The sequence below is a fragment of the Rattus rattus genome, chromosome 2 (assembly GCF_011064425.1).
Source record: "Rattus rattus isolate New Zealand chromosome 2, Rrattus_CSIRO_v1, whole genome shotgun sequence".
Lineage (NCBI taxonomy): Eukaryota > Metazoa > Chordata > Mammalia > Rodentia > Muridae > Rattus > Rattus rattus.
The window spans coordinates 88,590,440-88,834,232 of record NC_046155.1 but is presented as its reverse complement, the minus strand read 5'-3'; the positions used below and the strand labels follow the sequence as shown (position 1 = coordinate 88,834,232).

The 243,793-nt window shown below is 46.8% G+C and overlaps 2 protein-coding genes across 6 annotated transcripts; one reads left to right on the top strand and one right to left on the bottom strand.

Moving 5' to 3' along the window:
* Positions 1-9,408: 9,408 nt before the first annotated feature.
* Positions 9,409-218,246, top strand: Tead1 (TEA domain transcription factor 1). 5 transcript variants are annotated; one of them, XM_032892876.1, is made up of 14 exons: positions 9,501-9,618; positions 83,592-83,847; positions 164,821-164,885; positions 167,301-167,363; positions 167,453-167,515; positions 180,185-180,196; positions 180,983-181,117; positions 181,996-182,042; positions 182,881-182,942; positions 184,356-184,480; positions 197,913-198,086; positions 210,640-210,780; positions 213,492-213,644; positions 217,557-218,246. In XM_032892876.1, exons 2-14 carry the CDS (start codon positions 83,691-83,693, stop codon positions 217,668-217,670), a joined length of 1,311 nt encoding a protein of 436 aa, XP_032748767.1. In that variant the 5' UTR covers positions 9,501-9,618; positions 83,592-83,690; the 3' UTR covers positions 217,671-218,246. The 5 variants fall into 5 exon arrangements, with proteins under 5 accessions (XP_032748765.1, XP_032748767.1, XP_032748768.1 ...); XM_032892874.1 differs by lacking the exon at positions 167,301-167,363 and having other exon boundaries at positions 9,409-9,618; XM_032892877.1 differs by lacking the exons at positions 167,301-167,363; positions 180,185-180,196.
* LOC116891645 (NADH dehydrogenase [ubiquinone] 1 alpha subcomplex subunit 2-like) lies at positions 106,132-106,564 on the bottom strand. The gene has a single exon (XM_032892878.1). The coding sequence runs from the start codon at positions 106,553-106,555 to the stop codon at positions 106,256-106,258; it is 300 nt and encodes a 99-aa protein (XP_032748769.1). The 5' UTR covers positions 106,556-106,564; the 3' UTR covers positions 106,132-106,255.
* Positions 218,247-243,793: the final 25,547 nt, after the last annotated feature.

Below are 243,793 nucleotides of genomic sequence, written 5' to 3'. Positions count from 1 at the left end.
GGTCAGCCTAGTTTCAGAGCAAGTTCCAGGACATCCAGGGATACACAGAGAAATCTTGCCTCAAACAAACAAACAAACAAACAAACAAACAAACAAGCAAAAAATAGATTTGAAATTTTCATCACAACCATGTATGTGTTAATATTGGGATGTGGCATTGATCTTTATCTTATAAAGTTACCCATGTAATATGTGGTCTTTCCTTTGTGTTCTATAGTGGGCTCAGAAAATATAAGCACAAGGGGATGCAGAGACGGCTCAGTAGTTAAGAGCACGTGTTGCTCTTCCAGAGGACCTGGATCCAATTCTCATCACTCACGAGATGGCTCCCTACCATCTATAACCCCAGTTCCAGGCGATTCAACAGTCATGCATGTGGTACACACACACGTGTGCGTGTGAAAATGCTATACACATAAATAAAACAAATATTTAAATGAATAAATAAATCTTTTAAAATATATCTGAAAGAAAATATAAGCAATTGTCTAGACGTAAGTATGACAAGACACTAGCAAGGTGCAATTCTGAACCCAGGTTTGGTTATAGTAATCTACGTGTTGTATGGTAGGAGCAGTCTAATTTTTTTCCTAACTACTAAGTGGAGAGTTTATGATGTGCGATGGATGGTATTTATCTTCCTATGTATACTTTTCTCAGTTATCTAAAAATTTTAAATATTTAACATTTCCTTTTCTTGAAATAAAAAGGTAGGAGAAAGCCTTCACAAAAGAAAAAAGAGAAAACTAAGATTGAAAGGAAGATTTTTAAGCAGCTGCTACTTGTGCAGACTTGTGTAAGCATTCAAACATTTAAAGAAAAACTGACCAAACAGGCCTTGTTGGCCGTTCACAGGCCTCTGCAGGTAGCAAGTGAGGTGGGCTAGGGGGTGGATTGAGGATGTAGAAGTTAAAGGGGAAGGTGAGAAGGATCTAGTTTTCGCCATGCAACATGACATGAACTACAAGAGAACTTGCCTCAAAAAATTAATGAATACGTTTTGAAAATATATAATGCATACATTAATACATGTCTGTATTTGCCAGACTCCCTGTGTTGTTGCAACTTGTGTATTCAGTATCCCGGTCAGCTCAGAGCCAGCATTTCCATCTCCTTACCATGTCTTTGCATTTGGAGCCTTCCGTTTGTCCAATCCAGGCTTTTACAAGATGCACTGTAGGCTATTATGAGTGGCAGCCAGCCCATCACCGCCACTTGCTTTGCCCAGTACAATATGGTATTAGAGAGCTAACTGATTTGAGACCTTTTGACAATGACTTTTTATTTTTACTTATATGTATGTCTGTGTTTGGGTATGTGCACATGAGCACAGGTGCCCACGGAGGCCAGGAGACAATGTTGGGTCTCTGGAGCTGGAGTTTTAGGTGAGCCACCCTACATGGATGCTGGGAATTGAACTGGAGTTTTCTAGAAAAACGGCAAGTGCTTTCAACCACTGAGTCACCTCTCCAGCCCCTGACATTGGCTTTTTTATTATTCTGTATAAAATCTCAGTAATGGGGTTTGGTAATGATATTTCAGCAGGTGCCTGAGTTTCCATTCTTTTGTTGTTGTTATTTTGTTGTTTTGTTTGAAACAGAGTTTCTCTGTATAGCCCTGGTTGTCCTGGAGCTCACTCTGTAGAGCAGGCTGGCCTTTAACTCAGAGATCACCTGCCTTTGCCTCCTGAGTGCTGGGATTTAAGGTGTGCTCCACCACAGTCCAGCTACTTTTCCCATTCCATAGTCATCACCAGTCTACATTCCAATCCACTTGTGTTGTTGTTATTGGTTGTGGTTTTTTTTTTTTTTTTTTCGGAGCTGGGGACCAACAGGGGCCTTGTGCTTGCTAGGCAAGCACTCTACCACTGAGCTAAATCCCCAACCCCTGGTTGTGTTTTTGATGGGCTGCTTTTTTTCTTTGTTTAAAAATAGGTTCTCGGGGTTGGGGATTTAGCTCAGTGGTAGAGCGCTTGCCTAGCAAGCACAAGGCCCTGGGTTCGGTCCCCAGCTCCGAAAAAAAGAACCAAAAAAAAAAAAAAAATAGGTTCTCATTATGTAGCCCAGGTTGGCCTGGAACTTGCTATGTAGATCAAGCTGGCCTCAAAGCTCACAGAGATCCACCTGCCTACCTGAGTGCCAGGATTATCTCACTGTAAATGAAGGGGTCTGCTTAATATTTCACTGTGTATACATATCACAACCCTTTATCCATTCACCCAGTGATGAAGATGAGGTTGATTCTACTCTTAGGTACTTTGGATGATGCTGTACTGTTATCTCTGTGCTGGGCACTGGCTTAGGATTGCTCGACACTGTACTCTTTGAGGCAGTGTCTCTTACTTTAAGTTAGAGCTCTGTAGCTAGTCTAGCCAGGCAGCCTGCTCTGGGGAGGCATGTACTGCCTCCCCAGTGGTTTACAGACAAGGCACCATGCTCTTCCAGCGTTTATGTGGATTTTGGAAATTTGTACCCAACTCCTCATGCTGTACAGCCAGGATTTTATTCAGTAATCTTCCCAGGCCTCAGACAAGAAAAAAAAAAATCAGACATGTTGAGACAATAATAATGGAGACTGGTCTAGGTGCAGAGATGGGCTACTCAGAGCCAGAGGGGAGCGTAAGAGTCATGTTCTCCTGGCCTAATCCTATGTCCAGTGGGTTTTTGGGCAGTTGATTGTTTGGTTTAGAGACTAAAGTGGGACCAATAGCTCAGAAGACTGATAGGAGGAGAAAACACAGTGGCCCATCTGTGTTCTAGACTTAGCCCAGGATGACTTTGAACTCTGAGTGATCCTCATATGTTAGTCTACATTGGCTGTTTCAGGCATTGCACATAACTATAACACTCTTGTTTATTCTCTATGGGAGTGCCAAGTGTTCCATTAGGAACTGGAGAATAGGATCACAGTGGTCAAATAGATAGAAGTCTTTGTAATGAATTCTTTGAGAAGTGTTTTTAAAATCTTATTTGTGTGTGTGTGTGTGTGTGTGTGTGTGTGTGTGTGTGTGTGTGTACACTCATGTGCACTGGGCATGGAACCCAGAGACTTATGCATGCCAGGAAAAAGTCTCCTATCTAAGCCTCACACTCTCCCCCTAAGAGCTCTCTCTCACAGGTGTGATCAGAGTCTAAGTGACTCACTTCTTTCTAGTGAACAGAGCATTATAGACATGAAGCTCTGTAGCTTCTGGAGTTAGTGCATCTAAAGGATGCCCTTTCCTGCTGTCTTTTTTCCTCCTCCCTCCCTCCCTCCCTCCCTCCTCCCTCCCTCCCTCCCCCCTCCCTCCTTCCTTCCCTCCATCTCTTTTCCTTCCCTCCCTCCTGCCCAGTCTCTCCTTCCTCTCTCCCTCCCTCCTTCCCTTCTTCCCTCCCTAAGTCTCTCCCTCCCTGCATTTACCCCAACCCCATCTGTCCATTTCTTGATTTTGACGTCACTTCAACATGTAGGGAAGCTCAGGAAATGTGCATTGGCCAAAGCAGAGAGAGACTGGGGCCCCTCATGATGGCCAAGAGGTGCCTGCCACATAGGTGAACGAACATTCTGGCTCTAGAAACTTAGCACCAGGCCAGGAATATGGCTCAGTCAATAAAATGTCTGCAAGGAAAGCATGAAGACCTGAGTTTGAATCCCTAGACCCTCTGGAAAAGTCCAGGCACAGGGAAATATGACTGGAGCACCATCCCAGCTGACTGGAGGTAGAATGGGTAGACAGGAAGTCCAGAGCTCACTGGCCAGCCAGCCTAGCCGAATTGAGGCATTTCAGCTCAATAAGAGACTTCCAAAAAATAAAAGTAAGGAATACTCAGAGAAGATACCTCCATTTTCCACTGGAACACACTTGTGCATGAGAATGTCCACACATTTACACTAACAGGTACCCCCCACCACCACACACACTTTTCCCAGCAGTTTCTGATGAGACCACCAACAAGAACTACCTAGCTGAGCCATTTCTAAACAACACCCATCTCACAAACAGGAATTGATAATGAGTGATTATTACTATTTCAAAATAGTAAATTTTAGAGTGACTTTTGTCATACAGCTTTAAGTAAGCAATACAATTAGGTCATCAGGAGATAAAATAGAAAAGATAAAATAAAAAGACTTGTTTTGATGAAGCAACATTTGGAGAGGATTCCTTGGGTAAAAGAGGACAAGCTAGTTTAAGGAGCTAAACACCCTATAGGCAAATGACAAATCTGAGGAATTAAAAGTGACCCAGAATGGGACAAACATAGAAGGAAGAAATGTAAGATGTCTGGATATGCACATTGGGAGGTCAGGTCACTCAGAGCCTTAGAAAACATTTCATTCTAAAAGTGGCCAGGTACCTTCGAAGAGTTTTAGATAGGAGGGGCTGATTCAATCCCGGCATCTAGTTTTCTGTGAATTTCCTAGGAGATGACAAATGTTTAGGGAAGGCAGAGTCCACAGTGGGAGATTGTGGTTCTACACAGGCTGTTTGAGGTATTCTGAGGTATTCAGATGGTGGTGTCAAGCAAGAGATTTGGTACACCTTTGACACGAGAGAGAGAGAGAGAGAGAGAGAAGAGAGAGAGAGAGAGAGAGAGAGAGAGAGAGAGAGAGAGAGGCAGAGAGAGAGAGAGAGAGAGAGAGAGAGAGAGAGAGAGAGAGAGAAAGAGAGAGAGAGAGAGAGAGAGACAGAGAGACAGAGAGACAGACAGACACACACACACACAGACAGAGAGAGAGAGACAGAGAGAGAGACAGAGGCAGAGAGAGAGAGACAGAGAGACAGAGAGAGAGAGAGACAGAGAGACAGAGAGAGAGAGAGAGAGAGAGAGAGAGAGAGAGATTACACCTGTATGGTGAAATGACAACCAATATACAGTATTGAGATCATGGGAGTGAGATAAGGGATATAAAGTAAGGCCAGCAGGAAGTCCCCCATGCACAACTACAAACTGTGAAGCCAACTACAAGAGAATGAATCCTCAGAGGAAAGGGAGCAGAAAAATCCCTGGGAACAGGAAGAAAAAGAGGAAGTGGTCGCAGGGAGAACCGATTAGTAGCTTGGATGAGGTGTAGAACCCTAAATGGATGGAGTAGATGAGCAGAGAGCCCAGCTGCAGAGGCTGAGGAACCAGCGGGAGTACTAACAGCTCCGTCCACAAGGCCTGCAGTGAGAGGGAGGACAGGGATGCTGAAAGGAAAGAGCCCATCTGAAACTGCAGAGCCAGAATAGTGAATGCAGAAAGGACTTTTTGGAATCAGAAGGGCCGAGATTCAGAGCCCAGTAAGCGGCTGGTCACTGGGAAGAAGTGAAATATAGGTATGCATTTATAGTTCTTAACAAGTATAGATCTAGGCTGGAGAGATGGCTCAGCAGTAAGATCATTTGTGGCTGTTCCAGAGAACCTGGGTTCAGTTCCTAGCACTCACACACTGGCTTAGAACCAGTTCCAGGGGATTGGATGCCCTCTTCTGGCCTCTTCAATCACTAGGCACTCAAATGGTACACAGATATACATGCAAGGCAAAACACCAGACATATAAAATAAAATAGGTAAGTAGTAGTAGAGTAGTAGTATAAACCTTTAACCCCAGCACTTGGGAGGCAGAGACAGGAGGATCTCAAATTCAAGGTTATAGCAAGTTTGAGGCCACCTCAGGCTATTTATAAGACTGCCTAAAAAAAAAAAAAGAAAAGAAAGAAAAGAAAGAAAGAAAGAAGAAAAGAAGAAAAAGGTAAAAGTTGGATGTGATATATGTGGTGGTGCATGTTTTAATCCCAGTAGTGGGATGGTAGGGTGGTGGGGTGAGGTAGAGGCAGGTGGATCTTTGTGAGTTTGAGGACAGCCTAGTCTACATAGTGAATTCCAGGTCAGCCTGGGCTATCTAGTGAGACCCTGTCTTAAAAAAGGAAAGGAAGGGAAAGGAAGGGAAGGGAAGGGAAGGAAAGGGAAGAGAAGGGAAGGGAAGGGAAGAAAAAAAGGCAAGCTTAATTAGTAGAAACAAATTATTGTTACAATGTATTTTAGTTTGGAAAGAAGTAACTGTCTTGGCCATGCCCTTCCTCAGGGTTCTACCAACTCAGAGGACTGGGAACCTCTTTCTCAGGGAGATGTCTTAAGTTCTCTCTTATGTGTTACAAGTTAGCAGTTAGCTTCTTTCTGGGGTAGGTTTATGGGAAACAGACTTCTTGTATCATTAGATAGTATAAGGTTACTACATCTCGGGGTCAGGGGCCCCTTCAGGCCACTGTTTTTTTTTTTTTTTTTAAAGTTCCTTGAAGTGCTGCATTTGGGTTACTGAGAGGCATGGCTAAGAGCACAGAGTCTTAAGTGGAACTGCCTGGGTTTACATCCTTGGTCTGTATTTACTAAGCACACAACCCAGGCCAAGTTATCTTACTTCTCTGGTCCTCAGCTTGTCTGTCTATAAAAGGATAAAAATAAAAGTACTTAACTCAAGGCTAGGAGAGATGGCTCAGTCGCTAACTGCTCTGAGTTTCTAGTGCTCAAATGGTGCAGCTTACAACTGTTTTAACTCCAGCTTCAGGAGAATCTCACTCCCTTGTCTGGTCTCTGTAGGGACTGTACTCACATTCACACTCCCCCTCCATATGCACACAATTTAAAATAAAATCTTTAAAAAAAAGCAGAGCCTCCATCACAGTGGGTCAGGTGAGGCAATGAAAGGGCAGCACTTAGAACAGTGCCCAGCTAATAGTGCTTTCTGTATGCATCAGAAAGAATTTGGATTTAGGCTTCGTTTCCATCCCCTCCCTGCTTGTCCTTGCATCTTGTTTCTCATCTGTATAAACTGGGGTGAGAACTACACTTTGTACAGGTGCAGTGGGGATTAATTGAGATGGTAAAAGCAAAATACTAGAGGCTAAGAATGAATTCGACTCGGGAAAGCTGCTCTCATTGTAGCAGGTGGCAGCCACTGTTTCCACCCTCAGATGGGTTCAACTGCTCACAGTTCAAAACTCTTAAGGCCCTATGTGTTGACTGATGGGGAGATGAGGAGAGCACAGAGTATGGGATAGATGGGTAGAGAGATGACATTGGACTTCCTATTTGTGAGTGAGTCCTAGACAGAAAAATCTTAGCTGAATGAGACCTAACCACTGTCTCATACAGGCGAGTCTGTCCAGTAACACACATATGCTGTGAACTAACAGACCAAATACACAAAACATAGATAGCTGGACCAAGTGGCTTCAGGGGCCTGGGAAGGAGACATCTAGTTAACCAGTCTTCCCCCCACACCCCAGCTCTTTCCCCACTCTCCCTCTCCTTTCCTTTTCTCTTTCCCTTCTCCTCCTCTTCCAGACAAGATCTAATTCTTTAGTTCAGGATTTCTTCAAACTCACACCAATCCTCCTGCCTCAGCCTCCTGAATGCTGGGATTATATTGCCAATGTGCCTGGCTCCACCTGAACAGACTTCCTTGGAGAAAAGGTTTTTAGCATACATTTCAAAGAAGGTGTGTGTGGATGAAAATAAGTTGTAGAAAATACAGGCCAAGCAGTTTTAGCACATCATGAGCGGCTTTGGAAGTTTGGTTAAAGAGTCTTTCTTAACTCAGCAGAAATGAGAGAACACCGAATCACCAGGAGCAACTGGAGTCTGAAGGGTAACCAAGCCTGTCATGGGCAAGATAAATACTGGTTTAGAAATTTACCCACTGGTAGGCTGGCTCTGCTATCAGACTTAAAAAAAAAAACAAAAAAACCTCTTATTTATTTATGTATATGAATGTTTTACCTGCATGTATGTACACCATGTTTGTGCCTGGTGCTCCCAGAACTGGAGTTACAGATTGTTGAAAGCGACCTTATGAGTGTTGGGAACCTAACAGGAGCCTGGTCCTCTACTAGAGCAGCAAGGGCTTTTCACTGGTGAACTATCTCTCCAGCTTCTTCTGCTCTCTGACTTTATTCGCTAGTATTATGGGGGGTTATCTGGAAAAGAGATACACCTCTGGAGTTTTAACGGGAAAATAGTTGTGCATTTTCTAATACTCTGCCAGGTGTATGAGGTTCTTATTGTCAGCCCGTCATATTGCTGCATATTATTAACTAAAAATAATACACATTTGTACTTGATTGTGGTGGGCATCTACACAGGTGAGAAATTATAGAATTTATAGAATTAAACAAATACACAATGATGTGTTTAAGTTGATCTGAAAAATCTGCCCGAAAATTAATACCCCGTCTGGGATAAAATTTTGGCTGACATGGCTAGGGAAGAGCTGGGCAAAGCGAACAAAGAATGTCTCTGTATTACTTTTTACAACGGCATGGGAGTCTTCAATTCTCTTGACATAAAATTTTAAAAAACGCATGGATGGAAGATATTTTTGTCTTAAAAACGCACTGGTAAACGTTGTTTCCGAGCAAACAAGGCGTAGTGAGTCCCATTCGCTTTCCTGAGTTTATGCACACTCCAGGAATCCTCCGGCACAAAACAGGCGCCATTAGTTTGTTCTGAAGCCAGAAGGAAGTCCCAGTGCGGGAAGGGCCATCTCCTTTCTGGGAAACTACGGACTGCAACCGGCCCAAACTGCCAGCATGTCTGTCCCAGCCACCGTTAACTTTACCCGAGTTTCTGAAGTGCTGCGGTGTCGTCCACTCCAAAAACAGAGTTCAAACCGTTTATGATTGATTCTTACGTTCTCCATAAAGGGACGGCGCGAAGCTGCTTTTTGCAGGCAGGCAAGACTTTATTTTATTTAAGTGGGTGCAGGATTTCCTTAGACTAAACTCGCAGTACGAGTGAACTTCACTTCTAGGAAGACAGGGCAGGAGGCGGGCGAGGACTCTGCGACGCTCCAACCCAGTCTGCGAAGCCCAGAATTTGCGCGAGCACCGCGAACTTGGGTAAAGCGAAACGGCTTGAGGAGGAGTGGCGGGCTGGGAAGGTGCCCACTCCGGCCTCAGTTTCCTGAAGAGCAACCTCCCTTCCAGTCTGGGAGCGTCGCTGCCTGCGCACACCAGGAGGGGGTAAACTGAGTCACAGCAGGAGGAAAGCGCACACCCCGCCTTTCTAGTACCCGGCCGCCCCGCCTCGACCGCACAAAGCCCTGAGCGCGCGCCATCGCGCGCGGCTCGCTCCCCCGTGGGCGCCAAGTCCCGCCCCACGCGCCCCGCCCCACATCATGACGTCACCGCGGCGGCAGGCCCCGCCCCACCCCGGGCCCGGCGGCATGACGTCACCGAGGCCCCACCCCTCCGGAGCGAGTTCGGTCCTGGCGTTCATTTTCATTCCTGTCCTCATTCCACATTCTTCGCATCGCTCGCGCCGCCGCGCCGCCCGAGCCGAGCCGAGCCTCCGCGGCCCCGCCGCCCGCCGCGGGCGCCCCCAGCACTTCGCACACTCGCTTCCAGCTCGCGGGGAGTCCGCGCGCCGGGGCCCGGGCAGGGCGGCCGCGGCGGGCGCAGGCCATGCGCTGCCCCCCCCAGCGCGCAACGTCGCCGGAGCGCGGCAGCTGCCCTGGCGCGCCTTGCTTGTCCAGGGAGCCAGCGAGGCCGGGCTGGGGCGGCCCGGCGCGGGAGTACCGCGGGGAGTACCGGCTGGAGTAGCGCGGGGGCGGTGGCCCAGCGCCCCGAAGTTTGCCGCGCCCGCTCGGGCGGCCGAGGTAAGTTGCGCGCCGGGCGGACTCGGGGGCGCGGGCTGTCTAGGCGTCACCGCGATCGGCGCTTTGTGTGCGGCTCCCGAAGGGGAGCGGCCCCGCCGCCCTGCAAGTTGGGCCGCAACCTCGCGCGGCAACAGGCGGCCCCGCTCGGCTTTCCTGCGCGCCCCTCTCTCCAGCGTCTCTCTCCCGCGCACCTCGCTCCTTGTCTGGAAAGCGCCGAGTTCGGCGCGATCACGGGTGGGGAGAGCGTCCGGCGTGCAGCCTAGAGCCTGCAGCCCGGTGACTCCCCCGGCGCCCGGCCCCTTCGGGGTCCGCGCCGATCCCGGCTCCTCCTCCCGGGAGATGAAAGAGGGCTCTCTCGCCCTTGCCGCCTCTCCAGAGCTGCCGCCGCCGCCGCCGCCGCCGCCGCTCCAGTGCACATTCAAGTGGAAAATTTTCAGGAGTCAGCAGAAACATTGTGTCCAAAAAAGACTGAGTCGCACTTACCACCAAACCCGGGAGTAGACTCTCCCTGGAAAACTTCCCTTCGGTAGGAAATACTGGGGGATTTGTTTGTTTATTGGAAGAGAAACGATCCCCAGGAGGGCCAAAAAAAAAAAAAAAAAAATTCTGGGGACACTTTTAGCCTTTGTTCGCGGCAGCACCACTTGTTTTCAAAGTCCAGAGGCCCGTTTGAAAGAAAGTTCAACTTCTAGGAGTTTCCTTTTTCTTTTTTAATGCATTAAAAAAAAAAATCAAAGCTACATTTTAAGAAGTAGAAAACAATTAAAGGCTCACACTTATCTTCCCGTGAAAATAAAACCCAGACTAGTTTTCCTCGGTCTTTAATCGTCTTTCTTTTTAAGGATTTATTTAAAGTTGAATGGTGTCACCCGTATAAAAATATTTATGAAACAATGAAATACCAGCCACCAGCGTTTCTCAGGAGGCTTGTTAAGTTCTTAGAAGCTGTCTGTGATTTACAGAAATGCAAATTGATCTCAGCACTGGAAACTTACAGACAGATATTCCAGGAATCGGAGTGTAGCAAGGACGGGTTTTAAAATAGCGCCATTTGAAAGGAGCTAAGGTCCTTGGAACAAAAAGGTCTGTAAATACGATCATATTTCAAAATAGTGAAAGGAAAATATTTCAATTCCTACAGATAATGCAAAGTAACAGAATCTTAGTTTCCTCCATGCCTTGTGGCCTGGATTCGTTCTGGAAGTTTAGGTGGTCTGGTGGCTTAGAGTGTGCTGAGTGCTGGCAGGTGGTTCCCCGGGTGGACAGATCCTTCCCGTTAGGGAGACTCAATCTACCCGGAGCCAAGGGGTAGCTTGTCTGTGCAAGCCTGAGCTCTTGGGTGGGGGCTAATCTGCCTTGAGACTGGGGCTGGGAATAGTCCTCAGGCTGTACAGACTGTGCCAGGGGCTTCCGCCTTTCAGCGGAGTCTGCGCTTTTCTGTGAATAGCAGGATCTTTGGGCCCGGCACATCTGAATGCTTATAAGGGCCAGACTTAGATCCAACTTTGGTAAGAATCTTTCCTCTTTAGAAGGAAACAGTAGACCCAGTTACAGCATGACTCCAGAAAGACAAATGCGTTTAGCTGAACCTTTGTCAACAGCAAGGTTTTAAATTGTTGATGATTTTAAGGAGGAAAGGCGCATTTTTCTAATCTCAGTATTTCCATAAATGGTCATAAGATATTTTTGTGTAGTATTTCTTTGAATGTGTAACTCTGTGTTGGACTCTTAGATTACAGGTTTTTAACAGAGTTTGCAATTCTTTTATTTGTTGTTTGTATAAAAAAATAAACTGATAAGCTGTCTCCATTACTGAGTCTTGTTCATGTCCTTTAGTAAACCATTTTATTTTCTGTTTAATGGCAAGTATTGTTTAAATTGAAGGTTTAGGGGAATATTAGAATACTTTTTTTTAATCTTTTTAAAACAAGTTTGAAACAAAGCCAGAGAGACACTTTGCCTTTACAGAAGAGTTTAAAAAAAGGAGGTGGGGAGAAGGAGGGGGAGAATCTTTGTGTGAGTTTTTTCTTCCTGGAGTTCTTTATAAATTCTAGGGAACATTCTGGGATTGTTGGAGATCTTGTACAAGCAAAGGCCAGGACTCACCAGGACATGTATATAGTTAGTGACCTTTAATTTGAAGCAGGCAGACATTGTAGCATAGTCTGACCCAGGCTGTGGTCACTGCATGAGTTACTTGCTTGTACTGGGCATGCAGTGTGTGCTTCCCACCCTGGCTTGTACTGTGATACATACAGTCGGTGCTCTCCTTATAGCACTGTGAGATCATGAGGGTGGGCTTGCCTGGGTCACCTGGTGGGAAGCTGACTTCCTTCTCCTTTCTCACCCCCTCTTGCTGTACACAGCTGGGATTATCCGTTCACATAAGTTCTTTGGATTCTGGCATCTTCTGATTTGGGAAGAAGAGAGAAAACTTAAGAAAAAGATTTTTTTTTTTTTTAAAGTTCAGTAGTGCATAACGAGTTTTGATTTTGGTTGGTTCTGATGATACGCAGAAGCAAATGTAAGAAGGTATACCTTTATGGAACTGTGTTGGGAAGGTTGAGGGGATGGAGGCCCCAACCGTGAGACAGGTCGTTAGCAGCATTAGGAAGTTGTTGCCAGCATTGGAAATAGATAGATTTTCCCCCCTCCGTCCCCGGTCCATGCGTGTACAAGAAGAGCCTGAACATCTGTAGGATTACTCTGCTCTCTAATCTCGTGTGTTATGGGTTAATTGTGAGTGTAATTAAACTGCTTGCAAATGGAAATGGTGATGGTGTCTTAATCACTCCAGAGGTCCGAGCAGATAACTGTGTACGACCCAGTGGGCTTAATCTGTGCAGAGAAATTAGGGCCCTTGCTTCGAAGCTACCATTTTAGGCGTTTGGCTCTGTTTCCCCATAAAGGGAGTCTGAAAGCAGAAGAAGTCTATGTGTGTGTTTCTGAGTAACAGCCGTTCGGAATCAGTCGAGTGGCACAACTTTTGAGTAGGGTCTTTCCTTTTCCTTCACAGGCTTAAGAAATACTGGCTAAGGCAAGTGCTCAGCTTTCTCCCCAAACTGCAAGAAGGCCTCCGTCATTTTTGTTAATTAAGGCAGGCTTCTCTTTTATTAGAGTTCTGTGACTGGAATTGCACACTGCTTATATCCTACTTCTGAATTCCGTAAGAAAAAAAATATATTGTTGCTCACCCTCATTGGCCAGCATGCGCTGTGCTTGGCTGCCTGGGCACTGTGAAGGCTGCCGTTACGTTCTGTAGCTGAGAGCTGCTGCCTTTTCTTCTGTTAGCTGAGAAGGCTTCAGATCATCTTCGTTTATGGAGGGACCCAAGTCATGTAGTGTTAATGTGTTTTATTTGCTATTCATCAAGGTGAATAAAATACGGCAATCCAGGTCAGTCCTTAGCACCGTATCAGGGCTGGGTTTTTGGTAGACACCACTTAGACCCTGTCGTGTGGCTCCTGTGCATATCGGAACAGGCTTCTAGGGCATAGCGTGTAAAGTTGGGATATTCGGTTTCCATTTTTTTTTTTTTTTTTTTTTGGAGGGTTCTTGTTTAGCTTCAAAGATGTGAGCTGTGTTGCCAGTCCTTCAAGGTTCTCTCTTATGGTTCTCCTTAAAGCTGGTCCACGTTTGAACTTGAGGTAGGAATAGGATCATTTTGTGTTGGGGCAGAGCAGGAGAGTTTTGAAATGTGTGAGCAAATGGCAGGTTTTGGTTTTGCAGGGCAGGGATCAGGTCAGTGTAGCCCAGAGGGTGGGCTACACAATTGGGTGTCTCCGGATGGTTTCCTCAGGCTGGGGGTGGGGTGGGGTAGTGGATGTGTGACACACACACACACACACACACACACACACACACACACACACACAGAGCCTCTTCTGATTGGATAATGGAATGGTATTTCAGAGAAGCTGTCTTCACTTTTGTGGCAGTCATAGGGAAAGCTGTGTACTCCTCACCCCCTCTTTTGAAGCTGGTCTATGTTCTTTTCTCATTCACACTGGTGTTTAATGCTTTGTCATTTGATTTCATTAGATTTTTATTTGTTTTTTGAAGCAGGTCCCATGCACCAGACCTTCAGCTTACTGTAGTCCAGCATGATCCTGGACTCACGGTCTTCATTCTGCTGCTCACGTGCTGGAGTGCAGGCCCGTGTCACCACGCTGGGCTTCTGTTTCATCCTTGCCTGGGATTGTACCCCAGTCTCATGAATGATAGGCACCCCCACAACAACTGAGCCTCATGTCAGCCCCGTATTAGCATTTTTTTTAATGGGGAAAGACAGAGTGTGGGGAAATGAGCTTACACTTAAACGTGGGCTGATTCACTGATGAAGAAGTTAAGTTCCTCTGCAGGGTGACGTTCTGGGAGCCTCTAGGCATCCGACAGTTTTGTATGTATTATAGCACTGAGGCTTGGGAATACACAGCAGTACTGATAGGTAAACTGAAAAACTGCTCATACTGCTCATAATGGTGGGAAATGTTAATTATGTGAGAACATACTGAACTTATATTCTCTGGCATGAACTTTTATAAAAAAAAATGGATCAACTCTGCTGCCTGCTTAAAAAAAATTATAGGCACAGCTTTCTAATTATCATAATTCAGTTCAGCTTAGCTCTTGGATGGAGTTCAAGTGCAATCTCAAATTAACTTGAAAGGAGATTTTAAAAAAAAATCTGAGACTGTTTAAGAAAATTTGAGAAGTTCATCCAAGAATGTTGTCCACTTAGGTATGGGGATGGTGTCACAGATGAAACCAGCATCTTTCTGCGGAAGCTCTGTTGAGGTATTGAGGGAGAGCCTTCTGTCCCCATTTTTGCTCTCAACAACCTTGAGGACCTGCATCACAGGACAGCTTTTATGTCACCTGATACTGTAGCTACAGAGTTCTTATTGGAAACCAGTGCCTTTTCTCTGATAGGTAGTCAGCTAGATAGATGAATATTTTATGATCATCTGCAAAGACAGGAAAATCTCTGGGAAGACACATAGAATACTTATGAATTCATTTGACAAAAGTCCCGGTCAGTCTTCCATGCCACCCCAAGCCTTTGGAAGGTGATACCTGTTTGCTTTCGCACCGTGACTTCCTGATGGAAACACCATATGGGGCATCCATTCTAGTGCCCCACATCCTAGAATTTTACTATGACCTTACTGCCTTTTTCAAGAAAAACTGAGTTAATGAGGAAAGGACAACTTAGATGGCCGGACTCCTGCTGAAGTGCATAGAGAACCCACAGAAACCAAATGACTTCATTTGCTCTGGCTCCGAAGAACTGAATTCACTTCCATGGTGGTGGAATAAAAGAAGCCAAGTGTTTTAAATAGCCACTCCCCGAGGCCCGCCTGGCCAGAGTGGTTTTTTTTTTTTTTTTTTTGAGAAAAGAGCATTGTCTCTGCTCCCGCACTAGCTAGGAGCCTGCCTGCTCACCCTGCCCCCGCCAGCCATGTTCTCATTCTGAAGTTGACATCTGCTTTTCTTGTTCACCTGCTCTGTCCCCATCCACAAGCACATATACAGCGCCCATCCATGTGCATTCTGCAGGTAGCTCTGGTGTCTTGACACGAAGCATATGTGGTGTGCGTTTCAAGTTCCCGCTGGGGGACATGCAAAGCTAACAGCGCAAAATAAAATGTAAGCACCGCGGCCGGGCGACATGCCTCTGCTGCTGAGCTTCGGTCCCACCACAGTGCTTGCTGGGCAGCCAAGCCTATTGTTGCGGCAGCAACAGGCAGCAGAAGTTGGGGCACCATATGGTCCATGAGGGCCTTAGATAAGCTGTCTACTGAGTCAGCTTATCAATAGCACTTTGATATGCCTTGTTTTTCAGATCACCCATCACCCGGGCTGGGGTGTGCTGGGGCCCGATTCCCAAACCATTGTGAGCCCGTGTTTCCTTTGGAAGGATTTCTTTCAGTCCTTTCCCCCTCGCTGCCTCCTCACCTCAGAGCCTCTCCGAGACAATGGTGGTTCAAGTCAGCTTCCCACCCGCTGAAAGGGACAGGGGTGCTGCCCCGCGGTTGGTTGCTGTCGGCAGACCGGCAGAGAACAGGATGCTAGTGTTCATTTCCTTACTGGTAGAGCTAGAGTATTGGCGAGATAACATTGCTGATGTTTCCAATGTGGTGAAAGGTTTCTTGTAACCTCCTGGAAACTTCCCTACTTTTCTTTCACCTTCATCGTGAAGCGCAAAAAACGGTCGACATGTATGTCTGGTTGACATGTATGACTGGAAAGGGCCAGTGATTTGGAGACAGGAAGTGGCTCTTTTCTTAACCAGGAATTGTTAATGCTTCTAGAGTATCACTTAGGTGTCCTACAAGGCTGAAAGCGGTCAGAATCACCCCATCGAGGAGATGGCTGGAGCTGTTGGGCTCTGTGCAGCCATGAGGTGGTTTAGGATGGCTGGCTGTGTACATGACCACTGGCTTATCAGCTGCTGAGCAGATGTTTTCCCTCAGTTACACATGCCTGGGAAGTTATGGTGAGACCCTTTTCCCGTCACCTCCCCACCCGCGTGTGCTCTTCCGGTCCCTCACCTGTTTTCACATCTTGACATTTGGATTTGTAACTGAGGACACACGGACCCATTTAGAGGCTGACTTCTGCCCCAGACCTTGGTCAGCCTCTACTTCTGCCTATACCATGAGCACCAGTCATAGATCCTGAAGGGCTGAGTTCCTTAGAGTTCTGAGACCTTGGAAGACCTGTGAAGACATCTCCTCAGGAGACGTTCTACCTGTTTTTCTTTTTACCCTGTGATAGAGTCAGGGTAAGTGGTTTCTCAGTTATCTGTGCCTAGGAACTTAGAGGAATCTTCCTGGATAAAAAACAATGTGTACAAAGTCCTACCTTATAAAGAAACATTATTATTGAGAGAGAGTGTGTGTGTGTGTGTGTGTGTGTGTGTGTGCGTGCGTGCGTGCGTGCGCGCGCGCGCGCGCCATCTTACTGGCCCATCTTTTTGTACAAAAGAAGCAGACCGGCCTCTCTGTCTGGCATCACCACGTCCCCTGGAGAGGCCGGTAGTTGTTAGTTGTTTCCAGATGTGATTCCTAGGGCTTAGAGCAGAGTTCTGCTCTGGCTGCTGAGGTCCTATTCTGAGTGGGATATGCTCTAGAGCCCCCTCCTGCGCAGTTGAGCACTGAGGGGTCAGGGGCAAGCTCAGTAGCAGCTCTGAGTCAGACTTGCAGGGACCGTGGTGCCCAGCCTCTGTTCCTCATGCTTCCTCTCCCTAACTCTCGGGCACTAGGGCATCCAGATGCTCCTGATGTTTATAGAGCTGCTGCTTGCCCCTGTGACAGCCACTTGGTGATCAGGAAAAGACAGGCAGTGAGCAGTCTCCCGGCCCCTCCGAGAGGAGTGAGACGCTAGTAGGGAAGGTATGTGTATTGAATTTCCTTTCTCTTCACTTTGGTGGTGAGGAGGAACCTCCCTACCCCCCATCTTTTTCTTTTTCTCTCATGCTTTCTTATTTCATGTATCTCAGGCAGGCCCGGAACCCACTCTGTAACCTGAGGATGACTTTAAACTGACTGTCCTGTTCCTACCTCCTGAGTGCTGGGTTTATGGGCGTGTGTCACCGTGCCGGGTTTATGTGGTGTTGACACCAGAACCCTGGGTTTCCTGGCACACGCAGGCACTCTACCAGCTGAGCTATACATCCCCAGCCAACTTGAGTGTTTTGGAGTTGGGATGTGTGTGTGTAGAAGGGGAGAATCTTGTGGCTGGCCTGATCCTCCACATGACTTCAAACACTCTTCAAACAGCCTTTAGACTGCAGGCAGTTGTCCTGAGACAAGTCAGTAGTAGTAAGCACGTCTAAGAATTATCACCAGGAGTGAGGTTGTGTGGACTTTGGTCATTCCAGGCTGTCTTGGCTGTGACCTTGAGCTGATCATTTTCTGTCCTTAGGCTTTGGTATTTTGACCTGGAAGTTTTCTCTCCTCTCCCATCCCTTTCCCCCTGACCTTTTAGGGCAGGGTCTTGTAGTATACTCCAAGTCATCCTGGAATTCATGATCCTCTTGCCTCAGCTCGTGGGATGCTGGTCTGCCTTCCTCTCTGTAAATCTGTAGAGGAGGTTCACTGGATCATAACTGTGAGGTGCTCGTGCAGTCTTGATTTGGCAGATCAGGACTGCCTGGGAGTCAGCCTGCAGGGTGGCTCCTCCAAAACCAGGGTCTCACTGAAAACCAGCAGCCCTGAAAAGATTCTGCCCTCATTGCTTATTAAGCTCCCCAGTACAGTAAGTGGAGGAATCCATCAGCAAATATATAATAGTTGGAGTTACCTTTGCAAAGCGCTAATAAAGAATTAAGTGAAAATTCTTCAGAAAATATGTAATTTATATCTTTCCAAAAGAAAGGTCTTTTTGAGGCGTTCTTCCCGATTCTGAGCTTCATGTCTATAAATTCTTTTGGTGACTGTTGGAAGGGACCATTTCCTTAGGGAGACAGTGCAAAGGGCTTGGACCTGGAACCTAGTTTTGGGAGGCAGAGAGGGCCACAGCTCGTGCCTAACTTCATTGTTCTCATTATAATTTTAGTTTTTACCAAAGTAGTTGTGGCTCACCTGGATCTCAGGCTGGCCTCAAACTCTGCCTCCCCTCGCCTGGTCTTTGAAACTCTGCAACTACTTACGGCAGGCTGCCTTCTATTTCCTCACCTGGAAGATGGCGTCAGGCATTGGAGCGATGCTTCCACTGACTGGTCAGTGGCTGCTCCCAGCAGGCTGCAGGATTGGCTCTTAGCTCCCTGCAGACTGCACAGTTGGTCTCTGCTCCTCTAAGCCTCCCTTTTTCTGGATCAGGTACATTTCACATGCTAATTCAGGTGCGTGTGGGGCGGGCACAACCTTTTCCCTCTGTTTGTTCTCTATTTGCATATTTAAGGGGACAGGACTTCTGTTAGGTAGCCTAAGTGATGAGTGTCTAATTCCAGGTATTTGCTGGATAAGTGAGCCTTCTGCTGGACTCCCCCTCGGAAGCCACATTGCCTGTTGAGTTGTTTTTTATTCTTTTGAATCCTTTCACAGTTTCTTGTGGGTAGTTTTTGAAGTCAGCTGTTCTAACTGGTCCTGGTCTGCTCAGATCCTCAGCTACAGCTCAGGGTGTGTCATCGACCCTGGTTTTTAGGTCACTCTGGCTGAACAGGCTGAGCAGTTAGAGATTGCTCTGTGGGAGCCCGAGCCGGGGACCACCCGCTTTTTATCGGCTTCCTTTCCTTATCTCTGAAGAACCCATGCGTGGAAGGGTGTGCTGTGCTGCTCAGTCAGGTTTCCCAGTCTGACAAAGTTAAAACTAAAAATGTCTCAGGAGGAGAATGGTTGGGAAGGAAGGAGGCCTTCAGGGGCAGGCAGAGGGACAGCAAGATTTCAAAACCAGACAGTGCTCTCTCTTTTGCTTTCCTGAAGACAATGTGTTGTATGCTTTCAAAGGTTAAGGTTTACAATGTGTGAATTGTGTTCAAAGTAGCGAACCTGGGATGTAGTCTCTGCTCTGATTGCTCCCCGTTGCACCCCCCTGCCATGTCCCAGGAGTTTTGGTGGTGGTTCAAGCAGTTAATATTTAGACCCAATGAAAAAAGCTTATATCAGTCTGCTGGGTTTAGTGTAGAAGGGACAAGAAGACCCAGAGAGGTTCTTTAAAGCAGCAGCCCTCAACCATCCTAATGCTGTGATCTTTTATGCAGTTCTTTGGTGGTGCTGACCCCCTATCCATAAAATTATTTTGTTGCTACTTCATAACTGTAATTTTGCTACTGTTATGAGCCGTAATCTAAATATCTGATGTGCAACTGCAAAGGGACTTGACTCATAGGTTGAGAATCACCGCTTTTAAAGGGAGCCAAAGGTGGGTTTCAAACGGAGCATATTGGGTTGAGTGTAGCCCAGTAGTAGTCCTGGCCCAGCATGTACCGAAGACCTGGGTTCTAGTGTAATCTGAGCCCTGTGAGTCAGAAGCCAGCAAGCAGATCTGAGTTCCAAGCCAACCTGAGCTATATACTGAGACTCTGGGAAATGTGTGGGAAATGTTTCACTTACTAAAGCTTGTCAGGTTGAGCGTTGGGCTTCCAAATGATAGATGCCCTTGTGAAGTTACTGATTTACTTTCTTAATATTTCGAGACAGGGTCTTATGTAGCCAGGCAGGCATCAAACTTGCTTACTGTATAGCTGAGGATAACCTTGAGCTTCTGATCCTCCTGCCTCCACCTCGTGTGTTGTGATCTAAACCAGGGAACTGTGCCTGCTGGACAAATGCTCTTGTCAGCTGTTCCTAAGCTAGATGGCATCTAGTGAAATGACGTCATGAAGGATCAAGCAGAAGATGAAGTCACCCGTGGACACCATTACCACGTCCAGTTTGTAAATCGTAAGGTGGTGGTGGGGGAAGTCCAAGTCGTTTTAATTGAACTTTCAGTCTCTGGACTGTCCAGTTTTCTGAACGTTCGCAGGGCTTTTCTTGCTCCCACACCCACCAGTCCCATCCTGATTGTCTTCTTCAGTATGGTAGCCACTGTTTATAGTTTCATACTTCTGCTCAGTGTGGCATGGCTTGGCACCCTGTTTTACTTTCACAATACCTCAGTTCATAGGATGTGGTAGATAGCATTTCTAATAAGAGAATGGCCAACTCCCTATTATTAGGTAGAAAGGACAGTGTCTGGACAGGAGGTTTGAGTGGCCTTGCACAGTATGCTTGGTTTTTTTTGTGTGTGTGTGTGTGTGTGTGTGTGTGTGTGTGTGTGTGTCTGTCTGTCTGTCTGTCTCTGTGTGTGTGTTTCAGATCCTCTTTTGGAGCCTGTAGTACTATGGAGAAGGAAGGAGTAGTGGTCCTTAGGCTTCCAGTGTCTTCATTGGTTCTTAGGAAGACTAGACTAAGGTCCCACACATGGGTGGAATAAATGGGTTGGAGTCTGAAGAATGTTTGGAAGAAATCTTTGCCCCAACCCAAAAGTCAGTATGAATCATTTAGTGCTAGTGGGTCTTCTGTGTTTGTCTTTGAGATAGGGTCTCACTGTATAGCTTGACTGGCTTAGAACTCTGGACCAGACTTGCCTCTGAGTTCACAGAGATCCCTCTGCCTCTGGAGTACCGGGATTAAAGGAATCTGCCATGTGCCGCGCCCGGCACTGGGGCTTATCTGGCTGTGCTGTCTCGAGGTTGTATTCAATTCAGTGTCTTTGAGGTTTGAGGGAGACTGGAGCCTCTGGATTTGGTCTTTGAGCCCAGGAACTCATCCTTTCGTTGGTGTTGTTGACTGAGGGCATTGGAGGTACTCAGGGAGTTTAGGGTTTGGTCTCTCTGCTCCCCGGCTGGTGGTGTAGGGAGCGCGAACCTCTGCCGTTGGTTTGTTTGTTTGTTTATTTATTTATTTATTTTTCCATTTTTATTAAATTGGGTATTTCTTATTTACATTTCAAATGTTATTCTTTCCGGTTTCCTGTCCATCAGCCCTCTAAACCCCCTCACCATCCACCCCCCAGTACCGCCCTCCCCCCCAACAATCCCCTACACTTGTGGTGCAACCTTGGCAGGACCAAGGGCTTCCCTTTCCACTGGTGCTCCAACAAGGCTATTTACTGCTACCCCAACAATGCTATTCACTGCTACCTATGCAGTCGGAGCCCAGGGTCAGTCCACGTATAGTCTTTGGGTAGTGGCTTAGTCCCTGGAAGCTCTTGTTGGTTGGCACTGTTGTTCTGATGGGGTTGCCAAGCTCCTCCAGCTCTTTCAGTCCTTTCTCTGATTCCTCCAACAGGGGTCCTGTTCTCAGTTCAGTGGTTTGCTGCTAGCTTTCGCCTCTGTATTTGACATGCTCTGGCTGTGTCTCTCAGGAGAGATCTATATCCAGTTCCTGTCAGCCTGCACTTCTTAGCTTCATCAATCTTATCTAGTTTTGGTGGATATATATATGGGCCACATGTGGGGCAGGCTCTGAATGGCTGTTCCTTCAGTCTCTACTCTAAACTTTGCCTCCTTATCCCCGCCTATGGATATTTTTGTTCCCCTGGCCTCAGGTTTGTTCTGGGCATGGGACTCAAGGTTTCACATGGGCCAGGTGAGGTCTCTACCAGCAAAGCTCTCTACCAACAAAATCATGCTGCCAGCCAAGTACGGGCTTTAGATCTGGGGTGATGTTGGGGTGTCTGTCCCTGATGCTGCCTGAGTATGTGAGATGAATCTGGGAGCCCACCGAGCCCACACTTTTAAAGTCAGTTCGCCTTTTGTCCATTTTAGTTGTGATAATTCCTGGGCTCTTCCGGGTTGGAATTTGGGTAAGAAGGGGAGGTAGGTTCTATTTTAAGCCTGTTCTTAAACACCAGCCATTCAAATGCAAAAGCTCCATTTGTAATTGAGAGTTGTGAAGAAGCTTCTAGAGGTTTAGTGAGCCTCCCAAGGTCACAAGCCAGTTCTTAGATATGCTGGCTAACAAAGGATTTAGGATTAGCTCACCTATCAGGTTTTATTGTGGAATTTGAATGAGTTAAGGTAGTTCTTGATATGGAAACAAAGAGACTTCTCTGTTAATGGTTTTGCCTTGGAAAGAGGAGGGAGACTTTATCTCTGGAAGTTCATTTTCTCCGTCTGGAGTATAGATGTGTGGCTGAGGTCTTAAACAGATGGGTGTGGCCCAGAGGAGCCTTCCGTTTGTCTGGCAGGTAAAGAGCAAAGGTCAACTGTAGCTTTTGGCTTTAGTTTTTCTGTGCTGTGGGGACCTGAGACTAGCCACAGGAGGTCAGAGCAAGGGGTCTGCCAGCTTCCCGTAGCCTGGGGGGTTGGGAGGGGCAGCTGTGGGTGGGACGCTGGAGGCTGCTCTGCCCTCCTGGTCTCTAGGCTGGTGGTAGGCTTTGCCTTCAGTTCCCCCAAGGCTCCTTGATGTAAATGACTCCTGCAGGGATAGGGTACCCGCAGGTGATCTTGATGAATTCCACCCTCTCCTTGCAATTGGGCTATCACCTTTTCACCTGAAGACGGCTATCACCTGAACGTTGAGATGGGGTGGAGAAGAGGGTGACATCTCTGACATTTTGGTTTTAGGGGAGAGAAAGGTTTGTAACTGTTCTGCTCCACTCTTAGGTCTGTTGGTGGCTGCTGTCTCTGCTCGACAGTTGTGAGTTCTTGTCTTTCCCTCCATCACAGGCAGCGAGCGCTCTTCCCGGTCTTTTTAGATATTTGCATTGTAGAGTTTTGGTGTGACTCCAGCTTAGTCACTATTGGGCTTCTGCAGATTAGGTTGGCAGAGTGTCCATGCCATCTGACATAGGTCCAGGCCCTTTCTGCTACTGGCAGTGTGACCCAGGCCAGGGGCTGTGTCCTCCTCGAAAAGTGGGTTAAGCAATAGTGCTCGTGGGTGTAAGGCCCATGAGCCTCACAGCCAGCCTTCGGGAAGAGGCTTTACCGTGTGCCCCTCCAACCTTACCTAAGCCTCTGGCTCCTTCCCTCCGTCACAGGTCTCAGTACCTCTAGGACAAGGCCTTTCCCACCTGCCCCCACTGGGGAAGGGGTGCGTTTCAGGCTTCCCAGCCCTCTGTGCCGGAGTTCTTCTTCAGGCCCCATCCCCTTCGCCCTTTTTCTTCTCTGTCTTTCACCCGCCTTTGAGTATCTTGCTGTTAGCCTAATCTAGCTTCTAGCGTGCATCCTTCCCCTCCCCCTCCCCGGGTCTTTTGAGCTCTGGGATTACAGATTGCCGGGACTGACTTTTCTCCCACTTCAATCAGTGGTCCCCCTCCTTCTCCTCCTTCTTTTCTTCTTCCTCCTCCTCCCTCTTCCTTCTCCCCCCTCCTTCCTTCCCCCTCTCTCTCCCCTCCCCCCATCTCCTCACCAAAAATGGCTATGGGGGAGCCTCTCTCTCCTTCTGTTGTACTGGAGTTCTTGGCTTATAGATCACAGCCCTCAGTGTTTTTGCAAAGATGGCAACGTGTGATTTTCATCAGTCCCTGCACTTGGGAGTTTGACTAATGTTCCACTCCAGGAACTTGGTTGATCCTGAGGAACGTTGGTTTTTACCTGTGGTATGGGCAGTTGTGGGCTGGTGCCTTATGAACAATGAATGTGGTTGTAATTTGAACTGGTCACCGTCGCCCTGAAGCTGACCGATGCCTATTGCCTTTGCTGTCTGACTTCCTTTTGTTTTAGATTTTCGGTCATGAGAAAGTGCAGCCTAGTGGAGGTCAGGGAAAGCCCCCCTCTGACACCCCCTTGAGCCATTTCTGCTACTCACCAGCAGCCCTGCTCTGGCTCTCCTCCAACTCTGCCTTGAAGCATTTCTGGGTGCCATACAGGTTCATCTGTGAATTTCAGTCTGTGTCCCTACAGTGATCGCTTTTAAGAACAACAGGGTGTGGGGAGGTGGAGCTGGAGAGATGGCTATGAAGTTAAGAGCGAGCGCTTGCTGCTCTTTCAGGAGAAGACTGGAGTTCTGTTCCAACTACCCCTGTCTGGCTTGTAGTTCCAGTTCCAGGGGATCCTATGCCCTCTTCTGGTCTGTACAAGCACCTGTGCTCAGAAACGTAACCCCATTACCACATGAACACTTGTGCGTGAGCACATGCGAACACACGCACATGTACACACACTGAAACATTAAAATCTTAAACCCCACCAAGCACAGTATCACAGTCGCACTGGCACCTTAATAACTGCTTAGCATCGCTACTCAGCTCCTTGATTGCCTCATAAATGTTTCCTCTAGTTAAGTTGTTCAAATCAGGGTTCAAGCAAGACCAGCAGGTCAGGCTTGGCTGCTGTTTCTTAAAACCCTGTGGGGTTGTGGAGATGCCTGGGTGGGTGACGTGCTTGCCACACAAGCATCAGGACCTGAGTTCTGATCTTTAGAGGCCACATAAAGCTGGAGGAGGAAGCACAAGTGCCTGGAAGCCCAGTATTCCTACAGCGATGTGAGAGTGGGGGCAGGAGAATCTTTAGAAGGTCACAGGTCAGCTAGCCTGGACCATACACCAGGAGCAAGGTCCCTGCTCAGACAAGGGAGAAGGTAAGGATCTTCTGACCCCTGAACTCCCTCTGTGACATGTGTGCACTTGAACTTACACATAAATGTTTACATGCATTTGTGTGTGTGTGTGTGTGTGTGTGTGTGTGTGTGAGAGAGAGAGAGAGAGAGAGAGAGAGAGAGAGAGAGAGAGAGACACGACAAGCAGAGAGAGGTGCAAGCGTGAGCTTAGAGCGCGGCCCAGTGTTTCCTAGCTGTCAGTTCCATCTGGATTCTGCAGCTGCACCACACAGTACAGTTGATCGTGCTCTCTCCTCTGGGTTGTATTTTAGCAACTGAGAGTTAGGTCTGGAAGCTCTTAAATTTGGAGTCTGATCTGTTTTGGGTTGGTTTAATTTTTTGTTCTTAAAAATTATGTCTCTGTGTGTGCATGTGGGTGTGTAGGTATGTGTGTGCGTGTGTATGTATGTGTGTGTGTACACGCTCGTGAGTGTACATGTGAGTGCAGGTGCCTGCAAAGGCCTGAGGGGTTGAGTTTTGGAGCTGGAGTTACAGGTGGCTGTGAACTGACCGTTGTGAGTCAGATGGCCAAGGACGCTCCAGCCCCTAGTTATTTAAGTTTTTGGTTGACATGCACATAATGTCTGCTCTGTCTCACGATGGGAACGTGATTGGTTATGCTTGCTGACTTTACGATTGGATACTCCCTATTCCCTCTCCATATCCTGGATTTCAGTTGCTTTTCCTCTGTTAGAATGCTATTGCAATGAGATGCGTTTGGCAGCTGTTTGTTTAACCTTGCCTTCCATTGCCTTAAAAGGAAGGTAGTGCCACCCCCAACCCCTTGCCAGTGTCTGCCAGTGTTATGCTATACCTGCCATTCTCCGTTGTTTTGTGTGTTTTTTTTTTTTTTTTTTTTTTTGTTTTTTGTTTTGTAGTCATAGATTTTAGGTTTTCTGCTGTGTCTGAATCCATTCCAGTCACTGGTCCATGCTCATCACTGGCCAGCAGTGGTGGCTTTCATTGCTTCCTGGGTCCTATGGACACCTTCCTAGGATGCTTCCTTCATGCTCAGCCTCTTGTGAACTCTGAAGTTTATGACAGGGTCTCTGCAGTTATGTCCCTTCTGTGGGAAGGATTTTGATGTCACACTTTAGCCAGGGTCTCGGATTATATCCTGCTCCGGTTTGGATCTCACTTAGTACAAATGTCTACTCCTTGATTCATCCTAAGAATGCTTTATGTGCGTTCCCGTGCTTGGCTCTTTTGGGTCTCCTTTGTCATTTGCTCACATCTGTGGTTACCCTGTGTTTTCCTAAAGAAAAACTCTAGTCAGGTACAGTGGCATGTGTCAGACAAAGCACTTGGGAGACTGAGGCAGGAGGAAAGCCTGCCTGAGGCTATATAGTGATCCTCCCCATCCCCAACACCCTTCCAGCTTCCAAATCTACCAGACATTCCCCAAATGGAAGACTAACTTTTTTTTTCCACTATGGTTCATGGTTTGACTCCAAGCACCAAACCTCCTTTCCCATGTTGGCCTGGTAGGTGTCTCACCTCCTGTCTACCTAACCAAGTCCAGGGGCCATGGTGTCTCTGGGTCCTGCATCCTGCACGCTTTATTTGAAGATGCTGCTGGGGCCATTTACATACATCTGTTCAGTAAATACTGGATTCAGTCTGGTAAGTCCTCTGTTCAAAGTATTTAAAATAGAATATATATTTAATGTTTCAGCCATTTAAAGAATTTATCACTAATTTATTATCTTTATAAGTTAAAAAAAAAAAAAAGGTGACTTTGTAGTTCCTGGCAGGTCCCTGAGGAGCACAGCCATCGCTTTACTGCATTATGGGAATGTGCCAGCAAGCCCTGTCCATCACAAATGAGTGTATGTTTTTTGTTCAACAGCCTGTTACTTAACTTACCTATAGTTATTCCTGCCTCTGCTTCTTGGAAACTGTTTCAGGCCCATGTTGATACATCACTTAGGTAGGAAAAGGTGCAGGGAGGTTTGTGTTTAAAAGTATAGCTATAATCTTTTCAGAAGTTCAGTTGGCCCTTGGGCCTTCAGTGCCGGCGGATTCTTTCTTGCTGGCAAAACAAAGCCATGAACACACACAGCCTAGAAACAGTGTGAGGGAGTTATCTGAAATTATGGTCTTCTAACTCCACTGAGTTGACCTCCCTGGCCTGGGCAGTCATGTGCATTTATTGTCCCAGCAGTGTTACCAGGTTTGTCTCCACCCTTTTGCTCCATGGGTACCCAGAAATAGGTGCAGACCCTCTTAATTCACAAGGCAAGTCTCTGCCTGGAGGGAATTTTCCTTGCCATCCTGTGGCTTCCCAGCACAGTGGAAGCTACAGGAGGCATTGCTGAAAGCCACCAGAGAACTCTGGAGAGGAATGCCTGCCAGCCCTGCCCTTTGGCCTCCCCTGGTCTCCTATTCTCTGCACTCTCCCGTCCAGCCTGTGCTCTTGTTTTCTTTCCTCCCTGCCCCCTTTCCCTCTGTGCAACCCAGCTTGTATTGATATCTGTAAACGCCTATGAAAACCACTCTTGAAGCTTGCCTTGTGCTTCTTGTTCTGTATTGGCATTGGAGAGGAGACCCCAGGATCCATGGCTTGTTGGGTGTGGAGCTGAGGATCCCCGCACCCCCAGGTGGGCATGTCTGTGCTGATAAACTGATGGAGATTGTTATGGGGGCATCCAGAAGTGCAAGGTTCCAGCACTAACAGTTTTATAGTCTATTCTTTGACAGTTTCGTGCATCTATAATGTATTTTGATCACCTTCTTCCGCTATGAAACCCTCAACACCCTTCATATCCACTGAACCCTTCTTCCCAGAAGGCCCCTCCCTACTCGGGTGTCTTCTGTGACCCACTGAGTTTAGTTAGAGTTACTTACAGGAGTGTGGGGGCTGTTTTTTTGCAGGTTGTTGCTCATAAGTCCTGCACTGTGTGTGTACTTGTGCGTGTCTATGTGCCTGTGTATGTGCAGAAGAGAAGGAAGTGTGGTCAGTAAGAGTATGAATAAGATTTCAGTCTTCCTGCACACACAGTGAGTGTGTGTTACCCACTGCTTATTGTTTCTCTCTCACACAATTCCATCCAGCCACGTGCATCTGCACATCTTGGGTATATGGAGTCTCAACCTCACATGGGCCTAAATTAAAATATTGCTCCGCTGAATCTATTTTTACATCGAGGGGAATGATGTCTGAAAATAACCCTATCCCACCTGTTATCCACTTTGGGGAAGTTGGGCTGTTGTCAAGTCACAGACTGTGGATTAAGCTCTGCTCACCATTGCCACGTGATGTTCTTCACTTTCCCTGCCTCTGCCTAAGGAATGGGAATCTGGTGTCCGGTTTATTTTGCCCTAAATAGTCATTTGTACTGTAAGAATGGAGTATGACTTCAGGTTGGTTTTGAAGTTCCTCAGTCTTTGGGTCAGAAACATATTAAAGGCAGTATCTTATCCATGAATCATGGGATGAGTCAGTTCCTGAAACCACTACAAGCCTCATAGTTCTTGGCTACAAGTAAAAGCAGGAAATCCAGGCTTGAACGACTTCCTTTCCCAGTCCCCGGCTGTAGCGGCGGGGAGGCTCCGCTGCCTGCACGGGTGTCTGAGGAACAAAGGCTCCCAAGTCAATTTGCTGAAACTGTTTATAATTTGTGGTCTCCCTCTGAATCTCAGGCTGTATTGACACTCCCTGATTTGCTGTAGAGCCCTGCACAGCCCAGCCCCAAAGGCACAGACTAAATCCCCAGAATTGCTGCCGCACACTCGGGGCACACGGTGCCAGGGAGTCCTCTAACCTGGGGGCTCAGGAGCAGAGCTCTTCTGTTTATTCCCCTTGTGGGGGAGAGACTGATGGCCACAGAGAAACACAGAGAGGGAGAGAAGCAGACAGACATGTCCTCCCTTTAGACGTGCGTGCGTGCGTGCTCGCATGCGCACACGCGCGCGCGCGCGTACACACACACACACACACACACACACACACACACAGGGAGAGAAGCAGACAGACATAACCTCCCTCTATGCATACGCACACTCACGTGCACATGAGTGCCTGAGGTGGGGTTAGTTAGCCCAACAGCCTCTCTGCCTATGCCCTGGCCTGTATCCTGATTTTTCCTGCAGTTGACTCCCTGATGTGCAGTCTTTTGTGGCTGTTCCTTTTGCAGTGTTCCAGCGAGTCTTCCATTTGTTTCTTGCTTGCTGAATCAAACTGTTTTGTGAACTCTCTTGAAGGAGTAAAGGAGAAACATGAAGCAGTCTCTCGGCACCTGGCTCTGGGGCTGCAACTTGCATTTCTTTCCCAGCAGCCTTCACTCTGCACAGAGCCAGCGCTGGTCCGTGCCGGGCAGGGACTCACTCTGTGTGAGTGTGCCTTGGTAGATGTTCTCAAGCTTGGAAAGTGTTTGAATGAAGAGCTTGCCTTTTTTGGAGCCTTTCATGGGTCCCTTCTGATAATTGGTGTTGGTTGCAAATTTTGCTAAAAAAAAAAAAAAAAAGAAGGAAGAACCTGCAGGAGACCTCTCTCTCTCCCTGCTAAAGGTTTTATGGAGTAGTCTGTCATTGGAAATTTGATTGATTCTAAAATAGAGTGGGTCAGCAGGCCAGCAAGAAGCCACTGAGAAGAAAGAAAGACAGACAGACCAACTGTACAACCTTGTCTTTAAGTGGGGACTGTCCCCAGCTCATCCCCAGCAGCCGTTCTTAAAGGCCAGCAGCTCTGTCAGTCCCTAGAAAGAATAAAATCAGAGCAAATGAGGAAGTTTGCCTTGATTTTTGTTTTATGTTTGGTGCTGGGGACTGGAACCAGGGCTTACTGCTTAGCACGCAGCCGTGTGGAGGGCCCTTTATACTTACCGGTCACTTGTGTTCGGGGTGCGTAGGTAGTGCTCTGTCCAGATTGAAGGACTCTGAAGGGCTTGAGAGAGTCGGGTTTATTTGATCTTAGATGTTCCTCATGTCGGCCTGGTATGTGACACCATCCCCACCCCTTTCATGTTAGGTGAGGTGTGTGGAAACCATCCTGAAATCTATTTCCCTTACTCAGGTGGGGCGGGTACTATGTAACCATAGAGGGGTTTTCCCTCCGCTTGCTTGGGCACTGAACTGAGATCCAATTTGTTTTTATAACTATTGTCTGGCATTGAGCAGAAAACACCTGTCTTTTTTATTTTGTAGATTCGAGGCTGGGGTTAGAGACGAAATCTTTGTATTGCTTTCTTGCTGTGGATCTAGTTTTTCATTGGGTCAGGATTGATTCATTAATTAAAATCAATTTAAATGGATTTGTAATCCTCCTGTAACAGATTATCTTATTAGCTATCTCACAGAGCAGCCCATGATCTGTGAGGAATGTGCTTGTTTCTTTAGGTGCAGTGGACACAGAAGATGGGCTCTGAAAAGTTCAGTGTTTGTCAGGACGGGGCTCTGGCCTATAACCTCTTCTTCAGATGTCTTCCTATTGCAGGAAATGATTCCTGATACTGCTCCAGAGGAGTGCTCCAGCTTTGTGTATGTTGTATATTTTATAATGTTGTGGATTTTTGGTTTGTATCTTAGATATTTCCTGCTAAGTTTTGTGTGTGTTGTATGTTACATTTTGTGTGATATATGTGCTGTTTGTGTGTCATGCATGTCACACGTGATGTTATGTGTGTGTGCCTTTCCAGAAGTTTTCTAGGACCTTTGGGTGTCTTGGCCAGGATCTGCTTCTCTACACAGGCAAGATCCCTGCTGAGAACTTTCCTCTAAGGGGACAAAGAGGAACCAGAAATAGCTTCCCATTTTATAACAAATGTTCCCCTACAAACATGCAAGCTAAGAAGATGCCTACTTATCTTTTGAGGGTTTGATGGAAGAGTCCTGCTCCTTGGATAGATGATAAAATTACAGGATTGACACCCTTGTAAAACTTGGGCTGACAGCAGAGTCGGGGATCCTTCAGCTGATGTCATTGATGTTGGTGTTAGTTTTGCCATCACACGTGACATGTAGATGCTTCCAAGAGTAAGACCACCATGCCCACTGCTCCTCTGATGTTAGAATCAGAGAGCCCACTGACCCAGGTTTGGTCACCTCTGCTTCCCAAACTCGGGGCTTAAAGCGGTATTCCCAACTCATGCAGTAGAGCTCAGGCACACAGTGTTTAGGCAGATGCTACCTGGGGAGTAGGCTCTGGTGTTTGGAGAAGCATGAGTGAAACTGAGGCTGAGGGGCTGACAAAGTGCAAGTGCAGAAGACTGGAAAGACCTTGGGAATGCTGGCATTTCCTGTTTCCTGCTGCCCATGTTTCAGGAGAGAGTCAGGGTCTCTAGTAGACTAGGTTTTTAGTGAACCTGTATCCTTCCCTGCTTGTCCCTTAGGCGAGTGGGAGTGGGTTCTGCTGATGGAGCCAAAGGCTGTCTGGTCAACACACTTGTGGGCAAATATGCTCTGTGGAGTGCTTTGGAAAGGCAGCTTCCTTGGACAGCTGTGCCTCCAAGCTGTTCTGCCTTGGTTCTTGTTCTCCCATTTGATCTAAGGGACATCATTGAGGACAAACTCACCCCCTCCCCCATTAGCTCCATAACAACAAAGGGGATGTAAACTGGCTCTGACTTCCATGCCAGTCTCCTGCCTTCACTTTCTGCTGACTGTCCACCCTATGGATGGGTTGAGGCTGTGCAGAGTGTGGTTCGAGTGCTTGGCAGGTGAGGAATTTTTCCAGTCTGCCTCAGGGCACCATAGAGTTCTGGTTAGCTGAGCATCTGGCAAAGAGGCAAGCAAGGTGTGTCATTAGACCTGAGCGTCTTGCCTGGTGGCCCCTCCCCTTGCTTCATTCCATCTCTGAGCAATATGGAAGAAATGTTCTAGAAGCCCTTGGCAAGTGCTTGCCTGTGATCAATTGTATAAATATGCAGCGCACGTGCCGAGGCTTCCTGTGTCAAGAGTCTTTGAAATTCAGTGAGTTTTACTACTGGAGGCTTCAACAGCAAAAGCCCAGGAACTCACACACTAACTTCCACAGGTTGTCTTCTGACACACCATGGCAAACATTCGCTTAGACACACACATACACGCGCGCGCGCGCGCACGCACGCACACACACACACACACACACACACACACACACACACACACACTAAATGTATTACAAAACTACAGTAATTAACTGACAATGATAATAGACTATATTGAATTTGGTGTAGGGGCACATTAGGGAGGTCAATGGAGATGTCACCTCTGTGGCAGGAGGCCAGCCATTGGGTCTCATTCCTAACCTCACTTCCGCTGAGCTCTATCTGGCTGGTTGGTGCTGTCAAATATTTTAATATCTAACTATTCATTTCTTGCTATTTTTTAAAAAGATTTTTTTTCTGTCTTTCCTCATCAAGTTTACATTTACTTACTGAACTTTAGAAAAAGCTTATTTGTATGGATTACAGCAGGTCTTTCATTTGTGTTAGTCACTTCCTCTACCTTTCAAAGAGACACTTTGTCTAAAGTGTTGTCTGTTTAGTCCTTTCAGTGACAGACCTCATCATCCAGCTTGCCCACTAGATGATAGCCTCTCAAGAGGTCCTGTGTATGTTGTGTTTGCTGGCATGATTGCTCGGTCTCTGGTACCTGACTTCTCAAGCTTAGTCTAATCGAGACTCCCTTTTCACCAAGAAATGCTTTAGTGTCTCTGGTCTATAAAGTGAGTGTGTAGTTCAAACATTTGCTGAAAATGCTGAGGACATGGTTTTGATAAATATTTGGTACCAAATGATATAGAGTTGTAGCTAGTAAGAGCTAGAGTATATCTTTTGAAGAGGACCTGGGCTTGGTTCTTAGCGGGGGGGAAAAACAATGGCTCCTAACTGCAGTTCCAGGGGTCTGATGTCCTCTGTCTTCTATGGGCCCTGTGTGTGTGTGATTCATGTAAACTCACACAGGCTTACCCACACATACATTTTTAAAGATATGCTTAGGACTATTTCATCTCAGTTAGCAAGTTTTACTTATGTGTGTGTTTTTGAGATGGTGGTGGGTGGGTGGGTGGGTGTCATGTAACACACGCTAGTGTTGAACTGTGTAACCAAGGATGGCCTTGAGTTTCAGATCCTCCTGATTTCATTATCCCTACTTCCAGTCCCAGTGCTGGGATTACAGTGGCGTTTACCCAGAGGGTCTACTCAGTGATCCATGATACCCACCAGGGCTTAATACCTGCTAGCCTAGCACTCTGCTAACTGAGCTACATCCCTAGCCCACAAATAGCAATTTTAAAAATCGAAACCACATTCCAAGGTAGAATTTGGTGTTCACATGTCTACAAAGTGCACTACAGAACTGTTGCATTTGCTTACTCTAGACCATGGTGTCTCTTTAACAGTTGGGCACAGTGCAGTACAAATATCCCTGTAGCAGCATCTAGTAGCCTTGGATCTGAATCAAGGGGTTCCAGATAGCATCTTTGGGGTTACATGGGTGACATCATGCGCAGTACAAAGTGCACGTGCTGTGTGTTTGGAACCAAGGTTGTAGCAAGTGCTGTGATCCATCATGGCTGAGTGCAGCTGGGAGCACTGTGGGTTTATAATATACTTGGTTTTTAGTTGGGTTTTTTTTTTTTTTTTTTGGTGGTTGTCCTTTCAGAAACTTTATTGTTGCCAATTTTTTTGGTGTCCTCCCCATTCAGTTTGACTGAGCCACGCTAAATCCCAACCCACAGTTTCTAAACTGTGGTCTAGGAAATTCCTGGCGTGTGGATGTTCCACATACGTTGGTTACTAGAGGCTCTGGCCATGTCATAGACGGTCAGTGACATGTGGGATGGTCTGACATGGATACTGGTTGAATTTGTCACACATACTAAGAGTGCCCTGTGTTGTTTGGCAGATACTTAAGTTCTCTGCCACTGTATCAAGGCTGGATGTGGTGACCATTCTTTCAGTGTGCTGACAGGGTTCCTGAGGAACAGCCGAAAGCGGGAGGATTTTAGTTTGGTTCATGGTTTCAGTGGGCTCATAGTAGAAGGATGACGTGGATCACCTGCTGGTGGCCAGGAGGCAGAGACAGAAAAGTTCCAGGACAAGATACAGCCTTTCTTCACCTAGGTGGCATCCCTAAAACTCTGAATCATTTCTCTGAAAGGCCAGCAGTAGTCAGTGAACTAATAAATAGGTCAGAGCCCTGAATTCCAGTTTCCTCTCAGTGATTTGAGCCCACAAGCCAGGAAGTCCTTTGTAGGGAAACTGATACCTAAACTCTAACAGCGAGGGTGTTCTGAAGTCTGACAAGGCGTGGATTAGTGTGCAGAGTCTCAGCACAGTCTGCCGGGACCGTTGGGAAATAATTCTGTCACATTGTGTTTAGAACCATCTCAATTTTAGATTGTTCTGGGAAGCTGTGTGGTGGGGTGCATAGCTTTAGGAGAGGCAGAGGCAGAGGCAGGCAGACCTCTGAGTTGGAGACCAGCCTTAGACAAGATCTGCAGATCTCTGAAGAACAAGTTCCAGAATAGCCAGGGCTACCCAGAGAAACCTCCAGAGCTACATAGAAAAACCAAACCCTGTTTCAAAACAAACACAGAAACTAGATTGTATTTGGTATTAGCTTTAAAAAAATAATTATTTTAAATATTTACATATTTATTTGTGTGAGTATTTGCATGTTTATAGACCCGGTGCCTGCAGAGACAGGAGACAGAAGACAGAGGAACATGTTGGATCCCTGGAATTGGAGTTTGAGATGGTTGTGAGTCACCATGTGGTTGCTCGGAACTGAATCCAGGTCCTCTGCAAGGGGCTCTTAATTCCCGAGTCATCTCTCCAGCTCCTGGTATTAGTACCATTTTAATGTGAGAAAATAAAAAATAACATTTGGCTTAATTTTTTCATCATGTAAAGGTATACATGTGCACTCGTTATCACGCCTATGTTGAGATGAGAAGACTCAGTTTTCTTCTACATGCTAGTCATACGGATTGGAGTCAGGTCATCAGGCTCGGTGGCGAGCATCTTTACTAGCTGCAAAGTAAAATGTTTTTGCCAAGAACTTTTGTTCTTTATTTTGTAAGTAGGGATTCCTTAGAGAAGATTGCATTAACTAATTAATTAAGCCATTTCATTTGAGGTACAGGTATCCAGGAGTGGACTCTCTTTGGTTTTGTAACTGCTAACACATGGGTGTTAAAAAAATGCTCAAATAGCAAGCAAGGACAACCAAAGAACGGGAGAATACTCAATGCATTTGAAGTCCCAGGCAAATTGAGAGATTATATCTAATTTAGTTTTGGACTTGTGGATGCATGCATCTCTCTCTCTCTCTCTCTCTCTCTCTCTCTCTCTCTCTCTCTCTCTCTCTCTCTGTGTGTGTGTGTGTGTGTGTGTGTGTGTGTGTGTGTGTGTGTGTGTGTGTGTGTGTGTGTGTGTGTGTTGGTAACTCCTGATGCTAGAGATCGGAACTCAGGTCTTTCCCCCTTCACAGCAAGCACTTTATTTACCAGGACATCTCCAAAGCCTGATGAAAGCTATTTTGAGCAGGGCATGGTGGTGCACACCTTAATACCAGCCTTTGGGAGGCAGAGGCAGGCGGATCTCTGTGTTCTAGGACAGCCAAGGCAGTTAGAAACCCTCTTGAAACACAACATGCGCATGTACACACACACACACGCACGCACACACACACACACACACACACACACACACACACACACACACACACACACACACAGCTATTTTGAGCTCAATCACCTCGGCCCTTATCAGGATGTTATCTTCATGTTACCTTGTCTGCCAGTCCCCAAGTAGCTTTACCTTGGACAGGATAAAGCAGGTACCTGGGCCCTTCCTGAGTCAGTTCAACTTTTGATTTGAGCAAACCATAGTGGTCCTTCCCCAGGGACACTGTTACCTCTCCCACCCCTTTGGATTCCTTATGTGTACAGTGTACTGTATTTGGAAAGTGTAGAGCCATTGCGTTTTCTTTAATAAAACTGTGTTTGTCCTTATGTGGATAGACAGTGTCCAGATGCTTAGCTAGCGGGGTGAGCTGTTGACTTAGATTATTTTTTTCTTTCTTTAAATAAAGGTTTCCTCTGGTTCATCAGCTTTAAAACTGTTGAAAACTAGCCAGAAAAAGTCAGTCAAAGGAAAAGGCAATATTCTGGAGTGTTTTTAATTTGAGTAACTATATTTCAAGGGTAATACAGGTTTTACTTTGCCAGAATCTGTAGCAATAAAAACAAAGTACTGAAGATGTCAAGCCTAAGTAAGGTAAACTTTTTCATCTCAGGCTGGAAGTAGATGTTTAGGGGAGCTAGTCAGGGTAATAGTCAGTCAGGGTACTAGTCAGGGTACTAGTCAGGGACGCTAAGCAGGGTGCTAGTCAGGGAAGCTAGTCAGGGACGCTAAGCAGGATACTTAAGTCAGGGTAGCTAATCCGTCAGTTCTCAGTGGGCCGAAAAGTGAGTCTCTGAAAGGGAGGGGTCATGTTGCGTGTTCTAACTCACTGTCCAGAAGGTGGTGTGATATTTCAGTTCTTCTCCACCGGAGTCTGAAGTGTATGGTAAAGATTCAGGAAACAAAAGAGAATCCCAAAACTCTACACTATTGGGTCAGGGAACCTCAAGAAAGTACAGGCATCAACCAGCAAGGCTGTGAAAGCATCATTCCAGGCTACCGCATCAAGTCCCATAGGGGAGGTGTGCGGAGGTGTGGGACCTGTCTGAAAGCCTTGGGGCTGGGGCTCCAGATTTTTTTTTTTAAAAGACAGCTAAAAGTCTTATCCTTCGTGAATAGAAGCCCCTGGGTTACAGAAACTACATAACATTAAAAGCAAATTACAAATCTATATGAAATCCCATCTAAGAAGTGAGGTGGTAAGGCAGGAACTGAAAACACATTGGGTTACAGATGGAGGCAGTGCGAGCGCCTCTGCCTGGCTGGGGCAGGCTGCTCCTTAGCTCCCCAGCCCCCTGTGGCCGGCTCCAGATCCCTCTCTTCCTGGGCTGCTCACCTGCTTTATGGCTTTATGGCTAGGAATGAAGCAAGGGCTGTTATTTTTTTCTGCTTACTTCCTTGATCCATGCAATACCTTGCTACAGTGAAGTCCCTTGCAGGGCTTGGGGACTGCCCCTTAGACCAAACTCTTCTGTATGTTTTCTGTTTTTTCCTGTGGCCACCAGACTAATCCCAGGCTGGGGACGCATAGGGTGAGGTGTGAGACATGGCACCTGGATGATCCTATCTGCTACCAGTTAGGTTAGTGGGTTTCCTTCCTGTTTGCACTCTCTAGGTTAGTTCCTTTTCTTTGCCTCCTCGTTTGGTTCATGGCACCATCTGTGTTGTTCTGTATTGTAAATCTGTGCGGCCAACTTGAGCCTCTTAGCTTTGCACAGAGCAGGGGATGTGAAACTTGGTGAGTACTTTTAGAATTGGAAGGCCTGGGAGAAGTGAGCCTGCATGTGTGAGGATGGACTGCAGGCTGCAAAACCCCTGGGTAGGACAGACTGACTTCTCCTTCCCTCCTTCATTCCTCCCTCCCTCCCTCTTTCTTTTTCTTTATTCTTTTGAATCAAGAACTCATAGAGCCCCAGTTGGCCTCTAATTCACTATGTCTCTAAGAATGACCTTGGACTTCAGATCTACCCTACTACCTGTGTGTGTGTGTGTGTGTGTGTGTGTGTGTGTGTGTGTGTGTGTGTGGTGGGGGGTGTTACAGACATGCACCACCTCACAGGTTTATACAGTGCTGGAATCAATACCAAGGCTGCTTCATGTATTCTACATAAGCCCTTTAATTGTGCCACACCCCAGTCCTGTTTTCAAGGGCTCATTTAAGTGTGTATGTGGGTGAGTGGTGGTGTATGTACACACACACACACACACACACACACACACACACACACACACACACACACACACACACACGCACGCACGCACAAGTGTGGTGGCCAGAGAAGAATGTCAGGTGGTTTTTCAGGTCAGTCTCTGCCTGACATTGGGACAGGGTCTCTAGTGAGCCAGAAAACCTTGTAATTTTGGGCTCTTGGTATGTCTCCAGCCCTCATTAACATGGATGCTAGGAGTTTGAATCTTGTCCTTAATGCTTGCAGTGCAACTGTTTTTACCCTCTGAACTATTCTTTTCCTTTCTACCTTTCTTTTTAAAGATATTAAAAATAATATACATATACCTGTGGGGGTGTCTTTAGAGGCCTGGGGTGTCAGATCCCCCTGAACTTGGAGTTACAGGCATTTGTGAACTACCTGGTGTGGTCTGGAAGAACTCGTAAGCGCTCATGAGCCTGTCGTCCAGCTTTCGAAACTGAACTCATGCCTGTCTTGAAGAATGCCTCAGGAGCGAGGCTGGCGGGTGCTCCGGTTCACTCTTCCTCTTGTTGGTTTGGAGGATGGTGGCTTTTGTGCCATTACATATTTTCCTATGACCACAAGTTTTTTTTTTTTTTTTTTTGGTTCTTTTTTTTCAGAGCTGGGGACCGAACCCAGGGCCTTGCACTTCCTAGGCAAGCACTCTACCACTGAGCTAAATCCCCAACCCCTGACCACAAGTTTTTACCCTGTTCATCAGAATCCTAGAAATCCACCACAGATTTTGAGGTGTCCCAAGTTCTCACTTTGGAAGCTGCCATGAGTTCATTTGGTGCCATTGTGGCACGGTGATAGTTCAGAAAAGAGCTCTGGTTGATCCTGTGGTGAAAGCTCAGCTAATAAACACAAGTAAGACCTGTTCCTTCAGATACTGGAGAAAGCTTGATCTGATATCCTGAGAACAGTGGTTAGCAATACTGCCGACGGGGTGGCGTGGGTAGCAGCTGTAACCTACAGGTGGACGTCGCTTATGCCCGCTCTGCTTCCTGGATGCAAAGCCTTTGAGGACAGCATGGAGTGTTTGTCATGCTAATAGAGCTTTTTAATAGATTCTTCTGGACTATTTTTGGCAATAAATGTAATAATTCTTAGAAGCTGATGTTTGCAAACCAGTTTGTTGACTACTCAAGGTGAATCTTGAAGTGCACATGTTTCAGTGATAAACGACATTTTCAAAGGCCTCACCTCACAACTTCCATTTCTCTAAACCTCTCAAATATAACAGTTGTTGCTTGTGTGTCTTGTGGGATTGTTAAGTACGCTGCATTTAGTACTGAACCAGTGGACGAAACTTTAGGCTTACCTTGGGCTGTTCAGGGGAAACGCTGCAACTGGTACCCGCATTCAAGGATTGTGTTCAATACCTGTTGGGCTATGACCAGGCCTCTGGGTAGATCGAGAGCTGACTTCGTTGTATTTCCCCAGATAGAGCTAACCTGGCTGAGGAAGTCACTCTCCAGCCACTTCTCAGTCCAACATTTCCTAACAAGTAGAAGTAGGGCTTTACTTAAACAAGAGTTTATTCTTCTGAAGCATTTTCTTCATGCACTATATTTTGATTATATTCTTTCCCTTCCCCCAGCTTCTACCAGATCTTCCACTGCCCGTAGGGATGAAACTTTATGCCATTTCTCTTTCTCAGAAACAACAACAAACCAAAACGTAAGTCTGAACAGATAACCTTAAAGAAAAAGAAACAAAAACAAGGGAATGATAAAACACAACACAACAAAACCAAAAGTGCACAAAAAAATGCCATACAGTCTTTCGTGTTGGCCGACTGCTCCAGGCATGGGGCCTGCCCTAGAATGTGGGTGATGTACCAGGTGACACTCCACTGAAGGACAATATTATTTTCCCTTTCCCAGCAGGTATCAGTTGCAGATAGCGTCTTAGTTAGGGATAGGAGATTTGAACTTGTGTCTTAGGAAAGATTTATTCCTTTAAATATTGTGTGTGTCTTGGCGTGCGTGCATGCAGTGTGTGTGTGTATGTGTGTGTGTGTGTGTGTGTGTGTGTGTGTGTGTGTGTGTGTGTGTGTGTGTGCTTGCACGCTCTTTCTCCTGGAGGTCAGAAGAGGGCATTGGATCCACCAGAGTTGGAGTTACAGGTGAGCTGCCAGAAGTAGGTGCAGAGAGCCTAACTCCAGTGCTCCACGTGCAGTATATGCTCCTAAGTGCTGAGCTGGCCCTGTTTCCACAGCTTCCTGTTGCCCTGTGTGGCAGGAGGCTTGCTCATGTGCCTGGGTGCTTATCTCCTTTCTTCCCTCTGGGGGACCAAGGTTGATATGTTGTTTTAAAACCCTTGTCCCGAGTTCACCCTTTGCTTCTCATTGTTTTTATCCTGGTGGCCAGCTGGCTGCCTGGTTCAACGCCTCCCAAAAAAAAAAAAAAAAAAAAAAAAAAAAAATTCCTTTATTAAAGGATGTGTCTGAGCTCTGACAACTTTGAGGCTTGATACTCCAGATTTTTGTTTTTTAAAGATAGGCTGTTGCTATGGTAGTACAGACTGACCTTGAACTCAGCGGTGCTGCCTCCTGGGCTGCCACGGTTCTGGGGATGAGTCACCCGTACCTGGCTTCAGGATTCAGATTGTGTGATGGCCTTAGAGAATATCTCATTCCATACTCCATTTCCCCAAGCAAATGCTGAGTCCCTCTCCCTGAAGTCTTTCCCTGAGGGGCCTGGATATGATAACTGAGGCCTCAAGTTTGGACCAAGTCCTTTATTCATCGTTCATTCATTTGTTGGTTCCATCATTCATTCATTCATTCATTCATTCATTCATTTTGAGTCAAGGTCTCTGTAACCCTGGCTATCTTGGAACTTTTTTTTGGCAGACCAGGCTGGCCTTGAACTTACAGAAATCCACCGGTTGGGATTAAAGATGTGTATCATCATTCTTAGCTGTCAAAGTCCTTTCTTAATTGCTACCCACATCTACTTTAGTCCTTCATGTTCCCTTCGCCAAGGAGTGATGGTAGAGTCACTTACCCCCTAAAGCTCAGCAAACATGCCTCTTACCCTCCTGGGGTTTCCTAAGAGCCACAGGGAAGCTAGTAAGAGGGGAAGAAAACAGTAACAGAGGTAACCATGGAGGTGAGGTTACAGATTGATAGTCCCAGTTCAGCAGAGAGGCCCTCTCAGAAGCCATTGTCCCGATACCTTGTTCCTGACTCCCCAGGAGGCTCACTAGGCTTCCATGTCATCTCTTACTCCCATATGCCCTCGGATATGCTACCTCCCCTCTTCCGCTCCCTTTCTCCAGCTCCCCCTCCATGGCAGCTCCTCTTAGATGTCCACTACTCACCTGGATAATGGGACATACTGAAACAGTCCTCAACTATTAAGTAACCGGAAGTCTTCCTAAAGTATTTCATGGGATCACCCATCTTCCTTAGAAATCTCCCCTTGTCTACCCACTCACCCATCACCTGTTTGTCTGTCAGATAATTTACGCTCCCTTTGGGACCTGTCTCAGTGTTCTCCTTTGCCTCAGGACCTGTGGCTGTTATGTGGCCTCTTCCACTCAGTTTTACTTGGTGTCTGGGCTGGGACTGCCTTCCTGCACAGCTTTTGGTGAGCTCCTTCAGCTTGTCTGTTGGCATGTGGACTCACTGTGCTTATCACAGCTTTCCTTGAAGATGCCGCTATTAATTCACGGGAAGCACTTGGCCCATTGGTTGGTTCAGATACCGCGGTCACCATCATTACCGTCAGAGCTGCCACTGTTACTAGTGTTCTTTTTACTTTTGGGAGACTTGGTTTTCTGTCTAGATACTGGATTGTTTTTTTCTTACTCCATTTTTTGGGGGGTGAGTGTGTGTATGTTTTTGTGTGTGTGTACACATATATGTGCATATGTGTGTGGTGCATATCCATGTATGAGTGAATGCGTCTGGGAACCCGAGGCTGATGTCGGGAGTCATCCTTGGTCATTTACCTTATTCATTGAGATGGATTGCAACTCAGAGCTCAGTAATAATTGTGCAGCTCTCACTTCCTCTGGGCGCCCTTTGTCTCGGGAGATCTTCCGCAGTCGAAAGAGCTGGGGTGTCCACTCAGGTTCTGGGACTCTGAACTCTGGTCTTCCTGCTTATTTCTGTGGAAAGCACTTTAACTACTGAGACATCTCTCTAGCTAACAGTTGGATTCTTTAAGTGCTTTTTGGGTGTGCTTTGAGGTCAGTGCAATAAATGTTGGGGTTCTGAACCCCTTGTGCATGCCATTGAGTGTCTGCAACTCCGTTTGGTGGTGGGAATGTCGTTGTGGTTGACATATGGGTGTTTGCAGACCTGTCTGAAAGCCTAACATGCAAATTCAGGGGAAAATATCATCAAACAATCTTTTTAGGCGATTGGTTCTTTATCATTGCATATTTAAAAGTAGGACCCTGTCATATGGATGAGCTATAGAATGTTCTTGTATTAAAAGGAGTTCCCAAATTAGTGATCGAGTCCAGGGCTGTAGATTGTACCTGTGAAACCCAAAGACTGGCTCTGGCAGGCAGCCTTCTAGTGTGTGCAGTGGGACTGGAGGGTGAAGTCCATGTGACATTGAACATGGCTTGGCAAGGACAATGGAGCTCTTGCAGGACAAATTCCCAAGGTGGGCAACCTTAAGTTGGCAACTGGGGATCATCCAACACCCAGCTCTTCCCATTTCCCACTCTTCTGTCCTTTAATTGTTATCTTTTTCCTTTGTGGTCCACAGTGGCTGCAGTAGCTCCAGCCATCACATCCCCACAGGAATGCCTGGGAGTTGTTCTTTTTCTCAGTAGGAATCTTTTCCTGTTGTTAGTCATCCCTCAGAAATCCTTTCATGCCTCACTTGGACAGTAAGGTGTAAGTGAAGTACTTATTCCCAGATGAAACCAAGAACCCAGCGAATGGAATCACCACGCTCAGGAGTCTTAGTAGAAGAGGACCACAGTCTGGGTTCAAAACTTAGGAAATGTGGGTAGACTGCAATTCTACAGGCAATTGAACCATTAAACTCTAGGCAATCAAGGTCTCAGTAGGATAATGGCCACACAGCCTGTGACTGTCCCCTGTTGCTCCAGGTGATGTTCAGTCTTAGGGACAGACTCTAGGATCTTGTGAATGCTTGCCTAGCACAGCACCTCTGAGCTAATCCTTACTCCTTCTTTTTGGCCTTTTTACTGAGCGCTCATCACTGTCAAAGGCCTGGAAGATGCTGCTGAGAAGAGAAGCGACAGGCATGGGCGCGCCCTCTTGGCTGGTTTAGTTGTTCTCAGGGCTGCCATAAAAACACCACAGATGAGGTGTCGAGACAATAGACATTTCTGTTTTCACAGTTTGGGAGGCTGAAGTCAAAGATCAAGGTGTTGGCACATCCATGGTTCTCTTGAGGACTCTGTCTTTGGCTTGCAGACAGCCTCTGCTGTGTCCTTACATGGCCTTGCTGTGTGTGTGTGGGGGTGTGGGGGGCTTAGGGAGGGAGGAAGGCTTGTCTGCTACCTTTGGATGATGTCAGGAGAAAACATCAGATTCCTTGGAACTGGAGCTATCATGTTGATTGATGATGGAAACCAAACCTGGGTCCTTTGTAAGAGCAAGCATTTTTAAGCAGTGAGCCATCTCTCCAGTCCCCAGATCTCTCTGGAAAGCAGTCAAATGAGAACCCATTTTAACCTAATATTACCTGAGAACATTTAAGGAGTCCAACTCCTTTCAAAATCAGTCACATCTACCTTTAGTCATTAAGAGTTTGGGTTTCCATGGATTTTTTTTTTTTTTTTTGGTGGGGGATCATAGGTCAACTTATAACGATCTCACAGTTATCTCTTGGATGCGAGTGTCAAGCATGGTACTAGACACTAGGATGACAGCTGTGATTAACTGTAGATACCTTGGGTGGCAGCTTACTGTTCCCCGGTTACTGCCTCTGGACTTGTTCTAGGAGCCTCTAACAAAATGACGACAGTGCCTCTACCTGCAAGGCAGCTCCTTCAAAACCCATGTCTCATGTACATTGCTCATCAGTTCAACACCAGTAATGGTGGCCCGGTGTCGCCAGGGAGGGATTTTTTTCTAGTTGGAGGGGTTTCCTCAGAGAATGCAGTGGGGGCCAGGGTTGGGTACATTAGGAATAGGAGAGGCAGGAGATCATCTCTTTTGGGTAGCACTAGCTGGCATTCCTGTCAGCTGCATACTGGAGATGGTTGCTGTGTGACTGGTAAGGCTGGAGCCTTTATCCTGTGGCGGCCAGGGGAGCTGCACTGAGGCAGGACCAGGTCCAGACAGCTGTCATGCTGGGGTTCAAGGGGTCACCTCTTTGGGAAACAAGGAGTGATTGTTTCTGGCTCGAGTTCTAGGTAGGATGCAGGATGCCCAGGATGCACATCGGATGACAATGCGGATGACAACGTCACTTCTCTGCACATCCACGATTACATTTCAGAGCATCAGTATTTGGAGCAAAGGTTTACCTAAAAAAGGAACAACTTGAGCTTCAAGTGGTGCCCTGTTTAAAAAAAAAATATTTATGAAATCTTTAACCTGAGTGATTTGCAGAATAAAGGAGGCAAGGATGATGGGGGGAAAGGAACAGAGTCAGTCTTAACTCATTAAAATACAAAAAAAAATGTGGCAAAAATATTGAACTCAGTTAAAAAAATTCAGATTTAAAAATTTAGTTTTCATACAGTATATTTTGATTGTATTTTTATCTCCCCCAACTTCTCCTAGGTCATCTGTCCCTACTCAGACCCCCACAAACCACAAAAAACTAATATTAAACGAGGGACTCATGTTCTGTGTCATCCCATTCACAGTTCCCCTGAGCCTGATTGTCACTGTCTTTCCCACTAAGCAGCCTCCAGAGATGGTGGCTTCTTGATGCTGTAGGCTGGGCCTCACATCCCTCTTTGGTTCTTTGTCTGCCCCTTTTAGGCCGCTGGGCCAGAAGGATGGGTGCAGAATTCTGGCACCAGCTTCTTTCCATCCGGCCTTACCCCCTCTTTCAGTTGTACTTGAGCTACAGGATAAGTGCAGTGTCCTGGTTGCAGATTCTCTGGGCAAGTGTACTTGAGCCGTCTGACGAGGGCTGAGGAGCTATTGTGTATGTTTTCATCCTGGACTGTGCCTTTATAGGTCAAGGCCTTTTCCCACTAGTGCTATGGCCCTGGCTTGTATGTTAGCAATCAGCAAACTTTAAAAGCCAGACAGTAAATATTTCTGACAACACTCGCCATATGGTCTGAGGCACCCACCACCCGGCTCTGAGAAGTGAGTATGCAAGTACCCACAGTGTGTAAACCTGTTGCTGTGATTGTGCCCCAAGAAGAACTCTCTGGGGACACTGAAATGTGAATGCTAAGTAATAGCCCTTTGGGTTAATTTTCAACCATTTAAAAATGGTAAACTCATTCTTGTCCACAGGCCCTACGAAAACAGATGGTGGACCATATTCGGCCTGTGAGCTTCAGTTTGTCAACTCTCTTCTGAGTCATCGACACAAGAACATAACAGATCAGAGGCCTGGCTGCAGTCCCCAGTTTTAGGCTGAATGGTTTCCCTTCCTCAGGTCACAGCTTCTGCACCTCCCAGGTGCCAGATCGGGCCAGGATATTAATGACTGGGTTTAACTTTTCAGCTACCCTCCAGTGTAGGTCCAAGAGCACATGACATTGTTAGCTACCCGAAGAAAGTGGTGGACCTGTGAATGTACCATTCACGCTCAAGTCTAGCCAGAGGAGAGTCAGTATTGTAATGAATGTAGTTTATAATGATCACAGACTACAATATCCCGAGTAATTTTGGGCTAATAAATAAGTAACCAGCAGAATTGCACGCCGGACATGATGTGTCCCTCTGGAGAAATGCCACCTGGTACACAGAGCCCTGTGCATGCTCACCATTGTATGGTCTAAATGGAAAGATCAGATTAGCTTTGACTTCCTGTCACCAGAGCAGGGCTGGCTGCACCTTGCATCCCAGGATGGGAGGCAAGACCTTTCATTCCTGAGAACCGTGACGGATGGAGGCTTTGTGCTTTATGGCTGGAAGATGTTCTGGGTGCAGTGGACAATGGAATTACACCTCCACAGAAATCACCCCTAGATCGAGAATCAAGTTTGCACGTGTGCCCTGTAGCATTCCCTCTTGCTGAATGCTGAGACCGGCTTCTTATTAGGTTATGTCAGAGCAGTGCTCCCTGCAATAATGCACGATGCTCCTGTGGTAACTCAATAAAGCCGAGGGAGGGAGATGGGAAGGGTGCTGACTTACTTATTTCTGAAGTGCTGGGAACAGCAGGCAGTTAGGGTTCTGGGTCCAGCCCTCTCCCTGGAGCCTTGCTTGCTGGTGCCAATGCTGAGGCCTTCAGTTAGGAAGTTTATCTTGGTGGTCAGTGGAGCAGCATCCTGCCCCCGCTTCCTGGCTTCTGACCCACCGGCTCTTTCTGCTTTAGGGACGATCACTAGATCTTGTTGTTTATGGAAGTGCCCAGTGAGGCTTGTACCAGACCTTTTCTGACGAATGAGTCATCTTTTTTTTTTTATTTTATTTTAAAGAGGGGGGGGAGCGCGCGTGATAGCGAGAGTGAGCGAGGCGTGCGTGCCTGCTCCCTCACTCCCATCTTCTTGTGCTTGTCCTTTGCAGTTTTTCACACCTGTTCCATCCTTTTCACTGTGCTAATCGAGCCCGGGAATGATTTCACCAGAAAAGAAGATGCTAGGAAACACCTTGTGCCCTCTGTTTTAAACACTACCACTGTTTTGTGGTGAAGTATTAAGTGGACAGAGCACCAGCCTCTGAGTAAAGCCCCCGCCCCCTCCCATGCTCAGTTTTATGTGGTTAGGGGGATGGGCATGGGAGTCTGGACGTTGGGACCTGGAAGCTGTTGGCCCGTTCAATGCCTACGTGAGAGTTGCTTGGAGAACTCGTTTAAAGGCAGGCTGTGGCCCCTCACTTTGACATGCTCTCATTCAGTGACAGCTGGCCTTTAGCCTGTTCTAACAGGAATCTGGATGCAAGCGGTCAGAGGACTTACCAGGAGGCAGCGCTGGGACCCCTTCCTTTTATGGAGGGAGAAACTGTTTTCAAAGAGGAGAGAGACCTTAGAATTAGGAACTGCAGTGAACAGTGTGGACCAGGGCTTTGGCGCTGCATCACCTCATAGCCTCTTGCAGGCACCTTGTCTAAAGACAGATGTAACCCACTTCTCAGTCACTCTTCCTCAAGCTTCTTGCTGGGAGCCATGTAACTGGGGACAAAGCTAGGGCAGAGGCTTGAGGATAAGTGCAGTCTGTGCCCGATCCCCCCATATGTGTTTGGTTCTCTGAATGTGAGCAAAGCAGTTGTTTGTCTCTACACCCCATGATTTTTCTTTATTTCACAACCCCCTCCCAAAAAAAACCCCAAAATGACAACAACTACTACAACAAAAATCCTGTAATCACAATAAAGGAAGCAGAACAAAAGAGCAGGAAAAAAAAGTTCTGTTTTAAAATAACCAGTAGCCCCCCATGATGTGTCATGTCTCTTCCATAGGCTTGCTGGCACAGAGCCTCCGTCAGACCTGCCTGCTGTTCTCCTCAGTAAACCTTAAGTAGATGCTCTCCTTATGGCTCTGTCCTTTGTCAGGATGACTTTTAATGGTCTCACCCTCTCATCCCATGGACTGAGTTTACTTAACCATTCCTCTGTTGTTGGGCATTTAGATGCTCCCTTCTTCCAAAGTTTTATGCTTTTAATAAAAATAATACTTTGAGATGCAGCTTCTTTGTGATTGTAGATTATTTTCTTAGGGTCAGTTCTCAGAAGCAGGATTTGAGGGGTTAGAAGACAAAGGATTTTTTTTTTATCTCAATGGATACTGTTTTCCAGAGGAGTGTCCGGAACTGAGTCTGGGATGAAGGACCCCGGTTTCACGTCTTGGCCCACTGTAGACACTGAAGGTTTTGCAGAGACTGCTGTTCAGTTCTTTCTTGGATGGTGGACAGGTTGCATATGGCTTTATTTATTCTTCTTCTTAGGCTTCCATTTCCTTTGCTTTTTATAGGCAGCTCCTCGATAGCTAGCTCAGGTCAAGTGTTTTTTTTTTTTTTTCTGTGTAGAATTTTTTAGATTCCTGGATTTTACAGATAAAACACAAACCAACTAAATTAACAACTGAACCCAAATGCCATCTGTATAATAAATACTTTGGACATATTTTATGGTTGGATTAGCTGTTTGTGATCTTAACTTCCTTACAGGTCATGAGTTAATAGGGTGACATTCGGGGAGAGCCGAGGGTCTTTTCCTCTTCTTCTTAGACTTCTCTTTGTTCTTTCCCTCCAGCCCCCACCCTCATTTCCTGTCCCCCCACCCCCATGCACTGAGTTTGCGTCTTTGGAGATAAAAACATAAAAGGACTGGTTTTTAGTCATGTGCCTTCAACTCTCAAAACACAGCTTTGCCAAATTATGTACCTCAGAATGAGAAGAAAATCACAGCATTGTAACAAATTGCATGTGACTAAAGCAGGAAATCTTAGAAAGGTGTGTTTGAGGGTGCAATCTTAGCTGGTAGTGTGGGGGAGTCCGACGTGTTTTTCAAGTTGGTCTTGACTCACCCTGTTCTTTCTGGAATGTTTGCTATCCTCAGTATGACAGCGTCTCCTTGATGACAAGCTCTCTCACTGGTCCATGCATACCAGGGCCCCAGAACTGGTTTGCTTATTTGCCTGGGGTAAATTGTGGAAACACCCCTGCAAGGCGGGGGTGGAGGGGCAGCCTTGCAACAGCAGCACTTAGCATCTGATGGGCACTGGGTGACTCTTCTCCAGGCTCACAGTGGGGATGCCAAGCTTAGGTCTGGCCTCACAGTGCCGCCCTGTCCGCCACCCCTCCCCCATAACTCCCTCACTTAGTGATGACCGCTCTACCTGGGCCATGCTGGCCAGGCAGTTGCCTGGTGGGAGAATCTAAAGTTGGCAGTATAGCCGGGTGTGTGGCAGCTCTGTTGCTATTTAATTTGTTAATGAAACAAGGGGCACATTTTCCCCTCCTGCACACCTCTCGGCTGTTTGCGATGAGGCACAATTAATTTATTTGTGCTGTCTGTGGAGGCGGATGCCAGCTAATGCAGTGAGGGCTTTTATCTTTACGTTTGTAATGAAGAGGGGCAGGCTGCTGGCAGAGTGACAAGGCTTACAGATGACTCACTAGCCGACTGCAGATGCTTTCTTCTGAAATAATAAAATGTGTGCACTCTGAGGCCGGGTTCCTGCGTGAAACAGGCAGAGCAGGTTTGGGAAAGTTCATGCCGAAGAAAGAGGAAGGAAAAGGCGGGAAGCTCCCTGTGGGCCGCCTGGCCTGACTGGGGAGCTCCCAGCCTCCCCTCCCTGCTCTAAGCCACTCTCTGGGTTGGCTCATTTGTGTTGCAGTGGACACCATGCTCACAGCCACCTCTTGTGGGGTCCGAGGCTTCCCACGCCCCATCCTGACTCACCTGGTGAGGCCTACCTAGGAGACCCCCACATCTGGGGCCCATTTGGTCTCAGCCTGGGAGTGTATCCGGGGTTCCTCTGGCTTTTGTAGCTCAGGCCTGGGCTTTGGTGGTGGAGTGGCTCTCTGTCACTTACTCTGACATAACAGTTACTATAGCAGCTTATATAGTAACTGCTACTTAATGTAGGAAAACTGCGTTTTATAAGTTGAAGGCAGTGGACTAAAATGACTATTCTTCTGACTTTCCAGTTGCAATATTCTAACGTTGAAACTTCCGTGAGTTGGATTTGTTGTATTTGTATTAGAGATCAGGAAATGGAGATGGGTAGATATTAAAATATAACACGTTTGTAACGACACGGGAAGGTACTGGCCTTGAAAACCCAGTGTCCAAAACCTGACCTTAAGATCTTTCTATGACATTGATACCCTAAGGATGAAATGAAACATTCATAAATGGCTGGCCATTGCAATTCAAAAATTAGAATACACACACACACACACACACACACACACACACACACACACACTCATGATATATTTCCATTGTTCTGTAGGCTAGCTGAAACCACAAGATACTGAATGTTATCTTTTAAGCGTACCTGCTGTTCAAGCACTCATGTGGCTGAGGCAGGTAAATTGTCACTTGTTCGAGATCAGCCTGAACCTGGACTACAGATTGTGACCTCCCACACCTCAAAGAACCAGGGGATGTGGGGGAAAGCTGAAAGTCTGTGCTGGGTCTGAGAAGTGCATTGTAATGTGTATCCAAGAAAAGTTTCTTTCCTGATCAGACACCTGGTACAGCTGGTTGTGCAGAGGGCCAAGTGTCAGCGACTAGTTGCACCTGTCTCCTGTGCCAGCCAAGCAGACAGGAATGTGCCTTTCCTACCTGAGCCAGAGGAGCCGTGCAGGTTTACAGATGAGGCGACTCTTAGGAAGATGCTATTCATTTATCCAACCCATGCATCCCCTAAATAATCAGCTAAGCTCCCGAGGGCTGGGAGACAGGCTTGGGCTGGGAGTGGAACATGCAAGCCTGTCTCCAAGGAACATGCAGCCAGTGGAGGAGAACACAGTTGAGCAGCTACAGTCACGGCAGGTGGCAGGGGCAGCGATGGGACATCAAGGAAGAGGCACCTTAAAGAAATGGCACTGATCGGGACACTTGAAGGTTTTTTCAAAAGTTAAAAATTAGGTTTTTAGATGAATTCTCAAATTCAGTTAAAGTCAGTTGTAAGTAGGCGTGGCAAGAAGCTGCTGAACAAAGCCACTCTGTGGACAGCAGTGCAGTTTATTAAGAGCAGAACTGCTGAGCTGCCTGGGATACTGGAGGACAGCATCCAGCAGCAGGGACTCCAGCCGGCTCGTGATGGTGGGAGACCTGAGGAGATTCTGTCAGAAGAATCTGGTTTACTGACCATCTGCTCAGTTCATTGATTTTTTTTTTTTTTAAATTCTTGAAAAAAATCTGAGGAGATGGGGCAGTTGTCACTCTGATATGAACATTGGAGGTCAAAGGGCTGAGGAGCATGATCCAAGGTCCCAAAGAGCCAGCACTCACAGGTTTTTAATCCCCTCTTCTCCTGGTTGGTACTTATTCCCATTGGACACCTACCCCAATCCAATCCTCTGGGAAGCAAAGGTATTTGGGATAATCATGTAACTTGGAGCTGGGAGGTGGGGTGAGGGGCTGATCTTCAACAGCCTATGGAAGTGGTTAAGTGTCACATTTCCTAGAGCAGGATGCCTAAGGGGTTGCAAGTGAGGTCAACAACCAGAGACTGGGCAAAAAGTGGTACTGAGGATGAACTAAGTTTTGGTAGCTTTTATCTTTAGTGCTTGTTGCCTTGTCTGGTGGGGAAAATGGAGAATTCCCAGTAGCAGCGGGAGGAAGGAACCCGTTATTAGGTGTCCCTCAGATAGAAGGCAGACGAGAGCATAAGCTTTGGTCCTGTTGACTGACAGACGTGCTTACTAGAGAATGGATGCAGAGCCTGTGTGAGCTGTGACAGATCCACGTTGAGACTTCCTGAGGTTTAGCTGCCAGTGTTGTGGTGAGGATGACCAGATGTTGACTGCTCCAGCATGGGTTGAGGGCCTGTGGGCTAGAGGCTTTCAAATAAATCCAGTCTTCTGGTAAAATGGTGGGTGATGGGATCAGTAAAGGGCAGAGGGAGGACGTGTGTTCCCAAAAAGGTGTCTTAAGAGTGAGGAGAGCTAGCAAGCAGTCCTGGAGTGGCCTGGTTCCAGACGACACACATTTCTCAGAAGGATGGATGGGCCCTTTACCTTCTCCGAGGACTACAGAATGTAAAGGTGCTATTGTACCTCTAGAGCCTAGAAACTAGCTGGGCAGCTTTAGAGATGAGTGTTGGGCATTGTCCACTTGTACCCTGGAACTGGTGTGGACTGAAGGAAGGAGGTGGCCGTAAGGTGTGCTGTGTGGAGGTTTGGGTGCATGCAGGTGGAGCATCCTTGGGTGACAGTCTTCAAAAGGGCAGAAAGGCCAGGGTGGAAGAAAGTGGTAGAGAGGTTGAGACCCAGTGTGAAAGGCCTTGTGACTTTCTGTCAGAAAGAACTTTGCTTGAGCATCAGGGGAACAGTACCTATCTAGTAGAAGCTAGGCTTGGAGCCCTGCAGTGGCTTCTGAGTCCTGGAGGGCTTGTCTTTGGGACTCAGAATAGGTAGGAGTTAAGTTTGGAGGGGTGGGGAAGAGAATGGAGAAACATAAGTAGGGGTGGGTGTTGGCTGACCTCCACAGTCTTGTCGGATAAAGCAGTTCCCAGCTACGTCATTGATAGGGGCCAGGTGACCTCAACAGAGAATAACCGCCACCTGCTTGAGGAGATAAGAGGCTTCTAGCACTTTAGGGTTATCAGCCCAGTGGTACTAGATGTGGCCTTGGTGATGGGGGAGCCTCTCTCCTGCCAAATAGAAGCATGGCAGTGTAGCATGTGGATGTATACCTGTATTTTGATGGTCGTGTGCTTAAGTGAGGGCCCTGTGAGAGCTAACCTTTGGTGGTAAATGGTGGATTCTGTAATCTGGTCAGAAGAGCTTCTGGCATTGTTTCCTTGGCAGGAGGAGCTGAGAGAAGAGCTTCCATCTACAGTCAGGGTGTGGCAGAGGGGAGATAGGGAGCTTTGGATTCTTGTAGGTGAGGGAGTCTAGTGATCCCACACAGGAGCGAGCGGGTAAGGGTGGTAGTTGGAGGGACGAGCGGAGCTGAGCTAGGAAAGGGGCAGGGGTCAAGAAACACTGGAGCCTGCCTGCCTGCCTGCCTGCCTGCCTGCCTTTCTTCCTTCCTCCCTCCTCCCGTTTGTTTTTTTTGAGACATGGTTTTTGTGCTTAGCCCTGGCTGTTCTGGAACTTAGTCTGTAGACCAGGCTAGCCTCTGGAGTGCTGGGGTTGAAGGTGGGCATCACCCACTTGGCGTTCTCTCAAAAAGTGATATAAAAGAGGTGGGAGTTAGAGGGAAATAGAGCAGCAAGGCTTCTGTGTGTCTGTAGCTCTTTGAGCCTGTGAGAGGAGATTGACCAAAGGTGGCTTAGAGGCTTTCTGGGTTAATAGTGAGTCTGCTGCTAGCACCCATAGGCAGGATGTCCCCAGTTGTTTGGAAAGATAAAAAACAGGGGCAAATGTGTGCCCTTCATCTGACCCAGGATCCCCAAGGCCACTTGTCATTTTTCAGTAGCATAGAGATAGACGGTTGGTCAAAGTCTGGTAGAGCCAGAGCAGGAGCTTGTAAGGACAGCATTTTGGGGACAAGAGTAGACAGATGTGACAAGTTCCAGGGCTTCCGTTAGGGACCCCTAAACTGCTTCACAGAGGGGGCAAGTGAGAACAGCATAGTTGGGAATCCGGGTTCTGAGGTACTGAGGTATTCCATAAGACCCAGCAAGGAAAGAGCAAATCTTTAGTGGTGCAAAGATCAAGGGACTTTAGACACCATGCTGAACAGTGAGCTTGAGAGAGCCGAGACAGCAGAAAATCTGAGTTGCACCTTGGAAGGAGGGACCCCTGTGTCCTGTTTCCTGAAGGTTGAGTAGTATGTTGATGTGATAAGAACGGGGTCTGTAGAGTAGGAACTTATCTACGTAACTACATGTTGAATCAAACAACTGGGAGATAAATCAAAAGGTCAGTGTCTACAGCTTGGAAAAAAAATGGAGGCGATCTTAGAACCTTTGAGGGTTGACATGCTGCTCTGGTGCCTGGGTCCTCCTGGTGAAGAAGGCATGGATGGTGTGCAGGTTGGTGATGTGACAAGGTGAGAAGGGAATCCCAGAGAGTAGAGTGTAGAGATTGGACACCACAGGGTGTATAGGGAGGACATATACCTTCATAATCCTAAGGTCCTGGACCAGGCTGCAGAGTTGTCAATAGGTAGCATGGGGCGTCGAAGGGAGAGTGGGTGGACTTGATAATACGTTTGTTGAGGAGTTGTGAGGGAGGTTTCAGGCCTTGTTTATGTTTTTCAGGAGGTATATGGTATTGAGGGTGACAAGGGTGGGGGGTAGGGTTTGCAGTCAGAGCTTCTTAGGGGAATGATGGAACACTATTGGAGGAGAGAAAGTACTCCATACCTCGGAGTCCACAAAGGAGGCTGTGAGAGGGTTGGCTGATGCCCCAGTTTAAAGAGGAGCTTCAGGGGCTAGGAGGAGGAGGAAATGCCCCGAGAAAGTTGGATGAAAAGACAAAGAGAAGTGTGTCTTAGCCATGATGTCTCTACCCAGAGACTGGTTATAATGAGGAGGGTGAGTGATCAGATAGTCCCGGGGAAGCAGGGATGCAGACCTGTAGCCGTAGGCTGGTGGGCGACCCTCAAGTCCCATGGTAGATAGAGAAGTTGTACTGAGTGAGCCAGGAGCTATAGATCAGATGACCCCCATGTGAGTCAAAAAATGACAGAGACTTACTACCATCTAGACCGTTACCACAGACTCCACTGTGGTAATCCTGATGGCTTGATGAAGGCAGAGGTCCCGGGCAGCATCAGTCTTCAGGCACCAGGAGACTGGAAAGATTTTCCTGTGGAGGAGGAAGTTGGGGTCTGACCTACTTTTGCAGGGCAAAGGGGCAAGTCTTACTCTCCAGTGTCCTGTCTGTCCATAGTTTGGGGCAGGGTCCTCACAGTGGATGAGGTGAAAGGCAGTTCTTTGCCCAGGGTCCAGTCTTGCTGCATTTAAAGTGGGCCTGGGTGGAGGTTTTTGGCGCCAAGTCTGCTAGAACTGCTTCCATCCAGCACTTCTCTGAGAGGATAGATTCCATCAGTGCTAGACCTGGTGAGAGCCTGTGGTGCTAGCCTGTGGGGACAAGGGAGGCAGTGGCGCCTCTGGAGAGGTAGTGGGTAAGGGAGCTGACAGCATTTGTGGAGGATGAGGTTGGGGAGGGCAGAGTAAGGGAGATGCACAGAAGCAGATTTAAAGGGGTATAGGAGGAGCCAGTGATTGAGGTCATGCCTTAGCGGCATCAGGATTTGGTTGGGGAGGTGCCCAAGTGGGCTCCAGATCATAGTCAGCTTTGGGAGGAGTTGGACCATTTACCAGTGCCTTGGTAGAGGCCAAGGTCAGTGAGTATTTGAAAGTCAAGGATGCCATTTTCTGGCCATTGAGACTGATTATCAAGTTTATAGCAAGGCCAAGCTGTGTTACAGTGAAAAAGAAAATGGTCTAAGAGAAGCAAGAAATTTGAGGAGACAGGTAGGAGGGGTGGGTGGCAGGGTCTGGCTTACATGAGAGGATCCCGTGGGCAATGAGATGAAGTCCTGAAAAGGAGACAACTTAGAAGGCATACTAGGATCAGGGTAAAAGGTGTGCAGTCCACACTGGGCGCCGTGAGCAGCAAACCTGCTATGAGGAGGAGACCAGCAGTGTGCATGTGCATAAGGGGTTAAGGAATGACAGATCACAGAGATAAGGAAGGAGGGAGCAGAGAGCCAGGATGGACGCAATTGATCCAGAGGCTGTCCTCAAGTGGATTGAAGTTTGTCAAGGGAATGCCTGGATCACAAGGGATGGGAGTCCCAGACAAGTGCTGGGCACCCAGGAAGGTGCTAGTGATTTGTGGCAAGAAAAGTTGAGCCGGCAGTACCGGGAGAAGGGCACTTAGCTAGTTGGTGAGGAGATGTGCAGGATAGAAGAATGGTGAGTTGGATGGCTCAGGGTCAGGAGTCGAATGTGATGGATGGCAGAGGCCAGCAGAGGCAAAGGATCTGTACCACAGGAAGGTCAGGTCAGCAGTTTTGGGTTAAGGGAGGGACTAGGTTTCCACAGGAAGACCCAGGCTTCCCCCCCTGGGTGTGAGTAGGCACAGCAAGTAGCCACCGACTAAATCCAGTCCATTGGAGAGAAAAGCAGTTTACCATGTTGCCGGGGATAGTGGAGGACAGTGTCCAGTTGCACAACTAGTTTTATTTTGTATGGGTGTGTGGCAGAGGGAGACGGCTCAGAAGCACCAACAGCCAGTGGGCACTCATTCAGACAGAGGAGGTGGGGACCATTAGAGTCAGCCAGCTGTTTAAGGGCCTCTGATAAACATTTTAGCCAAACCTGGCCCAGGTAGGACCTGAGCTGTCACTCTAAAATATTGCTACCAGTACTGCCATTTGGGGGCCCCCTTTTGACCATTAGTATTGCTGAAAGGCTTTGTATGCACAGGAACAGCTGATGTAAGGCTTGGTAAGAACATATGTGAGAAGCTCTCTTAAAGCCCACATGTACCATGAAGTACAGGAGTACCCAGTGCTGGGTTTACTGGGTTCTGGGAAGGTACCCAGTCTACCCTCAGGTACAGCATGTATGTAATAGGAGTGGTCACAGACTTTGAAGATTTAATACTGAGGGTTAAGTGCAGGAATAATTTACTAAAAATGTTGCTTATGTTACCTCTGAGTCAAGTTCAACATGTTTTCAACATGGGCTAATAGTTATTAAAATTAATTTTTCCTGTTTTCTTTGAACCTTAAATAAGGTTTCTGTGGGTGGTGAAGCTGGGTCTGGGGGTGCAAGAGGAGGTGAGGTTAGTAGAAGAGACAAGGTTTTTTAGAGTGAAAAGTTTTTAGTAAGATTTGAGGTATAACTTGTGAGGTGTTTCGCACCTCAGCCTTCCTGCTATTTCTAACATGGCCTTAATTGAAATAAAGCTAAAATGTCTATGAAAAGCATTTTAAAAATATCTAAGCAGGGCAAGGGCATGGTGGCACTCAGGAAGCTTTGAGGCAGGAGGATTGCTGAGTTTTGAGGCCAGCATAGTGTCCTTCATCAGGACTGACTGACTGAATGGGACCCTGTTGCAAGCTCTCAGGTCAGGGTGTAGTTTCCCAAATCTTAAGTGAAAAGCTCATCCCACTGAGAAGGGTGGCTCTCTTTGTGGTAAGACAAACACCTTCTATACATTAACTTGTGCACTGATGATGTTTTCCAAGGTAGACAAGAACTGTGGTCATTTGGAGACTCAGAGCCTAGTATGTAGAAAACATTGTTCATATGCGCTCAGGGGGTCAGGTCTGTGAGGTGCTGTGGATAAGAAAATTTCTTCTGTGTTGCACTTGGCTGACTGGGTGGTAGGAATGCCCGAACATTGAAGCCTACTTCTAGGCTTTCCTGGTTCTCAGTCCTATATTGTCTTCCTGAAGCTTGTCTATGCTTGATAAAGGTATTGCCACTTGACTGCTGTTTCCTAGAAACCTGGGATGGGGAGGAATCTGCTGGGCTATAGGGTGTGATAATGAGCTGGCCACAGCCCTGCACCCAAGGGGTTTCTGCTGGTAATGCCCGGACCAGATCAAGGAATAGGCATTCCTCATGTGCTGTGACTGACAGGGTGATTCAAAACACCAAAGGGAATGGTCTTGACCCTTGTCTGGCTGCCAGGAAGCCTGTTTCTTACCTTTCCCCCTTGGAACATTGAAGCCACTGATCTGTGTTGGTCTAGCTCTCTGCCCACTCTCACGAGCTCAGCACCTCACAGCACCTCACAGCAGCACTCAGCACCTGCCTTTGCTTCCACCAGTTTACTTGTTGCTGACATGGGGCATAGTGCCTCTCCTGACAAGAATAGCACAGGCTAGCCCGAAGACTCTCAGAGGACAGAGTCTGACAGCTCAGCAGGAGCATAAGGTAGCTATGACCTGGTATAGTCAGCAGGCAGGCAGATAAGTCATTGGAGTGGCTAGCATCTGATACATACACATCCCTCCAGGCTAGTCTTAGAATGGTAGTGCAGAAATACACTGGCCTCTAGTGTGTTCCCAGAATATCTCTATCTGCAAAACATCTTTGAGGAGATGTTTGACTTGCAAGCTTGTGGTTGATAAAATAAATATATTTTAAAAATGTAAACCTCTTTGGGAGAGGTTTGAGTTTCTCCTGTCCCCAGGGGAAAGGCAGGCCCTTAGTTAACCTCTTTTCCTCCTAGGTGTAGAATTCTTGCTATGCTTTGTAAGAAGAAGAAGCATCTTTGGAATGTGGCACCTGCAGAAATAGAAGAAGCTCTGTTCAAACCGTGGGGCCTGGCTATCGTCTGGGCGTGTCTCAGCCTGACACCTGAGGCATTCGAGGGTCTGGAATCCATGGCTCTTACTCTATGTGTAGCTGAATTCTGAGGGCAGGCAGCATGAGTGTCACTGAGGGAGTCTTCTTCCCATCCAGTAGAGATGCTTGGGACCTGTAGAGATGACATGGCAAGATGTAGGAGCTGCAGTTCCTGAGTTGGTGAAGGGCTGAGTTAATGAGCCAATGAGTAGGGTTCCCCAGGCCTGGTGTGTGGACCAGCAGCACCAGCCCTGCCTTGCTTTAGTGTGTGTGCATCTAAAGGCACATTTGGACTCTGGGTCTAGAACAGGCTCTAGCATCTGATTTCTCAGAAGCTCTCAGACCATCTCAGCAGTGCCCAGTCATTAGTTACACTGTCATCATTATATCTGGAGTAAGTGTCTAGTGTGCACTCTGGATTATGGGAAAAGGGGGAAGCCTTATATGATGAAAAAAAGTCACAATCCATCCATGTAAACCGGAGAGAAACTCCATTACTTTTGATTGGTAGGGTAGGTGGTCAGGGGAAGGCTAGAGGGGTGAATGGGCTTCTCGGATAGCTTCACTCCTTTGGCTGACGGGAAGACTTGTCCTGAGGCAGGCCTGTAGGGGTTCGACTCTACCTGTAGGAGAGTTTTAACCTAGCTAACCTTGCCCAGTGGTCTTGTCATTGGGTGGACGCTTGGTGTGTATGCAGGCAAGCTTGTAAGTGTGTGAGGCAGATGAAGTTGACTTTTCCTGTGTGCATGGTGGTGCCTGTCCCACTTCCCTCAGCCATGACCAGGCAAAGTTGCACTCTTCCTGCTGACTTGATTTACCCAATAGGTATCTACATGGGAGTGTACACGCATACACAAATGTTTGGAGACAGATCTCTGTTATGGAAACATCTCAGAACCCAGACATGGTTTCTTAAAAGAAGGTAGATGTAAAATTAGGTTCATTTAGCTTAGAGCTTTTGTGTTGATCAAGTGTTAACATTCTGCAGTTACCCTTACACTTTAATAAAGGAATTTAAAATACAGAGATTAGGGGAAAAGAACTCAGTGTCCAGACTTGGGAGCAGTCCAGAAAAGTAGGAGCTGGAATGTTCCAGGTTTCCAAGGACTTATCCTTTAGGTTCAGGAGTACAAAGATTTCCATCTAATGATGTGCAATCTTTCCCTTGCCGCACAGGGCACAGTTAGCCAGGGAGTCACCACCCCCCTCCTTTCCTTGGGTCCCTTTTCAGTTCATTCCCTGAGATTTTCACACTAGGGAAGGAGCACGGAGAAGGAAAGGAAAATAAACTGACAAACAGCTCCTCCTTTCCCCTCTTACCCTCTTGTGGTAGTTCTGGGTCATTTCTGGCCCCGCTCTGGGCAGTAAGCAGCACAAGGAAGCCCTGAAGCATTTCCAGGAGCAGGGATTGGGGTGAATGCCTTTGCCTTGGCTGTATTCTCTGCACTTCTTACATCACAGGCCTCCCGAGATCACACAGGACACTGGGTTTCACCGAGGCAACTGTGGTACCCTGGAGCCCAGCTGCAAAATGTGGCCTCTTGGTCTGGGTCATGTCCCACTCTACCTTTCTTCTAGTTCTCTGCAGCTCCTTTTTGCTTCCAGGCTGTCTCTCCTCCCCTTCCCCCACCCCCTTTTCTTCTCGTACCTTCCCTCTTGTGTTTTTATTTTTCTTTGTCCTTGATTCTGGGGTTACAAGTGTAACCAAGGCAGAAAGATACCTGCGTGATGTGTGTTGACACGCACCCCCGCCCCCGCCTCTCCCGCTTTCTCCATTCCTGCCCCCCTCCAGCATTACTGTCACTAGGGCGCCTTTATATTCCCTGCTGCTGTGCCTCTGGCACTTCACGGTGAGGCCTGTGAAGGAGCAGCCTGTGATTATCTACACATAGCACCTAGCGTGACCCAAATCTGGCTGTGCGCCTGCTGGGTGATTTAGTCTTATACGAGGACAACCAATGTGTGATTTTTTTGATTGAAACCTTATTATTTAAGAAGCGCCCCCCCCCCATCACATACCAAAATTATCAGGACCCAAAGTCTGCACATCTCAGTTGGAATAGTGGTTCTGAAGCCTTGGGTTTTTACATAGGACCTTATACTTTATCAATATGTTTATGTACTTATCCGTGACCAAGCCCAGAAAAAATCCAGGCAGCAGCATTAGAACTAGAGTAGTTAGCCTTCTCTTTCTTTCTTTCTTTCTTTTTTTTTTTCTTTTTTTCGGAGTTGGGGACTGAACCCAGGGCCTTGTGCTCGCTAGGCAAGCGCTCTACCGCTGAGCTAAATCCCTAACCCCTAGCCTTCTCTTTCTTTCATAACCATATCGATTTCCTACCTTCAGCCCATCCCCACTCTCCAGTACTTAGCCGTTTTTATTCTCTTTTTTTTCTTCATGTGTACATGTATTATTGGCTAGGTTTGCCTATGAGGGAGGACATGCTGTTTTCTGAGACAGTGTGATCTCATTCAACGTTCCACATTCTAAGTCCACCCATTTCCCGCCGATTTTAAATTTTCACTTCTCTTTAGAGCTGAGTAGTATTTAATTTCTTCTGTGCACCAGCGTTTTCATTGCCCACTCATCTGTTGATGGGTAGCTAGGTTGATTTCAGTTCTTCACCTTAGTGAATAAAGCAGCAATAAATCTTAGTGAATAAAGCGCAAATACCTCTGGGAGGGGATGGAGTTCTCTGGGTGTGCACCAAGGAAAGAAATAGCAGGGTCATGTGCTAATTCTGATTTTTCACTGTTGTGGGAAACTTCCAAACTGACTTCCACTGTGTTAATAGATGTTCCGCTCTCCGTCCTTCCCACCATTGCCGGCAGGTTTCTGTTTTGGAGACATGCTGGCAGGTCTCAGCGATCTGGGCCGGAGTCTGGATGGAGGACTCGGGTCCCAGGTTTTCTGGTGCAGATTTAGCATCCATCTTAACTATGTGTTTAGTGGCTGGGGGGAAACAGGGGAGGTACCTTGCTCAGTGGCAGATCCAGACATTCTGTTTCTCTTACCTAAAACATAAACCAGAAGTAAGCTTGGAGGTGTGGTTCCTGGAATAGCTTGGGTGGGGACATGGCGGGAACCATGGACGATGGAGTACGATGGCAGCCTTAAGGGATGGAAAGGACTTGAATCCAGGAAGGAAAGTAATCACCACCCAGTCCCTTCAGAGCTGACCTGTAAGCAACACTAGTGCTTTAGCAGCTGTGACAGGTTTTCTAAGTTTAGTCCAAAGAATAGGTGTCTGACAATGGATCGAGTTTCAGTCTAAACTTCCATTCTTGCAAAGAGGGAAATGCAGTTGTATCCTAGAGAACTGGAAGGGCGGCACCTGTCAAGTTCCCTGTACTGCATCTGAGTCTTAGTCCTGGGCTCAGATAATTGCTTGGGGGCTGACCTCTGTGAACGTGGACATTCTGGAAATCACCTAGCTCACAAACAACTAACTCACACACACACTCTCTCTCTCTCCCCCACTCTCCCACTCTCCCACTCTCTCTCTCCAGAGGAAATGGAGGAGACGGAATGCTTCCTCTGCGGTGGGCTGTTCTTCCATTGGGTTTTGGGTGAAGCTCTTGTCTGTTTGCTGGGTCTTTAATCACCTTACTCACCACCCTGTAAGAGGCCATGTGTGTGAGCTCTGAAGATCAGCCCCCTAGCCCACCCCTGCTCCCTGGCCTTCAGCAGTTTCTGTGTGGATTCAGTATTGCTTAAAGAGGAGAGGTTCCGAGCTGAGTCAGAAGGAAGGACAGGAAGACAGGATGCTGCCTTAACTGACACTGGGAAGGTGGTTGTGCTGGCTGGTTTTACAAAAGCATGAGAGCGTCATCTGAAAGAAGGGAAATCTCAGTGAGAAAATGCATCCGTAAGATTGGCTATGGGGAATTTTCTTATTCAATGACTCATGCAGGAGGGCCCAGCCTATTGTGACCAATGGTCCTAGTTTCTCTAAGGATGCAGACTGAACGAGCCATGATAAGCAGTACCCCATGTGGCTTCTGCATCAGCTCCTGTCTCCAGTTTCCTGCCCTGTTCTAGTTCTGTCCTGATTTCCTCCAGTGATAGAGATTATGATGTAGAAATGTAAGCCAAATAAACCCTTTCCTCCCCAAGTTGCTTTTGGTCACGGTGTTTCATCACAGCAAAAATGAACCTAACTTGGACAGTGGTCTTGACAGGGAGATGCTTAGATGCAGCAATCAAGGCTGTGGTGGGGTGGGAGCTTGTAGCAGTACTGATCAGATGGATTTGGGTGCCTAGGAAGGCTTCAGGAGAAATGCAGGTCTGTCGATGGATGGACAGACTCACGGCAATGTATCAAGCGTCTGTTAGATGCCAATCCCTCCTTTGGCAGGAGTTCATGCTTAGAGCCTGTGATAAAAATCTGATATGGTCTGCTTTCTTCCAGGCACCTCGGATGAGTGAGGTCATTACAGTCCTGGTCCTTTTGTTCTTGGCTTATTTCACTGAGGGTCCTCTTGTAGCATTTGTCAGAATCACCTTGTTTTCCAAGTATGACTATTCCAGGTCTTATTCTTACCCCTAGCATGTGTGAAGTATTTCTGCCCAGCACACTCGTCATCTTCCTCCTGTCACCAGTGTCTGCCTCTCTTCCTGACTTTCAGCTATATAAAGTAGGTGATAAGCCCTTCATGCATGTTTATGTGAAGAAAACAGAGGGCTTGGACCAGTGAGTGTAGAAGAGAAGGATTTAAGATACCATTAATTATCTTTGGTCTCTGAGCTTTCTTCTATTCAGCTGTCTCAAGATCTGACATTTACCCAAACCTTCGTTAGAAGCAGCCAGAATACTTTATAGAAATTGGTTCGTTTTGAACATGTGTGTGCTGTGCTTCAGTATGGGTGTACGTGTGCCCCAGTGCACAGGTGTGGAGGTCTATGACAGCTTTCAGGTGTCACTTCTCTCCTGCCTTCTGCAGCACCGGGCCAGTAGTTGTAGTGCATGTTTTTGCACTCATTCTGGTCTCCTGTTGAGTTTTCTTTTTGGTAACTTCCTAGGAGGTCACAGGATTCGAGCCTCTTGAGGCTGTTGTCAGTGTAGCTCGTAGGGTTTCCACAGTTACCCTCAGAGTGTTAGTGGGATTTCTTCACCTTGTGCCGTGGACATGTGAGTCTGCTGATGTGTTTTAAGGCCCTGCCATAAGTGTGCTGGATATGGCTCATTCCCCTCTCTCGTGGTGAAGATGCAGATGCGCCCACTGCCCACTGTGGGTTCTCCATCTGTTTCCACTTGAGCTCTGTGTGTATTTTCCAGTGTAGATTTTAATTGTTTATCACCACAGAGGTTGGTGTTGTGTGGAAGAAAGTTGAGAGGCAGGGTCCTAGGCAGGCAGTGTCAGACTTTCCTGGCCATTGAGGGTGTGGAAAAGCAGCAGAGGGCAGTGTGTTTTGCTTGTATCTTCGTTCTAGTGATCAGCTGGGCTCTGGAGCTGCCTTTTCCCAGGTTTGTCTCCAGCTGCTTTTAAAAATAGGTTTTATTTGTGTGTGTGTGCGTGTGTGTGTGTGTGTGTGTGTGTGTATGTGTACATGTGAGAGCATGTGTGTGGGGAGTAGAGATAAACCTTGGGTATTTTTCTTTAGGTACCACCCACTTTCTTCTTTGAGAGACAGTCAGTCCTTCAGTTGTCCCTGATCTTTCCAGTAGACTAGCCTGGCTAGTGACAGTGAACTCTAGGCTCCAGCTGCCTCTCCAGCACTGGAATTACAAGTGTGCATTAGTGTCCCCAGCTTTTTAGAAAATTATTAATAGGTTCTAGGGATCAGGTCCTTACTATTGTGTGGCAGGCTCTGTGCTGATTGGACCATCTGCCCAGTGCTTGGCTGGCCTTCCCCGCCTTTTGAGAGCTGAAAGGTGCTGTGTCCTGTAATCTTAGTTTAAGGTATCTTCACATCATATGTAGCCTTGCTGGCTCTTTGTTTCCCACCAGCTCATCTCCCAGAATGGCTACACCTCGGGCAGAACCTTTCTGCCATTGTGGATCAGAAGATGGACCAGATCGCCCCTGACAACCTTCCCTTTCCCAGCCTTTCTCATATATTCCCGTTAAGACAGCCTGTAGCTATTGATTATGTCCAGTGATGTGAGCATTAGCACCTCATAATACAGTTAGACCTTAGGTTCAAGGTAACAGGACTTGGCTTTAGTTTCAAGTTTACCTTTGTCAGTGGTGTGACTTGAAGTCAGTAATTTACTGTTTTAAAAGCTATTTTGTTGTTCCAAATACTGGAAAGAAAGATTACATCTCTACCTCACAGTAATGTTGGGGATAAACAAAATAATGAAACCATGATGGATCCAAGAATGTGGAAATTGGGACTTAGAGGAGTAGAAGGCAGGTTGGTATTCATCCACAGGCTGGGCATCAGGCACAGGAGGACTGGACAGTGAGACGGCAGGTAGGTGGTCGGAGTTCAGGGAGGAATGAAGCCAAGACTCTGCCCTCTATTTCACAGCTCTATGGCCGTAGCTAAGATTAATGTCTGTTTAGGGCTCTACAGTGTAGGTTCTTGTCACCAAACCTGACAACTTGAGGTCCATTCCCCTGAACCCACGGTATGGTAGGAGAGGAAAGAACAGAGTCCCTACAAGCTGCCTCCTGATCTCCTCAGGTGTGCCCCAGCGTGCACGTGCACACAGGTACAGTAAACAGAGCTAAAGAAATTATTTTTAAAAGGTTAATATATATATTTAAATGACAAAACTGGAACTTTAGACAGAGATGATAACATATTTGAGATGATAGACCTGATAGCATTCTAACACACTGAGTAAGGCATCCAAAGGTCGATATTGATCCTGTGCGATACTAGAAATTAACTTCTTAGTCCTTATGCCTCAGGTACAGGTTGCAGAAACTCACTGTGAGCGTGAGGTGCTGATTAGGTTTTGACCAACTGGATACAAGCTACATTCATCTGGGAAGAGAACCTCAGTTGAGAAAATGTCTCTGTTAGATTGGTCTGTTAGTAATAGATGTGAGAGGGTTCAGCCCATGGTGGGGATAGGGTGTGTTCCATGGTGGGGATAGGGTGTGTGTGTGTGTGTGTGTGTGTGTGTGTGTGTGTGTGTGTGTGTGTGTGTGTGTGTGATTTCTGGGCAAGTGGTCCTGGATTATATGAGGAAGCCATGAAGATCAAGCCAGTAAACAGTATTCCACCATGGTCTCTGCTTCAGTTCCTGACTCCAGTTTCTGCATTGGCTTGCCTTGGTGCTATGACTTGGAATATGCAAGCCAAATAAAGTCCCTTTCTCCCCAAGTTGGTTTTTATCGAATCAACAGGAACTAAGCTAAGATGCTTAGCATCTTGCTAGAATGGTGCCAGAGCTGTAGCTTTGCTTTCGCTTCCACAGTGGTTCTGCATTCGGAGCTTATTCCTTCACAATGTAGACTGCTGAGCACTCTCTTTGAGCTTCTAGTTGGGGCTGAGACCTACCCCCGGGCTGGGCAGGGCTGAACTGCATCCAGGTTTGCATCTTCTCTGCTTTCAAAGTCTGCTTATACAGGCCCCTTGTTTGTCTCTCTTCCCTCCTTGGCTGGTTTTCCTGCCTTGGCATCCCCACTAGAGGACAGACGAAAACATTGCAAGGAAATGAAACTCAGTCCACATGCTATTATCTATTCCTTTCCACGGGAAAGCACCGGACTTTGCCTACAGTAGCGGGAGAGTTGAGTTTCCTGATGCATAGCTGTGTGCCCAGCCCGTGGCTGTGTTCAGTCAGCTTTGCTTCTAGCGCTACTGTGGGTGAGTCCAGATTGGAAGGGTTCTGGCAGAAGGCTGGGCTCTGTCTGCCTCCTGCTCAGCCCCAAACCCCAGCATCTCTTAGCCTTTGCTCAGGTTTCGCTCAGAGGCCAGTTGGAGATGTGCGAGCTCCCTGAAGTCCCGTGTGCTTCAAGCAGACCCTTGGGCTCTCCGTGCCATTGAGATTTACTACTCTTCTGTCTAAGGGGACTGTTGTGCATTGAGCAGAAACAGTTGCCGGTGAGGTGTGTTGGCGAGAGTGTCTTAATGATTGTTATTTTTGTTTCTTAAAAGGAAGTATTAGGGAATTTAAGAAACCATGTCAAAGTGATGCTGATAAAGATTTTAAACACTTGGGAGGCTGAGATAAGGGAATCACTGTGAACTTGAAGTCAGCCTAGCTATGGTGAGTTTTAGGCTAACCTGGGTTAAGAGTGAGGCCTCATCTCTGTACCTTTAACAATGAAAAATGGCTCGTATGTTAGCATGATTTTATAAAGCAAGTCTTAAGTAAAAGTGCCTATGAACAGGGTTATTTAAAGTATTATCCATCATTCTGTAAGGGTATCCCAATAATAGGACCCACAGTATGCTGGGCTTTTATTCACCCTTTACTGTTTCAATGTAGGGCAGGGGAGTTGGCACTTGGAGAGAGGGCAGGATCCTTGTGGGGCTGTGTGTGTGTGTGTGTGTGTGTGTGTGTGTGTGTGTGTGTGTGTGTGTGTGTGTGTGTGTGTATGTATGTAGGCAGCCAGCATTGCTGTACCAAAGAAGTATGCTGAGGGATGAGTGGGGACCTGATTTGTCTGGAGCAGGATTCAGGAGGGCTGGAGGTCTCTTAGCCCATTGCTGAAGAACTGGATGTTGTGCCTAGGTTGAGGGATGTCCTGATCAACTGAGATGTTCTTATTTATGCAGAAAGCACTTAATGTCAGAACTGTGGGACACACATGGTTCCTTCTTGTGGGGTGATGGGCGGTGGTCTTCAGTCTATTTCCAACTGTTCCTGCCCTGTGACTCTAGGTATGTTTGGCAGCCAGGTGGTGGTGGCGGTGACCGCTGAGTAGGCCTTTAATCCCAGCACTAGGGAGGCAGAGGCAAGCAGGTCTCTGAGTTCCAGGCCAGCTAGGGCTACACAAAGAAATCTTATGATGTGTAGGTGTGTATACGGTTTGTGTGGATTCTAGGGGAAATGTTTGGTACAACAAGAAAACTTTGGACAAAAAGCTGACTGTGACACAGAATGAAACCTTGAAACAGGTATGGTCTTGAAGCATATTTCTTTTCCAGCAGTGGGAGAAAGGGTCTTCATGCTGACCGGAAATGCTGACCGTAAGATGTTACACCCAAACTTCAAGGCAGGGTGATAGCAAGTATTAATGCAGAAAAACAAAACAAAAACTGCCAAGTGCATGGTTCACACCAAGTATCTTGATGGTACAGTGTGGTTAGTGTTTTCTGGTACATTTCTCCATGTGATGAATGTTTATAGTGAGAGCTATTCCTCAAATACTAGACTCGAGGAAAAAAAATCCCATTAAATGTCTGAAGCACAAACCGTCCGGTTTGTGGGAGGATGTGTTGAATTTGTCCTATTAGAGGCACATCGGAGGTTGTGTGGATGGCCTGTGAAGGAAGCCGCTGACTCGATGGGATAAAAATAAGAGCCTAGGTCAGCCTCCCCATGCTGCCACCTGGCTCTCCCAGATGCAGGCTTCCGAGAGGCCCTAATGGGCTTGTTGAAAGGCCCCACTTGGCTTCTTATTAATGTCCCTCTCTGAGCCGTGCTCAGCTCTCTGGCTAACCTTGTCAGAAGGTTACCCACGGCCCTCCAGGGCTCAGCTAATTTTAAACCTAGCCAGCCAGTGCGGTGGCATTGTGCTGCAGAGACATCAGCGGCTCCCTGGGAGACGTGGCTGGGGAAAGATGAGTTGAGCCTGTGTATTTTTCTCATCCTCCTGTAAGTGGCCAGGCACACTGACCAAGCAAAGAGAGCGGGGATAATAATGAGAGCTTTTATGGTAAACACCAGGATTCTTACAGAACTTTGAGCTGGTTGATAATATGCATGGTGTGCAGAGCTCCGCATGGAGTGTCTTGATTATGACCACTTGGGCAGGTAGATGGGATCCTGGGTTTGGGAACGGAGGCATGGGTGGTGAAATGGGATTCTTGGTAATGGGCCCTCTGAAGCGCCTCACTGATTTAACTGGGAGAGGGGCTGTTTCTTACAAGCTAAGGAAAAAAAGAAAAAAAAAAAAAGACAACAAAACCAGAAATCCCACTGTTCCTGCCTGTTTGCATGTCGACTGCTGTTGTTGCTTGCACTTAAATATTCTTTAAAAATTGTTCTTATTTTGAGCATTTTCAGTAGTTCCTTGTTTAGAATATTGCTGTGTCTGAGATACTCATCCCTTTGTTTTAATATAAAACATAAACCAACTACAAATCAGTGTGGTTTTTGGGGGACCCACCCCCCCCCTCAAAATTAAGTTAGAAAGAAATTTTAGAGCCAGGAAGTGCATGTTTATGATCCCAGTACTCAGAAGGTAGAGACTTAAGAACCAGGAGTTCAAGGCCAGTCTCGACTGCATATTCACACAGTCAGAGGCTCTCCTGAGCTTCATGAGGACCCCGAGAATATGAAGAAAGCTAAACCCAAAAGCGAAACCCAAACACAGGGCTCCTTCTAAAAAGTCTGAGATGCTGATGAGTGTTGGTCTGCTTACCCTCACACCCCCACTTTGGGAGTCTCTCATGCTTTTTAGAACGAGCTCAGCCCTCCTGGTATTCCCAGTTTCTTCCCCACCTGTAGGATTCCAGTGGGAGACTTAACCCGCCCAATCGATGGCCTGCTCTTAGGGTTACCAGCCGGGTCCAAAGGAGAGGAGCCTTGGTGCTGGGTCCACACCCACCCACTTATAAAACAGTTTCCAGGAGCCAATTAAAGAGGCCGTGCGGGGAGCAAACGGAGATGAAAGCCTGATGGATGGAGAATCAATAATGTGCGGACTCCGAGGAGTGATTGAAGTTCACTTTATTTGAAATGGCCAGGCTGGGCCAGACCACATCAAGCCGGCTGTGCACCTGTGTGCACGAGGGCAGCGGCACGGGAGCGAACTTTGATTTCATCTTAGAAAGGAACAGAACAGCGAATAAATGCCTTTTTACTAGCATTTTCTTTCTTGAAGGCCTGCCTCTCCTCCCGTAGACCTAATTAGCTTTGTGGTGCTGGAATTTGGTTTTGAGAACATTGCTTTAAAGCTGAGCAGCATCAGGGATTTGTAGAGTTGGTAATCCTTGTACAAACCTTTGACTCCAATCTGACTCTCATGTATGCTATTGAAAGAAAACCTCCTCTCCAGCTTGCCCCTGAAACAGTTTTCAAAAGCACCTTCCAAATGGCCAAGTATCATAGAGACAGAGTTCCCCTGGCTTCTGAGGGAATTAGAAATTGTGGGGTCCACAGTGGAGATGTGGAGAAGGCAGGTAGGAATTCTGACATTCTCTTAAGGCGAGGATTCACTCTCTCCTACACCTATTCACAGGCCTGCCGCCTTTCCTCTGGGGCTCCTCTTTCTCACCTCCTAGACACTCCCCTCCTGCTCTTGGCAGGGGTGTTGACTGGCCTGCTGTTATTTTTGTAGTAACCGGATACTTAGAGCAGCCCCCTGGCCTCGGGACTCAGACTGGCCCTAAATTGAAAATGGTGCTCAGACCCATGCTGTTGCAGTCACCCAGGCCAAGCAGCTGCCTTGGGGGAGGGGTGGGGTCACTAGCGAGGACTTCAGATCCCTGCTCAGCAGGCCCTGCTGGGATGGGGGGTGGGAGCCTTGGAGTCAAGAATGAAAGGGTTGGTTAGTTACTGAATCCAGTTGGGATTTGGGGAAATGAGGAATATTTTTAAGTCAGCAAGTTACCGCTTTTGCTCTGTGGGTCTAGTCTAGGTAGGGTATGCCTGAATCAATCCTTGAAATTTGTTAGATGAGGAGAAATTTTGTGTGCAAACCTCTCCACCCCCCTCCCCCAGTGTACAGCCCAAGCAGGCCTTGAAGTGCAGTCCAGCCTGGCTTGATTTCTTAAAAGTCATAAAAAAGAATTAATATCTGACGTTTAAATAAATTGGATGGTTATTTACTGAATTGTGTTAGGTGTCATGAGGGGTACAAAACAGAATGGAAAATAGTTCCTGCCTTTGAAAATTGGTTATATAGAGGTGACATTTAAATCGTAATTATCAAGTATTTTTAAGTGTATTTATTCAGCAGTTGCTTGAGAATCCTGCAGCCTGCCGACAAAGTCAAGATGCGTGTACACTGAGGTGTGGAGGAACACACCTTTAGTCCCAGCACTGAGGAGGCAGAGGCAGGCAGATCTCTGAGTTTGAGGCCAGGCTGGTCAGCATAGCCCACTCCAGGTGTGGCAGTGCTATACGCTGAGTCTCCAGAAAGAAAAGATGTGTACACATCCAGTGTGTTCACACCAATGTATACACATCCAGCCCATAACTGCCTGTTAATGACAGAGGCATGCAATTTATTCAGGATTTATAATGATTCTTATCATTATAGGATTGTTCATTTATACCATCTCACTTATTCTTTATCATGGTGGTAATATTTTACCTTTGAGGAAAAAGAAGCTGGGGACAGTTATTAAGTGCAGAATTAAAAATTCACGCAGACTAAGTATTCACTGAGCGCTGTCACAGAGAATAGTCACTCCCTGCTGTGGTTTTGGTTAGCTCCTGCTTTAGTTTGTGTTGGCTTTGCTGGCCTTAGCACAGGACCCTGGAGAGGTGAGGCTTGAATCACCACACTCATTCTCAAGCTCTCTGTAGGGACCAGGGGAATATGCTGGAGATCGAAGACAGAGTTGGGTGAGCAGTTATTGGAGCTGGGTGACTGACTGCCCCCTCCTCCAGCAGAATCAATCCACGCCTTTGGCTGTTCAAACAAGCCACCTGTGTAAACTGTCTCCCTGAGTTGTCTCTCTGAGTTGTCACTCTCATGCATTTATAAATTTGGAATTCTTAAGAAATACCCACACTGTTATTCCTCAGATGATCTAGGGGTTTTCCTGGTCTCAGACCACACTGAAAATGCATTTGATTTAAAAACTGTGGTTTCACATTGATTAAAATAATCTTACCCTTTCTCCCTCTAAACAGATATACACATTCGTGCATATACATTTCCAAAGGTACATGTGGACACTTATACACACATGCATAAAGCACACAGTGCATGCGCACGGGTACATGTGTACACTTACATACGCACACATGCACGCACGCACGCACGCGTGAGTGCACTCTCATGTACTCCTTCTGGAATTGTTTGCCCAGTCCTGGTGTTCTCTGGCTTGCTCTGTGAACAGTTTCTGTTCCTAGCCTTTGAGACCCGTGTGCCACAGGCCTAGAGCCTGGAGTTTGGCGCTCTGTTACTGTGTCTTGGCTTCAGCCTTTCTGCTTTCATGCTTAGCTGTGACTTCAACACATTAGAGCCGCTGTATTCTTACAGAATGTATTATCTCCTTCCAAGAAACTTTTGTTGATTTGAGTCACAGAGTTGAATTCCATTTCTGTGCTCTTGTGTGCATTAAATAGTGGTGTGCGTGCGTGCGTGCGTGCGTGCACGCACGAGTCATTCAGTCTCTTGTTCATGTGTTCCCCTTGAGCTCAGTTTATTAGTTATTCCTTCAACTAATATCTGGAAAGTCAGTTAGCATGTGCCAAAAATTCTGTTGGATATCAAGGACAGAAAGATCCACAAAGGTCTACAAGCTGGCAAGGGTGATAGACAGACAAACTATCCTGTTTATACACTGACTATAAACTACTTGTGGGAACACAGAGCAAGCTGGAGGGTCAAGTCAAGCTTCTAGGGAAGGAGGGGATCTTGAAGGATAATTAGTCTCCTTTATGCCCTCTGAGCATAGAGTGCTCTCTGAAGTCTTAGTTGAGTTCTGTTGCTGTGATAAAACACCATGGCCTAAAGCAGCTTTGCAAGGAGAGGGTTTTACATGATCGATCTTATAAGTATACATCCAGAGACGTGAGGACAGGGACTCAGGCAGGAACCTGGAGGCAGGAGCTGATGCAGAGGCCGTGGAGGGGTGCTGCCTATTGGCTTGCTTTGCATGATTTGCTCATCCCGTTGCTTAGCACCCAGGACTCCCAGGCCAGGGATGGCACTACCTACAGAAAACTGAGCCCTCTACATTAGTCCTCAGTCAAGGAAATGTGCACAGACCTGTCTGTGGTTCAGTCCTATGGAGGCATTTTCTTGATTAAGAGTCCTTTGTCCCAGATGAGCCTAGCCTGTGTGTCTTGTTAACATACAAGCTAGCTAGCACACATAATATACTTAGTGATCTCCCATCTCTTGTACCTGGCCGTGGATAAGGAGGCACAGAGTGTAGGCCTCATTCAGTATACACTTTATTACATTAAATGAGAATAACTAGAAATTAGAAATGTCTCTTTTTATGAACACCCCATCCTCAGAATGAATTTAAGAGAGCTTTAAAAAAAAATGCAGTATAGCAAAAGCACAGAAAGAAAGAAATTATGGAATAGGAATAGAGGACCAAAGTAGACTTCAGGAAATAACCCAAAATTGAAGACCCAGATGGCCTTCCGGTTTGCTTGGGGCACTCCTGTATGTTTCAGTGCATTCTGGCAGTCGGAGTGGAGGGTAAAGCCTTTGCTGACTGTGGTGTGTTCTCTCCGCCCCCCCTCTCCCCCCTTCCCTCCCTCCTTCCTTCCACCCCCTTCTTTAAGGATCTTTGTAAAAAACTGTGTGTGTGTGTGTGCACGCGCGCGCGCACCCGCCCAAGTGTGAGTGTGCACTGGGGTGAATCCAGTGCCTGATCTCATTGGATGGTTCTGCTATGCTAATCCTTGGGTGCTCATGGCAACACATCCTACACCTCACAGTCAGAACAATTGTGCTCAGAACTACTGGAATAGACTCTTGAGTAACCCAGAATAAGAATGGTCCTGAAATACACAGGTGGTTTTCATTATCTTCATCCCCTCTCCCCCCAACACACGCGCGCACACACACACACACACACCTCATCCTTCTTTGGAGATAAGATCTCTCTGTATAGCCCAGGCTGGCTTCAAATTTGTGACCTTTGGTACATGTGGCATGCTTGGCTGGGTGCTTTCCCCTCCCCCACAGGCTTTTTATTGAAGTGTAACTAACACGCTTAGAAAAAGTGCATGCATCATCAGGTTTAAGTCCCTGTATTTTTCCTTTGAGAACACTTACACATCCAGATCTTTTTGTTTTGGAGTCAGTCTCTTGTAGCCCAGGCTGCCTCAAACTTACTTTGTAACCAAGTATAAAATATGAATTTATGCTCCTCTTACAGGCATGTGCTATTGCTCTCAACCTCCAGGGTAGGGGTGGGCTGTTATACTCGCTGCTAATAACATTGGTTAGGCTTTTCTTGTAATTCAGTTATCTTACTCTAAAGACAGGCGAGGTTTCACTATGCTGTCCAAGCTGACCTTAAATCTGAAGTCTTTCTTAACCTTGCAATGCTAGAATTGCAGATATGTGCTGCTACACCTGGCTCATAGATTAGTCTTGTTAGTGCTTGAACTTGTGAATGGATGCCTGGAGGACATTTTTCTTTGTATCTGGTATATGCCACCAAACATCACAATCACTGTGCACTAGCAGCATCCTGTAGGACTTTCACAGTAGCAGAACCACTTCTTAGCTGTTTTGTATTACACTGTAGCCACTAGCCACAGGTGGCTTCTGAGCTCATGAAATGCTGCCACTTTAATCTTAGTGACTGACACTTAAACGTGCCTGTTACTAACGTGGACCATATAGGACTGTGGGTTTTTCTAGCATCCATTTTATGAATAAGATGTAGGCTATGTGTGTATCCTATAGTTAATAAGAATTTGGCTATTTCCAGCTGCCCTGATGAGTGAGCATATAAACGTTCTTATACCCATCCTCCAAAGAACCTCTCCTGTGAGGTTGGTGGGAAGGAAGGAAGGAAGGAAGGAAGGAAGGAAGGAAGGAAGGAAGGAAGGAAGGAAGGAAGGAAGGAATTGCTGAGTCAGCAAGTGTGCATCGAGGCAGTTCTAGTAGTACATGGTGATTGTCAAAGAGTTTTCTAGAATGCTTGGACTACTTTATACTTCATCAGATTTCTGTGAGGGTTCTGGGTGCTCAGCATCCTTGACAACACTTGTCAGCATTAGCCTTTTATTTTCTGGCCTGAGAAGATGGCTGGGCAGGTAAAAGTGATTGCTGTGGGGCCTGATGTGTAGGTCGCTTCTGTAACTAGTGGGTTCCTAGTTCCTCCACAGTGGAGGCAGAGACGGCAGTCAGCCACAGGCTCCCGGGCCAGCTAGCCCAGAACATGCAGTACAGCAGCAGAAACAACTGGAAAGACCTCAAGGACGTCGGAGAGAGAGACCTGACTGTAAAAGTTGTCCTCCGACTCCACATGGGACACATAGCTTCACTGTGGAGTGTGTAGTAAGTTTATTGTCCCTTTGGTTTTTTTATATAAATTTGCTGTCTGATTTCTTATTTGGTAGGAATTTATTATGTATCAAGGAGATGAGTGTCTATTGTGCGACTTTGCAGATATGGTTTCTTTTTAAAATTTGAGACAGGGTCTTACGGTGTAGCTTTGGATGTCGGGAACTTCCAGTGTTCAGTCACAGAGACCTGCCTGTATCCACCATGCCTGGTGGTTTTATTTCCTTAACAAGCAAGTTTTTACTTAAAACAGCCCCTCCCCCCTTCCTCCTTCCCTCTCTCCTCCCCTTTCTACCTCCTCCCCTCCCTTCTTTCCTCCTTCTAAGGCTTGGTTCGATATAAACTGGCCTTGAATTCCTGGGTTCAAGTGACCAAGTATTTACTATTTCTGGCCACATTTTCTCTTTAGTATTGTTACTGTTAACTTTGTTTACTTTTGTGTACATGAAAACAAGTGCCCAGTGAGACCTGAGGATTTTTGACCTGGAGTTACAGGTTGGGAACTGAACTCAGGTTTTCTGCAAGAGCGGTATGTGCTCTTAACCAAAGAGCCATCTCTCCAACCCCATGCATGAATATTTCAGATCTGTCTGCCTGTCTGTTTGTCTGTAGTGTATATGTACACAAGTGAGCAGGTATGTAAGTCATAGGACAACTTGAGAGAGCGGGTTCCCTCTGTCCTTAGTGTTGAGCCTCGGAATTGAATTTAGGTTAACTGAGAATTGGGCTTGGTTCCAAGTACCTTTACCTACCTTTCCAATTTGCAGCCTCATTTTATCCTTTTACAGTAATAGTTTGATATGTTAAGGTAATCTTCTGGGCCTTCTTCTAAAGTCTTACAATCTTGCTTCTGAAGTTCAGATTTAAAGTCCCTTAGGTTAAGTGTAGAGTATGGCGTGAGGTCGGAGTCATTTATTTTGGTCATGGATATGGATTACCCTTGTTCATGTATTGACAAAGTTGCACTATATCAAAGGCGACACAATGCTCCCTTCTCAAACCGAGTGCACACATGTGCATCGGGTTGTTCCTGGACCCCTGAGCCATTGCTCTGTTTTGTATACCTTAGTGACATGGACTTACTGTGTAACCCAAGCTGCTCTCAGACTTGCTTTGTGACCCAGACTGACCTCTTACACAGGATCCTCTGGCCTCAGCCTTCTGGATGCTGGGGTTACAGACTGTGCCATGGTGCCTGACGTGGGAGTTTTAATATAGGCCATTGTAAGCCATTCTGCTTGGGCTTCAGAATTGCATGGGTGAGGATTTGTTACACCAGGTAAGTCTTACCCACTGCTTTATCTAGCTCTGTTTTTTTTTTTATTAGTGTCCTAACAGCCACTGTCCTAGGTCCTAGTGACCGCACAATATCAGGTTTTGTGCCCTTGGTGTTTAGGGATCATGTTTGGGACTCAAAACCAACATTTAAGCATGATTTAGGTAAACTGTCAAGGTGTCTGCTCAGATCCTTTAGAAATGGATCCTTAAGGAAGTGGTGGCCTGATTTTTGACCTGCTTGTTGGGAAGGAGAAAGAACGAGCCGTGACAGATTGTTTCTTGATTACCTTAGCTTCTTGGCAGGTATGTTTTCCTTTGGGTGTGTTGGAGCCTAGATGTTTGCATCTAATGCAAGTGCTTGGGTGATGCATGAGGATCCTCTGGGTCTTCAGAGAAGGTTTGAGGCCAGTATTTGTGGTAGGTGAACTAGAGCAGGGTTTGGGCTCCTTAATTCAATAGCTCAAAATGCCACCTTGGTTCAAGATTTCTTGTTGTCTGACTTATGACCCAATGAGAGATGAGCTGTGGATTTCCTCCCTCTCTCTGTTCCCCGTAGCATGTGCGTCAAACCCATCAGTACTGATGGAGGCCCAGAGAGAAAGAGAAGCAGTATGAGTCCCAGAAGCTGGAGAGAAGGACAAGGATGGTTCCCCCAATATAGTGGGAGTGATAGTTCTGAAGCTGAGAATGCGCCTCCCAAATCACCTGGGAGGGGGCGATCTGCACAGGTCAGTTGCTAGGCTGAGTCCAGAGCCCCAACACATTGTTAAGTTGGCTGGCAGCAAGCAGTGACACTGGGTGAATCTATTTTGTAATCAGGTGACTCCTGAGGCATTTTCCTGTAGACCCCGGGAGTTATCTCTCAACATGGCGCTCACTTACAGGCATCACTTGAGGTGTGTGCTTGAAGGTAGACTCTTTGGGAATGCTGGTTCCATACAAGGTTCAGTCCAACACTTTGTACGTATTTATTTTGGTATGTCTTAAAGTACGAACTTTTGGGTACAGAGATGTATTGTCAGCTGTATGAGCACTGGCTGCTGTTTCGGAGAACCGAATTTACAGTCCGTACATGTTGACTTTTAACTGTTGGTAACTTCACTTTTAGGGGATCTGATACTCTCTTCTGGCCTCTGGTCACTGGGCATGCGTGTAGTGCACATGCATACATAGAGACAAACAACTAGTACTCATACAATAAAAACAAAGTTAAATAAAAATACTTTAAAATACTTTTTTTTTAAATAAAAAAAAATGCTTGTTTACTTTCAGATCTTAAAAGAACAAAGCAGAGCATGAGTAGCATCTCTGTAGGCGTGTGCACACGTGAGTCCAGGTCCCCTGGGATCTAAAAGTGTAGGATTTCCCAGAGCTGGAGTTACAGGTGGTTGTGAGCTGCCTGACATGGTTGTTGAGAACCGAACTCTGGTTCCCTGCAAGAGTACCATGCGCTCTTAACGGCCGAGCCATCTCTCCAGTCCCACTAAGTGCTAAGATAGTCTGAGAGTGAACCAGACTTTCTGAGCAGGTGGGGTTATGGCTATATATAGGTTACTGCCTGGGAAGTGTTAATCTTACTGGTTTTTATTTTTAGCATGAGTTATGGTTGACCTGTCTACCTGAGCAGCATTTGTTTGTTAGACCTGGGAATTCAGAGGTACTCCTGGGGTTTTGTCTGTTAACCTCTGGGCATAGTTTTCTTCTCGAGACAGTGATGGCTGCTGGAGGGGGAACTCTTACTGTGGTCATCTCTTGGAGCTGGAAAGATCTGTGTGTGTGCGTGTTAGTCTGTTTCTCAGGGAGAGTTGTCTACTGGGCGTATTCATTATGTTTCTCTTGCTGTGACAAGATAGCTGGCAAAAACAGCTTATGGAAGGAAGGATTTCTTATGGCTCGCATTTCAAGGGGTTAGCCCATCGTGGCCAGGAAGGCACCCTGTCAGGAATTCGAGGCAGCTGCTCACACCAGGTCTGCAGCCAGGAAACTGAGTAACAAATATGCTCTGAGCTTTCTCCTTTTTACTCTGTCCAGGACCGCAGCACAGGGATGGTGCCGTCCATGGTGGTCAGTGTGAATCTTCACATCTCACACAGTCCAAGCTAGATGGTCTGTCACAGACAGGCCATCTCTCTCCTGGGTGATTCTAGACCCTGTTGAGTTGGCAATCAGTATCAACTCTCACATTAGAGGTTCTGGATGAGAAGTCTGCTGCCTGCATCTTACTGTGTTCACTGTGTCTTTATGTCGGGTTTTTGCATTGGAGAGGGCTGGGTGGGATAGACTGCGTGACACTAGGTAGGTGGCTGCATCTTTTTTGAGGACTTTACAAAGGAGGAGGAACTGTGGTCACCTCAGATGGAGGTGGAGGAAGGGACAGGGTTGCTGTTCTTAGTGGGTCATGAGTGGAGAAGGTAGTTCCTTTAGTGACCAGTAACAGTGAGGTAGGAGCTGTATCATATAGAGTCAAAGGTTTTCTTGAGCCTCACCTGGGCATATACTCAAGCCTGGAGGAGCTGGGAAATGGAGTATCTCAGGATGGTAATGTTAAGCCCGCCGGTCGAATACTCAGGAATGGAGGAAGAGGTATTGGCATGGGATTCTGGGACAGGAAGGTGAATTTTGAAAGGAGTAATTGTAATTAGCCTTTCTTTATTGGAGCTCATGTCACCAAACTGCTCACTGGTTGCTGCTGGCTGTGTGGCCGACATTGCTTCATTCTAGAGAGCTCTGCCATCTCTTGACAATTACACATAGTCTTTAGTTCCACCCCTCTGGCTGCTGAGCCTTACGTGATTAGGCTACTTGTTAGCAAGGTTTGTGAGTGTCTGAAATGATAGGAAAATAATTACATGTCCCACTTTACATATGCAAAAGCAATTAACTGTCATTAGTGCCTGAAATTCCTCCCCACTGCCCAGGGAGGTGAGTCAGTGAGTGTCCTCACTATTCATTAGGAATTAATTAGGCTGCATGGTGATGTCAGCTGTGGACAGAGCTGGGAATTCAGCACTGCCTTCCTTCCACCTACTGAGGATGGCAAGTCGGTCTGATATGCCTATGGATTCACTCTGGACAAGAGACTCAGTCTGTGAAGCTCTTGACTTTGGGCAACTTCCTGCTCTGGACCTCCTAAGGTGGGGTTAATGCAGTGATAAAGGGCCTGCAGACACAGAATCTTTGTCCTTGTTATTCTCCTGGGGTCTCTGGGAAGCTGTAGAAATGTATTTAGATGTACTGACTGAGATTATATTGGAAGGAAAGTTCCTTGCCACCTTGTGTTTTTTTTTTTTTGTTTTGTTTTTTGTTTTTTATGTTTTTTTGTTTTTTGTTTTTTTGCATATAGCTTTTTTCCCTTACATAAAACATCTGGGCCTTTGTGAAGATCACTGTGACCTTCAAGCTGTCCAATTCGTGGTCAAGCTGAGGGCTATAAATACCTCTCTGTGTGATTCCCTTTCCCACACCCCCTCCCTCAATGGCTCCTGCTTCTGGCACCTCTTGAGCTAGTGAAGATCTTTGCCTATCAGCTCTCCACTCTCCCGCCCACCGCCTCCTCCCTGATCCCGCACTCGTTCAGGTCGGCCTTACCAGTTCACCCCTTTTTGAAGTCCTTTCTGGGGCTTCTTGGCCACTTGGTCTTCACATCACTTTGCCATTCCCTGCTTTCCTTACAGCTCTGCCTTCTGGTTCTCTCTCTCCTCTGGCCGTCCAAAGAAGAGGGAACTGGAGAATGTTAGAAGTTCCTAAATAAGGTGTGTGACGCAAGCAGCTTGCCCCTTAGCATCAGGACCCTGTTGTCTTTTGTATATAACTGCTAGTTGTCAGGAGTAATGACTGGTGCACAGGAAGTGGGACTGCGCACGTGCTCTCTGCCTTCTGTTTTCTTCGACATGTGTCTAATATGGTGACCTATCTTCTTGTGGTATTGTGGATGACCCCAGGATCGCAAACATGTTTGCTATTCACTCCATCACCAAGCTCCACCCCAGTGGTTTCTTTAAGTACTTGCTACTCAGTGAAAGTTTAGTTAGCATGAATTTGGGGCATGAGCAGTCATGTTATCAAAGCATGCTCGGGTCATCTGGGTGATGTCCATTCCTTTATTAGCTGCTTCTGTATCAGTGTTGTGGCATCACCAGGGTGAAAAAGATGATGTTATGGTGAGCATAATGGTCCCTTCCTTCAAGTACACTGGGATGCAGTTAAAGGGCATAGTTCTGTTGTAGGCACGGTCTGTGGGAATACAAGATGATGGGTGGATGGATGAATTGGCTTTCTTCATAGTTAACAGTGGGCACTGAGGCTCGTGGGATGCGGTCCTGGGTACTTAGGGAGACATCTAACTCTTAGGTTGGCTCCCTTTCTGTTTTCATAGACAATTAAGGCATTGGCTAAAATAAGGTTTATGAATTTAACTTGACCCTCATGCTTAGTGAGGCTGATTTTAATGAAGGAGTAAAATGTTTACATGGTGAGGCCTCCTGGGAACCCGTGAAGGAAACAGCACCTTCTCTTGTCACATGTCACCCTATGAAGAGTGGAGCTGGTGTCAGAAGCGCCTGCATTTGCTCTCCCTTTCCTTCTGTCCCAAGGCTCTCGGAATAGGCTGTGTGGGTCAAGTGCTCTCTCGACAACTCCCCTGCCTCATGCTCTTGTGACTCTTCTTGATGTGTCCGTGGGTTCTAGGAAAGGAATGTCTATGATGGGAGGGCGGCTGTTTAGCTAATTAGCAGGCTACTTGGGTTATTCAACAGCTGTGTTTTAAGTATCTCACGCTAGGACATTTCAGGAGATGAGGAACCCACTGGATGGAGCTCCTGATGAGCCTGAGGTCCTCCGCACTATGTAACGCTTACACATGTTTTTGTTGGTTTCAACAGCCTTTCCTTGGAGACAGTGAACCACCTTGCCCAGAAGAATATGGAAACTGTAATTTGTGAGAAAGGCTGATCTTAGATGGATATTATTGTCAACAATCTGAAACTTCTCTTTTGTCTTCTGAAGACTTTTGCGAATTGATTTCCCGATTAAGTGAGCTTTCAGGGGAGGCACTGTCCTGTGTTTTGCAGGTATTTTGGTCTCATAGTGTGCTGCTGTCTGGAGAGGACAGACTGGATAATGAGTGAAGGCACATGGATTTCAGATGACGGAATTCTTCCTCTTATCCCATTTAATCTCATGGCGATCATGGTGCAGTTGCCCTCTTCCCATTGGTTTTCTACAGTAGGAATAGAATCTAGTATTGTGTGTAAGAGAAAACTTGAGCTTTAAAAAGATTATTTGTTTGAGCCATGTGGCTTGTGAGTCAAGATTGGATTCTAGATCACAGTCTCAATCAGTCAATCTCTCTCTCTCTCTCTCTCTCACACACACACACACACACACACACACACACACACACACACACACAGAGGGAGGGCGATTATGATCGCAGAGGATGGAGAAAGAGAGTTCTTCCTTCTGAGGGAAGGAACTGAGGGAAACTGAACTTAGACATTCAGAAGCTGTGTGGGGAGAGAAAGATATCAGCTCCGCAGTTAAGTCTGTGAAATCCATTGGATTCTATGGTGGGGGTGGCAGCTGCGGTGGCAGCAGCGGTGGCAGCAGCGGTGGCAGCAGCAGCAGCATTGATTGTGATGGTGGTGGTGATTGAGACCAGGTCTCACCATGTAGCCCACGTTGGCCTTCCTTTCAGGATCCTCCCAGTCCCACCCCAGAGTTCTGAGGTGACAGGTGTATGTATGCTACTGTGCCCGACTTGATTAGATCTTACTGTTGGTAATAGTAGGCAGGTGCTTTTTTTGTATGCATTCAAATCAAGTTGGATTGAGCAGTAACCAGCTCTACATATGTAGGATGCTTGTAAAATGTGACTGATACTCTCAGAGTCACTAGAGTGACAAGGACAGTTTCTAGGATGAGGTGGCTTTGGAGCCGAGGAGTGGACTGCCAGGATGGTTATTTTGGTACCTAGTATGGGGAGTTTTCTCAGCCAACCCCACCAGCCTTGTGATCGGAAACTCTCTGCCCATACAGAGGCTCATCTTACAGTTGGGTTGTAAAACCAAGGGCCTGAGTAGCTCTAGATTTTCTAGGTGGTGTTTTCTGTTTCATGCCCAGAGGAGGTAACTCCATCCTGCTGAGCAGATTGCAAGACGTCCTTCTCTTAGCTGGAAATGAACCAGAATGTAGGAGTGTTTAGAGCAGTGTGTGCATCCTGGGTGGATAGATCAATTAATGTGTGGGATGCTGAGCCCAAGAAGCAGCTTTTGAATGTTGTCAGAAGACTTCTCTGCTAGCCTTCTGAGTGAGCCATTTTCGTGGACGGCTGGGCTAGGGGACAGGCTTTTTTTACCATGGCCCCTTCTCGAATCACAGCGATGCGCTGACTCCTCCCTTGGGATTACCCTTGAGCAGAGTTATGAAGGTCCGGAAGGATCCCAAGGGCTGGTCAGGCCATGGGAAATGGAGAAGCTGACCTAAAGGATGGATAGACCCTTGGGTGAATAGGTTAAAGTCAACGGGGGAAATGGCTTTGACCTAATTGGCTGAACAGTTTCAGCACAGCAGCGTGATGGTGGGAGGTGCTGAGGAACCAGTGAGTGTCCTCCCACTGGTGACATTCCAGCATAACCTGTGTGACCAGCTGGGGAGATGGTCTTAAGACTTTGGGTGGGGGTTGTTGGTATGTTTTCTTCTGGAGATTTTATTTTTGGTTGCGAAAGAACCTTCTTCCCAGGCCTGCGAGGGCCCAGGCTCCTCAGCCCTCCCTTGCTGTGCTGAATTCCGTCCCTTGGCTATACCAGTTGAGCACACACAGGTCTTATGTATATCTTTAAATCCAGCTTCCTTGAGTAAATTCTTTTCACTGTGATCTGTCCTGGCTTGGCCCATGGCTTTACATGTTGTGTGCTTTGTTTTGTTTGTTGGGAGAGAGGCCAGCCACTGTCAAAGCGCTCCCTCCTATTCTTGTGATTTCTCCAGTAAGCAAGCACTGTGGTGGTTACAACTTCGCTCAAATTGTATAGAACTCTCAGATCGCAACCCAAAATATAATCACTTGAAAATTCAAAAGGCCCACGAGGCAGGCACCCAGAGTTCATCTTGAGGCCAGTCACAAAACCCTTTTTAGTTTGATAATTTAAACCTTAACATTGGCATGTTTTGAAGTCCTTTGTAAGCATATGTGTGTTGGTAAGGGGCTGTCAGTATCTTGCTGACATGTTCTCTGAATGATGGCTTGGCGGTAACAGTTGAAAGGAAGCACGCTAATTTTTTTAATGTGCAAATGCTGCCAAGTTGAGAAAGTCAAGGTGAGGAGTCCAAAACCAGCCATCAGTTAGAGCACAGATTTCGCAATATTGAGAGTTTCTGTCCCTGGGATCTGTCGAAATTCAGATTGGGGTAGCAGGTGAGCGGGTGCAGTTAGTAGAGTCAGGGAAGAAACTCAGTTTTGCTCAGCTGACAGGAACGTGGCCATGCTTTCCTCCGGTTTCTTGTGTTGAAATACTTCAGGGATGTAAGGGAGCAGCAGTGGTCACACGAGACCTTCCCTGCTCAGCACACTGCAGTTCATTTCTTATTCCTCAGGAGCAGTTCTACTTCCTTCTTTTGGGGAGTCACTTGCATTAATGATCTGATGTGGTTTTCACAAAGCAATATTGATATGTTAGTGTGCAGCCAGCGGGGAGTACTGGATTTGATCATTTTCAGGTTGGTTCAAGCCAGTGTGACTTTTGTTTAGAAAGCTTATCCCCCTGTGACTGGAGGGGCATGTATAATTGAAGGGGAATTCATCTACATCTTGGAAAGATTTCTTCTGGTTCAGTTATCTTCATTGCCCTGAAACTTAAGGAAAGATTGCTCCACAGGTTCCATGTAATCAGGAATTCAGAGTGTGCTACAGGGCACTGCTGCCCCATGGGGGTGGGACGTTCCCACAAGAATGGCAGGCATAGGAGAGGACGGGACTGGTCTCTGTTTCCTGCAGGGATAACACTGTGACCTGCCTCCACAGGATAGGAGCCACAAAGACAGATGCCTAGGTCTAGGTCAGCTGGCATTGCACCTCCGTAGGACAAAGTCTGCCGCACTGAAGTGCTCTCATTTCTTCTGTCTCCTGCATCTCGATGGCCATTATTGAGATGGCTTGACATTTCACCCAAGTTGTCAGTTTCTAGAGTGAGTTTGACATCTTTTAGTTTCTTATAAACTTGTTCTGCCAGGGGGACTTGGCTGTCCTTGAGCACAGGTCTGTTTGTAGGTGTGAGCACTTAGTAACAGGTTTTCACGTGAGTCTTGCTGATGGGTAGCTCTGAGTGAGTGCCATCTTTGCTGAGAATTTTCCCTCATCCAGGAAGATTACCCAGCTGCAGTCAGCCATTAATGTCTTTGTAGGGTACTTAACAGGACACACAGTGAACAAAATCATTTGGGATCTCAGAATTCCATAGTCTCCTCCAGGAATTATTGCCCACGTAACACTACCTATGACCCGAGAACCCACAGTGCAGTTGTAATGTTGATAGCTACCTCAGCCTCACACGATTTTATGATCTCTTTTAGGTTTGCTTTTTTGAAAAGGCTCCAGGCTTCGGCTTGGAAAATCCAACCGCCAAGATTGAGCCCAGCAGCTGGAGCGGCAGCGAGAGCCCTGCCGACAACATGGAGAGGATGAGTGACTCGGCAGATAAGCCGATTGACAACGACGCGGAGGGGGTCTGGAGTCCCGACATTGAGCAGAGTTTCCAGGAGGCCCTGGCTATCTATCCGCCCTGTGGGAGGAGGAAAATCATCTTATCAGACGAAGGCAAAATGTATGGTAAGTGGCCTGGAACATTCCTTTCAGGGCCTCCAACCTGCCGCAGCGGGAGGGGATGTTCTCTGAAGCCGGCTTGGATGATCTTTGTAGAATGACATTTGGCTATCCCAGAGACTAGGACTCCACCATGGAGAGGATTGGTATACCATCCCTTGGGGTTTTCTCTTCATGCTTGACAGGCCTTCTGGCTGATGCTGTCAAGGTTCAGGTGCCCACGGTGGTACAGATGCAGGAGAGAACAAGTTCTTCAGCATGCTCGCTTTATCTCAAGAGCGCATGCTCATTTAGCTCTCCATGGCTGGCGTCAGGAGTTGGACCGAGTCTCTGGAGTCCTTCCCACTCTTGCAGGAAGATCCTGTGATTTAGATTTGTATTTGAAATCTATTCTTTTTATTGGCTGGGGACGTGGCTCAGCTTGTGCCTAGCAGCACAAGTCTCTAGGTTTAATCCACAGTACACGGGAAACTAGGCATGGCAGTGCTCGATGTAATTCCAGCACTCAGGAAGCAGAGGTAGGTTGACCAAAGTCTTCCTCTACTACATGGAGAGCTTTGGCCAGCCTAGGCTACATGAGACTCTGTGTCAACATTACGCCCCTGTAAAAATACTGAAATCCCCCAGTATAGGAACAACCCTTACTGGTCCCATAAAACACACACACACACACACACACACACACACACACACACACACACACGAGCTTGATTGGCCTGTTTCCATTCTTCCAACCTGTTGAATGGCTAGTTGAGGTGTTGTTGTGTGTCCTGTTCCGTCTGTCTCTCCCACAATCTCCAAATGCATGTGCCCAGCTTCCCCTCCCTCAATGGCTGTCCCCGGAGTAGGTTCTGAGGGAAGCTGTGTGAGGGTAAGGAAGGCAAGCCCAGCTAACCAAATGTCTCTGGATGCCAACAGTGAAGGTCCACGCCCTAGCTAGTGTAAAACTTACCTGCACAGAGTTGGGGTATTCTTTTCCTTTCCAGAGTGCTCCCCGCTGCAAACCTGCGGTTTTTTGGCTATCTACCTTCAGGGAAGCAGATGGCAGGTGGTTGCTTGTACATAGTGCTTGTCTAATTGAGTTGACAGAGTTTGTGTTGTCACCAAGTCTAAAGAGATGTAGCCAGCATAAATTCCAAGAACACCGGCTCATCCACTACCCGCGGCTCTTAACTCAACAGAGGAGTGATTTATTTCTCAGTAATTCCCACTATTTCTGTAATAGGGTGTTGTACCTTTAACCCTGGGTGTCTCTGTCAGGAGCCCAAGGAGGCTGTGCTCAGACCAGCAAAGGCTTCTGAGGGGAGAGCAGATGGCAGTACAGCTGCCACCAGCTGTGCCCCGCCTGCCCTCCCCCTTCACCACGGATGATGTAATGGAAACAAAGACACTTTTGCTTTCTGTGGCACTGAGCCGCTCAGCCTGTCATGCACCCGGGAGTGAGAACCCAGACTTGTGGCATTTGTTTTAATGCTCTCGTGAGCAGCCAGAGAATCCTCTTTTTATCTAGGGTAGAGAAGTCGGGCCCAAACCGCTCAGCGGCTGCAGGTGGATAGTTTCCAGGCCTCAGGTGTCCTGCGTTCTTTCTTCCCTGCTTCCCCTTCCTCAGCTTTTGTTTGAAGATGATTTGAAGGTGGGGTTGTTAGCTGTGCTGAAGTGTAGCTTTGGTGAGGCTCCCACTTGTTTGCTCAGAAATTGTTTTAATCTAAGTTGATGGCGTAAGGCAGACTTGGTAGTGTACAACACTCAGTGCCAACACTCAGGAGTGTGTGGCAGGAGGAAGGTGGGAATTAGAGCCAGCTTAAGCTATCCAGTGAGATCATATCTCCTCAGGAAATTGTTCCCCCCTCTCTATTGAGGTTTTTCCTTTGTGAATAGTTGCTCACCTTGCCTATAGCTCAGTTGTAAACTTTTTATGTGGAAATGGTTGTTAGGATCTCTTGTTGGCAACTGAATCACAGGAAGCTTCAGATTGGAGTTGTTCTGTCAACAATTAACTTGATCGCTTTTGTGCTTGGTGTCAGTCTAGTTTCAGGCTTCTGGGAAAGATGATCAAATAAATGATGACCATGGGTCCTTGGGGACTTGTCATATTACTTATTGTGGTTTGGGGGTATGGAATTCAGCAGGGTGATTGGACATTGGTAAGTTTGGTGTTGGCTGTGGGACATGTCTCTAGGACCAAGGTAACTCAGTTCCTAGTACTCTCCAGTTGTATCTGTTTTTGAGTTTGGGTGTCTTTTTCCTTAAGTCAACACTATCCGGTTACTGTCTGTGTTGGTGGCCAGCCAGATTTAAAATGAGGCAACCTTTTTTTTGAGCAGGCAGCCTCAGAAATCACAATTCACTAGGGAGAAAGAGTCTAGTACAGTTGTGGGTTTTCACAGGGCAAGAGAGTACACAACCTGTTCCCTCATCAGGAAGAGATGGATTTTCTGCACTGGCCTTTCAATATCTCCATCTCTCCAGGGAGGAACACTCCTCTTGTCTCCCTGTTGGAGACTGGATCTGCTTTAATCTTGTCAGGGACTTTTGAGATAAGTTAACTCTCCACAGTGCTATCTCAGCCAGTTGGGGGCAGAGACATGTGAGCCATTGTAAGGCCAGGGTCACCCTTTCTGATCAAGCTTCTGCTATCATCACACACATGAATCTGGACATGGCTGGACCAGGAGTCAGCAGTCCCTAGAGCATTCCTTTTCTCTAAGACCTTTGGAAATGAATGCAATGTGAAGTCAGTCAAAGTCATATCCAAGTGAAAACGCCTGGCACGTGTTGCTTGAGGATTTCATCCCTCCATTTCTGAGCATTTATGGAGCTCTCTGTGATGTCACTAGCCCTGAAACACCGCAAGAGGCAAGGTCAGGTGATTTATTTTGGTAATGAGATTTCCATCGTGGTTGGCAGGATAGTAAATGGAGAGTTCTTTATGATAAGCTTTCATCCCTTGGAAGAGAAATGACTTAATTTTCTGTTACCTTGGACGTTGGGCAGCTGAAGCTGTGTAGCCGCCCGCCTGCCTCTGTGTGTCTAGACCTTTTCTGTGCTCCCTGATGTACAGCGCCTGCTCTTGGTTGCTGCCTCTGACTCTACTCTTAAGGTGCACAGGCCTTCATCTTTTCTCTTTCATTTCTTAGCTCAGTTTTGCATAGCTGTGTGTTTCTTTTTTTGGGAGGTAGAGAGGAAGGATGGGATAGGAGGGAAATTTTTAGTGAATATGCTTCTCTGAAATTGGACACCACAGTTGAAAGCAAGGAACCCCTCCCCCCCAAAAAAAAGAAAAAACAAACAAACAAATAAAAAAAATCGATCCACGGGAATACTTCATCTGTTCCCTCTGTAACTGAAGACACAGTCAGACAGTGTGGTCACATGTCCTTGGAGTCCTTCAAGGGTTGGGACAGATCAGGCTGCAGTGATTGTCGGCCCTTAGAGGCAGGCAGGTGCAGCACCTTAGCAGTTTAGACTGTGTCAGTAACATGAATCCCGGCCCAGCACTTTTAGGTCTCAGGCTTCGGGCAAGGGGCCTTAGTTCTCTTGTACTTCAAAGCCTGAAACAGCAAAGGAGGGTGCTAAATAGACCGAACCTCAGAGGAGTGTCACAGATGTTAACCGGAACCATTGTGACGTGGGACCATTGTGACGTGGGACCATTGTGATGTGGGACCATTGTGATGAGGGACTGCCCACGATGCTTGAACAGCACCTTGTGTACAGTTGAGTGCTAAATAAGTGTGAACTGAAAACAGAGTGGAGGTTTCTGCCTTTGTTGACTAGTGTGTTATTTCCAGCTGACATTCCTAAGAGCTCTCTGAGGTGTTGTGGTGAAGGGTTGGGTGAGAGGGACAGCATAGACTGAAGTTAACTAAGATAGCTGGAAGATTAAGATCCAGGCCTGTCTAGCTCCAGAGCCTGGGCTACCCCTACTTTGCTTTCTGTCTTTCCTTGGTAGAGGCCATTGCTGTTGAGCACGAGCTGTACGCCAGCCTCATGCTGGGGTTGCCAGGATGAGAGCTGGGAACCAGACAGACACAGAGTCCTGCCCTCATGGAGCTGTCACAAGTTCATTTGCCGGCATCTGACCTGAGGTCAGGGCTGGGTGCCAGAGATTTCTGGGAAGTCTGAGGACGCTTTGAAGATGGTCACCTTCCACTTAGCCTTTTGAAGCCTGTTCTTGGCTACCAAAGTCCAGGACACCTGGCCTGCTGCTGGCAGGAAGAGAACACAGCAGGGAGGGTCCAGATCACAAGGCTGGCCCTGGAGCTGGCCAGGAAGATGTCTGGAAGGTTCTAGTGTCCTAGGTCGATGCAGGCTGACTGGGCACAGCCATTGGTAAGCTTTTTCCTGTGAGCAGATGCCTGTACTCTTCTTCTTGAGAATAGCTGGGTGGGAAGCAGGGAACCCCCACCTCCAGTTGTATGTTTGGTTATTTTTTCTGTTTTGTTGGGAGTGAACTTAGGATCTCATGATTGCAAGACAAGGATTCTGTCAAGTGATCTATGGTTGGGGTTGGGGGGGGCAGACATTGTTTCTTAGTGGGATCCTAGACCTACTACTGGTCAGTCCTAGAGAGCAAGCTATTCAGGAGGATGGGTGAGATGTATGTATGCCTCTGCCCCATTGCTGACCTGTGCCTTGACAGTCATGCACAGGCTATGTATGGATTGCCTGCTGGCCTGGTTTCAGGAGGAAGGGGCTTGCTTAGTGAATCAGGGAATCAGCGGGAGAGGCATGCAATTGTGTGTCAGTCAAACAGCTTGGCGGCAGCAGGAGGATGCTGTTAGAGTCCAGGGGCTGCCCAGCACTAAGAACCATTGAGGAGAACAACTGTGTGCTTCCACAGGAAAGCTGCTCTCATGGTTCATTTTGGGGTGAGGAGGAGGCTAAGTCTGTGGCGTTCCCAGAGTCTGTTGAATGACACCAGTGAACCACAGTCGCTGGTCCTTAAGAAAGTGTCTCTTGGGGCCTGAGTTGAACATACTCTTGCTAGTTCCTCATCTGGGCGTCCTATGGCTTCTTTTTGACCTGTTGTTTCTAGCTGAGCGGTTAGACTAAAGCTTATCTTTACCCTGGAACAAGCAGGAAGCCGCAACTCTGTGTTTCTTGCATGCTTTGCTGTAGGGTCAGTGCTTGGTGCTTGTGCTCTGAGAACTTCTTCTGTGGGAAGAAAGGCTGGGAAAGGGGAAGAGAAGAGAGAAGCATTTGCTTATTTTGTTGCATATATCAGGGCAGAGGAGCTCCTGGTTTTGTTTTGTTTTTGTTTTTGTTTTTGTTTTTGCAGCTAGTGTTGGCAATTCTTCATGGAAGTATTAGGAAGGAATTATGATTCGAATAGGGACAGAGGGGAGGAAGCCAGGGTGAGTTCTAGATGAGTAATAGGGGATTTTGACCCAGCCTGGTTCCTGTGAGACTAGCCAGTGTCATCAGTATTTCGATTGGGAAATAATGGGGAGGGGTTGGGGGCAGGCGTGCAGAAATTTATTCCCAAGGTGTGTGGCTTAGGAATGGGTCATGAGGGAGGAAAAGGGAAAAAAAATGCTAAGTCATTCTCAACTTCTACCTCTTAATGTCTTTGCCATGACAATGGACAACCGGGATTTAGAAGATTCAGATGTAGAAATCACTGGCTGAGGGCTGCAGTGCACTCTGAACATGAGTGGGGCAACATATAGGGAGTAAGGAAAACCGATGACCTGTTTGATTTGCCTTAGAATGGCATTGTCTTGCTTAGTCTTCCTAACAACCCAGTGACAAATGAATTCTATGAGGAAGCTTGAGATCACCATCGAGGTCAAATTATTTTTTCAAGGTCACACAGCAAAGGAGCTGTGAGGTAGACATTTCCAACCAGGCTAGTCAGTCACAATAAGTGTGCAGTGGAAGTATATTTTGTTCTAGGGATATAGAGTTTAGTGTTGGAGGGTGGAGCTGGGGAGGGAGGGAGGGAAAATGATCAGGAATTTCTGTATGTATATTTGAGAGTGGGTGAGAGGGCAAGTGAGAATGAGAGAGGCAATTTTCTGCTCTAACTTTGAATTTTGGGAAAAGAACCATTTAATGGTTTTCTTTGGATTATAGACCTCTTCTGGCCAGAGATGGTGAAGGCATGTTTGTAGATAGTCACAGAGTTGTCGTAGATGACCACACAAATTAGCTTCATTCAGAGTGGTATAGCCCTAGACGTTGGCAGGAGACATCACATGACTTATGGAGCCTTAATTCAGAATGGTGGGATGAAGGGGTGGGCTCCTTACCATGAAAAAGCACAATTCTGAGCAGGGAAATGAGTGGGCCACCTGGGCACCTGCTAGAGATGCTGCTGTGTAACTTGGTACTGTGTGGTGGAGGGCACGCACACCATACCAAGATGTCTGGTGCTCATTCCGAGTGAAAACCTCTGCAGTGGTTCAGGAAAGGTAACAGCTCAGTCCGTGTGTTACAACGCCAACCCTGCAGGCAAAGATGAGTTCAGTGGCTCTTGCAATCTTCCTTGGCATTGGCACTGATGCTGGAGTGTGGCTTGGGGATGGTTTGTGTTTCCTAGGTGGCTTGTGAAAGCCTAGGTTTATGCTGGGGTTGTACCCCTGGGTGGTGGGGAGGTAGGTGGACTATGAAATGATGTGGGGAGTGGAGACAGGAGAGGCAGGTTTGGGAGAGGGTGGAAAGGAAGTGCCTTGCGTCATGTGGTTGTCCCAGGTATCTGTCAGTGGGGCTTGCCCTGCGGGGTGTTGGGAACGCAGGTTTAGAGCGCAGGCTAGGATGCATGCTGAGAAGCACACCAGTGCGCCCCTTTAGAAATAAAGGACTAGGCCCTTGGCTCCTCTCTGCTTGATTATCAGGAGCAGAAGCCTGAGGAGCTGAGAGGGGAAGGGAGGGACAGGACAAGTGCTCAAAGAGTGTCCTTGAGCTCCGAGCATTTGGGTGTGTTAGGTGGTGATCACACTTTGAGAACCCCAGGGCTGGGCAGCACTTTAGTCTTGCAAGGTGGTAAAAGAGCCAGGGAACATAGGGGCTCCTGACCTCATGTTTCTAACTGAGTTGACTTTTTCCATTCAGTCTGCTTTTTACCCACCAGGCTCTCTGAAGTGCAGTGAGGTAGTGATCTTTGACCACAGGTGGAAAGAGACATGATACTTTGGGTGGCTTTCAAGTTAAGAGAAGACTTAACTTTTAGGGCAGGGACAGGATTGGCCACATGGTGAGCTGGGGAAAGGAGTTTGTGAATTAAGGGCATTTTTGATGGAGCAGAAGCCAGAAGGAACTTTAAAGGGTGGGGTTTCTTTTGTTTCCAGGCACAATGAAGGAGAGGACTTGAGGGCTGACAGTGATTAAGGCCACATGGCTGAGCTGGCCCATAGGCTGTGGAGAAATGAAGCAGGCCTATTACAGCTGTGGGAGAATGGGACCTAGACAGACAGGGTGAGCAGAATTGCTGGCCGAACCATGAAGGGCCCAAGGGAAGTTGGAGGCTAGTACTTTCTTTCTTTATTGAAAATTTTATTGAGATAATTATAGATCCACATGCAATTGTAAGAAATAATACACAACGGGTTCCTTTGTGTGCACTTTACCCATTTCCCCCAGTGGTTAGATTTTGCACAATTGTGATACCACAGCCAGGATGTTACATCAGTATAACCCATTGAGCTTACTCAGATTTTCCCAGCAGTGTGTGCGTGCAAGCACATGAGTGAATGTTTATGTGCATGCGTGTGCACATGCATTTAGGCATGTTAGGTTGTATACAGTGTCTTTCCTGTTCTGTCAGTCAGAGTACAGAGTAGTTCTAGAACCACAAGGAGTCCTGGGTTGCTCCTTATTGACCTCGCTATGCTCCGTCCTGCCCTTTCCTCCATCTCTGTCTTCCAACAACCACCAATCTGCCCACCACTTCTTAGATGTTATCATTTTAAGCTTTTTTTTATTAGTAGAATTGACTGTGCTCTGCACTGTCTTTTGACAGTAGTGTTTTTCTACTTCACCCCATTTAGTCATTTAGGGAAGATGATCCATCTGTATGTTCATATGCCCTTTTATCATTAAGAAGCATCCCCTGGTGTGTGTGAACAACAAGCCATTTAACCTCTGTGTTTGTGTATGTGGTGTGATATGCATGTACCTGTGGGTATGTGCACTTATGTACACACATTTAAAAGCCAGGTAACATCAAGCATTTTTTTAATTGCTCTCTGCTTTATTCCCCTAAGACAATGTCCCCCTGATGAATCTAGATCTACCTTTATAACTAGCGAGCCCTAAAGATGCACCACAGTCAACAGGTGTGTGCTGCTATGCCTTGAGTTTTACATGGGTGCTGGGATTTCATGCTTGCACAGTTGCATTCTTAGCCACCAAACCCATCTCCCCATCTTAGGTTCAGATGGTTAAACATATGTTGGAGGGCCTCTTCGGTTGACTAGCCTTTTACCACCTCTCCTCCTCTATGGACATTTGTTTTGGGTTTTTTATTTGAGCATGTGGGGCAGATTTCTTTCTGAAGGGTAAATAGCTGGGGCAGAGGATGTGGAGCTCTGCTGTTTTCCAGGATGGCTGCACTGTCACAGGTTCTCGTCTATATTCTCTGTATCCCTCACCACCATTCGTCCTGTATCTTTTATTTCAAGACAGGGTTTTTCTGTGTAGCCCTGGCTGTCTGGGAGCTCACTCTCAGGCCAGTCTGGTCATGAGCTCAGAACTGGGATTCGCTTTCCTCTGTCTCCTCACAAGTGCTGGGATTAAAAGTGTGTGGGGTTGAAGGTGTGCCCTGGCTCCACTGTTAAATCTTCTACATTGTAAACAGTGTGGGGTCCGGAGCTCCTGTGTCCCTAATTTGCATTTCCTTAGTGACCTCGAAGTTGGCTGCCTTTTCCCTGTGTTCATTCTGGTTATGGATGCTCCTGGTTGGTAACGTCGCTTCTGCTGTTTTTTCTTACAACCAGACATTTGGAGAATCTTCTAGAGACAGGGCTTTGTAGGCTTCATGGTTTACAAGTATTTTCTCCATATTGTAGTTTGGTTGCTGTCTTTTTTACATTGGGGTGGGAGGGGTAAGCACCAATCCAACGAAACAAGAACTTCCAGGTGAGTGAAACTTGAGTGGGGTGTTTGAGACAGGGTCCGGCCTGAGGCTGGCCTTGAACTCCTGATTCTTTGCCTCTTCCTCCCAAGTACTGAGACTAAATGTGTGTGCCACCATGCTCAGTTGGGTAAAACTTATAACAAAAAAGTAGAAGCTTAGTTTTCACACTGTCTGTGGGGTTAGCCTTGCTTTCTGCCGTCACGCTCTGTGCCTAGCCAAGAGTTTCTCTGTTCTGTTACTCTGAAAGTGTCATGTTTCAAACCACATTGTGCAATCTGTTTTGAATTAAATTCTGTGTAAGGTGAAGAGCTATTTTTTTTCAAGAGAGGCCATTAGGCTGGTTGAACATCTTGGGTCTACCCATAGCCTTACATCAGGGTAGGAGATAGTGTGTGTGGTAGTGCAGATGGAGAACTGGGAAACCGGAGGGGCCAGTCATGACTGTGGAGACTGTTAGAGGTCTGTTGGGTCTGGGAATGGGGACAGGATTGCAGGCTCCTGAGTGATGGGGAGATTCTTAGTTCACTGGTATGGCCAGGACATGTGAGTGTGGGCTGTGGCCATGGAGACCAGGAGGAAGAGCATCTGGGCTGTCCACGCTCTGTGGTGAGTCGGGTTGACTAACTGCTTCCTTTTGAAGAGGCACAGTGCACATTTGTAAATTTGCTACCTGAGTAACCCTCCTGGGGGACTGTAGGTGACCCCTCAGCTATGAGCAGAACTTGATAGATTTCAATAGCATAGACCCAATAAACATCAAATGGCAGGAGGGATTTTAGGGTCAGAAGACATGTTTCTCCTTTTTTTCCCTCTCATCCCAGACCATAAAGTACGTGTGAAGGTCTCCTTGGGCCAGTTGTCATCAGAAGATTGGAGACAAGAAAACCGGGGTATCCCTCCCTACTTCTTGGTGGTGTCTGGGGAGAATGCAGTCATGTGTGAGAACATGTTTTCAGCAGAACTGGTCTAGGGTCTGTCAGGAGGCTTGGCTCTGTTAAGGAGAGATTGGTCTGAGCTTTCATTTTGCAGACTTTCTACAAAGGCAGATAGTGGAGTGTGTGGAGAGCAGACTTTCATGGGCCTTTGTTATGTGTGATGGGAGGGGCGGGGGTTCTGCAGCCTCAGAGAGAAGGAAGAGGGTACCAGCTGTCAGCCATAATGCCCTTCTCTGCCAACCCCTTCTAAAGCCCCAGGTCTTTGCACAGCGATAGCTTGCATTTCACTCGAGAGTGTGTGGTTTAGTTTATCTTTTTGCACCCCATTCCATTGATGCTGAAGTCTGTCAACAAGTGTAAATTACCATTTATACGTAATCCTTGCACTGCTTTGTTGATTACTAAGTAAAGGTTCTGTCTTTGATATCATTCAGCGTTAGTAAGTTTGAAGTATTGTAAATGCATCGTGTGGATGGGATCACAAAACAATCTGGAGTCATTTACAACCACTCACAGTGGCTGCCGTGGAGAATGGCATTGCAGCGCTCCTTTCTATTATAGGCTTTGGTATTAATGGGCTTTTAAAAAATAGTGAGCATATGTTACTTTTGGACTTAGAGGAAAAGAGATAATTATATCAAGTTTATTTTTTCCTCCAAGTAAGAACTACTCATTAAAGACAATTGTGACGAGAGGCACGGATAGAAAGGGAGCCATGATGCCTGGGTGCACTTGGGCAAGGTGTCTCCGGGGTCCTGGTTTGGGCAGACACAGCAGGGTCCCAGGGTGGGAATGTGTTGTTTAGTGAGTGTCTCTTCCCTCACTTGGGGTGGTTGGGATGCCAAGCTTGGGCACAAGGGGAGGGGTTGCAGGTCTTCTCCTGGGATGGAGAAGACAGCATTGTGTTCTTAGCATGAGTGCAGAGTTAAACAGCTGCCCCACCACTTGGTCCGTCAGTCAGCTGTCCAGACCAGCAGTCAGCCATATCCCGTGTATGGTACAGTGCTGGTGTGGGTGGCTGGGGGAACATTCACATCTTTTCTTCGGATGCTGGGGGCTGGGTGCCGACAGAGTGAGTTGGACCTCTGCCGAGCTAGGATTTTCTCCATTGTTCAGCCTGTACTTGACAGTAAACCTGTTTTTTTCCTGGGGGTGTTTGGGGGAGTGTCTGTTTTTTAAAATGCCAGTAGTTTTTCTGATGACATGCTATTCTTTGTAACAGATTCCTGGCAAGTAATCTTCTTCTTGCCCCGCCTTTGGGCACAGTTGGTGCGTTTAGCGTTTGAAAATGCTCCAGGGACTTTATGGCGTGTTGCAAAGTCTCACTTGACTCTAATCACTCATTAGATTATAGTTCATTGCAGATGGGTTTCATTGACCTGATGCTTCTGTTAAGAGTCTATCTGCCCTCCTTCCCTTTCCTAAATGCTACCACTTCAGGCAAACAACAAAGTCAAATCTGTACTTTGAAGCTGGTCCGGATGTTATTTCCTCAACTTTTCTCCCTGTCTCATTGTCCTTCCTCTCCCTCTTGGCCTTCTAGAACAACTGCTGAAAGGTGTGGCCGTGAAGCCTGGTGCCTGAGTCTAGGTTTATTGAAAACATTTGCCAGGAGTAGGTGTACACTCTTAGCAGGTTGGTCTCTGTGAGTTCGAGGCCAGCCTTGTCTACCTAGTTAGTCTTAGGATAGTGAGAGCTACACAGTGAGACCCTGTCTCAAAAGGAGGAGAGGAAAGGAATGGGGGAGGGGGCAGCATTCCTCCCTCCCTCCTTCTCTCCCTCCCTCTCTCCCTCCCTCCTTCCCTAGGAGTCATTACCTGAAAATTTTCTGCAGACCATTGTTCTTTTTGCAAGTATTACAGAATCCTAAAGAAGGGAATTCTCTGTAGGATGTTAATGATGAGCCCAGTGGCGGGTAACATTTATCCTGTTTATAGGTTGAGTGTTCCCTGTGACTTGCTCTTGCCTGTCCTCTTTATCACCTGTGAGTTGTTCACTGCAGCGTTGAGATAGCTCTGGCAGCTGTCCCCAGATGAATGATTCTATTCCAAGCACAGTTGCTTCCATGACAGCTTTAGAAGAGCTCGCTTTTCATAACCACTTTCCTGAGTAAGGTCTAGGGCATGCATGGCGATGTCAAGAACTTGCATACCTCTAAGTAGCTATTGTGAAAAAGGTATCGGGAGGCGGCATGCCCAATGTTAGGTACCAGATTGTGTGTTTGTTTAGCTTTCAAATTACTCACTGGGATGTGTGCTTGTGTTTTGTTTTACAGCAACACACAACTTACAGTGGAGATAGATGTTGACTATGAAAGATGCAGTCATCTGACTTAGGCTACTAGGGTTGTAAACTGTGTGGGCAGCATTCTCAGTGGCTGGGTGCCCTGTGACATTTCCCATGAGTGTTTCTAGCTGCAGAGGCTTCTTGTGTAGCTTGTGCAGCTTGAACACTGGCATAGTGACAAGAGCCTTTAGAAAGGTGTTTTACTATGGCTGGGTGTGGTGGTGCTTCAGAGGTAGAGGCAAGCAGACCTGAGTTTGAGATCAGCCTTGACCAAAAAAGAAAAGTGAAAGAAATATATGCTACTAAGGCCTGACCTGAACTGGGCGACTGTTATCACAAGGAATCATAGCGATACTAATAAGAACAGCATTAATTATTATTATCATGTGTGCAGTATGCCTGATACTATTCTAATACCTGACATTTAAGCCTCTGGGTCTTTACAGATGACTACTGTCATCATTTCATAATACATAGACCATGTGACTTTCTTAGGAGAGCTCACTGGTTTTGTCCATTTTCTTTCTGAGAAGAGATCGAGGGCGTGGGCGATGTCTGGATAAGGACATTCATACATCTAAAGTAGCCTCACATATTAGCACGGTTCAGAAAAGTCTACCACCTTGCCTAGGTTTATATAGCTGGTTATCGTTCCTGCCAAGTCACGAGGCTCAGTTTGAGTTTGGGTCCAGAGCCAGCATTCTGATCTCTTTGCTGTCCCAGGAGTCTAGTGTCACCACACTGCTACCTGTTCTGGTAGTTTGGATCCACGGAATAGTGTAAGAGGGAGAGTGAATTTTTCTAGATCTGGGGACATCCTTGATCCTGCTCTCCTGCTTGCTAAACTCCTACTGGACTTCAAGGCCTTATAAAAATAAATACTTCATCTAGGACTGGAGGTGGCTGAGCAGTTAATAATCCTGGTGACCTGTGCAGAGGACCTGGGTTCCTAGCACCCACGTGTTAGCTCACAACTGCTCGTGGCTCTGGTTCCTGGGGGATCTGACTCTTGGCATCCTCAGCACCAGGTGTGTACTTGATACTTATGTATATGCCTGTGGGCCCGCAAGCACACGCACACACGCACACAAGCACACACACATCACACACTCGCGCACGCACAAATACATGCAGGTACTCCCAGGTATTCATAAAATAAAAAGAAATCTTTTAAGGAAGACCCTTGGTCTCTGAAGCCTGTGATTCAGGCTAGATTCTAGGATCTTTCTAAGACATCATTAAGCATCTGTCAAAGAGCTTGGCAGACTTGACTCTCTTAAATTATGCCAGGAACTGTTGAGTTCACTTTGGGGTGTGTGCGCGCGCGCGCGCGCGCGCGCGCGCGTGTGTGTGTGTGTGTGTGTGTGTGTGTGTCTGTCTGTCTGTCTGTCCCCAATCCCTTAGGACTCTTCCAGGGCAGATGCTGTGAATTGGCCGCTCTCCGATTCTCTGTCCTCAGCACAGCAGCTGCTCCACTGCAGGCTTTGAAAACATGCGTGACCGGGTGGAAGGTGTTAGTAGAGAGCTCACTATGCATCCTGAGAGGATCCCCTTTATTACAGTTTCATCTTTTTTTAAAAAAAAAAAATCACATTTAAGGATATTCTGATGAAGTTTTGAGGATGGCCCAGGATGTTTTTTCTGGTGAGCGGAAGCTTGCAGTGGAGCTTTGGTGGCTGTGTCCGTCTGTGTGCCTGAGGCAGTTTTAAATGACAGGAATGGGTGGGTGCACATGTGCAGGTGCTCCCTTGCATGCTGCATTCCCTTGATCCACTCTGGGTTTGAGAGTCACTCTCAAGAGTGGTCATTCTCAGATGACTTTGTATGTGTGTGTGTAAGCTGGTTCAGCTTGGGTTGGAGTAATTTACCAGACTGCAGTACTGACTGGCCACTGGCTTAGGGACTTGTGAGCCAGCTCATAGGAGTCAGCAGTGCACAGATTGAGAGTAGAGGTAGGATGTAGAGCATCTAGAAGGACAGAACTGGAGGCATGGTAAAGTCCAGAGAGCCAAGGCTGGGAGGAAATACTGTAGATGTACTTTTAGACTCCACTGCTCGTGGGTCTCTTCCATGAGGACTGAGGCTAAGGGAGTGACAAGGACAGGATATAAGGTGGGAATGGGTTTTTATGTTATTTATTTATTTATTTATTTATTTATTTATTTATTTATTTAATATAATATAAGTACATTGTAGCTATCTTCAGACACACCAGAAGAAGGCATTGAATGACATTACAGATGGTTGTGTTGAATTGCTGGGAATTGAACTCAGGACCCCTGGAAGAGCAGTCAGTGCTCTTAACCACTGAGCCATCTCTCCAGCCCGGGACTTTAGGTCTTATATCAGAGACTAGTTATTTGAGCTTACAGTGCAGGGGTCGTAGGATGGTGACCTTTCATCCACATGGCTGACTATCATTTGCAGAGAATGGTAGGCAGCAAGGAGGAGCAGGCTTCAGTGGGCAGCTCAGGAGTGGTGCATTTGGATTGGGGAGTTTCCATGCAGTGGGGCTTTCTGCAGGTACAGTTAAGGATTTGAGACATCAACACAGTTAGGGTTAGGATCTTGGAAGTGGGTGAGATTGTATTGTTGATGTACAGGATAGAGAGGAAGACTGAGAGGAGAGCCCTAAGGAGGCTGTCAGAGCCACCCATGGTCTCAACTCCATGCAAAGTCTTAGTAAGTATCTGATGGTTCATGAAACCTTGCAGGTGTGGTGGACGAGCCTGGAGTCCTGTGTTGGCTGCATAACATGTTCACTGTTGAGACATACCTTCTGGCCAGGTGGGATGCAGGCATGATGGTTTTCCCATAAGCCTCAGGGCGTGTAAACGCCCTGACCTGCTCTACTGTAGGGGCTCCCCAAACCCTCCATGAGCCTAGCCTTTCTTAACACCAAAGCTGTCTGGACCCAGTGTCTGGGGTGGAGGGGTGTGCCTTGCTCCAGCCTCCCCAGGAGTTTGACTCCCTATGCGGTTTCCTTTTTGCAGCTCCATCTTCACTAAGTGGAGATGCTGGCAGGAGATAGTCCCCAAACCTTTGACTCATTGTTCTGGATCCAACCTCAGGGTTTTGAAAATTGTAGAGAAAACCCAGAGATGGTTGGTAGGCGGGTCCTGTCAGAGGAGCAGGGCCTGCCCTTTCTCTGCATCAGATCAAAGGTAGCTTCCCAGTCATTTGATACCCTCATGTGAAGATGGCTGGGGCTTTCTGGGGGCCTGGGAGCTGAGGACGTGTAGGCCTGCATATGCTCCTGTGGGCTGGGTGGAGGGGAGGGCAGGGCAGGCTCACAGCAGCTGCCCCTGGAACTCAAGGCTAAGAGATCTGGCCGCCTCAGCTTTCAGAGAAGCGATGCTTCCAGTGAGGCCCTTTCCTAGTTCCAGTTCTGGGGACACACTGGCTGCCTTGTTTGCAGCTGCTCCCACATAGCTGTCCCCTTCTGACATCCTAGTCCCAGGGCTCAGATGTTGTTCCCAGTGTGTCCCCAGCCTAAGCTGGCTGTCCTGTCTAAAGTCCAAACAGAAACACTTTGGAGAGTAAGTGGGTGGTGATTGTAACGACACCAGGAGAAGCAGAATCAAGCAGGACCATGTTAGGCAGCGCCGCAAGTGGGATCTTTCTTCCCATACCTCCTCTTTGGGCCGATGACACTGACCTACCCACCAGCCTCCATCCCAGGATTTTGGGTACCAGGAACTTTAGATTGAGGTATAGGTATGGTCTATGGAGCAGAGACTTCAGATCCCTCCCACACCAGAGGCCCAGGAGAGCAGATAGGAACCCTGAGGAAAACCTGAAGACTGCTCCTTTGAGAGCCCATCCATGATGGCGCAGCATCTAGGTGTGGATAATTTGATTTTCAGGACTTGGGATAGATCTGTTAACATTGAGTAGCTTCTTTTTATTCTAAACAGGCTCATGGGCTTCCCATGGCCTGCTGGTGGCACATGAGTCACAAGAGACATTTCTCCTCCAGGGTCCTGACTAGCTGAAGCCCTAATCGGAGGCATTATGCAGGTGCAGAGCTAAGCCAGAGGCTGCAGGCTCCTGGCAGGAGGGAGAGGGGAGCTGGTTACTTGCCCCTCCTGTATTGTTTCCATCTGAGCAGCTGGGCCTCTCAACCCTTGGCAGAACAGGATCTTTGACAGCAGAAGAGGTGGACGCCAGGGCTCCGTCCTGTGGCTGCCTTAGCCAGCAACAAGCCTTTTCTCATCCAAGTCTGGCACTACTCGGTCACCACAGGGCCTCTGTAATAAAGGACAGAAAAGGTCACTGGGTCTTCAGATGGCACCCTAGAGTTTTGCCTCCCCTGGAGGTCCTGGGTGGGCGGAGTCTGACCATTCTCTCCTATAATTAATACTAAGATTTCCTTGTTTAATGCGAGATGCCCAGTTAGATTTGAATTGGGCATAAGTCATTTTCTAAATCAAGCATGTCCTATGCAAAGGTTGTGTTTTACACGGCAACCCCAGTGAGGATGGTTTGCTCACTGCAGAGGGAAGCCAGTCATGTTGCTCTTTTATTTAGCCCAGTGGCAGTTTGTGGAGTGTCAGGAACAACATATGGCGAGGCTGTCCCAAGCACTGTGGAGACTACAGTGAGTAAAACCAGGTGTGAGCTCCTGGGTTCGTAGAGATTACAGTGGAGTGCGGTGGAGTGTTTGAGGGAGTGGTGGGTAAATATTAATATGTTAGCCCCATATCCAGTTAAGAAACAGCCAGAACAGATTGACCACTCCTCCATGTCCTCTCTCCCCTTCTCTTGCTTGTCTGGAAAACAGGCCCTCCTACTTTAATGTACATGTGTATATAGGTGTATATACGTATTTATAAAGTATGTATATAAATTCCGAACAGAAATCACGGTATTTTGTCTGCCCCAGTGCCTTCATAGAGGCCACACTGAGCCTGTCCTACCACTCTCTCCTTTACACTCTGAAACAGCCTCTCATTGAACCTAGAACAAGGCTCAATAATCCCCCTGTCTCCACCTTACACAGTGTTAGAAGCGTGGCAGATCCCATGCTTTCGTGGGAAGCCCTCTTACCCACTGAGTCATCTCTGCAGCCCTGAAGTTCTTTTTGGTAGACTAATCGGCTAAAGTTGAAATTGCTAGAGAGCCAATGGGCCTGGCAACTTCTTTCTTTTCCAGTCTGAAAAGGCAGATAAGGAACTCTGCTTTACCTGCAGGGGCAGCCTGCTTGGAGATTCAGAGAAGCCAGGAGCCATCTTTACAGGTGTGAGCCCAGCCCAGGGCTGAGGTGAGAGGGTAGAGAGCTCGAGGCCAGTTGGGCGACATATCCAGACCCGACTTCAAATGCAGTGTGAACAGGGTCAGTATGGTGCATCAGCAGGTAAAGAGCTTGCTGCCAAGCCTGGTGACCCGAGTTCAAGCCCTGGAACCTACACAGTAGAAGGAGAGAGTGGACTCCTGTACAGGGTCCTTTGACCTCCATACCTGCCTTGTGGCTCACATGCCAGTGCGCACAAAGACAAATAGACATGAGGGAAAGACGTTTAAATGTCACACAAATAGTGATTATATTTAAAAGTAAAGATATTCGTTTGATTTCATAAAATATGTTCTTTGGGGGGGGGTACCGAGTCTATACAGGTTTGGCTTTTAAGTAGTGAAAATTATTCTAAATGTCAGCCAGTTTTGATGGGAATTTGACAGTACAGGCAAATATTTTCCAGAAACTGTTGACAAGCCTGCTGACTACTGGCAGCCTGGCAGAGCAGCTTTGCTGAGGGCTCACTGAGCGCTTTCAGAGGACCCACGAAGTGCATCTGAGAAGGCGCACCCTTGAACCCATCAACCTCCCACGGTTTCAGATGTGAAAACAGACCAGGTCCCCCCAGCTCAGGAGCTGCTATGAAGGCCCAGTTGGCATCTCACGTGAGAACTGAGCTGACCCGGCAGCCAGTGTTTGGGCTGACTACTTGGAGTGAAGTTAAAATCCAGGTGTGTGCGCATAATTAACAAGAAGGGCAGTTGTTTATAATAGCTTTCTTACTGTATGGTAACAGCTTATTTTTGGTAAGGGAGCGGGTCAGATATTTAAACTCAATTTAAAAGTGTTCAAGTGTATTTGAGGCTACTCACTGTGGTGAGGGAGGGAGTACTTACTTTAGAGGAGAAAGATCTAGCATTATTACCCATCACTCTTGACCAATTTCTTTAAGTCATAGAGCCCTTTTTGTAGAATGGAAGTAATGGAACTGGCAGGATGGCCCAGTGGTTTGGTAAAGGTTCTCTTCGCCGAGCCTGGCGGCCTCAGTTCTATCCCAGGACCTCAGATGGTGGAAGGAGAATTGTCTCCTGCAAACCGCCTTAGACCTCCACACATACATTGTGGTAAACCACCTCCCTCCATAAATAAATAAATTAAAAATTGTGACTAATAAAGCCAACATGGAAGCTTTCTGAGGTGAGGTGGCTTGTATTGGCCCGTTCCACAGTACCCAGCTTTTCACGTAAGTTGGTGGTCTGTCTCGGCCAACATCATCCTTATCAGAATTGCTTTTGTTATTAAAGGTTTGCTGTTTTGTTTAATATTTTTTAAATTAAAATATTACCCTTCCAATCCATTTGCTCACCCTACCTTTTCTTCTAATTGTTACACATACAAATGTGTATATGCATCCCTATATGGAACCTGCTAAGCCATTTTTATTACTTTAAAATTGTGTGTGTGTATGTGTGTGTGTGTGTGTGTGTGTCTGTCTGTCTGTCTGTCTGTCTGTCTGTGTACATGTGCACAGGAGTTACAGGGAGTTGAGTGTCCCATTGTGGGTGCTGGAGCTGAACCTTGATTCTCAAGAACAGTCACTTGCCTTTAACCAAGCCACCTCTCTAGCCCCATTATGTGTTGACTGAGACCTGCTGATGATATCCGCGGACATGCCAGTTCAAATTCCAATGCCTTGAGGGGGAGCAAGCAGGTGACGTAGAGTTATAGGCCCTGAGTAGGTGGGAGCCCTAAGTTCCAGGGAACGTGCCTTTCCGGCTGCTATCTCTCCAGATGGTTACCCAGCTAGCTTGATAATTAGCATCAACAAATGTAAGCTGAGAGTGGAGCACGCAGCGTGTAGAGGTCTGTGTCTGGCTGGGGGTGCAGCTGGGCTCAGCTGGGCTGCTGTAGGCATCACCCTGAGTTGGGCCTATGCTGGGCTCAGCTGGTACACAGACAACACTTCACATTCTGGGTCTGCCCGCTGGGCTCAGGGAGCAGAAGGGCCCCAGTAGGGGGCTGTGGCCTCCAGCCGCTTTGATGCCGGTGTTAGGCCTGAGCTGCATGAATCCCTGCACTGCTATTTAAATTTGTCACTGGCTGGTGACAGATTCCCACCTCAGCAGTGTGTGTGTGTGTGTGTGTGTGTGTGTGTGTGTGTGTGTGTGTGTGTGTGCGCGCGCGCGCGCCACAGGTTTCAGCTCATTACCTCCGCAGGGCTCTGGTCTGGGGGATAACCGTGATTGCAGACCTTACTCTCCAGGGGCAGTCCTAAGCCGGAGATGCCCGGAAGCCTCTTCGAGGACCTGTTACCTGCCGCAGGGGACCCTTCTTCCCAGCATGTCCAGAGATGGTCTCGTTCGGTTTTACTTTGATACTTACTTGTGCATAACATGTTCATGTTGCTGAAGTCGTCGTACGGAAGCTGCGCACAAGTATTTATCTCTGTGCTCCTTGGGGTAACCATTTGCCCACTAAAAGACTGGTTGGTTAAATTTGGACAAGGAGGACAAAAGTGTCCTCACCGCTGTGTGAGGCTGAGGAGAGAAGGAGGGTGCAACTAACTTGTTTTTTCTTTTAAGCTGGGGCAGAAGGGACTCCAGTGAAGGGACATTTGTCTCCATTTACTCTCTCTGATATGACATAGGCTCAAAGAGAAGCTCTTGTGTGTGTCTCTTCACCACCCCAAACTTTCACCAATGTCGCTCGTGGATCTAAGCCGGCATTCTCTCTTAAGAAGGGCATAAAAGCTGCCAAAAGGCACGCAGGAACACCAACTCCACTGTCTGCTGCAGATACCTTCCAGTCCTTAGGACGACTGTGCTCAGCAAGCCTGATAGTGGGGAAGACCGGGGAGTTGGGCTTCCTCTCACATAAGTGGGGAGAATTCGAGAGGTGAGCTTTCTTGGACAGCAACCAGGAAGTTCTTAGATGTTCAGCATAGAGTTGTTCTGCTTGAGTCAATCTATCCAAGAGAAGCAAACACATTTATATGCAGAGAAGCAAACACATTTATATGCACACTCACACTTGGAGGAGCACTGCTCTCACAGGTGGCCTCCTAGGGACTGGGTATGAGGACACTGCCGAGATGTTCCCGGGATGGTTTTGTGTGGTGGGACTTGAACCTAGCAAATGTCAGATATTCCTTTACAACCTTTGTGTGGCAAGAAAGAAGATTGGTTGTCTGGTCTTGGGAATGCATGCCTTTACGCCTGGGGCTCAGGAAGCAGAGAAAGGCGGATCTCTGCGGTGGAAACATTTATCAATGAAAGATGTCTGTCTAAGGTCTCCCGGGCCTTAGTCACCTACATTCCTCTGAGCCGCGTGGGTGGACCTCTGCTGGCTATGTGGGTTGCAGGCTTTGGAAGAGAGATTCCTGGCTAATGGAAAATTCTGTCAATACTGAGACGAGATAAGAATTTGTCAGTTTCTGAGGTGGGTGGGATCTTCTTTTAGAAGTTACAGTGATTGAACTTCTCGAGCACTGGAACAACAGGCTTTTCCTGGTTCCAACCAGTTCTAGGTGACAGGTGGTTGGGTGAAGGGTAGGAGTTACGTTAAGTATCAGCCTCAGGGCCTTTTGACCAGGATAGTCTGGATCAAACAATCTCCCACATTTGGGATATGAGTTCTCTAATACTCATATTCATATAGTACTCATACTTATGTAATGGCTACTAGGATAAAGTAGATGGCCCCAGGAAACCACAGAGCTCTAGGAACCTATGAGACCTAGAAATGCTCACCGGAGAACAGTTGGAGTTGTGGATTCTTTCCTGAAACTCAGGCAGGGGTCTGGGAGGTGAGGCTGCAGGCTTGACCTTGGGTGTGTCGGGGACACTCCCTAAAGTGCCTGGGGATACTTGATAGCCTTCCTGATTAGAGCCCTTGGTGGGTGACCTAGAGTGACCTAAGATGAAAGTAGGTATTTTTAAGATTGATTTCCATCACAGTCTGGTAGGTAACAGTGCCCATCCTCTCTGGGGCATTTCTTCTGGCCTGGAACTTTCACTGGGTTGGGGACGAGTTCTAAGGACTCTTGAGGGCAACAAGGAAAGGAAAGCTGTAAGCCCTGTGCAGTGTGCAGTACTGTGAAGAAGGTTTGGGGCCAGTCTGGAGACTCGCTGCTGTTTTGTCTTAACGGAGAGTGTGCCTGGGTGATGCTCACACATGCTTAAAACATGGCTGTTGGGGACCCCTCCAAATGCTATACTCTGAGGAGTCCTGGGGTTAGAGTCCTGGGGTTAGGCTGGGATGTGCCCTGAGAAGCTTTTGTCTGCAGAGCTTGTGTACCCATTTCCTAGTGGGAACCTTTAACACAGGGCAGGCCTGGGGAACAGCTGCTGCTGCTGTGAGGATTAAATGAGACACAGGAAGGTTGGTATGCTGGACTGTGGTAAAATGCTCCCTCAGGGTTAGTGACCGTATTATCTTCCATGCAAATGATTCTTAGTGAAAATTGTAAGTCAGAGTTTCTAGTCTTAAAGTATACTTGTTTTCCATTTTACTTGTAGCATTAGAAGAAATTGAAAAACATTAAAATAAATTCAGTTCCTATTCTGGAAATTAGTCAAGTTAATATTTATTTGTTTAGACATTGACCAAATAGGAGGCAGTGCAAGGAGCTGCCAGGAATATTGACCGCAGCCTAATTAATAATAGTTTGGTATATATCCTATCTCGCCCCTCCCAGTGCCCCCAGCCCGCAACTTTTTATATAATTGACATTTAAATTAGCTTATTTTTTTAAATTTTTTTTGAAGCAACACTGTACAGCGTAAGCTTTATAAGGACCAAAAGAACACATTTCCCCACATTGTCTTCAGTCCGGGAGGTTCTGGTGGGCTTGCTCAGTCCTCAGTGGAGACACTTCCTTCAAGCTTTGCTGCTTAGCACATTCTCCATGGCTCTGGTCACCTCAGCAGCACTCAGATTGTTCAGAGACACGTTCTTCTCTTGGCCAAAAGCATAGTGGGCCCAGAGCTTGGATTGCACCTCCGAACATTCGCGGATTAGAATGGGCAGGTTGGGGTGCACCTTCTTCAGCTCCACGTACCATTGCTGGATGAAATCCCTCCCACCCTGGCTGCCTGGGGAACGCTGGCATAAGTGAATGTGAATCTCATGCAATGCTGGCTTTGCACCGACTACTCGGCTTGCAGCAGCTGCCGCCATCTTTGCTAGCAAAGGAGCACCTAATCTAAATTATAGCTTCTTAAAAATACTTTTTTCAGGACAGATTTCTGTGTGTGGCCCTGGCTGTCCTTAAACTTGCTCTGTAGTCTAGGCTGATCTGGAACTCAGAACCACCGGCCTCTGCCTCCCCAGTGCTGAAAGTAAAAGAGTGTACCACTACTCCCAGCTCAAGATTGTAACTTACATAACCACACATCATTGAAAAAAAATCTCTGAGATTACTCAAAAAATGGTTTTGTGTATCAAGAAATATAAACAGGAAGTGTGTTACATATTCAAATATGCTTTATTTTAATCATTTTTTTCTTCCATAAATAGCTATTATAAATGTTATAGAATGATGAAGTTGGTAATTTCCTTAGCACTAATTCTTTTTTTTTAAGATTTATTTATTTTATGTGTATGAGTACACAGTTGCTGTCTTCCAACACACCAGAATAGGGCATCTGATCTTATTACAGACGGTTGTGAGAGCACACACACACCACACACACACCACACACACACACACACACACACACACACACACACACACACACACACACACACACACACACACACACACACACACACCCCATACACGCTTGGTGGTTGCTGATCGGGAAGTGATGCATGCCTGTCCTCTGGCTTCCACCAGCCCTTACTGGACCACTCAGTCTTATTTTGGTTTCTTTCCTCCAGACTTGGAGAGTGTGTCTCGTCTAGCATGTTTCTTTAACTTTGTTGTAACCTGATGTACTTTGATTGACATACTACCCAGGTGTTAGCCCAGCTCCTTGAAGTCAGGTTCAAGTGGGGTTAAGCTGTCTTCTTTAAAGGCTAGAATTCGATTGCCATTTTCCTCATCAGATTTGGTCCATACTTAGTAGGATCTCAGATTTCAGGTCAGAGACATGCATGAAGGGAATTGGAGCCAGTGAGCTTGTTTATTGAAACAAGCACATGGAAAGGCCTTCTGGTATGTAGAGCGCAGGGTGCTGTGTGTGATCACTGCAGGCAAACATCTTGCATTTGCAGTTGAGCTTAGCTCAAAAGCAGCCCTGGTTCCCAATTTTCCTTCAGATGCTTGAGACCCTGGATCCCAGGTCTCCATAAAAGGAGCCTGAGTTTCTGTAGTGGTAGTGATTGATGTCTCCCAGCAATCCCATCACTCTTAGGGGAGGGGTAGGGATATGAGCTCACCAACTGACTTATCTTTCCTCTCCCTTCCTTTTTCACCTTAAATAAGCAATGAACAAAAGCACAGATTGGTGATTGGCTCGATGGCACGGTGCTCAAAGTAGAAAGATGGGCTTGGCCGATCAGAGCAGTGGCACAGTTGTGTTTTAACCGGGTGCTGCTAATGGTTCACTAAAACCTGAGAGAGTAGCTTTAGGAGAAGTGCTTATTCACTGTTTGCATGTAATTTACCCGTGGGTCTCACTTGTCATATGAGAAACAAGTGTGAACTGGTTTTGCAGTTTCTTAATATAGATCAACTTATTTAAGTTTAAAATTATTAAATGAGTGACATCTTAAAACACCCCTGAGAAGTATATGTACCTGTCCTCCTTTCACAGATGCCAGTCAGTGCAGTTAAAAGTCATTTTAAGGCTAGAGACCTGGCTCAGCAGCTTAAGAGCACCTTCTGCTCTTGCAGACAGGACCTGAGATTGGCTCTCTGCACCCAAGTTTGGCAGCTCACTACTGCTCATAACTGCAGCCCGGGTGGATCTGGTGCCCTCTTCTGGCTTCTGTCCATACTACATTCACATGCACAAACCCACATATAGACATACATAAAAGAGAAACCTGTTTGAAAAGGCACTTTTTAAAAATCCATGGTCCCCAATATTTATGCAGATGACAATTAATTCATTATTACCAATTTAATATCCAATGCTATGCCTTTCAGTCTCACAAATCTTTGTATTTTTTTCATCTTTCATTTTGTGTAGCCTTATCCCAGGCTGGCCAGGAACTCTCTGCTTCCTGCCTCCCAGTGCCAGGGCTGTAGTATGCTCCCCCAGACTTAACTTCAGGTTTTCTCTCCCTCGTCGGATTTTGTGTGTGCCTGTCTGTGTATCTGTGTATTAAATTAAAAAAAACCAACCACTCAAGGCATGTATCACTTTAATTTATGGTTACTGTTTCAGATACTATATCCCTTAGTCGAACAGCACGAACATTTGCAATTTGAACCATAGGAACTCCCAGCCTTGCTCCGACAGCTGTGTGTGACCCGAGTCTCTGTCTTGAGGAGGTTGGTTCCTTCCACCTGGAATCCCATGTGTACATATGCAAAACAGCAGAAGTAGGCAGCTGAGAATTTTTTTTTTTTAAAAAAGATCTAGTTTGGTTAAAAAAAAATTTTTTAGAATTTCTAGAGTTTTCTTGGGCTGTGTGGCCTGAGAAGCCTCAGGAGAGTTACCCATAGTGTCACCGGGAAATTCTCCTGGTAGAGAGCTGGTTTTCAGAGGAGCTCTGGGAAGTTGGTGAACCATGGTTCCACTGTGATTGGAGTGTAGGGGATCATTTTTCTCCCTCCAGAGCCAGGCAGGCTCTACCCAGAAAGGCCTGCAGCCATTCGTGTCGGGAGTGAGGAGTCAGAGCCTGACTTCTCAGCTAAGGTTACTCTCTTTGTGTTTGTGACCTCAGACTTCAGCTGTTTCAGCGTAGAGACTTTACATGTCGTAGTGGTGGCATCTCCACGGGCATTCTGGACAGAGGGTAGGTGAGCAAGCTTCTGAAGGAGGGGCGGGGGCGGCAGTTTTTATACCAGCAGAGGTGGCTGATGGGAGACACGCTTCTTGTTCCTGTGTGCTTGAGCTTGGCCCATGGAGTTGACTCAGTGGTGGGAGACAACCAGGCCAAGGAATTAGGTGTCAGAGGGAGTGGAGAATAATATTACCTAATATCACACCCGATGTCCGGCCTTCCCACCTTTCCCCTATACTGGCCCCTCTTGGTTTTGCAGGCTGGGATACAAGTGGTGGATGTGCATGGTGGTACCAAAAGGAATAGTGCCCGACATCCCTGTCTTCTTCCTCTAGGAAAACCACCCTTCAGCACATGTACTCTTAGAAGGCCAATCTCCCTGGTTTGTTTTTGAGACAAAGTCTTATGTCGCTCAGGCCAGTAGGCAGCTGAGGCTGGCTTTGAACTCTTAACCCTCCTGCTTCAGCCTCCCATGTACCTAGATACTAGCATGAGCAACCATGCCTGACTTCTCACAGTTACTTATTCACTGTGGGAGAGTACCTGCCACAGCCCTTGGGCGGAGGGTGGAGGATGACTTGTGGAAATCAGTTCTCTCTTTCCATCATGTGGGCTCTGGGGGATTGATAGCGGCTGCCAAGCTTGGTAAGAGCCTTTACCCACTGAGCTATCTTACCAGCTCCTTTTCATAGATTTTTAAGGGTCCTACGTCAGTGATACTGGCTTACGAACCTCTTGAACCTCTTGTGAGTTGGAATCAGGTTTTTGTGTTCTCTGCATTAGCATACTATGTCTGCCACAACTTTCATGGCTGGTAAGTTCTGTTGAATGTGTGGATGGATGGATGGATGGATAGATAGATGGATGGGGACAGTCTGGAAGGAGTAGAGGAAACATATTGAAATGAGATGAGGTGAGATGCCCCTGGGCACTGGCTGATGAAATTTAACCCAGGCAGGGAGGGGCCTAGGCTGCAAGCCTTATTTAAAAACTGCCTGCTGCAGAACAGTTTAACTCCTTGTTTTCATAAGAACAGAGCCAGTTTATACCAGCAACTGAGCCCGAGTGTGACAGGTCCAGTGCCCACCATTCACTCTGGACATTGGACACAGTCATTTGTATTGTGGGCAGAGAGTCAGAAGTCCCTATTGAAAATACCTATTTCCTTTACTGGGGAATTAAAGTCTCCAGCAGCTTTATGCCATTGTAAAGGGAAGCAGTTAATAAATGGAGACTGCGGTAAGCAGCTGTGGTCTCTTGACTGCTCGCTGTAGACGAGGGGCTGGAGCAAGCGGGCAGCCAGCTCAGTGACTCTCTGAAACTGGTATCTTTGCAAACGTGAAAGCCAGAGCTCAAAGGGGCCAGTATTGCAAAAGACCATACCACAAGGACCTGGGTGTGATCCAGCATGTCTGCTTTGACAGCTCGTGCCCTTTGCTGGATGTCAGCCATGCCAGAACACCATCAGCCTTTTCTGAGGTTGTTTATGAACACCCAGAATCCAGCTGAGAATTCTCTTATTGTGTCTCTGAGAATCATGGCCTGCTTAATCCCGACTCTGCCTCTGCTAATGAAGGTAGATGCTCCAGGTCGCATCGATCTGAGGTTCTTCTTAAGAATAAAGAGGAGTGTTTGATGTGTTCTCTGAGGCGAAGCTTACTGGGCATTTATGCAATGCAGATATGTTTCATGTAACCTGGCATAAACAAGTACTTGGGTCTCAGTGGAGGTATCAGAGTTCTTCGAGTCTTTCCAAGGCCCGGCGGTCACTAGCTGTCATGTGCTAATGCTGCTTCAGTGTTGATGTTGGTAAAGGGCTGTGGCCCTGGGGCCAGCCCTTCAGCGTATAGCATCGCTGCGTTGGGATAAGCCCAGTAACTTTGGGGTGGTGACGGAGGAGGAAAGGGCGGGTGACAGATACACACGTTTCAGTTGCGCTCTTGTGCGCGCTTATTGAGTGTGCATGGTGTTGGGCTAAGGCGTACAGTGTGGCTAAGGCGTACGGTGTGGTTGTGGTTTATTGTTGGGTCTTGAGCTATATCCAGACATAAGTCTTCCACGGGGAACTTGAATCCCAGAAGAGGAGAGATTTGTCTTTGTTTTGAAATGACTTTTTTTTTTTTTTTGGGTCTATAATAAAGCACGAACAGTTAAACTGAACGTTTATAAATTGGGGTGGAGGCACACTGAGATGATGCCTCAGTGGTAAAAGTGCTCGCTACACACCCAAATCTGGATTCCCATGCACAAGATAGGACTGGTTGCGTGGGTCTGAGCCCCAGTCTGGGGTGTAGAGACAGATGGATTCTATAGGGTCTCTCGCCAGACAGCTAGGCCACATTAGTGTGGTCCATATTCAATAAAAGACCCTGTCTCGAAATATAAGACAAGAGCACCTAGTCATGCATGCTCATCAGAAACACATGCCTACATACAAGTTACTCATTCTCCTGCATTATCGCTTGGGTGTAGCTCCATGATAGAATGCACGCTTAGGATGTATGTGCAAAGCTCTGGGTTCAACCCCAGGACCCAAAACAAAAAAAGTTCCTCTGCCCAGCCCTTCATTCAACCACCTCCCCATTGTCTTCAGGCAGTAATGGAGATAACTGTTTAGGAAAGGACCAGGCTTTTGTTGATTTCTCTGAAGTCTGCCATTTCGTGCTTCCCTGACAGGTTCTGGTGGCCAGGTGCTGTTAATCCAGGTCAAGATGAAGAAAATGTACTTTTGTCAATTCCCCAGGCATCTAGCAGACCAGCCGGGTCTCAGGTATTCCAGATATGAGCGACGTGCTGTTGCGCAAGCTCGAGGCATTGCTAGCTCGGAGATACAGAGGCCTGCCTGCCCTGAGCCCTTTGTTCTCCTGCTTGAAAGCAGTTAATTAGCAACTGTCTCCATAGCAACTACCTCATAGTCCAAAAACATTGTCTAGTTTTTCAGTTTAGCTTATCACACTGTTTACCTGAAGGGCTTTTCAGTGCTCGAGTCTCATTTGAGTTGGCACCGTGCCTGTTGGGGAAGTGAATTGTCAAGAAAGAAAAAACACCACAGTAGCCAGGAGCCAAGCAGCCTTCTGACCAGGGCCATCCTGGGTGCTGGATGTGTAGAAAACAAAAGTTGCGTAGGACTAATCTTTTTACTTATATTTTTCTGCTTGGCAGAAAACTGCTGTCCTTGCCCACCTGCCCCGGCGTCCGGGGGCTGCTTTCTCCCCCTTTCCTGAAAGGCTTTCTAATTTTGTTCACATTCCCTGTTTATGGTAAATTTCCCATTATCACTGATCCTGAAACGCAGGTGTTCTCAGCCACAGAACAGTTGAGGAAATTTCTTCCTCCTGTGGGCATTCTGAAGGATGGTGGGTTTAGAAATGTGTGTGCGAATTTAGAACCACTTTGTTTTTCCATCCTCTTTCCTGCCTCCGGTAGCTTAGGTGGGCCATGTTTAAGACCAGGCAACTTCAGGTGTCTTTGAGTGGAACAGGAAGAAGAATTACGGCTTTTCATAAGCCACAAAGATGATAATACTGTTCATGGCTTTTGTTGATTGAGTGCTGCGTGTGTGGCCCACCCGATAAGACGAGGTGGGAGGTGTGTAGGGAGGAAGGCTCCATCCCGGCGCCTGCTGCGTGTGGCTCACAGACTCTGAACAAGTCTTCGTGGAACTGGCTCTCCTAGCTGCTCCTGGTGACCCTGCAACTTGGCCCCCTACTCAGCGGTGCTCCACGGGGTTGCTGGGTTTAGTCTGTGTATATGATAGACTGTAGTGTGCTGCTGCACGCCTTTGCTAAGAAAGCAGGTAAGAGGGGCTGGAGAGATGGCTCAGAAGTTAAGGGTACTTGTTGCTCTTTCAGAGGATCCACGTTCAGTTCTCACAACTCCAGTTTCAGGGGGATCCAACTCCTCTTTCAGGTAAAACACTCATCACATAAGGTAAAGTAAATCTTAAAACATTATACAAGCTGGATGGAATTAGTGGCAGGGCTTAGGCTGGGTCTAGGGGAAGCCATGAAACCTTTCCGCAAGCTCTCCCAGAGCCCGTGATAGCAGAGAACGATGTGCCTGAGGCCTTGGCTGGAGGTCCTGGCAGGGGAGTAGCTCGGAACACCCTCGAGGGTAGGAAGGTGCTCCTTTGTCTGGGGAGGTGGTTCACTTCAGTGTGTAGCCTTTGGAGGGACAGATGCCAAGCAATGAGGATGGGAGGAGACACCCACCTAGCTAGTCAGATCAGGTGACTCACTCCTGGGCCTGTGTACCAAGGACGTGACCCGGGTACAGGTGTTTCATGCCTATCAACCCTCAAATCTAAGAATAGAATGTTTTTTGAGGCATCCCCCAGATTATGCTAAAATAAATTTTTCTTCAAAACAAAGACCATCCTATGATGTCCCCCTCCCTCGATCCTTTACATTCTTCTCTTTCCATCTTGCCGTAAAGCTCAGGATGGTGAGGAACTTGCTGTGTAGCCCAGGCTGGTATTGAACTGGCAAATTCCTGACACTGCCTCCTAACAGCAACAAGCATGATTCTTCAGTCCTTTAAAGGACCTGAAGAGGACGGTGCTTGTGCCTGAGCTTGTATTCCAGGGCTTTAAATTCAATTCTATGGCTCATTCATGAGTATTTAATGCCTTTAAATATGGCCGGCTTTTCCCTAGCGGAGTTCTCTCATACCCAGTATAGGCTCATTAAAGCCCAGCCGTTCCAGGCAAGCTGTCTTCTTTTCTTTGAGAAGCATATTAAACAGAAACTGAGGTTAATGTAGTAAACAAGACATCTGATATGATTTAATCATGCCTCCTTGTTAAAAATAGACACATTTTATGGGCTGAATGCAGAGACTGATCTGAATTGCAGCTGGTTAGGACTCAGGGGTGAGAGCAGGTGAGGAAGTGGTAGAGCCTTTGGGGGTGGGGATGGGGGTGACCATACCGTTTTCTTTAATACATGGGCCTTGCATGGTGTCTTGAGTTTGCTCCTCTGTACTTGACTCCTAATGCAGAAAGAAATCTGATAGTGCTGGAAGAGTGGGGTCATCCAAGGAAGGAGATGGTCTAAACGTCCAGGTATAATGCAAACATGACCACCAGACTCAGTAGCTTTGTCAACTCAGCGGCCCAGTGAGTGGTTCATACACATCACACCCACAGAAGTGAACCTCGTCTCAGGCTGCATAGCTTGAGGAGAGGATACCTTCTGTTGACTGACACATGGAGTTTGGTGTGCTTTGCTTCACGTCCTTGGTACATAGGCTTAGTTACTTCTGAATATGTTGGGCATACATGGAGGCAAAAGGAAGCTGCCCTCTCAGAGAGAGAGAGAGAGCAGGCAGAGATTATAGTTGTTTCTTCAGTAGAGGACAGCTCAAAGAACCAACTTCGCCCTATTTACTTGACTCTTGGTGTGTTATGTCATAATTATGCATCATGGGTATTTAATTCCTTTTTTACTGTAGAAGTAAAGATGATGAGATGCATCCTAGTGATTATAAAAGCATTATTAAAAGAAAACCCTACCTACCTCTGATGTAGACTCACTAAAGTTGGGGCTCCAGTTCTTTGCACAGCTTGGTGTCTTTTAATTTGCAATATGGTTGCTCTTCATATGTGCCCATCTTAGTGTGAGCGATAAACTGGTTGTGCCACTTTGCCATGCAGCATGGTTCAAAGACAGCACACGGAGGTTCTGCGATTGAGACTGTCAACAGAACCATGTGCCCTGTGATTAGATAAAGATTAGTCGGCACAGAAACCTGTGGAAGCATTGATTGGTACACCTTGTACCTTCTTGAGTATTGATCTAGTTAAATCAGGTTAGTTTTATAGCTCCTTTATTGCTATTCTAGGCTGATTAGGTGGTCTCAGGAAGTTTCTTTTATTTCTTACAATACAATTGTTGAGGGTATTTATTTATTTAATTTCATGGATTGATTGAAAGTTTGTGTAGAGTTCTTATTAGTCTAGTTCAGATGATAGTACTCCTTGGAATAGGACCAGACCTGCCCCCTAGTATTCAGGGCCCACCTCAGCGGGTCCCCTGGGCCACTTCTTGTTCTGTGCACACAGTGGTGAAGTATGGTAGAGTTTGGGGCCAGAAATCCTGGCATCTTGTCCTAGATCCCTGGCCTAAAACATGAAAGGGAGGATCTTCCTGATCCCCAAAGCCTCTGTACCACTGAAGGAGGAGTATGGCTAACTGAGCAGCCAGCCCTTCCGTTCAGGTCTTAGCATTGTTCTGAATGTATGTGAAAACACAACCAGCATTGGGTTGACTGTGGCAATTAAGATTCCAAAGTTGACGGCATGATTTCCGCTATTCATTTAGATTTGAAGACTGTAGATGTCTCTGAATATTAAGGCAAGTTATTGGAATGACTTATAGCCCGCAGTCCAACTAGCCCAACAATGGGCAGCTCTGAGTGGAAAGTCCAAGAGTCCAGTAGTTGCTCAGTCCCACGAGGCTGGATGTTTCGGTCTTCTGAACAAGCTGGAATCCCAGAGAAGTCTGGTTCAACAGATGCGCTGGCAACTGAGTGTAACTTGTTCTGTCCCACGCTGACTTTGAACTCAGAGATCTGCCTGCCTCTGTCTCCTGGGATTGTACTGCCTTGGCTGTGCCTAAGTTTTTCCTGGCCACTTTGGCTCAAGATCAAAAGCCTCAAGTTCTGGATCACAGGTGTGCTCCCCATTTCTGGATTGCGGTTCCTTCCAGCTGTAGTCTAGGAGTTGTACCTTACCCCACCTTACTCCAGCCTGAGTGTTCAGATGGCAGCTACCATCTGGTCGTTTGAATTCGCTGTTGTTCTCCAGTTTCTGGACCCACAGGCATGGGCTATACAATCCCCACAACTATGAAGTCACATGTAAAGATTGCAGGATGCACCAAGCAGTCAAATGAATTGGTAGTTGGCCTGAACAGGCAAAATCCTGAAGCTGCTTTTGGTGTGTGGGAGATTGACATACTCTTAAACTATAAACACTCTCTCTGTAGAAGCAAATCTCATTGCAGGTTTTTTTAAAAAAAAAATGTAGAAAATGTAGCAAAACAGCACAGTGAAAAGATGTTATGCTAATTTTCACCATAAAAGCTCCAAGTATGAAAGCACGCTCTCCTAGGGAAAGGTCCTGGGAGTGGTAATGCTGTGTGCATATTGAACTGAGGTGTTGTAGAGGCTATGCCGGCAGAGATGATTTTCCAGGAACCTTTTAGAGTGGAGATGTTGACTGTTGGCCTTTCCCTCCAGAAGAAGGATTGGGGCTGGTCATTGTCCCCTTAACTAAGACCCTAGCTATTTATATGTGATTCTGCTCTGATTGCATGTGGCCTCTTGGTCATGTACCTGTGTGTGTGTGTGTGTGTGTGTGTGTGTGTGTGTGTGTGTGTGTGTGTGTGTGTGTGTGTGTGTGTGTGTGTGTGTGTGTGTGTGTGTGTGTGTGTGTGTGCCTTGTGCATGCTGAGGAAGTGTAGTGTGGAAGATCAACTGATGGGCTTCATCTGTGCAGTTATGGGAACGTCATCATCCGTGCTGGAGTGACTTTGTGGTGCAGCCTCGTTTCCACGCTGCATTGACTTGAGGTTCCTTTTTAAAGCTCAGTTTCTTAGCTTTCTGCAGGGGCTGCTCACTCTCTGGATGTTCTGTGCATATGACCTTTGGACATAGATGTCTCAGCCAGTGTCTCTGAAGGGACTTCTTGTCATAATGCCTGGCCCTGAAATGAGTTCTTGGGGCTGCTGTCCACTCCTCTTCTAGTGGCAGCTACACTTTTTTCTTTAGCTCAGGAAGCTTATTTTGCCAGCGGAGCATAGGCACTTGTGCAGAGGTGACTGAAGGTACCTGGTGTCCCCCAGTTTTGCAGGACAGGTGCCTCTACAGCCCCCATTTTCCTCTGCTTACTCAAAACCAGCCTCTCCTATGTATAGCGGATGATCTGAGTAGCTCTGGCCTCATTTGAACTCCAGAGGTGGGTTCCAGTGTACACAGGTCAGACAGCCATGCCCTTGATGACTGTTGAGGGATGATGTGACAAGAAGAGGATTTGCCTTGCTATGGCTTCTGGCAGAGAAGAGGTCTCCCTGATTGGAGTGTGAGGAAGTCAGCCTGCCTCCTGTGATGGCTGAATCTAAGGATACGAAGCCTGTGAGTCTGCAATATGGAAGGTGTGCATGCTCGGTCACTGCTGAAATGAGTCTGGAGGGAGCAAGATTTCTCATGGTACCACAGAAGCTGCTAGAATGTGAGACTTGTTAGTTAAATGAGTCATTCAACCTTCCTCCCACCCCCTCTGCTTGAAAGCCAGATTCATCACAGGTTTTTGGAAGCATGTGGTCACGTGATACAAAGACTCTTTCCACTGGGAACCAGTGGCTTTGCAACAACAGCCTGTACAAATTCTGTGCTGGGACCACATAACTGAGGATGACCCTGACCTCCTGACTATGTCTGGAGCCAGGGTCTTCCTTTGAATTAATTCTACCCTATGTCAAAGGGGCCTTCCAAGCAAGAGTCAGCTAGACAGGATCCCCATGGAAAGGCTGACTGGGATTGGTATGGATCTGTGAGAGCTTATGCTCACTCTGGAATATCCCCAGATGAACCAGAGACCCCAGAAAGAGCCCAGCCTTACCTAGGTTTTACGTGTGCCTCTGTGTATCGGGGAGGGGAGCCCCAGTTCTATTATGTCTCAGACAGTTGTATTGTGGTTTTTGTGGCTTGTCAGGAAGCAGCAATAGGTACTCTCTGCTTGTTTTGCTGTGATTTTGGGTTTCCAGGAGGACATATACCTGTGACTGGCCCGGTAACTCACATAGCTTCACACCGGTGAGGGCCAAGCTGATGCGCATGGGTTGTGTGAAGAAGTCCCCTTCCTGTGTTTGCAAGGAGGGGAAGGACTCCTTTGCTACCACCTACTGAGTGAGTGCCAGGGGACTAGGAGAGCAAAGGGCAGGAATGCTGTGATAATTTGGAAGAGCAGCAGCATCTGATTCCTTCTGGATTGTGTCATTAGAACTCCAAAATGGTGACAGTTAAAATTGAGTTGCATGTAGCTGGTCAAACTCAGGAGGCAAAGGATCACTGAAGGTGTGAGTCTAGCCTGGTCTATGCAGGGAGTTCCAGGGCAGACAGTGGCTACAGAGCAAGGGTGTGTCTCAAAAATAAATCACATAGTCTGCTGATTGCCACAGAAGAAAACATCGACACAGCTTTTAGAATCCCACCAAGCTCATGTCATTGAAAATGACAGATTATAGGGGCAGTAGATGGATTGCTGAATACTAGCCCAGATTATTAAAAAAAAAAACAAACAAACAAACCAAAAACCAAAAAACTATACACTTCATGGTCATTAGTCTTCTTTCAAATATAGCAGCCAGGGCGGTTAGTTCATTAAATTTATTAAGAGAAAGTGTAATCTAGTTATTTGGTTAGTCTTAGGTTTTTCTTAAATCCTCAGAATTGTGAAGACACCGACCGACCATAATGCCACCTCTTGGGAGTTCCAGAACAACTAGGCTAAGTGGGATTTTTTAAACTCAAAAATTACTACCACCACCATCACCACCCACCACCACCACCACCACCACCACCACCACCACCATCACTACCACCACCACCACCACTAGAAACCCCAAGGGGAGATGTCATCGGGTCTGTGTCTGCACTGAATTGGGAAAGTGGAGCTAGTTTTCATCTGGGTTCTGGAGTGCTGATCTGGAAGTCCCCTCCATGTAGGTTTCAGGGCAGGCTGTCATCTCTATGCACTGAGCAGAACCATGCCTTTTGTGAAGGTTCCAGGCCAGGCTGGGCAAAGGCCTCGTGGAGAGACAGAGTTCAGAGCCTGTGTTGAGGAACCAGGGTTCTGCTGGTGACCACTGAAGCACCTGGTCCATGCAGAGAAGCTGGCATTTAGCTACTCCTGGGAAATGTTGGTGGGCCAGGGTACCTAGGGTGGTTTAGATCTGGAGGGAGTAGACTGGACCCAGTGAGGATGTTTGTTGTGCCTGCAGAGCAGAGGCTGGGGGCTGCCCTGGAGTTCTAAAGCACACTGCTGGTTATTGGCAGGCCGGTGAGAGGTGGTGGTGGGAGCTCTGCAAGGCAAGTTTGTTTGTTGTTGTTTGTTTTGTTTGCTTTTTTCCTTATGCAACTGTGGAAATTACAGCTTTCATTCATCCATGAGGATGTCGCAGTTGAGGGAGGCTCAAGTGAGTCCTGTGGTAAGATTGGAGGGAAGTGTGATGCTGGAGGAAGTACTGTGGGGTATACGCTGTGTCTTCTTCTCTACTGCACCCCATGTTTGGAGCTGGGAGAATAGCTGTGTGTGTGTGTGTGTGTGTGTGTGTGTGTGTGCGCGCGCGCGCGCGCTCACACACCTGCCTATTTGTCTGTTCCTCTGTCCTTTTGTCCATCCCCGTCCATTCATGCTAATCTGTCTGTGTCTGTATGTTTCATTTTTTTCTTACCCCAAAGGTGCTTTTAAATAGGTATTGTACTGTTGAAGCCACGGACTTTGATTTATTTATTTTTTTTACCATTCTGGCTTAGAACAACCAAAAAAACAAAAAACAAAAAAACAAAAGCCAAACTATAAGCTACGTGGATTTGTGTGATCCCCTTCACTTCTCCGAGAACCTCAGCATGCAGGCTTCATGAACCTTACAGAGCCCTTTGAGACTTAGGGAGGTGAAGTCTGCCATGCCTGTGGCTAGGAAGGGATGCTTGATTGCATAGTCGTTGTCTCTCTCCCCCCTTCCTGACTCTGTCCAGGTTGCGCGGTGCTTGGTGAATGCACCCTGAGTTCAGAGTTCAGTTTTGAATTCTCCAGATTCTATTCAAACTAGGCTGGGCTGGGTTTTGAGTTACTTTAAGGATGAAAGGACAGAAGCTGCTGTCCATCACAGGTCTGGCTCTCCTAGTCCTGAGGAAGTACTCCAGAAGGGGTGTATCTCTCTGCACTGGCTTGTTCAGCATCCTGGTTCTGAACACTTGACTACACACAAGCAGACTGTTCTGGAAACTTTCTTATTCCCCTTTACCTCCCATTTGTTGCTCGTCCCCCTCACTGGTCACAAGGACTCACTGTGTGGGAGAGGTGACAGCATAGGTCACTGTGAGCACTCTCCATGGGTGGAAAATGTTTGGCAGAGGGAGGTGACTAGAGCTGAGGCCTCTGTGTACCTGGGTGCACAGAGAGTACATCTGAGCTCCCGCCTTGAGTGCATGGTGTTCTGGGCTGCTCCAATTGTCCCCAGTGCTGGTTTCCACCCTTGTTCTTGAGGCAGTTTGCTCTTTGAACTGGATGTGTGCACAGTGCCTTGATAGGTAGTTGGAGTGTGCAGAGGGCACTTTATAGACCTGCACTAAAGAGGTGCAGTTGGAATTTTTGACATCTTTGCTCCACAATCTCTCTGCCCACCCCCAGCCCCCAGTCATTGCTATCCTAGCCAGAAAAGTTAACATGGAAGGGAACTCCGGGCCTGGATTAGGAGGTCATCTGTGGGCTTCAGGGAACCTGTTAAAAATGGCAAGGAGGGGAAGGTCAACTTGAAGGGGAATTCAGAAATCAATGAAGAGCCAAATAGCTGTGGGGAGTCTCCATCCTGGTTCTCTCAATCCCATCAGCAGGGAAGATAGAGAGGGGAGGTGTGACCTCAAGTCTGACAGCTCTAGCAGTCTCAGAGCTTGTCAGTCCGTGTCTGTGTGTCATCATCAGTCTGTTGGTCTCTCGGTTCCCCCCCGCTGCCCCGTGTGTGTGTGTGTGTGTGTGTCTGTGTGTCTGTGTGTCTGTGTGTGTGTGTGTCTGTGTGTGTCTGCCTCTGTCTGTGGCAAGGAGGGGCAATGCTCATGCTTGTTCCCTTCAGCCTCTCTGGAGAGGCACCTGGTGCAGAACTGGGCCCCCTAATGGTTGCTGACTAAGTGCTTAATGGAGATGCAGCTGCTGATAAGTCGCCTTTGAAAAGGGATGCAGGCAGTCGGCAACATCAAAGCAAGTTTTGTTTGTAGATTAGGGTAGGTTTCTTTCTGTGGCTCTAGAGGCCTTTCTCCAAGTTGCAAGACAAGATGATTTTGAAAGGGAGGCTGCCAGGTCTGGGGAGCCTTTGTTTCTTTGGGATGGCCACACCACTGTCTTCATTTGTGTGTGGAATGGGGAGGGCTTCCAGTACCCCTTCCTTTGGGATTTCTGTTTGGTTTGGTTTTCAGATTTTTTTTTTCCAGTCCACAACTAGGCATGGCAACACACTCCTGCAGTCTTAAAATCAGGAAGCTAAGACAGGAGGTGGCAACCTCAAGGCCAGCCTCCAGCTTAAAGAGACCCTGTCTCCAAGTGATAACTTTCCAGTCATCCTTTATTGTAGGACATTTAAAATAATCTGAAAAGCGTGGTTATTCATAGAGGATGGGGGTGGAGGGGAGGATCAGTGGCTAAGAGCCTGGGCTGCTCTTGCAGAGGGCCTGAATGTGGTACCCAGGTCAAGATCTCAACTTCCTGTTACTCTTCCTATTGCTCTTGTTCCAGAGTGATCTTGTGTGAGCATGCAGGCACAGGTGTCCACTCAGGCACATATACACACAGCACTCGGCGTAAAAGACAAACAGAAAAACCTTTAAATTGGAAGTGGGTCCAGAGATAATAACCAAACTAGGACCCACCGGTGTTCTCCCATGGTTGTGTGTGCCGGGACTATGTTCCTCCATCAATCCTGGACACCAGTTTGATGCTGTATCTCTGAAACTGGTTCCAGGTTAAAAATTCAGCCAAAAGTGATTGGGGGAAATGGTGCACTGATTTGTACTATATTCAGAAGCATTAGGTAGGGACTAGGTAATCTTTAGAATCAGGTATATTCTTTCTTACAGGTTTTCAGAACCTTGGAGGAGGTCACACATTTCTTGTGTATTTTTAGCCTTGGGTTGTGTACGGCAGTAGGCACAGGTTGCAAGAGATACATGGGGGTTGGGGATTTAGCTCAGTGGTAGAGCGCTTGCCTAGCAAGCACAAGGCCCTGGGTTCAGTTGTCCCCAGCTCAGAGAGAGAGAGAGAGAGAGAGAGAGAGAGAGAGAGAGAGAGAGAGAGAGAGAGAGAGAGAGAGAGAGAGAGAGAGAGAGATACATGGAAGTTGTTGACTGGTTAACAGATCAATGAATTCCTTCTTGGCACAATCCTGGCTCAGGAGGAAGCATAGAGGCTGGCCCTTTTCATTTACCTACTAATTGCTATACTTTGGTTTTTGATTGGCTCCTGACTGAAATCTTCAGTGTTTCAGAACGTAATGGGTTCTTAGGAATCCAGGCATGGCTTGTGTTGAGGTGGGACAGCTGGGGACCACCCTGTCTTCCCTTCTCTGGTGGTAAGCTACTGAGGGGATAGGTGCCATGCTTGTGCTTGGCAAATTCTTAATGTCTGTTTCACATGGGGCTAGGTGGCAGGCAGACTGCTGGCCTTGATACCCCCAGGTTTCACCTCACGGTCTTTCTGGTCACAGTCTCATTGTGTCACCAGTAACTCCTCAGAGTTTTTTACAGAAGCATCCTGAGAATGTCTGTCTTAAACATGGCTTAGTTTTCAGGATACCCGAGTCAAGATCATCTGTCCCTCACCAAGGGATCCCCTTTTCTTCTGCACACTTGTTTTCCTGGGATCCCAAGGTTACTCCACTAACAATTAAATCTCCTCACCTCCCCTGAGTAATTGAAAGCATTTGTCTGTGTATTCTGGGCATTTCCATGGGAGGCCCTAATCCGGAGCTCAGGAAGAGGCCATGTGGGTGATTTGTAAAAATCCTATTGGGGTAGTTTAAGAAGAGGAAGCGTTGACCTTCTGCATGTGAGACTCTGAGCACAGATGGGAGAATGCATACCCTGTGGCTGTTGGCTCGCCACATCTGTGCACATCTTCCCAGTCAGCAAAGGGTGGTGAGCAAAGGTCACGATGACTCTGGGGCAGCCGGCCACAGACCGCAGCAGCATCAGAACCAGAAAGGAGAAGATGCAGAGCTTGCAGTGTCCCTTCCCTGTGGTCCCACCTTCCCTATTTTCTTGATGCCTTCTGTGGCTGTCTGGCCAGTATGTATGGCCACAGGCCTCCTGGATTGGTTATTTCTGTGACTTGATGAACTCTTTCCCCAAATCTGTGTGAGATTTATGCATACCATAAGCTGAAAGAGATGCTCATACATGTTCACTAGTGGCTGGATCAGCACCTGGGACTGGGCACTGTTGGGATCAATAGGGTCCCCGGGCCGAATCACATACCCTGGCACTGTTGCTATCTCACCTGTCCAAAATTAGTGTGTGTCAGGCATGGTGGAACATGCCTGTCATCTGGCCAGGAACGTGGAGAAGGAAGATTGTAAGTCTGAGGCCAGCCTGGGCTGCATATCGAGACCTTATCCCAGAAAACCCAAAAAACAAAAACCCTTGAAGCCTATGTTTACAGTAAGCCTCTAGGAACAAAAGAAGTTCAGAGAAGCAGCAACTGGGACTCCCTCCTTCTCAAATCTAGAAATTAGCAGGTCTTACTTCAGAGGGAGTTGAGGGTAGACATATCGTGGTTGACATAAGGGGAATAAATATCCAGTGTTTGGGATATTTCTTTCCTGTTCTTGTTTGTGGAGAGAAACTGGCATTAGACCTCATAACCAACTTGTTGATCTGTTCGGCCCTATTTCAGTCTTCCTGGCAGATGCAAACATCTTCCATCTTTGTGGACACTGTGTTCACACAGCTGTCACATATCATGTGTTTTCTGCCTGTGAGTTCCAGCCTCTTCAGAGCTGTCTGCTTCATCACCCGAGTGCCATCCAGCAATGAGATCCTAGTGCCCCCCAAATGAATTATGAAAAGCTTTTCATAGTAATATAATTGATCCACTGTTGGCCACACTTAAAAAAAAATCAATGTATCATGTTAATATTTCATGAATGCCCACGTTGCCAGCTTCTTGCAATGGGACTCAGCTATAAAGAATGGGAATTGTTTCCCAATAGTGGAGCGCATGGACAGAGTGCCAGGAAAAGAGGGTTTGGGGTTGACTTTAACGTTAGAAGTGCAGTTGGGCCATTGAGAAACAATCCTCTGACTCATGTCAGATTGTTATAATTATTTAATGCCCACAATGCAGCCTTGTCCCCACGGATTTATACTGGAGAGGTTTCTTACCCACACATTGTGGTTATTAGCTGCAAAGAAAGCAGCATTTGTTTATAATGACACAGGGTATATCAGTGCGGCAAAGAAAACACTACAGATTCTGTCCTAGGAAGAAGGCAGGAATTTGGCAGGCAACCTATAGGAAATTAGAAGACACATTCTCATTATTTCTCATACATGTGGGTAGGACCGTACGATACATTAAACACCTTTGATTTTTAACCTTTGCCCCAAACTCCTGTGATGGTGAAAGTGCACATGCACTTTCATCCACAGAGTTCACAGTGCACAACTGCAGTGCTCAGGGTACCACTTATCTCTGAGAGACTCTGTTTTTTGGAGCTGGGGAAAATAGAACAGTGGGAAAAGTGCTTGCCGCACAAGCAATGAAGGACTTACTCCAATCCCTAGAACTCAGGAAATGCCATTGTGGCATTCTCTAGAATAGATCTAGAAACCCCAGCACTGGCATAAGGAAACAGGGGCATCGCTGAGACCTTAATCACCGACCAGGCAGTCTAGTTCAGAGAGAGAGAGAGAGGGGTCCAGTGAGATCTTGTTTCAAAAAATAAGGTGGAGAAGCCATTGAAGAAGCAAGTTACCCTGATCCCCAGTCAGTACTATCTAATACATCGCTACATGGGCAGGTGTATACACAGATGAGGTCTGGATAGTTCTCACATTCCACACCCTATTAAACTCTTCCAGAGACAAAAAATTGCAGTAAGACTTGAGTGTCCTGGAAATATGACAGACAGTCTTGGAGGTGAATGGAGTCATTTAGTCATGACTCAAGGTGTCCAGCTTCTTGGGTATGTAAACCCTTTGTAACATCTGACTCCATAGAGTTGCCCTCCTGTGTGGACTCCCCACCATCATTGCCTGAGCTGTCAAGTGAGATTCATTATCAATGGGTTTCTCAAGCTTAGAGAACAGGGAGGAGACAGAGCCAGAGCAGTGTGAAATATCCGCGGGGCACTCACAAGCTGGGGTGTGCAGATGCCATTCAGAATTGCACTGGAAATTCTTGTAACCTTTATCAGCTCAGTGGTGAAATGAGAAAGCCCATATGACTCAGCTGAGCGCTGACTGGGTACCAGTGTGAAGCAACTGAGTCCTCTCAGGTTTTGGGAGAAGACAAGCAGGAAGCAGACACACAGGCTGCGGACTTCCAGGCTTTCACTGTTGGAAGTCTGGGAGCTTCGTAGGCCTCTGGACACCACTGAGGTTTTCTAGAGAACAGAGAACCTGAACTTTGAAGCTGACACAGTCTTGGATAACCTGGGGTAGATCTTGACGAAGATGTAGACAGTGGGCATTGTGTGCCAGGCAGGAGGGAAGCTGGTGAAAGCCAGGCTTGCACCTCCCTGGTACAGGATGGCCACACGGTGGTGGCATTATTGCTGGCACTTAGGGGACTTAAACTTTTTTTTAAATTGGCCACATATTTGGATATTTATTTACTTTTTCCCTTCCTTTCAGTCCCCTCTATTATTCTCCTCCCTTTGTTATCTCCTCCTCTTCCTCTCCTGTACTGGGGAATCGCAGTGGACAAGTGTCGTGTTGGATGTCTCCAGCCCTCTATCCTTCATTTACACATAACTCTGTTTCTCTCATCTTAGTTCTGTGTATGTCATAGGAGAATGGAAGCCTAAAGGAGGAGCCTCACTTTGTCATCCATTGGGTTAGTTTTACAGCATTGGACTTAATGCATCAAGACTGGCCTCCCAGACAAGGAAATGGCTTGCTTTTACTGCTTCTTGAATGCTAACACATTCTTCTTGCTCTGATGGGAGTTTCTTGAGGGGAGTGATAGCTTCTCACCCTTACTGTTACTAAAGGACCCAGTGAGCCAGTCTTTGGGAGCTCAGCCCCGTGTAGTCAGAGAAGGGGGTGAATCGGCTGAGGGGTCATGATGACAGCTTATGAAGGGTGCTGTATGCCACCCCATTTAAAATCCTTCATCAGTGCAGAGCCATGGGACAAAGGTCTTAAAAGGAAAAGTGTGATGGTGGATGGGTCATGGTCCAGTTTGAATACCGCATGCTCAAGGCTCTTGCCTTACAATAATTTCCTTCAGTCCCCCAGACCCCGTTGCTGTCAGGGAGGGAGAGCGGGCTCTTCATGGAACCCTTATGGCTCTATGTCACCCCCACTCTGTTCACCCACGGACCATCTAGAGCTCTGGTTTAATAGCACTTTGTCTTGTGAGAAGAAAGACATAGTTGTATGTCCTTCCCTCTTATCCCACTCCCAAAGCGTCCTCCTTCTCACCCAAACCATGATCTCAGAGGTTTACAAGTCAGACATGTCACGGAGCTGTTTGGAAGCAGTTGTCTCCATTAGCGATGAGATCGCAGCACCCTAAAAGAGGGCTTTGGAGTTGGAACTTATAGGGCTATTAGACATGCTTGGCTTGAGAGGGGAAGTGCAATTACAGGAAGACTCGGGACACAAAGTAGTGACTGTTCACAGTCAAGGCTGCTCTTCCAGGGGGGCCAGGGCCAGACGGGTGAGGACCCTTGGTTTGTTTGGGCTATGGGAACGTGAGTGCTGTCTTCCCAGATTAACTCTATTCCTTATCATCATATTTCATTGTGCTGTGGATGTACACATATGAACTTAAATAAATCCAAGCAGTTTCAAGCTGGTAAGAATCATAATGTAAATCAGGTGGGATCAGGAAGTATAGTGTCTAGTGTATACAATTCTAGCTGCTTCTCTTTCAGACATTGGCTGTTGGCAGAGGAAGGGCTGAAGGAGAGGGAGCATGTGCAGCCCTTGTTGTGTGTGCCCCATTCCTTCCTACCTGGCTTGTTTTGCCCCTACCCTTGGCATTGAGGAAACAGTGGTACAACTGGTCATCTGTGTACTGGGTTCTTCAAATACCTACAGAATTACTCAGGAAAAAGAACTTGTAACAATTTACCTTATATTTATACAATACTAGGCATTCTGAGTGATCTAAGGGCCATTTAAAGTATATAAGGAATTTTCAGATTGCTTGTATGCATGCATGCATACATACATACATACATACATACATACATACATACATACATGAATGACACCATTCTGCAGAAGAAATGTTAGCATTCAGATTGTGGTATCTGTGGTACTCCTGGACTGGATTTGAACCTAGGCATTCTGGCTTCAGACCCCTCCCCATATATGCAAGGTGTAATTCCCCCACCTGATGCATTCCCATTCGTTTGACAACCTGTAAAACGTGATATCACCCCAAGAGGAACACTTTTTCCCAGTGTGTACTCAGATTGCCCCTCTGCTTTTTTTTTTTTTTTTTTACTTTCCATTTTTGGTGTGTGTGCCCATAAGCACATGCATGGGAGGCCAGCGGCAAGACATGGATGGGTTGTCCTCTGTCGCTGTCTGCCTTACTGCCTCAAGATAGAACTTTTGGCTAGACCAGTGAGCCCCCAGGATCCACCAGCCTCCACTCCCTGATGTGTGGTTATAGGCATGCCCAGCTTTTTACATGGGCCTCAGGCACTCAGATTCAGGTTCCTATGTGTGTAGGGCAAGTGCTTACTGAGCCACCTGCCAGCTTCCGTGTGGAGTCTTAACTATGATGAGCACAGAGGGCAGTAGCTAGAGAGCCATGATGCCTTTCTTTTCCGAGACCATGCCTTGTGTTCTCCAATCTCAGCAGCCACAGGGCAGAAGCCTAAGAAATTTCTTTTCTCTGCTATGCACCTTGGAGAAAGGGGTACGTGGAGCAACTTGAGTTTCAGGAGCACCCTGGTTCTGTTATCAGTATGACTGCACAGACGAGATTAGCATCCGTATTAGTAACACCCGGCCTGGAGAACCCTGCAATTATCTCATGATTTTATCTAATGACTGCTCCTTTCAAAGCTTATTGGGGTAATCTTCCAAGCATGCCTGATTACATGTTGTACAGACAAGTGAGCTGAAAAAGCTCTTCAGGACCTAGCCTGGGTTTAATTTGCAGTTTTCGAATTTCAAGGCAACATTTTTAGTAGGTAATTGTCCAGTGATTTTTTTTAAAGACTATATGTCAGGTTTTTTTTCTCATTTGAAATTTCCACCCCCTTAGCATACCTCACCTGTGGCAGTAATAACTGGAGAGCTGCTCTGTCGGTTGTCCCTTGTCTTCCTCACCAGTGAATGTCTCTGAACTTTTTTAGAAATTTTAATATATTTTTACTAAATGTGTAGTAATGTTTTGCCTTCACCACATGCCTGCCTGTTAGATCTGCTGGAGCTGGAGTTACAGAAAGTGAGCCACCATATTGATACTGGGAGTTGAACCCAGGTCCTCTGGAAGAGCAGCTACTGTTCTCTTAATCTCTGAGCCTCTTTAGCAACTAAGGGCAAATAAAGCCTTTGAGCACTTGGTGGTGGAGGTGGTGGGGCTCGGAAAGTACTGTGTCACTGGAGCAAGTTACTAGGTCTCTTGAGCCTGGAAGATGTTTCCATCTCTTAGACCAGGCCTACTTTGAAAGGCCATGTGTGAAACCGTTGTGGAAGCCATTTGGAAGTAATCTATAAAACAGGCCAGAGACACACTTCCCTGACAGCTGCCTGCTGGAGTACTGGGGATCTCTTAAGTGACCCTGGTTGGTCACAGTACTTCCCCATTCAGAGGAGCTTTCGGTAGTGGGGACCTTTGTAAGTGATGGGTTCCCAGAGCAGGCACGCATGTTCTGGACAATGTATTCTTCCTCTTAAACCATTGGGGATAGCACTAGTGTTTCCTGGCAATATGCTTCCAGAGAGAGGGAAGATGGGACATTCCTGGACCCTGGTTGTATCCCTGGCACTGGCTTTGGTGCTGCAGTGACAGTCATTGGGAGTGGACGGGGTGAGAAGCTAAGGAATGACTGCCTGTAGAACACAGTGAGTTTGTTCATGGAGGAGCAGGTGGCTCTTGAGAAGTCGGAGACTTTCCACCACTCCCAGGGAGCACAGGACAGGGTGGGTGATAAGGATTCCTCAGTTTTCCAAGGCCCTGTGAAGTGTGAGCTCCCATAAACTGGAGAAGGAAGCCATAGAGTTCTGTTCCTGTTTCCAGCTTCTAAAGACCTTCACCTCTCCTCCTAAGGGACCATTTATTTACATCCCTGTTATTTTCTACCGGATCCTTGGCTGCAGTGTCTGGTTCGTTTGTTCATTCTTGTGTTTCTATCTTGGATTTATTCCACTGTACAATAGAATGTATGGCACTAAGATACATGCACACACTGGGGGTTTGGGTTTCTAAGTGTGGAAGGTATCCAGCTGCAGCGGCTGTCTGTGCAGGGATGGAGTCTGAGTGTGTCAGAGTCGGAGTGAAGCCAGCAGTCACCTCTGAACATGCCCTCCCTGGGCCATCTAGACTTTGGCCTTTTTGAGAGGGGAAAAAGTCTCTGGAACCAGTTTGTTCTTTCAAGCAGTTTTTGATGCTGTCTGATGGCTGCTGTTTCCATCCTAGAATCCAGTTTTGTTTTGTTTTAAATTCTGGCTGTTGGGTAAGTTGCAGACTGTGGTGTAGAGGCTGCTAAGTGAGGGTTCCTGCTGGATGCTCCTTGCTCTCCCGACCTTTCGGACTCACTCCTGGTTGGCTCATAGGGTAGTGGGAAAGACGCCTCCTCTGCAAACCCAGTCCTGGACACCCACATGTGTGGACAGCAGAGACTGTGCTTGGGGCCCATTTCTGTTCTCATAGGACTAGTTCATCTTGGACCTTGTTGGAGAGCCTGTGGGTAGCAGGCTTATTCTCGGTTCGCAGCCGCCCTGGCCTGTGAGATGCTCAGTTTTTTCATGTACTTATTTGTTAGATTCTTGTTAAAGTTAGAACATGCCTTTATTTTTTTAAGTTTTTAAGTATATTTTTCATTTGTGGGGTGCTCAGGGTCATCAGTATAAGAAACTTTATCCAGTTCTCTAGAGAAATACTTGGGTAGCTAACTACATGCAGGTGGTGGTGGTGGTGGTGGTGGTGGTGGTGGTGGTGGTGGTGGTGATGATGGCAGCTTCCTCTTAGATGCTGGAACGCAAAGTGCTAACGAACGTCCTCTCTTGGTACTTTTGATCAAAATGACACTGCAGACTCAGAAATTATGGTTATCCAGATTATAAAGAAGTGACACTGTTCTTATTTCTTGATAAGTTGGGCTGGTATTGAGAAGTCCTGAGAAATGTAGACAGACAGACAGACAGACAGACAGACAGACAGACAGATGAACACCCCCCCCACACACACAATTCTGCTCAAAGAATAAGTTTGGTTTTTTGTTTGCTTGGTTTTCGAAGCAGAGTTTCTCTGTGTGGCGCCGCCTACAGCTTTCTCTGTAGCACAAGCTGATCTCAAACTCGGATGTCACCGCCCTCCACCTCCTCCGCTCTGCGAGTAAAGGTGTGGGTCACCAGTGCCTGGAAGAACAGACTCTTATGAATAAATTTAATGAAGTAAGGATGAGACGTCACCAGTGAAAGGAGTCGAGCTTTGTGGCTGGGGCAGATGCAGCCAAACAGAGCGTTCGATTCTCATGGAGTGTAAGACCCAGTATGACTGATTCTCCCCAAATTGACTAAGATGCGTCTGAGCTTTAGAAAGATCCAAGCATTTTTGTTTACTTAAGGTGAAGCTGGCAGCCATTTCCCAAATCACCATAGTAAAACAGAGGACCCGAGATAGTATGATTTGGAAAAGGCTTAGAAAACATAAACATTCATTTCAATACAGCACACAACTACAACGATAGGCCATGTGTGTTAGTGGTGTAAGCCTAGATAGTTGAGCAGAGATGAGAGTGCAGAAATTAAGCCATCATTCATTCTTGCTACAAAGGAGCCAATGCAATTCAGAAGTTGTAGAGTTTAATTCAGTAGTCTTTACAAACACTGCTAGGAAATTGGATCACCATACGCACAAAGATAATTTTATAACCTTATCTTACTTTTCATATATACAGAATGTAGTTAAAAACAGAGTTGTAGGGCTAAGTAGGACCTCTCAGAAAAACATTGTACCAGATCTTTATGACCTTGAGGGAGGCAGAGTGCTTAGATAGAAAAACCAGACTCGGAACTACGCATCTTCCCTTCTGGGGTATTTGCTATATTTATTTTGTGCAAGTGAACGTGTGTGTGTGTGTGTGTGTGTGTGTGTGTGTGTGTGTGTGTGTGAAGTCAGAGGACAATTTGGAGGAGTTTCCTTACACCATACCATATTGGTCTGAGATACGATTAGGTGGCTAAGTTTGATACTTGGCCACACCCCCGAGCGAGTGAGTATGTGTGCATGCATGTATGTATTGTATGTATGAATGAATGTATGTGTGAATTATTGGAGCTATCTGGGCTATTCTAGACTTCTGTCATACATTTTTTTAAGTACACAAAGCCTTGGTGGAGAAAATACTTGCAGAAGAACTTGAAATTAAAGCAGGTGGGAATTATATGTTGGATTACATTTTTTTCCTGTTATCTGTGAACTCCCGAGTATGGGGATTCGTAGTATCTCTGGTTCTTTGGCAAAGAACATTATATGTGTGATTTTCAAGACGTTATGAATGTGAATTGGACACAGCCCAAACAAACAAGCGATCGAGATGGGATAAAAATTAGCATGGGTTCAGAGCGTGCTTCCCTTCTCAACTGCTCAAACTTCAAGTTCATAACTTGATGTCATGCAAGAGAGATAAAGAAATTATTTTTCCTGTAGGGCTGCTCTGAGCATGAACTGGAAGAAAATTTGTTTAAAGGGTTAATGCTGGACCTGGCAGATAAAAACCCATTATTCTTACTGCTGAGCAGTTTGTGTTCAGGTTTCCTGGGGTCATACCCTAGAGGTTCCTGATTCAGGTCCCAGCTCCTCAGTGTTTCCTTATAGAATGCACTTCAAAGTCCGAAGCAAGGTCTCCTGTCACTGCAGGCGGGATTTCCTTTGGGCTGTAGCTATCCCCATAGCTTAAATTCATAGAGTAACTAAAGCCCAGGAGAGAGTTCTTCTCAACTCTGTCTCCAAGAATCCCCTTGGTGGGGCTGGGAGGTGCCACTCAACTGATCTCTTGTTATTGTTTTGCTGGCTGTGAACCTTCTGGGTAGAACCCAGTGGAGTTTCTTGGGTGCGGAAGAATTAAGTGCGTCGAATAATAACACTTAATTATCTCCAGTGACATATGCCTTACCTGGCCTTATCACTCAGCCTGTATAGTCTCACTCCAACTAGCATGTGAGTTCTCAGCGGGGGAACTGCACCTTTCGATTGTCTGTCTGCATCTCTTGCTTAGCAAGGGGCCTCTGCCTGGCATTTTCTGAGTATCACAGATGAAGTAATAGGCTCACATCTGTGTTAAATTCAGAGGCTTAAAAATCTCTTCTGTGTGCTTTCCATGATGCTGGAGCAGGATGGTATGCGGGAAAAGGAAAGCCCTTGTAAATGAGGAACTTGGTGACACTGTTCTTCAGGGAGGGTGGAGATTGGAACTTGGATCTGCAAACTCTGGGTCCTGAGGAACACTTGCAGCTTCTTCTGGAGGCTACAGGAGGCACCAGAAGGGTGAAGATTACCCACTTCCATGCTTAGTGAGAGGAAGACAGATCCTAGGCCCCATTTCTCTGGGCCCTGGATAAACTTCCCTGGCCTTGCTATTTTGTTGTCATGGTGACTCATGATGACTTGGATGAATGCTTTGGTCCCTTTCCCCCTATTTGTCACAGGCTGTTATATTCCTAGCCAGTGAAGCAATGTAAAAATGACCCTTCCCAGTCAAGGAAAGTGGCAGCTGGTGAAACCTGAAGAGAACTATGTTCCAGAAGGAGAGGTGGCCACAGTAGGGTGTGCAGCTCATTTGACTGAAGAATATGTTTACCTCCTTCATGGTTGTCAGTAAAAACCCAACCTTGGCCCTCTGTGTCTCCTGCCTGTGTTGATGCTGGGTGTCTTCCTTATTGGATCTCTGACCTTATTTTCTGAGACAGAGTGGGTGTCACATAGGGCCTAGAGCCCACCATTTCAGTTAGACTGGCTGGCCAGCGAGCCCTGGGTGTCCTGTCTCTCAGTGCTGGGATCTAGGCCTCACTCCCACAGGTTAAGTGCTATGGATCTGAACTAGGGCCCTTCTTTCTGCCTAAACCATTCCCCTAACCTCCCAGCTTGACTCTTGAGGGCAAAAGGTGCCATTGCGCCAGGGTCACTCCACGGGATGGAGACCTTTTCCTGGCAGACACTTGATTCACAAGGACGCTAATTATTCCTTCTTCCTCCAGCGGCTCCTCAAACAATCATCCCGCTTGTTTAGTGCACAGTGTGCAGTTGGACAGTCGGGCCTTTTTGTTTAACTGTATGTTCATATTGTTCTTTATGTACTTACTTTATAGCTTATGCAGCAGACATTCCCGGTCAATTAGCTTCTTGTCCTGCAAACTGGGCGCTGCTGGGCTCCTTCCTTCCTATGTTGTGTGGGTTGGTTTCAAGTTACAGGGTTTTTATTGGCTCCTCTTTGCTGAACCCTGGTTTCCAAAGCCTGGTATTTATGAGCTGAATTTCTTAAAGGCATAGTTTTCCTTTTTTACGAGTTTCAATGCCTAGCACATTTAATCAACAGCAACAAGGACGGAAGTAGGAGAAATACGAGGTGTATGTGGAAGTGTGTGTGTGTGCTTTAAAAGAAACATACATTAGTAAAAATTTGAAGTGAAAGATAGGAAGTTGGCTCAGTGGATATAACTCTACCTCTCACTCCCAGCCCCATTAAAGACAAAGTCTCATCCTGGCTGGCCTGGAGCTCCTTTTGTAGACCAGGCTTACCTCAAAATTCCACAGAATGGAGAATAGTCAAGGAAGACATACAGCATTTGGGTCTCCATACACATGTACCCACATACATGCAGGCATGTGTACGTGCAAAACACACACACACACACACACACACACACACACGAGAGAGAGAGAGAGAGAGAGACACACACACACACACACGAGAGAGAGAGAGAGAGAGAGACACACACACACACACACACACACACACACACACACACACACACACACCCCAAGTGAATAGTTCTTACCTTTTTTTTCCCCCTTCCTCATTGGTGTCAGTCCAGGCAACCGTCTTGGCTTTCATTTTTCCCTATTCACCCCCACAGCCATCTCCTCTCTGTTAGGTAGGGTTCCTGCCTTTTCATCTTGGGTTTTTGGAGCCTGCCTCAAATACTTGGGAACAAGTGGGAGTAGAATGAGCTGCTTAAATTCTGTCTGTATATTGTAGGCACCAACCAGTTGTACAGATGATAGCATTATGGGATGTACGCAGCTTGGTGTCACTGTAAAAGTTTATATTGCTGTTTAAATATTGGAAAGAAAAATTTACACACACACTACCCCCCCCCACTTTCCCGGTCGTTTGTTTGTTTGTTTGTTTGTTTGTTTGTTTGTTTTGACACAGTCTGGTGGAGCTCATGTAGCGGATACTGGTCTTGAACTCCCTCCTGCTCCTCCCGTCTTTACCTCCCAAGTGTTGAGATTGCAGGTGTGCACCGCCATGCCCACACCATGCCCAGCTCCCTCTGACCCCTCAAGCCTTTACTTTGTTAATACTGGTGAGCGTGTCCTGACGGCTTCCCAACCTGAAACACAGCAGACAACATTTACCCTGGTCTATTTTGATCTAGAATACCCCAAGTTTCTACATGATAGTCTTGGCTATACCCTTGACTTCCCGCAGTTTCTCATGGTACTCAGCCCAGAATCTGTGAGAATGTAGGAGTTCCTCATCCCAGCATCTCCTTCCTAGCTCCTTGAGTTTGTCTTACCCAGTTCACTGGGGCCTGCCCTGGACCTGGAAGGTGAGCCATAAATGCCAACTGTGATTGGAACAGAAGGCGTTTCTCATCCCAGTGCCTTTGTGCTGAGAGTTTGTTCTTACTCTAGCTGATTTTTGCATATGAATTAGTAATGTTCCTACTGATGCCCTTCTAGATTATCCCTTTATTCTTGTGTTCATTGAGTTCTGTTGTTGCACAAGAAGTGATGAAGTATGAACATGAGGTCTGCAGCCCCTACCACCCCTTGATAGACAGGATTCACAAAGTACAAAACACTGGCGTCAGCGTATTCCAATACTACCCTACCCTGGAGTCTGTACCTGCCTTGTTCTTACATAATTCCTGAGATGGGAACATAACATATGTTGTTATCATCAGACTGCAGAGACCATTTCCAGGTCTCTGAACCACTCAGTATGACATCCAAGGGCTTTTAATGGACAGTTTGGATGAGGGAGAGGTTTGCTGGGTTGGGTTTGTGAAGCTGAGCCTTGAGAATGAGCGTTAAAGAGGGCTCGACACAGGAACATAGAGTCCAGGGAGTCACCAGGAGAGGATGGGCAAAAGCCCCTGTACTTTGGCAATCAGGAGATTATCCTTGGAAATTGAACAGAGCCCCAGTGAATGATGTCCTGGTTGAGGGGGAGAGAGATGAGCTAAAGAATGAGAGTTCTGGGAACCTACGGATAGGCTCCCTCCCTGTAAATGAGGGCTAGCCTGTGGGAAGGAGCAGCTAGTGGATAGGCAATGTGACCTGCAGGTGGGAAGGCCTAGGTATGTCCGAGGGGACTTGGCTCACTCTTTACAGTTCCCTGCAAATTCTAGTGCTTATTTCACCAACAACTTTAGTAAATTCTGGTTTTTTATTTGTTTTTCAAGATGGGGTTTCTCTATTGTAGTCCTGGAATTTGCTCTGTGGGCCCGGCTGGCCTCGAACTCAGGGATCTGCCTGCCCCTGCCCCCCGAGTGCTGGGATTAAAGATGTGCATCACCGTCGCCCCAGCCTTTTAATTTCTAAACCTGTGGACAAGTTGGTATTGCTCACCTTCTTATCTCTTAGTTTATGTTGTATTTTTGTGTTTCCAGGAAGGAAGTAAGGTAGCTTCTCCCTGATGGTCTTGGCTGCCCTACTGGGTGCCTTGCTGCTGGCCTGCAGTGTTGATAACACAGCCCTAAGTTCTGGGCTTTGTAAGGACTCAAGGCTGGGGCTTGGTCTCCCCTCATCCTCAGAGCTCAGGGAGTGATGCATCAGGTCCCAGAGCCTTGGCCCAGGGGACAGTGCGGGTCTCTCGCCACTGACTGAACCCTTTGTGTTAGGTACCTGCTGCTTATGTGATTTAATAAAGCCAGCCTGCATCGTGTTCTTTGAAATGAAACATATATAAGAGGTGTTGTGGCCAGCTCAAAGAGAAACCCACCTAGCTGGCATGGGCAGAGTGTGCAGTGCACGCCCCACTCACCCACTGGGTCTCTCTTCTTCTCTCTTCTATTGTTGGCAGAGCTCCAGCTTTGCCAGACCCCTGTGTCAGTTGCAGGGCACAGTGCTATGAGAGGAAGCTGATGGCTTCCCTTCTCCCTCATGTGGGTCTTTCTCTGACATCTCTGATAGCACTCTCCCTCTTTTTTCTTGGCCCAGACTTGCCTTGAACTTGCAATAGAACTGAGGATAGTCTCTCTTGATCCGTAATCCTTAAGCCTCTATCTGTCGAGAGGTGGGTGTCAGACAGGTATGTGCCTAGTTTGTGCAGTGTGAGGACTAGAACCCAGGGCCTTGGCCTATGGAGAGCTAGCCCTTCCTTGTCCTTTCCAGCTGAAAGCTTCCTCCTGCCGGAATTCCCCCAGTGCAGGCCTCTGGTCTGACATCTGCTTTGTTTACTGTTAATTGGCCTATACTCCCCTCTCACCCTCTGGGCGGATGCTCTACCTCATTATCCTCCTGTCTCTGAGATCTTGCTCCAGCATAGTCATGAAATCCTTGTTTGGATTAGTTTTTGTTTATAGAGTTTTGTAGAGAGCTATCTCCCCCATAGGAAAATTATGATAGTCTAAATTTCGCTTATTAATACTTTCACCGGTACTTTGAAATAGATAATTAAGTCGAATGTAACCTTTGCACCTTTAAATTGATATGCCAGGCAGGAGCTTTCTTGTCCTCAACAGGTCTGCAGCACAGCGGGAAGGGAGTGGCGGGACCAGGTAGATGCCCTTTCTCTTAACTGTCTTTCCCTTGGAGCACACTGGCCCTATCTTTAGCCATTCCATTGTTGGCTCACAGAGATGTATTAGGTTGCAAATTTTTATTTGTTTATTCCAAACTTTCTTTAAATGTTCTGCACCGAAATACTTGTGTCCTTCAAAGATTATCTATCCCTAAATTCAAAGCAAGCAAACAAAACATGAGAAGAGACATTGTCAGAGGTGGCTCAATTAAGATAGAAGTTCAGAGGCTGATGGGATGATGCAGTAGGTCCTTGTGCAGCCAAACTGGATGACTTGAGGCAGGTGCTGTCTGTCTGTCTGTCTGTCTGTCTGTCTGTCTGTCTGTCTGTCTATCTATCTATCTATCTATCTATCTATCTATCTATCTATCTATCTATCTATCTATCTATCTATCATCTCCAACCAATATAATTAAAACTTTTTAAGAGTAAAAAAAGTTGGAAGCTCGAGAGATGGCTCAGTGGTTAAGGGCACTGGCTGCTCTTCCAGAGGTCCTGAGTTCAATTCCCAGCAACCATGTGATGGCTCACAGACATCTGTATTGGGATCTGATGCCCTCTTCTGATGTTCCTGAAGACAAACAATGTACTCATCTACATCAAATAGATAAATCTTAAAAAAAAAAAAATAAAAGATGTTCATAAGTGTTATAGAAGATTGGGGAGAAAAGACTGATTCTAGAGATAGAAAAAGCAGAGGCGTTCCCAGAGCTCTGCTTCATCTCCACACTGTTGGTGAGACCGCTGACCGCTTCGCCTCTCTTGCTAGCTGGGCTGACATTTCCTTCTGCGTTTTGCACTAATCATTAATAACTATACTGTTGTCACAGCTCAAAACTTTCCCATTGACACTTCAATCATTCTGTAAAGATCTCAAATGTTCAACCTTTACGAAGCTAACCTTTTGTACTCTATTAAAATGTAAGAACCGCTTGATTCCCAGCAAATGCTCTGGCTACTGGATCATGAAAGCGTTAGCTTGTGCCAAGGGCATGAGGCAGTACACTTGTTCCCTTTTAACAAATAATAAGAAGTTTGACTTTTCATTTACACATCCTGCCAATTGCTAACAAGTTTCCATCTCGTTCAAACACCAGATTGATCCTAAGAAATTGAAAATATTGATTTAACCCTCCGCCTGGTTCCTACTGCAGGCACCTGCTAGTGCAGCCTTCGCACATCGCAATTGCTTGGCCGTAATTCCTCAGGGGACCACTAATAACTACCACATCTGTCTTTTCATCTTTCGAAATTATGCTAGCAGTTGTCCGAGTCAATTGTGATTCATTTGATAGTGCTCTCCTCCAAGACATACTGCAACCAAATAGACTTGCTCACCAGTAATATATCTGATGACATAGTTAGCTCTCGTTAATTGACAGAATGATTCAGGCTTTTATGGATGGCATTAATTGGTCCCTCGTGTCCATGCAATAATTGACCAGACAGAGGCAGCGGCATTAGCTCTCATCCAGCCAAGAGAGTTTGGAGAGGAGGTTAATGTAGTAAGGATGACAAAATGTCTGTATTTTTAATCAAGACTTTATCAATGAGTTGAAAAAAAAAAAGAGAGAGAGAAAGATTCAAGGGGGAATTCATATAGTCTTATTTATGAACATTACGTTCTAGCCTGCAGAGATGCAACCGAATGCAGCCTGGCCTTCTCCCTGGTCCTCAGGTGATCCTCTAGGATCTAATCTATGCAGGGCTGGATATTCTATACCTGAATCAAGGTGACATAAGGGAGATTTAGTCAGCTGTTTGTGAAATTCGTCCTTAGGAACTTGACATCCAGAGCCTTTAAAATCTGAACATGTGGGATTTATCTTCAAGTCTCTTGCTGTGGAGGATATCCAGAATGTTCCATCAACTTCCTGAAACTCAGTTGTCTCCTGTCACCACTCTTCTAGGGAAACACTACCCCCACCTCACTATGATAGAGCTTTTTTTCTGTGTAAAATTGTGTCACAGTGGGGCTGGAGAGACGGACGGCTCAGCAGTCAAGACTGCTGGGTTCCTGGCGCCCACTTTGGGGATCTGGCACTCTGGTACCCTCTCCTGCCCTTGACAGTCACCTGCACACACCCGTACACATACACACATGCAAATGTTGAATATGTCTTTTAAGAACAAAAATAAAACACTGTTTATAACTTAGCTGTGTGGTTAATCCCGCTGCTTAATCATTCATATTCAAAGTACAGTCATACATGGCAATTTTAATTTATCCTGTTTTTCTTTTAACTTGGCATGGTCTTTGTCACAATAGCCATTCCTGATTCTCTGGTTTTTAAAGCCCCTGAGCCTCCACAGCGTTTTCTAAACCAAATCAGCAGGTCCTCCTTTGTGCTCACAGGTTGGTTACTTGTTTCACAGAGAGTACCTGGAGCTTGCCTTGGGCAAGGGCTGTGTTTGAGGACATGACACATGTAATTATGTAAGGGCTTAATAAATGTTTTTTTCAATTGAGTTGCAATCATTACCTTTTGAGGAATGAGAATTTGAAGTTTAAGTCCAAGAAGGACAGCTTGGATCAAATTAGATATTATGAAATCCTCTGAGTAAATGGTTGGCCACTAGCCCTGGGACATTATTACAGTGTGGAGTAAAACCATTTGAGGTATGGGAGACAAGTCAGTGTCTCTGCGGAAAGGAGAGGACAAGATGAGGTATAAGTCAGAGCTGATTTTTTTTTTCCCCCTGATGATTGATAAGCTTAGACTGTTCACCCTATGCGTGCTATGGGTGTAGACTGTACGAGACAGGTATCCGTGGGCACTTGGCACTCAGCATGGGTAGCAGGATCTGATAGACCAGGCTAGCATCAGTTGATCAGCTGTGCTGTTGGGGAACACAGATCTCAGACTCTGCTTCCCCACCTGTCAGGTGGAATGTGACGCACGCCCTGTGCCTCAAGTTGTTAAACAGTAGTGAAGAACTGATGGACTGGGTGTTGAGTACCTCAGGGTACACGGCAGATTTTCCATACCACAAGTGCTTCCACTGATTAAACATAAGAGGCTTCATTGCAGTGAAGTTACATTTTTTAAAATTACATTTTACTTACTCTGTATGTGCACACTCGGGTGAATGCCACAGAATGTATTAGCTGTTGGAGGATAACTTTGGGGGTTTGTTTTTTCCTTCCAATCTTGTGGGGCTGAACTCAGGGTTTTGGGCTTGGCTACAAGCACCTCTACCTCATTAGCTGAAGAGAACCATGATCTGTTTCCTGGTCCTCCTGTCTCCCCTTCCTGTGTGCTGGAACCACAGGTGTGTGCTGCTGTGTCTGTTCTGTGTGGTCCTGGGGATTGAGCCCAGGCCCTAGTGCATGCTGGGCATGCTGTCTACTAACCTTGTTATGTCCCAACTCCTTAAATCCTACCCCTAGTTGCCTGTGGCTCCCATTGCTTTCTTATCTAGGACCCACCAGTTGCACTGACTGTGGGAACCAGCAAACTGCTTTTCTGGGGTTTGTTTGTTTGTTTGTTTGTTTGAGACAGGATCTCAGACTATGGCCTTGCCTCTCCTGGAATTTTTTTTTTTTAAAGATTTATTTATCATATATGAGTACACTGTCGCTGTCTTTAGACATATCAGAAGAGGGTATCAGATCTCATTACAGATGGTTGTGATCCACCATGTGGTTGCTGGGAATTGAACTCAGGACCTCTGGAAGAGCAGTCAGTGCTCTTAACTGCTGAGCCATCTCTCCAGCCCCCTCCTGGAATTCATGGAGATCGACCCCTTCTGCCTTCTGGGAGTTAATGGCACACACCATGACCTGCCAAACCTTGCTTTTCCTACTGGAAAACATGCACCCCTCTGTGTGACAGAATCTGAGGGGCACTGTTGCAAGGATGATGTAGCAACAGCAGTAGCACTGAGTAGTGTTAGCCTAGACATTACTCCTCAGAGTGTTTTCATACTGGTACAAAATTCCATTTGTTCCTCAGTGAGATCTAAATGGTGAAATGAACAGGTGTGTATTAACCCAATGCTGTCATCCTATAGTGTGCGTCAGAGCGGTACCATATACCTCACCATAAAGCTATCAATCAAAAACCAAAACAGTTTCTTAAGCAAGTAGACAAAACCCCCAAAGTCTTGTGACCTGCTCTTCTTACCTGTTGTTGGGTAATAAATGGGGTTTTCTATTGTAGTGTGACAGAGTTCAGCCAGAATGGGCTCCTTGGGAGTACAGGATGGGAGAATAGGTCCAAATGCAGAGAGGGCCTTCGGAGTCCAGCACACACTTGGGTTAGGGTATTTGGTACCTACCAAGAGGCAATCAGAAGGAAATGACTGCCTTCCAAGTTTCCCTCATCCCCTCAGTGCTTGGAGCAGACATGCTTTCATGGCTCGGCCCTGCACTTGCAAGCTCATGAAGGTGATGTGAACCAGCTGCCAGTCAGGCTGTGTCGCCTGCCTGCCTGCTGCCTGCCTTCCTCTGCGGTGCTGGGCTCACAAGCATGCTCCATCACATTGGCGTTTACCAGAAGCTAGGACTTGTACTCAGGTCTTCTCTGCTGAGCTCCCCAGCTGAGAGGGTCTAGGTTTACTCTGGTAGTCCCTAGGCTGCTTCTCTGCCTTGACAATGGTTTGACAATCTCTTACCACATCTTGGACATGGCAGAGTAAAAGCTACGTTTGTCACAATAAGATCTGTTTCTTGGGGCTACAGAGATGCCACAGTGGTTAAGGGTAAGCAGTGCTCTTGCAGAAGCCCAGAGTTCAGGTCCCCAAACCCAGGTTAGGCGAATCACAATTGCCTGTTGACTCCAGCTCCAGGGGATCTGACTCTTCTGACTCTGATCACCTGCATTTACATACTCATATGAGCAGTGAATTATGAATAATGAAAAGAGATCTCTAAAACAAAACAAAAAAACCCAACCCAGATCCATTTTCCCTTTGCAAAGTTAACCTTTGAAGGCATTGTATTATGAAATACAGTTTCCTTTAATCCAACTAACTCTTCAGTCTGTTTTTTTATGTTTAGCAATTAATCAGAAGTTAATTAATGCTGAACATCCCGTAATGACTCTTTCCCTCTAGCCAAGCAGCCACATATACCCTAGTGCAAAGGTAAACAGCTTAATTAACTTACCTCCAGCCACTGTCGGTCATCTGAAAATGAACCATTTATAATGTTCAGGCGTGCACACCACTGGTCAGTTTTCAGATGTGCTTAGGGGTACAAGGAACCAACATGGCTATTTTCCCTCTTTCTTCTCTCCGCCTTCTCACTTGTTGATCTCAAATGCTTGGGAAGTGGAAGCAAGGCATCAGAAGTTTAACTAAGAGGGAGATGACTAACTTGTCATACACGTATGAGAACGGGATTTTGGATTCCTAGCACACAGGTGTGTGCGGTGTTAGTCTGCCTGTGATCCCACAATTTTGGAGGCAGAGAGTAGCTATTTGTAATGCTGGAATTAATTTATAACCAGAGAATTGACCATTTAATTAGTCTAGCAAGCGGGGTAGCTAGATTAGTGGACACTGTGTGGTCTAAGGGCCCCAGTGCCAGCCTCTGGTTTTCACACCACATACATACTCACTGAGACTCAAACCACACACATGTAAGCACACATACATAGACACACATCATACACACATAAGGCACACATTCTCACACATGCCACACACACTAAATACAGACACATGCTACAGACATGCAAAAGCAAAAGAGTATATGACCATTCTCAGACACAGAACGAGTTCGGCATTAGCCTAGGCTGTACAAAACCATCTCAACATGACAAAAAAGTGAGCTCTTCATATCATACTATAGTGCTGTGTTTACGTTCTTAACCACTGCAAATACTCAAAGGCTTTTGAAAATCCCTTTTCTCTGGCCCCCATACTGTAGTAAGTGTGCAGTGGGCTGTGCTGGGCTGGGCATTTGGGTGTCTTTATCATTGAGGTTTGAATCTGTGAAGAAGGTATAGATACCTTGGGTTATTCTTGTGTGCCTGCCACACTGTTGATGACCTAAGAACAGCACAGTGTCCAAATGTTGCTAAGTGGTGACATCCTCCAGAATGTTTCAGGGAAGGCAGTGCCATGCTGCTACAGAAGCCAGGTTGTCATGGAGTGGTGCTGTTGAGCTCGAGGGCATCCTCAGCTGCATGCAAGCTCAAGGCAAGCCTAGTGAAACCCACAGACAACCATCTTCTGGTTCTGCAGGCTGAAGCCCAAGGCAGATGCCTTTTCTGGAAGCCATTCTGCTTGCCTTTTCTCTGCATACTTTCTATGGTCCTCGCTCTGAGCAGAGGCCTGCCCCTTAACTCTCCCTTTTCCTGTAAAGGACACCATCCCTATCTGAACACAGCCCCTCTCCTTCTTACATTTTCCTTTATCCTGAGCTTCCCAAAGTTATTATTCTCTGACCTGCACATGCACTCTCTTGATCCTATCCCCATACCCCAAAATGAAGGGGAACAAAAGCATAAAACAGAAGAAACTCCCAAACTCAGTCCGGCCTCAGTGTCACTGGGATCAGTGTCTCTTCACTTTAATCTTTTTACCTCTGGACCATTGGCATGGTCCTTGGACCTCAGCTGTCCTCTGGAGTCGGTCATTCTGTCTCCAGAGGGTTCCTCCCAGTTCAGGCAGGGCAGTCGCAGATACTCTGATTGTTCTCGATTTGGTTTTTTTAGTGATAATGTTTTGTAATTATGAAGCTTGGAGAGATGAGACCCACACACATGCAATTACAGCGTTTCTCAGCAGAAAGAATGTGTGTGGCTCAAATTGGGAAAGTAGCTGGATAAATGTCATTTGACAGAAACCATGTCACCACAGAGGCAGCTCATTGAGAAACAACAGACAGACAAACAAAATCCTCTGAACATTGTCATTCCTAAGTAAGCCCTTTTTGAAAATAGTATCTTCATTTCAAGTTCGTTTAAAAAAAAAAAAAACCACACAAACCCACACACTTAAAAGAACCTTAAACTTAGTACTACCTGTTCTTCCTATTTCTGCTTCATTATTTCAGGGAAGTTGTTGATGATGTGCTCTCTGCTAGGTAGTGCTGGACACTTGGGGATATAGAAGTTACAGAAAACACACTTGCTATAGAGTAGCAGATGGGTAGACAAGTAAAATTTTTGACACCAAGAACAACCGAGGCTTTGAAATCAGAAGGGTCCTAAACAGCACCCAGGGAAGGCTTTATTTCAGCTGGTTCTCGGCAGGTGAATGGAGGCTTGCAGGTCGCAAGGAGCGCCGACATTCTCTGTAGTGTTCGTGGTGTAGTGTGGTGTGTGTTAGGGGCTCTAGTGATGAGTGTGAAGTGAGGGTGTCCACAGGCAAGACTTACTGAGAGCAGACAGAATGGTGAAGGCTGCGAGGCAGCCATGCTGGGTACGCGGCTGCTGCTAGCTGTTGCCTGGCTCACTCTGAGCAACTCCCAGGCGAGGGGGAGTGACTCGTATGAGAGATTACTTACAGACTAGGAAACCTGCCTTTGAAACTTCTAGTGCCTGGAGTTGAACGGCTCTAGGTGGTGCTGACATTTTATAACAGACACACACCCCTAATCATTACATACTGGCTAACATTTTACTACTGTCAAGCATTAGTGTCTTGCAATTTTCAAATGCTAATTTCTGTATAGGCTATTGATTGCCACAGAATACATTGATTTCCTTTTCCCTAAAAATTTTATGGAAGTAGTTCGGCAGCTACTGGACATGCGAAGACATCTTCCACATGTCCTCAGTGCTCACACATGTTTGGGAGTGTTCCCTCCACTTATTTCCTCTGCCCAAGAGGCTCTGCAGTGTCACCTCTTTCTCTACCTGCATACCGCCACTTAGTCACTTCTGGACTTCTTTTCTACTTGCAGTGAGACTGAGAACATCACGAATTAGCAGAGGTGTCATGAGGAATGTTCCCTAGCAGCCTCACATGGCTGATGCCCTGCATCACACTGTAGACTTTTGGACTCTAAAGGCTATAACTCAGTTATTCCTTTCTCCATCCCCTGAGCCACCATTGCCTGCTTTCAGACCTCTTTCCTCCTATCTTCACATTTCCATCTCTGTTCTGCCAGGCTTACCTTTTATTCTCTTGGGTTTGTCGTCAGCTATGTGACCTTGGAGTCTGCTCTGCTAGATTCTGCCCTCTGCACAGCCAGCTGCTTCCTGGAGAGCTGGTGGAAGGCTTTTCTTCTCAAGTTTGCCTACTCAAGATGCAACTCACTGCCTCTGCCCCTGATCTTGCTTCCTTCTCCTGTGGTATTCTGTTTCCAAGAATTGTGGAGCTAAAAATACCAGTAGCCCCTGAGATCCATCCGTCTTTCCTCCATTCTTTCCCTTCCTTTTCTTAGTTCTCTTGTTTTGTTCTGTCTTACCTCCTAGTCTAATTTTGCATTCTAGAGTGGCCTGAAACTCACTGTTTAGCCACTGCTAGCTTTGAACTCACAGCTGTGTTCTGCCTCAGCTTCCCAAATGCGAGGATTAAAGGTTTACACCACAGTGCCTTGCTGATGTCGTCATTTCTTTGTACCTACACTGTAAGTCATACAAGTTAGTTCAGTCCCCCAATCTTACTTTCTCTATCATCCAGGTGTTTGGGCATTCCTTTCTTGACAACATCATCGCATCGAGTCCCTATTCACAGGATGGAGTCTGACCTCCTACGTGGCTTTTCCAAAGTTCACCTTCTACTTTTCAGCAGAAACATTGTGCTGAAGATACTCAGGGAGTCCGGGACTCATCTGCCTCGCTTTTGCATGAAGCTATATAAGCACTCAGTTGCATTCTTGTAAAGATCTCATTAAATTGCAGAGAAAGTTCAGTCAGCATTCCTAAACTGTGGTAATTGTTTGTGGTGATGGTTCCCACTTAACTCTCATATGTTTATATTTGTGTGAGTGAAGTGTCCATCTGTAATGGTTAATATTGGTTGTCAGCCTGACAGGATGAATCAAATCTCGACACATCTGGAATTTCCAGATCCAGCCTTTTGTAGTAGGTAGACTCAGAGGACGTGTGAATAGTTCTATTCCTTGGGTTGGTGTCCCGTACAGGATAGACAGGAGGAAGCCAGTTGTGTTTCCTGGCCCCATTAGCTGTGCGGACATTTCCTCCACTTAAAATGCAGGTCCAACCAAACCCTTCATCTCTTAAGTTGCTTTTGTTAGAGCAATGAGAAGCTTCGTCAATTCAGAGTCTAAAGGCTGGCTGTATGCCCTTCATGAATTGAGACACCGACTCTATTAGAAATGGTGGTGCCCCTGCACATGACCCCTTGTGTGGAGTAGAACATGGTCTACATGCAGTGGTGCTCGGAATTCTGATATTTGACAGCACCATATCTTCTTGCTGGTACCATTTTGACTTTCACAGAGGTTGGGAGTGTGCACAGGAGAGACACTTCCTGTCCTTAAGCTGGATTGTCCAGAGACAGACGTGTCTGAAATTGAATCGGAACACTCTTCCCCTTGTGATAATGACTGTAGCCACTTGCTGTCTGATAGAGCCGTTTAGCTTGAGAACCTGCTATATGTGAGGGTATCTGGTGGGGCACTACCCTATCCTGTGGTTACAGAGAAGGACTTATCAAACTAGGTTATTCAGAGATTTAAAAAAGCAGCCATTGTGCTGTGCTTTTTCCCCACCTACATTCGCTGTGCACTGTGACGTGCAAAGATGGGACTCCGTGGCTACAGAAGGACGGAAGGCCCTTCCTCTCTCCCCCACTCCCACCCCCCATAGCTGCCTTCTCCCAAGTCATGCCTCCAGCCTCAGTCAATGGCTGGTACTTGAGTCTTTCTATGGAGCACTGTGCTTGTGAAGGCAAGATGGTTCCTGAGTAAGGAGTGTGTTACCACAGACTCCACCTTCTCCAGAGCTTTTCATTCCCCCAAGAGAAGCTGGGGGTGGAGACTGTCGGTTCCATGATGTTTTATAGTTTGTTTTCAAATGATATCAGATGGTAGGAGCCTCCTTCCTCAAGCCTTCTGGGCCACTGGTATGGGAGATACATGTTCCTTGGTTTGCAGTATTGAAACACAGAGTTCAGAAGAAAATAAGAGGGTTATTAATTCAAGATCCCTAATAAAACGGGGACTGCTTTCTGGTGCTGTCTACATGTGTCTGGGGGAGAGTGTGCAAAAGCATTCAGAAGTTACAGCATCACTGAATTAGACCCAAGAAGAAACTAAAACTAAAAAGGTTAGCAACTTTGCCACAAACTAACACTGTTTATGGGAGATTTCTAGTCTGTATTTACCTGTAATTCTCTCCTCACACGGAGGAAAAGTATATTTTTTAAGGTGTATTGTGAAAGAATGCAGATGTCAGGATTATAGATGGTAAAGAGTCAGGGCTCTAAAGAGGCTCAGGTTGGAAAGTAACCACTATGCATCCATGGTAACTGAGTTTGGATTTTGAGCACCCATATTAAAACTGGGCTCAGCCACTTGTTGACAATACTAAGGCTGGTGCAGAGGCAGGGGGATTCTTGGAGCTGAATATGTGTGCCCCAGGCTCTATCTCAAAAATAAGGCAGAGAGCAATTGAAGAAGACACCCAGTGCCAATGCACATAACCAGAGAGGGAGAGGGAGGGAGTGGGACGGAAGGGGGGAGAGGGGAGGGGCGCCAGAGAGAGTGAGCAGTGTGTTCAGATGTCTTTAGTCATTGAGTTCTGGTAAATCAGACTGTTGCCACCCCTCAAACCATCCCTGTAACACACAGAAAGAAAAACCAGACTAGCGTTAATCACAAGAGCCTATTATGTTCATATATAGCTTGTCATAACACATTATAATATTACAGCAAATACATTTAACTCATTGAATGTTCTCAGGAGGCTCCTAACTCCTTTCAGATTGTTCTCGGAGCCTCCTGCAAGGTCTAGCTGTAAAGCCTTGTGAACCTGCCAGGCCACGTTTGCCAAAGAGCAAGATTTAGAATTCCTCTTGGGGGCGGAGGGGGGTGGGAAGTCTCTGCACTGTTTGCTGGTACTTAAAAGTCTGTCTGGTTTTGTTAGCACCTGCAAACAGGAAGTTGAGATTTGAGGAGAAACTTTTGGCAGCATGCACCAAGCTTGCTGGCGAGCTAGAGTCTCTGTTACCATGGAAACCACACTGCCGCCTTCTGCATTAATGGAGAATTGGTGGACTTCCGGAGGTGCTCATGTCCAGGCCTGTAAATCTTTCCGGAGAAATTAAGGTTGACTTTTAAGACATTTCTCCGTCTTCTGTCAGGCATCTCTTACCCCGGAGAAATGGTGTGCCGCTTCAGAGCCACTGGTTTCTGCCTGGCAGGAATGTCTGAAATCTGTTTCCTTTCCCTCATGTTTAAATCACGTTTATTCCCGCCCGCCTTGTGCCATGAATGATTTAATAAGTTACTGTGCTGCCTATTGTAATTATGTGGGTTGAAAATAAAGGAAGAAGGAATGGGGCAGCACGCACACCCTGCTTGGAACACCTGATGCTGGAGGGTTGTTCTACCCTTGTGAACCTTTCCCGACTTGAACTGTTCTAAACTTTCCCTAACCCTTTGTTTTTTTCTCATTCCAATGAGACACCTTAAGATAATGCCTCTGCTGCTTTTAAAGTAAACCAGCCTGATTTCACTAAGCAAGTCTTTTCATCCAGGCAGATGAGAAATACTTGCTAGTTGCTTTCAGCCCCCTGGACGCCCCTCCCCCACAGCCCCACTCCGTTTCCCCCCAGCTAATTGTTTATCTGGGAGAATGCAAATGGTGGTTTTAAGTCTTCTAAGTCATCCATCATGCCTGGCAGCCTCCATTGTCTCAGTTTTGGGTTTGAGCCAAGCCAGACTCTTTCTGTTGGTAGAGGGGGTGGGGTAGGGGATTCGTTCATGCTGCTATGCCAGATCTGTTCTTGTAGAGCTGAGCCCTGGTGTGAGTCAGGGCCCTGCAGGCACGTCCATCCTCCCCGTGGATCGGGAAAAGGAACTCAGGGCTCCTCATCTTCTTAGGTCACATTAATAGGAAGTAGCTCCTCATTTCAAGTGGAAGAGGCGGGGCTTGCTCTCTGTGTCATAGTTCCTGCTAGCTTTTTAATGCATTTTTGTGGATGTAATAAAATACTGTTTATAGTCAGCTACAAAGTGAGTAATTACCATGCAGCCAATGAAATTCAATATAGGTTTGTCGCGGTTTTTTGAATTTTAATTAAACCAGTCTTCAAGTAAATGAGAAATGCTGCTGCTTTTGTTGTGACAAGTGACATTGACAAAATATTAATCTAATGATGTATTTGCATCCTCTAGGGGTGTGTTTTGTTGTTTCAGTCTGTTCTTTCTAAAGTGCACAGGGAAGAGTAAGCTCTTTAAAACTACAGAAAATTATATCTCTTCCATGTATGGAATATTCCATCATTGATAACTTGCCAGCCACAATTGCATGTGTCTCTTTTATGGCACGGAAAAATTTTTATGTTTTTAAACCAGATGTCCCTGTGGTTCACTTTTTCATATCATTAAAACTGTAGCTGGGATAAATAACCATCGATTGACTACAAAGCCTAATATTAAGGAGTGACCAGCCCGCGTTCCTGTTACATCACTTCCTTTTTATTTTTATAAATCACCTTGTGGCTTAAAATGACATCCTGGTGGTGGAGTGGTATTCTTTTTATGAATGCATTATTTAAGTCATTTTCTTAACTTGAACTTAGATAGTCATCTGGAAAGAATGTAAACGTTTAAAAATGGATATTCTTTCTGTCAATTTTTTGTTCTTCCTCATGGGGCATGATTTTTAAAAGAGCAGTTTAATTTCAGATTCTGTTAGTTCTGAGTCGTTATTACAAAGTAGATTTTATTCAAATGGTAAAAATCTTAACATTTTCTCATCGTTGGAACTGACCTGAAATCCAAAGGTTCAAGAGCAAACTCCCTTTGGATCTTTGCTTCCCCCTGTGTTAGGGGTCTGCGACAAGTAGAACGGCTACTACTTTTCCTTGTTTGTGAGTCTGTCCGTAAACCCCACTGTTCACTTTGCATCAACCACCACTACCATCCTCAGATTGTACAGGAGTAGGGGTTGTGTTTAGGGGTGCAGGACGATTGTTTCTGGACATCCAGGTATGGCAGCAGACATACTGGCAAAGCAGCACGTCCGGGAGCATGTGCCGACTCAGAGCACCAGATCAACCCCAATATTTTTTCAGGGATGCTAACCCTCTTGTAACTGCCAAATTGGATTTGCCGCTGAATGAAGTATCAGCTGCTGTTGGACAAGGCCATAAAAGCCAGCCGGCTGGCCCCTTTGTAGGCGAGGCTTAGCCAACGATTGATATGTTTTAGCACTTTCAGAATTATTGTGATTAGGAGGAAACCATTCTGAATGAGAGAAAAGGGGGAAGGACTTACAGTCACAGCTGGTGAGCAGCATGTGTTTGCAAAGAGGAAGTCACCATTATGCTTTCTCCTGGTTCCTGCCCTCAGTGTGAGTGTGAGAGCTGGAGAAGAGGAAGCCCTGTCCCTGCTAGAGTCTTGCCCCGCAGCATCTGGAATGTTGTGGACCTGAGAAACCTGTGCATTTAGAGAGTTGACATCGAGCGAGGTGTGTGCATGCACGCAATACACAGTGGCTAAGTGCACTGGTCTCCACATGTGAGTTAAGTCAATCAACTGTAGAGATTTCACTAGTAACAACAGAGTGTCCTGATTTCCCATACCTAGGCTTCTGTGACACACTTTGAAAATATGACGCTGTGTCACCTGGCCTCGGTGTTGCCTTGCAGGCTAACTAGGAAGACACAGGACCTGGTTTAGGCTGTCTGGGTATTGCAATATTTTGGGGTGACTTTTACACTGATCTTAAGCCAGCCACGAGGCAGCTCTGTGAGGGACTCATCTTTGTGCAACTTTCCCAGTATTCCCAAATGCACATGGATCGGTTGCCTCTCTGGCAGTCCCCAAGGGCACCCCATTCCAGTTCAGAGTTTGCTCAGCAATACGACTCAGGAAAGAGGCTGGCTTGCCAGGTCCTGGGGAGAGCCGTTCCAAGCCTGTGAAAAGCACGGAGCATCCAGCAGCCGAGCCTGCTTACAGCTGGCCCTCCTGGCCCTCTGCTAGCTTTGATCTGCGAATCAGGCCGCACCGTGAATGCCCTTATTGTCATGTTCTGTGTACACAGTGTGTGAATTATTGAAAATAGGGAGGCCTGGGCCTCATCTGGTAGAGATTACAGTGCAGGCATGCTGGGCGAAGGTCTGTAATTGAAAATCCCCAGATGCTGTTTATTTGCCCTTGTCACATGACCTGCAGCAGGAAGATTGTCTGAACAAAACGCTGCCTGCGTGGAGAGTAGAGCCTGCCATCCCCCACCCCAGAGCCTCCACAGGCGCAGTCAGTACACAGCTTAAACACCTGCCCGAAGGATTTTTAAAGGCTTAAAATAGATTCGCTCATAGCATTTAAATAGAAGGCATCTTGCTTGTTGGTTTAAACTGCTTAAGCGGTTGTTGACTTGTGGAACCTTCTATCCACACAAGGGTTTGCTGGATAATTTCACTTTGAGATATCTTTACAAAGCAATATTCAAGGCTAGAGCTATATAAGGATATGACTGACGTATGGGCTCTTGAGTGTAGTGGGTGAGCTCGCAGATGTATAGTCCTTCTATCTAGAGAACATTATGGATACCCAGAATATGGCCCCGAGGAGTGAGTTGATTCTTACCCGTCTGACCTGTTGTAAAGAAGAGATGCTTCCTGGAAAGTATTTTCTCAAAGGCTGACTTACTCTTTTTGTCTGATGGATTGAGGCAGGCTGATTCTTCTAAAAGCCATGAAGGCCACCAGAATTTTAATAAAGGGGAGCCAGATGCCCCAATACAAGCCTCTCAGCCAACTACTCCAGGCTCAAGACCGAAAGATAACTTCATGTACAATTTTCAACTCCAGCCTAGGCATCATAGGGAGACCCTGTGTCGGATGGATGGGTAGGTGGGTGGATGGATGGTGGATAGGTGGGTGGGTGGAATTTGAAGGTACAAGGTTCTTAGTTTTCTGAGTTCGTTCCACTAGAAAATAGGGTAGGCTGCTCATCCTACCTGTGACCCTCTGACTTAACTGCCTCTCAGAGGGGAAGGGATATCACAGATAGTTCAGCATTCCAGTCTTTCCACCCAGATCCTGTTGTACCTTAAGGACAGGAGCCCTGGCTTTCCCTTCTTCCACCAGCACGGAGCTCTTTCATGTCCCCTGCTGCAAGAACACATCTGATTACTGCTTCTCGTTCTCCTCCATGTTCGTTGCCCTTCAGAATAAAAGTGTCCTAGGAAGGAAGGGAAACCAGCATCGTATGACTGCCATTCGTAGCTTCTCCTCAGGTTGCTGGGAGCCAGGAAGACTGGAAACAGAATATGGTCCCTGGCTTCATGAAACCCACAATTTGTCAAGGAAATTGGGCAAATCCACATACCACATCACTAGGCAGTTCCTGTGCAGTGCTCTGGGGTATCCAGAGAGGCAGGGTATCAGAGAGCCAGTCAAGATGTTCTAGACCATCGTGTCTTAGGAACTTTGACATTATTGTTCAGCAGATTTGGGTGGACGGAGGCAGGAAAGAATGAGGTCTAGTCATTTTATCCAAAGGGAACAACTCCCAGCAGGCGCTGAGGAATAAGGATGTGTCAGGGAAGTGTGTGCAGAGAGTGGCAGGTAAGAAGGCCAAAGGTAGTGTACACATCTAGGTTTTTGTTTTGTTTTGCAAGGTGAAGAGGATTATTTGTGGTACCTGGGTAATTAGAAATATAATAAGTGAGTGACTCTTCTGAATCTCAAATTCCTTCTAGAGAGGCGATGTATTTAAATATGATCAGTCACTGTGTTAACACAGAAGGACAATTTCCAAGCCACTGGTTTCTCTCTAGCTTGGCCTCACAGGGCCTGGAAGCATTGTTAGGTCACATGACCCAGAGCCGGGCAACCTTGGGAGACAGCACTTGTGTTCCAGGCTGTACCTTAGCACAGCTCTCCCTCCTGCCATAGTTGGTCCATAGTAGCACTGCTTACCATCTTGCCTCAGTCTAGGACTCTGAGATTTATATAGCGAATTCTAGGCTAGCCAGGGCTTCATATTGAGACCGTGTCTTAAAAAAAATAAAGGCAAGATGGGGAAGGGTGGGAGAGAGACAAGAAGAAAGCAGCAAACTTGAGCTAGGTAGAGAGTGGGCCTGCCTGAAGTCTCAGCCCTGGAAGCAGACACACCCAGAGTGGGAACCAGTGTGTCAGTAAAGAGTCTCCGTGAAGACCAGTGGTTCTTAGCACTTCTCATGTGTGGATTTCACACTTCTCTAAGGCCAAATAGTTAACAAACAGACAGAGTGTTCTTAGCGAAGTTTTTCATTAACGAGGCTTTCCTGGGTTAATGTTGAGATTAGCTCTCCTTTTGGACTGGATCCCTGTTTCTGTGGCAGGTGGGGAGTGGGGCACGAGGAAGGAAGGAGCAAGTGGTGGCCACACTGGCAGTGTTAAGTCTCAAAAGTGTGCATCTCCTGAAATTGTGAACAGAAAGGACTTTTGAGTCCAGGTGGTAATGCTACTTCCCAGCTTCCACGGTCCTTGAGCTTTTTCTTTGTTCTTCCTCATACAAAAGGGAGGAGATTATTTAACTAATTTAACTAATTAAAAACAAAACATGTTCTGGCTTGTGTGATTGGAAGGTGCTGAGTATGGGGTCAGAGGGAAGCAAGGGGACTCTGTAGAGCAGTCTCGGCTGTACGAAGTGAGGAATGCAGGCACAGCAGGGCGCACCACATCCTGTTGGGTGCAAAGGAGTAAATAAATAACCCATTTCATTTCTGCTGCCTTTGGACCACCTGCGAGACACAAGGCAGTTAGGTCAGGGGAGAACGGCTACACGCTAGCCTAGACAGGCATGGAAAACAGAGCTGCCGTGTGGAGAAGCTCCCTCCTCATCCTTTAGCAGTAGAAGATCCCATATACTGGAATGCTCTGAGGAGGACCAAGTGTTTCCTCAGAGTTGACACTGGAAGGGTATTCCTGCTACTTTTCACATGGCTTTGATGGCTTAGCGCAACTTACTGGATAGTTTATGTGGCTCCTGGTTTGAGGAACACAGTCCATCATGGAGGGAGGGGCAGCATCGTGGCAAGAATGCCTCAGTGCTGTTCCTTTTTTTTTTTTTTTTAAAGATTTATTTATTTTATGTATGTGAGCACTGTCACTGTCTTCAGGTGACACCAGAAGAAGGCATCGGATCCCATTACAGATGGTTGTGACCCACCATGTGGTTGCTGGGAATTGAACTCAGGACCTCTGGAAGAGCAGTCAGTGTTCTTAACCACTGAGCCATCTCTCCAGCCCTCGGTGCTGTTCCTTAATGGTCCTGACCTGAATCAGAGATGGGGCAAGGGGTAGGGTTGGGATGTAACCTCATATCCCTTCTACCCCATCAACCCACTTTCTTAATGAGACTCCACAACGTCGTCATCTGGGGATCAAGTATTATGATGTACCTCATTAACAGAACCCAATATAGACAGATGTGAGCCTGAAAGGGACTATCAGGACCCACAAGGAAGGGAAGAAGAGCTGCAGGACTAGGATGACGTGTTGCCTCTCAGGCTGATTTACCAGTGGCAGTTAAGTCATCATCGTTCCTCCTGTGCACTGAGTGACTTGTTTTGAACTCAAAGTTCTTGTGTCTCTCAGTTTACTTTGTATGTAATCCCGTGATCTTCATTGGAGGGGATCTCCCACTACCTGAGTCACCACTCATACCCCCAACCTCTACTCCCATATGCCATGACCTGTGCGTTTCCCATGGCATTCTTTGAGAAAATACACACTAAGATGGACCTGGATGGATTTTGATCGACAGTCTGTCCTGTTTTTATCTGTTACCCTGACAAAAGTTAATTAAGGAGAAAATAAGCTCATAAATCCAGGTTTTAATCCAACGTAGCAGGGACGTTAAAGTAGCAGGACTTTAAACAGCTGGGCACATCACCTGCACAGTAATTTACTTGCTTCTCAGCTCTCAGTCTCTCTACTCCTAATCAGTTCTGGACTTTGTGCATAAAAAATGGTACCATTCACTGTGGTGTGAACCTTCCTACAGACATGCACCACAGGCCAACCCAATATAGATAGTCCTCCCTCACTGAGATATTCTTCTCGGGTGTTCAGTTGAGTTGACAATTGGCACTAACTGTCTTCCTGTCTTGGTGCATAGTGAAGCTGTGAATAACTTGAACGGCAGGGTGGTAAAGAGAATTAAATGATGGTGGGAGGGTGCCATGAAAAGGGTAAGTGGGGGAACAGATGGCGACACAGTGTAAGACACCCTGCTAAAGAGATGGCAGAGCCTTGAAGGTCTTGAAGCTGTGGATTGGCTATCTCACGGCCATATTGTAAGCCCCAGTCAGTGAGGCATGGACAGTGGCATTGAAGCACTGAGGGGAATGCTTGCTATCCATTGGGGGGTTAAGAAGGTGACTGGTATGCCTTCATTGCTTCATAATGAATTAGCTGTTAGAAGCTATCTTGCCTTTTTATTCTTCTACAGAGCTGTGATAGCATTGATTGTGTGTATGCAGAATCAGAACTGTCACACTCAGCTCACAGCCGTCCACGCTTACCTGCTCTTCTGTAATTCCATGCAAAAGTATTATAAGCTGTCTTACTCACAAGATGAAGGTATTATATGGGGCTATCGTTTGATAATGCTGTCAAGGTGGTGGACCAATGACATTCCCAGGAAGCTAGAACTTGAGTTGTTACCAGCACCTTTAAAAAGATTCTAGAAGAACTGAACTTCTGAGTGAGCAGGGGTCTGTCAACCTTCTCTGTTTACTCTCCTTTCAAGTATGAGCTGTTCTCCTGTACCCTGAATGAAGAGACCGGTCATCTCAGGGACCTGCCACTAGTCCCTTTTATAGACCTTTAGCTCAGGAACATGCAGTGCTAGCACCCGATGACCTAGGAAGGTGCCCTGGCCTTTCCTGGTGATTTTCCACGTCGGCACTGGGTTTTGGTCAATGATTTATATTGGAGATTAACTGAGCCATTGGCTTAGCTACTTCCTCCTTGATGGTGCTCCGGGACTGATTGAAATTCCCCTTTTTATGAAGTCACCTGCTCACACTGATCCCGCATCCCTCCCATGGAGCCATTCACTCCACCTTTGGTGCCTACCCATTGCCTGCCTCGGAACAGTGAGCAGAGAACTTCCTGCCTGGTGTGTGTGGGGAGGTGGGGTGTTTGAACTATGCAGAAAGCCTGATAACCAGGAAGAGACTCTAGGCACCTTGTGAACACCCAGTAGGACTGCCCAGCCAGGTCCTCTTGGGGGATTCTTTAAATATTTAAAGTCCTTTAGGTAGCATTGCTTCTCTCCTGTGCTGCCTGTCCTCCATCAAGCACACCTACTTGGGTTTGACCAGTGAGTGTCTTCCCCACTTGCTAGACCGCCCCCACTTCCCACTATGCCAGGACACGTTGCAATGGAGGTAGTGGCTAATTAATTATTAAGCCTTGAAGTTAATAAAGAAAGGCCAGTGACTCTAGCCAGGTCCACAGGCGCACATACCCCAACCTCTGCTGAGCTGGTAACACTTGGCTCCTACAGTGTCCCCTACTCATGTGCCTTTTGTTAGCATTCATCATTTAAATTCATTCTCTCTCTCTCTCTCTCTCTCTCTCTCTCTCTCTCTCTCACACACACACACACACACACACACACACACACACACCCCTTTTATATAAGTGCACTGTCATTGTCTTAAGACACACCAGAAGAGGGCGTCAAATTGCATTACAGATGGTTGTGAGCCACCATGTAGTTAGTTTTAGGTTAGCTTTTCCTTCTCGTTTAGATGAATTCCAGCTTAGTGAAAATGAATCCCAGGGCTAGAAGCTATATTAATACCATCCTGTTTGAGAAAATCCCTCCCCACTTCCCAACCCCCGCACGAGTCCTCTGTGCTGTGTGTTGCTGCTGGCATTGGAGGATAGAGCTTCCATCGAGCCTCTCTTCCCTCAGCCCATGGCCATGGTCCTCTTGGAAAGCTTCCCACTGCCTCTTCCGTGGCCTAATGGTACTGGTCCATGAGCAAATGTCTATAGGGATGTTTATGTCCCATCTGAGGGCATGCCCACTAGCACTGAGTGCTGGGTAAGGCTGCCACAGAAAACCTGCGTGCTGCTATTTCAAAGGCTATGGGTGTCTAGAGAAGGGAAGGTCTGGTCACCTTGTGTTAGGCCAAAACTCTGGGAAGATGGTGCCATCAGACAGGTAGATGGACTCTAGATGTGCAGAAATCGGCAGGGACACTCCAGGTACATAGGAAACTCAACATGTTCTTAGAGAACATTCTAATAACCTACTAGAGCCCTTTGGGCTAGAACAGGATTTGGGGTGGTATCACTAACCCTATAGCTGTACCTATGGACCAGTGCCTTACTGATAACAGAAAGGTCAGATACAGCTTACATCCCTGCTTTCCATACTTCTGTGTAGCTAATAGGAGGATGGGAGTGGGGGTCATCCCATAGGTCCACAGTGGTGGGGGACCTCACATAGCTCTTCTGGACGTTGAAAGGAGGTTTGCTTCCAGTACTGGGCCAGAGCCCTTTCCATTCCTGTGAGATTCCCAGAGCCTTGCCTGGAGTTGGGTTTACTTGAGGCTGACTGCAGCTGGGAAGATCTACATTCTGTCCTCCCTGGCAGACGACTCCATTCAATAACAAAGTGGCTCTTGCTCCTTAAAGCTCAGTGTCTCTGGGCTACAATTTGTAGCCACAGACCCTGCATTTTCTGAGCCTCAAACAAGACCTCGAGGCCACTTTCCTTTGCATATACAGCCCACAACAATGTTAACCAGTCTCCTCTGGGTTTAGAAGCTCGGTATGAACTCTACTTTTAAGCCAGAGGCAGGACTGCTCTCAAACATTAAATCTAGAGATCTAAGGGCTGGGGAGGGTGGTGTGATCGGCTAAGCAAGCTGTGTGAGTTGTGACCATGCCCTCCTGTCTATAAGAGAAGTAAGCTCTGTGTGTGTGTGTGTGTGTGTGTGTGTGTGTGTGTGTGTGTGTGTGTGTGTGTGTGTGTGTGTGTGTGTGTGTGTGTGTGAGATACCCAGGAGTTGTGACATGAGGCGACATTTAATAATGAAATATGACACGGCCATTCAACTCTGTAAGCTCTCAAGGAGCAGAGTTGTATCAGGAATGCTGAGTGTGGCCTCTGTGGCCTGTGGCTTCCCAGGCAAGCACAGAGAGTAGCTTAGCAAGCTCAGGGAGTCTGAGGGCAGCCAGTGTGATTTTCTTTTTTTTTAATAAAACAAAAAAACAAGAGTTCCTAGATCCCACTTGTTAAGAAAAGCTTTTATCTGTCCACAGTGGTCTTGTCATTCTCGGTAATGATACGTTCATTCAAGTATTCCAGAGAAACTTTAGATGCCTTCATGTTACAACAAAATAACCTGTCTTGGTGACTGGGGAAAGCAAGCAAGAGCCTGTGGTACCTTACACACTGTTAAGCTCAGCTCTTGAAAAGTGGAAAAGGAGGTTTAGGTTAAAGTTCAAGGTCACCGTCGGCTACATGAAGTCCTGTCTCAAAAAACTTAAAGAAACAGGAGATTAGTTATATCTTGACTATCCTGAATTTTATTGTAAAATTTCAGGTCTACCTCATGTGACAGGTTGTAGTTAGAACTAGCCCCTCCCCCCTACACACACACACACACACACACACACACAAACACACACACACACACACACACCCCTTTTTCACATGTATTACATTCTCCACAAGCTAGTCATTAAGAGGAGCATTTATTTTAAGCATGCATGGGTTTCATGTATAGATATGGGTCCTGCCTACAGTTCACATAATATAATTAGGCATTGCAAAAAAAAAAAAAAAATCTCAGAAAAATACACAATTCAAAACCATGATTGCTTCCAAGCATTTCTATGCAGAATCTATGTGGGGTACAATGGAAATTAAGTTTACCTTGTGGAAGTCAGTTTTACAAGGTAATGGTCATGGGATCATGTGCCTGTGCATGGCGGCGGGGGTGGGGTGGGGTGGGGTGGGGGGGGGGCAGAGCAGAAGCCAGAACAAGCATTTCTATTGGCCGGTGTTCTGATTGACACTGGGTGTTCCCAAAGACCTCAGAGAGCAGACTGGTCACCCCTCCCAGTTACTGCATCCTGGCTCTTGAATCAGAAACTTACACAGTTCAAGTTGAGGGTTGTGGGTTTTATAGACCCACTGTGCTTTGAGAGAAGGTGTAAGTGGGGGCTGTGGTGATAGCTTCACGAGCTGAGTTTCCATACCTGGAACCCCCATTTAAACAAACAACAAACAGGTTTTGGGTCAGAGTGAGTGGAACAGACACGGGAGGACTGCTGGGGCTTGCTGACAAGCTAGCCTAGGTGTGAGATGGAGAGCTGAGCTCAGGTTTAAATGAGAGAAAATACATGAGATTGTGACTACAGTACAGTCTGAATTCTCTGGCCTCTGAATGGAAGCACTTGTAAGACTATGTGTGTGCATGCACGTGGGTTGAGTAAGTTCATGTGTGTGCGTACTCACCAACACAAAAGAAAGAGAAGTAGCACTCAGGATGTCCTATTGAGGTCACAGAGAAGCCCAGACATTTGTAATGCCACCCTAGTTCCCCTAGTAAGTCAGAATATTTTGATTTAGGGGGAGATTTAGAAATAAATGTAGAGGGGGCTGGAGAGATGGCCCAGTGGTTAAGAGCACTAACTGCTCTTCCAGAGGTCCTGAGTTCAATTCCCAGCAACCACATGGAGGCTCACAGCCATCTGTAACAGATTCTGGTGTATCTCAAGACAGCTACAATGTACTCGTATACTTTAAATAAATAAAATATTTTTTAAAAAAAGAAATAAATGTAGAAAATTTAAAAATTTTTAAAGTCAAAAGTTTTAATAACTTTTTTTAAAAGTTTTAATAATGTTTAAACTCAACCATAAGGTGTCTATTTTGGTGTAAAGGATTTCTATTTACTATTTTCAAATAATTATTTAAAATAATTTTTATCAGCTCATGCCTTTAATCCCAGAAGTTGGGAGACAGAGGCAGGTGGATCTCTGTGAGTTTAAGGCCAGTCTGGTCTACAGAGGATTTAGGACAACCAGGGTACACAGAAAAACTCTGCTGTGACACCCCCATCCCCAATAAAAACGATCAGGCTAATAGATTAGCCGTGCTTCCCCTTTAAACCTTACAGCATGGTAATTGAAGTAGATGGAGTGGGTTGAAGTCACACAGGCTTACAAGCCATAGTAATATTAGCACATTCCTAGCTAGAGAACTGCTAAGGCGTCTATGCATTCTCTTGGGGAAGACACTCTTCATAAGTTAAAACAGGCAGTTTTAATATCTAAAAGACATAAACTCTGGAGCAGAGCATGAAAGAGAAAACCCAGGCTTTGGGAAGTGGCCCTGATTATCTCTGCAGCAAGGATGCGAGAGTGAGACGATGAGCTTTCTTAGAATTGTAATACGGGATCTCTCTGCGTAGCCCAAGCTGGTACTCGCCATACCGGGCTTAACGTAAGCTTTCAGCGAAATGACCAGAAAGGCGTACTTAGCACATCCCTTTGTTAAGGATGTGGTTTAGAAGAAGTGACCTTTAGAATCGCTTGTCAGTGTGATTAAAGTGCAGTGCCATTTGCATAGGCTCTGGGGATCTTGCACACTTGCTGCGCTCCCAGACTTCTTACTTCTTCAGCCTGGTGCTCCGAGAAATCGAAAGTCTTTCTGTTGGTTTCATGTCACTTCTCCTGAGCCATCTCTTCTGTATTCACAGATAATAAGCAAGTTTGGGGCAAGAGCCTCTTTTGAGCCACCTGGACAAGATCCAGATGAAATTGCGTTTTGCACAGAGCCCTGGCCACTCAAACAGCCCCGAATGGCTGCCCAGAGAGGGCCCGGGGCTGGAGAGTACTCAGTTGATCTGTGGACATTGTCATTCTGGTCTGGTTCCTGGTAATTAGGCACTCCTGGCTGGTCTCGGCTGTCAGTGAGCCTTTATGACAAATTGCGAAATCTGCACAGCCTTCTGAGAGATGGACAAGTAGGCCCGATGACACTACAGGGGATATTGGCAGCGAGCACTTTGAAAGGGGATGCTCGCTGGAGCCATCCCCAAGCTGAGTTCAGAAGCCCATCTCTTCTAAATGCTCAGGAAAAGGTACATTCAGTTACAGAGTTGAGATCTGAAAAGATTTTGACAGGCTGGAATGATAGGCTCAATTTAATAGGGTGAAATGGGAGTAGAAATAAATGGAAAGCTTTATCTTGGGGGCTTGAAAATACCAGCAGATTTGAATGGAGGAGGAACAGGGTAAGGGTGTATGCGAGGAACAGCCTCTACATAGTGCTTCCGTCATTTTCAACTCCAGTCCTTGGGGACCCGACAGGCCTTTCTGGCCTTTGTGGGCATGCATATCATGCACAGACATGGAAACAAAACACCCATACACATACAATTTTAAGGTGATAGGTACACCTCACAGCAGGACCATTTCTAGTTCTGCATACTCTTCTGAAAGGAAGGTAGACAGGACAGACTAAGGATCCAAGAAGATCCCTGAAAGACAGCTAGACATCTTTTAAGAACACCTAGAAGAGTCTAAAGATGAAAGTTAGAAGAAACCCTGTGTAAGTAGGACCTTTGTCTTGTTAATCTGCTTTAAGATCCAGCAGGCCTCTTCATCTATTCTAAACATGTTGGCTCACGCTTGGGGGTGTTTTATGGTTTCAGAAAAAAGAGCCGGTAACCCAGGAGTACTTTGCGGTACCAGGACACCTTTGTCTTCTGTGCTCTGTGTATTCTGTGAGGTCCTAAAACAGGCAGCTGATGGGCTAAGGTCCCTGTAAGGACATGAAGGTTTAGGCTGCAGTGAGTTGTCTGAATCACGGCATCTCTGAGCATAGTTTGGTGTGCTCTGCCAGGGCAAGGGTCAGCTGCTCACCGAGGCAGGAGTGGTCACTGGCTCACTGGGGCAGTGTGTATGCTAGTGATCTCTGTCTATTTGATCAAATAACTGACAGAAACAGCCTGAGGGGAGCAGGATTTGTTTTGGCTCACAGTTTAGAGGGCACATCCCTGGTGATAGGAAAAGCTTCGTGCTTGGCTCGCCTTAGTTCTTTGTGGTTACAGTGCCTTCTGGAAAGAGACAGCATTAGTTTTTAACCCTCAAAGCCTGCCTTTGCTGACCTCATCCACCAGCTAGAGTCCATGTCCTTAAGGCTACACAACCTCCCTAGACAGTGCCAGTGGCTGGGAAACGTGTTCCAACATGAGAGCCCTTGGGGAGTATTTCACATTCAAACCAAAGCACTCTTTTTCTTACATTACTCTGTGCCCAGCAAGGTGTGGACTGTCCCGGACAGTTGTATAAGAGAAAACAGTTCCTGTGCTATTCAGGTGTGCAACGTGTCTGGAAAACGAGACACGAGACGAGTACAAGCTCTGTAGACAGTGCCTTGACAATTCACGTGCATGCCAAGAGGGGAAAGACTGGAACTTACTGCTTCCATAGCTCTGGTGTTTTGTTACGTGCTGAACAGGACAGGGAGACACTTGCCAGAGCGATTGCCTTTACACCTGATCTTGCCTGTGGGGCTGATTAAAGATTATGAACTATAATCTGAAGCGGTGTGGTCTAGAGTGTGTATGTTCCTGTGACAGTCGATGAAGCGGTGTGGTCTAGAGTGTGTATGTTCCTGTAACAGTCGATGAAGCGGTGTGGTATAGAGTGTGTATGTTCCTGTGACAGTCGATGAAGCGGTGTGGTCTAGAGTGTGTATGTTCCTGTGACAGTCGATGAAGCGGTGTGGTGTAGAGTGTGTATGTTCCTGTAACAGTTGAAAGTGACTCATTGGATCACTCTTAGAAGGATCCACATCTTCAGGAGTGGGTTTTCTTTCTTCCGGTAGCTTTGTGGTACTTTTGGCCTCTTCAGCTTCTTGGGGGGAATGCTTTTTCTCTCCCATCATAACTGTTTAAAATTTCAGTTTGCTAGCAGCAAAAGAATGAAAAGTTTTTTCTGTTCAGATGTTTTTTTCTTGGCTCAAGGTTACAAGACTTGGAGAAGGTTGAGTCACTCGCCCCAGCACACAGGCATGTGAACAGTCTTGTGTGTAGTTAGCTGAGGGTGCAAAGACCACATTTTGGATCTTCTGCTTCCATACTGTTGAGCTTCCTTTGGCTGCTGTATTTGGCAGCCATGAGCTTGGCTTTCTTGTGTCTGTAATGAGGTGACCACAGGGAGAAGGCTTGGATGAAGAAGAAAATGGCCATTTAGAATTAACGACTCAAACAGAAGACCTGGGTTCTCCCAGACTCAAAAATGTGTGTGTGTGTGTGTGTGTGTGTGTGTGTTGTCTGTCTGTCTGTCTGTCTGTCTGTATCCATCTATCTCCATATGTCTCCCCGTGTCTCCTTTCCAATTCAGCAGTTTGATATGCAAGCAAACCAGATCACACAGGCTTGCTTGTTTGATCATTTTGAAACAGGGTTTCTCTGTGTAGCCCTGTCTATCTTGGAAATCACTCTGTAGACCAGGGTGGCCTCTGAGATCCTCCTGCCTCAGCCTCCTGCGCTCTGGGATTAAAAAAAAGTATGGTCATCATGCTTAGCTATACTGGCATTTTTTTTTTTTTTTTTTTTTTTTTTTTTTTTTCGAGCTGGGGATCAACCCAGGGTCTCTACCACTGAGCTAAATCCCCAACCCCTGGCATTTTCTTAAAAGACATATTTCAATCTCAGTGGAGGTTCTTATCTTACTTTTCCTTAGTGAATATTTTTCCAGACAGTTGTGCTGTTTTTCTGTCAGGAATGAACTGAAAAAGCTCCAATTTAAAAAAAAAGAAGAAGAAGATGATGAAAACAAATCAAGGCCTCACCTTGACCAGGCTGGTCTGTAAAGGTGCTGAGCCTCCTGCCTCTGCCCCCTAAATGCTGGCATTATGGGTGTCCAGCACCATGCTTACTGCCACAAGCAATTCTCCCACCCATTCCAATGAGAAAGCCTGCCTTTTCTTTTATGATTTGTTTTTATTTTATATATGAATATTGTGTCCATGTGCATATATGTATGTGCTCTACCTATGTAGGTATCTATGGATACCAGAAGAAGGTGCCAGATCCCCTGGAACTGCAGTTACTGATGGTCGTAAACCACCATGTGGGTGCTGGGAATTGAACTCAGGACCTCAGGAAGGAAGAGCAGCCAGTGCTCTTAACCTCAGAGCCATCTCTGCGACCTCAGCGATTTCGACTTCTTGGATCACGTTTCTGTTCTTAGCTTTGAGGGCTTTTGCTTCTTTCTTCATTCTTAAGTAGGACCTGACTCATTGTAAATTGTTTTTTCTTGCAGGTAGAAATGAATTGATAGCCAGATACATCAAACTGAGGACGGGAAAGACAAGGACTAGGAAGCAGGTACAGTACCCGCCTGCAAGGTTTGCATGTCAGCGAATGGCCCGGAGACAGTGGGCTGCCTTGGCTGCTGTGCTTTGGCTCTAGGAGCCCTAGTCCCAGTGCCCTGTAAGGAGTCTGTGGTGTGTAGTGGTTTTTCTGTGGCCCAAGCATGTGCTACTGCACTGTCATACACACGTGGGAAAGTTCCCTGCCAAGCCAGTGTCTGAACTTCCCCTTGCTGTGTTTTCAATCCTGTCTTTCCCCCCTCCACCTCCCTAACATTTGCCAGAGTTGCAGAAGGCTGCAGGTGCACTCACCCTGGCAAGCCAAGAGATTCGGAAGGTCTGTGCATTTTAATACCCTGCAACGGCTATGTAATTACCATGCTTTCAATGAAGTCACACCAGTGGCCTTTAGCAGTGGCCTAAACTCGACACTGAGCAAGCGATACACTTCCAGGGCACTGTGACTTCTTTAGCAATGGCTTTTTGTCAGCCTCTGCTGTGGCTATGAAGCAGTTACACATTTTAAATGCCGCAGAACAGTAATGGGAGTTCTTTTCTGACTCTGGCCAGGGTTCTGCCTTCCCTGGTTTTTCTGGACACAGAGCAGCCCAGATAGATCTCTAATGTGACCAAGTTCACAAATGAAATGGGTCGGAAATCAGTCTCTAAAAACAGAAAAGGAAATGAAAACAAACAACCCATGTGATGGGTGGGCCCATGACAGGAAAACGGTTATTTCTGAATGTTAACCTATGTGCATAGCACAGGGTTAGGCAGCTGCAGCTGACTAGATATGGTGGAGTGTACCTCCAGTCCCAGCTACTTGGGAGTCTGAGGCCTCAGGATCTTTTGAGCCCTGGAGTTCAAGACCACTTGGATAATATAGAGACTTCATGGCAGAATAATTAACGTGAGTGAGGCAAGGGGCTATAACTGAATCCTGAGTGCAGTCAATTCACCTGTGTCTCTTCAAGGTTGACTGGCATTAGGGTGCCCCGGTGGGGGTGGGGAGGAAGCCTCCTTTCAGGAGTCTGGATCAGGGGGCTGGGCTGTGCCTCAGAAATGCTGCCCATGCTGGCCCCGTGCTGAGTCAGCAGAAAGGGGTGGCCTCCTGCCAGCGGAGGCAGGCAGGCACTGTCTGCTGCAGATGCACCCAGCCATGGCCCTCATCAAGGCAGAGAATCAGAAGTGATTCTGGGTGCAAATGAGTAACAGCGGGAGCCAGATGAAGGGGCAAAGAGGATGGGGGAGCCCTGCTTTCCTAGAAACGGGAAGAAAGGGAATTATCAAAACTCAAAAGACATTTAACCACCAAAAGATCTTTAATAATCTGGAGTCACTGGAGAGTTAGAAATAAGATGACTGCCACAAAGCCCAAGTCTCTGAACTTGTAATGAGAAGGTTCAGAGTCTCCCAATGCAGACAACAGGCTCTCTTTCCATCGCAACTGCCGAACTGGCCTGCTGGCGGGCAAGCTCTGGTCACTTGCCCAGTGACCCCTTCATTGGGAGCTCTTCTAAGTCTAATCACCTCCCACTGAAATCGATGCAGTTTTGCTTGCCCAGTGGAATCACTGTGTGTTAGAGGCCCGCCTGGCAGCGTTTCCACACCCAGCATCCCCCTCGGGGTGCCTGTAGGCCTCAGTTGGCGACACCTCTCCAGTGTTGTTCAGCAAAGCTGAGTGGCTTCAGACCAGATTTTTAACTGGCTGGCTGGTTGTACTCACACATTTCTTTTTGTAATAATATGCAGATCCACTTGGCTCCCAGTCGATTTCCAAAAGACTGGAAGGATTAAAAAATTTGAAGGGGTCGGGGTGGGGAGGCTCTGCTAACTGGGCCCCGGTTTTCTTTGAGCTCTAACTTATGTGCCAGTGTTATTTCAGCGCTTGCCACAGAACCAGGAGATCAGAATCCAGAGCGAGGCCTCAGCTTCCATTCTGTAGAGCAGGCTAATTTAGGGCGGTCACCTCTAAATTGAGAAAGGGGGATTTTTTTCCCCCTTCTGATACCGAGAAGCTGTAAATATTTTCTTTTATCTTTATCCCCGCCTTTTAAAAAATTTTATAAAGAAAGCACCCTTCGTCTCTCCTCTCTTGGCTCTCCAAATGAGGTTCCCCCAGCACCCACCTGTCATGTCTCCTGGTGGGAACTTGGAGGTGAGCCCACCCTAACTTCTGAACCAAGTCACTGCAGTGAGGACCCTGTCCTTAGAGCTTTAGAGTTGAGTGCTGGGGGCTTGGTGTCTGGCTGGGACTGTATGTTCCTAACCGCAGAGCTTCGTTGAGATGCAAATAACCTCCCCTCCCCCACCCCTCCCAAGGAATAGAGATTTTATATTTGATTTCCTTTTTTTTTTGTTTTTGTTTTTTGTTTTCTTTTTTTCTCGTTTTGTTCCCACCCCACCCCCTGCATAAACCCGAAAAATGTAGGTGTCTAGTCATATACAGGTCTTAGCAAGAAAGAAAGTTCGAGAAATTCAAGCCGCCATTAAGGTACGTCTGGCTTGCCCAGTTGTAGGGGGCTTTTCATCTCCATGGTTACAGGCTTTTCCTTTGTTTTCCTCCCTTCCCCTACCCTGCAGGTGTCTAGTCACATTCAGGTTCTTGCCAGAAGGAAATCTCGTGATTTTCATTCCAAGCTAAAGGTATGCGCTTTTCTGCTTTTTGGCTCGTGGTTGCTATGCACCTCACTTCCTGTTTTCCATGGTGACTGGTGAATGCCTGGTGCTGGGATTCTTGTAACCTAGCTTCCTAGCATGTGAGGGCTGTTTACATCTCTTTGTGTCTAACTCTGTTTCTGTCCTGGCCTCACATTAAACTCTGTGTGTGTGAGTGTGTGCAAGTTCCCAGTAACAATGCAATCGCAGCAGAGGGCTGATCTTGATAACTTCAGCACAGAAATATGATTAAAAGAAAAAGAAAAGAAAAAAAAATCTTCTAATAACTGTCCTGGGCTAGCAGTTTGTCCCCAGAGAAACAGCTGATGTCTAGTATACCTAAAAAACAAAAAAGAACTGAAAAGAAAGAAATTCTCTCCAGAGGTGTTGTGAAATGAGGTTTATAATACAGTTAGCATGAAGACTGGAGAGCTAGCCCAGAGAACCCTGATTCACGTCACAGAGCCTTATGGCAGCTCACAACGGTCTGTAACTTGAGTTCCAGGGGAGCCAATGCCATTTTCTGGCCTCTGCCAGCAAAACACACATAAAATAAATAATAATAATTTAAAAAATATATTTTATATGACTCTCCAACATATCTTCCACGTTGTCTGATAAGCTGGTTGTTTTAGTGGGTCTCCTTAGTAGAGAAGTGTAACCAGGCGTGGTGACTTATACCTGGGATCCCAGTAGGAAAGAGGCAGTCAGGGAGGATTGCCACAATTTTGTAATGAGACACCATCTTGAAAATACAGAAAAGAGCGCTGGCATGGTAGCTCACGCCTTTAATCCCAGCACTCAAGAGGCAGAGGCAGGTGGATATCTATGAGTTCCAGGCCAGCCTGGTTCACAAAGCCAGTCCAGGACAGCCAGGGCTCTGTCAACACAGAGAAACCTTATCTCAGAAAACAAAATAAACACAGAAAAGAGATAGAAATAAAGAAATCTGCAGATATGGCCAGAGGCAAAAACAAAACAATAAAACAAAACCAAACGATGGGTCTTGAAGGTAAAACGATCAAGCTTGGTTCACGGGGAGCTTTTTTATGTGTGCCTCATTTATGACTAAGTACCATCCACAGTAATAAACAACGAAATAAGGGCTTAAAAATTAAGCCATTGATGATTTTTAATTCCGAGTTCCTTTTCCTGCTCCAGTTTATAGTAAAGTATGCATGACATTTACTTCTCTGAAATGCAGTAATTCAGAGCCCCTTGGGAAGGTCTTTATTTACTATTTATTCATAGTAAAAATTAGTTTAGGGTCATGTTGTTGCTATTCTCATGCATCTCCCCCCACCCACTTATTATGTTTGTGGTTTTGTTCCACAACAAAACAGAGCCATCCATTTCATAGCGCTGAATGCTGGCACGCCCCTCCCCCAGCAGAAACAGAAGCCTTCCAACTTTAACCATGCCAACCAGGCTAACTGGCATAGGACTAGGTAGGAAGAACATAGGGTATGCGCTCTGCAGTGGGCAGCATGCTCGCTCGCTCGCTCGCACGTGTGGCTGATGGTGGCTGGCTTTGAGCTGCACTGGCTGAGCAGTTGAAAGGCTAAAGGAACTTTCTAGATCTTGCTTTTTAACCAGAGGTGCTATACTCTCCATGTATGTAACGACCCCAGTGCTTGCTCAAGTTCTCACTCTGATTCTAGTTTCTGTAGGCTAATGAATTAATGATGTACAAAGAAGTTTACAGATACCAATTTTATATTTCCATCTCTGATGTTACAACCTATCTCTCCACTGTGTGTGTGTTTCCTATAGGCACGTGGGGGTGGGGGTGGGTTTTGGGCAGGGGTGGGAGTGGGGATGGGGCGGGACATGAATGGAAACCTCTGAGGTAATAAAAAACTGAAGAGATCCTCTCAAGATACGAGGAATCACTTGGGGGTTTTCAACTTTCTTCTTTAAACAAATGTCACAGTATTATGCATAACACCTGTATTCAGACAGATAAAGTTGTTTATATGTTTATTCTAAACAGTGAAAAGCAATGCTTTGTCTCCACTGTCAACCCACTCTTGGAGCAGGCACAAGGAGCAGGTGTCAGGCAGAGGCTGTAGGATGGCGGAGGCTGTAGGATGGTGGAGGTTGTAGGATGGCGGCCACTGTAGGATGGCGGAGGCTGTAGGATGTCAGAGGCTGTGGGATGGCAGAGGCTGTGGGATGGCGGCAGCTGTGGGATGTCAGAGGCTGTGGGATGGCGGAGGCTGTAGGATGGCGGAGGCTGGAGGATGGCAGAGGCTGGAGGATGGCAGCCGGCTCCACATCTGAGCCCCAGAAGAACTTCTAGTGGCTTCTTTAATTCTTTTCTTGCATGACTCTTGCAGAAATGGAGTCCTCTGCGTTCTTTCTCTCCATTAGACCTGCCAAATGTTCCAGGCATGGCACTTATGTGTGCACTCTTGATAGCCGATCCCCTGTCTCAGAGCTAGCTGTATAAATGGGACTCTGAGATAGAGGACACTGTTGGCTGTTAGCAGAGAGAGCCCCAGTTTGATGTGGAAGTAGCTGCGTGACCATATGCCTGGAGAATGTGTCTGGGAGCCTGGGATTTCAAGGACAGATGTCGTGTTCTCATGCAGAGCCCTCTGTGTTCTCTCATTGAAACTCACAAATTAGTGCTATGTTGTTTTGATTTCAAGAAGAAATATGGAATAAATTATGGCTCAATGGGTCAAGTCCATAATTGATTTAACAAAAGCTACCAAGCCTCATAAAGAGCAAAGAGAGGGTTTGAACTCAGCTCTTTCTGAATCCTAAACCAGAAGAATGCTTCCTGACAGCATAGTGTAGAGAAGTGTTCATCCCAAATTCTCTGGTTCAGGACACATAGTACTTCCCTTAAGTGTCTACCCTGTACCACTGAGCCTGTCGCTAATACATGGAGATAATTTAGAGTAGACACTGGTGGGCCTTAGTAACTTAGTCGGATGGTAGTCCATTCTCTCAGGGTAGTAGGACAGTCAGAAATAGGCATTGGTGTATCTGCCTGCTGGTCATTTGTCCTGTGGATGAAGTTGATTTACTCTCCCTTGGCAGAACATGAGTGCATGTCTGCAGATCTTACAGCGGGTAGGTGGTCTCAGGCCTGTCTCAGCTTTCTCTGCTGGGCTGTGGTATCTACCAGCACATTTGACACAGTGACAGGTATCTTCATAGAGTTCACCCTGGGGACAGACTAATTGTCCTAGTTGAATTCCCACAATAACTGATGAGATAAATTCACTATACAATTTGAAGTCATCTTGAAAATGACACAAGTCACTCCTGGGTATGCCCTGAGGTGGCAGGAAATGGCCAAGACTACAAGAGATGTTATGTTTTCCTTGAAAAAGGTGTAAGAAGGAGGCTTGTTGGAAAAGGTGACTGATTACTTGGTCATTGCTGGTTTGTACTCAGTGGTAATGCCTCTTCCTGGCTAGCCACCATGTTTCCACATATCCAGAAATCAAAGTGGGGTACCCGTGGGGTGGATCTTGTAGTGGGTTGAGCAGTTGTCTGCATGTCCTGTGAACACTGAAACCAATGTCTCATTTCTTTGTCTCCCTAAAGAGTAGGTAAAGTGGCATATGTAGAGCTGGGTCCCTCCTGGGTACACTTTCCCATAAGCCTGTTTGCTTTAAAAGTGTGTGTGTGTGGGGGGCGGCGGGGACACACTTATTAAAGGTCAAAGAACAACTTTCAGGCTCTGTTCTCTCCTTCCAACAATATGGGTCTCTTAGGAGGCAGTGTTTTTGTCCAGTGAGATAATCTCTCCATCTCAAGCCTGTTTACTTCTCCTTTTATAGAACAGGGAGTGAGAGAATTCTTCAGGCTACTGGTTTTCCAGCAACCCTGTTGTCTGCTGTGATAAGACCAAAGGCAACTTGGGGAGGGAAGTGTTTATTTCAGCTTACATTTCTCAGGTCATTCTCTATCACTGATGAAAGTCTGGGCAGGAACTAGGAGGCAAGAGCTAAAGGAGATCCATGAAGGACACCGCTCTTGGCTTGCTCAGTCTGCTTTCTTACACAGCCCAGGACCACCTGCCCAAGAATGACACCACTCCTAGTGGACTGTGTGCTCCCACATTAATCATTGATCAAGAAAATGCTCCTAGAGTTGCTTACAAGACAATCTGATGGAGGGTCCTCTTTCCTAATAGCTCTAGTTTGTGTCAAGTTGACAGAAAACCAACTAGGACCCCCCCCCCCGTGTGTGTGTGTGTGTGTGTGTGTGTGTCTGTGTCTGTCTGTCTGTCTGTCTGTCTGTCTGTCTGTCTGTCTGTCTGTCTCCCATGTGGCAGATGTTGACATTGGGTATCTTCCTTGATTTCTCTCCACCTTGAGCCACAGTCTCTTTTACTCCAGAGCTCTGATGTGGCTACTCTAGTGATGCAGCTTGATTTCTTATGTGTTGGGTTACAGCAGTGGCCACCACTCACCTCCTCCCATATTCAGTGGGTACTGAGGAATTCAGACTCAGCTCCTAAGACTTCCACGGCAGGTGCTTTACTCACAGTCACCTCTCCAGCACCAAAGCACATGTCTTAAGCTGGAAATCGTAGGGAAACAATGACCTGAAATAGTAAAGGTGGATCTGACTGAAACCCACACTCTCAAACCCTTCGTTCTACTTTGTCCTTTGGCTGTTCTGTGGAATACTGATTGGGAAATTGCCTTCACCATCCCTGCCTCAGGCAGAAGGCCAAGGAGGCCACTAACCCCAGGGTGTTTTTTAGTCCCAATGTTTCAGTTATAGTGCTGGTTCCTGACTTGTCTTTCCCTGAGCAGAAGACTCAGAGAGGTGACTGTACCTCCCTCCCTTACCGCAGTCTCAGTGCATCGTCCCTTGGTGTTCATGTCAGCTCTAAAGGTCAGCCGCTGCTCCTGGCTGCTTCTCAGAGGGACTGTAGGCTCAACCATCCCCCAGATATGCAGATTCTAAGTCTGTTTTCATCTTCACAAGCAGGAAAAGGTTCTGTTGAACTTTAAAAGCAAGGAGGTGATGTTTTACTCAGCCTCTGGGGTCTTTCAGATCTGGTGCATCCTAGGCTTTGACTTTGTGGAGCTGGTATTCTGGGTAAATACTAAACCTTGAGCTAATTCCCTTGTCAAATTCCCACAGCTAGGACTGTGCAGTAGACAGAAAACAGGGCCTAGAAAAGAAAGAATACCCAATCCAAGAGTGGTTATCTGGATTACCCTGAAGTGTACCATGGGGGTAGACCCTGGGCAGTGATTGGAATAGCTCTGTCACCTAACTGAAGAGGGAACATTTGCCCAGGTGCCTGGGGAACATTCACTAGACTCAAAGAGGATGGCTGGTAAGAGAGGACAAGCTGGAGGAAGGGACCTAGTGACTGAAGTATGACAGTATGGAAAGGGCGTTTGACACCTGCGCCAGGGGCTCCCCTATAGCCTGAGCCCTGCTCAGTGGCCTTCAGTTGTCCCTTATGGCCGGCCTCCACTGATTCACCACCTCAGCCCGCTATGTCTGCTTGGATCTCCTCCTCAGTGTTTTTAAACAAAGAGCTATGAATACAAGTTCTGTTCATAAGTCTGTAAAATATATGATAGAACTTCTGAACTAGGTTTTTTTTAAACAAAAATGATTTATTTGTGTGTTTTATGTATATGAGAATTTTGTCTACATGTTTGGCAGCACACCAGAAGATGGCATTGGATTACTTACAGGCAGTTATGAGCCATCTTGTCAATGCTGGGAATTAAACTTCAGACGTCTGGAAGATCCGCCAGTTTTCTTAGCTGCTGAGCCATCTCTCCATACCCCTGAACAAGATTTTCAGTAACACACTTAAAACATAGCTTTTTAAGAGCTGCGAAGTAGCTGAGTCAGCAAAGCCCTTGCCAAGCAAACAGGAGGACCTGAGTTTAGATCTTAGATTCATAGCAGCAATGTGTCTACAGTCCTAGTGCTGGGTTGATAGATCCCTCGGGGTCCATGTGCTGGCTTCAGGCAGTCAGTATACCTTGTCTCAGAATAATAAGGTGGAGAGGGAGGGAAGGAGGGGTGGGTGCACCTATGCAAGCGAGAAGGAGAAGGAGAGAGAGGCACACAGAGAGACAGACAGACAGCCCGAGACACCCCCCCCCCAGCTTCTTAAAAGCTGGGAGCGTATCAAAATGAACTATGAAGCTGTTACTTAAGTGTAAAAAGTTGGTACCTACTCAGGTGTGCTTGTTCATATCTGTAATCAGTGCTTGGGAGGCAGGAGGACTGGATTTAAGGTCAGCTCCGAGGGTGACCATTGCTACGTCCCAAAAACCAAAACATAACACCCAGGTTCGTCTACTTCACAGGAGAGTTTTTTTTTTTTTTTTTTTAAAACAAAACACTTAATCAAACAGAGAAACATCATCCTGTATACTCTTTCTAATTTCCTCCAACCTCTCTTCTTTCTTAACTAAACTCAGCCCCCTCCCTCTTCCCGCACCTTCAAGTCTTTGTCACCTTGAGAAAATAAACCAACTGAGAACTCCGTCCCCCTCTTGCCCCAGAGTTGAATTCAGCTGGTGGTCACTCATTGTCTACCAAGAGCTCTTGCTGGTGCCCTCAACACTGACACAAGACAAGGCGGTCAGCAGACTGACCTAGTCATTCGAGATGACCCCAGATGCAGGCCATGATCATATGGAGAGATACAAGAAGAGAGTGAGATAGACTGGGATGTAGCTCATGGCTGAGGGCTTGCCTGGTGTGGTTGGCTCTCTAACTGCATAAAAAGAAGAGAAATAGGGAAGACACCAAGAAACAGTGCATCAGAGCAGGAAGGATGCTTTGGGCCACTTCCAGGAGATGATCAAGAGGAGCCCATGAAGATGGCTGAAGGGTGGCAGTAGAAATCATACAGTGAAGAGTTATCTTGATCATGGCAGAGAGCTTAAGGTTCAAATGGCTGATTTCATTCCTCCAAGTTCAAGAACGTCATGGGGCATTGCTTAAGTGCAACCCTGCTGCATAGGGTTGGTGTTGTTGCTCCAGGGGAGGCAGACATGCTGTGCTCCCTAGGCCGCACATGAGGAATAGGACTTGAACAGAACACAAGGTCCCAAGCCTTGATGGGAACCTGCATCCTCTTGGCCATTTCTTAGGTTTGGGAAACCATGTCACCTTCTTCCAGGTTCCAGTCTTCAGGTTCTTCGCCATCATGACATGATGACATGATGACATGAGTCCTATGACCTCATAGGTACTTTAGCTGATGCAGGAAGGAATCAGAGTCTCCACCAGGAATGTGGCAGTGCAGGGCTGAGTGTGAGCCCAGCACTAGATCTGTTTGCCTTTCTGTTTTGAGCCAAGCCTAGAAGATTTTGTAGGGTAAACGGAGGCAGCCCTATTCTGAATTGAGCGATCTCTTGCTTGCTAAGAAGCCTCCAGTGTCTATCAGAGTTGTAACCAAAATTGTGCAGTAAAGACCAGAGCTCCTGAGCAGCAAGTCATAGCAGGAGAAGCCTAGAGGGTGGGCCAGTGGGAAACCATCTTGTCTGAGCTGAGCTGCCTTTGTCCCTGCTTTAGCAAAGAGGCAGCAATAAGGGCTTACAAAAGCTTTGTGACCTGCATGGGATTGCAGATCTGACCCTGATTTTTAGTCTGTCTGGCGCCAAAGCCTAAGTTCCTCATAGAATGACTCAGAAGGGTTCTCATCCATGACTGAAGGTGGGGTGCATGGGCTCCCCGCAGCTGGCCTTTCTGTGAAGGATATGGCAAAGATAGCTCTCACCCTAGAACTCAGATGCCAGCCCCCAGACAAAAGGGCAGGAAGCAGGAAGGCATCTTTCCCTCAACACCTAGCTCCCTGTCCATAGCTGGCCTACACCCTCCATTCCTAGGACAGTCTGGAGGATCACCTTCCTGGCTCCTCCTCTGTGGTTCTTTGTGAGAGCTGGAGGCCCACATCAGAAAGAAAAGAACCGCTGTGGACAATGACACAGTGCTAAACATAGCTCTGTACATTTGAAAGTGAACAATGTGTAAAAGCCTTGAAAATTTTTTCTTTGATGTGAATGGAGTCTTCGGCATTTCGAAATACAATGCAATGAATTAATTGCTACTCATTAGGCAGCAAGTCAGGCCAGTGCTGAATGTGCCTTCCCTCCTCCACAGCGGCTGTGGTCTGACCAGAGTCGCCCCTATTGTATTTGCTCCCGCCTTCTGCACTGATAAGCAAATTAGAGATCATGGCTAGAAAACATTCAAGTGCCCCATCGTTTCCCCAGACCACCTTGTGTTTTTGTGATGTTTATCTGCTCAAGAGTCATGGCTAATTATTGCAGAGGTCACGTGAATCCACACTATGCTCGATTAGAAACAACATCTGCAAAAGTAATTCTTAGAGAAGTATCTTTTGTGTTTTGTCCTTTTCTGCTGGGGAAAAAATGTGGTTTTTCATCAAATTGCTGTTTTCCCTCCCTTTCTTTACAATTTTATGTTGCTGGGGAAAATATGTTTACAGGAAAGCATTTAATAGCTTATGACAACTCTTTTACTCCATGGTCTCTGTGACTATACACGTTTTTTCCTGCAGTGTTACTAATATTTCCATATGAATTTCTGAGATGATAGTTCATGAATAAATTGGCCTGTTAGATGGTTTGTCTATACACACTGTATAATCTCTATATTAGAACTTTACAGGCTCTCTCTATGCTGTGTTTAGCATGCTACTCATTAATGGATGGCAGCCGGGAGACACTTCACATGGGAGCATGCATTCTATGTTTATTACCCTCAAAGTTTGTCTGTGGGCAATGTGGAGAGATGAGATCATTTGCAAGCCAATGGGTGCTGGGAACGCAATGAGCAAGGAGGGATCAATCTGTGCAGTAGCCAGAGGCTAGTTCATACAGTCCTCCTCAGCCATGTGCATCTACATTGCTGCCTTCCCAACATGTATATTCCATACAGGCATTTCCCTCACACCACATCCATTGTGATCATGAAGGAGAGGCAGTCAGCAGAACAGAGCTCAGCTTCATGAAACATGAAAGCCCGTTTACTTGCTAACAGTTTGCAAAGTTCCAGGCTGAGGAGTTTATGAGAGACTCAGCTGAACTGGACAGGGGCAGGGATTCTAGGTGGCATCAATTGAATGGTGAGGAAGAAAGTAGATAATGAGACTGCTAACCTAGAATTTACCAGCGTCTTTGGGCAGTGTTTGCTATTCTGGTGGAGTTCTGCAGGCCATAGGCTTGGGAGGAGCAGAGTATGAACTTGTCCTAGGTTTTCCCCCTGAGACTTTTTATTCTTCTCCTGTTTTCCTGAACACACACACACACATGCACGCACGCACGCACGCACGCACACACACGCACACATGCACACTCTCTCTGTTTCTCTCTAGACCTCTCTGTCTCTCTCTGTGTCTCTGTCTCTGTCTGTCTGTCTGTCTGTCTCTCTCTCTCTCTCTCTCTCTCTCTCACACACACACACACACACACACACACACACACACACACACACACACGGAGCATAACTCATTATTGACTTCCTACAGTGTTTTAAGATAAAACAGTTCTCTTACTCTTTGTAAATCTCATCCTCATCTCAGAGACACTGAGAGATGTAAATACATCTCAGAGTGAAATTAATTTGGTGTGTGAGTGTGGTTCACGTTTCTTGCCTGCACCAAGACTTACTAGGTCCATCAGCCCCTCTCCTTTTTAATAAGGGTGAGAGGAGCCAACAGATAAAAGGCCAGAATATTAGTGACCCGGGCAGGCAATTTACCCAGGTTTGACACTTAGGGTGATAATTTTTCCAAAGCCAGGCCCGGATCTTGGGGCTGTAAACGACAGCCGAGAGATCATCTTTCTCAACTCCAGTCTAAGGTAAGAGGGTCTGAGGACAAGCTCTCTCCCTGATTTTCACAGAACCCTGCCAGTGCTTATTATCTGTCTCCAGGGTTACTTCAGGATTTTAGCCCCCTCACCCCCAGCCACACACAACATAGCCCTCTTAATTTTTACACGTATTTTGTAGATGAAGGGCTACTGCTGTGAAATTCAATGAATAGGTAGGAATCGGGAGAGGACATTTTAGTCCATTTACAGAAAATTGCCCATTCACAGGCAGGTGGGTCAAGTGCAGGAGCCACTACTTGAGATAATATTTCCGTCCCACACGTAGCTGCCTATCCTGACAGACGGAAAGCCAAGAGGTGCCCAGGTTTGAGAAAACTATTTGGTTGCTGCTGGTCGTTAGTTCAGTGGCCTTGTAGAATACGATGTGCTGGTTATAATGGAATTCACTAGCCACCCTCACAGTTACAAATGCACACATTTATAATGGGACCAGAAGATGTAAGCTATGAAGGTGAAATCCTTCGTAAGTAAAGAAAGTAAAAGGTGTCATGTGACTTGCCCTAGGAAGGGAAGAAGCCAGGCACTTGACTTCCCAACTGTGTGTGCTTGGCTTCCGGAAAGCACGGGGTGCTAAAGAAATCACAGAAGACAATAGCTCTGCTCTCCTGCCTTTGGACTTTGTTTTTATTTATGCACCTTCTAGACAGAGTGGCCAGTAGCCATTAAATAGGTGAATTAGATCATGTTCTGAGGCTCTGAGAGTTAGGCAACAAAGAGAGTCGAGGTCTCCTGCACACTCAGCCGGCCCCCGCCCTAACCGACTTCCTCCGTGTGGCTGGCGAAATGGCTCAGCAGGTAAAGAAAAAGGCACTGGCTCCCAGGCCTGATCTGGGTTCAATCAGGGGCTCTCCCAGGGAGAGAACCAGCTCCTACAAGCTGTTCTGACTCCGTATGCGGGTAAATATATACCTAGTAAATGCTTTACAAAAATTTTAAGGAAAACTATCAATCCTTCATGGACATTTTGAAGAACTTTTGAACATACCTGGCAACGAGAAATGTTTCCAGCAGGTCCCATGTCAGGAGGTCTTAGAGGTTTAAGGTGCTCATTCTTCTCCCTACCTGGGCTATGGTTTCTCACTAAAATGCACCAACCATATTCCACACTGGTCAGACAGAACCACCTCTCATAAGCACCTAATAAACACAAGAACTCGTAGGTCTCTGAGAGGCTGCATGGCTTTCTCATGAGACAATTTTGTAGTTCTTCAGAATTCACAGCAGCCAGGCAGGATAAAAGTCTGGGCTTCTCTTTTCCAAACCACCCCATTCTGGGGCCAGCCGGAAGAAGATGTGATGCCCGGGGAAGGCACCCATGGCCATTCCTCTGCCATTACCTCAGTCACAGCAAATTATCCCAGAGAGCTTTTATAACCTCTCACTAGGGGTTAAGTGGCTTCAGGGCTGAAGTCCAATGTGATGGGTTCAAAGCAAACTTAACCATTGTGTACTGGTGTCAGGCCTTCTTCACTGTGTAGAGCAGAGCCATGCTCACTGCCCTTCCATTCCTGCTAAGGGGGTGGGTGGGGCCAGCTGAAGCCACAGGGCTTTCAAAGTGAGCGAACTGGCACTGACACCTGTGTGTGCTCCCCTATGCTCTGCTTTAGGATACTATGATACTTCCAGCCTATTAAAAAAAAAATCCATTTCGTGTGTGTCATGTGTGTGTGTGCGTGTGTGTGTGTGTGTGTGTGTGTGTGTGTGTGTGTGTGTGTGTGTGTGTGTGTGTGTGTGTGTTTAAATTTTACTTGCCTCAGCTTCAGTCAGACAGGCTTCAGGTTAGAGGTTTTACTGGGTAGCTAATAAGGCCTGGCTTAAAGAGTGCCTGCTAGTGAGGAGATATGAAGCAACATTCCTAACCACACTAGGCCATTCTCGCAGGGACCAGCAAACAAACAAGCATCCCCAGGTCTTCACTGTGTCCTTGATGCAGAAAGTGCCATAGCCTGTCAGACGGTCCCAGTAGGCAGGGACAGCCTGGAGAGCGGACTCACTAGCTTTCCGATACAAAGTGCAGAAATGTAAACGTGCACGTTTAGCTCCTCCTCCTTCCCCTCCTCCTCCCCCTTCTCATTCTTCCCTCTCAAAAATATTCTGTAATAGAATATTTTTATTCTTTGAGAATCTGTCCCTTGACTTTAAAAAAGTTTCATGGTGTTCCTGGTATGCTGGGGCAACGTGCTGTCCACACTTTGGAGAAGTGAATGTATCCTTGCCAGAAGCTTCCAGAATTGTTTTCTAGTCTGATTCCTTTTTCAAGCTTCTCTTGACCTTCCCTTTGGCAACTCGGCTTGTTTGTTTCTCACCTTTGGTTAACTCTGCAAACATGGTAGCTGCCTCCTGGCTGGCATTTCTGTTGTGTCTCAGCCACTGTTGTGTCCTCACCGTAGGCTCTTGAGTGGCAGCTTGGCGGGAGGCACCACAGTTTTTGTTGCTGTGACTACTTTGTTCCTGCTCCAGTGACCTCTGGGTTCTGAGTTTAGACCCCTCAGCTCTGCATGCTCCCATGGGTCCTGCCATACACAAGGCCTGACCATTGCTCCATCTATAATGGGGACACCACATAGCCCCACATCCAGGGAGTTGGGTGGTCAGTTCTGTGAGTGTTGGCTGTTAGGTAGCATCTGGATAGCATAGTCCTAAAGTATAAGAATTGACACATTCGCATATGCATTTTTATACACATGAATGTTGTGATACATGCTTTTTTTTAACTGAAGAAGAAAAGTAACCCTGCCTTTGTACGTGATCCTTTTAACAAACTGTTTATTATTGTATCCAGGTAACAAGCATGGTAAGTATGTTCTTTGAACTGAGTATTCTGTATTTTAGCTGTGCTTGGCAGAATTTTATTTTATTTTTTTATCTTTTTCTTTCTTTCTTTTCTTTTCTTTCTTTCCTTTTTTTTTTTTTTTTTTTTGGCTAGTTTTATGTTACCAATCTTGGCTTTGTAGAAAAGATCCATTTTCAAAAGGAAACACTGTAGCATCCCCACACCCTGAGCTTTGGTAAAGGAACCACTGTAGCCTTAGCCCCATAGCATGTGCCCCGACAGCATGCTGCTTGGCTGCTCCCCTGCCCGTCTGCTGCTTTTTGAGCTGCCCCTCCACAGATGTCTGCCAGGGTTCCTGGGCCTTGGATGACCCCAGCAGGGGCCTGGCACTGTGGCCCAATGACAGCAGGCACCCAAATAGTGCTCTCTTCGGTCTATAGATGGCCCTACCCCTGCTGGTGACCTTTCACTTGAAAGTAGGGTCACCCCTACCTTTGGTGTGATTAGCCATTGAGAATTTTTCTGGAAGTAGAAACAGTGATTATATTGTTTGACTTCCTGTGTAATGGAAAAATGGATCACGGGTTTAAAACCCAAGCTTGCCCCTAGCTGTTGCCTGCTAGTAGCCCTAGTCCCATAAGCCAGAGTCACTGCCTCCTGGCCGAGTTGATTTCTCTCTGTGCATGTGTGCTTTCATGGCTCCTGTGTGACTCTGTATTTTAGTCTTTGTGCTCGTGGCTGTACTGTTTAACCCGCACGGTAGACATGTGTTCTCTATTAAGTCAATGTGTCACTGTCATCTTCAAGGATCAGACTGCCAAGGACAAGGCCCTGCAGCACATGGCTGCCATGTCATCAGCCCAGATCGTCTCAGCTACTGCCATCCACAACAAGCTGGGGCTGCCTGGGATTCCCCGCCCCACCTTCCCGGGGGGCCCGGGGGTAAGTTAGTACTTGAGTGCACAAACGATGGCCACCATGGGCGTGGCAGTGCAGTGCCCAGGAGGCTCACATGGAGGATCACATGTTTTAAAGCCTCCTTGGGCTGTATAGTAAGTTCAGGTCAGCCTGCCCAACTTGATGCAACCCTGTCTAAAACTAGGGTGAAAAGGGACTGAGGATGTGGCTCAGTAGAGCACCTGCCCATCATGAGTGAGGCCCTTAGACAATATCATGGAATAGGTAGATGGGCAGGGAGCTGGGTAGATGATAGATGGATAGATGGATAGGTAGACAGATGAGTAGACAGAATAAAAGATAGATGGAAGATGGATAGAAAGATGGTAGGTGGATAGATAAATAGGTGGATGATTGATAGCTGATACATCTGGTTTCACCCCAGAGCCATCTGCAGTAGTCTCAGTTCCATGCCCATTTTATAGGTGACAAAGCTGAGGTTACTCGTTGTGAGGCACCATTAGATGTGACTTGGTCATTTAGATAAGCAGTGGTGTCGGGATTCTACCAAAGGCTTAGGAATGCTCACAGTTGTGAGCCTAGTTGCTTCTCCACACTTTGACTTCTTTGTTTCAAGTCTTTGTGTTGCTCCATTGGACCTTGGGAGCTACACAACTGTGGATTATGCAGGAAGCCTTTGCAGTACAAACTGCAGTGCTTCCACATTGCCTCTTGGCCTTACGAGAGTTTTTAGGACACAGTGGCTGAAGGAAGCTCCCTGGGGTAGGCTATGGTCTTGAGCACTGCACTGACCACATCGAACTCCAGGAATCTGGTGTTCTTCAGCAGATAATTTGAGCATGTTACACAGTGTGTTTTGATGAGAACTCATAACCCTAAAGCCTTTGCCTTTTGCCTTCCAGTTCTGGCCTGGGATGATACAGACAGGACAGCCAGGATCCTCACAAGAGTAAGTCTTTGAAGGCCCCAGATGACAGAGGCTAGGCGTCCCACCCTGGGGGACATTTTACTGTACCAGGCTTTGTCAGGGATTAAGGGAGAAGAGACAGTCAATCAGAAGTTTGACCCTCCTTATGTTCCCATGTTCCAGGACATGGAAAGGGACCCACCTTTGAGAGTTAGCAATGGTATAGATTCCTTTCTCCCACCTACAGTATTAGCAACAACACAGCTAGGCATTTGAATTAGATCTGTTATCCTTCATGACTTTGGCTGCAGCACCAGGGTCTTCCTCATCTGAGAGAGAGTGGTCTCTTTCCATTGTGGATGACCCTGTGATAGGAGTGCCTAATAGAAAATTCCAGAGAGCCCTTGAATCCAAAGAGCAAGCTCAGCCCACGGGAGTCAAGGGAAGCTTGGGGGTAAAACAGAAAGGAATTTTCTTTATATATGTTTGGCCTAGTGGTCTAGAGGCGGGAGACCCTGACTCATGGCCTGCTTAAACACCCCCCTTCCCCCGCCTCCGGCCATGACAGTTGACATTGGTCTGTTCAGGGATAAGAAGTACACTCCATGGGTATCTACTACACTGTGGGAAGCCAGGCCCACTCCAGTCACACCACATCCTTGTGGGTGTTTGTACTCAACAGCCTGCTGAGTGGCCTTTCCTATGGAAGTAGAAACTTCCTTTAGGTGGATACAGCTCTGCGAGGCATGGGCATCCCACGCAGGGAGGGAGCCAGGCAGAAGGGATGATGGGGAAGTCTACTGCAGGCCAGGGCCAGGCTTGGGCAGTAGCCACCACTGCATCCGTAAATTTGACTCTTGCTAACCATTTTTTCCCCCAGCGTCAAGCCCTTTGTGCAGCAGGCCTACCCCATCCAGCCAGCAGTCACAGCCCCCATTCCAGGTGAGTCTTCCTGCCTCTGGGATGAGGGGTGAGGGGCAGTGGGGCCTCTTTTGTCCCAGTGCAGTGATACAGCTCTTAGTCAGCAGCTGCCTCTCTTCTTTTCCCTAAGGGAGTTCTCTCATCAGGCCGTGGATTTCTTTACTCAAGAGTTCCTTCTCCTGGGGCCTAGAGAGATGGCTCAGTGCTCAGGAGCCGGGATTGCCATTGTGGAGGACCTGGGTTTGTTTCCCGGTACCAACATGGGAATGTTACAAACATTTCTTAATCTAGTTCCAGGGAATACAATCTATGCTCTTTTCTTACCTGCAAGCATCAGGCATGCACATGGTGCACGTACATATATGCAGGCATACTTAGATGATCAAAGTAAGTAAATAAAAACAGATTTTAAAAAACCCCTTTCTTCTAAGAGCTCTTTCTGTGGGACTGTCAGGAAACAGGAAGCCTGACCACTTTCACTTACAACACTGGGCCCCACTTAGAAGGGGAAGTTGTTGTGGTCAGAAGCTGCCAAATCATGTCACTGAGTCAGGCACAGATTACTTAAGCTTTCTTAGGTAGTGAAGTTCAGTTCCCTGTTGGTTCCCTCCTGTAAGAGAGGGCTTACATGCAAGCTCATAGCAGACAGTGAATCTGAATGACCCATCTGGCTCTCCTTCTCCTGAGCCCCCTCTCTCAGGGAACGTTCGATAGTGCTGGTGAGCACGGTCTTGAGATAGAAGATGAGCCAATACAAGCAGTGCACTGTGGGTCCTGGCTTCACAGGATGCCTTCACAAACCTTTCCCTGGATGTTCCCACCATTCTTAGCTTGCTCCCCAGCCAGTCCCCTTTACCCAGGATTAGCTGTCAATATTGGTTGCTGTGGCAAAATACCTATAAAAGCAAGCAGAGAGAGGAATGGTTTGTTTGGGTTCGTATAGTTCGAGGGTATAGTCCCGTCGTGGCAGTGACATCATAGAGGGAGGAGTGTCCCATCATGTCCACTGGAGGAAGCAGAGTGAATGCTGATGCGCAGCTCTCTTTCTGTTCTTCTCTGTTCAGGACCCTAGCTGTGCGATGGTGCTGTGCACACTTAGGGAGGGTCTTTCCTCTGCTTCAGTTAAACTTCACAGATGCTTCTCCATGGTGATTCCACATTTAATCGAGACAACAACAGACATGAATCATCACATTGTCCCCTGCCGCAGCTCCTCTTGAAGCTTACCTGAAGCTGGCTTCATGATGCACTTCATGCAGTCTGCTTAGCTGTCACTATCTGCAAAAGCCCCAGCTAGAGTGTCACCCGGCCTGAGTGCCAGCAGTGGAGGGATGTGTCCTTCCCTCTTGGTCCTCTGTGTTCAGAATTCTGCCCCATGGCGGTCTGGAGGGAGGTGCAGGTAGACTTGTGTAAAGGTGACAATTGTTATTTCAGGGTTTGAGCCTGCATCAGCCCCAGCTCCCTCAGTGCCTGCCTGGCAGGGCCGATCCATTGGCACAACCAAGCTTCGCCTGGTGGAATTCTCAGCTTTCCTTGAGCAGCAGAGAGACCCAGACTCGGTGAGTGTACCTAGAGGGGTGTGGCTAGCAGGAAATGCTTCCATGCCTGCTCATGTCTTCACCCTGTGCTCTGTCCCTTACTGACCCCTTCCCTTACACATGTGTGAAATGTCCTGTGTAAAAGCATATGGAGCCGCCAGGCCACACTTCCTCACCCAGGGAGAAGGAGGCTGTTGGCAGGTATCTTCTCATATCTTCCAATATGAGAGGTCAGTGTTTATTGCCGTGTAGACCACAAGCTCCAGGGGGTACCTTGGCTGGAGGGCAGGCCTCACCAGGCTTGTATCATAAAATTTAACAACAGGGAGTACATGTTGAGCCTTGTGTGGCTGATGGGATATAAAGTATCTGTACAGTTAGAAGTGTGAACCCTGAGTTAGCATCTTCTTTAGTCACATAGTTATATCTTCTGGGTTAAACATTCATCCTAAAAGGCTAAAGGCTAAACAGCCAATCATATTATCTGGTATTTCTAAGCCCCGCCCATACCCCACACCCCACACCCCAAAAAAGTGAAAAACGCAATTATCTTCTCAGAAGTAACGTTGGTGCTTTGATAGCTACTGTAGACTGCAGCGCCTTGTCATGTTGTAAATACCAGAAACACAGGCATCTGGACTCTGTTTGTCATTTTCTTCTTTTCCTTCCCCGCCCACTCCATCTTGTATGCATCATCCCATGCATATGTGAGCCTCCTTTCTTCCTCCCCCCCCCCCATAAGCTTGTACCCTTTGTTCGCGCCCACTCCTTGGCTGTGAGTGTGAGGGTTGCATCTGTGTGTGGGTGAGCCCCAGGCAGCAATTGAAACAATCATGAGTTAGTGTTTGGGATCCTCACCAACTCCTTTCTCCACACTCTATCTCCCAGCACTGACCTCTTCGGGGGACATGTTAGGTTTGTGGGTCTTGCTATCATCTGTTTTCTAGAGAAAGAATCAGAGGCTGGCCATGGTGGCACACACAGAGGCAGGTGGATGTCTGAGTTTGAGGCTAGCCTGGTCTACATAGTGAGTTCTAGGGCAGCCAGGACTGTATAGTGAGACCCTATGAGAGAGAAGTAAGAGAGGGCGGAGAGGAAGGTGCTCAGAGATGAGCACACAGTTTGTCATACCTGAATGTACTAGTCACTCCAATGGTGAGCCTTAGAGGTGACCTTCCAAGCTTCTGCTTGGCTGGGTGCAGAGGTGCCCAAGGCAGAGGCAGTGTATGTACCACATGTTACCACTGTACACTGAGAGCTCATATGGGGGCCTCTGATATACCCGCCTGTCACTCTGAGGGCTGTCAGAAAACAGGGCTGTGATGACGTAAAGTGGACACAGAAACTGAGGCTCTTGAGACTGGCGCAAGGTTGAGGCTGCCTGGTGTGCTCTTCTCCAGTGCAGGAAGCCATCCAGGAAGAATGGCCTGCTGGGCTAATGGTCCACACAGGTGGGAGCACTTTGATGATATAGGTCACCTCCTTGTAGTGTCTGCTTGGAGACTGGCCTGGCCTTCCCCCTGTGTCTGTGTTTGTTTCAGAGTGCTTTGCCATTGAGTCCATCATTTGTCTCTTTCAGATAGGTTCCGTTTTCCTCATTTTGCAGAGGAGGAAACAGGTCAGGCACCTTTGGTGACTTAAGGTATGTAGTTAGCAAACAGAAGGACCAGCCTACACTTTTCTGAAGTATTCTCTCATCACACCCATGCTGAAGGGCCTCTGAACCGCATGCGTGGCCCTCGATAGTCCCCGATGAGCCTGGCTCTCGCCCTGTGCCCAATTGCTGATGTTTGAAATATGCCTTATGACCACGGCCCCTCAGTGTGGGTGGAACATTCTAGAAGCTTCAGATGCTCAATTCCCCTAGAGCCTACACAGGCCCTCCCCTTCATTTAAATCAGAGATTATGTACATTTAAGTGGTTTTATACTAAACTGTTCAGGAAATGTAGATGGTACCATTCCATAGACTGAGCTCCCAAACTGAATAAAAAAGTACACTGAGGGCCACCTAAGCGTAGTCTGCCAGGGCCTACTAAGTGCCGATGTAAAATTACTCCTTTTCCTCACAGTTGAACGTTGCTTGCTCTTCATGTACTGCTCCTGTAGAGAACTCACCCGTCCTCAACTCTTCTGTGCCCTCTTCTGGCCATCAAAGGCACGTGTACTGAAAGACACATACACACAGAAACATAGTGAAAACTAAAATCTTTACAATTGGAAGTTACTTGATCTTAGTTTAAAATGTCCACCTTCAAGGCTAGAAATGTAGCTTAGTTGGAGAGCGCTTATTTAGTATGTACATGCAAGGCCCTGGATTCTACCCACAGCACCTTAACACCGAGACAGTATAGTTTCAGACCATGAAAATACTTTCTAATGTATCTTGATTATTTTTGACTTGGGTATGATGTTTAATAATTTCACCCACTAAAATCATAATTTTGTGTTCCCTAGTCTCTCATTTCTTCGCACACCCACTTTGCAGTTAAGTGTGTACAGATGAGTGTACAGGGACAGGCTCAGTTGGTAGCGTGCTTGCCTAGCGTGCGTGGAGCCTTGGGTTTGATTGCCAGCACCATGTTACCTGAGCGTGATGGTGTGTGTCTATATCCCAGCATTTGGGAGGTAGAGACAGGAGGATCAGGGCGTCACTGTCATTCTGTGGATCCATCAGGAATTGTAAGCCACCCCGAGTTGCATGTGTAGAAGCTGAGAATTATGTACCTTTGATTTTAGTGAAAACATGAAGGCCCTACATATGCTTTTTGTACTGAGAAAAGTGGTAATTGACTCGTTGAAGTAAAAGGGAATTATCCAAGTTATTTAAAGCATCTGACAGCATCTCAAGCACCAGCCTTTGCAATGACCTCACAAGGCAAACGCCCTGTGCTGTCCCATGATAGGCCCGAGTGCTGCTTCAGAATTAAGATTAGGCTGAAAAATTTGAAACATGTGGATGATTTCTTTGGTTCTTGAGACTTTCAGTGACATTAACTTCATTGCATTTTTGTTCTAAGATAGAAACATTAAGGTCATCTAAAATACTCTATTGGTATATTTTAAAAACGTTTGGAAATAGTTAAAATTCAATGTGAAACCATTAAACACATTAATTTGATAAGGAAACCAGCAAAGTGGTCAATAATTCAAGGACCATAACCAAATTAAATGTTGCAGTTGGAGTCTCCAGGTCTTTGCTCCATGCCAACTTGCAGGTGTGTGTTTTCCATTTCTCTGCAGCAGTGTGGGCTCACGTACATCACAGGGAGGTGAGCCATGCAGGCTCGAGATGGCGCTAAGCTGAAGGATACTCTCTGCTCTCACAGAGCGCTGGTGCTAACTTCACAGCACTATATCCGGCGGCTCACCAGGGCTCTGCACCTGCGCTCCTCTGTACATCCTACACACAGACACACGTGCACATATATAATTGAAATAAAATAATCTTGAAGAATATTCACAGGAGGAGAACTTACGCTCTCACTAGAGCAAAACAGAAACAAAGCAGCCAGGCACAGTGTTGGTGAACTAGTTTATACTCTGTAGCTCGCCACTGAAAGAGGTCACTACCTCTTCCTGGATAAGAGGCTTGACCGGATTCTGTCTCCTAGGCAGCTTTGAACCCTGGTCTTCTGTACCGTGATTGCTTGGCTGCCTAAGAGAATGGAACCTAGCCCGCCTCCCTGGTACAGGGCTGCACATTCAGTACCAGCCTTGTGTGAGACCCCGCTGGCTCACCTCGGGACTTCTCAGGTTTGTCAGTCACGCACAGTGCTACTTTAATGAGAAGTTATGACCAGTGCCTCTTAAAGCTTCCCTGTGTGCCCGCCCACACTGTGTGTTAGCTTACTTAATCCTTATGAAGTAGTTTGTCTAATGTTAGGCTGCCATCTGATACTAGAAATGGGATTCATATCCAGGTCAGATGACTCTTGAGTCCTGAGATTGTGACCAGAAGGCTGTCTGGTCCATTTATGTCTGAGGAATTGTGTCTGTGGCCAAAGGCTGTGAGGCTCTAATGGAAGAATAATGGATGGGTGCACGCCCCCTGCTGGCGTCGGGTCCCGTGTGCAGCAGATGGCAGCACTTCCCCAAGTTGGTGGTTGTTTGTGTTGGTAGAAAACCAGCAAGGCAGTCCCTCTGTTACCTTTGGCTCCACTAAAAGCTGAGAGAAAAACAGCAGAGGGTGAAGAAAAGAAGGAAGAACCTAAAAAACAAAGACTGTTTTAGGAATGGTTGTGGATGCTTGAAAATACACTTTCTACATGGTTTCACAGTTGTGCTTCATGGGGCTTAAGAAGTGTAGTCTCCTGCTCGCAGCCAGGTAATTTAAAGGGCCAGTCCTGCAATCGGGGCCAGTGTCTTGAGAGAGTGTTTGGCAGTTGCTTCTTTGTATAAACAGAATCTCAGAGTAGGAAAGCTGTGCGTGGTGTCCTGTGTGCCTGGTAAAGCTTGGACAGTTCCTCAGTCCCTGCCCCATCTTAGTCCTGGGACAAGGAAGGTTCCTTTAGTTGAGCATTGCCCCTCTACTCACCCACAGCACAACCCCTCCCTGTCAGTCTTTCCCTGGCCTCAGATTCTGTGTTTCATGTCTACTGTGGTCTGAGTGCCGGAATGACCAGGAGCTGAGATCAGGAAAGGAGAGTGTGCAGGGTTGCTTAGGTGACGGCTGTATTAGGGAAGGGGACACGGGGAGAGGAGATGGCTGACACATGGTCCAGCCCTCTCTCAGATGTGTCACTGGAGTACCCTTGACCAGGTCAGGCCCTCCTGAGTTTGCCTTTTGTGTACCTGTGTGGTAGTCGTCACCGGCCCTTCCTTGGACACACCATCAACACTGTGCTAGGCATTTTGTCCCCAAAGTGTGAGCCTTCCAGGAGAAAGGCTTGGTGATACCAGTCCCTTTGTGGATGGAGAGAGGGACCAGCGTTCCTGGGGTCTCTCTTTTCTTTTTTTTACAGCTCAGCATTCTGTGAAGCCGAAAAACAAAGAATGTCCTCACCTGAACTCCTCTGCCTCACTCTAATGACGTATTGCATGCAAAGATAGGGTTCCTTTACTTCTTATCGCTGTGTGAGCCTGTCTCCAGGCTTGGTGTAGGGTCTCTGAATAACTGACTATCTCAGTTACACTTTGGTGCTGTCTTTAGGTAAATCAAACAATGCCAAAATGTTTTTTGAACTGGTCTTAAAAATGAGATCATGGGAAATAGGACCAGATGGTGGGTAGTGAGGACCAAACCTTGGGGATTAGGCTGCTGCAAGAGAGAGCAGGTACCTGGAATGGCTGAGCACACCGATGAAATGCCGAAGAGCATTGAGCAGGAGAGGAAGCTCCTAATGCAGTTTCCTGTCAGCCTCAAACTAAGCAAGATGTTGGCATTGGTGTTGGGACCCAGCCTTAGAGAGCTTAGGTAGCATTGAAGCAATTCATATGTGGATGAAAGGGTGCTCTGTTTGAACTCTGAATCAAAAGCCAATGGCTTGAGGCACTTTAGGGAAAGTCCAAGCAATCAATTACTAATAACTAGGAGGTCGCTATGTGGACAAGTGTCCTCCCACAGAGTTCTTTTCAGTGAGAGGATAGACAGTTCACAGATGATCGTATGGGGGACAGGGAGAGGAGAGTTCAGACACTTGGGCTCTGTAGACGGGAGAACTGCTGAAGCGTGCCTAGGCTAGGGAGCCTGCAGAGCCTGGATTCTGCTCCTCATCTCTCTGTGGCTGGAGTCTGGAGCTGGGGCCCCTGGGCTGTGGTGTGAGTCATCAGTCCTCCTTGCCTAAGGGAGCCCGAGTTCTCTGAGGAGACTGGCCACTGACCCAGCTCTTACCAATGTTCCACAGATGTACCATCAGATAACCTGATTCCTTCCAGTAAAGTGCTTGGGCCAGCATAGGCCCAAAGATGATTTAATTTTCTTATCTTTATAGCTCCTTTCAAAACCTTAAATTCTCAGATCCTGTAGAATTCCTTTGTCAGACCGCAGTTCTGACGTTGGTTGGTTTGGGAAATGTCATCAGAACAAGTAAAAGGAAATCAGCATCTAGGAGTCTTTGTGTGAGAGGAGGGTGGAGGGTTGAGGGTTGAGGATGGGGCTCCGGGCTGGATTTCTAGATTTCTAACTATCCTTGCGTCTCGCCTGGGTGGTTGGGACAAGGTACTGTGTCAGCTGAAGCTTCTGGGCCGGGCTGTGTAGGGGCTGCTAGGGCACTTACTGTTTCACTGAGGGGTGTGGCCAGCTGGGCAGGTCTCTCTCAGACTCTGTTGCAACTCTCTCTTTCACTTGACCTTTACATTGACCCCTGGACGAGACCCAGCCATAGGTGTCATTTTTGTGTTCAGATGACACAGTGTGGAATGATGAGCAACATGTGTCAGGTGGCACAGCTCGCACATAGATCCCTACCTGTGCATTCTTAATATCCTTAACACAGGCTGCATCATCCCAAAGCACATCTGGCCCTCCAGACCTTGGGGGTGCGGGGCAGGGGTGCTGCAGCTTGGATGGATGGTCGGCTGGGTCTGGGTGGGTGTCTCTTCTAGGAGGATCTGAGAGATGGGGTGTCATCCAAGGCTCTGCATGATGGCCTGGCGTGGTGTGGTCCCTCAGCTTGCACTACACTGGATGATGCGAAGTTGTCCCACACCAGCAGTTTCCCATGGCCGCAGTCTGTCCTCTGGGTGGTTTATATTTTCTGAGCTGGTCTGGGAACTCACCCTCTTTCTTCATTAGCCTGTGGGGAAGAAGCAATTGAAAGCATCTGGAAATGCAGGTTTTATAGGCATTTCACAGAGGCCCAGCCAGGCTCCATCTGCTTTTCTTGGCCGGTCCCCCCCTCCCCCACCATGCGCTTGCCTTCCCAGTGAGTACCCTTCTTTCAGCCTTTGCATCTCTTCAGCTGCACTGGGTGGAAATAGGAAGCAGGAGGTATCACATCCTGAAACTACAGGGGACATAGCAGCCTGCTGTGCTTAAGCTCTGGAGGAAACTCCTGGTTCACCTTCTCTCTGGCAGCCTCATAGACACCCATGCAATCCCCCATCCTCTCCTGGCTGAATCTGCAAGTCACTTTCTTGGCTTGACTCCACTCCCACTCCTGCCATCAAAGGCTGCCCAGGCCACCCTGAGGGTGCCTGGACAGACAGTCCGGGCTGGAGCGTGACAGGAAGCAAATGCAGGTGATTTGTCCTCATTCTGATTCAGCTTAGGTATCCTTCGACATGAGTTATTTGTCTTGGTTTCTTTAAATTCCTAAGTGGATTATAATTTTTCTCTTGGTATTATTTGACAGCAGTCATTTTTCAAGGTTTTACTAAGTTCTTCAAATACTTGAAATTTTTAGGAGAAGTTTAGGAAAAGATTGCCACCTGCAGGTGGTATAGTGTAGTGCAGCTCTCACTTCTATCCCAGGGCTCAGAGGGTTATTTGTAAAGTCTCCTCCCTCCCCCTCCCTCTCCTCCCTCCCCTCTCCTCCCTCCCCTCCCTCCCCTCCTTTTCTATTACTTCTTTCAAAAATGAAGCAGCCACATCAAATTCCCTAAGCAAGATAGATTATCAGTCCTACTGGGGAAAGGAAAAAGGTTGAGGAGAGAGAGGAAAGCAGTGAAGCCCCAATAGCCACTGAGATCTACATCCCTCTTTGTCTCCAATTGAGTATACCCCAGCTGTTCCATCTCATTTTGGAGGACAGACCTCTTTTGCTTCCTCTAAAGGAGTCTCCAGGGGTGGAGTCTGCTCTCTGAAGGGAAACTCAGAGCCCACCTCAGCTCCAGTAGTGATGATGAGTGACCTCATGACAGTGGGAATCACCCTGATGAGCCTGGAGCTTCCCACCCTCCATTTCTGGTTTAAGCCAGTCTTTCCATTTCCTTGTTGTTTGAGGGACCACACTGATTATCTCTGCTGAAGCAGGGGACTGTCACAACTATGGAATGAAGAGTATTCATGACGGACTCTTGGACAGGCCCGGGTTGATAATATAGCTTCCATGCGTTCTCTCACTAATCCCCGGATGCTCATGCAGGGCAGCAACCTCCTTAGAATGGAGGCAGCTAGGATAGAGTGGCCGAAAGCCCCAGCCAGAAGTTTCTAGAAAGTGGATGGAGTCGGCAGCAAATCCAGACCGAGATCTCAGCCAACTCTAGGTCCAGGTCTCACGGTTTCCATAGGCATCGAAGAGCAAATGGAACATGGACTGGAAGACAGAAACCTTGCTTCAGCGAGGGGGACTGTCCACCCTGCAGCACCTCCCGTACTGTGACTCAGCATTTTCATTCACCCTCTCAGGCCCTTCGTGACAGTGAAGACAGACTAGGGTCACAGCGGTAGAAAGTGGAGCTGAGAAACTCCTCAGATCCCAAGTGGTCTGCCTGTTTTGGAAATCTCACATGCACACAGGAGAGCTCGACGGGGTGACCCAACCTAGGAAGCTTGGAGTCAGTGCATAATAGACATCCTGAAAATCATGCTTCTCTTTCCTTTTTTGTTTTGTTTTCCTTCCTCATCCCACCTGTCATGGTAGTTTTCATGGTAGTTTTGCAAGGACTATTTATTTAAGCAAAGGCAGATTCAACCACATGGCCCATGGACACAGCCATGTGTCACCTTGTGTTCTTACCTCCCAGTCCCCCTTATTAGTGACAGCTATGGACAGCCCTTGCAGTCATTTCTTTGGTGGTCGTCCCGTCCCCCCCCCCGGGGGGGGGGGGACTGAACCCAGGGTCTTGCATTTGCCTAGCTCTACCACTGAGCTAAATCCCCAACCCCTGGTGTGTTTTTTTTTTAGATGTAATTTGTTTTTTTGTGTGTGTGTGTGTGTGTGTGTGTGTGTGTGTGTGTGTGTGAGTGAGTGTGAGTGAGTGTGTGTGGTATCAATTCCCTTCTGTTGTGTGATGGAACTCAGGTCTTTAGACTTTCAATGCCAGAGCTTTTACCCATGGAGCCATCTCTTGGCGTTTGATCACATTTTTACTTACTTGTTTGTTTGTTTGTTTGCTTGTTTGTTTTGGAAAACACTCACTGACTTCTTACTGTGGGTGAACAGGGATTTAACTCTGTGCTTAGCCAGTGCTACATTTAAAATTCCAGCTTCCGGTCTGCTTTCCTAACTCTTTCATGTAGCTTATCAGAATTTTGGGTTTAATTTTACTTTGCCTTTATATTACAAACTGCTTTTATTTTTAATACTACGATCTGATCTGTTAGCACACTTTTTTTTTTTTTATAAATTGCTCCCAGTGTGATTGCCTCTGTTTTTTTATCTGTCTAGTTTTTGTTTTGTTTTGTTTGTTTGTTTGTTTTTTATTTACACAAGTGTGTCTTCCTAGTTGCCCCACGTGTACACAGACACCCCACGTCTAGTACAACTCTAGCACTTTCTCTGGATGTTCCAATAGAGAAATCTCTCAGGCCCGTTTTTCTTTCTACGACCCATCCATGAGTGCACTGCCCACATCCTTATTGACCCTGTTCCTGGCCAGGTCCTTCTGGGATGAGCCCTTCTCTGATTATTAGAAATGTATCCCGTAGCTACCAAAAAACTTCAGAATGGTCAGTTTTCTGAAGCCTCCTGCTTCTGAATGTGGACTCTGCTCTCACGTAAATGGGTGTATGGTTTAAGTTTATAAAAATCATTCATATTTTCTGGGTGGACTCTGCCAGACACTGGCTGGAAAGACAGTTCATGGTTCATGGAAGATGTGTGGGAGGTGTTGTTGTTGTTTTGTAGATAAATTTATTCTTCTTTTGTGTGTGCAAGTGTTTTGCATGCATGGTACAGGTAGAGGCCTGAAACCCGTGGAGGCCGCAGCCCTGGAGCTAGAGTTGTAGATGACTGCGAGCTGCTCTGTAGGCTCTCAGCTTTGCAGAGCCTGTGAAGAAAAGCAGCTTTAGTGCTTGCTTATGGATCAGTGCTGCTAGCTCAGTGTCTGGTGGACGGACGCCAGCTGATAGGCATGTTGGTTGTCCTACTAAAATCTACATTTTGGGTGACTTTTTTCTTTTTGGTTCTCTGTCTGCATGTACACATGCATGCCAGAAAAGGGCACTAGATCACATTGTAGATGGTTATGAGCCAGCATGTGGTTGCTGGGAATTGAACTCAGGACCTCTGGAAGAAAGGCCAGTGCTCTTAACCGCTGAGCCATCTCTCCAGCCCCTGGGGTGACTCTTTATAGCTGTTAAATGCCTGTGAAATTTTATTTTTTGAATTTTTTATTTTTTGTGGTTTGTGTGTGAGCGCTGGTTGGCATGTGCCGGGGGATGCATGAGGAGGCCAGAGGACAGCTTTGTGCATTTAGTTCTCTCCTCCCACCTTTATTTTTTACAAGTTATTGTTTTCATCTGAGCCAGTTGTGTTCTTTAGAATCACACACAGTCCTGGGCCTTGGGGCAGGTCACTCGGCAGCTGCCTTCTTTTGAAAGTGCTTCCCTGCCCTGCCTTTTGGGTGTGTGTGTCACTTTTAGGGAGAGCACCACCCTTTGGGTTTTTTCAGGAAGGAGGCAGCTAGTATCATCTGGTGTTCTCTAGAAGTTTGATTTCTTTTAAACGTAGCTCAAGCACATCAGGTGGCTTCCTTCGTTTTGCCCTTTGGAATTGCGGCCAGGACTCATGACCTGCCCAGGTTGAGTTGAGGGGAGAGCTAGGTCTGTTTGTTCCATGCTGTGGTCTCCTTCTCCAGTCCTTTGTATTCTTAGAAATAGAGTCACCCCTTGGCAGCAATAAAGCCTGCAGACAGGCCTGGCCAAGGTCTGGTTTCAGATCTCTAGCCTTGGGGAGACAGCTCCGGCTTCTCTGTCCCTTTCAGCCCCTCAGGCATAGAGGTCACATCCTCAAAATAGAAAGCTTTGAAGACTCGGTCCACTGCACTTAGGACTTGATCTAGAATTCTAATTTAATTTCACGGACTTGGGAAATGCGCTTCAGCCTTTCTCCTCATTCAGCTTTCAGGAGCAGTTGACTGCACATTGGAAGCATAGGTAGCTCTTCTGGGAGACAGTGCTGGTGTCTGTGCAGAACAAAACCTGGCTTTCAAAGGCCCAAGCTTTATTCTTAATTCCAGACCTATTTCTGAATGTGTGGCCTCAGGCAGCAGTGTGTAACTCTCAGCTCGAGTTTCCTCCTCTCTAAGGAGAGTATGAAGTCCACTGCGGCAAGGAAAGGTATGACTCACAACTGCCTGGGGACCCCAGACCTGGTCCTTACTTCCTTCTGCACAGGCAAGAGGTCAGGCTCCCCTGAAGCAGCTGACTCTAAGGGCCCAGCTCCAGCATTTAAACCTTCAGCTGGGTGGATATTTTCTTTCTCCTTCAGAATGGAGTGACTATTCCTACCCCAGACCATTGGTGGTCTTCACAGCCTGTTTATCGACTGCTTGGTGTCTGGCAGGCTTTATGCCAAGGTCCACCTGCCTGTAGTTGCCTCACATCTTGAAACTCTTCTACTGTACCAGCTCTGCACTGCCAGTGTACACAGGAAGCTCAGAGGTCTCCTTCGTTATGCCTGGTCCACACCGTGGTTCTCAACTTGTTGTATGAACCCATTTTGGGGAAATGAAAACATCTCCTGACCCCAGATTAGACATCAACAACAAATCAGTAAAGATGTCATTCAAGTCCAACTTGGCAACCCCTGAATCCACTGGGCTCACTTAAAGGGTGTTTGCGAGGGGTTGTGTATAGTGCAGTAGTAGCAAAGAGCTCTCAAGGGTCTGATGAAGGGAACCTTAACAAGCCAGATCTTGAAGGTCTCTAGGAGGCAATCCCAGCTGCTCTCATGAAGGTGGTAGTGTCTTTTAGGGTCAAACAACACAGCTATCCCTTCTTGGCCACCATTGGAGTGTGCTAAAGTTCACCTTCTTGACCTCTTGGCATCAGCTGTTGTGCAGGACAGTTTATCCACCCAGTCTTGCTGTGTATGGGATGCTGGCAGATGCGACGCCCTTCCTTCTCTTTCTCAGCGTTCTTCTCTTGGACAAAAGTCAGGATACCAGCCAGCACTCCTCAGGGTGTATTTCTAGAGTTTATAGCAAGTCCAGTTGAGGAAACCGAATTATTCACGGCCCCAAAACACTTCCTTTATGGCAGTACTTCTAGTATGCAAGTATTCACTGTGAATCTCAAGAGTTCCATTTGAGTGCTTGCTTTTCATTGGCTCTAGGATCTATGACAAACTTTGAAGTATGGTGTCGTTTAAACCTTCTGACAACCCTGTGAGAATCATTCCATCATTGCTACCACTCATGGGACACTAAAGAGGCAAGGCTGCTGCCACAGATAACATACACCGGGCCTAGGGTTTGTCCTTGAAATGGCTGAATGACTCTACCTTCTTTATCACCAGTGGGTGGTGGAACATTTGGAAACATTCACCAGTTTGAATATTACTGTCATAGTCCCACTCAGGGTCATAGTTGGTAAACAATTGGCTTAAGCCTTGTTAGGGTGGAGAGGGACTCTGCTTTGTGAAGAACTGGAGATGTAATATCCCTTGTGATTCCCTGAGTTCTCCTGGATGGAGCCCCTGCTCTCCTGGACATTTTGGGCCATGCCACTAGGTGGGAAATGCAGGCCTGAAGTGTCTGGCATCAAGAATCTAGACAGTAGCTTCCTATTCAGCTAAATATTGACCTCACAAAGGAACTTTAAAAATGGCCTGTGCTAGGTGTCAGTTCTCAGAGATTCCAGTGTAGTGAGAGTGGGGTCCAGGCACTGGCGAGGTCTAAATAATTGTTGAGGGTCAGGACATATATATGCCTTTGTATTTCCTGTACAAGGTCTTACGCCAGGTTGGTGCCAACAGTGGTACCAACAGTTCTTCCCAAACAACCAACAAACCTTATAAACCACATGAGAGTTTATAGCAAGGCAAGGGAAGAGAGAGTGCTCTTTGTGAGTAAATGACTTTCTTTGTTCCCTGCTGACCTCGGCTTTTTTCTTTCTGTCCCTGTTTGGCTTTGGAGATTCTTTATTCCTGGCCCTCACTTTGCCCTCAGCTGTGTGACCAGCCCATCACACAGAGGTTTTGTATGGTTTCCTAGGATGGCTATGGACCCAGAGGCTCAGGACTCTGATCTTTGCCGTAAGTGTGTGCCATCAACCAGACGGCTGTGCCCACCCCTACTTGAAAAGCGGGGCTAAGGGTGCATTGTGGGTGATGCTGTCAGCAGCTGTAATCATAGGCAGTTTATGTCGTGGGTAAGGAGATGTAAAGAGTGAGCCAGATGAGGCTGGATAGTAGGATTGTTTCTTAGCTTGGTAGCTGATGCCCTGAGAGGCTTTCCTTAGGCGTTTGGGAGACTTACCATTGCTACGCTCTAATGACTTTTCTATAAGTACGTGAATCGTTTCAGAGGGGGATTTGAAGATTCCCACTCGTACTCCATTCACACAGTTGAGTCCCCATTTTATGGAAAAAGTTGGTAATGGGAATGTCTCCGATGGTTTCTTGCAGTACAACAAACACCTCTTCGTGCACATCGGGCATGCCAACCATTCTTACAGCGACCCGTTGCTCGAATCCGTGGACATTCGTCAGATATATGACAAATTTCCTGAAAAGAAAGGTGGCTTGAAGGAACTGTTTGGAAAGGGCCCTCAAAACGCCTTCTTCCTTGTCAAATTCTGGGTGAGTAGACCATGCTTCCCTGGTTCCTATGAGGAGGTGCCAGTCCCCACACTGACTGGCTGGGTGTGTCCTGGGCTTGCCCATGTGGTAACTCACAGGTGGCTGGAGTCACAGTGCAAAACTTGAGACATTGCCTGCCCCCTTTCTTCTGATTTTCACCCCATAAATCAAGTGATCTCTGACTTTTGCTGGAAGATAGAGTTGTGTGCCTCAAGATTTTCTAAGTGTCAGAGAGACTACACAGTGACTTTGACAGTAGCCACTTCTTTCCTGGGCTGGGAAAGTGACTCCACAGTGCAGTGTTAGCCATACATACAGCACAGGGATCTGGGTATGATCCCCCACACAGGCATGGAGCCTGTGTCTCATCCAGTGCTGGGGAGGCACAGACAGGAGGCTCTGTGTACTTCTCTGACCTGCTTAGTGAGCTCCAGGCCAGTGAGAGACCAAAGAACCAAGGGGGATGGCTCTTGAGGAACCGTATCTGAGGATGTCCTCTGGCCTGCACACACCAAAAGAGAAAGAAAGAAAATTTGTTCCTGTTTGCACAGGACACGGGTCATTTGAATTTTCCCTGGTGCCTGGGCTGGCTGATGTCCTGTCACCTCTGGAAGAAGCTCTATGTCTCTTTGCTCCCAATGGTCCAGTGTGGGCCAGTACAGACATGGGTGTGTGTGGGTCCTGGGTGGGGAGCACGGGAGACAAACCACTAGGATTGAGAGTTGGTGTGTACCCAGTGTACAACAGGAAGCTTCAAGGTTTATGTCCTTTTGTGTGCCATTTAAGGCTCCAATTACTTGCTTCCAAGGCACTTTCCTCTTGGGTCATGCAAGCCCTCAGACTTCCCTTCCATTCTGTGTACCTACATACCCTCGTACTGTTCCAGATACCATTTTCTTTTCGTCTGCTGTCAGCAAGCCAGCTCCTTCCTGTCTCAGCCCCTTCCTTCTGAAGCAGGCCATTGATTTTTCCCCTTTACCCCTGTTCCATTTTGTGGTTAATCAGTTCTCTTGCTGGGTCATAATTATTGGAACATGTGTTCAGCTCCCCTCTGGACTCTGAATGCCCCCAGGGGACCTTATTCACAGAGTGGCTTCCATTTATTGAATGCCTGCTGTGTGTTAGGAGCGGGCTGAGTGCTTTACATAGATTTCATGCTGTAAGTGGAATTTGTCTCATATCCAACTAAAGAGGCAGACCTGGGCATGACAGTGGACCAACTGCTTGAGGCTCGGGGCCTGGCGCTTGCTATCAGATCTGTCAACTTCAATACGCCTCCCTATGTCCAGGCAGCTTAACTCCCTATGGGTCCCAGGGTTTGTCACCCTAAGATTCTCCATATTTGTGATACCAAAAAATACTGATATCTTTATCTGTCTGTCTGTCTATACATGCATGCTTAAAATTTAAAAGGTGTATATTAACATATAATTTGGTTTTTGAGGCTACCAGGAGGTAAGATAAGAACTGTCTATAGCACAGATAACAGATGTGAGCTATGAAAAACAAAATTTGGGTTTTAAGCCTGAATGGTCCTTGAATCAAGTTTGACAGTTATTGCTAAAGGCAGGAGAGGGGATTGTTTACCCAAGTTAATAAGAAAGCGTAAGAGAATTCGAAGGAACCACTTTCACTACTTTTAAACAGCAGTGGGTTTTAATGATGATAAGATTTCTTATAATTAACATTTCGTTTGAATGTGAATTGGTGTAGAAGGTGCTTGAACAGATATTTTTTGGCTTTGCTTCGAAAATTGCCCCTTTTCCCCAGTGGATTAGCTGCTTTCCCTGAGGGACCCTTGGGCCATGACTTGCCTGATAAGGTCTCCTAAGAAGGAGGCCTGGATTGCAGCTGCGTGGCTTGTGGTGTGCAAACTTTGAATGTTAGTCTGTGAGCCCAGCCTCTTACCTGCTCTATTCAGATTTACAGGATTAAGATCGAGCACTTCCGTGACTATGATAGAAAACGTGACTCGTCCAGCATCACTGCTGGGAGTCCTCAACCTTCAGGAGGAAATTCACTCGGAACTGTTAGGGCAGAGGAGGGAAGGCAGTTTCAATCAGGTTGCAGCCTGGAGTCTCACCGGCTTCTATAATGACTTGGTGAGGATGAGTTGTGCTCTTAGCAACTCCATCCTTGGGTGTCAGCAGGTGCGTGCCATGGAGGATGCTTCAGAAGGTTTAACGCTCCCCTGAAACAGCCTTTATATTAGCAATTCATTCAGCAGATTCTCTCTCAGTAAATTACAACAGAGACCCCCATGTCCAACCACTCTCCCTTTTGCCTCTTTCCCAAATCAGGAGCACTCTTAATTTGCTCATTTGATTGCTGTTGAAATTCCATTTTCAGAGCATCTAACCTGGGTTCATTCAGTAAGGCAAGACAGCCTGAGGTGCTTCCTATGGAAAAATAGCTGTGCTGTGATTTCATTGACTCACAAACAAAGCAAATGGCAGAACCCAGAACACCGGTGTGGACACCTCAGGCAGTGGAAGCCTTATGCTGGGCTGGGCTGGGCAGAATTTTACCAAATGACATTTACAGAGGAAGTGAATGTTAGCGTTTCACTCAGTAAAGAAGGCAGATGAAGCTAGTATCTTTGAGAGGATCTCAGGAGTGTCAAGATTGGAAATACTTGTGTAAAGAAAGCTGTTTGTTTTCACCTTACAACCCATTCATAATATTCATATTCATAATGTGATGAAAACTTCTTCTTAAACGTAATTAGAGTAATGAGCTGGGCGCTGGAGAGATGACAGCTGCCAAGAGAGGCTGTTGCTCTGACAGAGGACTAGGGCTCCTATTTCTGCACCTGCATCAGGTGGCTCCCAACTTCTGTAACTCCAGCTCGAGGATCTGACACCCCGTTCTGGCCTGAGTGCACATGTGCGCACACACATAATAAAATAAGTCTGCATGCATGTGCGTAAGCACACATAAAAGTAAAATCTTTTTCTTTTTGAGAGGTAGGTGTCACCTGGCTAACTGGCCTGGGATTCACTCTGTAGACCAGGCTGCCCTTGAACTCACAGAAAGCCCTCTGAGTCTATGTCTTAACATCTTGGGATTAAGGTATGCGCTATCATGCCCAGTCCAAAATACAATAAATCTTTATGAAACTTATAGATGTATAACTTTGTATCTTCTTGCCAGGCATGATCCATTTAATAATTTGTTTTCCTTCCAAATCATTGCAAGTAGTTATATCTTAGGAACTAAGATATATATCTCTCCTGTGTGTTTTTTAGAATTATTCACTTACTTTTATTTTGTGTGCATCGGTGGCATGTCTGTGGGCGCCAGATCCTTGAAACTGGAACTTCAGATGCTTTGGAGCTGCCATTAATACTGAGTTTACATCCTCCAATCCAAGGAACCCTCCAATCTGCTGTATGCTGAGTCGAGATTCCTTGTCAGTACTCTCTCACTCTCATTAAAAGTAGGGGGCTAGAGAGAGGTGGCTTGGAGGTTAGCAGTTAAAAGCATATACTGCTTTCCAGAGGATCAGAGTTCAGATCCTATGCATCCAATCTGTGAGAGCTCCACCTCTTAGCTCTAGCTCGTGTGGGTCAAACACCCCCGGCTTCCCTGTATACCTGCACTCATGTGCAGACACACGCGCACAGAGTCAAGAAAATTATTAAATTAAAATCTTTTGAAAGTAATACAAGTTATTTACGAGTAGTTCAAGCAGATACAAGAATACAGTTTAAAATGTGAGACAGACTCTTGGCCCAGTTACCTGTCAACCAAGTCTGTGAGGACTGTACATGGATACTTGTGTTTTTACTACAATTATAACATTTTCTTACAGCTGTCAGAATTTGAGGATATGTTTTAGTTTTTGTTCTTCTTAGAGGACTCATTAGCAGTAGAAGAGTTATTGGGGTAGTAACTAACACTGAAGGCTTCCCACTTAAGTTTAAATTCCAGCACAAGTGTCTGAGAGCATGGGGACCTTTGTATACCAAAGTGCTGGTGGTTATGTGCCATGGGGATCTCACTGGGTGGCCTATAGCTTATTCACATACAATTGCCATTTTACTGTGCGTGATTGGCTGCCTGGTGGTTGTTGTTTATTTAAGAGGGACATTTCATGGGTGGAAACTCCAATCCCGAAAACAGTTCCATTTCTGGACAAGTGGCAGCGTCTTTGTACATGGATGAACTAGGTAGGGTCGGGTCACCACCGGGAACCCAGGACTCATCACCTGACTCAGTTGAAAAGCCCTTGCCCGAGAAGAGACTTTGCTGGTAGGGCTAAGACCTTGCCTCTGTCACAGTTTCAGTCTGTAGTCTACAGTGGGCCTTACCTGGAGTTGTGTGGGTAATATTAGTTGCCCCCCTTTTTTTTTTTTGTAAATGAATGCTGGTATTGGTGGGAAATTTGCAATGCAAACAGACAGCCTTTCAAACTATGCTTATTGTAATTAGAGCAAGCTTTTAAGATTCTTTGAAGTACTAAATGTTTATGAAATTCAAATGGGGGTATGCAGTCTGCACAATAAAGGGTCCCGGTGGTGTTTTTAAAAATCGTCTATTTTGTGGATGTAAATATATGCCATAATTAGTGGGAAGTAAGTTGAAGAGCTGGGCTGGCTGAGCTTATCCCTGTTATTCTTATTTAAAACAGCTGTGGCCAGAGAGCTGCCTCTGCTGCAGGGGTGTTGTGCCAGGGCACAAAAGGCTCCAGTGAATGGTGCACTCGGGGCCCACTTCCTGCCGGCAGCTCCTTCCTTCCCTGTCCCCATAGGCAGGCTGTCAGACTGGAGAAGTGTCCTGCACAGCGCAGGCCTCCCCTGCCCAAAGCCCTGAAACTGGTCTGAGCCAAGGTACAGATGCATGCAAATGAAGCAGTCTGGGAGGGCTCCGGGGCTGCCAGCTTTCTCCAGACCTACCCCTTCAATCCCCAGATAGGCCCAGTCTCTCAGGGCCCTTTTGCCCTGTGCAGAGCAATTGTCCTTTGGCGCCTGTGGGAGCAGCTGCAAAGCCCGCAAGGCGTGCCCTGCCTGGCCCAGCCTCACCATGTGGCAGGCTTGGACAGCCGCCCACAGCAGGACCCAGTTCCCGGTGCCGCCTGCCAAGCAGCCAGATGCTGCCATTGGGAAAAAATTGCTTCACAATTTGAAATCTTGGTCCTTTGATCATGGCTCAGAGAGGATGCAGAGGAGAGATTCAGAGTGGTTTGAAAAGGGCCCCTCCATCAGTTCCTATTACACTGGCTCTGGTCAAGGACAGTCCTGGGTGATTTTCATTTCTGCAGCCTCCTGATTCCTGCCCAGCCCTCTGCACTCTCGAGTGAAGGGAATGTCCACAGTCCATCCCTGTCCCTTTATATCCCTACCTTAAGAGCTCTCGCTTACTCACAGTCCAGCAGCTTTGCCTTGTCAACCTGTGACACAGCCGAGTGTCCTTTCTATGTGGCCTGTTAGCTTCCAGGCTTCACTGACAGCGTGGACCTTTCTCTCTTCCTGGTTTTGCCCCTGTAGCCAGTTCTCCAGGGGCCACAGGTTTTATAGGGACAGTTTCTCTGATCTTGGCCTAGCCCATGGCCCGGTCCCCTCTTCAGAGTCAGGATCCGACACACCTAGACCAGGCTTCATTTTTAAAGATTCCTCCCCACCCCCCAAGACAGGGTTTCTCTGTGTAACAACCTGGTTGTCGTGGAACTGTCTTTGTAAACTAGGCTGGCCTTGAACTCACAGAGATCCACTTGCCTCTGCCTCCCAGGTGCTGGAATTAAAGGTGTGGACTACCGTGCTGGACTGATAATTGCATTTATAATGCTTACCCAAAAGTACTCCCTACCCCCCAGCCATGAAATTGAACAGTGAACCACAGCTTTGAATAAATAGATCTATAAAGGGTCTCAAGTAGCAAAGACTGGCCTTGAACTCCTGATCCTGCTATTTTTACGTCCCATGGCACACAGGCGTGTGCCAGCATTCCTGGTTTATGAAGGCAGAAGACTGAACCCAAATCTTCATGGGTCATCGTCAAGCGCTCTCCCAACTGGGTCATATCCCCAGCCCCAGGGGTACTTTTTGTTGGTATTTGTTTGATCTGCCTTTGACACCTGCCTCTACCCTCACCCTGCTTTCCAGAACTTGCCTACAAACAGATCTTTGAGCCTTTAATCCACCCAGGGTGTTAGTGACTTCTTTTTTGTTGGTTTCTGGAGGAGATTCCATAATGTGTCTCTACACATGCCTTGGTAGAGAGTGGTGGGTTTGTACCTGTTTGAGTAGTTAAACCCAGCGTGTCAGACATACCATGAAACTCACAACCCAGGGACACATCCTACTTTGTTTATCTGGGAAAATCCTGGCTGCTGTTCACCCATGTGGACCGAGGCTAAGCTTGATGTCTTGGTGGTCACCATCATGTTTATTGATTATCAAGTATAATCAATATACTTATAATCCAAGTGAAGGTGTCTGTAGATAGAACTCGAGGCTCTGTCCCGGTCAGTGTTTTAGTTGTGGAGTTGACAGGAGGAGTAGTGGGTGCTTCTCACCATCATCACTGCGGCAGCTTGCACGCACATTGCTGTGCACCCAGTCCTCTCCACAGCAGCTGTTCATGTCATCTTCTCCAGTAAAGGTGAGAAATGTGAGGGCCTGCTGCCCATGCCATTGTCCCGATGACAGAGACGAGGCAGTGACAGGTGAAGTGGCACCTGGAATATCTGGACTAGATAGAAGGAACTCTAATACCAGAGGGAGGCTTAATGAGAACAGGTTTGTAATCAGAGCCCTGGGGTAGCCCGCAGGAGAGACTGGGAGAGAATAGGAGAGCTCGGCAAAACTGAAGAGAGTGTCTGAATTGTCTTCTAGCACCTGGAGATCTGATGGAAACTACCAGAAGCAGTGATACAGGGAAACTGAGGGCTCCTCTTGGCGTTCTTAGTCTCATTAATACAAGAACTTAAGGATGGATCGAAAGGGAATTGGAAGACAGTTACTTTAGAGTTTAAAATGAGATCCACAGGACAGACAAACTGCAAATATCAGCACTGCTTGCAGAAGGGGATGGGGCCACGCCACTTCAGTTAAACTGCTATGGAGGTTAGCCAGAGGGGCTTCAGAGAAAGCATAAAGAAGCCCAGGGTACACAAGGAAGCATGGTTAGAACGGAAGAAGGAAAGGAAAATGAAGCTTTTCTTAGTAAGTCAGGAAAGTGGGCAGGATCCTGGAGCCCAAGTTGTAGCCCCAGTCCACGGTTGCCTTAGGGACAGGAGTTCTGGAAGAAAAGTATAATGTCTTATTAAAGACTAGTTTTTTCTCTGTTCTCTCTTGTGTGGCTTTAAGCGAATCCTTTCCTAAGACTGGTACCATCTTCCTGAAGGGCAGCCCCTTAGCCAGGTTCTTGACCCTGTCCAAGCAGAATGCTAGGTCAACAGCCAGGCCAGAGGTTCCGTCCACTTGACTGAAGGAGAAGCTTTTCTCATAACAGGCCTTTATGGCTGCCTTGTCAGCATCTGTGCTAGGCAGAATCTGATGGACCCGGGAGTGCCATGCCTGCATCTATGGGGTCTGTGACTGTGTCACACTACCCACAAGGTGCAGGGAGGATAGCTCACATTTTCCACCTGAGTCCAGTGTAGTCCTGGGGTAAGAGTGATGTTGAAGGAACAGAAGGAATGGATCCAAGAGCCACAGAGGAGGGATTTGAGTGACCCTGGACAGTAGAAGAGGCTAAGAATCAGATTTCCACAGTCTCCCAACAAGAGACAGCCTGGCAAATCCATACCTTGCTTTTAGCCTGGTGAGACCCAGTAGGGATTCTGACTGCGTGGAGTGCAAGATCAAGTAGTGTTGTTTTAAGCCTCTAAATCTGTGGCAGTTTGTCCTGGCTGGTTGTGTGTCAACTTGACACCAGCTAGAGCCAGAGAGGAAGGAGCCTCAGCTGAAGAAATGTCTCCATGAGAGCTCCCTACAAGGCATTTCCTCAACTAGCAGTCAGTGCGAGAGGCCATTGTGAATGGTGACATTCACTGGGGGTCCTGGGTTCTAGAAGAAAGCAGGCTGGACAAGCCAGAGGAAGCAAGCCAGTAAGCAGCAGCCCTCTGTGCCGTCAGCTCCTGCCTCCAGGTTCCTGCCATCTTTAAGTTCCTATCTTGGCTTCCTTTGCTGATAAACAGCAATGTGGAAGTGGAAGCTGATAAACCCTTTCCTCCCCAACTTGCTTGTTGGTCATGGTGTTCGGTTGCAGCAATAGAAGCCCTGACAACAGTTTGTTGCAGCGTTGGTAAGAAGCGAATTGGACAGAGAGGGAGCTAAGAAGAGCATTGACTGTATCCAGAGTAGTACTGAAGGAAATATGTGTAAACACTTAGACATTGGGTATCTTGGGCCAGGGGGCTGGGAAAGGGGTTTCTGCATGGAGAAGAAAGAGTCGAGCTCTGAAATTCATACATCCATAGGGCAGCTGAGTGGGTCTCTCAGAAGGGCCACCTCCTTGGGCTGCTTACTCCTTCCCTTTCAGAGCCCTCTCCATAGTAAACCTGTTAACTAACCAGGGAACGGGATGCATTTTAAGTTTGGTATGCACCCCGAGGAATGGCTTTTTTTTTCCTTGTGTTTTTGTGTTTATTTGCTTTTAGAAAATACTCTGTGGTTAGATTAAAAACAAAAACAAAAACCTGGCAGCATACTTTTTCTCCCTTATCTTCTTGCCTTCAGAATTCCAAGGTCATCCTTGAACTTCTTGGGGCAAGTAGAGAGTTCCTGTGAGCCTCAGCCTCATGAATAGCTGTCTTCTTTGTTGCTCCCGTTCTTTCTTACGTTGCTTTGCTCTCGGGTAGTTATGACTTAAGTGTCTTTCTAGAATAGTTCCAATGCCATCAGTACCTTCTAGAACATTCTAAAGAGCATCTGTGATACAGTTGGTGACTGCAGAATTATTTTTCACGTGGATAGATAGTTTTTGTAAAGCAATTCTGATGTCACCTGTAACTAGGTGATTTGCCATTCTCTGGGGAAACCTTTTAAAATCTAAATTCTGAAATTACAAATCCAATTCGAGGTTCTCTCGGTATGTTGAAGTAATGGGTAAATGAACCGTGCAGAATCCCAGGACTGAACATCACAAGTTAAATGCCAGAAAAGCAAAGCGCCAGGGTGAACATCGTGTGCCCCGCCTTGAAGTTTGATTGGTTTTGTTTGTGAGAGCATCACATACACCTCAGACTGGCCTCAAGTGCACCATGTAACAGGGGATGACCTTGAACTTTTGATTCTTCTGTCTCTACCTTATGAGTGCCCAGTTTCTGAGGTGCGGGGGATTGAATCAGGGATCTGTCCTGTGCATGCTAGGTAAGCATTCTACCAACTGAACTTAAGCCCAAGACCTTCAAGTTTTCTCTCCTTCTTAAAATTTCCATTCATTCATTCATTCATTCATTCATTCATTCATTCATTCATTCATTCATTTCATTTATTTATTTATTTATTTATTTATTTATTTATTTATTTATTTATTTATTTATTTATTTATTTATTGTGTCTGGGTGTTTTGCCTGTGTCCACTCTTGTGAAATTATCTATGTACCACATGAGTGCCTGGTACTCAAGGAAGCAAGAAGAGGGCATCAGATCCCTTGGAACTGGAACTGCAGACAGCTGTAAGCCACCATGTGAGTGCTGAGAATCAAGCCCAGGCCCTCTGGAAAAACATGGTGGTGCTTTTAGCCTTTAACTGCTGAGCCATCTCTCCAGATCCTTTTTGTTTTCTCCAGACATAGTTTCTCTCAGTGTAGCCCTGGCTATCCCGGAATTCTTTCTGTAGACCACATTGACCTCAAACACCTAGAAATCCACCTGCCTCTGCCTCCCAGAGTGCTGGGATTAAAGGAGTGTACCACCACCACCCAGTTCCTCTAGACCTTTAGTAACTTCTTTTCTTGCCCCTGAGGGATACTGGGTCTCATTATGTAGCCCTGGCTGTCCTTGAATTGACTGGAGACCACTCTGGCCTCAAACTTGCTGTCCTTCTGTAATGCTGGGATTGCATGGCTGTGCCACCACACCTGACCAATAACTTCATTTTCCAGGATCAGTATATGGTAGACGGTCAACCCGTCATCTAGCTCATCAGCATATCTGCATGGCCCTGAGACACAGCAGTGATGCAAGGCAGGGGCAGGGTACAAATGAGCATGGTCTTGTGCAGGCTTAAGCTAAGAGGCTGGTCTGTGGGGAATTGACAGAGGCAGAAACCATTTGTTTTTCTTAAAAAGTCTTCTTTTTAGTATCGGGTGCATACCATTTTAAGTAATCCTACTGATACCCCCCCATACTGTTTACCTAATTCCTAATAAAGGAAATGATAAATTGGAGGCTTATTTTATATACGCAGCACATTGTGCTTTAAATTAGCATCCATTAGCTAATAACACGTGTTATTAGCCTTTCTCAAAACGCACAGGTGCACTACAGGGTCTTCTCTGGAGTTAAGTGTGTAACGGCTTAGAGCTGTCTGAGCCTCCTGCATTGCAGCTCTAGCTTGAAGAGGCAGTGCCCCAGGTACAACCCCATCCATTGGTTTCTGTTGACAGACCTGCCTGTAAGTGAATGACAGTTGCTTAGTGATGGTGAGGATGAAGGGCGGCTCAGCCACTTCTGGCCTCTCCCTCTCTCTTTACAGAGTTTGACGTAGACTACCAGTTAACACGGGGAGTAAAGAAATGGAACACCCAGTTCACTCTTGTTCTGGGTCTAGATTTGCAGCCACTAGGGGTGTCTTTCCCTTCAGCTCATGGGGATGGAGGTGTGAACACTGAACACGGCCATAGGCTTTGCTGATGTCAAACCATTACTGTAGTTCTCATTTGGTTGATATTTTCAAATGTGATGTACACTGACAAGTCATCATAGGTGTTTTAAGTAGTCCCTGTTCCGTCAGCCCTACATCTGCCCAGTCTTCATCTCCTGTTTCCTCAACTCCTTATTCCAAAATAAGGAATAATCCAAACGACCTAGGTTGTTTAATTTAGAATATTAAGCTGCATCATTGTTTTATAGGCCCTTTTCGTTGTTGCTGTTTTTCCTTCCCCATCCCCGACTTGATCTCACTAGTGTGGTTAGCTTGCGACTTACTATGCAGAGCACACTGGCTTTGAACTTACGGTGAGCCTCCTGCCTCTGTGTCTGAGTGTGGGATTATAGGCATGTTCTGCTTATAGTTATCCCTCTATAAAGGTAGAACTTTCTGAAGCTGAAACTGAGGAAGAGTAATCTGGAACCTTCTTTCCTGCACAGGCATGTATGTACTGTTGAGTTGTTACAGACAACAACTGGTTGCAACCTGCTCCTCGGGTGCTGTTCTTAACCAGTGTGCTGGGAACTCTGGATATACAGAACCAGATTTATCATTTGAATTTTGGGAGACTGGAAGGTCCAGGGTCCAGATACCAGTGTCTGGGAAGGCCTCTTGTAGTGGAGGGCGTGGTCCTTTCCTATGATTGTTCATTCTTTTACAAGGACAGACTCCTGATCACATCCCCCAGAGCCTCACATCCTAACATTTGCTGTGGGAATTGCACACCCACCACAGTCAGACCACCAGCAATAGCATACGCCCACGGCCATGGCGTTCCTCAGTGGTGCCCCACAGACGTTGTGCTCTGATCCTGGCACCAGAATTTCCTGGTCTCCCATTTGCTCCAAGATGCAACCTGCTCTTTTTATTTAGCCCTCCACGGCCTGAGCTATATCTGTGTACCTCTTCGTTTCCTTGGTTCATGCATGAGCACATGAGTTGGGAAGAAACCTCCAGACCTCCTGTCTCTCTGCATATAAGACCTCCATTAATCCTTGGTGTGACACTTTGACTGTATAGGCTTTCCTCTGTGCTTGTTTCCTGCATTAGCTTATAGCCTGGTGCCATCATGTCCAATGTGAGCCTTACATGCTAGGCCATTCATAAGAATGTGTTACGCGAGTAGCTGTGGTTTAGGGTGGTCATTAATAGGAAGACTTTGGGATGTGGTAATCGTCTTTGTAGCAGTGATGAGTCAGCTGCAGGGACTTGTGTTTTTGTTGTTTATTTTTGTTTTTAAGTCTCTCACAAGATTGGCAGAGGACACAGTCATTTCATGCCCTGCTTTGCACACTTTAGAAACTTTAGAATTTTCATTACGAGGGTACAGTTCTGTTCCAATACTGAATGCAGGGACGTCAGGCTGAATGCATCCTGGTAGCATGTCCTCTCAAGAGAACACTTTCCAGATGTGTACCCGCCACTGCAGGCTCAGGTGCTTGCCTAGCATACACGAGGCCCTGGCTGGTTTCCACCCCTGGAACCTGGGAACTGGGTATGGTAGCACATTCCTGTAAGCTCTTAGCAGGCAGAGACTGGAGTTCAGGGTCATCCTCAGCTACACAGCAAGCTCAGCCCCACCTGGGAAGGAAGTGCTTTCCATCAAACCGGTATTTGTAGAGAGGAGGCTGTCTCTTCCTCACTGCTTAGCTGTTAAATGGCTTACCAGAGTGCTCCTTTGCCACTGTGACCCTAGGATGAGAGAATAACCTGCCCTACTTCCTTCCCACAGGCGGACTTAAACTGCAATATCCAAGATGACGCCGGGGCCTTTTATGGTGTGAGCAGTCAGTACGAGAGTTCTGAAAACATGACAGTTACCTGTTCCACCAAAGTGTGCTCCTTTGGGAAACAAGTAGTAGAGAAAGTAGAGGTAAGTCCATTACCTTCCGGTCAGTGAGGACCTTTTCCGGTGTCCTTTCCCTTCCCTTTGCACCTTTCCTGGTTACACGCCTGAGATCCCAGGGTGCTCTGGGCTAGCCTTCTCTGAGGGAGTCCTGGTTTCTTTTGTGAGAGGCCCCCCTGGGGTCCTGGCAGGGCTTCTAGGTCAGATGTTTCCCCACTTCCTAGCTGCAGGCCTTGGGGCTAATGATCAAGGTGGTTTCCTTCTGAAACCTGACACCTCCTGTCTGATACTGTTTCTTGGGGTGGGGGTGTTTTTGGTTTTGAGGGTTTTTTTGTTTTGTTTTCTGTTTTCATTTTAACTGTTTTTAGGTTAAATTTCAGAAGGGAGTGTTGCCTGTAATCCCAGCACTTGAGAGGGTGAAGCATAAGATTCCTGAGTTCTAGGACAGCCTGGGCTACTTACTAGAGTCCTGTCTCAAAACAAATACAGAAAAGCAAGGCATTCCATCCTGTGTTAGGAAATAGCTGCATTCAACTTGCACCTTTTAGAGACCTGTTTGTCTTATCAAATAAAGTTTGTAGTTGGCAGTCGGGTCCCCAATCTAAGATTGAGGGTTTATTTTTGCATCAGTTCAACTTGCCTGTGGCAAGGCTCTAGCTTCCTAGCCAAGCCTGGAGGCTGCCTGTTAGGAGAGGGGTGGGTTTAAGAGCTTAGACAGCTCTGGGGGTGTGGGCTGTCCTGGAGCCTCCTAAGCACAGCTCTGGCCATGCAAGACTGATGTTAAAATGGCAGGAAAGGATACGGGTGGGTTGAGTTGATGGTGAATTTAACAAGGGTCATGGGCCTTCCCATAGGAAATGGCTCCTATAAGAGGTTTTAAATGGAATTTAGTAACTGCATATTAAAGCTTAAAGAGGAGGAGAGCCAAGGTCACACTCTTTATGCTTGCCAGCAGCAATGACCAGGAAGTACCTTTTCAAGGGACAAATAGGGGATAATTAGTGATACAAGAGAAGGCTTGAGAGACAGGAAATATCAGTTAGGAATCCTGAACACTAAGGATAGTGAAATTGGGGTGTCGGTGGTGTGGCTGCCCTGACAGCGTAGCAGGAGCACAGAATTAGGATTAAAGGGGGGTTGCGTGGGGAGGGTGGCTCAGAGGGTGTCTCAGAGGGTAAGGTGCTTGCTGCTAGGCCTAAGATTCTGAGTTCAATTCCTAGCATCCACACGGTAGAAAGGAGAGAAAGAACCAAGTCCTGTAGATTTTCCTTTGATCTCCACATGCATGCAGTGACACACGTGCACTACCCATACAAAATACAAGTGGAAATAGATATACTTATTAAGTAGTAATCTTTTTCCAGCCAAATCTTTCTCTGTAACATTCCTGTTTATCCTAGGAGCTTCTGGGCCCTGATTTTATAACTAGGTTCTAGGGTCAGGTGCAACAAATTGTTCTTACTATTCTTTTTCTATCTTTGCTTAGCTAGGAGTCAGCCTGCCTAGTTCCAAACAATGTGCACTTCATTTAATGTAGAGAAAGGCAGATGGTTTGAACAATATACTTATATTTAAAATGATGTATTATTAATATAAATTTATTTGCATTTCTGTCTCATTCTGTTTTGTTAGAATTTTATGTTTTTTTTTATCATGTCTGTTTTGTTTCTTGTTAAATTCTGAATATTTTGTGGTTTGTGTTGGATTCCTATTCCTAGATTCTAATTTCTAGAATAGATGGGCTTTGGGTTTGGGAGCCTGATCTAAAGATCTTTATCAAAGGCCTTTCTACAGAGCTGTGCATGGTGGTGCATGTTTTTTTTTTTTTTTTTTGGTTCTTTTTTTTGGAGCTGGGGACCGAACCCAGGGCCTTGCACTTCCTTGGCAAGCACTCTCCCCCTGAGCCAAATCCCCAACCCCGTGGTGCATGTATTTAATCCCAGGAGTCAAGGCCAGCCTAACCTTCATAGCTACCTCCAGGCCAGCCAGGGCTACATGGAGAGATCTGTCTCAGAGTATCCAACATAGCAGATTCTCCAGTTTAACCACAGTGATTCCTCCCTTAAGGTTTTGAGCTCTATGTATCCAGGCCTACTGGTCACTCCTATGGCTTCCACTCACCATGCTCAGCAGACCCTTCCGGTTCAGTACTAGCAATTTATATATTTCTGGACCAGAATTGTGTCCTCTAAGTTTGTGTTTCTTTGCCTCTTACTTAGGATTATTGGAACACACACTTTCTCCCCCCCCCTTACACACACGCGCACACTTTTTTTTAAATTTTTTTTTATTTATTTTCATTTTTTTTTTTTTAAGATTTATTTATCTATTATATATAAGTACACAGTAGCTGTCTTCAGATACACCAGAAGAGGGCATCGGATCTCTTTACAGATGGTTGTGAGTCACCATGTGGTTGCTGGGAATTGAACTCAGGACCTCTGGAAGAACAGTTGGTGCTCTTAACCGCTGAGCCATCTCTCCAGCCAACGCACACTTTTACTGAAAGGATTTGTCTTGCTTTAAAGATCACCCTTTACAGCATTTTTTTAAACTTGAAAAATAATGGATTCTGTGCCTGACTGTAAATTTAGAGGTAGGGTTTGTTTTTGATTAAGTAATCCACAGAAATGACAGAGCTTGTCAATAGATGACTTATGTCGAAAAGTTTGTCCTTTCAAAAGCAGCCATTCTCTGGTTGGAAGTATAAAGATACTCAAACCTCTTTTTCCTCACAGACAGAGTATGCGAGGTTCGAGAATGGCCGATTCGTGTACCGAATAAACCGCTCACCAATGTGTGAATATATGATCAACTTCATCCACAAGCTTAAACACCTACCAGAGAAATATATGATGAACAGCGTTTTGGAAAACTTCACCATTTTATTGGTAATATTTGTCTCTCCCGGTTGGCATTGGTAGAGCCTGCACTGAGGCTTGTTGGGGACAGTGAAGAAGGTGGGTGGGAAGGAGGCCAGGTTTTCAGCAAGGGTACATTTGAAGGTCAGGATGCCAAAGTAAACTCAGTGAGCCCAGTTCTCCTGAGAGGCTGGTAAGGGCACCCCTGTGGTCCTACAGCCTCTGATATTTCTCTGTTAGAGAACGGGGAGCCTGAGTGTTTATCCAGGGGATCCCTCACTTGGTGTGTTGGTTCTCCATCAGATGTGTACTGTTTTGGTTTGGTTTGAAAGACTCCTTTCTACCTATCCCTTCCCTTTTAAAAAAGAAAGAAAGGAAAGAAGGAAGGAAGGAAGACAGACTGATTTAAGCCTTATGTGGCAGTACTTGCCTGTAATCCCCACACTTAGGAGGCTGAAGCAGGGGGATCAGGAGATTGAGGGCAGGCTGGACTACATAGTGAAACCCTATCTTCAGACAGGCCAACAAAGTGGCACAGGTAAAGGCCCTTGCCATGCAAACCTAGGTGGTCATGGCATAGTCAGCGTTTGGAGTCACTATCGTCAGAGACTGGTATCTCAGAGCTCAGACCTAGGATCAGCATGCGTGAATGGATTTTGCATACAAACTTGACTTTGTCTAGAGATAAACTTACTGCTTCTCTGCACCTGAAGCTTAGAGCCTGGGAGTCTGGGGAAAACGCTCGTCTTTCGGAGTCCCCAGTATCGTTTTGGTAAAAGATGACCAGTTTGCAGAGTCAGCAGTGACAGGGCACAGTCTCTGAACTGTATCCTGCTGCAGTCCAAGACTGTGGGAACTGGGGCGGATGATTCAGTAGTAAGAACCTTGCCACACAAACATGAGGGCTGGGTACTGTTTCTGTGCCCCACAAAAGGTGAGGGCTCCTGGCACTGCCTCTAGTCCCCAGCCCTGGGGGAGTGGGAATGGGTAGCTCATTGGCTGGAGGCCATTGGCCAGCCTAGTCTAATCAGTGCGTTCTGTATTTAGATAGAGATTACATCTTCAAAAGGGAAATTTTGAATTAAGTCAGACAGAAGAGTGAGCAAGGAGGACTTGCAAGATCAAACTCTGGCCTAAACACACACACACACACACACACACACACACACACACACACACACACACACACACACACACACACACACACACACACACACGGCACTGGCACTGCAGGCCTTAACACTCAGGAGCAGGCAGGGAGTGTGGTCTTCTTTCTAGATTTTAAAACCATGCAGTGACTTGAATTCTTAGCTGGTAGCCACCCACCTCTCTTAGCAGGAATTTGTGACTGCAGGTCGAGGATTATGATAGCACCAGTCTGGACTCTGCCTCAGAGGGCCTGGCGGAATTGAATGTGGCCCTCAGATGTCAGAGAGCTTAGGTACCGGTCAGCAAACATGCCTCTGGGACATATGACCTCCACCATTCCAGACCTTACTGGGTTTGGTTAAAATGAGTCATTAAAGCCAGTCATAATGGCACAGACATATAATTCCTGCATTTGGCAAATGGAGGCAGGAAGGTCAGGAGTTCAAAGCCAAGCTAGGCTATAGGAAACCCTTCTCAAAGCAACAGCAAAGTGTCATTAAGCAGTTAAAGTATTTTGATATAAGCAATTAATAATTTCCAAGAAACATTTGTTAGAAATAATATCATTGCCTTAGAAAACAGTGGACTTCAGGATTCCAAAACATCCAATTGATGGACAGGAGAAGTTGTACTTTCTAGCTCTTGTTAGCAGCTACCACTTTGCTAAGTAAAAGTGGGTCACTGGGCCAATTTAAGATCCCCATGACCTGTAGGCTAGGCTGTCTGGTTGCATCCTGTGCATTGGGATTGAGGTGAACACATAAAGGCAGTGAGAGCCCCAAGCAGAGGCGGGAAGGACAAAGGTGAACCATGTGCCTGCTGTCTTCTTGCCCTAGTGGAATAGGCCTGTAAATCTCACCTGCTGAGGAAGCCAGGGCAGGCGGATTGCACATTCAAGTCTGCCTAGGTGTCTTAGTGAGACCCTGCCTTAAAATAAAGAATGAACAGATGGGGCTGGAGAGCTGACTTGACTGTTAAGAGCACTTGCTCCTACAGTTTCCTACACTTGTCGTATAACCATCTGTAACTCCAGTTCTAGGGGCTCTAACAGTCTTCTGATTGTAGCCTCTGAGGGCACCAGGTATATGTTATGCATACACACATGTAGGTAACTACTCACACATAGAAGATAAAAATCAAATAAAATATAAGCAAAATGAAAAGAAGCCTAGGGATTCACAGTGGTAGGGAACTTGTCCTACTATACATCAGTTCCTGGGTTTTTAACTCCTGAGGATAGACGGATGGATGGACTGACGGAGTGGATTTACAAGAAAATGGATATGTCTGATAATTCAGGAACCTTTGTAACTGTTACTGTAAAAGTCTCACCATGAACTACAGTATCATTTTTGTGGCTAAGGAATCCCTATGACATGGTGATTGAGTCATGAAGTCAGAAAGCTTGAACTGAAGCTTTCTCTATGTGCCCAGATAAGCTATTTAAAGGCTCCATAGCTGTCTCCATTAGTAAATGGCTCACTCAGATCTGTATTCTTCACCTCCAGGATGACCAGTGAGCATCTTTAAATTCCCTCCGTTGCACCATGGGCTCCTGAGAAGTGATTTTACCATCACAGTGTGCCATGGTAACTTGTGGCCTTTGAGTCGAGGAAGAAAATGAGCAGATTAAGATAGATACACAGTCATTTAGATTGTTGAATATTTCCGAATGAGACACCATTGAAGTCTAGAGATAGGTGGGGAGGGACTCTCAAGAATGGTAAGGAAGGTGTGTGTGTTGAAGGATAAGCAAACGTTTTCCATATTTACCAAGCAAGTGCATACCTGGGTATCAGGTGCTAGGAATAATGGGACGGACTGGTTGAGTTGGGCAGCCATCCCAGGGTCAGATGAGGGAGGCAAGCATTCATCCAGGAGACAGATGGAAACTAAAATTATCACCAGTGTCCTGCAGACATGGGCATAGCACTGAGGTGATGTGACCTAGGTCAGAGGGGGGAAGACCTGTAGGTGAGGTAGCAGCTTAGAGCCCATTAGTCTTGAGCAGATGGCGGCACCTCAGCCTCCTCTCTGCCATGGAACAGTAGCATCCAGTCACAGAGTTGTGAGGTCTGTGCCAAGCATCTTATACTGGGGTAGATACATAGTGGGCACACAGCATTGGTGGCCGTCATAGGTTTTATTCGCTCAGCAGATGCTTGATCATGATGCACCATGCCTGAACTGGTTAGCCAGAGACATGGTCTCAGTTCTTCACAGTTCACTGGAGGAGCTGGAGATCGGAAAACACCAGTCTATATGAATCACAGAACTCCATGGAGAAAATCAGAAGTGAGCCTTTATTCTTTTCGGTCAGGGACCTTGAGCTTGGAGGCAAGAGAGACTTACATGGGTGAAACAGACCATTGCAGAGGGGAAATTAGGCCCCTGACAAGCTAGATAAGGCACTCAAGCTCAAAATGTTTTTCAACATGAAAGTCACAGAGAACCACTGAAGTGTTGTGAGGTACATTTGATCAGATTGTCCTTCAAAATGTTCCTTCTGAGGTAGCATGGGGGCCTCAGGCCAGTATGAGGAGGAGAGCCAGAGCTCAGATCTGAAAGAGGCTCTAAGATCATAGATGTGAGGAAGAGAAACCCATGGGGGCAATGAATGGGTATTTCCTAACACACTGTGAGAGGGCCAGCCTGTGTCAGCCGAGAGCAGCAGCAACAGCAGCAGGTGGGATTCGTGGGGTCCCAGTGAGACTTGTAATCTGCGTGTCACACAGATTGACCGTGCTGTCATCTATGTGGCCTGATGGTACATATGTCTTTCTTTTTAAACAGGTGGTAACAAACAGGGATACACAAGAGACTCTGCTCTGCATGGCCTGTGTGTTTGAAGTATCGAATAGTGAGCATGGAGCACAGCATCACATCTACAGGCTTGTAAAGGACTGAACCGGTTATTTATAAAGAGAGATATCTGTATATACACACACATACGTGCACACACACACTCTCCATTATCGAACGACTGACTGTAAACCTCACCACACAGGGTGCTACCCTGGCCCTCCCCTGGGTCCCACCCTGACCTTTCTAAATCCTGTTCGAGTGAACTTATTTTTTTCCATGTGTTCATGCTATCACTGTAGCTGTGAAGTTGTGATGCAGTTTTTTTGTGTATTCCTCAGATCTGCAAACCACAATCCCTTGGGGAAGGTGAATCTTACCAGCCTAAGCTAAGCCTCTCTGCAGACCTGTTTCATGTTGTGGTAGAAAATACTGAGGCAGAGGATTGGCCACGGGGCATTGACTGCCTTTATACAAATGTATTTAGTTCTTTTTTGTTTTTCCAACATAAAATTCTTGTTTTAAGATACAAGTAAAATTAATCTTTAAATATAAATGTAAATTAGTACAGGAAAACTAAGATTCTTTAGACTTATCTTTGTAACTAATTAGGGTGGAAGTTATGGAAGAATGTAATTCACTAAATTATTTTTTAAATGAAATCTTTCTTTCTTTTTAAAACCAAATGTTAAACTATAGCCTTAAGACATACTTGGTTGAAATATCCTAATAAGACAAATTTGTACCTTCCCCCAACCCCCAAGGTTAAAACTAATACCCTAATTCATTAAACTCTTGAAACAGGTGTTACAAAGGAGGAAAACATCACCCCTTTTCCTTAACATATATAGTCTATTTAAAAGTGTAAGATTGTATTGTACTAATGTGATGATTCATTATTTAATGAGAAGGACGAGACGGCTCTTTTTGCAATAAGTAGATAACACTGCAACAAGTCTAGGCTTACGATGTTACAGTCTCGTGTGTGCAGTCACATTATATGGTCAACCGCATTTTTTATCGAGACAAGTTCACATTTGAACCACTGAAATTTAATAGCAAAATTTAAAATTGGCACGAATACTGCACTGTGAGTTGCAAAGGTTGCAGAATCCTGTGGCTGGAAGAAAATTGTCATCAACCGAGCAAGCAGAAGGCTCTTCAGGCTTGGTGTCTCTGCTCCCCGGAATGGCACTGTCACAAGCCTCTTCCCCAGCCTGTGAATAGGTTGTTGCTGGTAACCCAGTGTGCATGGCGGCCCTTGTGACTAGCTGTGTGTTCACACACATGTGCATATTCAGCTCTCTGAGCTCCTGTTTCTTGTCAGTTTGCTCATCGCCTCTCTTGGTCTGCATTATAGACGTGGATATATATTCTCTAAGGGCATCTGTCCATAAGCCTCAGCGGCTCACTCGCCCGATATCTATCTCTCTCTCTCTCTCTCTCTCTCTCTCTCTCTCTCTCTCTCTCTCTCTCTCTCTCTCTCTCTCTCTCTCTCTCTAATATTTTGAAGCAGATTCCCCCATTCTCTTATCAGGAGAATCTTCCAAAGCATTGCCCAGCAGAGTTGGTCTGATGTGGCCAGCCTCGGGTTACTTCCCTAAGTGCTTCTTCACTGGGGAAGCAAGAAAGGTTACCCTCCACTTCCCAGGGAAGGTAAGAGGAAAGTAAGGGTCTCTTTACACACTCACACGTGTGAGCACTGCTAGGAGTATGTAAACACGTTAGAACATGGTACAAACTTTTTATCTTAAGAAAATAAAAATCATGGCTTGTTTTTTGCACTAAGGCTATAAAATAGAATCCCACATCTGCTCTATCCAGGACACACACACGCCTTTGTCCCTGCATCGGCTCTGATTGCTTACATCACATTTGGCAGCTTTTGGTCATCAGTGGGTGGGTGTGGCCGGCATGTAGTTAAAGGAGCCACACTGGATTGACTCTGTCTCCTCCCAGCAGCATCCCTCATCCCTGGGAAGACCAGAGAAGATTTTGCCATTCGCAATGTGCCTCCCTTATGTAAGCCAGTGGGGCACCTTTTCTCCTCAGGAGAACTGCCTAGGTTCTCTGTTTCTAAGCCAGCCCTCAAAGGAATGGCTACCCCGAGTTTCTCCCCTTTATCTGTCTACAGACCAGGTGTTTAAAGATGTCTCCTGGATGTAACATTAATCTTTGGACAATCCTCTTGGGGAGGTTTCTTTAGCTTTGATTTCCTATGTCCTTCCTCAGGGGGAGCCCCCAATGTCTCTTGACCAGGAAGATAGGAATCAGTGGGTACAAATGATCTTCTGTGGCTATAGGTCATCCCAGAATGTGATGGGGGGGAGGTCTGCTGCTCAGGAGAGGAGCTGCTTCTCCGTACCAGCTAGAGGACAGTGGTTGGCAGTGGGAGAGTAAGACTTCACAGAGCCAGGGTGGCCTCACTGTCTGGTCCTCCTCCTAACAACTTTTGGAGCTGTAGGAGGTGGGGGGGGGGTGGTGTGGATGACCTGACTTAACTTTTTGCTTTTAAAGCAGCTATAAAGTTCTTTTTTTTTTTTTTTTTAATTCTTTTTTTTCGGAGCTGGGGACCGAACCCAAGGCCTTGCGCTTCCTAGGCAAGCACTCTACCACTGAGCCAAATCCCCAACCCCGCTATAAAGTTCTTTAATGTATATTCACCCCCACACTCCCTCCCTACCTTCTTATTTTGCACCCTACCCATATCTCCACCCCTCCCAACTTCTCTGTCTTTCTTGCTTTTAAAAAGAAAATAACCTTACTCTTAGTTAGAGTTACATTGCTATGATGTTAATAGTGCCCAAAGCCAGTTGCAGGATAAAGTGGGTTCACGTTTCCACATCCTAGTCCATCACTGAAGGAAGTTGGGGCAGGAACCTCAGACCACAGGTTCATTCCGAGGTCATGAAGGAGTGCTGCTTACTGGCTTGCTCCTCACGGCTTGCTCAGCCTGCTTTCTAATAGAATCCAGGACCATCAGCACCATCAGCTCATCGATGGCACTGTGCACAGTGGGCTCTCCCCCCGCCCCCATTGCTGCTTTAATAAAATGCCCTGCAGGCTTGCCTACAGCCATTTCTTATGGAGAGATTTTCTCAATTGAGGTTCCCTTTTCTCAGATGACTATAGTTTATGTTGACATAAAACTTGCCAGCACACCAACCATGGGCAATTTATGCTGCACATATACTCATGGGTGTGAGGACTTCCATTGAAACACAGTCAAGCCTGCCAGGAACCATACTCTTTGAGCTCTCTTCCCCCAGAACCATCAACTGTCAGTAGTTCCTCAGCCTTGGAATGTTGATCAGCTTGCTTTCGTGGTCTCTAGAGTTTATGAATACAATGGCCCTGTCCCATCCAGAAGACACTGTTTTGCTCCATACACCCCACCCCACCTCCTGTTCTTATGCTCTCTGCTCTGTCTTCAGCGCTGGTAGCTATATCTGTAAGTCTTCTAGAGTTTCCCTGTCTTAATCAGTGGCCCAGTCATCCCAAAGTTGCTTTATTTCCCAAGTGGAAGGCTGGGTTTGGGGTGAGAAGTTGTGTTCTGACCTCTAATCCCAGGCTCTAATCTGCCCTCTTTACAGCTTCCTAAAGCTTGTGGACACCATTGCTGAGCCCTACCCTCACTTCCCCACCCCAGTCCTGTCTCACAGTGACTGGGACGGATCTGTCATGGACATAATGCCATCTTGTTAGCCACTGCATGATTCAGAGGCCATCTTTCCAATGAAAGAGACATAAAGTCAACCCAAGCTTCTTCAGAACATGTTCTAGGACCCCCCAGAGTCCAACTAACTGGAGGCCAGGGACATTTTGGACCAGGTAATTGGCCATGCCCTGCGTGGTTAAGAGGATATAGAATTTCTGGCTACTTCCACATCTTCACAGCTCATTGCCCTGGGTCGTGCAAGGTTCATCCTCAGTTGAAAATGGCTGCCCGTTCTCTTTCTGGTCACATTAGCATGTTGAAAACCAGTTTTTCTCAGATCCATGAAATCTTTCCTATTACCTGACACCCCACCCCCCACCCCAATTTTTTAAGGTTAGGAAGAAGCAAGTAGCCGCATTCCTCCATCTGCATTCTTCTGTTAGAGGCTTATCCTGCACAGCCACCACCTCTTTCCTGCCACTCTTTCTCTCCTGTCTGGGACAGCTGGGGACAGCTAGCCAGCACCCTCCCTGCAGCCATCTGACATTTAAAGAGCATTCCTGATTTGGCTTACAGGCTTTAAGCCCTTTCCCAGGGCTTAAAAAGAGAAAATCCCTTCCCCGAATTGGTTCTTTCTCCTGACCCAGCCGGTTTCCTCATCCTTGTCCGGACAGGTGACAGGTTCTATCTCCTCTCCCCTGCTTGTGCTGTCTGCCTCACGCGCCATGCCCTCTGTTGTAGCTCCTCCCTCTTTATGGGCGGAGCAGGTCCAGAAGGTGCCCGTACTCAAGCTAAAAGAGTGCACAGTCCATCCCCCTTCATCTTGAAGGGCCGACAGGCGCCTGATCCAAAGACTCCCAGCTAATTGGTCACAGGACAAGGGGGAAGGCTTCTCTTTCACCTTTGGCCTCTCCTGGGTGGAAGCCATCTTTCCTTGGTGCTCTGTGCTTGAGTGACCCCTGAGAATGCACGGACAGGGTCATTTCAGACCCCCTGTAGCTGTCTGGGACCACAAGCAGATGGCGAAGCTGATACGCCTTTTGTTTCCTCAGAAGACAGTTCTCCAGCCACAGGCTTTGAGTCAAATTTCTTTTTATCACACATCCCAGCAGCAAAGTCCTGCCCACACACCAGCCAAAAGAGAACCCTTGGTGTTAAAATTCTTTAGGGGACTTTTAGATCCAGATCTTCATTACGCTTCAATACCACGGTGGCATTAGCCTTCCTTTTTATACAACCATATATTATTGAAGTCACATGATGGTCAGTTTTACAAACCAGGTACCTGTAATTTGTATAATTTTGTATGTGCTCTGGCGTACCACGCCTGTCCTAAGGAAGGATAGAATACCTGTTGGTGTCCTCAGCTGTGACATTAGGAGGATGCTTGAATTGCTGGCTTCTATGTTGATGTTTCTGTGGCTAAGCCCTGCACGTGTCATTTCTGAAAAGCCTTAAACCTTGGAGAAGCCGCGTCGCAGGGTGCCGGTGTGACAGGCTGCCTGGGAACCGTGAGCCCTCTTGTAAGCTGGAAGCGTTTCTCTGACTACTGTTACTCTTCATAGTTTTCAGTTCACCGCTGCCAAAGCCTCCCAGTAAAGCAGTGCCTTAGTAATACCTTGTAGCCGCCAGCCTTTTCTCAGCCTGTTCTGGGTGTCCACTTGCTAATTGACCCCGTATCAGAAGCAGGACAAGCCAAAATCGTTCCCATTTGTTTTTTCAAAAACGCCCGTTTTTTAAATCCAGCTCTATAGGAAGCGGATGACTTGGTTTCAAACAACCCGAATCAGAACCCAAGCCCGCCCTTTGACCTTGCTGTCACGTACACATCCATACCAAAACTAAAGGCGGCAGCTCGCTCCGCAGCTCACCCTGAAGAGCATTGTCCTTTTCATCGATGCCTTTTTCAGTCCATGACCAAATACTTAGCTATTTGCGAATCTTCTGCACTCCAGCTTGAAAGTGCCTTTGGCTCGAGATTCCAGCTTAGAAAGTGCCACCATGATAACGACAATTTGTAGAGAGACCAAAAATATTTCGAGATCACCATAATGCCTTTGGTTAACCGGGATGGATAACCAACTGCAGGCTTGTATTCATGAGAGCGCCGTGTGGTCCCTGCCTGCTGTGAGTCCCTGCCGTGTGGTTCCTGCCTGCTAGCGAGGAACCCTGCCACCACTGTCCGATACAGCACAGCGTGGCAGCCGGGAGCCCTGCAAACTGTTGTGTCTGTGTGTGCCACCTCTCCCCGGCTTGGCCACCAACTCATCGATCGCCCAGCTCTGCATCCCTGGGAAGGAATCTGCGCACAAGCACCCGAATCCCGGCCAGTGGGCGAACACCATGGCTCTGCCTTCCCCCTGCGTCCATGTCCAGACTGTGGAGACTCCCGTCCACTGGAAGGACAGTGCGCACTTGCCTGCCTACACGTTTGGTTGTTGGAAGCCTTGAATTGAGATGACAATGCAGAACAAAAAATTAAAAATGAGTTCATTGAGTCATTGCAGTGTCTTGGGCAGTTTTGCTGGCTCCGGATGTCCGAATGTGCTGTGAGAGACTTTGGAAGAGCACACCATTTGCAACTCGGCATTTTCAAGGATGTTCTAGTCCTCAGCCAACTCTGTGAAGTGTGTGTCAGCTTAGAGTAAAACCTTTCTGCATCTGGAAACCCCATACAGTAAGGAAAAAGAACAAAGGAGGCAAAAAGAAGCCAGGAAAAAAAATAGGTGTTTTGTTTTTTTTCTTCCTTTGCTGATCTAAGTTTAAAAGTAATGACAGACAACTTTGAAAGTTAGCCTCAAAACTCTACCCCATACTTTCTCTCGGTCTCTTCCTGGTGTCTGAGGAATAGCCACTCTGGGCCCTGAAGCTGCCCAAGTGGTTTGTATCCATCCCAAGTTGTGAGTATGTATAAAAGTCCAGTTTTGGGTTTTTGTTGTTGTTGTTTTTGTTTGTTTGTTTTAAAGAAAAACAACTATCAAATGAAAAGGACAATTTCTCAGCACAGGTTAGAGTTAGTAGTTTGCTGTCTTGTACTCCTCCCTGGCAGGGACACACCACAACTTGAAGAACTTAGTCAAATGCGTGTTCTCTTGTGCCTCTTTCTAGCCATTGCTGTCTTGTTTGCGGTAGTTTTCTCTCCTCAACTCTTCGCTTATATCTTTTAAAAATGAAGGTTCTGTGTTTTAAATTTACTGTGTTGCAAAGGGTAGGCCTCACTGAAGTCATGCACCATTAACTAAGATGAGATATTTGTATTTATTGTTCCTTCCTAAGCCGTAAGTTGTTTTCTCTGTGAATCTGCATTGGGTCCTGTGCCCCACACTACATCATTTTAGATAAAAGCAGCATTTATGTGTGTCTCCCGCCCTCATTCATTCACGGCCATGGGGTCAGGTCCCAATAGACTCCAGCTTTGCTCAGTCTGACCCTCGTTGTTTTTACCACGGGCATTCTCTCTCTCCTCTCTCTAAGAGAGGCAGGCAGAACCCACACATCCATCATGTTAGAAAACCTGTCTGAGTTTTGTGTTTTTATTTTTCAAATTAATTGTTTTCTGTGATTAGTTTCAATGTGTAAAATAGATTATTAACTGCACTTCTTTAAAAAAAAAGAAAAAGGATGTACGTCTCCCGTTACCTCCTTGGAAGATCAACATCTCTAGGCCTTTTTCAGTGGGCTTATGACTTCAGACAAGGAAAAAAAAAAACAGTAAAAACAAAAAAAGTACGTGCCTGAAAAATGACAAAAAAAAAAAATCTTTTTGTAACATTTAAAAAACCTGAAAAGCCTTTACTTCTTTGATACGCTCAAATTTTATGTAAATTGGCTTTTGCCACGTGTGTGTTTCTTCATATTCTAAGTGACTTCATGGCTTCTCTGTTGTCTCTCGTGTAAAGTGTATAGGATGGGCTCGTGGCGTAAGCGTTTCTCCAGTCAGTGGCTCTTTTGATGCTGTACTGCTGCTGGGACTGGGCCAGAACCTGAACCTTTGGGTGACCGGGTTCCTCTTGGGGGAGATTGGAGAGAGAGGGTGAGGTGGCTCACCCAGGGTTCCTTAAACTGTTCGCAGAAACTTCAAAAGGCATCGGCTAAACCTCCCGGCAGTACAGTATTCTTGTATTCGTTAACGTTTGTGTTTAGGTACTGGTACCTTTTTGTTTAAGAAAATGTTCTAAGTGTTGGCTTTAAAGTGAATTTATCTTTAGTATGATAGTTATATGAAAATTATAGGGTTTGTGTGCAGAGAATTTTTTTATAAAGTGCTTTGTAAAAAACAAAACAAAACAAATGTATTCTAGCTTTGGCGGTACATATGTGTGATAACTTTAATACCCATGACAGTTTAAGTGCAATTATTTCATCGCTCTAAAAATGCTATTTTTGTGTCAGTTCCTGCAGGTGTTTTCATGTCTTTGCAAAGTGACACATTTTGATGCCTTCTTGATAAAGTGGTAGACATTTTGTAGCTTTCTAGAAACTTTGTATCCATATGGTATCAATGAAAAAATAAAGAAAATGAAAGTGTGGGTCACCTTTCTTATCTGCAATAGTCTGTGTAGTTAAGAATGAAATCTGCCTTCTTTTTTCTTAAGTTACTTTTGTTGGGGTGGGGAGTCCACATCAGTCAATGGCTTGCTCAGTCCTCCCCTTCCACTGTATGAGTGTTGGGAATTGAACTTGGGTCATCAGTGCCTCTCCTCATTGAGCCATCTTGCCTACTCAAATGTGCCCTGTATGTGGTTAATATGTGGCCGGAAGGGGATTGGAGCTGTGGCTGTGTCCACTGTGCCGGACCATTATAGCTTTAGGTATTCCCTACAGGGTTTCTTAGCCCCAAATCAGTTGTTCTGTCTGTCTTCCGTGTGCTGTTAAAGTGGGCTGACCGTGGAGCTCATTGGTAGAATGCTTGCCTAGTGAACACACAGGCCTTGCGGTTCTGACCTCAGCACAGAATACCTGAGGTGAAGTGCCCCACGCCCTTGATCCTGACACACCGGAAGTAGAGATGAGAGGATCAGGAGTTCAAAGCCACTCTCAGCTACATATTTAGTTTTGAGGATAACCTGCTTCCAAAATCAACAAAAGTTTTGTACGATAGCTTAGCATGTCTGTGGATGGCAGACACACCCCAAGAAGCCTTCTCTCCTCTGAATCACAATAGCCTTAGAATAAAAGGCACACGCTCTTAGGTTGTTAACTTGCTTGTATATGCCAGGGGTCAGGGATGGTGGAGCAGGGAGTCCGGGGCAGAGATAAGTGCACTGTGAGCTTCCGACTCGGTGCCACTTTTCTTGCAGTTGAATGTTGAGTCCTGAGCTCAGGCCCCAACTGCACTGAGGTCTGGGTGGTGAAACAGCAGGAGAACCAACAGCAGTGAGTGAGGAGCATAGGGCAGGGCAAGCCAGGATCTGAGGGGACAAGCATCACTGGGGATTCCTGGTGCATAATTCCTGCCACACTGCCTCCGGGTACTAATTAACACAAGCACAGAAAGCCAAATTAGCTATTATGGTAGAATTACTGAGTGACTGAAAGAAACCCAGTCAAAGTCCATAGTGGGAAATTGTGAAACTTCACAAAGATGCCCTGCTTCTGGCCAAAGCCTTCATCGAGTTCGTCCCAGTTGTCATAAACAGCCTGACACTCCAGCATATGTTTTCATTCACTCTAACTTCTAAGAGGATAAGACTTAAAATGTGTACTTTGTACTATTGTTAAAGGACCAAATAAAAATGTAAAAACCAGAGAAAGATTGAAGATAGAGTTAGCAAGATGGCTCAGTGGGTAAAATCACCTGCCACCAAGCCTGACTACTTGAGTTCAATCCCCAGGACCCACAGGTTGGAAGGAGAGAATGAATGGATTTCCATTAGTGTGTAAATAATATAATCTTAAAAGAATAAAAATACAGAAAGCAAAGCCCAACAAAACTAATATAACTTCATTAATCTTCACTCACGGTATAAATTCTGACTAGAGCCAGTGAGGATTACTTCCCATTGGTACAAGTTTGGTGTGGAATAAAGTGCAAAAACTAACATGTGCCCCTTAGCCTAGCTACAAAATAAAGTGGATAAACTGATAGTCATAGTGGGTTGTAAACGGTCACACACACACATACACACACGCACGCGCGCACAATTGGATAAACATGTTCTAATGGACTTAAGTACAAAGTGATGTAGTGCACAGCTAGCAGCTATACACTATTTTCAAGTACTTACGGAATTTTTATGAATATTGGCCATACCCAAAGCCAGCAGACAGGAAACTGGCCCGTGCAGTGTCTCACTGGGACACAGACATTACCGTTTGTTAGTCTACTGCCGTGACTTCTTTCACACCCATAGCAGAGCTGACTGTGACAAAGACCCTGTAATCCACAGAATCTAAAAGAATTTCCTTCTGGCCTTTTGCAGTCTGTGGGGGAAAACTTTCCACCCCACTATGCACCATTAAGAAAGTCCGTATGTTCAATAATCCTAGGGTAGCTTCTCTTTCTTTGGTGCACAGTGGATGCCCTGGTGAGTGGTTGACTGTAACTCCCTCAAGCCACCCAGTTTCCCTTTCCATCAACAGGACAAGCTCAGGTCTGGACAAGTTGAGCAAGGGAGGTATTTTAAAGTAGGGGGTGGGGCGCCTCTGTGGGTGTTCATAGACTGGAGGGCAACCTCGGTGTCACCCTCAGGACCATTCGCTTCCTTTGGAATAATCTTGGGCCTAAGGCTTGCTGATGAAGCTAGATGGCTGACCAGTGAGTCCTAGAGGTCCTCCTGTCTCCACCCCTCCAGGGCTAGGCTTCCAAGTATATCCTGCTACATTTATCTCATTTTATAGTGATGGTTCTTGGGGTCAAACTCAGGTCCTTCAAATGAGCTCAGTAATCCCTCCAACCTGAGGAATGATGGCCTTGATTGAGTGCAGCAGCTAATCTCCTCACCCAGGCAGAACATTGATTTCTGAAGCAGCCAGGCAGTGCGTCCAGTGGCTGGCACTCTTTCTCGCCCCTGGCTTGCCCTGTCTGCTTAGTGTCATCCTAGATCACTGTGGCTGCACTCCTTGGTTACATACCTGACCCCTGTAGTCATTTCTGCATTGAGTCCGGCAGCTGAGTGCTGCCATCTGATAGCTCCATACAATTCCATATCAGTATCCTCTGTCACCAAGCCTTGACTGCAAGCCACCAAGTTTCAGCACCAAGTCCCCACTGACTGTAATTTTAATGCAGTGTCCAGGTCTTTGGCACATAGGAAGGTGGACACTCTTAGTTTCCACTCTAGTTATCAATCTGTCCCAGGAGTATGGTCTTGACCATAGTTTCTTTCAAGCATCAAGGGGCTTCCCAGCAGCACATTGGAAACAGCTCCTGGTTTCCATTGGAACATTAATACCTGAATTGCAGAAGGGCACCCAGTTTACCTGTGTCTATCCATAATCCAGCCCAGATTCATGTTCTCAAGACTTGCTCCAAGGCAAAGTCTCCCAGTTCCTGTTGGGAGGAATTCAGACTGGGCCGGTCCTGTAGCCCTTGCCGATTCCCATCTTCCATAAGCAAGGACCCAACTTTTCTGACCGGACCTTAGTGAGGATTTACCCTTACTGTAGAAGCAGTAATAGGAACTGGGGCAGATCTTGGGGGAAGTGTTCCAAATTTAAGTGTCCTCTTGATAATTGTGTCTTAACGGGCATGAGACAAAAATAAGAAGCTACCTCAAATCAAACACATTTCTCCTAAGTCATCAATGAAACAAGACAATGTGAAGAAGTGTGCAGAGATTTTGCATTAGTGAACACTGTGTGTGTACCCTGCTTTTTCAAATTTAAAGGAGCAACCGGAAACCATATACTTGCAATTTAAGCACATCTCTACATGTAAAGTATTGCTAGAGTAGAATGCTCTCTGGCCTTAATGCAACTGAAGTAGAAATCGATCTAGAGAAGGTCTTTAAAGGAGTGTGTGTGTGTGTGTGTGTGTGTGTGTGTGTGTGTGTGTGTGTGTATGAATAAACAATTATAACTCATAAGAAAAATACACCACGGGAATTAAATTAGCCTTAAAGTTTGATAGCTCATGCGTAGTCTTAGTAAAGTTAGGAGGCCAACATAGGCTACACTAGTGTGAGACCCTAGCAAAAATAAAGTTAAGGAAATGTCGCATACTAAAATATATAGAATGTAGCCAGGCAGTGATAGCGTACACCCTTAGTCCTAGCACTTAGGAGACAGAGGCAGGGGGATCTCTCTCTCCCCCCTCCCACTCTGTGTGTGTGTGTGTGTGTGTGTGTGTGTGTGTGTGCGTGTGTGTGTGTGTGTGCGCGCGCGCGTGCACATGTGTATGTTGTAGACAAACTAGTCTCTGGGACGCATGCATTTTAACACTTCTAGAACATTGTGTAAAAAAAGGGAGGTTAAGGCTGAGCCAGGCGTTCACTTCCCAAAGTTAAAGAGCAAAATAAATACAAGAAGGAAAGGAGGAGGAGGAGAGAGGGAGAGAGAAAGACTCGTGGTAACTGTGGCAAGCTAGTGAGGACTCAAATAGGTCGACAGAGTTCAAACTTTATCCCTCAGATATCACACAGGGAAGTCCTCAGTTTTGGAGCAGTGCCAAAACAACAACAGGGGAACGGGACGTCGCTACAGAGTTTACACTAAATACCACAGACAGTAAAAGCAGACTACTAAGTTTTTATGCCAAGAAAGCTTAAAATACAGATAAAAGTCTTAACTGTTAGAAAACAGATAACTTCAGAAAATTATCTCCCGAAGACGGAGTGTAAGAGAATGGTGGCCTTAAAAAATCATTAAAAAGAAAGAGACGGCTGTTCCTCGTGGCACCACAGAAACCTAAGGAGCGAAATCCTGTCCTCTTCTATACAGGATTCATAGCCTAGATCTTCTAGAATGCGGAGTCTGAGTAAGAGTGTAGCTGCTAATGTATAGGAGATGCACGCTCAGGGCAGGGTGAACGAGAGGGACACCAGAGTCAGTAGACATCATTGATATGTGTCATGTGTCACTCTGGACTGCCACCTTACAGTCCTTGAGGTGCCCATGTCATTTACCCAGAACATATAGGACCCAAAGTATTTCAGATTTTTAAGTTTTTGACTGTAATAATGAGACAAATTGGAGAAAGGACTCAAATCTCAGCAGGAGATTCATCTTTGTCCCACATGCATTTCTCTCACATCGTTAGAAAATACATTTACACGTTGTAAGTGTTGGCTCCGACCCATCGTTGTTGGTCAGATGGGGAATTTCTTTCCTGAAGCCTCATGTCGGTACTTGGGAAGTTTCATAGACGAGAATATTTCAGCTTTGGCAATTTAAACTGGAGTTACTCACCTGAGGTCACTCAGCAGATGATTCTTGGCATTTGGGGTTTTCTGGAAATGTTGCAAGGAGGGAAGAAAGTCTTGTAGTTATCAATGGGAGAAAGAAAAGGGAGCAATTGGCTTCTCAGGTAAGGCCCCGCCTCCTGGTTGCCATTGGCTGACAGTCTTCCAACAGCGCTGTTACTGCTTGTCCTCCATGGCCTGAGTCGTGAGCCATGAAAAGTCTGAAAGTGAAACGCTGGTGTAGAAAGTGTATGGGGGTTGGGATGTGGGGAGAAGGGTAACCAAGGGCATCCGAGATGGTGCACAAGACTTGTTTCTAAATATGCTCTTGCAGTTGTTTGAGATGAATGCCTTACACTCACAGGGCAATGAAGGGGAAACCATAGGCTAATATCCCACTACTAAGTATAAACAGGTCAAAGTACCAGCAAGTTGAGGGCAAACATCATGGTCGATGACAAAACGGTGCCCATTCCAGGGAATGCAAGCTTGGTTAAACATTAGAAAAGCAGCACACATAACTCCCATGGAAGACAAAAGGAGCAAAATCACATGAGATAGACACTGGTGCATCCAATGACATCCAGGGTTCACCGTGTCCCCAACCCTGTCACATTCCCATGTTGAAGCTCCAAGCCCCAGTGTGATGATATTCAGAGGCAGAGCCTTTGGGAGGTGATCACAGTTGCACAAAATTATGTGGATAGGGTCCTCGTGAAGGGGTTTTGGGGCCTTTACTAGGAGAGGTTAGGGCCTTCTTTATCCAGGATCACAGACAAAGGAGGCCATCTGCACAATAGGGAGGCTGTTATCAGCGTTTAGAATCTCTAGACACCATGGTCTAGACCTGGGAATGTGAGAATTAAATGACTTACTACTTCTACTACTTCTCCTCCTCCTCCTCCTCCTCCTCCTCCTCCTCCTCCTCCTCCTCCTCCTCCTCCTCCTCCTCCTCCTCCTCCTCCTCCTCCTCCTCCTCCTCCTCCTTCTCCTCCTCCTCCTCCTCCTCCTCCCCGCTCTGGACTAGAAACTATTCTGAACCTATATAAGGCTATCAAAAATAAGCTCTCTGTTCTTCAGTTTTAGAGGAAGGAGATGAGATCGTCTTTCACCTGCTACTTCCAGGCGAGAGAGAGAGAGAGAGAGAGAGAGAGAGAGAGAGAGAGAGAGAGAGAGAGAGAGAGAGAGAGAGAGAGAGAGAGAGAGAGAGAGAGAGAGAGAGAGAGAGAGAACACTACTATGAGAAGACAGGCACAGAAGCTAGAAGAGGACATCAGAGCCCTGGATCTTGAGTTACAGGGAGTTGATGAGCCACCTAACAGAAGTACTGGGACCAAAGTAGGGTTCTATGCAGCCTCTCAACCTCTGAATCACTTCTCCATCCCCATTAATTATTTATTGACAGAATGGACCACTACACAAGTCTAAAGGACATGAAGATATGAACCTGTATCTTGTAACTATGAGGACGAGCTTCTCGTCTGTGATTGTGTTTATTAATTGTGAGTCATGCATTAATGTATATGAGCACACACGCCCATACATGCATACGTAGTCCCAGGAGTTGACACTGGGCGTCTTCCTTTGCTGCTCTCCACCTTATTCTTTGAGTCAGGATCTCTCACTGAACCAGGAGCTCCCTGGCCAGCTAGACTGGCTGACCAGCCAGCTCTGAGGAGCCTCCTCTTTCCACCTCCACCCCACAAAGCACTGGGGTTACAGATGGTGCCACCAATCGTGGCTTTTGCACTGGGCCATCACCCAACCCATGCTGTCTTTAAATCCAGCCTTTCAGAAGTGTAATTTGCTCTCATTAGAAGTAAATAATGAGTTTGGAAAATTGTACTGAGTTGCATAACCATCACCACATAAAGTACAGCACAAACGCACCATCTCCACCACGAGCTTCCCACTCCTTTGCAAGCCATCCATCCCCTCCCCCGACAACACCGGACTCAGGCAGGCAGGCACCAGTTTGTGTCCTGTTTCTCTTCCTCTGGCTTCTCTGAGAGTTTGTGTAATTGGCGACATGCAGCATGAAGTCCCTTCTATTCGCCTCTTTCACTTGGAATAGTGTGTTTCAGGGTCATTAATGATATTTCTTAAAGCGATAAACAGTTCATTCCATTTTCATCTCTGACAGTGGCGTCCCAAAGCACTCCTAATCCCCAGCCGATGGGCATCTGAGTCGTTCCCACCTGTTGTACTTGAGCGTAGCCTGTTGCTGTGGGAGGTGTCTGCACTAAGCCTTTTGGTAGATGTGTGTCCGTGTTTCTAGAAGGGGATCGTTGAGTCATTGACAAGTGTGTCTTTATAAGAGCTTGTCCCTTTATTTCTCCACACAACCGTGCCGTTTCCCAAGGCCTCCCAGCAGTGAACGCCCTCTTCGGAATTGGCAGTTGCCAGTTCTTCCCTATTTAGCTGTCTAGTGAGTAGGTAATAGCATCTCTTTGTGATTCTCACTTGAACTTCCTGGATGACCTAGTGAGACTAAGTGCCTTTCACATGCCCCTTAGCTCCTCATTCGTCTTAGGAAGTGATCGCTCAAATCTTTTCCTCGTCTTTATTTCTTTTAGTCCCTGAGTCTTGGGAGGGTTTAACACAGTCCGGATACACACCCATTCTTGGGGATCCACTGCCAATCTTTTCTCCCAGTCTGTGGCTTGTCTTTGCAGCTGCTTAGCCTGACCATTTGAGGGGCAAAAGCCTTGAACCTCAGTGAAGTCTGTTTCATCTTTTTAAAAGATGTGATTCTTCTTCTTTTTTAAATCCCACTTTAATCTACCCATTGTGAATACATGGGAATTTAGTGGGCTGACCCTGTATCCACTGTTGGTAAAGTTGTTTAAATAGTTTTTGTAAAGAGTTACAGGACCTCGTCATCTGCAAATTTAGACAGTTTGCCTCTCCCCTCATGATAAATGTGTTTGTCTGCCCCTCCTCCCTTACTTCTAATACAGGATCTGACCCAGCTGGCCTGGCACCCATCTGCAGCCAGCTCGCCCCGAATTTGTTGCAGTTCCCCCCTGCTCCTGGGTGCTGCACCTTCGTGCCCACCTTCGTGGGGGTTTACTTGACTGACTTCTGAGCAGTCTTATTTTGTGGCAGTGACTTCTTTCTAAAGTGGTTTTGTCTTTAGCCGAGAGGCTTCATCTTTTCCTGGGCTGATCAGTTCAGGGGCTAGCCAGCGGCAGGAGCAGGTTAGCATCTGGTGAGGGCTGGTGGTGGGGTAACTCAGGCTCCCGAACTTCCTGGACTCTCTTCTGCTGTCATTGCTCTGAATGCAGCCTTCTGTTTCGGGGACCAACGTGCTGGCTGCCCATACACCACAGGGTACCCCATCCCCACCCCTGGGCTCAAAGAGCAGAAGCAGGGAGAGGTCTCACTTCTGTAACAACTCTGCCTCATGCCTGGCTTTTCCTGGAACTGAGTTCACTCTTCAGTGCCTTTGGGTAGCTGTGTTCGAGTGACATCCACCCGGCAGATGTGTCCGTAATCACTTCTGTGAGCAGGAGTCTTACTGAGTGTACATTATAGCGGTTCTCTTGATGTAGGAGTAGATGTCTTTTCCTTTCTCTACTTGCAGAGTCTTCTCATGAAGTCAGTACATCGATTCTAGTCACAGAGTAAAGAAAGTTTGGACTAATTTTCGCCAACACATCTGGACATTTGGATTTGGGGCTTCTTGGGCATTGAGGTGGGAATGGGGACAGGGGTCATACTGTGTTTTTATAGTCTACCCTCTTTTTATCAAGAGAGCCACTGTCCAAGATTTTTTTTTTGGGAGTGTGAAACCACAGGTGGTATGGATCCCTGTCTACACAGTGTCTTCCAATATGTCCTAAATATATCATGACCGCGGAGTCCCACAGTTGATCGATCCTTCTACAACTGATGTTCTTGTGCTTCACGATCTTTGTTAGGTAGAGTTAAGGTGACTTAAACAAAAGCACGGAGATATACCATAGCTAAGGTGATGGCTTACTAAGTAACAAACGGTCGGGTATATGGGTGGCCTGGACAGAGCAGTCACGTCCCAGGGAGGATGGAGCAGCAGGAGATTTCATCACAGTATTCAAACTGGGATACAACTCAAAAACCTCACGAGTTGATTATTTTTAAAATTGTCCATTTGCTCTTCTCCAACTGCAGCTGATTGCAGGCAACAGACTCAGTGATTAAAAACCACAGGGGTGAAACCACCAACAGAGACGGACTACTGTCGCTGGCTGTACGGAAATATTTACTGGAAAGTAATACGTAATATGCGTAATGACCTTGACGTCAACGAGCGCGTTGATGGGAAACTAAGGCGGAGAGGAAAGAGAATGGAAAGTTAGAAAAGAACGGGAGAGAAAGCAAAGACGGAAACAAACAGAAGGAGGGGTGGGGGGTAAGGGGAGGGAGAGAGAAGGCAGAGGAGGAAGAGTGAGAACGGTGGCCACAGAGAGCCCCAGGAAAAGGAAGCAAGGCTAAGGGCCTTTTCGCGTGGCTGCAGCGATCGCCTCTGAAGGTGAGCTCAGGGGCTCGGTGAGCTCAGGGGCTCGGTGAGCTCAGGGGCTCTGTGAGTTGTGCACATGCCCAACCCTTGCCTTTCCTCTTTGTCACCTGGACTCTGACCTTATGAGCTCTCCTCCCCTGGCTCCTGTGACAGCTGCCTGTCAGTTCTGTGTGGCCAGGAGAAGTTAAGAATAGAAGCTGTGCAGAAGCCAGGATTCTGTCCTTTCTCTGAACCAGCACAGTTGTGTTTTCTGATGCCCTCGGGTCCAGTCTGAGGGATGCTTGGTGTGTGCGGTCCCTGGGTCTGGGTACATCCACCTATGTCTCCATCTAGAGCTTGGGTGATTTTCCACTGCTGCTAATCTGAGCTTCATTCCCCTTCCCTTCATCACCAGTTCCCTGAATCCACTCCGGGCTGCCCCTGACTCACTGCCATGATCCCTCACAGAGAAACCCACACCATGCCCCCCTCCTGGCACCTTCTCTGCTTCTTTTTTCTTCCTCAGATGTATACTGAGTTACCGTGTAGCAGATGACAGCGTGGGCCCATGCTCTCTTTTGGAATAATCTCTCTTGGAGAACTTAAGTCACCTCTGTCCCCAATGTAGCTGTCCTTAATGTTCGGAGTTGACATCTGAGTCCCTATTGGTCCAGCTCCTGAAACTGAGTGACTCCTAGGGCCTGGACAGGGGGTACTGTCCAGTTTTTGGCCCCTCCTGGTCTTAATAGTGAGTTGGAAAGAGACTGGATTTGTGATACAGTCTACTCAAGAGAAGTCTGTTTACAAAGCCGTCCTGTTAGAGAGAGACTTACCTCCATCTGCTATCTTTCAAGGTCTGAAAATCCTTCAGGGGATTAGTGGTCCATTTAATGTCAGGAGAGGGTAGAAATGAAGTCACAAAAAGCTGTTACCTTCATAAGTGTCCAAAGCTTAGCTTAATACCGTGTCCCACCTCCTGTGTTTCTTTTTTAAAGTTTTTAGTGTGTGTGTGTGAGACAGAGAGACAGAGAGAGAGAGACAGAGTCAGAGAGACAGAGAGACAGAAACACAGAGACAGAAACACAGAGACAGAGAGATGGGGTAGAGGGAGAAGGAGAGGTGGAGGTGTCACTCAGGTGGAAATCAGAGGACAACTTGCAATGTAATATTTTAGGAAGGCCTTTGGGCCCCCCAGACTATGCATCCAGGCCTGGTCCTACCATTTCTGGGGCTATTTTCAGAAGAGTAGAACAAGTTCTGTATAGCTGGGCCACCTGGGGCCACAGGTTTCTTGGAAATTAAAAAACAAAACCAAAAACAAACAAACAAAAAAAAACCTTAGTAAGTTCCTCTTGTGGACAGCAGAGGGCAGCAAACTCCCATGTCAACACTACTCCTGGAGGATGGAGGCTTTGTTGAGGGCTTAGGTAGGAGACAGCAGGTAACAGGGATAACTACGAGGGTTGGTTGGCTTCATGTTTTTAACCATTACAAACACATGCTGGTAACCCCAGAACTTTGGGGGCCAATCAGAAAGATCATGAGGTCAAGGACAACTTGGGCAACATAGCAAATTCAGTTGGCTGTCTAAAACAAGCCAAACAACAAAAACACCCTGAAGCCAAGGGCTTGGGCTGTAGCCCAGGCCATAGAGCACTTTCCTGTGTACATGAAACTCTTGACTCCATTCTCAGCACATCGTAAACCAGGTCCAGTGTCCTACACCTGTAACCCCAGCACTGTAGGTTCACAAGTTCAAAGACATCTCCAGCTACATAGCCACTTCAAGATTAGACCAGAATGCATGAGACCCTGTCTCAAGATAAAACAATGCTCTCCACCTAACCTAAAACCTAAACAAGCAAAACCCAGAACTCCTCTGTAAAGTCATATGTGGTTACTATTCCTGCAAAACCTGAACTCATTCCCACAGCTCTGGGAGCCAGGGAAGGGTCTCCAGGACCACGGCCATGCTGCTGCTGAAACAGACAGACCTATTATAGAGCCTTCCCAAGTACCTGACATCGAATCTCCACAGGGTCGCCTCTCAGCCTGACAGCAAAGTCTGTATTGTCTCTCCTTTCCTCAGGAGGACACTGGACTCCAACTTGAGGCCACTTTTCAAGGCCTCGCAGCTTTGATGTGGACAAACATGGATTCGAACCCTTATCTACTGACGTTCCGAAAATGATGTCTGCTCCCCCCACAAATCTAGTCTCTAATAAAATAGATATAAGAATGTCAGCTCGTCTCCATGTGCTGTAAGTGAAGTATGTTTAAGACAGCAATCCCTCAGGCTGTACCCCAGTTCTGTCAGATAATTTGTTCTATCACTGGTGCCCAGTGTATGCCGGTGCTCTGCTGGCTCAGCTCTCTTTACTAAGTGTGCTGAGTAGATTTTTGCCGACAGCACACTGCTAGAACCATTTGACATCAAGGAACCTTGTGAGAAGAACGACACCATGAGATCTGGCCTGTAGGCAAGTTTGTGCGGACATTTTTCTAGTTCATGATTGATGTGGGAAGGACTAGCCCACTGTGGGAGGTTCCAGCCTTGGGCAGCTGGTCCTCAGTTGTATAAGAAAGCAGGCTGAGCAAGCCATGGGGAGCAAGCTGGTAAGCAACATTCCTTCAAGGCTTCTACTTCAGTTCCTGCCTCAGGTTTCTGCCCTACTTGAGTTCCTGCACTGGCTTCTCTTTATGATGGATCAACACATAAAAGGCAAGTAAACCCTTCCCTCCCCAGGCTGTTTTTGGTTGGTGTTTTCTCACAATAGGAAGCAGACTAGAGCAGTAAGAAGGCCTTTGCAACCTTTTGGTGGTTGCAATCCCGCCTCAGTCCACTCTGCAGTCCCAGAGCTCTGTGGTTCTCAGAAGCTCATCGTCCACTGGAACCCTGTTAAAATGATTTTTCTCCTGTTTCTAGCGACCCAGGGCAGTTTTGTTTCAGTGGGTTGATTTAGAAGCTATAGAAGACTCAGTCACTCCTGAGGTAGTCCCAAAGCGAATCAAAGTCCAAAGAAGACAGAGCCGTAAGTTCATATGGAATGGAAGTGTATTTTAGGAATGGACTCCAGATTCCAAGGCATACCCATATCAGGTAGAACTCATCATTGAGTCAAGCAGAGTCCATATGAGAGACAGGACATGTCGTTGCCGAGTCAATGATTGTCACCCAGCTGAGGAGCTGAGGCCATGCTCATGGCCTGCATAGATTCGGCTTTGCCTTTGTGGTTGTAGATATAAGCAAGGTTATGTCTGACAGCGGCAGCTGTACAGGGGGCGAGGGATGATGTCACCTAGTCTGTACTCGAACCAGACTCTCTGAGCAAAGCAGCCATTACCATCTTCAAAACGTGACGACCCACGAGAGACCATCAAGATGTCCCTGAGTGAGATGAAGCAGTTTCTGGCCAAGCCAAGGATGTGCTGTCCAAGGAAGTTGAACATAGAGGGCTGGAGAGATGATGGCTCAGTGATTAAGAGCACTGACTGCCCTGCCAGAGGTCCTGAGTTCAATTCCCAGCAACCACATGGTGGCTCACAACCATCTGTAAATAGAATCCAGTGCCCTCTTCTGGTGTGTCTGAAGGCAGCTACAGTGTCCTCATATAAAATAAATAAATAAATCTTAAAATATAAAAGAAGTTGAACACGGAGAGGGGACTAACCTAAGAGGGTCTCTGTGTCATCTCTGCCTGGCACCCGCACCCCTTTGTGCTTTTGCAGTATCTGTTAGGGTTCTACAAGACTCTCACCTGAGATTCTAGCCACTCTTTCCTACAACCGCCTCCCAGCTGTATGTACATTTGCTCCCAGAAGCCTGTGGTCTCAGGGTCTCTGGAGGTGGATAGAGTATGGAATATTAGCCAACGGGGGACTCCATCTATGTAGCTCCAGGAAAGTCATCATCCATACGGGTGTGAGACTTTTTGGTGATGTGTGGCCTTGAAGGCACTCAGATAGTGTTTCACCTTTGACCTGTAAGTAACCTCTCACCTTTGTCCTGTAAGTAAGCTCTGTAGACACATTGGCTGGCGAAGTTGGACTTTGGTGGGGTTGTTCCAGGCTGTTGGTGCCGTAGCTGAGGCTCGATGTTCTCTGCAGCACCCATGAGCCGATGGTGATGTTTATCCCATGGGATTGTAAAAACACAAGGGAGTGTGGGTGCCATGCAGAGGTGACACCCAGGAGTCCTCAAGCTGCTCCTCTCATGCTCATCTCTTTGTTTGGACAGCACGACAACATCTGTTCGGCGGAGGATGCCTTGTCTCATGCCCTGCTTTCTCACCCCCCCCCCCAGCTGTTTTCACAAGAAAGGCAGCCATGTAAGCTCATGACCAAAATGAGCCCAGAAGCCCTTTCCCAGTCCCCACTGTGATCCTGAGCTGGCACAGCTGGCCTTGCCTGGGTTCCAGGCGGAGGAGAAAGCCCTGCTCATTCCCAGGGTAGACCCAAACAAATGCCTGTCTCTGTGAAATGGGGAGGGGGGAGCACCACTGAGTTTCCCACAACTCAGGATTTCCCAAGAGTGGGGCCTCTCATAGCCGCTCCCTAGGGACAAAGCTGGACCCTCCCCTGCTGAGCTGGGCAGTGGCCAGGAGGCCTTTTAGCAAAAGATTCCGGTTTCAGCCAGCTCTGATTAGTTGGCCCCTGTAGGTTCGATCCTTTATGAGCAGAGGTGCAAGTCTGGCCAGAAAAGGGGCTGAGGAGGTGTGAACATTGCAGAGTTCTGGGGGAGGGAAACCCTGCTCCTCCCAAATCCCTCCTTCCAATGCAGTCCTACAGTTCAGAACTCAGAATCCAAACCCCAGGCCAGGGAGCTGTGCCACGCCTGGGGGTCACACTTGAGGAGGACAGAACTTTACAAACACCTCTCCCCCACATCGTCACCCCCAAGGCTATTTTCTATGGTCAAGACACTCCTCTTAACAGTGTGCAATATCTCAGAGGACTAAGTACAGTGTACATGGTTTCTACCCTGGAGCCGGGCTTCAAAGGTACTTTCCCACTGGTTTTACGCTAAAAACCAGAAGCAGCATCCGTACTCCAGGCTGTGCACAGGTGTCTGGGAAGAGGGTGGAGAGCTGCCTTTATCAAAGCAGTCACCACCTGCAGCCTCACAAGCTGCCCCGAGTCCTTTTTGGAATGGGTATGAAAGTCGATAAGAACAAATCTGATGAAAGCGTTATCGTGAAAGTGTAGATCACTGTCAAGGGATCTGAATCAAGGAGGCAGGAAGGGGTTTGTGCAGGCAAAGAAGAAAACCTTCCAAGTGCTAAGATCCTGGGATGGAGGCGCTGACTTCCAGATGTGGAGCTGCGATGTGGGGAAGGCACTGGGGTGGATCTCCAAGGCACATTTCCTCTCAAACTGCCTGTCTCTGTGGGTGGATGGCCTGGGGCAGACTTTGGGGCCCCGTGAGGTTAAGTCCACAGGGGGAAGGGAGTTGAAGGGGGACTGAATTGCCCTTGAGAGGAGCCTGCTGTTCTCAGAAGCAGAGAAGAGGAACTGAAGACTTAACCCTTGACTCCCTCTTCCTGCTCTTTCTTCTCCAGCTCTCCCTCCTTGCTCCTTGGAAACTCCAAAAGGGCTCAAGTAGCATTCCGCCCCGCCCCTTACCTCAGCTCTCTGCCACTCTCAAGTGGAAATTTGAAGTCTCTTTCTCCTGCCTCTTGCTCTAATGGAGACAAGCCCTCTCACCTCCAATCTTATCTTCCTTTTATAAACATCTCTGAAATTCTTGATCCATGAGCATTCCTTTAAACTTGGAACCATCCGCAGAGGCACCAGACCTGAGAGTCCTTGGTAATTGGCTGGCATGACTATAGCCCCTTTTCAACTCTGATGTGCCACTAGCCTTCTTAATGTCCCCAGTGCCTATTGCTCACCCCCGCCCCCTGACATCACTCTCAGGACCAAGCAGTTAACTAGGAACGGCCACCTATGAAGCAAATTGTTGTATTGAGTAGTTACTGTCTACAGCCTTCCAGGAGGTCGGTGTTGGGCTGCTCCAGGTACAGGACTCAGGGGATGTTTATTGAAAGGAAGATGGAGCCCTGAGAATGTAGTTCAGCTGACAGAGAGCTTCTGGTGTGCATGGGTTGGATGTCCAGCAGTGCATAGACCAAGTGTAGCAGCACAGGCCTCTGGAAGTGAAGTCCAAGGTCATCATCTGTACATAGTGGGTGTGAAGCTACCTCAGACCCTGTCTTAGATAGACAGACAGATAGACCAATAGACTATAAAAGAGAAAGGGCAGTAATCGCAGTTGAGACTGGAGACAGGGTACAGTTCCCCGGCTTTCAGCCTAGTCTGCTCTTGACAAGGGAACAGGAGAGAAGCAGGGCTGTCTGGGAGTCATCGCAGGTGGTCCTTGCACCTTCGCACGATGGCGCTCCTTCTGTGGACCCTCCACCTGCAGCCCTGGCTCCCACACCTCCATAGCTTCTCGAGTGTGATCCAACCAGGAATGATGCTGTGGAAAGTCATTTGCAAGCTGACTTTGGCAAGTCCTGGCTGGTGCATCTGCCTGCTGGGGACTGAGAAGGGGGTGGCAGCCCTCACTGGTTGGCATGGAAAGGAACACCTGCAGGCCCCAAAACTGCCCCAGCCCTTTCTCCCTCCCTCCCTCTCCGGCAATCTCCCACTGATCTTGTGCTGGGGAGGGAGATCAGACATAAAATTCCAGGGGCTAAAAATTCCTCCCACAAGGACATCCACCTCCCTCCTCATTTTCAGTCAAGTAGAAAGTTTAACTCTTCAGGGCAACATTTCAAAGCCAAGTAACTACCCATTAGACACTTCAGTTCTAGCATTTAATACCATTCGAATGAGGAACCTTGGAAATGTATCTTGAACTTGGAGAGCAGGACCAATTAGAGATGAAAAGAGCCTATGGTACCTCCCACAGCATGCAAACTAGCCTTCCCAGGCTATAGTGAATGACTTTCTTTGAAAGGTTCTGAATTGACCCCAAAGCCCTTTACCTTCCTGTTAATTCTTCCCACAGCCATGAGCCCAGCCCTGGAAGGGCTGAGCTTGGTGGTAGAACCGCCCACTGCAGCAAATGAGTGTTTTGGACAATGCTGCAAGAACAAATTTCCAAGCACTCCGGAGTCACTGCAGTCCATGGAGACCCTGAAGCTGTCAATCAAGGAAGGGTGCCCCTTGCAGTCAAGGATGCTGGCAACCTGGGAGATTTTGCAAGCCGGTTTGAGCCACAGACCCTGCATTGCCGAAAGCTCAGAAGATCCGACTCCGTAAAATTTAAATATTGAAAGCTTAAAGTCTAAACCAATATGTAATTCTGGAAAAAAATAAATTTTAAAATTTCTTAAAACCACAGACATTTGTGTCGTTTTTGTTTCTTTAAAGAGTAGATTTACAAAATGTGTGTGGTGCGCCATGTCTGTTATCCCAGCAATGGGGAGGCTGGGGCAGGAGATCACTTAGTTTGACCAGTCTGGGTTACATAATGAGGTTCAGGTCTGCAAGGGCTGCAGAAGGAGAGTATCTATGGCTATCTGTACCTGAATCTCTACCTAATCTCTATCTCTATCTCTATCTATGTGTCTCTACCTAACCTATATGTTTTTCCTTCTCTCCCTTTTTGATGTGGTTTCCTTGTGGCACGGTTCCATGCTGCCCAGACTGGACTAACCTTGAATTATTGCTCCACTTGCTTCCAACCCCAAGTTCTGAGATTGCAGGCAGGAGTCACCATCATGCCTGGCTTTGAGAGGACCTGTTATAAAAAAGCAAAAATGTCTCCCTTTAAAAAGATGTTTATATTAAAATTGTATAATTTGCAAAGCTATATCTGATCAATGAAAACATGAAAAAGCTTTTTTAGAGGGCATTTCACACGTTAAGATAGAAAATCGTCTTGCTTTTCTATAAAGATAGCGGACACCCAGGTTTGTCAGTAGCGCCCAATAGGAGCAGATGAGCCCTGTTCACAGGGAGACAGGGCAGAAACTGGAGCAGTGGCGGCTGGGCACACCGAGTTACCTCTGCTGGGAGTCCTGAAGCACTAGAGTGAGCCTCCCAGCCTTTGGACAGAATCTTTCCAAACCCAGGCTGGATCTCCTGGCATCTCATCAGCTGAAGAAGTTAGTTCCAACACAGATTAATGACACAGTATTTTCCCTTCAAATACGAGGTTTAAGTTTATAGGTCGAGCTCACAGGAACAGCATGGCCCTGGGAATCTGGATCATAGGCACAGCATTGCAGCAGAGTGGCTTTCCTCCCGGTCACAGGATATGCAGGTGACACTGACGATTGTGTCATACTCTGACGTGTGGCCTTTCCCTGGGCTTCTTTCTTCACTCCCTCCCTGCCACAGCAACTGTGCCTTTGGACACTAAGGTAAGAAGTTTGATCCCTGGTGTTTGTGATTTGGGTGACGTGGGCTTTAGGGACTTTGTTCTTCTGGGATTCCTACACTCAGGGCCACAGCATCTGAGGTGGCATTTGGGGAGTAGAGTAGCAACCATGCCCCTGCGCCAACCCCCCTGCTCTCTGCTCAGCTCAGAGCAGGAGCTATGGTATTATGAATCAGGGTCTCGGGTGTACAGGCGACACACAGCTGGCCAGACTCCTATTTCAGAAACCTCATGTCCTCCCATGGTTCCTGGCTCTCCACAGTAAGTCAGAACCCCAGTGTGGGACAAGCAAGGCCATGCGTGTTCCTGCTCTGGTGATCTTGGGCCTGCTGTATGGGAGCCGGTGGTGCCCGGTGGTTG

What these genes read in the sequence shown, in the direction of transcription:
- Tead1 (XM_032892876.1), top strand. Translation starts at nt 83,691, where the DNA reads ATGGAGAGGATGAGTGACTCGGCAGATAAGCCGATTGACAACGACGCG. An exon ending in CCTTCCCGGGGGGCCCGGGG is followed by an intron (nt 181,118 to 181,995) that starts GTAAGTTAGTAC and finishes TTTGCCTTCCAG; the next exon opens with TTCTGGCCTGGGATGATACA. An exon ending in AAAACTTCACCATTTTATTG is followed by an intron (nt 213,645 to 217,556) that starts GTAATATTTGTC and finishes CTTTTTAAACAG; the next exon opens with GTGGTAACAAACAGGGATAC.
- LOC116891645 (XM_032892878.1), bottom strand. Translation starts at nt 106,555, where the DNA reads ATGGCGGCAGCTGCTGCAAGCCGAGTAGTCGGTGCAAAGCCAGCATTG.